The sequence below is a fragment of the Pithys albifrons genome, chromosome 6 (genome assembly GCF_047495875.1).
Source record: "Pithys albifrons albifrons isolate INPA30051 chromosome 6, PitAlb_v1, whole genome shotgun sequence".
NCBI lineage: Eukaryota > Metazoa > Chordata > Aves > Passeriformes > Thamnophilidae > Pithys > Pithys albifrons.
The window spans coordinates 33,606,183-33,845,788 of NC_092463.1; the positions used below are offsets into that span (position 1 = coordinate 33,606,183).

The following is a 239,606-nucleotide window of genomic DNA, read 5'->3' on the forward strand; positions in this document are numbered from 1 at the left end:
GAGTGGGGCACTAGGAGTGCATTGTCAGTGTAACCCATCTGATTTTATCTGGGCCTGCTGTACCAAATGTTCTGCAGTTTCAATTGCTATCATCTTGTCTCCCAAGGACCCCAAGAAGACTGAGAACTTCAAAAAACAAAGTTATTTCCCTTTTGGAGAGATCTCTTTACTGTAGTTGCAGAAAGAATGAGATACCTTAAAGCCAACCAGTCTGAGCAGATATATCTCTATATGGATATATGTAGGTCTAACCACAAGTTTAAAACAGAGAACTGCTGCTGATGTGGGGAAGACAGCCTTGGCAGGCCATGACAATGACTTTATCTGAGCCCTTGCCAAACTTCCATGCTAACCTATTGCATGCATCCATGTAGCTTTTGTTGTTGTTAGAATTAAAAAAGGCAAGCCACATGCTTTGTATTCACCCACAGCTTAAGTAAATCCATCCACTTTTTGTTTGCTGAGCATGAATACAGTAGGAACAAGCCAGAGTCATCATTGAGGTAAGTTAGGCCTTTAGTAGTTGTTTCTTTGGTCAGGTAAAGAAAAACTAAACAGAGCAGACAATCCATAGGTGAAGCCTGTGGGAAATTTGCTGTTCCCAACTACATGGACAGAGACTCATCCTTGGGACAAGTAAGTGTACCAACCAATGCATGCCACTTCTAGCGTTATTTGGTATTTGGCCAACTCTCTTTGCATAAGTAATCTTTGGATTTCAGGCTATTTCTTATCACAGCATGCTCTTCTCAGAGCCCATGCAAATGCAGTACCTTAAGTTTTTAAGTGGCCATCTGCATCAAACCTCTATTCAACAGGTGTAGCAGTTTAACCTGTAGATATTTATAAGCTATGAAGGTAAGAACTGAGATAGGCATAGCAAATCTGCCTTAATGACTACACTGCAATTTTCACTGACATCGGCATGATTTCTGCACTGAAGTCCATAGTATGATAATTGGCAGATTTTCAACATAAATTCATTTTGGAAAGGATTGCTGAGATTACAGAAGTGAGCATCTTAAAGTATTCACAAGTAGAGTTCTAGTTCTTTTTTTTCATCTTTTCCAAAACAGAAAAAACAGGTGCACAAAGTTGTATTGAATATTTAAGCAGTTACGACAAGAGAACTCATTAGAGAAAAGTGTTTGGCAAGCACAAGTCTTGAAGACAGAATCTTCCACAGGAAATCCATAAAATTAGACAAGTATCATCAAGAAACTTGGAATTTCAAACTTAAATCTCAGGAAGCTCAGACATCAATTGCCTTTAATTTTTCAACTGCTTTCAAAGTCAAGAACTGCTAGCCTAGGCAACACCCAAACGGGCTAAATTGAGTGCTGCTTTGATGCTGTGTCAGTCTCCTTAATGACTCTGCTCACAAAATGCATATGGAGAGTCCATTTTAGCGTTACTGTAAAATTAAAGCAGAACAACTCTGGCAATACCCTTCCCACCAAAACTATGCAGACCAAATACACAACACAAGCAATATGAAAACAATAGCACAGATCAGTATTTTCAAAAGTTCTAAATACAGAATACCTACCTATAAAGCAAAATTATTCATGCACTTTAGCACTCTAGAAGTTACTTTTTAAGCTTAACAGATAAGGTACTGCAGATTCAATTGTAAGCAGTGAACTATTTCACAGACTTAAATGACAGGGAGCCTTTTATTCTAAATACTGCATTTGGATTCCAGCCAATCCCTCAGTGAAACATATAATTGGATAAATGTAGGTTATGGCATTAGTAATATTCAAGTGCCTCTTTTCTATTAAAAAAGGCTGCAATTTTTCTGACCTTTAAATCTCTCTACAAATAAAGGAGCAATTATTTCCCAATAAATTCATCTGTTGAAAATTAATTTTTTTTTTAAAAAGTAATTTATTTTTTCTAGATTTCATAAACCCTCCTACCTTATCAGCTTCCTAAAGATCTGCCAAACCACCTTGTCTTCTGTGCCTACCTTTCAAGTCGTGAGATTCTCAAAGGTGAGGCTTTCTATTCATAAGTGGGGGAGGAAACACTCTTGGAAGTGTCAACTGTGGTAGATTTTGCATGTAAAACACAAGAGAGAGAGATTATTCAAAGCTGTGCTTAGAAAGCCTTTTAAGGAAGCAGAACAAAAAAGATGCATCCTCATTTCATTTGCTGAAATTTTATCTAGCAAATAAGGGTGTTTAATAAAATATAAAAAATCTTATCATGATTGAAATTACAGAAATTGAGCTGCAAACATCTGCCTCTCGCCCATCCCTCCCTGATCCAGAGGTTAAAATACACCCTTTCCAGCACATGAATTTACTGATGTATTTTTTTTGCATTTCTAGACCAGTCCTTGCTGCTTTGATATGTTTAAGCAGCCCTTTCCTCTCTGATCTGTGCAGCAGATAATTTTTGCACAGCCTGTTTTCACTCTGTGCTCAGCATGCCCACTGGCTCTGCAGGAGTTCTGCTCAGGAAGTGAGAGGGAAAGCATGCACAACAGATCCACAAAGTAGATACCAGCCAATGTCTGGCTTGGAAAAAGGCATTAGACTGAGAATTTTTGCGGGGCGTTTTCTTCTACCTTTTTTTTTTTAAGATGAAACTGAAAGTTTTTTATTCTTTGGTAGAACTACTTTAAACTTGAATTCTGTACATGGTAAGAATAATTTCACTCATTTTATTGTTGTCTAGATGAATTTTTTTTTTAAATCAGGATACTTAGTTTGTCACTCCTCTTTGAAATTAAGATCCCTTACCCACTCCAAGTCTGTATAACTGTAAAGCTGGACTGAACTTCTCATACCATTAAAGTATACTGAAATCAATACTGTAAATTTTTAAAATATCCTACTCAAATTTATTGTATGTTTTGTAAATGATGTCTTCAATTAATACATATAAATTTATATCATCATGGCTGGGCTTCATGAACACAGATTTGGGAAGGGCTGTCCCCACGTGGGTGTGCCCTTCGAGCCTGTGCAGTGGATGTTTTAGGTGAGGCACAGCGTGCGCAGAACTGGCCCCACCGTTTAAGTCCTAACGTCCATTTGCCACTGCCAAGAGAGCTTGGACAGTGACAGTTAAGTCCTCAGGACTAGAACCTACAGCCCCTGGTATTCCCAGGACGTCTCCCATCCAAGTACTAACTGGGGCTGACCCTGCTGACCTTCCGAGATCTGACGGATCAGATGTCAGGGTGGCATTTAACTATACATACATATCTATATCTATATACACACACATACACACATAGTTAATGAAAATGATCAAATCATCCTTATTTTCCATTTTCAGAGGAAAAACAACATAGCGTTTGTAATTTAAAAGGGCAAACCACACAGCACTGAAATATACCCACTTGAGTAAATCAGTATGGACAGAGGAGCACTGGCCACTACAAACAGCAGCACTGTGTGTATGTTACTGAGGGGTTTCAGTGAAAAAGACAGAATGGTTTGGTCATATATTGCTCAGCAATTAGACACATGCACACCAAAATCTCTTCATGGGTATGTTGATTTCACTGATGTTAAATTTTGTCCTGTAAAATCATAGTGTGAAATAAGACAAGGAGAACAAACAGCATAAACCTACATGCATATACAAAATTCCTTATTCCTCAAACATCTCACATCCCAAAAGTCAAAAGGATAACTTTAAAAATCAGTCTCCTGTGTTCTGCTGTGTTTTGGGATAGCAGGAGCTGGGAAAGACAGTAAAGAAGCTAGTAATTAGAATCTTTTGCCAAATGCAGTGTATGCTGAATGAAGGTATGTATTTTAGAAAACTAGTTTCCAAATCCTGAGTTAGGCTGCAAAACAAAATTCATTTAAATATCTTAATCATCACTGCAGCATCACTCCCTGAGGAGAGACTACCACATTCCAGTGCAGCTGGAATTCAAGTGGTGAGCCCCGACAGAGAGGTTATTGCAGGTCACAACACAGAGTCATTGGAAAAACAAAGAAAAACCCATGAATCCTCCTGGGCTCAACTTTGCTTTTACCCTGGTATTGGTGATGTTTCAGCAAATTATCTTGCCACTATATTTTATATAATATCTCTGTTATTGTGTACATCTTATCACTAACCATATTTTACTAAGTAATTTTATTTCCTACAGTTTTACTTAAAACTGAAAATAAAAAAGGGAGGGCTTAAATTGATACTTCACCTATAATATGAAGGAAGGAAGAAAATATTCCCAAAGAACATTTAATGTAATACAGTAGAAACCAGGCACAGATTAAGTATTAGGTCACTAATTTTTGACAGTCTCCAAGTTTGGGTACTGACCCAACACACCTTTGGAATACCAGGCCATGAACACTAAGGCCCTGGTTTGCAGTGACTACAACTGGAACAGGGTGCTCAGCATTTACCAAGACTAAAAGTTAAGTTACAGAGCTCCTGTTGGAATATACACTTCAAGTCAATAGTCATTTTAAACTTACCTGCTTATCCCTGAAATGCCAGACAAGAATAAAAATTTGCATTCATGGCTTCAGGGATGTTGGAATGCTTACTCAGCAACTGCGACCCTTCCTTGAGGGTTCTAGGAAAAACTTTTTTGTAACAGCAAGAGATATAAGATAACATTAAAAACGCAGGAAAATTAAGAATTATTTACTATACCTAATCTCTAAACAGAACATAGTTTTCCTCAAAAACTACTCAAGCACTTGGAACACTGTTTTTGACAAGGTCTCTGTAAAACACAACTTCCATGTGAAAATAACTGGACTGTGGAAAGATTACAGCCAGTGGACAGTAATGCATGAATATCATACAGGCACAGAAAATAGTCTTGAAAAAACTTGTCAGCATTGCTTTGATTATGTTTATGCTATCAAAATTGGGACACAAGCTTAACATTTTTAAGAAAGGTGAGAAATACATCTAGGTGAGATTTACAAAGCTCAAGGAAGTGCGGTTACAGCAATCCTGCGCAGAACATCCAGTATCCACAGGTTTGTTACTGCTGTTGCAGAATAAGTAAAAATATCAAACATTCAAAAATAAATAGCACTAGCTTGTTACAAATACAATGTTAATTAAAAGTGAGTAGGTTAGATTCTGATCTCCGTTACATCCACACCATTACTATTTCCCCAGCAGCATGCATCCACTCCTAATGGCAACTCTGTAAATGAGATTAAAATCTGGGCCACTATGTGCATTAATCTAAGCATGCAGATTAGATCAAGTAAACCCAATGTGATATAAGCTGTTGTAGAGTTAACATTCTATCTATATACATCTTTTCTTATTGAATGTTAAATGGCTTGCATAGAATAATTTGTCCTTTTAGGTCAAGTCATATGAGAAATTTGTCAATGGGAAAAGTCTATTCAATCTTTGCTAGAATATCTCTCCCCCCTTAAAAAAAAAGGAGCTTTTAAAAAAACCCATTTTTAATAATTTCTTATTCTGATACTGCAGTGCATGAAATTAAAAGCTAACCATCGGCTGAGTAAATAGGGAGAAATCAGGAAAAATAGTAGTTAGACTAGATAATCAAAACCTGTCATGAATCGTTACTATTATCTCAAACACAAACCACGTGCAATACCCTCCCCACAGGCAGCCATTACTGCAAGGTTTCACAACCCAGTAACTGCTAAGGCAAACTTCTCATCTCCTTCACTCTCACTCACACTAAGCCTTCACCAGGGACTGAGACTTCACATTTAGTTACATTTCTTGACTAGAGGATATATGACTGTTTGCTGTGTGATTACACTTTTCACAGGCAATACTCGGGCAGACCTGAGCAGACAGGTGCTGATGTCCTGAGATAACAGAGGACTTGTGCAAGTTGAACCTTCAACCAAACTAGTGGTCCAGCCAACAGACAGCCCCAGGGCAAAAAAATGAGTACATATCTAGGTCCTTCACTGAGTCAGGGCTCTGACTCAGATGGGCTGCAGGCTCCAGCAAACTGCAGTGGGATAAGAGAGGCCAGGTTTTAGCTAACTTTATGAAAAATCTAGATTGAGTGGGTGAAGAAAATTATTATATACATTTTCACATCTGCTTTAAAAAAGCCCCATCAGTAGATACTGAATTTTCCACAGACATGTATGTCATTAAGATACACAGCTAAACAGATGTATGTGCACACTTACTAGGTAGAACAACCCCAGGAAAAGCAATGGAATGCAAGAGTTTATTTTGAAATCAAGCTGCAATATATGATCACAACAATAATAATTATCTTTTAAGAATAAATCAACTCATGGAACCGTTTCAAATATTCATTCCCTTCAGGTGTCTTGAAATGGTACTGTATCAGAATAATATCACTGATGGAGCTTTAACCACTTTCAGAAAAACAGTCGTGCAGAGAAGCATATAGTCACTCTCTCCTCAAATTTCAGTGTTAGTATCATCTGAAAAGAGAAAAGAAACATCAGCTGAACTGCTGTAAGCACAACATTGTTTGCAATACGAAAAAGTAACAACAGTTTGTGATGCAACTTCTACTTAAAACTTAATATAGCCCCCCAAAACAGAGCTAGAATTACTAATTGGTTCATACAACTAAGAAGAGGCTTTTCATAACTGTATATGGGGGAAGTCTGTTCCATTTACCTCAGTAAACATCATCTATGTTTACATGCATATGAGCCGGATGTAGATTACTGCTTCTTTGAAGAAACAGGAATTACTAATCTCTTAAAGCACATGAGAGTATATCTAAACAAGTATATGCATATGCCTTATGTTCACAATTATGCTTTCCTTAAAATATATATAATTTAATGTATTACAGTAAATCTGTATCACAGACTACAGTACCATATGAACAAACCCAAAATTGTGCTAAGCTAGTTTTACATACAGTTTTGTTTGCTTACCCAGCATTATGGAGAATTTAAACCACGTGTAAACGATGGGCAGGAAAATCAAACTATTTACAGAAGATTACGCATATGTATTTAAATGTCCTTTAGAATTAAGACCATAACAAGCTCAACTATGTAAATATCTCTTAAAAATAAAAATAAGTCTTCACACTTCTCACACCGTCATCTGCAGTTGCATTTACTTTAAACTGGATTTCTCTGGGATCTCCATTCCTCAACACAATTAGTACATCTAATCATGTCTGAACTAACAACCAGATTATCTGTAGAATACATTAGGCAACTTTACTAATTTGATAAAAGTCACACCCTTTTGCTCATGGCCAGGAATAATTGCTTCAGACAGAACTGAATCACTTTTGTGGGAAGCAAATTAATTCCATGAAAAGGTATCAGGGTTTTCTGTTTTATGCTGTACACTTTCTTGTAAACACTGCATTAACAAAAACAATAATAGACTGCTCTCTATTTATATGCTAATTTTGGATGTATGTTTAATCATTACAGTATTATTAACAGAATACAATACATCTGAGTATAATTAATTTGCACTGAAACATGGATATCTGCAAAATATTTAGCAGTTTTAAACTTCAGAAGTGCATTTTATTTTTGCACTTACTTTTATTCTACCTAAAAGTTACCTGTTCATACCATCTTTAAAAATTAGACACTGACACAAAAATTCAAAGCCTGATGAAATTACAATATCAGTAATTATCTGTTTTTTCACTTTGGGTTTTTTTTTTCACTTTTTTATTTAAAAAAATGACAATAAATCAGGGACTTTGAAAACTCAGAATACTTACCTCCTCAATTAAAAAAAATTGGTAACCAAAATGATCATAAACCCAAGATGTTTATCAGCCATACAGATTTGAGTGCTACATGGTGCCCTAGTTACAGGGGCTGGGACCAGTTTATGACTGTGTGGGTATAACCAAAACCTCTGTATTCTACATCCTTGTGTCATTTCTGATGAACTGTTAATAATGGATCATTTCCAGCAGCTGCCCAGGGCACATCTGACACCACAGGCTACAAGCTGGGTGTTAAAGAACCCTGCAAGGCACAGGAATGGTTATGTCTTCACACCAGTGACTCAGCTGTGATGACTCAGCTGTGATAACTCAGCTCCAACTGAGTTATCAACACCTTCACACCCAGCCTGAGGTGTCATGTCTGCTAATGGGCCATAAGGGACTGGCACATAGGCATCTGCAACAACCTAGACCTCAAAGATCCCCAAAATGTCCTATGACTCACAGAATCATATCACCCATCGGGAAACTTCTCACCCTGGGGGAGGTACTGGGCATTCCCACTTGTGGGATCCAGCGCAGGACCAGAACCTCCACAGGACTGTAACTGCCTCTCTCAAAAAGACTGTGACCATCATTCTCACCAACAGGTTTTCCTTTCCTTTTACTTTACACTCAGGGGGACCACATGGCACTCAGCACAGGGCCTGTTCTGTTCATGTCCCAGGGTGCTGGGTTATATATCTGTTTTTGTGGGTTAAAACTATTTTTGCTCTGTATCCTTCTCTGTATTTATTGTCATCCTCTTAGTAAATTAAGACTCTGACTTGTAATCTCTCGAGTTGGGTTCATTTCTCCCACCAGTTTACCTTTAAACCAGCACACATGGTTGAACATTACTCAGTCACTACTGAAAACACATAACCAATATACTCTATTGTATTACTCTGCCACACACAATTTTGACTCAAATATAATTAAATTATTATGTGATAAATGTTAAAACATTCACCTTACAGACTTTTACCGTGAGATTTCTCATATAGAAATTTACTTAACAGTGAAAATCTCCTTCCTCTCTTATGCAATAAAATTACCTCTCAGTGACTATGTATACTGTTACCTGCTCACTTCACTACCTAGTGGTCACAGCGTGTGGTGTTTTACTTGATTTAATACATCTGCCTCAATACACACTCACATGAGAGGTGGTAGTTGGGGCCAAAAACTAACCTACCAGAAAAAAAAACCCACCAAACAAAAAAACCCCAAAGCACCAAAACCACCCAAACTCTTCTACAGTACTCTACTTTCTTCATGTTGTCAGCAGTTATGATCTAAATCTCATAAGGGGCAAATATGGAAGGTGAGTCTGAATATCAAGTTGTTTGGCAGTGTAAAAAAAAAAATAACATTCTCTTCATTGAAGAAAGGTTAAGTACAAACAATCAAAGAAATTGTAACACAGTGAAGTGTTTTTGGGATGTTCTTCTAAATCACCAAGGTATGTGGAAAAAAAGGTTTCTCTTTAAATCAGAATAGATTATCAGTATAACAAAGACCAATGTGACAAACAAAGCAAAATGTAGTGATTTCTAATAAAACTAAACTTGTAGCACTGTAATCACAAACTTCTCACTATCACAACTTCTGTCAAAGAAGTAAAATATTTACCTGCCTAAATCTGGCTTATTTGAACAATAGGCTTTCCAGGAAGACAAGTAATCTTAGGCTAAAAATCTAAATGTAGTATTAGATTACAATATCATTGTATAATTGCATGTAAGTAAAGGACATAAAAACCAGAGACATTTCCACAATTTTTATAACACCAGGTAGAGACTTCAATGTTTTTCCTGGTTAAAGTCTATTCTTTCTTTCTTTTACCAAATGTAAAGTAATTTATAGAAATGATGCAGTATTTAATAATTTTGGTATTTTCTATGTGTAAATTTGAACACCCTGAAAGCAGTTTAGTATTTTTAATACAGCTAGGTCGTGTTTGTTTCTATACTACTGAGGTTACTTTATTAAAAACTTGCACAAAACACTGGAATTTTTATGTAAATTATTGTACCAACTGCTGGGAGAATATTTGCTTTCCACAGAACAGTGAATATGACTTTCTACTACCAAAAAGATAATCCATATGTTTTGTCAACACCGTTTTCCAGTTGACAGAATTAATCAACATCAGTGATGTATTTCATAATACTCCTAGTCAATTATGTCACAGCAAGAATTTTAATAAACATTCTGCTACTTTGTCTGTATTACGTTTGGCATAGTTTTATAAAAGAACATCCTTGCCCCACCATAATAATCAGTGTGTATTGGTGCATACCTTTGGTGAGAACATGCTTAGGTTTTTTTCATTAAAATCAAAAGCCTATTCTAAAGGGTTGTTAAGAGTCTCACCTCCTTTGGTTTGCAGTGGTATGCTGAGAATGTCAGCCTCTGTGCATGGCTCATTGTTCACGCTGATGCAATATAATGGTTCACCCAAGAAAGAGGGTTTCTTCAATCTTTTTGTGTTGAGTGCTCTTGACATAAAGTAACCTTCAGTAATACTCTTATCTTCCATCTTCTGTAAACCTTCTAGGTCATCAGGTTCCTCTGTTTGGGCCAGTGAATCCTTTGATAAGTGACTACCAGCCAATGCTTTGCTGATGTAGTAGCCAGGGATTTCACTCTCTGCACATAAGCTTTTGTCTTCGAGTCCAGCCTTTTCCTGAGCCATTAACATCCCTACAATATGGTCTTCAGCTAACATTTTGGAAAGAGTAGTTGTGGAGTGAAGAGTGGAGTCTTGACTTGTGTAACAAGGGGGACTTAATCCAAAAGAAAGAGATTCCTGAGACTTTGGCATGGAAACGTTACTTATTGTTCTCTGAGGCTGCATACATCCTTCCAGAAGGGTCTTAAGCTGCTCTTCAGAGAGGCTCATTTGTTCTTCAGTCTGAAAAAAAAAAAGGAGAGAATTTCCTCTGTCAAAATATAGTTAATGAAAAGCAGTGTCATAAAACAGTTTGAGAGATTAAAAAGCACTGACAGAACCCTTAAACCAATATAATGTTTTTTAATTCGAATTTAATTTAAATATACATTTACATCATTACATCATTTATGCAACATTCTCACTAAGTTCTAGATAGATTCTGTGCTGAAAGTTAGGACAGAAATCTGATGTCTGGAAGGCACTGAGAGGCCTTTGACTTTGCATAGTCTTGAAAATGAGATCTGACTGCTTTTTAATTACCAGAGCATGTACTTTTCCATATATCTTGGTTTGCTGTGTATACATACAGACACACAGACACATGCGTGCGCAATGTAACATATTAGTTACTGAAAGAAAAATAGCATATTGCTAAAAGACTATTGGGACAATGCAGCTGGGATCAGAAATGATTTTGGACAGCACCAGCCCACAAAGACTGCCACATACTGACTGAAGTATTCCCAACTTCTCACTGTAGAAATGCCACATAGCCTCTCTCAACCACGTCAGGCGTGACCCATGGCATGAGACAGAAGAAATTCTTCTGTCTTCTGTAGGACAGTTTTAGTGTTTAAGCTGTCACTGTTTGCATAGCTCATAGATGTATCTTTTCAGTCAATTCCTTATTCAGAGAGTATCACAATCCTATCATTTTTTATCATACAGATTTCCTTTCCTAGACATTTCTTAAAATTTGATATTAAAGATAATGACTGATACTAACTAGTTATGGTGATGAATAGTAATGGATATTTTTCTTAAAGAGGTTTCCAATGAGAATTTACTTCCAGCTTTTACAATCCTTAATGTTCCTGAAAACAGAGAAGCAAAATACTGTCTGACAATTTAAAGATTATAATGGTAAGTACAAGACCTATTTTAGATACGCATAATATATTTCCCCATGAAATAGGAGATAAAGAAGATATAATAATATATATTAAAATGATGAAAACAATATGCAACAATTAATGGAAAAGGATGCTTTCTATAATCAAAGCCTCAGTTTCACCTAACCTCCAGACACAAAGGATCAGCTCTTAGGCTACAGTGATTTGTCAAGCAACAATTTTATTCATTGTTTAATGGCTATTACAGAGAATTTACTTTCCACTGTGCTCAGTTTTATACATTTATTCAACCTGCTAGTCTTCCTGCACAGATCCATTTCCTTCCCAAAGATACTCTAAGTTTCCTTCTTACACCACATACAACAGAAGACAACTGCATTAAAGAAACTGAGATGTTAAGGGCTTTTAAACAAGTAAAAAAAAAGAAAAAAGAAGGAAAAAAAGAGCATCAACAGACTATCACTATGGGTAGAGATCTTTAGTTAGAGGAACACAGAATCAGGTAATTATTCTGGTATTCAGATAATCTTGTTATCAATTAATGTATTTTTGATAATATAACTGAAATCAAACTACTCCCTTAAATGCTTATTTAGATAACATGAAAAACATTATGACTTCTTCAAACTTCTTTCAGGCTTTTACATTTTAATTCTAGTGCAGAAAGTGCTCACTGATGAAACATAATTCAGACAGGAAAAAACACCTAGCAGCAATACTATGATGAATCAAAAATGAAACATGATTCTTTTCAAATTTCCACTCTCAATTCAATCTACTAGCCTATGCTGAACTCTTTACACTTCATGAAAGAGTATTCTAACTTTCAGGGCAATGTTGGTTTACAAATAATCATTATCAGAATGGACTCACTATAAGAAAAAGATGCATTCACTCGGGCAGAGCACCACATAACAGACCACTACTGAAGCCCAGCTGCATCTACAGTATATCCACTGAGCAGATTATTATCCTACATAAACATAACTATATTTGTAACACAGAAGAGTCTCACATCTGGAAACCCACATGGATTCCCACATGTTTTTGAGTTTGTGGTTCTATACCAACATATTTCAAAAAGCTCTTGGCCAAGACAATTTCAAGCTAAATTTATGTAAATGACAGGGCAATTCACTAACTGCAGAAAGGAATTTTGCATCTGGAGTGAATAAATGACCGAGTACAAAATTAACATTGTAAGGAAGATTATATTGTCCTGCCTTTCTCTTGTCCATTTATTTTCCCCATCCCCATCCCATTTCTCTGCAATCTACTTTTCCTCATTCAAATTTATTTTTTTAATTTTTTTTCCTTTGAGGAAAATCACATGGCTTGTATTCATATATTACCTTCATTGTTACCAGAGGGTTAAGTGGAAAGATTTAGAGGCTAAGGTGGATGGGGAGGGAAACCAGTTTAACAGCTACAGAGTGAAAATGTTCAGGAACTTGTGGGCTAGTTTTCCTCCAGAGTGATCGGCCTGCAGGCAAAGCAGACAGTATAGAACATTACTCATTTCTTCCTTTGTTTCTTTTTCTGTCTTTGTTTCTCTCTCTCTTTCTCTTCCTCCCTGTGGATTTTTTGCAAGACATGCACGCTAAGATGCAAAGATAAGGAAAGTATTTAATAAACCTCTCCAAAAACTACATTTTAAAAAATAAAGGTGCACTGCTCATTATTTTCTTGTGACAAAGTCGAGATGACTACAGGCTTAAGGAAAAATACACAGTGGAGAAGAAGACAGCTCTTAAACAACTATCAGTCATCCACTCAGCAGCAAAGAATTTACATTGAAATGAAAGCAAAAAGGCTGCTGTTGAAATTAGAAAACCAAGTTTAGGAAAACATGTAACTCTGCAAGGAGAGACACCTCACAGCAAAAAAGACTGTGCATTTGCAACCAAATGAGCATTTTAACTTATGGAATTGCATCATACAGCAACTGTATTAGAAGTTTGGAAAATATATATTTGCACACACCAGAGGCAATCCTGTCACAATTAACTATAATAGTTCAGAGTCACAAGACTTGGAATCAGTAACACAGTCCTAGGGAGACAGTAGATTCTGTATCTCCCAAGCTTTCACTATCCTCATTGTAAATAATTTACAACTCCTATACAGAAAAAATACTTCAAGATATTTCTTTACAGATACAAGGACATAAAATTAACATCATTCAAAATGCAGAAACAGCCCACTAGACAGGGAAAATGAGGCATCAGGTCTGGTTCCCATTAAAACTGGAAAACCTTTTAATTGTTCTGGCTAATTTTTAATAGGACACTGAGTCCTATTCATTTCCTAGGCTTTTTTGCTGTTAATGATCTAAAAAACTAATTCCTAGCCAGGAGTTTAGGAGCCTGCTAATGACCTTTACTGTTTATGTGTGGTTAGCTTTTCACACACTTGTGGCCCTTCTCTGACTGAAGATTTCTTGTTCCTTGCTAAATTCCTCGGTGACAGCAGTCTATAGAGAAAACCTTACTGCATGTGGTAGGAATGCAAACTTGCAGTTCACTGCGGACAGCCCTGCTGTGACAACAAGTTTGCACGTTCAAATCTTGAGGCTTTTTTCTACATCTACACAGTAACAAAAACAGGCTAACACTGAAAGGCCATATCAGATTTTACTATGGGGAGAAAGGTAGTATGTCAGGATTATTTCTAATTATTGTAAATAATCATAAAATCACACACAGTGAATTAGTAAGTCAGGACTATTTATGGACTCATGTAGCTGGCATGTCTACAAACGTACATTTTGTTGCTTAGTCTGAAAGTATTACAATCAATAGTTCTCATGATACTTTATTTGCTCAGAATAATTTACTTTGATGGTTTAATTTGTTTACATTTTTACTGATGTGTGGGACTGCAACCATCAAGTCTAGATTAACTGCTTTCTTCCTGATAAAACTACTCCATTTTAAGAGTATACTGACCTATTGAGACAAAGTTCAGATTTTTGACAGATCAGCACAGGAGAGTTTTGAAAGCTTTAGTTATTTAATAACTTATTAACAGTTTCTCAAACAGCTCTATTCTGCTTTGAAAAGGCAATCCTTGTCTTCTGTCTCCGCATCACTCAACTCAACGTGCACATCAACTCCAAGGTCTCACCTTTTTGCATCTCAAAAAAGCATCATGCACTTGTCTATGAACCATACCAGTCAGTGCAACTGTGGAATATTACTGATATACAGTACATAAACCAGACATATCATGTCATTGTGAATGATTCTTACAATTTCCAGAAATGTTAAAAGCCCAAGGTTCTTCTGCACCAGAGAAGTCAGTTTGATGTCCATAACTTCTAAACTGATTTAAATTAATGGAATATGTCCTTATAAGCCCACTGTGGATTAACACCAGTAGGCAGCCAAGCTCCACACAGCTGCTTGCTTTCTCACTGCTCCCTCGCCCCAGTGGGACAGGGGAAGAGGAAAGGAAGAGTAAAACCAATAGAACTTGTGGATCAAGATAAAAATTGTTTAATAACTAAAGGAAAAGAGAAGGAGAGAAAGAAAACAGAACAAGCATGCAAAGCAAATCACTCACCATCTCCCATGGGTAGATCAATGCCCAGCCAGTTTCTGAGCAAAAGATCCTAAACTTTGTAAAACCCTCTCTTTTCCCTTTTTATTGTTGTGGACAATGCTGTAACAGCATGGAATATCTCCCTGGTTAGGTTGGGTCATCTGCCTCATATCCCAGACTACTGCACAACCCCATCCTGTTCACTGGGGCTGTGCAAACACTGCATAGTAACAGCTAAAACACAGATGTGTTATCAGCATTGTTTTGGTCAGAAATCCAAAACACAGCACCCTGTCACTTCTTACGAAAGACATTAACATCCCAGCTAAATCCAGGACCGTGACCCACATATCCACTTCCACAAAGAAATTAAGTGTCCAGCATGCCATTTCACTGCTTTCAGTGCTTGCTTGTTTGTCTTACAAACACTATGTTAGGAGAAAAAGCTCAACAAATGTAAAAAAATAATGCTAATCTTTCCTCTGCAGGGCAATTTCAGAAGGGTTAGTTCAGAATTTAATGAGAGAAAATAATAAATAGAGTAGACGAAGAACATGCTCGCAACTCAGTGAGCACGTTTCTGGAGAGGGCAGTAATGTGTATTGATCTGATGGTGTTAAAAATTAAGACTGGAAGTTGAATAATGGATTCAGAAATTAAGAGCTCCTTATGCTACAATCTCAATTCCCCATCTGGTGGTTGTGTGCTTATGTCTACTTTCAGTGGGTTTGGGGATTTCTGTACTGTTTTAGGAAAGACATAAATCTTCAAGAATGAACAGGATTCCTGAACTATAGGAGAAAATCTCCTCCTTTTGCTTGTCCTTCTACTGCTGTCTTTCCTTCTGCTAGTGGAATTTTCCCTACTCTTATTTTTACTAGTTTCTCTTTGTGTAAGGGCAGAACGAAAAGGTCTAATAGTCAATTTTCTGTAGCTGCTGCTGCTAAGAGCCAGAAAGCAGAAAAGATAGAAGTATCTTGGCATGAAAACAGAAGCACCAGACAAAAAAGAGGATGAGATTAGTGGGCATCTGGTAACATCACTGTCTGAAAAGAAAATTCAGCTTGTAACATTATGAATCATCAGAACCACAACATCAAAGTCATTATAAGCCTCATGGAATAATATAAAATCTCCATGAAAAAATTAATTTAAGAACAGTACAAAATTTCAGAAGAGAAAATGAACTTTATTAATAAATTGACAATAAAACCCCATAAAGTATATTTCCCCCTTTCCCTGACAAAGAGAAATCAAAAGGAGACATGAGTTTATACAATTTTGCTGTTATTTAGAGTAGCAAATTAGGTGAAAATTGTGAAGAAGAGACATGAAAATTGCATCAGTTAATTTTTTTGAAGATAGCCTACACATTATACAGGTAAAAATAATTAAATTAGTTTTGCCCGTATGAACGTGTCATAAACATGCATATTTTAGTCATTACAAAGAGGCATAACACTTGCTTTAATTTTATCTTTCTCAAAAACATCAAGTCAATCGTTTGTGGTTTGAATGTGCAAATAAAGGGAAAATGCTTCATCAGCTATGCCACAATGTAAACTTTAGAAAGAGAAAGCAACTGGTTGCCAGAGGTAACAGAAGTAAGGGGGGGGCGAGGGGGGGAAGAAGGAAACTAAAAGATGTTTACCAATCATGTTCTTTTCATTTGACACTATAGACACTAAGCCACATTGCTTGCAGCTTCAGAGTTTACATGCTGCTCTACTAGAATAAAATGAAGAGGGTTTGGTGTCTGTAAATATGAATTTGTTCTTGTAAGCTTATGGAATTAATTCTATAATTTGTAAAGATCAATGAGCTCTCTTTCCGAATTGCTACAAGTTGTACCTTTTACTCTTCATTTTCTGAAGCTTACTTTCCATTTTAACTTAATTTCATGGTAGCTTTTGATCTACAGGATGTGTAATATTTTCTAGGTTCCTACATATTGGCAATGAAGTTCTCAGTATAGACACCAAAATCTAAATTTGTACATACTCACCAACATTTTAAGAAGGTAACTTTAGGAAACAGAATTTGAAAATGTCACACAGGTTTAAAGTTTCTAACACTCCTATCAGACATGTACTTATTAATACAAAATTAACAGTCTTCAAGTAATTGAAAACTACTCTGCATAATTATTATTCTCAGTTGAATATATATGCATCAGAGGAATATTATGTCTTTGAAGCTCCATTTTCATTAATTGTACCAAATATGGTATTTGTAACCTTTAGACCTTAAAGAGTATTGGATTCAAATCTAAACAGCTAAAATATCAAATATAACATTAAAATCTGTATTTTCATTAGCATGATAACTTTTTCTATTATTTTAGGAGCTAATATAAGACTTATGCATCATATTCTGTCATATCTCTTGCACCAAGATACAAACCCTGGCTGTAATTGCAGAGCATATTTGACTTTTGTATACACTGCGTAAGAAACATTTCAATAGTTTTTAAACACTGTTGTCTGGCTACTCAATTTCACACCAGTTTCCACCATTAGCAGCAGGGCTCAAGTTTCAATTAAGCAAGAATCAACAAAGGAAGTTATTTTATTCAGTTTCTCTAGTAGAACAAAAGAACTACAATTCTAAGTAAACATATATTAAACTGTGTAATTAAATGTGCATAGAGGATATTTTCCTGGCTAGGGCAAAAAGGTACTGACTTGATGTAATGAGCATATTTAAATGAAAATTGACATATCCTAGCAGTCACTAAACAATGAGTCAAGTATCCTTTAGAAAAAATAATTTCAAAGTTTAGGAATTTTAAAAGCTGCATAAATCATTATATAAATCCTCCTTGATTTAAATACCAAACTATGAGAAAATTCTCTGATTTAAATATGCATCCACTCCAAGGCTGCCAACAGATGTTCTGCAAGAATTCAGCTCTTTTAACTTCAGTTAGTTCAAAATTCGTCTAATTAATCTAATCTACTACATCTGTAGATAGAGAAAACTTAGCATTTTACTGTATATGAGTCACTGTAAAAATTTTCTCTCATTTCTAAAATCTTTCTCAACAAATGGGTAACTCCCTGTTTTTAGACCACTTGATTTCATACAGTTTAAAGTATTTGTAGGTTAGAAAGCAAGCTGGTTTTAATTAACACACTGACAGCGTGCGAAAACATCAGACACAAATTCGTGAACTGGTATTTACAATCCATCGTTCAGAATAAGACTCATTTTCTACCCTCTACTGAAGCAACAACTTCTGCAATCTAAGCTATTTAGCATTCAAAACCAGTTTCCTAAACACCCAGTTTTGTGTTTTTAACTGTTTGTTATTAAGCATTTAACAGATTTCATTCCATAGAAATCTCTTCCTTGAATATTAAGTTGTGGCTTTAATTTTCAGCAAAGCCCGAAGACCAGACAAAAATGCCTTGATGTGGTTGCAGCTGTTTTCTGTTACAAAGTCCCGTTTTGGGTTTTTTTGCCGCTTCCCCCTCCAAGAAATAGGTACAGTGTAGCATAAGTGGATCACAGTATCACAAAGCAAATTTAGAACTCTGCAACAAAGTATCTTGAGATTTTAAGAATGCTGACAGGTCTGTCTGCTTCAGAACGAAAACATAAACAGCAATAAAACTAAAGGGCACAAAGATTTACTTTTTAATGTAAGCAACTTCACTGCACTTGTTAAAACACTAATAAAACTAACAATTTATCCAATAAGAAGGAAAACTTCTTAGACCTGTTGGAAAGAGTACAAGACAAGAAGGAAAACTTATTTAGACCTGTTGGAGTGAGTCCAGTGGAGGACCACAAAGACGATTAAAGGGATGGAGCACTTCTGAGGAACGGCCGAGAGAGCTGGGATTGCTCAGGCTGAAGAAGAGAAGGCTCTGGGGAGACCTTATACCACCTTCTAGTACCTCAAGGAGCTACAAGAGAGCTGGAGAGGGAATGTCCACAAGGGTTTGTAGGGATAGGCCAAGAGGTAATGGCTTCAAACTGAAAGAAGGCAGGTTTCGATTGGATATTAGGAAGAAATTCCTTACTGGGAAGATGGTGAATAACAGGCTGCCCAGAGAAGCTGTGGGTGCCCCATCCCTAAAAGAGTTCAAGGCCAGGTTGGATGTGGCTCTGAGCAAACTACTCTAGTGGAAGGTGTCCCTGGCATGGCAGGGAGGTAGGGCCAGGATGACCTTTTAAGTCCATCCCAAACCAAACCATTCTATCCTTCTGTAATTTCATCAAAAAGAGAAGTCACAAAAAATTATCTAGGTTATTTATGTAGTTAAGTGTACTTTAGTCTTACTAAATATGGGAAGGACCAGCCCAAGGAGCAGTAGGCCATAAAGACTCACCTAAAGCAACTTCAGACAGAAGTTTAAAAAATAAAAAAAAAATAGTTTATGTATTCTAGGAGTTCAGACTATATTTTCTGATACTCTTTTCAAATGTCTTTTAAAGTGACACTTAATTGGCCTTTTGTACCAATAGCAACAGGCAACTCTGAATATTGACCTTTTTCTATATAACATCTTTTTCTATATTAATGTCTATGCCAAACCTGACCTGTGATATAAATTTTTGAAGACAAACACTCTCTTCTGATAGTGGAAGTATGATATGAAGGAAGTTCTGCTATATGTAGAATAAGACAACAGAGAAATACATAGGATTCTCTGGTGAAGTGATATAGGTAGTGTAAAATCTCAATTATCCCATTTAAGGTAAAGCACAGTTTCTTTTATAAATGTGTCTTTTTTACAGAGTTTTTGACATCCTCTTTGTTTCATAATCACACCACCTAAATCAAGAGCCTCAGTCAAGTACTGATGTCAACTGTGGCTTCCCAAGGTCCTCACAGGTAGAAGAGACACCAGCACCTCGGCTTCAACCCAGTTAAAATCTAAAGACAGAACACTCAAACTTTTTCTTACAAATTCCTGTTTTAAAACTGAAGCCTTTCTGAAAACACAATTAAAAGGATACTCAGCCAAAAGAGAATAAATCAGAAGAAGCAGAGATCAATATTACAAAAGAAATTTGGCAAATCAGAGAGTATTAGAAAAAGCTATAAAATACACTACTTTTCAGAAATTTGTTGCAAAGAAATGTGCTGAAGTACAGAATTCCAAAGACATCTAGTTTTAAATAACATGACCTGTAATGTATCCCACTGGTACTGCTTTCATTACCTTGTTGTTGTAGTTCATCCCACAAGCTCAATGAAAAATCATGTGCAGTATTGCCATGCACTGGCAAATGCAAGCACTCAAAACACTGAGAGCCAGCACACTTCCAAAAATACCAGGTCTAGTATATCTGAAACTGTAATTTTTTCTTGTTTTGATCTTTCAATTGTTACAGTTTAAATAAAGGCTTGGGTTTGTATCTTATTTAAAGGGAGCAAAGACTCTTGTGGAATTATGGCACTGCTAAAATTTAGCGACTCAATAGTACCCAAAATTACACAACTTGAAGGAATAATAAGAAGTTGTCAATATTTGTAGTTGTGTGAATTGCAAATATGGAAACCTACCTCATAGTCTCAGGACTATTAAGACCCTTAAAAAAAGACGAGTTCCCAGTTACTGCTCATGAAATATTTCTGACCCTTTCAATTAATGGATAGATAATTACACTCATCTAAAATCTATGAAACTGTCATTGCCTTTAAGGGAAAAGTCTCTGTACATAAGTATAGATAAATGAGTAAGGGCATGGATAGTTGTGCCACATCTCTGTCTCTGCTTAGAAGAGACCAGATAAAGAAAAAGAAAAGCAAATTCTTTATTAGTTGTTTGGTGATGCCTGTTGCCACAAGACAAATGCAAAGTTTCTACAGGGAACTTCAGGTTGTAGCCATTTCTCAATGTGGGTATATATGTTAGAGAGTGATGAAAAATATTTTTAAAAAAGAAAGAGAATAATAAGAATCTTCTTAATTAAGAATGGAAGGGTATTTTGAAATGAAGTTAACTGCATCTGACTCGTATTTCCACTCAAAACAAAATCCCAAAAGCCTGTAGGAAGAATGTGATGTACAATATTGCCCCAGGTAAAAGTTTCAAGCCTGCCTGCACTCGCTCTTGATTTTTGATGGGGGGCAGGACACAGAACCTTTCAGTCTGTACAAGAACAGGAGTTAAGGTTTGAAACTTCCAAATATATATTATCAGAAAATTCACTTTTACCACTTAACAATAAAAAAGGTATGACTAAAATAATGCAAGTGCTAATCTGTTGTTATTTCTTGATGTTTAGCAGCTTTTTTTACAAGACATAAAAAGGGCAAAACTGTAGTATTATTCCTTTTCTTTTCTAACTACAAAGTGCACTGCTCAGAAAGACTAGTTGTTAAAGTAAACTTCAGTTTTGATTAAAACACTTACAGTTTTTCCTGAGGCTTATCTTGCAAATAGTAAATGTGTAACAGTACCAATGACTGTATTTCTGCTGGCATGGTAGATTTTGTATATTATTATAACCAAAATCCACGCATTTTATGTCTTTGCCAAACTAGAAATAGCATAAATATTATAAGAACAGGTAGGAGAGCAAACCTTCCTATTTTTCTTCTGAGGCAATGACAGAAAACCTCACAGATACTTTCTGCCACTAAGTTTATGTTAGATTTCAATTCTCTAGGCCTTGGAAATAAAAATGACTTTCAGTATCTCCAGTTATTCTTCTCATGTCCCAGTCAAAGACATCTAGAAAAGCACACGCATTCGAAGTGCTGCAGTTCCTTATTGCTATTATCCTGGTTCATAGAATCAGAAGCACTGGTATCTGTAGCCAGATAAAAAGCAAGAAAGCCTTTACTCACTTTAGAGAGACACTAAGTTGATTTGACTATGGAAGCTATAGACCAAGAGGTATATAACGCAGTGCTGTAAGACACTTTTCCTTCCCTCCACCTACGTATTTCCCCATAAATCCATGCCTGGTATATGAGAAGTGGCTACATGTTTGTAACTAGAAGCAACAATGGCTTTCAATGGGTCACAGCATCACACTGGGCAGGTTCCTGTACTTCTTCCTCATCACCAAAAACATGCAACAAGCCAAGTGACTTGGCCAGGATATCAGACAGCCCAAAGTGCATATACTAAGCATAAGCATACCACCTTTCCTGCACCAGCAATAAAAAATAATTACATGCATGAAGAAATCTAAAGGCTTTATAGTAAAAAGACTCATGGTTTAAAAATTAAAGTCTTGATGCTATAAGAATATTTTAGTGTTGATTTTTTCACCCATTTTCTGCAGAATGTGCTCATATGTAAGATGCAATTCAAAACAGTAAATGAGTAGACATTGTTTATAACAAAGTTTGCTTTTAGAAATATTAAAACAATTCTAGAAACAACAAACAAATTACCAAAATGTAAAATGATAAAGCTGCATGTAGCTCACAGAAAAGTTATTATTTTGCAGCTTGAAATGTATCCTTGCAATAGGAATAGCTGAAATGTATTTTTAAATGATCCTTGGGGCCAGTCCCATTCATACTCAGTGATGTACATCACAGCACAAGAAGGAAAAAAGTCTAATATTTCCCCTAGCAAAAGACATGAAAGCACCAAAAGGCTCATGTTTTTCAAAAGAAAGTTATGTAAATGTATCGTTCATTTGGGATACAGGTGACTCTGCAGAAGCTGAAGTCTGCCTTTTGCCTATGAAGCCAAAGTTCACATGTCACTCATAAGATCTGAAAGATTAATTTACAAAAAGTCTGTGTGATCACATTACAAGGTCAATGGCTTACACACAAAGCACTGTGCACCCCAGTTGCTTGGAACTTTCTTTGCTGCACATTGGAATGTTTTTGCCCAGCTGCTTTGGTCAAAAAGAACAACCAAAGTTCACAGCTGTGTTTCTGATGAATTAATTATGACATTGTTGGTTTTAGAGGACACTAGACTATTCTCAGTTATGTGGAATCACAGCTACTGAATCAGTAGGCAATGACAAAGTTAAGTGTTTCATGTGCTTCTTCCAAGCAGTTAGGAGAAAGCCACTTATTAGGCTAATTCAGAGAGAGTTCCTGTTGAAATACTTTGAGAAAAGAACAGATCATAATTTTTGAAACAAAAAGTAGAAGTTTAGAGTGGAAGATAAATATTTAAAAATCATAACTTCTTAAACCAATGTTAACCTATTGCTTAGGTTAACATACTTTTCCATTAAGCTTATTAGTATTTCAGAATTCTAAAGGACTTCAAGAATAGATGCACAAATTATTCAAATAATGTACCAAGGACAAGACTGAAACACAGTTTATCTATCAAACTAAGACAAGTATACGATATGCTTATAGAAAGATACACACCTCTGAAAACACACCATGTAGCAGCAGCTTCCAGCACTATTATACAGCATAAGATGCAATAAAAGGATACTAAAAGAGATGGAAGTTCCACGTATCTGATTTTTTTATGCTAATGACAATAATAAATACATATGAACATCTAACCTGTTTCAGAAATAAAAGTCTATGTAAGTACCAAGACGATACAGCTACAATCTGGAAGGATGACACTGTGCAGTAGTATAGCCTTCACCATGTGATTACATGTATACCAGCTTGGCTGGCACAGTTTGAGAGTTACATTTAATACCTAAAATGAATGAGTTTTAATTAAGAGAGATACATAATGGATCTGAGCCACACAGTGATATTCTATCCTTTCCAGAGACATCAGAAATCCATTCCTTCTGGAATTTTAAGAATGAATTGTTGTGGATCTCACTGGTCTGCCAGGTAGGAGACACAATCAGCTTGTTCTAGCCTTACAGAATCTGTTGACACATGTACCCCCTTACAGTACTAAGCACCACTTGATATGGGAATTATTTTAATACACTTGCTGCATTTGACACAGCCTATGTTTTACTTTATGTATTACTGAAAGAATATTCCTTACATGGGTGATTAATTTGTAGTTTTATGTGAGCCAGTTTAATATTGGCTAGTGGGAGCTATAGGCTGTCAGGCACTATATTAAAAAGCCATAAAACGGAATATGGAGAAAATAACAAAGCAAAGGACATGACAGAGGTATTTTTGTATTTTATCCTCAAGTCACTCTTAGGAAGGAGGATTAAGACACTTCAGTCTCCCTACTCAGAGTTAGATGTGCTAATCACCATGCCACAACATCTTGCATGTTTTTAGGTACACTGTTTTGGTGTGGCTTTCTCCACATCACAGAACCAAGTTTCTGTACTGCACTGCATCTGTTCTATAGCTAACAGGATGGATGGTTTTCTCTCAGAAGATCACACAGATGTAGTTTGAAACAGTGGGCTTACAAAGAATTAAATTTGGTTCCACCGTTGGTAAGCAAATATTTGAACCATCAAATAAATTGAGTAATTTGAAGAGCTCTTCCTGGTTTGAAACAAAAATGTTTTCAATGTGATAGCTTTACAAAGTTCCTCCAGGTTTTAGATCTTAAAAAGACAAAGACACCTGTGGAGCCCACATAAAATAAAATCCCTAAGCTCCAGAGATGGCAAGTCAAGTCCACAAGTCCACAGACGTTTTGGTTTTAAGTTTGTTGGAGTTTTTTTCCCTCTTATATGTCAGCCTTAGGCTGTTCCCAGCTCAGTAAACTGGCTGCTTTGAATATTATTCTAAACCCACATAATCCTCACCCTGAACTGCAGAGAAAGCCCAGGAATTAACATACATTCACTCAATACAGCTTTAACAGACTTGCCCAAAGTGGGAGGGCAGTTTGCTGAGCCACTGTACCCACCTTTCTTTCACGAAGTTACTAGGGTAGAAATTCACATCTTGTTTAAAAAAAAAACAAACAAAAAAAAAAAAAACACAAAACAGGAGCAACGACAAACCAAAACAACAACAAGAACAACAAAAAAGGCTCACTAATGAAAAGGACTCAGTGATTTAAGTCTGTCTCTCATATCTCTGTACATAGAGAGGGATAAGGGTGTGTAAGTACATATGCATTTACCCACTGGGCATCCTAATGAGTTAATTTCATCTTTTACTGGCTTATTTGCAAAACCATAAATATCAGGATAGGCACAGGAAAAGGCTGCAAAAGAAACCAGAACAAAATAATAAAGTATTAAGAATAAATATGAAGTGTATGTGTAGAATGCAAATTCCTATTCTGCAGTACTCAATTATATAATTTTTAAAACCCCAGTATTTCACTCTAGGACACACAAAAAAATCTGGATCACTGTATCTCTCAAAGCCACAAAACAGACCCATATGTTCATGAAACAAACCATATGGAAAAATAGCAATCTTTTAAAAATATTCAGGAATAATAAGAAGACTCATCAAAGAATTCTAATAATTTCTCTAATGAGAAACAAAATTTATTTTTCTCATGATACAGGAAAAAAGTTCATGCTGAAAACTTTAAAAGTTTACTCTGGGAAAAAAAAGTAAGTGGTGGATATTTGTTAATACAACAAATAATAACTAAAAAGATATATTCACTTATCCAAATGAGACCTCTTAATTTCTCATGAGCAGTACTTGGCTGAGCGTTTTATCAGGAGGGAATCTTCTGGCTTTTGGACAGCCCTGAGAGGCAAGTTCAGTATTACCCATGCAAAAACGGGAACACTGTAACAAAGCAGGCGAGTGAAAGCCTTGCCATGCTCCTAGTCCTTACATCTGCTTATAGCTACAGTATAAAGCTACAGTTGTCCGGAGCCAGAGAACTGTATAAAAGGTGCCATCAGATCCTGGGACAAGAACAGCTGGAGAGTCAAAGAACTAACAATGCAACTTATTCTTGTCCTAATACAAAAGTGAACCTGATCCTAAATTTATAAAACATCTTTGGCTATTCTGAAGCTGCTGCAATTTAAATTTCAATTGCTACTAAAAGTTCCATATACAGTTTCTATCATGGAGGAAATAAAGACCAAAGATCGTGTACTCATAAAAGGGTAAATTATGTTTACCATCCAATTTTACTCCTTTCTACATATTTTTTTCTGTGCAGCCACTTACTGTATCTCAGTTTAATCTATCTGAAAAAAAATTGTATTAAAAGGACAAAACGTTTTAGTCAAAAGCTTGGCTGGAGAACTCTGAGTTCTTTGAATGAAATAGGATGCAAGTAAGAATACTAATATGGGCAAGTTGTGCAATATTGCATATGCTATCAGTGAGAATTCAGAACTACAAATCATTTCACAAAGTGCTGTGTTTTCAGTCATATAAGTAATCACAAAACTGAGACTACAACAAAAAAAATCAGAATTTGAGAAAACTAAGCAGAAAATATCAATGAAGAGAAAACTGCATTCTATATTGCTTCTGAAAATAGAAATCAGACACAGTGAGCAGGTCAAGTGATTAAATTACACATTATTCAAACACTAAAGCAATGTATTTTATTGAGAGCTATGTAATAGTAAGATTACTAAAACCAATGGAAAGAGGAAAACATTGAGGAACAGAGCTAAAAATGATAGGTGACATACATCTCAAAACTGAAGGAACGTTTAATTCAACCTCCTCAATTATTACTGCCTTCATTAAATATTTTGTGTGATTTAGGGCCATATACTTATACTACCTTTTTCTCTTCATTTACCTCACACAAAGAAAAATAACATAAGCAAAAAGACTACAGTCTATTCAACAGCACACATCTTCTAATCTCTGCATATGCATTGACATAGACTGTAATCATGTCTGATTTGTTAGTGCAGTTCAGTGAATCCTTTATTCTGTTTAATCCCGACAGCCATATATCCTATGATTGCCAACTATCTACACAGCACCCATTGCATAGTATGTCTGGCACCATAAAATTAGAGAACTGTAATTAAAATTACAGTATTACTAAACATACTAAAACCACTCCTACAGATGAGTACCAAAGACAGCTTTCTGAAGGGGATTAGCTTGGACATTCTACAGTACTACCTGAACTGAACATTACATTTCAAACATATGAACAGTTCAGATGATAAAAAATAGCACAAGGTGCCTAGCTATACTGATGTGCTCTTTGCACCTGCATATTTCAGTGTTCTTCTCATATAACTACAAGGAGTTTGACTACAGCCACAGACAATAACCAGATGTGGGATTATCTGATGCATCAAGGAACTCAAAGCCTAAAGAAGGTGAAGGTCAAAAGGATTCAAAAAACTTCTTTTCCTTTTTAATTTTGGCTTGTTCAAAGGGTTGCTCAGAGACAAGGTGCTTCGAAACTATTACAGGGTGGCCCAGTGCAGTTTAACTCTCCTGCTTATGACCTCCCTTGGCATCTACATAGAAGAGAAACCCTTGTAAAGCTTATTTGTATTTCCCTACTTCAGAAGATTTTCCCCCTGTAAATCACAAGACCTTTAGGGTTCCTGTATATCCTCTGACACTTTTATTTATGGTATTTTCCAGAAAAAAGTTAAATGTATCTAGACAAAATTCCACTCTTCCAATTTTGACATGTACCTTATCCCAATTTTGCCAAAAGTGAGGGCTTACTACCATTAGACACTAGCATGACAATTTGAGGTAATTTGTAGTTATAACATGTGAACTATGGTATTTATATGCATGGTAACAAAAAACCTCGTATTTGTGCTTTTAACATATTTCTTCCTTTCTTAACTATGAAGAATACTGGGCTTGTCTGGTTTTATTCAGAGTGAAATGGTCAATAAACAGAGTATGCCCAATAAAATAAGAAAAAATACATAGAGAAATCATTTGGTTCAAAGAAGCTAATGTGAGTAGGCATCAAGTATTTTTTCAGATTTCTTTAAAGATATGAATGCATTTTATTAAATCTAGAACCACAGTATCGTAGCATAGTTGAGGTTGGAAGGGACTTCTGGAGACTGCCTAGCCCAAACACCCTGCATAAACCAGAGCCAACTGGAGTGCATTGTTTCGGCTGTGTCAAGTCAGGTTCTCAATCTCTTTGAGGATGGAGAGTTCACAAACTCTTAGTCACCTGTTCCAGTGTTAATCACTCCTAAAGGTTGGGGATTTAAAATTAGGTTTAAAATTAACATCTTATATTTCAGTTTGTACTCATCTCCTTTTTTTCCTGCAGGAAAAGATATGAAAATAATGCTTGTGAAGCATGACTTGTGAGCTAGTTTTCACCAATTGTATTCTGAATCTACTTAAACTTCAATAACCTTGAAATACTTACAAAGGAGTGTCTGAAAAACATTCACACAATGTCTGGAATTTAATACTCTTAACCAATCCAAGATTTTAAAGGTCTTTCTTAAAAAACTCAAACAATATGTGTCACCATCAACAAGCACAAGGAAGACTCTCTAGCTCATATTTCATCTTCTAACACCAATTTAATTGACTTTCCTGTAACAGTTTTGGTAAATCATCATAACAGTTTAACAACACATTGTTCACAAACATTTACATCCTCTTCTGGGCTTGCCAAAGATCACTATTTGCTTGACTATTCTAAAAAAAACCCAAGTCATCAGTCAATTGTTCCATTTCATAATATGGCTAGCAAAATACAGCTTCAAAAAAAACAGACAAACCTCTTAAATTCTGAGTACATGAAAGAATGGATAAAGTTCAACTGAGTTTTATACCGGAATTTGTTGTCAAGCAAAACATTTACCAAGAACTTTTTAGTACAAAACTGCTCTTTGTCAAATATATAAAATGAATGCCTGAGTCTAAAGCCATGCATAGACTGCCATCCAATAGAAGGACTGCTTTGTGAAACCATACATAAACTGTCTTGAAAGCTGTTAGAAGGAACACCATGGCAAGGGAGAACTCCATGGGGAATTTGGGCCAGCTGTCATGGAATCTGATGATCTTCACAGAGCACCTGCAGTCCGTGGTGAGCCCACTCTAATGATGGCTTCATTATCAGTACCAGCACCGCTGCCACCGGCACACTTCAGGACTCTCTAGAGTGAGAGATGGCAGAGAGTGACACAATACTCATACTCTTAATGTTGTATTAACCCTCCCAGAAACTGCATCCTTCTGCTCTATCTTCCCACCCTCTTGGGACAGGAGAGTCCTCTCTGCCAGTCTTGCTGATCACTACCCTCAACTATACTTCATTTTTCTTTTTATTCCAGATAATTTTAAGGACAGCTGATTTACCAAGCACTTACTGGACTTGTGCTAAATATCATGTATGTTCCCACAGCGTACAGACAAGCAACTTAAGAGCTGCAGCCTCCTCCAGTGCACAGTCTCTTTCTTCAACCACAACGCTGTAAGTTAGAAAAACTCAAGAGATTTTTTGTATGAGAGTCTAGACATACAACACCTGTGCAATAAAACTAAATTGATGCTTGCTATATCCCAGTCTGAAATCCAAGTGAATCACAGAGCTCAAAGGTTATTTCAAGCCTCTTAGTCTTGGCTGAAAACTCTTACTTTATTCATGAAATTATAAATTAATACTAACAATCAACTTCTTCACAGTAATTTTCCCTATTATTTTCTCCCCATATTCTTTTTCAAATATTAGTATAAAAATGAGAAGTTTGTCTCACTGAGTACTAATTATATGAGTTTTCTTTAACAATGAGAAATTTACTAGATGTTCTTAAGCAGACCAACTATTGGATTTAAAATTAGTAAGGAAATATTGTTCTACACCAGTGACACTTTTTCCTAAGTGATTAACTTTGTAACAATAAGGCATTAACATTATGAAAACTATTACGGGTGTCAGGTTAAGTTAATACTGCATAACCTAAGATGCAAAGCATTTTTAACTTCTACTGAGACTTCACAACTGCTCAAAGTATCAAATCCACACTTAATGCTTTCAAATGCAGCAGAATTAAAAACGGAACAAAAGATAAAATACATCAAAGAAAACATTTACTTGGCTAACATTATATACACTGCTAATATACCACAAAAATAAATTACACTACACAGCACATGTTGATTTACCTTATTTTACTGAATGAATGTTTATCTTAATTCTCTTCTTTACTACCTGAGGATGTTTTACATGCACTTCCCAGATGACTGTTACTGGACTGCCTTCCACTATATCAGTTTGTATTCAGCATTTTACAGGAACAGATGTCTTGACTATCTAGAGAAACTGTACCCTCTCCATAATGTCTTACTCAACATATCCACTCCAGGTCTTGCAATTACTAATTATTTTCAGGATTGCAGTTACTGTTACTGTCTGTGACTGCATCTAGCTCTAACTTCTATGAAATTCTGTGACATTTCCTCTTGCCTATATTGAAAAACAGACATTTTGAAAAGAAATATGAAAAATAAACTAGAAGACACTACAAGAGATCTCCTATTCCAAGCCCCCTAAAAATCTTTAACTATCCTCATGCCATTTCCAACATAACTTTTGCCTGATCTTTTTTCGCGCCTCTAGTGGATGGAGGTTACTTAAAAACACTTTTCTTAATATCTAAACTGGATTCTTTTCTTCTTCAAATCAAGCACAAATTCTCTTTTGTCTTTTCATTAAGAAAACAGTTTTCTTCATTCCACTTTGCAGAAGAGCATACTTGAAGACTGTTACCACATCCTCCCAAGAGTTCTATCATTCATCCTTACTCACCCCAGGTCTTCCCATATTGATATAGTTATTATCTAGGTCTGTGGTCTGTGATCTAAGCATCTAGACACTGTTTGATGCTCTCCTTTGCACTCTCACCAAAGAGTCCACAAGGCCACAGCACTTTTACTAAGGTTGGCATAACAGAATGTTGGATTCTAACTGAGACCTACCAAACCTGTGCAGAACAGAAATATATCTTTTTTTATACACCACAGTATGATGTGTCACATTTTTTGCAACATGACTCATGCAGTTCTGGATCTGCTATAAACTTGAGAAGCTTTCCACCTAAAGCTATCCTTTGTATTTGTGCTGTTATTGATAATCACAGCACCTTGATGAACTACATCTCAATTATTTTTGGATCATTTCTATACCACATTCATACGACATTGACACATCTGTCAACTTCATGCTATCAAAAATTAATAAATGTACTGCTCATTTCAATTTCCAAGTCCAAATGAAAATTCAGAATAAAACTGAGCCAAGGGCAAATCCCTTCAGAGCCACATTTCACTGACTTTTCCACAGAGAACAATTAATATTTCTAGCCTGCTTGTGTAAATAGATTTGAATCCAACTGCAATGTATCACTTCTATCTAAATGCCCTCTGCTACACCGTCATAGGAAGAAGTCCTTTGTTTTGGTACTACTTTCCTTGACAAATCTGTTTGTTGTTGCACCCTTGTTATTTTTTCCTTGTTTTTAAAAAACAAGCACAATTTTGACATTACCAGTCTCTCAGTAACCACTCTTGTGGCAATCTTTAATTTTGACCACTAATATTTCTGAGATTTCTTCCTGCAGTTATTTAAGTCTGATGAGCCCCATTAAACAGGTAATTTGAAAACATAAGAGTATATGCACAGACTCTACGTTAGTTTTGGGGTGTTATTAAGTTATGGAGAGAGATGCTTGTTCACTGATACTAGAAATTGTAAGCTTAGCACTTGCATACAACTTTTTTTAGCCAAGCGTGATGTAAAAACCCCAAAGTATTAAAAATTTTGTTCTTGGCATGACAAAAGAGACCTTAGTGAATGGTGGGGTTTGGTCCTCCTTTCAGTAGAAGGATTTCTTAAAATACAGTGTTGCTTTTTACAAGCCTATCTTTCTCATTTTAGCTCCCATGAGTCTTGGCCTTTTTGAAATTATGTCTCTAAACTGATTTTTTTTAATATTCACTCATATTGTCTTACTAATACATTATTTGCCCTTTTTATATGCTATCTTATTGTGTTTGAAATCCACAAATGAGTTCCAATTCTTCCTTTGCAACTGGATTACCTTCACTTCTGACCTTTCAATTTCCAAATGAGTTTGAAAGATGGGGGATGTCTGTTGTCTTTTAAAAAGCTTTCCTTTCAGTGCTTATTCCCCTGAGATCTTTAGTTCTATTAGTTCTCAAAGTCTGCTTCTTGACATCTACTGTTTCTATTTTGTTTTCTTTACCAAATGTTGTGAGTACCATCATTTCATTGTCACATCAATCAAGTTCCCTTTCACTTAGCCATTCCTAGCTGGTTTCTCACTATTGAAAATAACATCTATAGAAACTTTCCAGCAAGTTGCTTTCTTTTTCCTTCTGAAAAAAACCATTATTTTCCCTTCTTTTGCAGTAACTCTAGATTCCTCTAAATTTTCGATACATTATGCTTTTCTCCTCCGATTCCTTGGCCTGACTTGGAAAAGGCTATACCCCACTACAGTAATATTCCACTCATATGAGTTCTCAATAAATCACATCAATTGTGTCACCTACCTCAAACACATATGAAGACTTTCAATTATATGATGGCCATCTTGGCCACCTGGGCACACTGCTGGGTCATGTTCAGCAGCTGTCAACCAGCACTCCCACGTCCTTCTCTGCTGGACCACTTTCCAGCCACTCTGTCCCCAGCCTGTAGTGCTGCATGGAGTTGTGGCCAAAGTGAAGGACCAAGCACTTGGTCTTGTTGAACTTCACACTGCTGGTCTCAGCCCACTGATCCAGCCTGTCCCAGTCCCTCTGTAGAGTGTTCCCACCATCCAGCAGATCAACATTTCAACCCAGCTTCATGTCATCCACAAATCTGCTAATGATACACTCAATCCCCTCATCCAGATCATCAATAAAGATATTAAACAGGACAGGGCCCAACACTGGTCCATGGGGGACCCCACTACTGACCAGACACCAACTGGATGTAGTACATTCCCCACCCCTCTCTGGGCCTGACCACCCAGCCAGTTCTGAACCCAGCAGAGAGTGCCACTGTCCAAGCCATGACTGCCAGCTTTTCCAGCAGTATGTTATGGGAGATAGTGTCAAAGGCTTTGCTGAAGTCCAAGTAGACTATCTCCACAGCCTTCCCCTCATCCACCAGGCAGGTCACCTGGTCATAGAAGGAGATCAAGTTGGTGAGACAGGACCTGTCTTTTCTAAACTCATGCTGGCTGGGATTGATCCCATGGTTTTCCTGTATGTGCCATGTGATCACACTCAAGATTATCTGCTCCTTAACCTTGCTGGGCACCAATCTTGCATGCTATACAAGCAGAAATCAGATTCCACTCAGAATTTGTACGAGAGATCTGATTAACTCCTAGTTCATAACTCAAGTGACTTTTTAAATATGCAAGCCTTAGTGTCCTCCTGTCCTACAGACACATATGGAGTTTCTGTATTCAACCAGCCCCATTTGGGATAAGGCCTAAAACTGGGGGGGGTTTATTAACTGTGCTAGAGATCCCTCAGCATTTAAAGCAGACAAGTCTCAAGTTTGCCACCTAAAACCCCCAAATATTCTTTCTCTTTAAATTCTTCCCATAGTTTCCACTGGAAGAGATATTTGCCCTCATTTCCTGCAACAAAGCTGTAGCAGTGCTTTATTAAAACAACTGTGCTATAACCTTGCTAACATCTGTGAAGGGTTATATTTACTGGTTTGTTTGGGTTTTTTGTTCAATGTGGTAAGAGACAGTAAAAATGATCTAAAAGTGCCAGGCATTAACCCCAAGCAAGATAGAGGTTAGTAGGGTTTATAAGTATTAAAAATTGGAGTAAAGTGAGGGAAGCCATTCCTATCTAACGTGGCTCCCATTTTCTAGGTATGTTTTCACCATCATAATGGCCCAGGCTGACACTCACTGAGTGGCAAGTTTGATTTGAGTTTAAATAAGGTAAGAGTTGACCGTAACTGGAGAGCACCCAACACAGGTTTTAAATAACTGTACAATCTTTTATGTTTTCAAAAAGTACTTGCAGAGCCTTGCAGCATTCCTCAGCAACTACTTATTAAGAAATAAGTGGACAAGCATCCAAACATGAAGCTTTTTTTCTTTTGCAGAACACAAAACATCCACCACAATGGACTGACACCATGTAAATACATCTTTTCCCCTTCATTTAAGATGTAGAAATTTAGAATAACATTAGTTATTTCTGGGAGAAAGGGAATAATTTCATGTGAAGTATTCCCAATGTCCAGTGAACAAGCTGAAATGGAGCAACACATTTCACACATATGCAAGTTTGCCCGCAAAAAAGAATATTTGCCCAAAGTTGGAGAATCTGCAAAATGGACAGTAACATTAATGGTAGCAGAAAATGCTCTCATTGTTTATAAATATAAACACATGATAGATAAATAGGATAAATAATTTTAAACAATACAATACTACATAATCATATGCAGAAAATGTAACCATTTGCCAAAAGGCAAATCCAACACAATTTGGAAGTGGCTGTTCAGTGCCTCAGTTGGCATTTAATACTCAAGAATCATAAGCTACCACTTCTGATTTTAGTTTTGTCATATTAGAGGAACTTTCAATTTTACTTGATCTTCATCTAGCTAGCAGAGGTGGCCTCTGTTAGCCCTCAGTTCCTCTTCAGAATATCTAGAACTTCCTTTCTTCTTTGATCTTGCTGAAATGAAAATTATGACTCAGGGGTTTACCTAGTTATGCCTTGAAAATCTTCAAGAATTAAGATGGAACAACCTCTCTGGGCAACCTTTTTCACCTGACTGATCTCATTATGAGAGAGCTCATCCAGTCTAAATCACTTGTTTCACATTATGCCCATGATCTCTTGTCCCCACCACAAAGAGTCTGGATTCTCTGAAGTTTTAGGTTGCTATTAGTAGCCGCCTCTTCTCCAGGATAAACAAGACCACTTCCCACAGCCTCTCCTCACAGGGCAAGTGCTCCAGCTTCTGGATTTCTCTGTTGCAGTCTTTCCTGAACTGCAGCCTCCAGGACTGTGTATAAAATCTAGACAGTGTTGAGCTGAGGTGTTAATCATGTCCTTCACTATTCCTGCCTCTGCCCTGTGAATAGCATTCAGGATGCTGTTGCCCTTTGCTGCCAAGGCACACTGCTGGCTCCCATGCAGTTTGACCCCTCTGTCCACCAGGAACCCCAGGTGCTTTTCAGTGGAGCTGATTCCCAGTCCGTAGGTCCCCAGTCCCAAACCCAGAACTGTTGCTGGCAGTTCTTCCCCAGGTGAAGGACTTTACTTTTACCCTTGCCAAATTTCATAAACTTTCTGTTGGCCCATTCTTTCAGCTTGCTGAAGTTTCTCTGGATGGCAGCCCTGCTCTCAAGTGTATTGACTGGTGCTGCACCACCCTCTCTGCCCTCTCCTAGTTTGGTATCATCTTCAAGCCTGACAAGAACACTTTTTATACTCTTTATAATCACCTATAAAAATAATGCTCCCAATTTTCATCCTATTCTATGGAAAACATTATCCAAGCTATGAATCCCATGACTAAGTAAAATCTAGACTCTAAAGAAAAGTGTCCATATTCCCTCCCATTTTCAATTAGTAGCTAAAACTTGTTTAATTTTCTGAAGTGATGGGATTTTATGCACTAACCAAAGCTTTGCATTCAGCCTAAACCAACTCTGAATACTACAATAAAAGAACTGAAGTTACAGGCCTCCTCTTACTGGCCGCATTTCTGCCACTCATACTTACTATACAATGCAACATCATTAATTCATGTCACAGTAGAGGAATTTTACTCCCCTGCAGTCACATATTCCAGAGGTGAGCATTCAGGACAAATAGCAAATTCAGTACCAAATTACACATTCATGGCAATAAAGACTGGAGAGAACAAGAAAAACTACATTTATATTAATAATCATAGTGGTACTCCAAATACAAAACTGTATCTTTGTAGTTCACACTCTCAACACTTCCCCACAATATGAAGTTAGAAGCGACAATGGACCCAGCCTTTCTTATTGGAGGGAACTTGGGCAGAAATAACAATGTAAGGTGCATTGAGAGCAACAATGCAAGAAACAACAGGGGTTGAAGGATTAAAAAGTTTGAATTTAGGCAACAAAGAAACAGAAAAAGACACCAAAACAATAACTTCACTTTTTTTTTCTTAGTATTTCTTACAGCATTATTCAGTGATCCACTGTGCACTATTTAATTCTTATTTTAGTATGAATAAAAGGATCTCATCAGGGTAGGTATTATGATATAGAATTCAATGCACTGTTAACACACACTGTGTATTCATCTCTGCCACCTGGTTTTGTATCCAGTCTTATTGATAGTAACTAAAAGCTTCTTGAACTTAAGAGTTTTACAAACTGTTTCCCTACTAGAATGGAAAAAGAAGATGCTGAGAGTATGGAATTTCCCATTCAATCTCCTTGTCTTCATCAAGGGGAGAAAAAGTGGCCCGTTACCATATCACCTAAAATCACCTAGAGGAAAAAAGACAGCACAGAAGAACCCACACTGTACTGAAAAAACATCTCCCTTCCAGAAAAAGGCAACTCATGCTAAAAAAAAAACAACCAACAGCAAAAACCAAACTTTCAGAAAACACTAGGAATGCTGAATATTCCCATGAGAGTATCATCACTCCAAATGAATGCTTTGAGTCTCCTGTTATTGGAGTCCTCTATGTAGAATAAGAAATAATATGACAAATGGATAGAGATGTATTTGCATCCACTTGCATACAGGCTAGTATGACAATGCTTTTAGCACTATAAAGTTATATTTAGAAAACAGAGTCAGTAGTATAATTGCATTTATTATGGATTCCTTTACGGCACAGTGTTTCTTGAATGACTTAAATCACAAAATTCTCATAGACATTTCATACCTAGAACTAAAATGTTCAGTAAAAGTGTGTCCTCAGAACTAAAATGTTCAGTAAAAGTGTGTTCTCAGTCACAGAGAATGAGTTGGGGGAAATGTGGTGGGTTGTTTGGGGGCTTTTCCCCCCCATATGATAGCATTCTCCCTAAAGTCTTGTTCCGTATTTAAGGGAACCTACAAACTATTCCTCCTTCTGGACTTAAATCACATTAATGTATTGCACATGATTTAAAGACATAGTAGTACACTTATGGTTTAAAGGCAGAAATAAAGTTGCAAAATACACTTACTTCCCTGAAATAGTCTAAAAAGCTAAACTCCAAAATTTATGGAAGCAATCAAAGGAGGATAAATTAAACTACAAAAAGTAGGCAAACTGGTAAGCAGGCAAGTGCCCATATTGTGACCTGAGTACCAGGGTCTAAACACCTGTCAGTCTCAACAGAGTAATCATCAATTACACAAAGAAACAGATCAATGAACCAAGTATTTTAACCCTATGCAATGAGATTCATAAAAACTAATTACATGACTAAATTTCAATTACTTCAGCATGAGTTCTATGCTTTAATTTCTCCAAACAAATCTCCAGCTCCAGAAATCATATTTCTCCCTTTGCAACAGTGCATTCATCTCCTTGCTACTTCTTCAGACACGTGAAGTGTTGGACTTAAGATACATAATTGGCACAATTAAAGTACTGTTCTCCCACACTTCTAATGTTCGTAAAAATTATACATTAAAAGTATTTCTAGAAATATAAACAATAACAGAAGACAAAGGTTTTATGCACTCAAATGTTATAAGAAATTTGACACAATATGGCATTACAGTGTATCACGATCCTGTACCAGGGTACTTTGCACCCTGAGTTTACAAGAAATACTGTAACTTTGGAAGTTCTCCCAACATGAAAAAATGTGTTTACCTCTATTTCCTAGAGACCTGGGATTTTTTCAAGTGCTAGATGTCCTTAACAGATTAACACTGGGATTTCTACAACCATAAGGCTGTAGAAAAAGTGAGAATGAATATTCCAGTATTCATCCAAAATCTAAGCTACTTCTGATGATTTCGTTACAATTTTTACAAAAATACCTCTATGAACTGAGTATTTATGCAGTGCACTTCTGAAGAGTAGTCAACAACTTGTCAGTCTTTTTTTTGCCTCTATTTGCCATTAATACTTTTAAAAAAAACAAACAAGTGCTCAAATGCCTTTATGCAGGACTTCAAATTTAAAACTGGGTATCTGTTAACATAAAAATGATGTTCAATTAAATATTTTTAATGTTAGTAAAAAAAATGGTCATATCTCTTCACCTGTCAACATAAGTATTTTATTAAAGAAGAAAATTAAGAGTTAAATTCATCATAAAAATACCAATGATTTGCTAAAATCTTCAGATCTGAGGGATGCAATCACAGAGTTCATAATATTCAAAATCCACATGACTTTGAAAACATGAGTAAAGAAACAGTGTAGTTGCTATTTCCCCATAGCATATCTAATTCAAACTGAATTCTTTACATTTATTATTTCCAAAACCCTCATCTCATTACCATATTTTTCCTCAGAAACAAGGCTGAAAATTGAGAAATACCAACCAAATGCTATCAGTGGAAGAGATGTCAGGGATTTTGCTGAGTAAATACAAACTATCATCTCCTTAAAATAAAAGACATGTGCCTAGCTCACAAGAGAAAGTTATACATGTACAGCTTCTCTGTATTATAATTATTGATGGAAGTGAAGTAACACTTTGGTTCATTGCTGTTTTCATAAGTGCCTGATATTTAAGAATAATGCACTTAAATTTCTGAATAATATAAAAAGCTACATGTTTCAAGAAGTTTCTGAGCATCTCCAGTTTCTGCTGCCATCAGCATAAGCAAAATCCAGTAATGTGCTGCAATTTTAGTTACCCTATGTATCTCAACTTGGTAAAGTTGAAGTAGGAAGTACACACTAGGAAGTACACACTCATGTAGTGAATGCTTATTAACAGCAACAAATATATGAAATAAAGAATACAAATAGTATGAGCAACTGAAAGATTTAAATCTATTACTTTTATTTCTTCCTTTTAGAAATATATATCTTCAACAAAAGATTAAGCTACCTCTTTTGAAATTAATCCTGCAGCCAGATATACTCCTTATAGCTATGTAATTTAAGAAACAATATTAAATCTTAACAGTAAATCGCTTTCAATATTTTGCATGCCTTTGGGTATTCAATTTTACATCTGCAGTCAGGAAAAAAAGACAAGCATATTGCTATTACTCAGCAGGATACGGATTCCTTTTTGTAAGTGGAATTCCAGACATTCTGTCTGTTTCCCATAAAAGTAGAAAATAGTTAAGTCTTAAAGTAGATCAATAATAGTACATTTAAATAGCATAGGTAGAAATCACACCCAGCCGAACAATACACCCACAGCAGAAAAGTTTTATTCCTTTATAAAGAACTCATGCATATGAACCACTGCTTAAGCAATTACATGATTTGCATATTAGAAGGCTGATATTTCTTGACTAGTAAAAGAATGAAACAAATTTTTTAAAATCAGTTCTACAAAATGACTAAATACAACAGACAACTACCCAAAAAGAAATAAAGGAACATCTATCCTGTTTTCACTGCCTCTTTTCACAGCCAGCCATTTGAAGGGGGTATAGCTACCTTGCAGTGTCTTATCTGGTCATGCAAAACCCCTTTCAATTGATTAGAGTTATGCATCTACTTTATTATGTATACACAATGGGCACTCTCCTATTGTGAAAGCAAACTTCCACATTACTATGTTAAAAGCAGTAACTAAATAGGCAAGGAATAATTTGCATGAGAAAATGACTCTGCACACAGGCAATGTGCACTATGCACAGTTTAGTGATACAAGAGTGTTTTGAAAATTTAGCCCTGGTTTCTACTGTCTGACTTGGCAAGACGGCAACTAAGCAAGCATGCACATCTAAATACACAACTATATGTAAAAAGCTCATCTAAGGGTAATTTAAATATCACATAGAAGTCAAATTTCACAGATAGGACCATCATGATGTTTCTGTTCAGCTTTTAGTGTAACAGGAACAAGTCCATAATTTTTATTGTCATAAAGAAAATGTCAAAAAGTGTTCCACTTACTATATGCAACCAGAAAACTGCACTTTGTCCTGGAAGCATGAATTTTTGCTATGTTAAGAAATCTCTTCAATGGTCCAAACAGCTGAATTACCTTTTAAAAACATTGCCTAGTATAGGTGACAATAATGAGTTATGTTACTTTATGTTACTTTTCTTCAACTTTCATAATTTCCTCACTGTAAGTACAGAGAGGACAAAATTAATTATAATTTTTTTAATTCATATTACAAGCAGACTTTGCAGGATATGACTATATTTAAGTAGTGAAGACAGATTGACAAACTCCGAAAGCAGTTGAACAACCTTAAACACATGTACCTAATTACAACAGAGCCATTCATTTTATCCCTTCACAGTAAATAAAAGCATGTAATCAAAACATCTATGAAACTTAATCTGCACCACAGAAGCAGCTAAATACACAAATACTGACCATGTATTTTAAATAGAACTATTATGTTCATTCTGGAGAAGGAAAACAATTGAAAACAAAAGTGAGGAAACAGTTATATCTAGAAATGTTATTATATGTCTTTCATATATGATATGAAAGAGAACACCATCGTGCTTCTCTGAAGTAAGACCCTTTGACATCCAATACGAATTCTTAACACTTGATCTCCTTCACTGTTTAGTCTACTTGTCACACTAACAAAACCCCACTTGCAGCAAGTGATTAAAGACTGTTGTGCAGGTATATGTCAATAAAGCATAGTCATAATTAAAGGATGCCAAAAGCTAGAGATGAACTACTGACATTTCAGACACCCCGAGCCAAACTATCATCCTGCTTTTTTAAACAGTAATGTAAGAGTAGCACATTTGTTACCTGCATATACTGTTCCTCTTCCACAGAAAATAAGCATAAGACATTCCCCAATACATAATTTTTTATGTGAATGGCCCCGATAAATCTGTCAGAAAGCAAAAATAATTGTGGTAACTCTAACAAGAAAAATATTTCTAACATTGTCTATAGAGTAGTAGCTTCAACAGTTCTGTGACCAATATTCCCTTTTCCCAACAAACACAGTCACCTAAGTTTTAACTCTGAAAAAATGAAAACATACAAAACAGATACTGTACTGAGCTAAAGATACATAATTTGCTGTGTTCTGTATTGTACTGCTGTTGCAGTATAAGTATTATATTTTGAAGGGCTACTTCTTTTTTCTTTCTGATTTGCACAATTGACGTATTAGTGATGTTCAAACACAAAATATACCTTTTGACTGATCACAGTATTTTATTTTATTGATAGCTTTACTATTTAAGAAAAGTCATTCAGAATCAAAGAGGAACAAAGTTGGTGAAGGATCTGGAGCACAAATCCTGTGAGGAGCAGCTGAGGGAGCTGGGGTTGTTTAGCCTGGAGAAAAGGAGGCTCAGGGGGGACTTCATTGTTCTGTACAACTATCTGAAAAGAGGTTGCAGGCAGGTGGGAGTTGCTCTCTTCTTCCAAGTAACAAGCGATAGGACAGAGGAAATGGCTTCAGGCTGCACCAGGGGAGGTTTAGATTCGCTATTTCTGCACTGGAAGGGTGGTCAGGTATTGGAACATGCTACATAGGGAAGTGGCTGAGTCACCATTCCCAGAAATATTTAAGTCATGTAGCACTCAGATGTGGCACTCAGAGATGCTTTAATGGTGGACTCAACATTGCTGGCTTAGTGGTTGGACTCGATGACACAAAAGGCCTTTTCCAATCTAAATGATTTTACACAAACATTGTTTGTCAAAATCATAGTACACATGGAAGAATTTTTTTTTATGTATTTACATTTACTTCAGAGTTATATATTGAATACTTTCTAGGTTGATTGAAAATATTTGTGATGTTTTGAACAGCTTGTACACTAGCATCTCGCTAGAGAAGTAAAAGGTACAAGGCAGCTATTTCTATTATCACTAGTTTTCTATTCCAGAATTCATCAGTTAAGGCTACTGTCCTCAAACATAAAATTTCCACAAAGAGGAAGCAGATAAATGTTTTAAAGAAAATTAATTTGGTTTGGAATATTCTTTCTCAAATACGTATTCCTCTTTCTCTGTCACAACACAAAAACATAATAAAGAATAAAGCTCTTGATTCTCCAGTTTGAACATTTATGATAAACTTTGTTCCAAAGGCCATAAATATTACAGCTCATTAAACAACTGGCTAATTTACCTGTAAAGATTATTGTGCATGTATGTTTATATCTAAATAAAATTTTCAAAGTCCAGTAATTCTGAATGACTAATTTATGAAGTTGTAAGAAAGCATAAGAAGCAGCAGAGGGTTATTCTCCCTTCCCCCAAAGAGACAGTCAAGATGATACTATTTTAATATATATGCCACAGGTAATATATTCCATTTGATTCATTCAAGATTTAGACAGGAAATAAATGCTGAAGGAAATTACGACATAAATTACATTCCTTGAAACTAGAACGGGCCTGAGAATGAGAGATGTTCTTTTATCCAAGCAATAATACTCATCCTGTACTCAAGATATAGAATAAGAGTATACTGTTCAAAGGGAAAGGATGGCTCTCTGCTTTCTAGTTCTTCGGAAGATAAATCGGAAAAAATCAGTCTAGCAGACTTTTCAATGTTATTAAAGGCAGCAATGAGCATAGATGATTGCTAACTTTTAGCCTGGAACCTTAAACTGACTTAGACTTTAGCAGGCCCTCTAAACAAATATAAACTGGCAAACTACACAAACGAGTTTTTTTAATGTGTTTTATGCAACCTGACGCCCAAGCACAAACAGCTTTCACAGACAGCACATGAATGCACATGTAGGACAAAGGCTACATTCAACTAAACAAAACCCACTTTTCTTGCACTGTACACTTGTTTACATAGTATCAAGATTTTCTACAGTAACCAGTCTTATAATTATTTAAGCACTTATATGTATCTTATCTGAAAGAGATGCAGTGTTTTAATAGAATATGAATTAGCAGATTAGTGGAAAAGAATCTTAATTATCTATGGAAAAAATTAATATGTGGACTTAAAAATTATCTTAGGCAAGTAATCTCCCCCTGTGAACTTATGCAATGCCTCCCTAACTGTATCTACAGTTAAAACCTTCAGAGCAGAGCAATCTGCAAAAGACCCTTTGCTCTCTGTATATCAGCATTCTGTGAAGGATCTGGCAGTACACAGAACTTTGGGCAGAGTTCTCCTTTCTTAACAAAAAGAAACTCAAAAGGCTGAGAGAACACCAGCTTTCAAAATTATTATGTCAGCACTAAGAGAAATCAAGCTTATTCTTGTTTTAATTATTGTTTAATTATTTGCAGACTGCATTCTTTGGTGCCAATGTAATACTTAGTAGTCCACCAAGTTGAAATATGCATGTTAACTACCTTCGAGCATTTTACACTACATAGCTATGCAACAATGGCTCAAAGAACAGTCCAGTAGTTTCTGTTCAATCAAGTGTAATTTTAAGAATTTTTTCCTCATTTTTCTTATAATGACAAGTATCCACAATTGAATACTTTGCTTTAGAGCAGAAACTGACTGCAACTTTCAGCTGTGGCTGCTCTGTAAACCAAGCAAACTCATTGCAGAGCGCATTCATTTCACAAAATTGTATTAATGATTAATTAGACTGTACTTTAAATGTTGTCCTATAGAGAAGGTTTAGCTAGTTCTAGCCAGACAGACTGTTAAAAACACGAAATTAAAAATTTATCTTGCTATACCATAAAACCCTCAAGCATGTAATTTTTCAGTCTTGCATATTATAGTGTTGATTTGCTTGATTTGCTTTTACACTCTTTTAAGACTTCCACTAAAGGCATTGGAAGTTTTGTTGTATTAAAGAGCTGAAAGTCATTCCCATCTTTACTTCATATAGTTTCTTTCCTTTTGTCTACATCACATTTGAACACAGTTAGAACAGGAGCGCAGGCCTTTTTAAGGCAACAATTTTTCTTTTTTAGTGAAAAAAAATTACCTAGTAAGGCCTAATGATATATGGAAATTAATTAATACAACGTGACTGTTCTCTCTAGCTTTCATCATGCATGAGATTCTGGTATCCTGTATCAAAACTGCACATCAACAACATTTAATTAAACCTAACCTTACAGTTTACGTAGTTAGTGAATTTGCACATCACTTGGCAGTTTATAGTTACAAATACTTTATTACTAGGCAAACCACAGAAATGGTTTTAAACTGAGATTAAGAACAAATTGAATTAGGAAGTGCTTGCTGCAAGCTGTGTTCTAGAAACAAAATGAGGGAAAATTATAAATCAGGATTAAAAATGCACCTTAAAATCTGTTGTCCTCACAGTGAATTTTGTCTTTTGTTATTTGCCTGCTCAATGGACTTTATAAAAGTAAACAGTATCACTCCAGATTCAAAACTGAGTAAACATAAGAGGAATACCTGAGATACACCACTGCCCTGCTAATATGGTTATTCTACTCACACACTGTGAAACGCAAAGAAAAGCACTACAAATAATAATACAAAAAGAAAGCCTGCAAGACAGGAGAGAAGAAAAAGCAACAGCTAAAGCTGTCAAGAGCCCGTTCCAAATGCATAATCCAGTCTCTGGAGTTACTGTAATATGTTCTACCAATGTCTTAGATACCCACATCAAACAAGTATTTCACTTGTATTTAAAAGTATTTTTGGTAATGGAATGACAAATAAAGTTGTGAATTAATAACTTTAACAGTGAAGGATGCAAGTGGAATTCAATTTTTCCACAACCAATATTAAGTTTGACAATACTTAAACACAATTCTTCCCCATAAAATACTACTTGCTGTGTTTTTTGGTTGAATTTTGGTTTTGTTTTTTCGGGTTTTTTCCTCCTCCATGGGATTACAGTGAGGTCAACTGTGAAAGTACAAGTAAGATTTGGCCTAATCATTTTTTACCTGGCAAAAATCCAGATAGTAAGTCAAGTAGTAAAATATAATTAGTAGCTTGGAGTTGTTTTGTTGTATGTATTTGGTTGTGAAGCAAGCTCAACGGTTTATGCAACTTTAACTGTAACACATCTCCCCTGATTAACCAAGGTCTTCCCTTCCCGTATTCTCAGCATCAATTATTGAGTTTATCCACTGATACCTGTGTTCTCAGATGATTTCTGTCAAGCACAGAAGATATTTTCACAAGTGTCTTACCAAGCCAGACATTCCAAGCATGGCTGCTAAACTAAGCATTTACTGAAAGGTACAAGTATCAAAAGCAAGTATTAAATTCAGCATTAAATTTTACAATTACTCCGCCCAAGCAGACCTCTATGGCCAGTCATACTATTCTGTGAATTCTCTAAAGTTTCTGGGGGATTACAGCATATCTTAATAGATATAATCTCTCAGAAAATGCAAACAACAGAAGAGCCCTAATGAAGGTAATTATAGTAGTAAGAACTAATATCAACACATAGAGTAGATACACATACAGAAAGTAATTATTTAAATGCTTTATCAAATATTCTTTTCAGAAAGGGCTTAAGAAAATGAGAAAAAAATACGGTTCTTCAAAACAGAAAAAGTAATTTCATGTCCCGTATCATCCATCTGGTAGATTGGAAGAACCTCTTCTCCTTCTTCAACCATATCAAAATGTATTCAAAATGCTCATAGAAAAATTACCCTAGTATTAACAATTCAAATACTTTGTAATCCAAAATCAAGCTATTCAAATAAAAGCTTGTTTTTATGTAGCATCTTTGTTTCTAAAGGCCATTGAAGTGCTGCACGAAACTACCTGAACTGTTAGTTAGAAAATAAGTCAGTCAATTGTTGAGCAATCCTTACCGAATGACAGGGGAAAAGGGAAAAAGGATCCCAACCAAACAACAGAAAGAGATATACTTACACCAAGGAGGAGTTTAAGAAGGAATAATAAAATTAGCTGAGCTGGAATTGGTTCTGACATTAGTGTTTATTCCACAATACTTAAATGCAATTCTATGTTTAAAGATTAAAAGTCCTATTATTTCAGTTCTGTTTCCCTGTTTAAACTGCCAGTTTCATGCCAAGAACATTAAAAGAAATCCAACTGCTCTACCTGAAGAAAATCATCAAAACAGGGAAAACAATTTTTTACTCCAAAAGTACTTGAAAATTGAGAAGATAGGAACTCTAACTTTATTATCTTTTTAATATAATGATACTTTTAAGTAAATTTAATAACTTAAAATATCTTGTACTTTATCCCTCAGAGGTGAAACGTAAGCACAAGAATCAAATCCCTAATTTTCCTTTCCATCTTATTAAAAGATCAGAACTTATCTCTTATGCAGGAGTTCTGTGGATTCACATTTTAACTATAGAGAAAATAGTCAGTAAATGACAATTAACTGTAGCCTAACAGTGATGGCACGAGTTTCTGCTCTTGTTCTTTCCATGACACTGAATTTAAAAGAAGAATTTAAATCAAAAGATTGCAGTTACATCATCAGCTTTGTCACGTGCTCTCCGAAACCCTGGCCATGTTTTTTGTGTCCACTACACCATTCATAACATATCCAGGTCTCTAAAATGCTTTGACTTCTGTAACACAACACCAGAAAGAAAAAAAATAAATTATGTAATACACTATGTTTTTTTGAGGTTTTTATTTTCCAACACAATTTTTCTGATTTTAAAAAGCATCAGTCGCTCACATCATCTTTTTTTCTTGGCCTGCTCTTGACACATCCAGTTACTTAGCATATGGAGAAAAATTTCTGATTTACCACTATCATCTGAGAAATTTGCATTTGGACTCTTGATTTAACAATTTCCAAGGCTTCCAAAATTAGCAGAATTAATTGTATTAGGAAAAAACCCACACTAAAGAAAATACAAAAAAAACACTAATTTCAGCTCACTTTCCTAGACTTTCCATAGTAGCTTAATCCCACAAAATCCAAAGTAAAGCCTGTTAGATATAAAAGAAAAGTGCAAAGCTCCCCAATTAAGGACTAGTTACAACCCATTAAAGTAAGGACACATATAATTTGAAGCATTAGAATGTATGCTGAAATATAATTAGTGGCTATGAATCAAACCTGGATGGATTAAAGTAATTCCTGGAATGCTATTATGGAGGGTATCTTGTGAAGAAAGAATGATCCTTCTGTTTGCACAGCAAATAAACAGCTTCAATTTACTTTTAAAATTGACTCAAATTGAAATAAAGGCCCAAGATTTCAAAATGTGGCCTTCTAAATATAATCAGCCTGAACTATGCCTGTTTCACACTGTGGTACTTGCAACCTGGTTACAGGCAGCAGGGATAAGGCTGCACTCGGCTTATTTCACTGCTTAATTTATATGGTAATTACCACACCACCGCCAGAATGGAGAGCATCTGCCAAAACTGAAGCCCCCAGAATAATAAAACTGACATGTGCTGTGATATTGTTGAAGTGCTGACTAAGAAACTTCTTTTATCTCCTCTTGAAGCTATAAAATGGTATTCGTGTTATTACTAGCAGGGAATTTTAACAGCCTTGCACTGACAGCAATTATGTAACACATGCACAAAACAATAGAGTTTCACATCATTTAATAAATCCTTGAGCTCTCTTAGCTCCAGATCTCTCGCTGGCTGGATTTTATGGTCTGGTAGTTCTATCTGACCTTCAGAACACTGAAGTACACAAACCACAAAAGCACTAGAAAATTATTAGAAATAACTAGCTTTTCTCCCTGTTACATCTATTTAGTGAAGAGGGCATGATGTGTAATGATTGGGGTTAATTAGAAGATTTGTCTCCTCACTTTTCTGTGTAGCTAAATGCTGCTGTGAACCCCTGGTATCAAAACAAACAAGATACAGATATTACTTTTCTTACTAAGATCATACTCTTATTAAGCATTATTTAAAAAGCAATTCCTATAGCATGTAACAATAAAATAAATTTAATCTCATCTATCTCCTATAAATTTTTATGAAAATAAAAACACATCACTAGTATAAGGAATTTAAATTTGCACCTGATTACTAATAACATTATCAATTCAGTTTCCAATTCAGTTTCATATATTGCACCTGAAACTCCCAGCTTCACTACCAAAGCATCATACATCAACTAAACACACTGGATTATAAAGGTTTAAAAAGCAAATTGTCATGTAAGTACAGGTAATTAAAAAAGATAGAATACAAAGAAAAGTTTAAAAAACCAACATTTTTGTGTGAGAAATAACAGCAAAGGATTAGTTCACACAGCATAAATTCTCCCTCCACCAATAAAAAATTATTTCATAGGTGGATCCATTCAAAATGGAGAAACCCTGTTTTACCTTGAGAAACTAGACAGCCATTGAAAGTCACTTGCTAATGAGACAGAGACTGAAGCAGTCACACAATAATTTCAAACACTGATAATTCAGTTTTCATACTATTCACAACTGGAAAGGCATGTGTTTGCACAACTGGAAAGACTGTTGGCATGAATTCATTATATATCCCTTTGTTGGCATTTACCCTGGATTTTATTTCCCCAATTAATTATCTTAAATGAAAATTAGGTACATGATATTTCATACAAGTGACAATTCTAACCATAAACAATTCTAAATACTTTTCCAATTACACAGGTATACCTGTTGAATACACAATAAACCCAAAAATGTTCACCAGTGTGTTATATTTATATGCAATAACACTGAGAAAGTAATACATGTGGCTTCAACAAAAAAGGTCAAGTCCTGCAGGCTGCTCCTCACAAACCAGGAGCTTCCAAAACACCCTTAATAAGCTTCTATTACACTTAAGCCAATAGCAGAGGACAGGCACAAAATGTTTCCTGCAGAATGAAGACTCCCTGCTGAGAGACACCACTCTTCCTTGATACTTCTTTGAAGGAAGGCTTTGGTTTACAGAAAGAAAAGCAGTCAGGAAGAAAAAAGGTCTGCTACAACCCCATGGTCATGTTTATAGAAGCAATTATCCTGTTTTAATCTTTTTTTCCACTAACATCCCAGAAAGTGAAACTATTCAGAACCTTTAGAGTAAAATACTCTTCTTAGGAACAAATATTGTTTCTTGTTCAATACATACATACCCCCTCCACAGTGTAATGACATGACTTTGCATTAAGGTACTAGAGCAGATAAATACAATCGAAATTAAAATATACACCCTTTAAACAAAGACCATCAGCAGTCCAGGCAGGAAAGACTATATATGGACAAAGACTTGGATGGGGATGGGAAGTTCCCTGCATATCTGAAAATTAAGACAATCATGTAAAAAACAGCGAGGTGTTCCAAAAAAAAAGGGGAAGTAATAGAGAGCACACAAAGGGAGATTATTAGTATAGGTGTGTGTTTAATTTTAACTAGGTTTTGCATTTGGAAAAAATAACTAACTACACTATTACAAAGGTGGGGGGGTGGGGTGGGAAGGAGTCAGTGAAGATCCAGTGCAAGTCCTCTTGACTGAATAATTTCAGAATGCAGAACTTCTTTGGAAGGAATTCAAATAAACCTGGTCACTCCTAAGCATAACCAGCAGAACAGAAAAGTAAAAATGGATCATATTAAGAAGCAGAGGAAAACATTTTCTACAAAGTCCAGTCAGTATCTTTTGTCTTCCAATGTCAACTTATTAAAATGGGCTTCTTTTTTTGGTACTACACTAATAATTGAAACTAAAGGTAACATCATTTAGTAAACATATCTACATAAATAAGTAGTCCAGAACATATAAAGAATGGTCACTATCACGCAGTATTTTGTACCAATGTACATTTTTCAATATTTGTAAGCAGAATAGTGCAAAAAGGAAGAAATAATGAGGGGAATCACATGGAATATTCTGAGTTGGAAGGGACTCACAAGGATCATCAAGTCCAACTCTTACATGAACTGTCCATAGAGGGATCAAACCCACAACCTTGGTGTTATTAGCACCGTGCTTCAAGGGAGAATCAAACCCAGAACTACATTAGGCAACAGAAAAAAGAGCCAAAGAGAATGTCCTACAAACATGCTTTAAGAACTGGAGGTTTTGTCACAAAGTATGTGGCTGGGCCTCTTACCTACACTTGTCCTGCATAGTTACAAAAGTACATGCCCAGAAAAGTGATTTCTAGGTCTCAACCCACTTTCCCTTTTTATGAGGAGAGATCTTGATGCCAAGGATATAAGCAAGTCTGAATAAAAACTCTTTTCACCACAGCCCTGAAACAAAGCACTAGGAAAAAAAATGCATTGTGTTAGAAACCATTAATCTAGATCAACGATGAGACTGTCATCTGCAAAAAGGAAGTTCCTGGTCCTCACACAACAATCTGTTCATACATTTTGCATGAGAGAATCCAAATCTGTGTAAGGAACGCTCAGAATGTTATCTTCTTTCTTTCAGAGAAGCATTCCACCCACCACCAGGCTAGAGAAATACTGCCCTTCTCATTTATGCTGGTTTAGCCCTGAACACCTTGCTCCTGGATGGATATCTTAATTCACCACTGGAAAGATGATGCCCTTCCTCCTCTAAATATTAGAAAAATATTTACATTGGGGCTAGATCACTCTCCTGCCTGAAGTACAATGGAGATCAAACTACTGAGATGAAATTGCTGAGGCTGAAGAAAGTGGAGGTCTACTCCAAGACAGATGCTAACTTCCCAGGTTGTGTTTCTGACAGAAAATATGCATAATCTTGATCATCCACGGTAATGTGCTTTGTACCCATGGCTGCTTGGGTGTACTGTCATGCTCTGAGCATGTGTAGCAAACAGATGCCACAGACGAAGGAATACTCAGGCCAGGAATCAAAAAACAGACTCAGGCATGAGACAGGCCACGAGGTGCCCAACTCTGCCAAACTGGCAACCAGTACAAATAGCAGAACATTAGGTATCTACATAATTTTTTTCATCACTTTATACGCCCTTAGCTCTTCAGATTCCTAATGACAGGGAAAATTTAAGTGAAGATTTTCTGGAAAAGGGACATTCCAGCCTTCTAAATAATTTTTGATACTGGCCTGCCTGTACTGTACAGCATAACTAAAAAATATGCTGTATAACTAGACTGTTCAGATCAACGAGAAAAAATTTTCAAAGCTTTTCTCCAACCAACTTTGTTTGACTCTATAAACAGGATTATACTGTTTCTGAAAATAAAATTATTGCATCCATGCTAGAAATTGTTGTCACCTCAGGGAACTGTTTCTAAAAGCCAAAATTCCATCAGAAATAGTTCAAGCTTTCAACTAAGCTTTGTCATAAAACTCCAATTATCAGATTTATCACCGTATGCCGTCAGATTGCATGAAAATATTAACTGCAATATCCATCTTATCTATAAATCTAACAGAATTTTTATAGTCTTTGGAATCACACTGAAAATAATTTTTGTTTACTACTATTGCTTTTCACAGGTGAAAATACATAACAATTATATACAACTGAAATAAATGTCTACAGCAAAATTACAAATATTTATTCTGTAAGTCACATTCTGCTAGGACATTTAAGAGGGGTTTGGCCTAGGAGCCCCATGTGGCTGTCAAATAGTTTGATGTGGTTTCCAGGAGTATCTCCACACTGTGCATCTGGTATGTATTTGACATCTTCCACTTTCAGAGATGCTGTATGATTACACTTTCATCCTGGCCTAGTAAGTTGAAGTGTCTCAAGAAAAGATTAAAGCTCTACTACTACACAGTTTGTACATGCAGACATACAGACATACATGGGTATAAAATAAATTTTCTGCCAAAATTTTCTATGCTGACATTTACTGCAGACTCTAAATTACCCAACCATCAACCCTAAGATGGAGAGATACACTTATATGCTACTTACCAAAAAATTAAGACACTAATACCCATAAAGGATAAACTACACCTATGTACATGTTGTAGAAGGTTTCCTCTGCAGTAGCACTGTTGTTTTTCATTTTGAATGGGACATCCTAAGGCAAAGTAGAAACAGCCTTCCTCAACAACATTTGCAGAGAAACAGAGAAACAGAGGGGTTTTTTGTCTCAGAACATAAGGTGGGAGCAGGCCAACAATGCTTCTTTCCTACAGAGATAAAAGAACAGTGCTAACTGGCAGGAAGGAATGAGCAACTCCTGTGTTTGCCAGTAGAGATGCGTTACAGCAAGTAAACACCTTCTCCTTGCCTCAGAAGAACATATGCACCTTGATGGTGAAAATTTTATGCTGTCGACACCATTACTAACCAGAGAAATTGTTAAGCGTGCATATATATCTATTCAATATACATTTGAAATATTTTTATTTATAGAAATTTAATTTATGTATTTAAGCAAAAGCCCAAAACAGACATCTGTAGGTAGATTATTGGCAGGAAATAACCAGCTTCCAGTGTAACATATTGGAATTAAACACACCTATAGTCATCAAAGGTGAAGGTATCTTAATAGTTTGCTTTGATGTGCATTTAAACCTACTGTCTATCATGAAGAAACTCAACACATCATCAAACATGCCACTGGAGTATCACAAATGGCCGACTAGACAAAGCCACAATGGAAAAATAACTACATTTATTATTCTTTCTATATAAAATTCTTTTCTTTAATGCTCAGCAACACGCATTTGGCAGCTGAACGGTTTTTTTTTTCTTTTCTCGAAGCAGCAGTTAACAATGCAATTCACAAAACAAAGATAAGCTCAATGGTTTCCAGGAAACTAGAAGATGAAAGAATGCAGAGAGAGTCAGACATGATTTCCAATGAAGAACAAGTGAACTAAGGTCAAACTAAAATCTAAAAGAAATTCAGCAAGGGCCCAGAAACCAGATACATTTCAGTTGGATTGAAATTTCACAATGCATTTGAACAATGCATACAATACATTCTTTGGTATATTAATTCACTGGAGACATTTTTTTTCAAAATAAAGGAAGAACTAAGATTCCAAAGCCTTTAGTTTCATTAATCAAGCAGAATACTTAGCAGATTTTCTGGGTTTATATTGAATATAAAGTAGGTTAATGCTTTATCTTCCAGCTTTGTTTTGTGAGTTCACTCACAGACTTAGGTGAAACCATGAAGTCTTACAGCATGCACAAGGAAAGCTGTAGTGGAAGAATGCATAAATGTTACAATTTCAGAAGCCATCACCTACTAAATAGCCTCCTCCAGAAATATGATGAATGCAGTCCTCCCCCTTGAAGAGAAGATCAGAGTAAAACTATCATTATATGAATAAATTTGAATAATCCATTTTGCAGTAAAGAAACACAGCACTATCCCATACACACAAAAAATGCTAAAAACATTACCTTTACACCTACTGCAAGTTACTCCCTAGCACACAGAACCAAAATCTACTTCATTAAACTATCCACAGTTTCCACACAGGAAGCAAAACCAAAAACAAAACAGATTTTGTCTGAGGGATTTTTTCAAGTACATTTTAACGTAAGTTCTCTCTCAGACATTAAATTTGTAAAATACTGTGTTTTACAACTATCAAGCCCAGTATAACCATATATTCAGAAATAAAATCCCTAACTGATGACAAATCATTTTCTCTAGTCAGAGCAGAGAATTTATTTATCATTTTACACAGTGAATTACAGTGGTTTAGGAAAGAGCAAAGGAGAAATGGAAACGCAGTGTGAATTTTAAAAATGTGAACTTTAAATAGACAATTTTAAAGAACGCTAGAAGAATAACAATGTTAAAAGTTGCACACCTGGACTCTTGCCAATAGCAAACGCAGTCTCTCAGAACCTGTATTTTATAATGCAGGAATGACAACTTTTTTACCAGTCAAAATATCCCCTAGAACTATGCCTAGGCATTCCTTCTCTGACTTACAGTGAAGAGTGCCACCTATTGAATAAAAAGCTGTATTTCCAGAAATCATTACATTTTTCTGGAAACATGCCATCTACATACTCCCTTCCTCAACCCAAGCACTCAATTTAGCTTTTCACCATGCAGTTTCCTGGCAGAGAGCAGTTTTGCCAAAATACAACTTTCGTATAGAAACAAGATGCCCCATCAACACTGCATAAGTTATCAGATTTAAGCAAAAAAAATATTTAATTATGTACGTTGCATAAAAAAAAGAAGTCTTTTCTTTAGGCTGTTCTTTGTTCACACAAAAAAATGTGAATTTTTTTATATATTTTATTGTACTGTATTAGAAGGAAAAACCTCCTTTCTTTCAGACTTGAACACTTTATTTGCACTGACAACCAAAGTATTTCACAAAGGACACCCATCCACCATGATCTCAGTCCTGCTACAGAGCAGTAACTGGTCAGAATACACAATCCGTCCCCCTGAAGAAGCATCACCAGGTGCTGCACAGCACACAGCACTTGTCTGGCCATGAGTTACACACTAGTACAAGTGACATTTCACATTTATAAACATTGCAAATTAGCATTACAGTCTATCAATTTAGAGCTCTAAATACACACAGTCTAGTCAAGGAAAAATGTGTGGTATGTTGCAAGAGTCTGCATGTAATGTGATACCCAACAAAACCCAACCAAGACTTGGAACTGACCCATTTATATACAAAACATTTGAATGAGTCAGCAGCCCACTCCATTTCCCAGGCCTGCTGTAGACTACCATACAATTCCCAGACGCACTTCCTCAGATTGTGCTTGCCTCATGAACAAGGTCAGTAGTGATAAAAAGTGATATAAAGGTCAATGACTAGGAAAATATGACAATATGCAGACTTATCGCATAATCTGTTTACCCATTAACCTACTCAATGTACTGAAGTTCACAGAATTCCCCTATTTATCTGCCTCCCATCTTTTAACCATTCAATGTAATAGAGCAGTGTATTAAAATGAAGGCTACTATTGTTTTGACCTGTGAACAGATAAGAATTAAATATGCTGCCTTACTGTAGTCACACACACACACACACAAGTGAACAGCCTCTAAAACAATCACTGTTTCCTTGTCTGAAGTCTTTGTTCCCGTACTCCACAAGTAATCCAGTACTGCCACAACAAATCTCACTTAGGTAGAGTGGCCCAAGTTTTTGCAACTCTAACAGTGCCCTCAATACTTGAGATCATACCACTGCAGTTATGCTGCTACCTGAATCAAAGCTTTCGATCTGCACCGGAGATCCCTTTTTGAGGGCAATAAAAGATAACTGGAACAGCATTTATCCTAACTCTGATTATTGCAGAGTAAGCAACTGCTGAATAAAGACCCTCACAAGCCAAAGGTAGTGTAGATGGACTTTTGGTCTGACACAACCAGCTCATATATTTACATTTTTATGACTACATGAAAAACATTAAAATCAGGTACACACAAGAAACAAATTTCTACATTGCACAGCCATAAAAAATACTATTTTTTCTTCAATGTGGTGAAAATAAAGATAATTACAATAACTTAGTGTATACAGCATTCCCACTAGACCTAGTCCTTCAAAGAACACTTAAGTATATGAGTCATTAAAAATCCTTTTAGGATGTATTTATACATAACTGTTTTTGTTACGCACCTCTGGGGAGGAAGAGAGGAGAACAGTATCTTTCATTTGAAAGACACTATGTCAATGGTAAGCATGCACTACAATGGTAAAATGTATTTCCCAGATTAAGAAAAATCATTTGAAAGTTTGCTTGCATATTTCTTTGGGGATTCCTCCAGAAATTTACATAAAGTTGCAAAATTCTATTTTAAGACAGGTGGAATTATGAAATCCAGTTTTCAGACTGAGGTTAGGAAAATACAACAAAAATAGGCAACTTACAAGATTTCTCTCCAGGGATTCCAGCTGATGATCTATTTCTTTCAGACGATTCTGCTGCTCACGTTTTTCCTTATTATCTCGCAGAACCTTTTCACCTGGAACTGCTTCTAGGCCTCTGTTTGCATAAACCAGAGACTCCTGACCAAAGAAAGAATAGACAGAAGTTAAACACATGACTGTGTATCGCTTCATAGCCAGGTGAGTGTTCTTTTGATTGCTATTAGGAAAACATTGAAATGTGTCAATGTCAAATTTTGCAAATGCATAATTTTCATGATGCACATTTTCAAATACAATAGCTAAATATCAGGTTAGATATATTTCAATATAAGAATTCTTACCTTTGCATTTTAAGGGGAGTTTCTTAGTCTCCAGAGCTAATACTTTGATGCTTAATTTCTACTACAACAATAAAAATGCATTGAGACTAGAGAAGACTGAACAACTGGTTCAAAGCTTGCTCCTACTAACCATACTGGGATCAGAATTAAGCCAGAAGGTAAAGGGAGAACTGGGCTGAAATGACAATAGCTTTTGTTTACTAGATATCGTGGAAAAGGAGAAATAACCCTATCTCTGTAAGTTGTAGTTAGCTGTCCGACCATTACTAAAGATTCAGGTTACACATTCTCACATCCTTCGGTAATTTTGGATTGGATTCTGAAGTTAGTATCAGTTCCAAATACATTCAAAATTCAGTATTACATGTAATTCAGTTCATTAAGAATGACAAGTATTGGCAAAACTGCAAAATTATGTTGTAATTGGAAAAAAACAGAGTTTTTTCTTGCAAATCAAAGATTCTACAGAAGAATCCAAGAGATCCAAATAATGGCAGAGGGGAAAAAAAAAACCAAGCAAAAAACCTCCCACCTTGATACCCAATTCAACCCAAAGGACAACCAGCAGCTATGTAAGAGAAACATACTCTATTCACTCTTATTTTCAGAAGCAGCTCAAGGAATCTTAATAAACACACAAGGAAAATAATTCCAAATAGCCTGTCTAATTGGAAAGAAAAACAACCTTTGCAATTCAACATTCAACAGAAAATTTCTCAACTACAATAAATAAAAACCTGTGAATAACTGTAAACACTTTCATCTAAACATCAAGCAAATCTGAGTTCTGACATCTAAATCAAACTATTAGTTGCTTGAAAATAAACTTAACACAGTACAAATCTTATTTACAATCAACAATAGTTAGCAGTACTACAATGACAGTAAATTTTTCTATAATGGAAAATCATATTTTGTTTCATTCTGTATTCCTTTCATAATTATTCCTAATAATCTATTTGATATTGACCACTATGGAGCATTAAGCTGCTGCTTTCACAGAAGTAGTTCCAATAGTTTCATTTCTCTCATCCCTGAATAGCAACTGATCAGAATTCACATAATACAAGTAAAGGCTTTTCCCCACTTGGTAATTTTGTATTATTTTTCTCAAGATATTATGAAGTAAACGTAGACAGTATTAGATCAAGGAAAACATTTTATTGTCAATGTTTAAAATACTTCAAATACTTCAGTACTTCAATATTTTATGCTTCAGTTATATAGCACGTTTACACAGTGAAAGTCTATTTAGATTATCTCATTTTTAAGATTTATACATCTGTAGAAAATAAAACTGCTAAATATGTTTACACAAGGGAAAATATATGTACGTAGCAATAGCCAAAACTGTAACAAATATAAAGCAAAACAGCATTTGAAATGCCTAAAATTATTTGTTGCACTCCCTTTTCTCCAAAATTCTACAAATAAATAATAACAAAATCCTATCTAATGAAATATATTAGTGGCATACAATCTTCTTGAGACATAGCACTGGCTGATCAGCCTATTAACCTGCCTCTAAACATGCCCTTAAACAGATATACCTGTGAAAATCATCTGTTTTTTTGAAGTGCAGGCATAGGGCGTAGGCTATCATAGAGTTCATTAATCGAAAAATTAATGTGTCTTCTAAATTTTTTTATAATTTTGAGAATTTATGTAGTTTTAAATTGTTAACTACAGCCTACTTCTATAATTGGAAAAGGGAATATTTTTCTGATAAAAAATCCCAAACATATGAAAGAACTCAAGGTAACACACAACATTAATCACCTTCTCTTTAAAGACAACCAAGCATACAGAAATTATTTTTTCTTTAACAATTAATGCCATTTATTAAGATTCAGAGTCAGAGCACAGTTCCTATATCCTGATAAAGTATCCATCAGCGGCAGAAAGCAGCTCTCCCACCCAGTCAGTGGTGATTAAGGGTTTCCATTTTGAAAGTTACATCTAATGGAATCCTTGAATAAAATAATGTGCAGCTTTCAAATATGCAACTCTAAGCTAATTCTGTTTTAATTATTTCTAAAATTCTAAATTAAAATCCCAGAACTACAAGTTTGTAAGCCTTTTATATGCTGCAAAACAAAGTTAAAGGGCAACTGTTTTTCATGAATGAAAGGTAACTTAAGGAATTAACTACTTGTTTTAGGGTTAATATTACTCAAAAAAGAAAATACTATACTCTTCAATTAGCATACACCCAAACTCCAATTTCTATTCAAATACTTCTGAGCTATTACCTGAAAGGAAGCAACAACAACCACTTGAACAAACATTCCCAAACAGAGTGTTCATTATCACAGGCAGTTGCATTAACTTGAAGCTGATGTCTCGTAACATTGAACACAAGATCAGGCAAGCTCGGGTCCATGAACCTGAAGTTACTGGATAACAACTGCATTTGCGTAAGCGATTACCAGCTGGAGGGAGGTGCTCTTTCACACATTAAATTCCAGTTGGTAAATGATCAACATGAAAATGGGATTCCTCTAGAACTGAGCTACAGAAAACACCACCAGAGGTAAAACAAAACCTTGCGTTCAGAAAAAAGTCAGTACAAAAAATTACAATTAAGTGACCTTAGAAAAGGAGAAAAAACCAATTTGAGCCTTTTCATTAAATGTTTCTCATACACTGGTAACTGAACAGTTTGTCAATGTCCACTCTTAAACAGCCTCCAATATACCAGTTCTGGCCGTAGAATGTAAATATTACAGAAGTAAACAGACTTTGTGCAAAATAAGAATTATGGTTTTTTATTTTATGCTCCATTATAGTTGAGGCAACATTACTGAGGATAAGTTGGGGTCTTCAAAGTACAAAATACTGATCTCAAAACACACTCAAACAAAAATCTTCAGCATAAGCTCTGTTCTGTAACCTACCTGATAAATCTGGCTTGGAGGTTTTGAGCAAGAGCTGGAATTTGCAGAAAAATCTCCATCAGATAGTAGTACTTGCAGCTTAGTGTCTATCTCATTCAGGAGATGAAATTCCGTTGGTTCAGGTGTGTATCCTTCTCCTGGTGCCAGCCAGCCAGACACATTCTCCTGTTGAAAGGTACAGAAAATACTTAAACTTCATTCCCAAAGGAAAAAGACTTTAAAGGCAGTTACACATCAAGTGCATTTATTTTTCAAATTAACCATACTTAAGAGTAAAATGTACACTTTCATCCATCTCAGTACACAGCAGAAATCTCCCAAAAGCACACTCAAAAGCAGATATGTATGGAACAAGTAGAGGCATAGATTTTTCATTTTAAAATACAACCAAGCAGCAACTTAATCAGACTTAAAAATATATATACTTAATTTTACTTCTAGAAGGCACACACATCTACATGCATTATTGAAATCTAATAGCAAAAAAGGTGCTGTGTTAACCTAAACAGACTTTTACTACTATTGTATGTACTTATTTCTGCCAAAGTCCAAAGCCTGTGTCCTCAACAGCTTAGCCACTCAAAAGCCCTGAAAGAAAATTGCTTAAAACCAGATGCTTTGCCTTCATGCCAACAGGCCAAAGAGCAATCAGACAGCTCCCAGGTTCTCTCTCCATTCTTCTTGATCAAAGAACACCCAAGAGAAGCTCTTTGGATATTCAACCCCTTTTTCTTAACAATATACCTCACTTAGCCTCTTAGCCAAGTGAGTCAAACCTTTAAAACAGTTTCATGCCATGCCATGCCACACCATGCCAACCACAGATCCCTTCCATGGATGCAAACTCTTCCCTTGTTGTGGTTTGAGCAATACGGCAAACTCGGCTCCCTTTTGAAGGAATAACTTGCATACAGACCTTGCTTGTTCAGTGCTGCACAGTAACTATCTCTCTCAGATGTCACTTACATGAAAATCAATTTAGAACTGTTGTGCTCCTTTGCAAGATATTGCACAGAATAGAGATGAAGAGGAAAGTGTCTGGCAGATTTAACTCCCACCAGTCCTAACACGGCAAACAGAAAGAACATGCTATAAAGCTCACATTTTCAGTGCTAATATTGAAGTGGAAAAGCACAGCCCTCAGAAACTGCAGTAAGAATTTCCTCAACATCATCCTAAATCACTTCTGTTATGCCAAGCATCAGAGCACTCCTTGCTTGCATGCTTATTCTGCAGACACAATATTTACAGATTAAGTCCAAGTAACAGTACAGAGAGCTGACCATACAGTGAATTGAGACAGCAAGGTATACTTTGCTTGTAAAACAGACAAATGAAAGTCCACAGGCATGAGATGTTCTTAACTACACCAAACACATCTTCTCAAACATCCCCAATAAACTTACATCTGAAAGTCTAGTGGCAAATGCAGCAAAGCATCTATTCTGCTACATACCCAAGCACACCTGCACAGCAGCACTTTAGAAGTCCAAACATAATACACTACTCTTTATTGTCCTCTGAAGAAAGTGACTCCTGCGCAAGTCAAAGAAGGAAATGCAATAAGCAGTTATGTCTAATAGGAGAGCCATTTTCCATCTGGTAAAGGAGTCAAAATGAGAGAAAACCTGACAAAAACTAGGCTTGGAATGGAACTGCAGAGGTTGATGCTATGACAGAAACCTCCTGGAGTCAAAACTCAGAAGGAGGGTATGAGATGTAATGTCACACTTGCAATATATCACCAAAGAAGGAAATAAGGCATCCACAGGAAATCAAAGGAACCGCTCTGAGGTCAGTAGGTCCATTCTTACAGAGCCCCAGTCTCTATCATTTACCAGACAGAACCTCAGAAAAGCAGGGATGTGAGGAAGGACATGAGTGTATTGCTGGTTTCCTTTCTTTTTTCCTACTCAGAATAGGGCCAGCACCTTGCCTTAATACTCTAACATTTGTCTTGCAAGGAATTCATGTCCACTATTCCTTTACAGCTTCCAGATTAGTTCTTTGGCTATTCAAGAAGTTGCATCCATACAAGAGGAGGCAATACCAGCTTCCAATTACAATACCACTGCTATGAGGTCGTTTGTGGTTCATCCTCATTACCCTAAAGCACACTAGTTCCAAAAAGGAAAAAAGTCCAAACACCTGCCATAAATTATCTTCATAATAATTTGTTTATAAAAAGAAGAGATAGAAGAAAAAGAGTCAAGAGAGAGGCATCCTTTTTGTGAAACAAAATCAGTTCTTACATTTTCTCATACAAGTATGATGAGACACAACTAGTAAGCCCGACCAGACCTGACCTGACTCCAAAAGAACCACTCACAAATGTCTTAGATGCTTCCCAGCTTTGTGGAAGTATCTGTTCAGGCGGGATATGATAACATAAATATCCAACATGATTCTACATTTGTGTCATGGTAACCACCCCCTAATCAGAGAACGAAGATCACAGTGCAAAAACTCAGAACTTACTCTACAGGGGTCCATTAAGGTGCAACTGGGCTCATTAGCTACAGCTCAGTGTCTATATTCCATGCTCCAAATATCCAAATTACTCTAGTAGTCACTTTACTCCTGGGTGAAATGGACTCACACATTCTCTTTTGTATTTTTAAGATGGCTTTGCTTGGAAAATAAGCTTCTGTCCTGTCAATGTTTCCTGTGTGTTAACTTGGAACAATACTTTCGTAACAGCACAGTCAATACTTACTGTGGAACAACTGAAACAAATTATAACCCTGCAGCTTCAGCTTTGACAATCAGATTAACATGAATATGTACTTCTAAAATATTTTAAAAACTCATAAAACACTTTTTCAAAAAGTGAGAAGTGTAGTTTGGATACTTGACAACTTTAGAAGCACAAATCAAGTGAACTTATCTAATCCCCATTACACTATACACAGGAATTCACACAGCATAGCCAGCACTGCCTTGACTGATAGTCTCCAAAGCATTACTGTAGCCAATGTAATTGCACTAGCTTTTTAGAAATCAGAACAAAATAAGATGAAAAAGGCCATCGGTTGGACAATTACCTGGGCCAACTTGAAGCTGTCTAGATTACTTATTAGCTGATAATTTCCTCATGATCTTTGTTATAAAGCAGTCACAGGGAATGCTTCACCCATAATAAAATTCAAATGTGGGAGAGGAAGAATCCAAAATCAGACTACACAGGTTTAAGTAAGTCTTTTATTCCACTTTGATAATAGAGTTAGGAGCTTTTTAAGGAGATGATCTAACACAGACTAGAGTAACCCACAAATTACCATTCTTGTTCATGATATCAAAACATACAGCAGCATACATGTTCTGTGAGGTGATCTACTTAATATTGGATATTAATAGTAAAATCTCTATAAATCCATGCCAACATGGTAGTGGCATGTGCCAAATACAAAATGTGCATAAATGACTCTTTAATTCTCTGAAGGACACAAGACTAAAGAAAAAGTAAACCTAGTAACTACACATTTTGAGAGAATACTTTTGCAATCAGTAAAATAAATTAAAAAGAAAAGGCCACTACTGCCTAGGTCAGAAAGCTTTGTTTACTAACAGAAAGCTGTTTAAAACATCTTCAGATCTTCAAATGCTGATGTTTATCAAACAGAGAACCATCTCCTCAAACTGAAGTATGTTGTTGATCAAGAAAGAAGAACAGAAGAGACAGCATCATTAATAAAACATTGACCTTTCCAACAAGATGAGAAAAACAAAAAACAAATCCCCCCAATACTCTCCCTCCAGTTTCTTCCTATTCAAAGTCAGGATGAAGTCCTGTTTCAGCTGAACATTTTGTCACCCTTGCATGGGCTTGCAATGCAAGCCAAGCCTGTTGCAAGCAGATCCAACAGAATAGCTTCAATCTTTTCATAAATGCACAGATACAAGATTAAATAATGGTCCAGTGAGCTTTAATTTTGTTCCTCTAATATGCAAAAAAGTAAAAGTACACTAAAAATCAACTCTCCTAAGCAGCAGATCAAAATTAGACCAAAAAACCTTCCATTGCAATTTTTAAGGATAACTATGTCAGCTAAGTCAAACATCTCTGTGCAACATCATTAACGGATGAGTATTTTACATAAACAAAAAATTCAATCTGCAAGCTCAGTGTTCATGTCTGAAAAAATTATATTTAGCATCCTAGGTAAAGTGAGGGAACAAATGTCAGGTAAACAGGAAGACTGCTGAAATTTAAAGAACTTGAAGTTTTTCATCCGATGAACAGAAGTGCTGAGTGTGGCTGATAGTTTTAAACCTCTGCACATGAACAATCAACAATCAGCAAAGGATATGCTACCTGTGCTTCTACTTTATGTTACTAATTGTGAAAGAAAAGTCACTGTTAAAATGCTGCACGTTTATATAATCTTAGTCATTCGTCCACCAGATTTTCCTGTTATGGACTCCCTAACTTATATTTGTCCCACAAAGCTCTGAAAATGCCAAAACATGCTGTGTATTTACTAGTTTCTCTAGAGCAAAAAGAAATTTTCAACTACAGACCAAATTACTTTCAACCTAGAAATCACACTCAAGTTGGGTAAATTACCTCTCTGTTTAATGTCACAAACCATGGGTAGTTCTCTGTTTCCATAACCAGTGTGGATTGAGATGAAGAAAACAAACTCAGAGTCTTCACAACTTTATTAGAAAATACATAAAAATAAAATATTGGAATAGACAATTAAAAATAACACCATTGCATCTGCTTTTGCTTCTCTCCATCTAAGCTGTTATTTAGCCTACTGAAAAATAATTTACTCCAGGTCATCTTTAGCTGTATAAATTAAGAAGAAAGTGCACCTTGGATATATTTTGTTCACTCTATGCAGAGTTCACAACTTTTTTAGTAGATACTGTTATTCCACATGTACTTACAAATGTAGTGAAGTTCATAACATTACTATAGACTTAACACAATGTAATTTTAAATGTAAAGCAAACTAAAAAAGCCACCTAATTTCTTTACACAAAGCATTTTTCCAATATTTCTTTTTACTTATTAAAATGCAATTTTCTTGAAGACTTATATAAAGTTATATTTTTGAGGATGTTCATTCTATGAAAACACATTTCTTTAGCATATATGATACCATATATAGTTGAAAAGTACTGCAAGTTCCTAGTATGATTTGTCAAATGAAATTTTATCTTTTCATCCTAGCAGACCAGTGAATGCTCCTGTAAAACAACAGAGCCTCCAAGAACACCTTCACTTTGATATTCCCCTCAGAGCATTAAGAAATAAAGGCCATCTCCAAGATCAAAAGATTATTTGATGTCTTCACATTACTGGAAATCATTTTGTTGCACAGACTCTCCTAAAAGAAGTGAATGGTGGGAAATCAAATACTCCTTTTTTTTACTCTTTGTGAGAAAAGGTATTTTTACTTATTTCAGATTCTGTTATTCACTGCAGTATGCAGACTGTACACTCTTTAACAACTTTACATTAAAGTATAAATGTCTAATACTTAAGCAGACTTTGTCTACTCTGTGTACTTTTAAGACAGATGGAGTCAGAAGCCGCAAAAAGATGTCATGTTATCTTTCTAAATGTACATGTAAGCTTCATCAAAGTGTATTTCCCCAATTGCTGCATTTCATGTCCTCAAAAAATTCTTGTTGGGAGTTTTTTAAAGTAATTGTTGGCCTTTCTATCTTAGACTACAGCACTAGCAATTCAGATTGATACTCTGCAAGGTCACGGTTTATACAGAGAAAAATAGGTCATCCACTTCAAGAACAGTCCTAAGGCTCCTTCCACCTGTGCCAAAGTTTTCTTTTAAGGTCTTCTGTTAGCAAAATTAACCAAGAAACCAATGAGAATTCATTTCTGGAGACAAATTCAATACAATGCCTCCAGCTTTTCTCTCCTATCTCAGTAGGGTAGGACGGTAGGATCAATTTTAGATTGACTGCAAAAACAAGCCAAATACAACAGTACAGTACAGATTAAAGTTGTCATACCTCAAGACCTTGCAATTCAATTCCATCTTCTGTATCTTTCAATAGTTCAATTAGTCTTTTCCTTTCTCCCTCAAGCATAACAAACTGGTTTCCTGAATCCTTTGCTAGCTGAAATATTTACAAAAAGAAAAAATAAACATACTTTAGAACTCCATTAGCTCAAAACCCACCAAAACAAAGTTTTTTAGCTCTGTGAAATTAACATCCAAATCTGGCTTATATAATACAAATTATCTGTGACAGAAAAGTATAGGATTCTACATATAATAAATTTATAATCTTATAATAGTCTCTGACATAGTGGGGAGTCAAATATTATTCATTGGATGAGTAATCATTATGGGTACAACATCTTCACAAGAAAAAAAAGTATGAAAACCAAGGGATGTATTTTCTGACAAAAAGGGGTCCCATGCAGGCTATACATATGCACCCTGTATACCTATCCCTTACCAATGCATAAGGACATCTTACTTTAACTTAACAGCTAATAAAAGTCTTAGGAAATATTTGCCCTTAAAACAAGCTATGTCCAGGCACAAACAGAACAATTCAGTTTACGGTACTCTTTAGCAAATATATAAAAGAATTATCCTCACCAATTTGAGCATCCTAGATGAGAACTACCTTGTACAGTACTCTGACATAAGTAACAATTTTAACAGCAATTTTTTTTAATTTATGCTTAATTAGCTTTTAATGTTTCTGATTTAAAAAAAACCTGCCTCCAGAAGTACTTACAGACTAATTTTTAGTTAACATTAAACAAAATGTTAATGATTTTATGCTTTAATGCTCACCTCAATGTTCTTCTTAATGAAATCCTGGTTGCTTTTATTTTTGCTATATGTTTTCTCTGCTGTTTTTTCTAATTCCGTTTCTAATTCACTTGGATAATCTGAAGCTAGAGGAAGAAAAGTTTCTAAGTTATAATCATTCCTATTGTGAGCTGCAATAACAGCAATTCCATTTAAATCTTTAGCAAAGTTTATAAAGAAAACCTTTTGTATGGTGTTTTCATTATTTACATAAACAATATGGTTATATTTAAAACATAACTACTGTCAAAATCTATTTTCATTTTTAACTTTTTATTATATGAGATCATTCAATGTGACAAAGGCTAAAATACTTTTGGATTTCTGACCTCAAAAATGTTAAACATGGCGGCTTTCAAAGCCACGGCATTCCTTCAAAGCCTATCAGCGCTGCAGTTTTCTCATCAGTAAAAAACCAGACAATAATTTTTTCGAAAACCACAGAACTATTTGGAGATGCATCAAGTACATTTTTCTAAATAAACCAGCTGAAAAACAGATGATATAGTTGATATTATTATAACATAGCTTATAAAATAAATTTTGCTAAAAAATAAAACCCATCATAGAGCTGTAAATCTATTAAACAGACACATGATATTCTAATAACAACGGGTTTCTATCCATCACAAACAAAGGGGCATGCATTCTGAGACTTTTTCCAGAGACTTTTACCAAGTTTAAAATAGCAATTCCTTTATGAACAGCAAATACTTATCACATTAAATAAGAAGTCTAAGCAAATACAACCAACTTCTAAATCTCAAGAACTATCAAAAGTAGACATTGTACTTTCTGGTTTTCTGTGAAGTAGTGATTTGTAAAATGGGTGGGCTCTTTGCCTATAAAAAACCAAATCTGACATGTTAGATAATGGAAGACAGGCTATGGCAGTTTACATGGTAGTACCTTTTTTTCCGAGTGAATAGATTGATAGCAAACTCTCAAGGACATGAAATAAATTCCATGCATCCTTTTACACACAAACCTTAAAGCACTGAGGAGTTGAATCTGACCAAGAAAACCCATCACAGTTCAAATGCACAACTGTTTACTGAAAGCATCCCAAACTTAAACATTACCAGGCAGTATCTTGAATCTGTCAAGGAACTGGGCCATATAAGAATTTACCAATCAATACAAACATGAGAAGTTGCATCCTGAAATAAGCAGAACACATTAAACACCAACATAAAATGCAATATATACATTACTTTTAAACTGTATCTTTCTCTTACTGTAGAATAGCGTTTTTGAGAAGGAGCTACATACAGAACATCTCAGAACATTCAAGAAAAGAAGGGACAGACATGGATCACTGAGACAAAGGAAACACTGAAGATTGCCACGGGTAAGTAAAAGAGAGATTGCAGCTCAACACATTTTTCATGTGAGTTTGGGTAGAATTGGTATAAATCTCAATGAGACTGCTGAAGTAATAATATAAAACTGATGTATATGTTCTTCTTCACAAGTTACGCTCCTCTTGTTCAAGGTCTGCTTTGGGACAGCTGTGACACAGAAATCCAAAAGCAACAAAAACAGTAAGCCTTAACTCTTCAGACACCACATCACGAGCTCCCAGCAGAACCAGTAAAAGTCAATTAAGCAATGTATTGCCCACAAGCTGCAAGCAATGTCTACTCATCCCAAAGAAGGAGCATGTAGAACAGCTCAAATAGACCAAGCAATAGCAAGTCCCAACCATGCTTGTACTGGAAGCTTCAGAAGTCAGTGCTGTCCTGAACATTGATAATGAAACCTACGTTGCCATTCAAGGGCACTCCAACACAACTCTGAAATTCTGAAGGTAGAAGATGAGAGTCAAGCTTCATCTTAAGGGAGGAATGAAGACACATGATAGGAAGACAGAAAAATGAAAAGCACAGCATTGGTCCAGCCCACAAAGCTGAGGTTGTATATTAGTGGACTAAGTGATAAAAAGATAAGGGAGCTGAGGTCCATGTTCAAAAATTAAAACATGCAATCATATTCTAGAAACTGCAGAGATTCTGCTGCCACTGACGGTTCAGCCTTGAGGAACGCACGTTTAAGTCCTTGTCATCTTAGTCAGTCACCAGGAAGATACACTCCTATTTTCATAGCCTGGTAGATGACAAAGAAATAAACAATTGCAGCTGATAGCAATGACTGAAGCTATTTTTCATATGTCACAACACATGTGAAAAGTTACTAAACCACACAAATCTGAATTTCAAATAGGGAAAGGACAGAGGCATAAAAGCACAATTCCATTTATTTTGAAATGTTGGTCACGCTACACTACTACCAGCATCTTAAATATCTATACAGTGCACATTAACAAGTGATCTCTAAAACAATCAGTAGGTGTTTGAGTTTTGCCGGAAAGTACTTAATCCGTAAAAGTAATGCAGACTTCACAATAACCAGCATAACAACATAAAATAAGTAGTCTGAAGATTTGTGTTTGTCACAAATCCATACAATTTCTGCTGAAAATAAAAAAAATTACAGAATAGTTGCAACTATATACAGCACCACTCATCATTTTTAGATAGTTTCTTGAATATAAGCTTCCTAATTAAAGTTACAATACCCTAGAGTAATAGCAAAGAAATTTTTAAAAGAATTTCCCTGAAGAACCAATGATACATTTTAGAATATGTTATACACCTCTTCATTTTGAAATGAAAGGCAAATGGTTTTATAAACCCAAAAGTAAAAATTTTCATAGCATGTTGAGTAAAATGTTTTAGATAAGTCACAAAACTATTCTCTTTCATTATCTGCAAAAAAATGTAAGAACTGTTGCCATTTCAGTAAGCAGCCTTGCTTTTTCCCATGTCATAGGCCTATCCACAAAGGGCGAGTCTTCATTACCCACCCATTATACATGTTGTTAAGTCATATTTAAAAATACAAATGATACAATTAATAAAGCTTACCCTTGCTTTTTTGAGTTTTATGGCAATCATAATCTTCTGGATTAATTTGTGTGTGAAATACTGAAGTACCTACTCCATTTTTTTTAGCATACAAGGGATCTGCAAGGAATTTTTCAGCAAAATTTACTTGAAGTGTAGTTAAGATCTACCTTCATGTGTACTATACTGTAAGATCTCACACATGAAAGTGAAAGAAATTCACTTTGATAAATTACAAAAACACCATACTTCTCAAGAAATAAACAAGGGGGAAAGTGTAAGATATGATTTATGAATAAGTATGCTGTTTCATACGGATAAGTTTTTAACTACTGCCTATAGAGGACAATTAATCACATTCTCAAAGATACAGCCCAAGGCCCAAAAATTCAAATGCCTCTGCAGACACCATGTGGTGAGTCATCTAGATATTTGAATGAAAATAAAGTGCCCAGGTTTTCACAGCTGGTGTCTGCCTGTGCATGAAATATTAGATTTCCAAGTGGCTTAGGTCAAGGGTATAGTCTAGAAAAACAGTGTTCAAGCATCCCATTTGTTTCTGCCACACAAAGAAAACACATCAGTCATAGTATTGACATGTGTCCACTAGAAATGTAAATTGTGGTAGTAACTTGCAGCCTATACACTTAGCACTTGCAGAAAAGAACCCGTATTTCAAAGAACCACATGAATTACATGTTTTTCACAATGAAAAAAACAGACAATATCCAGAATTATGAAGTATAACGGACTCAAAAGTATAATTTTGATACACAGAGCACAGGGTAATGAATGTAGGGCCATTTAATGAACTCCTGATTTACATTTCTGCTGTGAGTGAGCCAGAGGGTTTTGCTGTGCCTGTCAGGCTGAGACACTTAAGTTATCAACAACTGTATACCTGGAACTTGTGCTTGATTTCACAGCCCCATTAAAAGCTATCATTAAGTAGCTCCCCTATATAATCTATTTAATAAAGTGCTATCAAATTCAAGTTCTGAGAAGCAAAATATATGAAGTGTATTCCTTTTTGGTATCAACCAGCGCAGCTATCAGGGCATTCATTTAAATAAACAAATACATCAATAACTAAACAAGACCTGAAAAGTAAGCCACTAGCACGTTACAGAAAAATTAAGATAAAGATCAAGTTGGAGGAAAAATATAAATCTAAACTATGCAGAGTTTTGTCAGTAAAGTACACCAGAACCGTATGATGCAGGAATCACTTTTGAAAAAAGGTTTGTTAGCAGTCACATAGTCTTTCTTGTCTACCGTTTTCTTAATATATCCTGACATCTGCTGGAGACTTTTTAAATATCACCTGTATCAAATTCTGTTTTCTTCCCTTAACTCGCACAGAAATAAGAGTAGGTTACTTTGTCATAGTAAGTTTTGTTGAAATGCTTTAACTACACATTGCTACCATTATTGCGCATGTATGTCCAACATTCAAGCTGAGATTTTTGCTCAGTAACAACCATTCAGACCCCAAATCTTTGTTCTCTCCCCAACAAGAAGGAAGACAGGATGCACCACAATTCTGTTTCCTTTCAACCATGAAACCCCTTCAACAAAGGTATACAGATGGACAGGATGCAAAATGTGCACATCACTGACACAACTCTGAGAATTTCAGCACACAGATTATTCAAACAGCAATTTTACATGGTATATTCGTAACAAATTCAGTTTGGTTTTGTGCTCCCTCCCCCTCACAAGAAACCATGTGTGTTTGCCAACAACTTCAAAAATGCAATCTTTACTTATCCTGGAGTCCTACACTTCTGGAATATCCAGTTCTTTGAAAAAATGCAGTTTCTATAAACAAAAGTAATGGTAAAGCACAATTTCTATATTTGTGCTAATTATTGCAAAAATTATTTCAGTTGATTTTTTAAATATTCCATTTATGCACTTTTTCATGCAAGTATTATTCTATTGCCAATGTTTGAAAGTTTTATTTTTATCATATCCAACAAAAATATGAATACTGATCAGGATAATTATATCAGGATATTTACTTCTCTTTACTTACCAGCCGTATCCTGCCATGGTGAGAACAAAGCTAAAAAAAGGTTTGTGTTTTCTCTCTCCTCATGGCTTCCTGTGGTTCTGATAGACTATTCAACAGGAATAAAGCATAAATATATAGATACATGCACGTATTTAAAGTAAATTCTTTCAAATGAAACATATTGTCTGCTTATCAAGTCTAATGAACGTCAGACCCTACTAAAAATTCCTTGTTTAGTGGCAACATCTACTTATTTTCTTCTTCAGGTTATCTGAACATTTCCTGAAGTTATGATAAAAGCATGGTAGGACTTTAAAACCTCTGTTACATATTGTCTCTTATTTGCAGATACATTTCACAAGACAAAGTAGTTCTGTCATGTATATGTGGCCCCAAATCCAATGAAATTATGAGATGCAGTCAAACCAGTCATATCTTTTTAGCAACTCACATTTGTATTCATGCAAAATATACACCACTGCCTCAGAGGAAATACTAACATGTTTCAAAATTTAAAGTGCCATTTAACTGCTAGAGGCCAGCGTAAGAATAGTGTGAAGGAATTTGTGCTGTAACACAAATTAGGCCTTCTTAGGTCTTTTTCAGGCAGCATCTCTAATTTCTTCAACAATAGGGTACTCAATAGACAGGCCGAAGAATGGTCACACTAGAGGAGAACAAACACTTTTCAGCCTGGGTTCACAGACACTGCCTCTTGTCATGCTTTATCATGCCTGCAAGTAGTGAACTGAAGCATAATACTATACTGTGCTAGTAGACCACACCTAGATAGCTGTCTATTTGGCAATCAGACTCAACAATTTTTAAGGACTTCTTTCAAAGCCTGCCTGGCCAATATGTATTAAAATCTATCCAATGTTCCTTTTGAAGACCCAATTCTTCACTGTTTTCAGCCACCTGTGAGTTACTTTTTAAAATAATGCTTCTGTGAAATGTAATTCTGTAAGACAGTAGTCTAAGATTCACCAGTCACAAAATAAGCAGAACACTTCTAACCTGAAGTTCTTCCCAAAGCACTGTCCTCATTTCTTTGCCTTGTTTTTTAATTGCTTTCTCCTTAAGATGTTGCTTTTCAAGTATTGTGTCAAGTTTATTCATTTTCTTTAGAGCTGTTTGAATCTGAGGATCTACATTTCTGTCTTCAGAACACTGCAAGTTTTCTGTAGAACATATTTAAAACTTATGTTAGCTTGAAGCTCATCAACTCAAAAAAAAACCCCAAACAAACACTAAAAAGTATAACAAGCAATCATAGACAAGAGTACAACTACTGTCAAGCATATATCTATATCATGTTAACTTCTAAACCTGCAGGAAAAAATACAGAAGCCTTTGCAACACAATGCTGAATCAATCTCTGGGCTGTAGCTGTTGGATATGGAGGTGTGGGAGAGGAGGAGACACCCATTTGGGGCAAGTGATTCGATTCAAAGCTGTAATGGAAGAGTAACAACATCTCCACAGTACCAGCAAAAATCACAAAGTAAGCTTAAAGTCTTCAGCCTGACTAGTAGAATATATGTTGAAATGAGTCATTCTGGGGTTAAGAGAGACTCTCTAATATCTCTACCTTTAAATGTTACAGAAGTTTCAGTCTTGAATTATATCTCAGCCAAGCCAGACTCTGATTTTGGTTCTAAAAAGTGTTGCTATGAAAAATAGAAATTATGAAACATTATGAAAACTACCATTACCTAATTAATGAAGATCTCTGCACTCTTTTTTTTTCCTAAATATGCAGATTAAAATTTGTGATCACTTTCAGGTTCCAGTCTGTCGTCTTTCTGGCCAAAAGCAGTTTCCATATCACAAGTAGAGGAAACACTTGTAGCACTGTCCCTATCCCACAGACTTGCAAATTTTAGAGTGCTGCAATACTCTCTTTCATTTTCTAATCATTTGAGATCAAATGCTTTACATAGCCCTTGAGCCAAGTATTTATTGTGATGCATTTGGTCTACTTCATGCCACAAAAAGGGTGAGTGATACAAGGGGAAAGCTATAAAAATCTAAGTGAGCTCTAGGGAAAATCCACGGACAGATGGTAAAAAAAGAGCACTTATTTCACTTATTTCAACTGACCTAAATCCATCAGATGGGTTTAAACTTAAAACCACGGAGTGAAATTTTGAGGTTAACTTCTATTCAATTTCTGTTCTGAAGAAGTGAGTACCATGTTTGGTGACCTGCATAGTTGCACTGGAGAGAATCACCCCCGGATTCTGCCTCACTAGACTGACCGAATGTATGTAAAACTAAATTCTATCATAACATTGAAGAAAGTGAATATCCATTAATAAAACAATCAAATAATTTATCCAACATCTCTTGATAACACAATTCATGTATGTATTCAATTTGTAGTATTTTTTACTAACTACATAATATACACACCAATACATTACACTCCCAAACTCTCATAGAAGCTTTAGTAAGAAAAGGCAAATGAAAAAGTTTTATTGCACTGTTCACTTTATACACCTGAAAAGCAATACCTGAGTTTGCATTACTTGGTTTTCCTTGGGAAACTTCACAGAATTTCAAAGTCTGTGTTTCACTGCTATCATCTCCAGAATCTGAATTAGAGCTACATCCTGAAAAACACAGGGAGAAGCCTTCCACAATAATCCAGATCCATTTCTGTCAGTTAGGGATCCTCACTGAACCTCTGCAGTGGCTTAGTTTAAAAAAATTTATGTACTGGTACACCAGGAGTCATATTAAACCCAGGAGCAGAAATCAAGAGATTTCTTTTGGCCGAAATTCTATCATGAAATCTTAACTAAATCTGAGGAAGGTATCCAAATTTCTGCTTCAAATACTGGCTTTGCACCCCTAATTTTCAATAGTCAGAAGCTCCAGAAAGTTAATTCATTACCATTTATAGAATGACAGAAGAACACCATCTAAAGCACTCCTGCATGTGCTTTAATTATATCTCGCATGCATACACTTAAAGTATTTTATTAATATTAGCATTGTTCAGTCATTAAATACTGTACCTTGTAACCATAAATTCCAATTTTTTGGATAGGTGGAACACTGTTAGAATACAGTTTCTAAAAAATTATCATGATCTCTGTGAAACATTTGATAAAAACACCTTAATGAAAACACTTTCTAACGTGGTTCCGTGGAACACATTGTATTGGGTTCGCATGGACAGCGTTTGGTAGTGGGGGGGCTACAGGGGTGACTTCTGTGAGAAGCTGCCAGAAGCTTCCTCCATGTCCAGCAGAGCCAATGTCAGGCAGCTCCAAGATGGACCCACCGCAGGCCAAGGCCAAGCCAGACAGGAATGACAGTAACACCTCTGTGATAACATATTTAAGAAGGAAAAAAAGTTATGGCACAGATGTAATTGTGGCCAGAGAACAGTAGAGTGAGAATATGTGAGAGGAACAGCTCTGCAGACACCAAGGTCAGTGGAGAAGTTAAGGTTCCCCTGCAGCCCATGGAGCACCATGGGGATGCAGAGATCCACCCACAGCCCTTGGGGGAGACCCACACTGGACCAGGTGGAGGCCCAAAGGAGGCTGTGAGCCTGTGGGAGGCCCATGGTGGAGCAGGGGCCTGTCAGAGACCTGTGGATTCATGGAGAAAGGACCCCACACTGGAGCAGGCTTTTCTAGTAGGACTTGGGGCCCAGTGAGAGACCCAGCTGGAGCAGCCTTTGCCTGAAGGACTCCACTAAGTGGAAGTGACCCACTTTGCAGCAGTTTGTGGAGAATCATTGCCTGTGGGATGGACTCACGCTGGGGAAGTTCATGAACGACTGTTTCCCATGCGAGGGATCCCATCCTGGAGTGGGGAAAGACACTTATCCCTGAGCAGCAGCAGAAACAACTTGCGATGAACTGACTAACCCCCATTCCCTGACTCCCTGTGCTGTTGGTGAGGAGGAGGTACAGCTTGGAAAGGAGGGAAGGGTGGAAGCAGGTGTTTTTAAGATTTATTTTATTGCTCATCATCTTGCTCTGATTTTGTTAGTAATAAATGCAATTAATATCCCCATTTAGGGTCTGTTTTACCTATGACAGTATCTGGTGAGTGATCGATCTCTGTCCTTATCTCAACCCACGAACCCTTTGTTATATTTTCTCTCCCCTGTCCAGTTGCAGAGGGAGCAACAGAGCAGCTTTGATGGGTGCACTGCACAGACACAGATGGTTTCTCCTGATCTTTTAGGCCACCACCAAGGTGCAGATCACAGCTTACAAGACAAGACATATGTGTACTTGCAGTAATAACACATTTCTTTCACAGGTGGATTCCAAATGGTGAAGAGAAGTGAAGGTATGGACTTTCATCTTATTTTCTAGAATTTTAACTATTTGCAACCTCTTTCCCCTTCACCAGTAGAATTTTACTCAAACTATGCAAACTTGGTATTTGGTCTAGTCACAACACAAGAAAGTGTTAGTCATTTCCACACCTGACAACTCGCTGGGATTCTGAATACACTCCTGAAGAGAGAAAGTCCTGCTCTTTTCTGTGGTTTGATGATCTGATGTTACTTCCTGAACATCAGATTCCTCTCTTTTGTTTTCTATTGGACAGCAATCTTCCAGACTACCTCTCTGATAACCATCAGCCACACTGACATGTGTATCAACCTATGAAACACAAATTATTACTACGATGAAGACAGGATTATTTCGGAAGAAGATTTTGGGTAATCACAATACTCACATGCTATCACAAAGGTCGACAACAATTTAGTACAATACTTAAGCATACTTCTTAAATAAAATAACTATTTTTAGGTCTGATACAGAGCTCAGTTTCTTAGTTATCGCATTGATTCTCAAGTTCATCATTTCACAGTTGCCAGCTGTGGGACTGCCAGGCTAGGAAATTATTACAAAGGTAATAATCTCTGCTGCAGCAGAGATGCTGCGTGTTGCAAAGCACCCATCAGTGGCTGCAAATGGGTGAGGCCGTGGTACACACATGGACAACCAGTTAAGGTACTGCTGTACGACAGCCTCATCTATTTCTGGACACTGTGAGTGCTCTGCAACATGTAGCACCCCAATCTCTTGTTCATACTACGGAGAAAGGTTGAAACACTTATGCTTAATTCATCAGTCTCAAGTTATTTCAATTTTCATTCAGCAGCCTGTAAATTTAGATCAGAACTTGGATTCAAAGTTATCAGCTGTTAACCTAAATATTCAACTGTGAACCTATAAAAACATATTTTAATACTTCTTTGAAGCATCTAAGTATGAACCCATTCTACAGACAAGTGAGCAGAGGTACAACACAACTGGACTAAGCTAAGTAAATCAATCTAACTCTCTAATTCCCATCCCAGTTCCTACATCCCAACAAATTTATCACATATGCCATCCCCAAAATTAGGTTAATCCCCAATACTAATTTTCTCAGAGGATGGACGAACACCTAATTCCAACAAACTTTGCTGAATCCCTGGAGCTGATATTTCTTGGAAGACTATGAATTGCTTTCTAAACTTGATTCAAACATATCCTGAAAAAACTTTGTAGTCAAAAACTCTACTTGTAAGGATTGCTCAAATGCTTTCTTTTAATAAGCAAAGTAAGTTTTATTCCAACTTAAATTTAAAAGCACAAATAGGATGAAAGTGAAATTATTCAGATAATGCTCATGCATCAACAGCGTATACCTGTTATTTACATACTACTGACAGAATTTCAAATATTTTTCCTTAAAACATAATTTATTCATTAATCCGATTAAATATAAAGAGGAAGACAACCAAGTTTTCCATGCTGCAGTGCTGAATTACTCTTTTTATGGAAAATATAAAAGTTACAGAGATTCATAAAAGTGAAATTAAAAAGTATTCCATTGCTGTATAAGGAGCAGACGACATTCATGACTGTTCACATAAGCCCTTGGCATACCTGCAGAACCCAGAACTGCATAGGAAGCTAAAAAAGCAGAATATTACTTCTTTAGCATTCTATTATAAAGAACTAGGCATAGAGTTTCTAACCTGCTGAAGATGAGAAGAATTACCTTTTGCAAATGTGGCTCTGATGTTAATAACTCCATAGATGTATTTAAAGATCTACAATTAGGGTTTGAGCTAGATATAGTCCTTGAAATGTCATCCACGCTCCCACTTGTAACATCCATCGTTACCTAAAATTGGGAACAAAAACCTTGCAAACCATCAGTTTCATAAGACCATACAAGCCCTGTCATACTTTAGAGGCAAATCAAACAAGTTTCAAATCCCTTCTAGCAATGCCATGTAGAGAGATCTTCCCAGTTGAGACCAGCTTGCCAGTCAACTATGTACTTTTTAATATAGATACAAATGTGTATTTATATGATCAAGCCAAAGTATTCACATGTGCTTACTATCAAAGAAATTTTAAACGGTGTAAATCTTAAAAGTAACCCCACAACAGAGAAATTATCATGGCACATTTTTTCTTGCTTTTAAAAACCATTGGACTGGCAAAGCTGGCACCCACAAAAGAATTAGGCCATTTCAGAGACATCTTGAACACAATCAAAACAGGCAAATGAAATTTACGTTAAACGGGGGAAGTTCCCAAGTCCAAATTCCAAGTTCCCCATCTCAGCTCAACGGAGTTTAAACCAGAGAAATGCATGTTTCTCTGCAAAAGCTGGGTAAATTCCCAGGAATTAAACACCTTGAGTATGTGAGACGTGCTGGCAATTCTCCAAAAGCCGAAGTGAACACAACTGTCAAATTCAGCACAAGAGCCAGAGGAAACAGACTCATGTACACAGCTCCGTACCATGACACGGTATAAAAAGTGGGCAGAGAAGAGAAAGAGTAGTTTGTATCCACTCACTTCACCTCGTGCAGCCCGACTTCATCCCCCGCAGAGGCCTCTTTACAGCAATCACCACGTGCCTCCAGGCCCGTCGAAGCTGCCGCGCCGGTTCCCAGCACGGCCAGCCGGGAGCGCACCGGTGCCCTGAGGAGTTCCGCCCTACACGAGGCCCCTGCCAGCGGCGGAACCCACAGCACCTGAGGATTTGGGGCGGAGGGAATGCGGAGGGAGGGAGTGAGGAGCCCTGTCCCGTCCCGCCCCGTCCCCCCCCGTCCCGTCCCCCCACGGAAGCGCCGCCGCCGCCGTTGCCGTGACGACCGGCCGGGCGGAGTCTCGCGAGAGCGGCAGGCCCGCGCGCCGGGGGTGGTGTCAGCCATGGCGCCGGGGACGGTGCTGCTCCGTCCCGGGCCGTGCCCGGGGGTGAAACTGTGACCAGGGGTGTAGCCGTGCCCGGGGATACAGCCGTGCCCGGGGGTGCAGCTGTGACCAGGGATACAGCCGTGCCCGGGCATACAGCCGTGCCCGGGGATGCAGACGCTTCCAGAGATACAGCCGTGCCCGGGAGTGTAGCCGTGCGCAGGGATGCAGCCCTTGCCCGGGGATATAGCCGTGCCCGTCCCCAGGAGTGTAGGCGTGCGCAGGGATACACCCGTGCCCGTGCCCAGGGATACAGCCGTGCCCGAGCTCCGCCCTCTCCGCCGCGATGGAGAGCAGTTACAGTACTGACCCTTCTAAGCAGCATATCTGTGCTGTGAATTATTGTTTTATCTTTTGAAAGTCTTGTTTGCCGGGGCTCCTGCATTAATTGTGTCGTGTTGACTTGGCAACAAGGATAGATTAGTCACTTTTAAATAAACTCGTTAAAATTCTTACTCTATAGTCATTTTTTACTTGGAACATTCAATGTAACTAAGCAATCTAATTAATAAGGGGAGCGTAAATGCCTTCCTAATCCCATCCCTTTTCATATCTTTTCTGCATTCTCAGCTCGGTATCTAAGAAGGGCAGCTGAGGTTCCCACCACCTATCTGGACCCCTTGAAAACTGCTCCTTACTCCCAAGCCAAGAAGCTCCTGAACTATTAAGAAGTCAAGTGCACTGAAACCAAAGAGAAAATGGAGAAAAACTTATTTTACACACTAATTTATACACTTTTCTTTAAATATATTTTTATTAAAACATTTGCTTTTAATGTCTTGTAGAAATCCACCACTTTGGAATCATCAGAAGCTGGTGACCCTTTCCAAATATGTCAAAAGAAGGAAAGGTACATCTCCACATTCTGCTTCAGCAGAATTTTTTCTCACTTTTAAGATTAACTGATTGGATTTAGTAAGTTATTGTGAACTTCTATACCTCGTCCTGTTAAAAGTATGCTTTAAAGAAAACTACTTTCACAAACAGACAGTAACTACAGACAAAGGTTCAGCATGCAGCAAGGTGCTAAAGTACAGGAAAACTACAAGGAGTAAACAGACCTTATGAGTCTGTGCTTTTAAGAAGCTACCCACAGAGACAACAGTGAGTGCAGATGAAAAAAATTACTTGTGAGAGAACAAGGATTAAAATGTCAGGGTTACAATAGTTTTAGGTCACCAAACAGACAGATATAATTTAAAGTTCACATTCAGTATAAACGAGACAATATGCCTGTGATTATGCAGGGGGGCAAGCTGCAGCACAATGCCTGAATTCTCACAGAAAGGCTGGTGTGCTGATACCAGGGATGGCATGACTGTGACTCACCCGGGAATCAGGCACCAGATCTGAACATCTCATGTTCATACACTGGGTGGTCTACTCTGTGAGATGAGTGGAGCAGGATGGTTGGCATCTATATCTGTGAAGGTAGAAGAAGAACCTCCCTACCTCTGTCAGTTGTGAGAAACTACATTAATAAACTTTTGCCTTTTGAGGTGTGTTACCACCTTCTTCACTCAGCAGTTCAGTTGTCACTGAGACACTCGGTGTCTATTTGTGAGTCTCTCTATCTGTAAGACCGACTCAGAAACTGTCACGCTTAGAGAAAGCCTATTAGCATTCCACACACACTTCTTTGATTTGCTAGCTTTCCCATAAGAAAACAGCAGAGTGCACCAGCAGGTAAGTTTAAGGTTTACCCCTGTATTACTTACACAATGCACACATTACACTGTTGGGACATTTGTATATGGCCTTTATTACAGGATCAAAGTGTTCTATTTATGCCCTTGGCACATACGTACTTGTTTATTGGAGTCAGGATTTGTCCTGCATTGTCTCCAATCCAGTTTTACTTAAAACTATGAGAATATATGTGGGATCTTTATAAAAAAGGTCTTTCTCAGGTTTCACACATGTGTTGATTTGAGTATCCTTGGCTTTGTAGAAGTTCTAGGCCAAAATATGGTGGTTTAGGTTTTAAAAAACTTCATGGTTTGGCAGATGCTTGGTAACTAATAAGTGCAAAAAACTTCAGTAAGCTTTAACACTGATTGAATAAATGGGCTCAACAGAAACAAATGCACTTAATAGTCCATCTTACTTTGTTAATGAAATGTGCAGAATCTCGCTGTGTCTGTTTGCAGGAGAGCAGGACTTACCCGTGCTGTATGTCTTGTGCTCTCTACGGCATCTCCTATTAAGTTACTTTGATGCCTAGTCCATTTTAATACAACATGAGGTTTCCCAGAAAAGTGACTGCCGTATTAGTCCATAATTCAGTCAGAGTTCCCAAAGCCATATGTAGTTTTTGAAAGCTAATCAGACAGGTATCATCGTAAGGATATCAGAGATAAAACTCAGAATTTCCATCTTTTGATATATTATTTTCATTAAATATTTCATATTAAGGAACACTTGTGTGTACATTTCCCTTTTGTTTGTTCATTTAAATTATATTTGGTACAAGAAAAAAATCAGCCAGTAACAAAATTTCAACATAATAAAGATCCATGGGATCACATTTATAATAGAAAGTGACCTTCCTCTGTCACTTCAAGCTGCTGCTCTTACTAAGAATCCACCTTGGGAAAAATGCTGACTTTATTGTTTCTGCTGACTTTTCTTTCTGCTTTACATTTGGACTGTTTTGTCTGGATTAGCTCTTCAGGGGTATTCCCCAGAGGAGGCAGGAGTCGCTTCTTACTGTTTCGGTTTTCTGAGAGCCACTGTGGAGGCAGCTCAAAGGGTCCAAAACCAAACTGCATGGAATACTTGTCATTTCCTATATCAGCTTCTGTGGGCATAGCTGGGGCCACCTGAGCTGCAGAGTCTGCAGCTGTCTGTGGTACAAATCTGTGAACCAAAGTCTGTCCTATCTCTAAACTGGTGGTAGGAATTTCTTTCTGTTGCAAGTCACCAGAGCCAATGGATTTGGTCTCATTCTCTTCATCTTCCATGGGCTTGAAGATCTGTTGTTGCCCAATATGAAACATCTCCAGAAGTTGGCTTCCCGAATGGACATTGGGCTCCAGATTATCATCTGCAACACCACCTGAGCTGACAATGTTTCTCCTGCTAAACCTCCGGTGCAGCTGAACTATTGTCCCCACTAAGCACTTCCGTACTGATTTGTTAACAGTTAAAAATAACAAAGGGTTGGCCAGCAAAGAGACCTTGGGCAACCAAATGGCAGTGAGGAGTAAGAAGACTGAAGTATCTGAAATATTGAGTATGGTGCGGTAAATCACCAAAGTCACATAGGGGATGCTGCAGAAAATAAATATCATGACCATAGAAAGCAGCATGACATGAAGCTCAGCTTCTCGCTGGGAGGCATATGGGATAGAAACTGTATTCTGAGGGGTCCTTAATGCAGCTATGATGACTTTTTTCTTCTGGCTGGCACTCAGTGCTCTGCGAATAAGAATCATAAAGAGAAATACCACAGCCACTGGTGCAATCACAGTGGTGATGTTATAGATGATGACATATATCAGGTGGCCAAGGGAGTAACTCCAAGATTCTGAACAGGTGGACATGGCATAAATATCAGACACATTGGTGACAACAAATACTGGAATGCTGGCCACTATTGCATGGGCCCAGATATAGATAACCAGGTCTCGGGATTTTGCATCAGATATTTTTCTTTCCAGAGGGTATAAAACAGAGTAGTATCTGTCAAAACAAAAATAGAATTATAATTGATACAATGCAAAGGGGGAAGTTTATAATGAGCATTATAGATAGATAGATAGATAGATAGATAGATAGATAGATAGATAGATAGATAGATAGATAATGCCCCAAATTCCTAGCAGGATTGTCAACTAACTACCTGCTTATGGAATCAAAAAAAAAACACCAGAAAACCAAGGGTCTGCCTTTGCAGACCTGTCTATAGAGAAAAAGGAATACTGAAACTTCAGGATCACATTATTGGTAGTGAACTATGCTTTCAATAATTGGGACTATATCACTTTGCCTGATGCATGTGAACATTATTTTGAAGATTTCATCATTTAGTTACTTGTAAACTAGAACAGTATGTTGCACACAACTCAGAATTTCAAATAACATGATGGAGGCATAGACACATCACATTCAATAGCCAGACTCATAGTTAATTTTAAAAGCTGCTTTATGATAAGATCTTTTCTCTGAATATTTGGAAAAACTTGTTGGTGACAAATTATATGTATCCATCTATTGGAAGTACAATGGTGTTGGTTTTGCACAAGCTGTGGCTGGCACAGTCCTGAGCAAGAACTGCTGAACACTGAACATTCTGTTTGCATTTAAAAAAAGGAAAAGTGCATCTCTGACATGCACTTCAAATTTTAGACTGATTCATTGTTTGCTTACTACTGTACTACTGCTCTGGACTTTTAATCTCACAGAGTTTTCAAGACAGACCTAGCTCTTCACACTTATCATTATGAGTGGTAGGAGTTTGTGCTTTTTGTGAGGAAGATCACAAGGTTTTTTGCAAAAGGGCAAATGATATGCTGTTTCAGTGGCAACACTGGTGCACATTGCAGACAGTGATACTGCATTTGTCAAGATATTAACATGAAATAAGAAATGTATTACTTTATTAGGTATACAGCTTGATTTTGTAGAGCTAATATATTCTGCGGTGACATATAAAAGACTGAAAATAATTTTATCTAACACAAGTAAGTCCACTGTTTTAGTGTCCTGTATTAAACCAGTATCTACCATTCCTTAAAAATATCTAACATGCAGTCACTGTCAAGGTGGTAGAGCTGTGCATTTAGGTGGGATCAGTGACTGATAATAATTTGCAAAATGAATGGAATCAAAAAACTTAGCCAGTCCAAAGGGCCGCTTTTGTTTTAGACTGATCTACATTTACAAAAGCTCTCTGAACTAATTCTGGTTGTATTAATTTTTCTTTGTTTTTTTAAAACAAATCTACATTTGAAATTTGACATTGATGGACAATATATCTCAGGCACTGTTAAGTCTTTCTAACAGGCAACAGCTTTCAACTGCCACAGTTTAAAATGTGCATTTTATCTATAGTCTGAAGTTCTCTGCTTTTAAGTTCCATTACTAACATTATTAACAGGAAGAAAGTATAAAAACTTCTCTGAACATAAATCTGTACTCTGAAAGTCCTTTATAAATGTCCTGAGACATCAGAGTAAACTGAAAACTAAAGATTTTCACTGTTAAAAAAATACTTATCCCAAAACATTCTAGAAAGAAACCATACACTGTGAACAACGCACCAGAACAAATGCAAGACAATATAAGATGGAGAAAACAATTTCAAAGGGAGAAAGAAAGAAAAATCCAGGATCATGGCAAATTTGCTCCCTTACCTGTCAAGAGCAATGGCTGGAAAACTAAGTATGGTCACTGAGCAGAAGACTTTGTGCAGAAACTTGGCAATTCTGCAGAAGAGCATTGTGTAGATCCACCAGCAGCAGTGTGGACTGGCACTAAGAGCAATGTCAAAAGGCACACAGACTAGACTGGCACAGATCCCCGAACAGGCCAAATTCCTAATGAATCGTTTTGTTACAGATTTAAGTAGAGATGTTCTGCAAGTTGACCACAGCACCATGGTGTTACCTGTGAGCAGAGACAGGAAGCATAAACAAAGGAAAACAAACAGACAAACAAACAACTATCCCCAAGTCCCAACAACAATAATCTTAACAGATTTGAATGTTCCCTGGTACTGCAAATAAAAATACTGTTTTTGAGTTTGCCAGGTGTCACTGCTTTGAATCATCACATTGCTCAAACTAGGAAGTCTGTAATGGCTAGTGGCTTTATAAATCAGAAGACTGAAAACAATTATTCCCCAGCTATCTCCTCCCAGCTTCTGGTAATGAATGAATTAGGGAATTTTAGAGCCAAATGCCTATGCAAAATATCCAAACTGTATTTTTAGATGCTCATGTTCATTCCAGCATTAAATGATCCATCTTGAGTATTCAAATACAGAAATTGGCTAAAGTGCTCATATTTTAATAATTAGTGCATAGTCCTTTTTTAAAGATAAAAAAACAGTGTAAGTAAATACAAAAATAATTAAAATATAAGTATGTAGTTTTAAATTGTTTGTCTCTAAGTGGATCATAGCAGCTTGTTTTTCTTTCCTCTGACCACTTCACTGGCACAGATAGGCCTGTGGGAAGCCATATCCAGAAGAAATTTGCCTTTCTCCTCACCCCAAGAGTTTCTATATGTACATAATAACATGTAACTAAACAGATGGGACAGGTAGAACAGAAAAAAAAAAGACTTGATACACATAACTTCACAGATATGTTTTGGATATTCAAGCCCTACACATTTGTTTCAAATAGCTGAATGGATGGCAGTGAAGCACAACTACAGAAAAAAACCCCAGCATTAGCTATGACAGTATTTTTCTCTTATCATTGCTTCTTATTCCATCCAGATCTCATAAAGAAATATTAGGTGACAGAAACAAATTCTCCATCACAAATTTACCTATAATTCTACCTCACATAGCAAGAACACAAGAGTAAATGAAGTGATCTGTTCGTACTGTATGCACCTCTGGGCCCTTTCTAACACATATCAAGATACCAGAAAATTCACAGGATTTTCTCTCTTCTTTAAAAACCTATCTTTAGAAAGATCATAGTATCATAGAATGGTTTGGGTTGGAAGTGACCAACCCCCCTTTTGTAAATTCCAACCCCCCTGACATGAGCCAGGACACCTTCCACTAGACCAGGCTGCTCCAAGCCCCATTCAACCTTGCCTCGAACACTTCCAGGGATAGACATCACAAGGTCTGTGGGCAATCTGGTCCAGTGCCTCACCACCCTCACAATAAAGAATTTCTTCCTAATGTTTAATCTAAACCTACTCTCTTTCAGTTTAAAGCCATTCTCCCTTGGCCTATCACTAAACGCCCCTGCAAAAGGTCCCTCTCCAGCTCTCTTGTAGCCACCTTCAGGTACTGGAAGGGTGCAGTGACGTCTCTGTGGAGCCTTTTCTTCTCCAAGCTGAACAATCTCAACTTTCTCAGCTTTTCTAGCTCAGGTGCTCCAGGCCTCTGATCTATGGAGGCAAGAGGACCATCACTAGCACAGCTGACTGAGGCACACATATTCTACATCACATAACCTGGTCCCACCTTTCCAACCCTGACTCCACAGATGCTGCTTTTCTCCTTTATTTATCCCAGAGATGTACTGTGCAGTATAGTCGAAGTGCAGGTACCAGCGTATCAGAGTACCATCTACCAGTGTACTGCTTGACAAGATAACTCCATTTATTTTGAACCAGCTGGACAGCTTGCAAAGTAGAATTTAGCTTCCCACCTCCCAGAAAAGTTTAATTGTTCTTAATGGAGACCATACCAACAACCATATGTTGTTGATACTATATATTGTTCATACTTACCAGAAGCACTATTAAGTGTAATTGATTTATGTGGCAGATTTGTAAGCATTTTAGTAGAGGTTACCTACAAATAGACACAATGAGACAAAGCAGCATCATAAGCTGCTGCTTGAGATACAAAAAAGCAGCTGCAGACCCCCATATTTCTTTCTGTTGACACTATCATTCTTTGCCTTGATTTCTCCTCTAAGAGTTTTCCCATGGCTGCCACATAAAATGTCATCATGTTGTTGTTCACATTGCAAATGTGTATAACCAGTAGCAAGCACCAAGAACTAGCAGAAAGTCTAGTTCAGCTCCTTGTTAAAAGAGTACTCTTTCAATAGAAGCATGCTAAAATCTACCTCACAGATCTGCCATTTTGGTCTGTAGTACTTGAATGTCATTTGGGATTTAATATTCTATATATTGTATATATCATGTATCTTATGCAAATTCCTTTTGTATAGTGACAAAACACTTAGTTAAATCTTTACTACCTGATATATTTTAAAGAAAGGACTCATCACCTGGGTTTGGCAGGTGCTTTGGGCTTGTCATTGAATTTACAGACAGTATTCAATCAGTTGTATCTAAAGCTTTCTAAGTTGCTAGGAGATACTCAGTCAATCAAACCACTTACTTTCAAAAATATCTCTAAATCTCCAGCTATTACAGAAGCTGGAGATATTGTAATAATTGTAATATATATTATTACAATGCCCAGGAGAAGGGAGAAACTGGGCTTTTTGTTGTGGGTTTATCTTTCATCTAGTTTCAATTGCACTGATTTTATAACCTTACTTCCCAAGCAAGTTTCACCTTCATTAGAATGAATATAAATGAAGAATAGAAAAATAAAAGAAATTAGAGGCATTTTCATTTATATTTCAGAAGCTTCCAGAGAACTACTGAGCTATTCTTCAGGGTCCTGCAAAAGTTTCATTCAAGCCTCCATATTCTCAGCTGTTGAATTACTTCTACAAATTATGTCATATTGTCACTTATAAACCAGAGAGTCATAAGGAAATGAAATTAGCTCTGGTTCTGACTGATCCTATATGGAAACTGAAAGAATGAAGCATAAAAAAAAAGTTATTGGTTCTAAGATGAGGAAGAACCCTTTAGACAGATAAAAGAAAGCCAGAGCCTGAAAGGGAAAAATAGAATAAGCAGACAGAAATGCCTACTTGGGACACTGGAAAATTAGTGATTATTCCTCAGGGAAACATTCTTTTTTTCCACTTGCAACTATGATTAACTAATATATGAATAAGCTACTCTGAGGAACCAGATCAACTTCAGTACAGACTGGTAGATCTTCCTGCTGATGCCTTCAGATCAAGTATTTCCCTTCATGCATCCCAAAGCCACCCACTCAGAAGAAAAATTACACCAGAAACTTTGCATGACATTAAATATAAGAAGTTTCAGAACAAAATTGCAAACGTTGCCCATTTCTTTGTTCCTCAGTTTTCCCCAGCAACTCCTTTCCATGGAAGAGGATAAGTGTTCCAGGCAACAATGCAATTCAACAAGCATTACGCTAATTGTGCTCTGAATGTTTTCACAATGTCTGGAGGATCTCTTTCACTCTGTATGTGTTAGTCATTTACTGATGAAGCCATGAAAGACAGTGCTCTTATTCTCCTTAGGTTACAACTGTTGGTAGGTTGTTACACATCATCACAGTGGGCAAAGCTGTCATTTTCTACCAGGGTTTAGTTTCTGAAGTGTTTCTACTGAATAACTGCTCTAGAGCTACACAGCCATAGATTCAAATTTCCAAACAGGATTGTGCTGGAACAATATGGATAGCTGGGAGGCATCCAAAGAAAGCTGGAATGAACAGCTGGAAAATGCAGCATCTTGCCATTTCCTGTAAGTCAATATTGTCAGGGACACGAGTGTCATTTATAAACAATTACATATGACAAAGCATATCCCATACTGGTTGCACAGAGTTCTACCACTAACACAGAACATGAAGTGTTTTTCATTTAAAAAGGGAAAAATCTTGTGTTGTTCTAATTTTCTGTAACTGGACACCATGGCAGCTCCTTGAGCATGTGGGAAGGGAGGTCAGGATGGAGCCTGATGGAGGCAGGGAGGAGACAGTGGGGAAGGAGGATGAGGAGAGACCCTGCTTCTGCTCTACACCCTTCTGTGATGGCAGGGCAGACTGGGCCGTGCCCCAAGAAGCTTTGCAGCCCCTTCTGCCTTGATTCCCCTTTCCAGGCTGCCAAGAAGCTGGAGGAAAGCCATCCATGCCAGCCCACCTGCTCTGGCCCAGGGTTACCCAGATTGAGCTTGCAAGGGCATCATTTATGGTCAGTTGGTTTGTCTCCTGTGCTCTTTGTAAAGCCTGGAATTGGCTCAGTGCTCCTCACACCAGGGCTGTGGGCTTGAGCCCCACTCACTGAAGAGCTGCACTCCATGATCCCTGTGGGTCCCTCCCAGCTTGGAATATTCTGGGAAATGAGAGGAGTGGGGGAAGAACAAAAGGAGCAGCAGGGAAGGTGCCCGGGGCAGGGAAAGCCCCACCTCCAAAGTACACGAGCCAGGGAGGCACAGAGGGGTTGTGGGGACAAAAGGGTGTCGATAAGAGGCTTGGAGCAAACAACCTTGGCATCCTCCAGCCAATCTCTGCATCAGCAAGTCATTCAGCTGGGATTTGTCTCCCTTCCCTTCCTCTGTACATAGGGCTAAAGCAAGCAGAGAATTGAGGCTCTCATTAGAGGCTGAGCTCCCAGAAATCAAGGAAAACCTCACAGAAGCACAAGTGATGTGCCCCAGACTCAATTTGCCTGGAAAAAAAAGAACCCTGGTAGTGTTATACACAACCTTATTTAAAAAGGGAAGTCTTCTCAGAGAATGAGCTATGTCTACATAAAACCATTACTACAGCTGACATAAGTTCACAACCTTCTCAGTCCACAGACTGACCAGGACATAAACATCCAGCTTAGAACAGAGTAACTCCAGTCACAAGGGACCCAGTAAGGATCACTGACTGACTCCCTGCCCCTTGCAGAACTGCCCCCAACTAAATGATATGACTAAGAGCATCATCCAGACACTCCCTGAACTCTTTGAGGTTTTGTGCTCTGGCCACTTCCCTGGGGAGCCTGTTCCAGTAACCAATCACCCTCTCAATGAGGAACCTTTTCCAAATGTCCCATCCAAACTTCCTCTGATGCAGCTTCATTCCATTTCCTTGTGTCCTACTGCCAGTCACCAGAGAGAGATGAGCACCTCCCCTTCCAACTGCCTCCATGGAGGAAGGTGTAGACTGCAATGAGGTCACCTCTCAGCCCTCTCTCCTCCAACCTAAACAAACCAAGTGACCTCAGCTGCTCCCCATGAAGAGCTTGTCTGTGCCTTTGACAATTTCTCCAAGTAAAAAAGAGAAATGTGAAATACTAAAGGTAACCACTGCATGAGAAACAGCTTTTTTCAGATTAGAAACAAACACATTTAAAATCTACCCAAGTCAGGCGGAGTTTATTTTATCCCACTGTTATCATAACTATCAACATTCAATAAAATCTCCATGTACTACATACCAATTCTACCGTATTCAGATGGAAAAGATGGTTGTTTCCAGTCATCACCTACTTTGTTTTTAAATTGAGAAGTATCATACATAAGCAGCCACACAGTACATTAATTACACAGAAGTACACTGAGAAAGGAAAAATAACAATTCACCACAGCATGCTGTCCAGAAGTCCTTTCTGACCATGAAATATAATCAGAGTGCATTAGTCTGATTCAAAGCAGCAAAAAATATTTTCGCTCCTCTTTCAAGTTGTACCCTCCTTGAATTTCACTGCCAGACACAAAGTGTTGATAAACAGCTCAGATGGTTCTGAAGTACGAGCTCTTAGCAATACTTCAAGTAACGTGAAAGATTCTTAAAAATACCTTTAAAAAACAGAAGGAAGATCCCCATGGAAACCAGGGACAGTTAACTAAAAGCAATGCATTTGCCATGCAGTCATCCCCCCAAAAACAACCCAAACAAAACAAAATTGCATGTTGCTCTTTGTCAATTAATTAATGGAATTCAGTCCATTAGCTGGATATGACATCCATCTTACACTTTTGTTAACATTAATCAGTGTGTAATTGAACCAAAACTAAGTCCACTCTCTAGCAAAATACTTCTCACAGCTTGCCTTCCTCTGCTTGCTCCCCTCCAGAGCAGGGTTCTAGGGATCCAGCTATCCTTCCCAGCAGAGTCTCTGTGTATCCCACCCATGCTCTCTGCATTGTTACAGGGAAGGAGCTGGCAGCCCTCTATGAAAAAACAAAGCAGGAAGGCACAGAAAGAGTTAGAAACTGGGCTTTAGCCATTAAAATTGTTCATCAAAAACAACTTACTGAAAAAAGTTACAAGTTCTGTCAATACGATTAATGGGACAACTTCTCTTGTTGAATCACCAGGATAGGTACATTCCCAACTCTCCAACTCTCTTTTTTATTATTTTTCAATGTATTTTGAGGAAGGTGTTTTTTTCAGAACTTACTCTGCTAAAAGACAAACCTCTCTCCAAAAAAGCAGTTCATTGGAAACATTTTTGGTAGCTATCAAATGCCCTTCTTATATTTAAATGTATGTTTACTTACTGATCTCCAGAGAAAACAGGGATGTATCAGGATACTTGTGGTCTTACATAGCTTGAAGAAATACATAAACTTATCACAGAATCACAGACTGGTTGTGGCTGGAAGGGACCTCTGAAGATCATGTGGACCAAATCCTGCTCAAGCATGGATAAATTCCTGTAATTCTTTATAATTCTTGCATATTTTAGTTCAAAAAAATCACTATTTCTGTATCAGGAATAGTGTGGACAGCAGGACGAGGGAAGCGATCCTGTACTCAGCACTGGTGAGGCCACACCTTGAGTGCTGTGTTCAGTTCTGGGCCCCTCAGTTCAGGAAAGATATTGAGGTGCTGGAGCGAGTCCAGAGAAGAGCAACAAGGCTGGTGAAGGGACTTGAGCACAAGTCCTATGAGGAAAGGCCAAGAGAGCTGGAGTTGTTCAGCCAGGAGAAGAGGAGGCTCAGGGGTGACCTCATCACTCTCTACAACTACCTGAAAGGAAGTTGTAGCCAAGTGGGGGTTGGCCTCTTCTCCCAGGGAACCAGCAGTAAAACAAGAGGGCATGGGCTTAAGCTCTGCCAGGGAGGTTTAGGCTGGATATCAGGAAGAAATTCTTTACAGAGAGAGTAATAAGGCACTGGAATGGCCTGCCCAGAGAGGTGGTGGATTCACCATCCCTGGAGGTTTTTACGATGAGACTGGATGTGGCACTGAGTGCCATGATCTGGTAATCACAGTGGTGTTGGATCAAGGGTTGGACTTGATGATCTCGGAGGTCTCTTCCAACCCAGCTGATTCTATGATTCGATGAAAGTATTCCACTGATAATCTTCCAGTTCTTCATACCCATTGCCACTTTTCCCCACCTCACCTTTTGTATTTGCTGTCTGATTAACTGGAAGGAATTTCTGGATATGAACACTCATTTTCTCCCTTTTGATAAACTACAGTCCTTCAAGATGATTTCAGCCAATCAAGAAAAATAACCAAACTCACTTATTTTGCTTAAGAACACTTGACTTTTCTAAATTTCTGGCCTCTATGTTAAAAACCCATCTCCTCAAGGACCCTGAAACTCTTCAAGCTCTTTGGAAGAAAAAAGTTTAAAGAATATAGCATCTCCAAATTCAGGACCATGGATTGTTCCCATGTCAGAAAAATATGATAAATGTATAGCATCATCTTTCATACATAAGCTAGGAAATTGAAAGCCTGAACACAGAATGTCCAGATTTACTGCTCTAACCATAACAGGAATATAAATATTTTCAAAGTCATTAACTTCTTGAATCACAGTGCCTAAGGGACCAGCTTGTTTTATTTAGTGCAGAAATATTACAAAATTCTTTAAACCCAAGGATTTTACATGATGTCCATCAGAGTCCCCCCACATCATTAACATACGTGAAATCATTAGCAGAAGTACTGGATCCTAAATCTCCTTTTCCAACCAAGTATCACATCTAGAGAACCACCTGGCCACCTTACACAAGGCTTCATGCCAGTCGCCCTCAGAAAGCAAATCTGATGTTGTTACTGAAACACTACAAGGCCTGGGATGCAAGTGAAGCTGGTAATATTTCTGAACAGACAATCTGTCCTTCATCATTCTTGGTACAAGAGGAATTGCTTTTTGTCCCTTTGTTTTATAAAGCGCTCAAAAAAGGGCTATTTTAAACCTTTATTTCATGAAACAATTGTGTCAAGCAACATAGCGATTTACTTGAGCTCCCTCACCGCTGTGCTGAATCTAATTCTAAATAGCATACTTAACACAGGAAAAAAGTAAGGTTTTTCAGATTTGTTTTTAAATAACATTGCTATCTGCCAGTGCCTCTGTTTGTAGAGAGCCTGCAATCACTTCTGTTGGTAAGCTTGCCATGTAGGTCCACACATGTCTCTTCAAATGCTCCTTTTTTGCCTGACTTCACCCATATGCACCTGCAATTCCTAAGTAGGCATGTTGGTGCCATTTTAAGGAGATAAGTCACAAAGATGTGACTTTTCACATCATAGGTGTGACTCAACTTTGCTTCGTTTACAAAGCCAGCCATAGTCCCTAACTAGGTGCTTTTAGGAGAAACCTGCAGGACCCCTGTCCTCTCTGCATGACATGTCAAGGGCATATCCAAGTGGAGACTTGACAGTCTTGCACTTGTAAAGCTGTGAAAAGAACTGTCCATTAGAGCAACTCCAGCATTTGGCCTGGACTCTAAGCTGCTCCAGCATCCACAGCAGGCAGCAGCAACTTTCCACCTTTCAGTCTCAACCTGATAACCTCCAGTGTTTTTCAGTCTTACTCCCTCCTGCCTTTACCCTTAATATCCCTACAAAATGCTGCCAGACCAGAATGCAATGCAGATGTTGGTCCAACAACATCATGCTTACACAAAATTGCTTTTTCTGCATCTAACACTTTTCCAGATGTTTCACTCAAGATATGAAGAGAAAAATTACAAAAGAAATTAGTTGCTGTGTCATACTGTAGTATACTGGATATGTGCGATCTATGCAATGTAACTGGACAATTTTAATTTTACTAAATTACTGGGTAGCTGGTTTTCCATGGATTGCTTTTTTAGGAAAAAAACAGAAATATACACAATTTAAAATGAATCATGCTTAACAGAGAACAAAATTTTAAATGCCTGTGGTAATTACTAGGAGTTAGAAGGCAGACTTTATCTTTTCTTTAGAAATTGAGGCTATCCTGCACTCTTGATTAAAAAAAATAATTCCTACGCATTAGCATCAATGTTCATCCTCCATTGCAGCTGAAATTAGAGAGTTTGTAGCTGAAAGACACCACACTAACAGCTATTGAATATAGAGCAGAAATTATTTCCTGACTACTCCACAATCTTACAACTTGTTTTGCTTTATACAACTAAAAAAGATCTGATATTATTCCCGCATCAGTTTGCCTGTGCTTCCCTTTCTCCAAGTGCCAGTTTATTAGAAACAAAATTTTATTTTTTTATATAGTTCCGCCATGCAGCCATCCACCAGGTCACCAGCTGGGCATATTTTCTCCTGATTCTTCAAACTTAGATGTCCTAGGCAGAAATTACATATGCCTAACATATCCTGTGCAATGGGATTAATTTATGTTATATTTAGAAACAGGCATTTTTCCCTCCCTCCACAGCTGACTGTAATGAATGGTTCTCTCTACTCTTCCCAACCCTGTGAATGGGCTTAAATAGTACTTGCTAGGAATAAGAAAATAGAACTGGGGACTGTGACACACATCTGAAACATCATGAGTTATGAACTGAAAAAAATCAATATGACCCTAAATCAAATACTATTAAAAAAATGAAAAATTATTGGTTACCAAAGTGTGGCATTTCACTGAATAAATATGAATTTACAGAGATAAATCAGATATATTCCAACTTGCCAAAGAGAAGATATGTGGTCCTATGGGATACCTCAGGACAAGCAAGGTGCTTCATTGTTAAGATGACAGTGGAATTTCTGGCCCAAATATAGAGGCCTGCAGTAAAATTTGAGATTCTGTTGATTAAGCATTTCACTTACAAAAACTATTTTTGATTGAGACTCTTCACAGATTTCCTCTCTCTTATTTTTCTACAGTCATCTGTTACAGAACTCCACTACAGGACTCCTATAGTGCCCACCCTCCAGTCTTCTTTCTTTTTCTCTTTTAATAACTGAATTCACTTTTCTTTGCTCAAAATCCTCCCAGCAAGAAACAATGCAAGACAGCACTGTTAAACCCATAATAACATTGGCCTTAGTGAAATGGGCCACAACCCTTCAATCTTCAAATGCCTTCACAGAAAACATTAAAAAAATAATATTAGTGCTTAACACTTTACTTCAATTAAAAAAAGCCAGAAATTCAGATCATTAGGACTGATGGCTCAAAATCCAGAGCAACACACAGCACCCACGATTAACTGCAGTAAATGGAACCAAATTCAGATACAAAAACTGGAGAAATGCTGAAATTTTTGTTGACCTTAAGACTTTTTTTATTTTTTTTTTTTAATTCTAGGTCTAGACACACCCTAGCAACAAAATAGTTCTGAGGGGAAGATAAGCTGTAAAACTGTATAACATTCAACCCAAATACACCCCTGATGTGTGGAAAGAATCTTTAACTTTTCTTTTAACCTTCTAATAATCCAGATGACTGCCATACTGGCAAAGAAAGATAACAGTCATTTTTACTTTTTCTCCTTTACTTCCTTAGTGTTAGAAATACAATTAGACATCTATATTTGAATGTCATAAATTGCTGGGCACAGCAGAAGATAATCTACCCTGAAACCTGCCATAACACTGCCAAAACTTTGCCATGTGTTTCATTGCACTAATGCAGACTTATGACCTAACATGGGCTGATGACACAAACTTCCTCATCAATCATCCATATGCAGTATGTAATTTTAAACTTGTGTTGTGCTGATTGATGCAGCTAACCAGAATCTTTTTGCTGATATATGGAATTTTTAGGTCTCAGCATATTAAAATCAAACTGACTACAATATGATTTTCAGTATGAAAAAATGAAAAATAACTGGAACAATATAATGTAAAATTAAGATTCTACTTTTATTTTCTGAAACTAAAAAAATTGTTTCATTGCCTTGCTACATATATATAACCTGATAAGGTCTACCATGTATTAGCCGTATGTATGTAAAAACTGCATGAACCTAAGACACATGTAGCACACAGATAACCCTGTAAAGGACAGCAACTGCCATCAGAAACAAGGGAGAAGTGCCATATATGCATATCCCACCTCTTCCACCAAAGAGAACTGCATACAGTGACCTGTTTGATTGGGGCAAGTCAGCAAGTGGGTACATCAAATCACTTACAGCTCGCTGTGTTTTCCTGTACACGTACAGAAATACACGCTCATTTGCAGTGCTTTCCAGGGTTCTTGCATCCGTTCTCTGCAGACATCTCTAAAACATTTCTTGTTGTGACACAGCCAGTCACTTCACAAATAACCAAGATGTTAGCTGCTGTATCACTGCCCTCTGCTTATTAAACATTCAACCCACCCATTGCTACAAACCAAGGCATGTATTACTTATATTTTGTCTTTTGTATTTTTACATTTCTCACCCACTTCTTCTTCCCTTTTGTTTTCCTGCAAAAATTGCCATGTCACACTGGTTGGGATGACACATCTGTGTAATTGCTCCTCTCTTGTACTGAATTATCCACTGTCAGCAGGTGAAAATGTTTCGTATCTCTCCACACCACAAGGAAACAAACAGAAAGTAAAAACAGGGCAGCAATTTCTCTTGACTTCCGCAGAGGAAGTAGCAACAAAAACGTATGACAAAATCTGTAGTGAATTCACCTCTACCGTGAAGGAACTAAAAGGTGTCCATTTACAGATTAAGTCCCCTTCAGCTTTGCGATTCCATTGCCTGGACACAAAATCTTCAATTTTAAGTAAAAACTATATAACCACCACAATCTTTGAAATTAAGAGACTTTAATCAGAAAATTTATAGAAAGGGATAACAGTTTTTTACTACAAATATATATATATAACCAAAAAAAAAGGCAGAACAGAACAAACAGGAACACCGTAACCAAAAAAAAACCCTTTCAAACAGATGAAGTCCTGTCTCTGCCCCCTCGGTGCAGTTATATGTACAGCCAGCAGGAGGCGATGCCGCGCCTCGGGAGGCAGAGATGTGAAAATCCTTCACGGACTCCGGCGAGGCAGGGGGGTCGACCAGGGAGAGATGCGGCTTCCGAAAAACTCATGTAGGAATAATGGTGGCCACAGGGGACGAGCTGAAACCTTCCCCGTGGCCAGTGGAAAGAACCTCTCCTCACCCTTTGTCAAAAAGCACTGGGGGAGTGGGGTGTTAGCAACTCCTCTGCAGGTGGCATTGGCACTGGAGGAGTCTGTAGCAAATCCAGGTAGCGGCGACTGCTCTCTCTCCAAAGGGTGCACGGAGCTGCGGAGCTGAGCCAAGAGAGCTCCCTCCAAGTGCTCCCACCAACCCAGCAAATGGTGGCTGGCACCCAGGGTAGCTGGAGGAGAGAAGTGTGGCAAAAAAAAAAAAAAAAAAAAAAAAAAAAAAAACCGAAAAATCTCTCTCCCCCTGCCCCACCTCCCGCAGTCCTCCCCAGCCATTAAGGTGGAATACAAAGCTAACGGCCACCCATTTGTTAGGTGGTTCTAGGAGCAGGTAGTGAGGGCTGGCCTTCAGCTCCCAAACATCTGTGTTGGTAAGGGAGAGAAAAAAATTCCATGAAAGATTTTTAAACGGTAACATAAACATTTTTATGACACTTAAAATTATTACGCTGTGTTTGTTGGCTACAAGAGGTATTGGTGGGTAATTTTTTTATCTGAATGTATCCTTTTTCTGCCAGGTGTTATGCTTGTAAACAATTGAATTTACTTACTAATTTTACATTTTTTACCCTATTTGAATAGTTCATGATGGTTTGGGGGTTTTAAATACATTTTTAATGCCTAATACTAAAGCTAGATTGGATTAGTCATGTATATTTCATGAAACTGCTCTTCACGTGAAGTCTTTACAACTTTTCAGAGGATGAAGCAGAAAAAACCGACTCTCAAGTTACCATTTCAGTTCAACAAACACCAGCAAGAACCACAGCTCTGCCAAGTAATGAGAGGCAAAGATGGTATGGGAGGCAATCTTTTACTCAACCAGCTGCAAAACTTGGGGGGAGAGAGAAAGAGAATCTTGCAGGCTGAAGACAGACCTCTCTTGGACATGAAAGTTGTTCAGTAGTCTTTGATCTGCATTGTTATTTACAAGACCTCTTTTTTCTCTGATTTCATACAAACCTAGTAGGATATTTCTTTACTGAAATGCAAGTAAACAAAATGTAAAATAAAGCAGACTTTATGACAAGTGTGAATACTAAGTAATCTTCAAAGCTAAGTTTCATAACTCTAATGATGCTGTCATTGAGACAAATACTGCATTAACACTGCAGTGTGTATACAGCTCAGCTGCTCATGGGCATGGAATGACTACTTAGTTTTTTTCATGGACACTTTCCAGTATATTTACCTAAAAACCTTTATTCATGTGCCTTTAAACTTAATTTCATCTATATGGATGATCATTACACACAGTATCACACAGCCTGCAATCAGAGCAGATGGAGGTAACACTCCAGTGTAGCTGCAATTTTTTTGCTTGTTACCAGGGGCAGGATCATCTGGAATTCTCTATTTTGCTTTCTCTGGACAAAACTAATTTATACTTCTGTGATCTTTAGCAAAAAATACAGTTAAACACAGGGGAACATAAAACAATCAAACATATTACAGAAATCTCTCATTTTCTTCAATCTGCACCTTTCAAAATAAAATCCTGTGGTTTTTACTAGGCCAAGAAAGGTTTAGTTCTAGTCATGTTAAGTAAATGAAGGATAAGACATTGAAAATTATCTTGATTTAAGGTAACTTCTTTTTACCCTAACGAAGTTGAAGATTCACAGATTTACAGTTTTAATCATGTTTTCTACATAACAAAAATTCATTTATCATGAGAAAAATATATAAAGGCAGAAAAATGTTTTAGCAACACTAGAAAGGCAGACCAACATTTCGTTTTTTAGATTTAAGGCACACCAAACTTCATTAATCTGCTGGAATTAGAAAACCTTACAAAATGAGCCCACTCAGTGCTTCAACACCCCGCAAAGATTTGGTTTAACAAGAAGCAACCATGAGAAGTCTGAATGCAAAGGAAGATAAACACTTCAGCCTACTTCCACTCTATCTTGCGTCCACACAGATGGGGCAAAGAAGTCTTATTGCTCCAAGCATGACACTGAGCTTCCTGACACCTACTTATTTGTGCAAATAAAACCAAAACAAACTCCCATACTTTATGTGTTACAGTTCTGAGGTCCAATTTGGACCCATAAAGGAACACTCAGATCTGCCAACTGTTCCTGAACTCAGATGTTACCAAAACATACAGGCTGCTGTCCTCTTTAGCAGCAGTGAACAATTAAAAGATTACCCAGTTACAAAGTCATATTTAGAATTTTTGAGCACTTTTTCTATTCTTTTTTGAAAACATTTTACTTTGTTAACTGATTTCCCCATAAATCTCCTATGAAGATCTTCACGAAAAGTAACCAGGGCCTTCAGCATGAACTAGTTCAACACATGCAAGAGTGTATGACCTGGTATAACATCTCATAAAATAAGGAGGACAGCAGCTTTATTTACATAAGACAGATAATCACAGTAATACCAGAGAGTAAATCAGTAAAATGTTTCTTTTTCCAGCCGAAGATGATACAGGAAGAGCCCTCTCTCCTGCTGAAATATCACCACTGCATCGGGGCTCTGAGTAACAACCCCATTGGCTTTTCTCCTGCATGTACTTCTATGCAGAAGTCCCTTCCATTTCAATGCCCTTTATCTCTGCACCTCACTGTAAACGCTGCTCTTTGTGTCCCTTGTTACTTGGTGTAACACTTTGCTTCTTAGGTAACAGAGGACGGAGATCTCTCTCAGCCCACACCAGGACAAGCAGCAGGAAAGCAAGCCAAGCAGCCAGCACTGGTTTCCTTGGGCACAGGCGATTCAGTGCCCACAGCACCCTTCCAGCCATGCCAGCCCTGGGCTCCAGTGGTGCAGCTTATGCACCCAAAATTGTCACTTTCTCTTACCAGCTACCAGAGTGTGAAAGATGCTGCAGAGACCAGAGTATACTTTTCTCACTTACTGCACCAGAATGACAACAGCAGAGAGAGGGAAGTGTATTACAGATCTGGCTGCAGTGCCTGATGTGTTTTTAGCAAGCTATCATATCTATCACTTATCCTAACTTTTTAAGTGGGAACATCAGTTGAGCAAGAAGGGCAGAAAGAGGCCCTCCTCAATCTGCAAATTTCACACAGCCATAGTGGTCCCAACTGGCCTCACCTGGGAGCCCCAGGCCCTGCCCGAGGCTGTGGCAGCTGTGCTCAAGCTCTGAACTGGGCACACTCTCCCATCACGTGTGCTTTTCTCCTGTCTTTGGGCAGGATCTCAGACATGTGTCACTTTATTTTCCAGTCAAAGAGATTAAACCTTGTGTGCTGCCATTTTCCTCCACCTCAAAAGAGAGGGAACATCAAAAATATGGCAAACATATCACAGAAGATCTATTCTTAACCAGTACAAAGTTTGGGATTTTTCATGTTGACCAGAGAAGCTCCCTCTCTATTCCAGCTAGGGTAGTTATGACTGGTTTTCCTAACATGGAAGTAAGTTAAAATAAATCAAAAGCTGTCATTAATACTTAAGGTCAAGCCAAGGTTCCCCACTGCTTCACTGAACTACATGGCACTTTCTGGTAAGTGTTTCTTGAGTAAGCATTGCTACAGTACAGTTCTATAATTTAATAGTCCCTGATGACTACTAACACACTACTAGTATCTGCAACTCCTACCACATGCTGCTGTTGCAGTAGTTAACCTTTCAAAAAGATAAATATTAAAAAAAAATTAAAATATCCATTTGCATTTAGTAGGTTTAGCAATAAAACAGTCAAAAGGCTACAGGAAAAAGGAGACATAAGAAAACTCTTTGTTCTGCCTGCTCTCTCCTCCACAGACCCAAGTAATTTTGTGCAACTCACCTCCATATCAACCACCAGATTTCAGTCTTCACTTCTTTACAGGCTTTGCAACGGAGTTAAAAAACCACTGAATTGGGGTTTTTTATTACATGCTCCTGTGATGGTCTCAGTTTATAATCAATCTTTTGTGAACCCCTAAGCAGCAGCAAATTGTTCAAAAGACTCCCCAAGTCATGGCAGAATTATTCCACACAGTGGTAGTATCCGATTAATCAGAATAACTGAAAACACTCAACAGCCAGTAGGGATTTTCTAATTAAGACTCTTCCAGTATAGTGCATAATTTTTCAAATCAAAATTTATTTTAAAACTAATGCAGCTGAAGAATGATAGAAAGCGGGGTGGGAGGTGACTGTGGGTGTGTGGTTTTATTTTTCTAAAATCAAAAGTATACAAAAATTTAATTTCTAGAGCTTCCAAAGATACAGCCTGGTCACTGCCTACAATGAGAGACTAGAAACAGGAGTACTAAGATCACAGAGTTCCGCAAGTAGCCATGTTACCTCTGGAAGTCATTTATGGCTCAATTTTGCAAAAGCAGAGAATGATTTTTCATTCTCTCACTCACAGGTGACATCCTAAGCCTGATATTCAGGAGATGGTGAACATCCATCTGTATGGCTTCTCAGGACAGACAGGCAAAACTCATTCATAATTTCTGACAATTTCAGCTGTATGAACATACATGCACATCACAACCATTGGTCCTTCTATTACTATCTTTACGTATTCTAGCTTCTTTAACTGTTTCCTTTGCTCTTTGGACTTTAGAAATCTAAACTACAAGCTTTTCAGACAACTTCAGGCAAAATGAAGTGACATACACCGTGATGTTGAAGGCTTCCAAATGCTGGGGAAGAACAATTTCAAATATTGACCCTTAATGTGTAATACAAGCCAATCTCAAGTTTAAAACTTAACTAAAATTATGAAGTCAGAGAAGAAGAAAAAAACAGTGAATTGGTTCAAGACATAGCTATGTAAATCACTCTAGAAATTAGAAGAATTATAGACATGAAGTAACTTTTTTTGGTAAAAAGCGAAGTTACATAGTCTTGACTAGTCTGAGCCTGGCCACTGTGTAGAATGAGAGGCCAGAATTTTGTGTCTTAGCACTCTCCGTTCATTGGCCAAAGGATGTTGACACTGGCTTAAAAGGACAAAAAATTATTTATGGGCTCCACATTTCAAAGTTAATTTAGTTATTAAAAAAACAAAGGATAAAAAAATGAGAGAGCAAAGAAATAGGAAAAGCTCTGACCCATGGTGACAGGAAGTAGACACAATGGGGTCTCAAGGTAAATGTTCTCCTCTTGGCGTCCTTAGCAATGCAGTGGGTTATGATGGTGAAGATGACAAGACTGATGCTTTTCCCTAGTACAAATAGTATTTTACACCAGGAGCCACGCAAACATCCCGTTTCCCACACACACTTAGGACAGCCCTGCCTAGAGCAAAACTCTTTGGGTGTAAGAGCTGCTGCACATCACTCACTGCTAAGCTTTGCATACATATATGATTGGGAGATGCTTATCAGACATTTAAATAGCTATTGCCTACTTTGATAGTCATTAAGTCTTTTTCTTTCCCCAGTGTTAAACTAAAGGTTACAATACAAGAGGCAGGAGAAAGAAGGGGAGAGGGTTACCATTGCTGGCAATAACTTGCGTGTATGAAATTAAAGATGTTAAACAATTTTAATGATAAATGTATCAGAGCTCAAGAGCAAGGCCTGCAGTATCAGGGTAAAATAAGTGGTTAAAGTATCTGACACTTAATAAGGCCAGGCACCAGAAAGCAATATGCTTATCCCCAGGGTGTGGTAGTTCAGTTCAAGTGTCCCCTCCGCACATACGGGTTGGTACTTCATTACCCAGTGCAAAACACCATTTGAATATCAATTTCATTTTACTCTCAGTAAAGGTGCTGACACTGAATAAGAGTGATCATTTAAAGCAGTATTGTATAAATTAATGCAAGTTTGTGTGTAAATACAGGTTACAAATTATAACATCTTGTATGTTGCCTGAGTAAGATGAGACACCAAATAAAAGCTTTGCTCTTAAATATGAGAGGTAATGTATTAGGTCTCAACTACTACTTAGCAAAGCAAAAATGCGTGCAAAGATGGGTACTGGCTTTTTGGGTTTTTTTTAAACAGGAAGGTTGTCCTTTAGAGATAATTTGCTGTCACTGTCAGAAAACTCATCTTTAAAAGATGAGTAGACAAACAGATTTCATTTGTTGCACAGTAAAAGTAGGTGATTCTTTAGCATGCTTGGATAAGTCAGTGGTAAAACCAAACACATCAAGTCTATGTCTAAAATAATTCTATTCCTTAAAAGCAAACAATTAAGCAAAAATACTTTCTCTGAAAAGCTGCTGCTGATCATGCTGTACTTTATGCTAGCAAAAGAGACTATGTGGAACTGCAATAGCATTTTTGCCACTTAAGGCTCCAATAGACTGGGGAGAGCCATTTACTTGCAGTATTATATACACAGAATCACTTTGCATTCAGGCTGTTCTTACTGCTTGGGTTTACACATTCTTTCTACCCTGCAGAAATACAAGACAGCCATCACACCTCAAGCTGCCACATTGGACCCAGAGATAATCTACTTCCACATCAGAGCTGGATATACAGCACAGAAGCCTACAAAGTCTTTTTCAACAATTTAAAAAAGGAGTGGTCTCATCCTTCCAGGCTAGCGTTATTGAGCAGATATCACAATACAATATATGAAGATGGCCATGACTGAAGACTGAAGCAAACTCAAAGCCTGCTTGTCTCTCAGTCCACAAGGAAGCCTTGCAGGCAGTGTGCAAGCAGTCTAATTCACCCGGGACAGACCTGGACCAGGTCTCCCTCCACTCTTCCAAACAAAAATCAAAGAAATCCTTTTTCAGATACCAGATTCCCGAGATTGAAAAACTACTTATTCTCTGAAAGTCCGAAGAGAAACTGTTAAGAACACTTCATAATGATGCTAAAATACTTTTAACTGTAACATTATTAATATACTCCTATGTAAATAGTAGCATTTTTGTTAGCTCTCAACATTACTTCCTTAAGTAAAGACTACTTAGTACCAGCATATACAGAAGCTCTAGGGCCCTATTTACCCTTTCTAGACGTTTTCATGTTATGTCCTTGTTTTAGACCCTAACAGATAGAAATGTCTTTGCCCATGTAATCTGCTTTTTCAGATGGCAAAGTAATCACTTCTTCACTAGATTAGCCCCAGCAAAGATAAGGTATTTTGAGACAGCTTCTTGTTTGGATCTGTCCACATTATGCTCTAAGAAGTTACTGGAGAAACAGAATCCAAACAGTAGTTCAGTGTTTTTCAGCTCCTTTGGAACCTGAAGTGCAATTTTACTTTCTTAAAGGCTTAAAATAATCAAAATAGGTCTCCAGAGGCTGGTACCACCACATCATGTAGTATAAGCCTTTGCCGCTGCATAGGTGTTTTACTATCTCCTTTAACCAGATTCTTTTAATGACTGTGTCTTAAAAACCAGATAAAACAAAATGATGTCTTTGCTGTCCTATTACAGAGGCTTGTTATAGTCAGAAAAGTTTTAGTGTGGTGGCAATTTATTCTTTTTTTCAAATTAAATGCAGAACAGAATACTGAACTTAGGCAAATCTAGCATAAACACTAGACAACTGTAGTGGATGAAAATAGGGATAATAGATAACAATTTTTATAAGTGAAGCAAAAGAACATTCTGTAATACACTATTGAGTTCTGCAGCTTTTACTCTAAGTATTATAGTAATTCTGCTGACCTGTACATGATGTTCCTTGCAGTGTCCCCATTTTCTATTAATGCATCAACGTTTGGATGGAATGGGCAAAATAAGAACTGTATCTTTTAAAACACAGGCTCAAAAAAGATGTCGACATGTTAGAGAACAGTGTTATGTGGCAACATCCCATTATCACGTCCTGATGATTAGTAGTCATATACACAGTGTTACTGTACACATACATGTAGTTTCTCAGACTTAACTTAAACAACATGAAGAGACAATGTATACAAAAAACACAGATGGATGCTACATTCAGCCATCACAATGTATCTCTGCATTCCAAACAAAATAAGATGAATGCTTATCTCTCTGTGGTGGGAGTACAGGTAACAAACAGAGGGCAATAGAACAGAGCAGGTGGCACAGCTGTTATGCCCAGGAAAGAAAAGAACAGGGGGAAGGCAAGCAAAATTAGTGGGTTTGGGATTGGTCTGCCTCCTTTGGTGGCCATGTACTTTGGGTAAGTAGGAGTTTGCTGAGGCTGCTCTGAGTGTTTGCCAAGCAACTGCTGTCAAGGATGTGGGACAATGTCATGCAAAGAGGTCTGGAAATCCTGTTGTGGGGGGCTGAGTGTACCCATGGTGGAAGCAACAACAGAACAAAAGGCAGAAGCTAAATAACCAGAGGAGCATGGTGAACAGGGGCAGCCAAGATGGAAGAGTGCACTGGGAGCCTGCACTGGCAAAGGTACAAACCAACCTGGTTTTCCACACACACTCATTCACATATGCACACACTCACTCCTCAGCTTCTCTCATATAGGCTACATCTTAATTCACTGCTAAGCATCTCACAGAGACATCATCATACAGTACAGTAGGAGGACAGCAATCTTAATCACTGAAGCAAAAGACAAGCTAAACTAATAAAAGTTTTTAAAAACTAACATGTTAAGCTCAATATGCCAGTCAATTTCCAGGAACAAACATTGCCAGAGCACAGTATGTCTGATTACCTGTTATGGGGGTAGGGATGGTTGAGTTTAGATCTTGGGGGGCTTTTTTTGGAGGAGGGGGAGGAGGAGTGTGTACAATACAAGTAGTTCCTGGCTCTCATCTTCTTCAGGTAGGAATGGCTAAACTGGAAAAGCTAAGAGAAATAAAGAAGTCCCAGATGATGTCTACAGGGACGCTGCTATACAGCCTCACCTCCACTGCTGAAGATCTTGTGCTGGGGACATGAGTCTTGGGGAAGGACAGGCAGTGTCCATCTGGGCAAGAGTATCCTCTTGCATACTGGATGCACTTGCAGTAGAAAGAACTCCAAGGACAGGAGGCAGCAATGGCAGCATATTTCTTTACTAGGCAAAGAGTTGGCTGGTTTTGAGACACTGGAGAGGAAGGTCTACAGGGTAACATGCCTGTCAGGTGCAAAGACAGCAGACCTCTTGGAATCTCCCAATAGCTCAGAAGGGAAAACACAATCAGTGGTCAGGATGTATCAGTGCTGGCAACACAGGGAAGTGTTGAAGGAACATTCTAGAGGCTCAGCTCAGGTTATCAACCAGGATAGTAAAGCCCAGCACCTTCCTAACCACTGTCATTAAGAGAGTTATTAAGAGCTCTATATGCTAGGGGCAGGCAGAGATCTGGAGTCTCAATGCATGAATGAGATGGGGATGCTGAGAAGTGGGGTTTAGATACGTAAGAAACAGGACAGGGACCATTTTGGGTAAGACAGACCTGTAAAAGAAGGACAGGCTTGCTATATCTTAAACAAACTGAAGTCACACTTAAAATTGCGGGGCAACCCTTAAACAAAGAGCTGGGGAAAGCCAAAAGGCAGACAAGCATCTGATGCAGACTGACACAGTTCAAAATGGTTGTAGCTAATGCTTCTCTGAAAAGACAAATCAACAGCATAATACAACAAATGGAAAAGGCAAATCAGACTACCCTCTTTGTTCTAGATAGGCCTAAAAATTATAGATACTAAATTGAAACAGCAACAAAAACCACCCTACCTCAGTATTTTTCTCTTCTTCCAATTAATTCGGACAATAGTGGAAGAAAATGTATTTTAGTCCCTTGCATGAGTGACGTTTTTGCTTGTTCTGCAGTATTAAAGAAATTATCCAGTTGTGCCCTAAGAAATAGAGGCACAACAAAAGTAAGGCCTCTTGAAGTTTGAAAATATGCCAAGTGACACAAGGTTTGTGGAGAAAGATAGAAGAGGTCACATGAGGAAAAAGATAACTTCGTATTTTATCAGTCTTCTGGAAGAAATTCATGAGTGGTTGTATGGAACTGCTTTGACACACAAGAAAGTTAGTCAAAGGTGGTACTAAAAAGCAGACTAAAAATAGTCTCTGTCTCCCAAACAGTTACAGGCTTTTTTCCCCGCGCCAAGGGAACTGGCAAAACAGAAAGCATTGTATTTGCCAAGAAGTAAGCCAGCCTATTCATGATGGAGAAGAATGTCCATTACAGTGCTGAATATCGTAACTAATAAAGCATTTTAAAAGGCCACACTCCACAGCAACCTCTCAGCAATCACCAACAACAGCAGAAGACCACGAGCAGATAGTAAGACAATTAGAGCTCTCTCTGCCATCACCATTTCAGCTTCACTATTGCTTTTGTTACTACCATAATTGTCATTTGCATTGCCTGGCTAATCTAATGCTGTACCATAAGAGGTTATGCAATTTCTTATTCAACCAGCCTTCCAGTCCAGGATATTCTCCTTTTTCCAAGGTTTCTGTGGAAGCTGGCTGACTACAAGGCCAGTTCTTGTCCCTGCTTCCAGCTGCTAAATCTAATTGAAAGATGCTAAAAATGAAAAAGGCTTACATGTAACAGTACTGTTCAGAAAGCAAGAGACTGTACATCCTACAGGGATAGCATTTAATCAGAAGTGAAAGGAAGGTAGATACAACATACTCATGGCTTCACTAGTATTTCTGCATTTTGAAAACTTTCTAGCTGTATCTAGCTCACTCTCAAAACATTTTGAGAACTCTTTCCTCATTAGATATTAAGACAGCAAGTAAAGGAAACATAATATGGAGAAATCCCAAGTCTTTGGACATTCAGTTCAGCTGTTGCCCAGTGACCACCTATACTGGACGCTCAAGATTATTTAGAGTAATTTACAAATTTTGTGATGGGCCAGGTGGGTGCAGGGTTCAAAAAAAGTACAACAGGAATACAAAACATTATCCAGATAATTTAGGAATTTTTCCTTAAATATATACATTATGTATACAAAATCCACTTTTCCTGTGCAAACCATTTCACATGGATATTCCCACTAGTACACAGAGAATCTCCTGAATGATCCCAGAGCCTCATCTTACCCCATGGGCCAGGGGTGGCCCCCATCCAGGTGTCTGTGGGGGAGGCTCTCCAGGTCTCCTTTCAGACTAGGGAGTTTTAGCCCAGGGGTAAGGCAGTCATTGGTGGATGCAAGGAACAAGCATTTGGGGATTGTACAAAACCTGTTTTAAGATGTTTATGGTATGGAGTAAAAGGAGAGTTCATGGTGGTTTGGGCAGGAACAAGTGTGGGAGACTAGAGGGAAAATTATATAAAAGCCATATATAAACTGGCATTTAGCCCATACACTTATCTGGCCGTGCCCCACTTCTGATCACCACAGTCTATCCCATCTTCTCATTAAACTTGATTTCCAACTCTTCTCGTGGGTGAAGGGATCCATGGATCTGTGAACATACAGAAATCCAAGTGCAGTAACTGAATGAAGACCATGGCACATCAGGTCTGATGCATCAGGATGGCAATGACTGAAAAGACCAGAGAATAAGAATTTTTGTGGAAGCATATGTCAGTGTGTGACCATGACTGAACATCAAGCCAGACTAGCCAGCAAGTAGAAGATGCTTAGAAGGCAAGTATTGGTGTGGCTATAAGTCTGAGCCCGGTAACCAGCAGGGGACAAGAGGGCTTTAAAAGTCAGCTTGCAGAGCACCTAGAGCTCCAATCCAGCTACTGAAGAAAGCCATCTACATCTGTGTGTGTGTGAGGCAACTGGGAGACCAGAGGACCCCAGGACAGCTACTGGGGAGACTGGGTGTCTAAGACCAGCTACTACAGAGAGATTAATTTTGGCTTATATATCTGTATACTTATATATTTTATACTAATGGGCTTTCATCCTTAGGAGCCAGAGGAAAAGGAGGAGGACAAGGCCACTGATGCACCTTGTGTCTGCATGAATGCTGCAATTTCCTTCTGTGTCAGACTGTGTGGCTTCTCAGGGATATATACACAGACGTACTGTGTGCATGTGTGCCTCTTGGGAGTGTGTGCCCAGTCTTGCTATGGCTGGTTCTGAGAACACAGAGCAGCAGCAAGTTCATCTCTATCAGCCTACAGGATTCAGCAACACTTGAATACTTAGGAGCATCTTTTTTGGAGATGAGTAGAAGAAAAGCATACAATTTCCTAGATCTTGAAAAATGTTTCTAATAAGTGGGAAACTTACTTCTTCCAAGATCACACAAATAAAAAATTAATTCTTGAAAATAAACAATGCTTGTGGTGCCTGCCCAATAGCAAGCCAATAAATGAGACCTCTAACAGAACTAGCACCATTTAAAATTCTTGTGAAGTATGTGGGTTCCTTCATGCCTGAAATACAAATTGACTGTCCTTAAAATCCAATACAAAATATTGATGTATCTAGATCTTTACTAAAGTTGAAAATAATCAAGTGATACATACACCAGCAGGCATTTCAGCAACTGTAATTCACAATGAAAAGAAAACCATGGCATCCAGTCAGTTAAAGAGCTCTGGTTTGCAGCTCTCATTAAAATGGTCACACGGTGGCTACATACAGTAAAATGACTGGTATGAATCAGTTTCACCCTAAGCGGTAGCAGTCTATAACTTCCTCAGAAGGAGAAGTGGAGGGGTACATGCTGATCTCTTCTCTGTGGTGACCAGACAGGACCCGAGAAAACGGTATGAAACTGTGTCACAAGAGATTTAGGTTGGATATCAAGAAAAGGTTCTTCACCCAGAGCACTGGTTGGGCACTGGAACAGACTCCCCAGAGAGGTGGTCATAGCACCAAGCCTGACAGAGTTCAAGAAACATTTGGACAATCCTCTCAGGCACATGGTGGGATTCTTGGGGCTGCCTTGTGAATGCCCAAGTTGGACTCCTATGATCCTTGTGAGTCCCTTCCAACTCCACATATTCTGTGATTCTATGATACATGAGGATCAATTAACATCCTTGACATACACATCCTTTAGAGACATTCGGTAACCCCCCAGCACATGATTGAGGAACTCTTCAACACACAATATCCCCACAGTATCAGGCACATGCATTTCAGGTACAAATCACTGCCTCTCACACATTTCCAGGTTAGATAAATGGGTGTTTTCCCAATGCCTCTTTTGTAAAAGGCAGCAATAGTGCTATCTGAGGAGCCCCTCAGCCAAAGCCAGACAAGGCGTCTCTGCCAAAGCTCGGGGAGGAGAGGTCTCCATGGCAACAGGGGCCCCAGCACTCTCACAACACCTCTTCTTCACCCTCTCCTCAAACTCAATTTTTCTTCCAAAGAGAATTGCTTAGTAGTTCACCTGAATACACACAAAAAGCAAAAGCATAATATCTATTCCAGACAGACTTTACCAAGGTTCATCCTGGACTGGGCTTACTGCTGCAGGGTCCATGGTTCCTGAGGCTTAGAACTGCCCATACAAAACTGCAGGGGAAAACTATCACTGGAATGTTATGATCGTGTAACACATTATTACTGTCAATCATTATTACACACAAACACAACTCATATCATCCTTTGCCTGATGCTTCCTTTTACACTATTTTCAGTCACTTTTTCCTTTGCCAAACTTTAACTAATCCAGCTAAATTAATCTGTGCAAAATGCCTGGTTTAGAAGATTGCATCTAGAACAATTCCAAATTTTATAAGTGTGACACCAGTAGAAACAAAGCACCATCATTCCCACTCCAGCTTTTTTTTACCCTCAGATCATTCTACTCTTTTGTGTTCAAGGCTATAAATTTTGCTGGAGCTCTTGCAGATGTGCCCCTCTCATTCTTTAAATGTTCTTCTAGTTTAGCCTTGAATCATGTATCTGCAATATTTTTTTACTGCAAGATTCCCTGCTCCATTCTTTATAGAAGATGCCTGTGGCAAACTTCATTGGTAACTATTAAAAGACAGAGACACTTATTCCTTATGTTAGTAACCATTACCTTTGCAGGCACATTACCTAGACTGCCAATTAGTTTAGGTTTGTATCTCAGAAGGGACCTATCCCTTTATAAATTAATTGCTGTAACAATTCCATTTTGCATCTGTCTGCACAGATAACAAGACAGGAAGAAAAGAATCAGTATCAGGGGCAGGGAGAGACTGGGAAACCCTCACAAAAAGGACCAGGCCTGTCCTGCAGGACACTGGGAAGGAGGCAGGGGCTCACTTTGCACTGCCCAAATCTGGTATCTCTTTCAAAGGGCATCATTTTCTTTCAAAGGACGCCTCCCTTTGATATACACAGCATGGCTAGAAACCAGAAGGTAACCAGTCTAACCTACAGCTTCCCAAAAAGTGCTATAACCACTGAAATAGAGTTCAAATTTTATCAGAGCATCCTCAGCCTTTCCAGTGAAATTTTTCTGTACAAGACAGATTTGGGAAGACAAAAGAGCAGGTAACAAGGAGCCTAATTCCCCAAACCTCAAATAAGGCACTGATCTAAAAGGTCTGGTAATGTTTCCCAGATTTGGAATTATTTGTGATACAGTTAGTAAAAAATGCACAGAAAGCAAGATGCATATTTAATCTGTGGAGTAGACACTAGCTGCGATGGCATCTCTCATTATAATTTCCATCAATTTTTGTGTGGTTTTTTTCTTTTTGTTTGTTTTTCCTAAATATCAGAAAGGAATTCTTTTTTATAGAAAAAATTATGTTTTATCTGCATGGCTAACATGAAAATTGTGAACAGACTCAATCTCAGGAGCAAATGCAGACTCTCAGACCTTGGAAATACGAAAAGAATAGAAACTACGAACCATGATAAGGGGTAATTTAGGTGAGCTATACAGAAGAAATTCTTTCCTGTGAGACACTGGGACGGGTTTTCAAAAGAAGCTGTGGATGGCCCATCCCTGGAAGTGTTCAAGACCAGGTTGGATGGCGCCCTGAGAAACCTGATCTAATGGAAGGCCCATGGTAGGCAGGTTGGAACTGGATGATCTTCAAGGTCCTTTCCAATGCAAACCATTTTTTGACTCTATGCTATGGTTCTACAGTGGGATATAATCTCATCTAAACCTACTATGACATGAACAGTCACACCTGTTGGTAAAAGCACAACTCATAAACTTCTCCATTTAACTGCAGTTAATGGTATGTGAATCTCTGCAAGTGAGTGAGCTGTGGTAAATCTCGTGTTGAGTGAGAGAGCACATATCCTTGTCTCCCTCAAAACTGTTATTCCTGGTCTTCCTTGCCCTTCTCCTGAGAATAACAGCAGGTGCTCTTTTCCATTGCATTTCACCCATTAATTTTATCTCCCTTTCAAGCTAAGCTCACTGTGCATGCTGGCTACAAGTGGTCTCTTTAGACCCTCTTCTTCATTTTCAAGGTGCCCTCCCACAGCTTGCACTCCACTGAAAGCAGTTGCAGCCACCTCGTGACCTCTCCCCACCAAAACTCAGAATTAATACACCCAATCTTGCTACTGTCAAAGGTTTGGTTGCTGTGCCAAAGTAATCATCTCTGCAGACTGATTCCTTCTAATGGCAAGAGGAAAATGTACTTTGTAGATCAATACTGCTGTACTCCAATATTCACTACAAAACTAATTTCAAGAATCTTCTTTAATAAAAAGGAAGCTACTAAAAATTTATTCACTTTGAAAAGGAGCCCTATGTCATCCCAAGCATAAAACCTATTGATCTCAGTCAGGCAAACCACAGCCTTCTCTTCACTGCACTAGCAGGCAAAAAAAAGTGATCTCCCCTCACAGCCTCTTGAACCTCCTGATTTCTACACTTGTTCTATGAGAACAAGCCCTATCCAGACATGGGAAAGGTACAGACAACCTAGCACAGTGGAAGTCTTGGTTACAACCCTCAGTGGCCCTGTGTTTCTCTAAGACATGCTGACCATTGTGATCACAACAAACCATACAAAAGCTCAAACCTAACTACTCTCCAGCAAGAGAAACCAATTTTCCTTGGACATGGGTACACTATAAATTTTCCTTCTCTACCATTCCAGTAGTACTCATCAGTCCTCTTCCAAGTAAATCCCTACACACTCAGCAAAACTGATGAAATCTTTTTTCTTACGTAAAGAAGAAAAAAATTCCAAGCAGAACTTTACTCCTGCTTAAAGAGGAGCAGATTTAGAAACTGCAGGAAAAACTGCTTTTTTTAGGAATTTGCATCACTGATGGCACTCTGTTATTATAGCAATAGGTGGCAGAACAACACTGTCAAGACTCAGAAGAGAAACTGAAACAAGAACCCAGAGACAAACAGGATAACATGTCAAAAAAAAAGTCTGGAGGATGAAGAATATGGTATTCATCTTCAAAACTTTAGTCATTTGACAAGGCAATAGTCCTAAATCTAAATTTTATTTTATCTTTCCTTTTATCAACTTCATCCCTTTGATAACAGCCAGTTGAATTTGCCAGATAAGGACCTTAGCCAGTATTACTAAGACTGAAAATCATCATTCAGTTCAATGAGTAATCCTGACTTCATCACCCTAGCCACATTCATTTGGTAGCAGGTGGAGGGAAGTGACCTGAAATGCAGGTTAGATAAAACAAAACAGTTGCTACGGTTCTCACAAGGCAGTAAAAAACTATCTGATCTGAGTCAGGCAGAATACCCAGGGAACTGCAGCATGGAGAGATCCAAGCAGGATTAGTGGAAGCGAAGCAATCAATCTCAAAGCAAATCTCTACCATTCTTGTTCTTTCATTGATAACTTTTACATCCTTTCAAAACAAGTTAGGACATGAAAAGCTTGAATCTCTTGACACCTTTTACCACACAGGACTAAGTGAACCAAAGGGAATCAGTACTGACAGCATGTGTTGTTTCTCATGGCACATTGCTCCCATCTGTATCATTGCAGTGACCAGTAAAATCAGCAGTTCTTCCCACTGGTGCCTTTCTCTTTCCCTCCTGTTTAAGGTAAGCAATGTTGCTACATTACACATAGAAATTAATCACTTCAGCTTTAATTTTGCTAAGTCAATCATTAGGGTTGGTTGAGAGATTCAAAAAAACAGTCATTCCTATGAGACAATTGTCAGAAGCAGCATAATTATTTTGGCTTCTGTTCTCCTACAGCAACTTTTCTTAGAAGCAACAAATTTAATCATACAGTATCTGCAGCTTAAGCACAATTCTGAGAGCAACTCACCTGACCCCACACCAGAAACCCATCTCTACATATGTACTTTGCATATCAGAGTTCCTGAGGCACCCACTATCTTGATTTCAGGGAGTTCCTGGTACACATGTGGATCAGAAAAGGAAAGTGGTAACAAGAGTCCTGGTCCTTTTCATAGTTCTTCTGTTGATGTTCAACACACTTATTTTCTTTTCCGTAACATGTTCCACATTCCTTGATCCAAGCACAGTTTAAGCAGTGGAATAACAAAACCAGTGGCATGTGTTTTCACTGTTTTTTTCTAGTCCTGCCTGGAGCTGTTAGCTGGCAGGGTAGGAAAGGCCAATCCTATGAGAACTGCCATTACTAGCCATGGAGCTGGGCAGAAAGACAGCATTAACAAAGCCTTCTAGGCTTTTACACACTTGGTACCCTACCTTTTGCATTCGCTAAGTTCATCAACACTCGCAAAGCATTTAAAGCCCATCAGATGAATTCCACAGTTCATGCACTCAGATACAGTATCATAGAAAGAAGTGGCTTGCAACTCTTAAATATGCCACAAATCTTTCTTTCATGGAGGCAAACTGAGCTGCTGACCAGGGTAACCAAATCAATCAAATTTCTCCTTCCAATGCCTCCTGTCTGGTGCAGAAGCCCTACGGTAGTTACAGTCAAAGGAGTGCATAACTGGTAGTGCTATTTGGTTTCAAAGTACAGAGATGCAGATTTACCCATTTTACTCCTTGGTCCTTGAATATTAACATAGACACTCTGCTAAGCGAAAACTTCCACACAAACCAGTGGAAGACCAACAGTAGGAAGTTTGAGCAAACAGTCTCAAAGTCACAGGAATACAGGAATAGCTACTTAAAACTGTAGCATTTAAGCATACTATACCTTCATTAACTCAGTAGTTCCTACCCAAGTTACCAAAAGAACTCTTATCTCTAACTGCGCTAAATATTTTGTGATTTTATGACTAATAATTATGTTTTGCCCATTCCAGACACAGAATGATCTGATTCTTTAAAAAATCAGAATTCTTTAACACTGGAAACTTTCTAAAAATTAGGGGAAAAAATTAAGAAAAAATTCTCACAATTAGCAAGCCTCATCTTAATACTTTTGGTTGGTTCGACCAGTTAGATCCCCTGACCTACATGTTAAGGTCATATCCAGGTTCAAGGTTTGGCAAGCTTGTGACAAACAAAAATTCCAGAATCTAGTATCATTGTTATTACTATCGGAAAGAGATAAATAAATTGAGGATGTATTTCAATGTATTTAAAAGTAACCATAAAGAAGAACAATTTGACTCTTCCTTGCCCTCAGTAAATATGACGAAACATTCACCATAGCACTGTTTTTTCACAACACAGTAAAAACACAGAGATTTCACCTGCTGTTACAAGTCTCCCAACACGTCTCAAATAGGGGTCTTAAATGGGAGAAAAAAAGATCATAATGCACATCTCCCTCACAACTGATATCACGTTCTTCCACACAGCACAAACCTAAATGAAATCCACAACACCGACTGTGATTCTTCCCTCTTTTAGTACCTGGACCTCTCTATGATGTAGACTGCTGCTTATGTCAGAGCTCAGTAATCATTATCAAGACTGAGTTGTACACCTTCCTTCCCTTTCAAGCTGGAAATAGAAATAACTTCTTCCTTTAAAAGGGTAGTGCTATTTATCCAACAGCTAAGTGGCTTGGGCATGCACTGATGTTGTAAAATGCACAAGCCGTACATCCACCCAAACCAGAAAGGATCCACACCCAGACATCCTACCTCTGAGGGCCATGAACCCCATCTCATGCTTTAGGAGGAGAGGCAGTTAATTCCCCTTGAAGGGTTGCCTCTCTGTAAAGAGGATCCTGAGACTCACCAGATCAAAGAACTGCTATTCTGCAGCTCAAGTGAGAAGCTCGCCTGACAGAGAAAAGTGCAGGATGCCACTCACACACTAAGGACCATGGCAGAAAACAAATGATAATTAACAGTGTTTGTGCAACCATGAGAGTGAGGTAAATATCATATTGTTATCCTCTGCTGATGCAGAGATGCTGTGCAGCACATGCATATGCAAAACTTCTGGCTTGTATGGAAGTTGAGCATGCAGGCACCAAAGCCCTAAGACTTTCTGGAGATCAGGGTCTCAGCTTTTTGGTGGCTTTGTTTTCATTCAGTAAAGAGAGAATAGCACTACAGTCACAGGCATGATATGGGAAGACATTTTAAAGACTTCCAAGTTTTCGATGTCACAGTAGTGTGTATAGCAAATGTTCTTAAATTAGCATTTCAGGGCAGCAGACAGATTGGCAAAGGGGGCAGTTTCAGAAAAATAGTTGGAATTGGTTTCTATCACTGTAAATTCACAAGGCCTGCTGCTAACATTTGTCATTGGACTAGCGCATTTTCATAATTTTTAAAAACTCACATTATTTCCTTTCCTGTTTAGGTCTTTCACAGGCCTGGAGAAGTTACTAATCTGGAAGCTTCATCAGTTTCCCAACCATGTAATCTGCAGATAAACATGTCCAAATCTTTTCATAGTCCATCTTTTGAAAATAAATTGCAGGAGTGGAGTACCAAACCATAACTTACATTAGTCTTGCAAAATTTGTAGCTATGGTATTTTTTGGTTGGTTGGTTTTTCAAAACTCTTAGCTGCTGAAGGAGTGATTATATGTGAACGTCTGTTTTCTTCAAATAAAATTGGAGAATCTATCCTCATGGAACTAAATCTGGACTAATGTCCTAAAATTACTCTCTTTAAGGCTCAAAATCAAAAAAATAAAGAACTAAAATTCTGACTTTCCTCATCTAATCTTGTTATTTTAGGACAATATTTGCTGGCTATCGTTTTCTGCCAGGTACTATGCAACATATGGAAAAAGAGATTTGTTTCCCCACACTACCTATGTGCTAAAGAGAAAAAAGGCAGGAATCATGACGACAGAGGAATAATTGATGCCAAAAGACTCAGCAATTTACAGTAATAACTAGTAAGGATATCAGTAACTGAGGCTCTACACTGTTCCAAGACTATGTTTACCATCATCTTAGAAATTAAGTGATGCTAAATATTATCAAAAAGAAACAGATATTAGAATTTATTACCCTAACCACAGAAATGGATTTTATTATTACTCATGATCAGAAAAAACAAAACCAAATCTTTGATAAGAGCCAGTGATCATCAGGAAACTCCAGCTGAACTTACCTAGGAGAGCTGAACACTTTGTTGGTCAAGTCCTATGTGAAAAACCTTATTATTTCCAGTAACCAGATTTGAATAACTGATAGTGACATTTTACTGAAACCTAGCTTACCAAACTCCCAAACAGTGCTAACTTAATTCACCATAAGGCTTGTCTTCTTATTTTTTCTTTCCTAAGAAATGCACACATATTCCCAACAGAATAACCTACTATAAGCACCTAGAAAGCAAATGTACACACACTTTTAAAGTTTTATGACAATCGTTTACTACCACATATCTAAAGTCTGTGAGTTGTACTGTAAGGATAACAAGTAGACAAGATTACATATGGTTGTATATATTTACAGCATAAAGTACTTAGAAAGGATTAATTTAAAACCTGCAGGACACAAATACCAAATTACCGCAGTGGGAAACTGAAAGTTAGTAAAACTTGTTTAAAACACTCCACACCCTTTTTTATGTTAAAGAGAACAGATCCCACTGGAGCTGAAAATAAGGTTCTAATCAACCCATTTAAATTTTGCCCATTTAAATTCTGGTAGAAAAGTTTACTAAGTAATACATACATATAATGTATAAGTTGCCATCTGTGATAAATAGCGTTTTATAGCTATAGCCTTAACACATCAAAACTCACAGGGCACTTGAAATCATATACCTGAGGACCTGAAATGCAAAAAGAAGAGTCACTAAGGCAGCAAATCACACTAGTTATCATTTGTTCTGCAGTCCCCGACCGTAAGGATAAAAAAACACGCCAACACGTCAACAAAGCGCTCCAGCAGCTCTGGCTCACCCAGCAAAGAGCCCACGAAGATGAGGACCTGCACGGTGGTGGTGAAGTGCCGGTAGCTCCGCTCCTCGCCGCGCTCCTCGCTCTCCGCGGCCCCGGCCCCGCTGCCGTTCCCGCCCTGCCACACCATCGGCCCGGCCGAGGCGTTTCGCATCTCCAGAGCTCTGGTGACAGCCTGGTAGGGGGCATGGTCGCTTTCATTCCTCAACATCCAGCTTTTGTCGTACCCCATGGCGAAGGTCCTGCCTTCCTTGCTGCCACCTAATAACCACAGGTTGTTGAGCTCTTGCCTTTAGTGACTAAATGGAGCCCACGGGCAAAAGGCGCTTCTGAGGATAACAGTCCCGACTCTCGGAGGCATTTTCATCACATTCCGGCATCCCGTGAAGCAGGGCTGTTCACGCTGCCACCTTGTAAATCATGATAGCCCGTGAAGAAAAGCAGAAAACAAACAATGCTTCTCCTTGCGATGAGCTGTCCCATCTTTCTTGCTTCACACCGCCACAGGTTTCCTCAGCATGTTTTACCGCAATAGCCTGGAGTGAGGGAATCGCAGTCCCCAGAATCGCAGCGCGCTCCGCGGCTCATGTTCCCAGCGCCGCCGAGGGTCGCGGCACCACACGGGCTCACTGCGCCGCTGTAGGGACGTGGAGGGACCACAGGCTCTGCCTCCCGCTCCACTCTCAGCGCTGGCGCTGACTTTTCTCAGAGCCTTGAGGGAGGAAGACGTGGCTTTCCCCACGGCACATCTACTGCCGCTCTCTCCGCTTCTGCCCGCTCCTCCCGCGCTGAGCCACGGCTGCCTCCCGACTCCCTGCCGGCAAGGACCCTGACACGGCGTTCGGGGAGCTCAGTGACAGCCCGGTGGCTTCCCCTGCGCTCCAGCTCTCGGGGAAAATTAATTTGCTTTTGAATCCTTAGGCGGGGGGCGCTCGAGCCTCCCGTGAACCGAGACGGCTCCGTACGATCCCTGTGCGCCCCGCACCGAGCGCGGCCGGCGGCGACACCCGGCTCGTTCGGACGCCGACATCCCGGGCGCCGAGCGCTGCGCTCCTGCGGCCCCGCCACCCGTGGGGCTGGTGCGCCGAGCCCCGCCGCGATCCTGCGGGAGGCGGTGGCCGCGGGGCGGGAGTGGCCGGGGCAGGAGCGGGGCAGGCGGCGGGGCAGGAGCTGCCCAGGGTGGGCGAGCTGCGGACGCGCCGCCGTCACGTGTGCGCCGCCATTTCTCTCGGCCGCTGAGCACGGGGGTGGCGGGCAGCGCTTGTACATCGGTGCTTTAAAACAGGTCCGTCATTCTGAGGACAGAGTTTCAAAGGATGGTGCCGGATTCTAGATACCCGTCTTATTTGTTAAAATAGATGGTTTTTTTAATATCTAATTTGCCGGAAAAGCTCCTCAGTAGATGTAGTAAGGGACTTTTGTGCAAAAGCTGTGCCTTGAATTTGAAGACTTTAGGAGGATGGCTAGTTTAAAATCAAGCCAAAAATGGTCTTTCAGCCACTGGCCACCCTGTGCAGAAGTGCCCCAGGAAGAGTAGCTGCCCACCAGCACGGTCCCCTCAGGGACCCACACCCACCATGTGTATTTCAGTGGTGCACGTCCTGTCACCTGCGATGTGACCGTGGGAGACACAGGATGGAGCTGGATGCTGTGCTGCGCGTTCAAAGATGTTTGCTGACTACAGGGATAGGGGACTGCCACCGCCCCATCCCACCACAACTCTTGGAGGCTGTTGGCCAAACCTATCCTTGCACCTCCCTGTATTTGGCCCCTGCCCTTTGCAGCCTCCACTCATTTCTCTGGGAGCATGCGTCTCCCAGCTCGTTGCTCCAGCCTTTTTTTAGTAATTGATGTCTCTTACCCACTCCCAGTGTGGCCTCAGGCTCACTTACCCTCCTACCCTTTCCTCTCACCCCTACTCCTAACTCCTTCACTTTGTCCAGCCGTCCCACTTTTTCTGTGCTCTCCCCAGGCAATAATCTGCAGCTTCCACCATGATTTCCCCTTTTCTTTCCTGAGACATCCAAATAGGCTTTTTCCTCCTTTTGTTCCCTGAACATTCTTGTGTCCAATCTCTATAACCAGAGTCTGACCTCCATCCCTTCACCTCCCAGCTGCCTGCAAGGCGCTTTTCCTCACACAAAGCCATCCCATTCTTCAGCTCAATCCTTGGCATGGGATGATGACCAAGGAGCCAGGCGAGGGCTAATGCTTACTATTTACAGCCTACACTGTGTACCATCTATGTTGTCTTTGCATAGTTCTGCAGTTGATACCAAGAAAGGATGACTTGGCTAGAGAAAAAGGTCCTGTGGAAATAGGATGGTCCTGGTTTGACTGAGATGGAACAGAATGGAAGTTGTATGACCAGAAGGATACCATGGCCAAAAAAGAAATGTTTGCCTGGATTAATGGCCATTTAAATATTAAAATGCACATACCTGTACATGCTAATAAGTTCAATGAAATACATGCTACTACGTAAATTACTGTATTACTCAACTCTCCCCTTAGATCATGCTATACATAGTTTAGCGGGAACGGGATCAGACCAGGCTGTATATAAGGAGGGCAGATATTTCACCTGTTAGGAGAAACACAGTTCACAGGTTGTTCCGCTCTCCCTCCTTCCAAGTGGGGATGCTGTCTTGGTAAGCACTAATATTATTGCCCAGGTTAACACAATGTTATTATTAGAGATCTATCACAGCTCTGCATTTATCAATGGTAATTCCTACTCTGTATTTCTGTTGCTTCAATGAACTGCACTATTTGTGAATCTGTGCTTATGGAAGTTCCTACTGAACACAACCAGACATACAATGACAAATTGGTTGTAATCAGAATGAGCCCAGCTGCACTCAGCCCCTCTGATCTCTGGGCACCACTTGAGGGTTTATTTTCTGCCAAATTTCTTACTCTTAACACTCAGGACTCCTTCCCTCTGTCCTGCACTTCACCTAGGAAGACTGACCTCCTCTCACATGCCCATGGGAAGTGAAAGAACATTCCCACATTTCACTTAATTAAATTTTAATAGTTATAATTAAAATTTTTAATGTTGTGACACAGGAGAGTTTTACTTTTTATCTTAAATTTTGAAAGGGAAACTTCTGTCCAGATGCAGTCTGGCACATCTTTGGGGCAGGTGGATGTCCATCGTATTCCAGTAAATCTGTGCGGAGCATGTGAATACCTCTCCCTAGTTATGTCATTCAGTTTATGCAGGTTTTCACAAGGTTAGCTAGCAAAGCCACAGCACTGAAAAAGGTTGTCTCTTCCTTATCATCCAGCAAATTTTCACACTTTTGCTGGGGTACAAGACTTTTTAGAATAAATTCTCAGAATGTTTTTATGATTATGTTATGTGGCTTTCTTCTTGGAAACAATGAATCATTTCAGGAGAAATTAAGAGGATAAAAAGTAGCCTGAGGTAGACATCTGGTCTAGAATATTTCATCCCAAACAGCTAAATTTTTGCCAAGTCACAGAGAACAGGAAGAGTCTTTAACAATGCAGAGTGTTACCTGACTCACCCATTGTTATACAGGGGAACTTTCTCAGGTTCTGGGCAGTGTGCCCCACACCACGTGCTTAGGAAACTTAAACTCATAATTTCTTTTAAAGAAAATTTTACTTATGGTTCTTAATTACTTACTGCATCACATCTTGTAACCGGCCATTCTTGCTCTGCCCTTGTGTGAGAGGGAAGAGAAATCTGTGGCCTAGAAACTTTTTATATCTAGAGTCCTTAACACACGGAAACTATTTATACAAATTGATAGATAAGCATACCCAACTGTACCAGAGGAAACCCCAGTGGTCAGTTACAGTGCCCCAGGTCACGTCTGACTGCGCAAAAGATCTCTCTTGCTGCTAGATAAACACTACACAGCTTTGGCCATGCATTTCCGACCAAAAAGCAGGTGAGACAGAAAGACTTTGCCACTAAAGACACATTCCTGGAATGGTAAGGAACTGAGAACAGCATCACAGCAGTGATACAATGTAACGCTTGGTTTTGGTAGATACTCATGACCTTTTTAAGTGCAATTGAAAGATAACAAAAGTGTACAGGGAACAAGCTTTCGATTTCAGATGGACAAATTGAGAGCTATAGAAACTGTTCATTCGTATTAAGTCCCTCCTTAACTGGTCTATTGCAACAGGTCAGAGGATAAAGTGGAAGTCAGCAAAACTACATTGATATATTTGGGTGCAAGCTGCAGATTATGGTAACAATTTTTCTTTGCCTGGAGTTTACTCACCAAGTAGATAGGCTTATATGCATGAATTTACTTACGGGTTCTTTATTAAGATCCCAAAACTTTAAAGGCTACGTGTTGTGACAGTCCTTCTGTTCAGTAGTTACTACACAAAGTGACTGAAGAAAAACACATTTTCTTCTCTGGTTACCACAGCTGCCTCTTTGGCAGGTCCCACCAAGGAGGCCCAGGGGCTGAGCGGTGTTCACCAGGTCTGGCCTCACTTTGTGTTTGCAGTTCAGCCAAAGACTACAGCTGCTCACCCTCTGCCCGCTGTTCACTAAAGCAAGCGTCGGTGGAAGCATTTTCATAGTTTTCACAGGAACTTGTATCCTGCCCCAGCTCTGTGTAAAATCCATTCTGAATTTCGTGGTTACCTTTCCCTTTTGTGAATCTTTCTCAAAGTCTGTTTTAAAAATGTGCAGAGTAACTAATCGTATTTGCTGCATATCTCTGTACTGTAGATATAACCGGAGGCATATCTTGGGGGAGTTCAGGCTGGCCCTTAGGGAAAGGTTCTCCTGGAGGGTGGCTGGTCACCGGAACAAGCTCCCCAGGGGAACAGTCACAGCACCAAACCTCCCAGAGTTTGGACAGTGGAAGTCTGTGAGGAGCAGGAAGTTGGACTCAGTGATTCTTATGGGAACTCTTCCAAGCCGAGATGTTCTGGTGGACCAGCCCCCGGTCCCCGGGCGGCCCCGGCCCGCCGGCTCCTCCTCCCGGCGCGGCGGCGGAGGCGGTGCCGGGGGCAGCGCGGTGGTGCCGCCCGCCATGGCCCCGCCCGCGCCCGCCGGGCCGCTGACATGGCCCGCGCCAGCGGCGCGCAGCAGATGCCCGCGGAGGGTGCCGGGGAGCCGCCGGAAAGCTACCAGCTACGGCAGGAGAACGAGCTCCAGGTGCTGGAGTCCATTTACGGTCAGGACTTCCAGGATCTGCGGCAGAGCCAGGCCTGGAAGGTACCGAGCGGGGCCCGCCGGGCGCGGTTGCGGGTGCCGCGGCGGGCGAAGCGGGCCCGGCCCGGGACAGTGTGCGGAGCGGCTCTGCGGACGGCGATGGGCCATCGGGGGTGCCGCCGCCCCGGGGGTGCCCCTGCCCCGGGGGTGCCCCTGCCCCGGGGGTGCCGCCGCCCCGGGGGTGCCGCCGCCCCGGGGGTGCCGGGCCACCGCTGCGCTGGGCGCGTCTCGCGTGCCCCAGCCCAGCACCTGATCCTCGCTGCGATTATCCTCCAGACAGAAGCGCTCGCCCTACATGCAATGCTGTGTTTATAAATTGCATTTTAATTAATTGTCAGGCTTTATAAAAAAATTGCGTCTTAGTTCTTTGCTTAACCGACTAATTGCATACCTGCTTAATTAATTCACCTCACCGCTATATATGATGACCTTTACATAGTTATTATACACTGTGGTTTTCTCAAAGTGTGGCTGTTTCCATGGTAACTTAATACTTTGACTTTTATTTTTATAGATTTGGGGGGTTTTAGTTAGTTCTGGTACTTGCTACTCTCTTGCATTTATCTTTCGTGTCTGCAACATCTAACTGGTATTTTTTTCCCAGCTGCACCTGTGGCACTTTTCCTGTACCTGGAGATATCGGAGTTCACCTCTACTATCGTTTCTTTTTACATTCTTTTGTCTTTAATTTCTACGAAATATATCATAGCCTCCACTGTCTTTTTTTTTTTTCTGCCATAGACCAAAACTTAAAGTTTTTGCAGCAACTTTATAACTTTTTTCTTTTTTTCATGGAGTTTAGTAAGAACACTCTTAGTAATTTGTTGGGTTTTCAGAAGTGTTACAAACTTAAGTCGCTATTAAAAGTCATACCTGACGTCCTCTTGATTTGTCCTGTTCTCTTCCTGGCTAGAAAAGCAAAGGGAAAATAGAGGGGATAGTTACCATCTGTTTCCTTATTTGTTTTTCCATGTGATCTTGCTTCCCTACCAGTGTTTCATGTTACTGAGGCCTGGGGTTTTCTGGTGTTTGCTTGCTTTTTGGTGTCTTTTTTGGTTGGTTGGTGTTTTTATAAAGTTCTAGTTGAAAAGAAAAGGTTTACAATGTTTATATGGGCATATTTTACTTTACTCTGATTTTGAGTAGGTGATTTGGACAGATTGGGGAGAGTGGAAGGTGATACCTGTTAGAAATCTAGTTTATGTCAAACCCTGGAATATAACTAGAAAAAAATTCTGTCCATTTGTTTGTCCACATAAAGTATATATCAGTGTGATGTTGTGATCTCTTGTTATATCAGAAGATAATGACTAGTGTTCATGATCTAAAATAGAAACAATAATGGTTTTTAATAATACTTTAATATGTCACCTGTGTTATGCTTATTTTTATTTTTTTTTTCCTCCTACTTTTCTAGGGTGAGCAGAATACTAGAGTTTTATTATAGAACCACATTTATGCTCAGTCTCAATAATCTTTCTAATAACTGTAACTATGTTTATCTGAAGAAGTTGCAAAAATATGCTGGATAAACGGTGATAATCAGTGGACCAGTTCATTGTTGTTGAGCAATGTCACTATATTAATTTATTTTTTTCATGATTTGGATTGTCTAGCCTACTATAATATAGGTTGAGAGTTGTATGCTTTCATTAATATAAAACCAAACAACGTTTTCAATCTAAAGTTTTGTTTTGTGTTTTAGGTACAACAGCCTCCTGAAATTAATTTAGTTCTGCGTCCTCGGGGATTGTCTGGTGCTAATGAAGTATATGCCAAAGTTGACCTGTGGGTCAAGTGTCCACATAATTACCCTGATACGTGAGTGAACATTAAAATACAACCTTTTCTCTCTGTTTTCCATAGTAAAGTGTAAGTTGAAAAATCATGTAGTTTTATTCATTACTCTTACTCTGGCTCACTGCATCTGAGTATTTATTAAACCTGTGGTATTTTACAGTATGCAGCTCTAAACTTTCACACCTGAATGGGATTTGATCTTTCATGCAGTGGAGGATAATAGTGTCAGTGCAAGACTGCAGCCCAGTTTGTAGCTTGCATTTTAGTGCCTTTTTTGAACTCCAAATCACGACTCTTTCAGCTGACACAAACTGAATCTCCTTTTCCAAAGCCCTTGGCTGTCTTAGTTGTGTCTGCTGTTCTGTTTTCTGCTGGATTAGTCTTTTGGAAGAGTTCTCCATAGGGACTGTAGAAGAAGTTGCAGGTGACAGCCTCCCCCCGCATTTTGGGTTGACCAGTGATTTCTGGGTTAAGTGTTGCTCTGTGCCCCATTTTGTTCAGTCTTTACGCCATTGATGTGTCCAAAGCAGAACTCTCTTCAGTCCATCCTTTTGTGCTATGGCATGCGTAGTGTACAAGGGAAGCACTACTCCTTGCTAAGTGATAGCTCAGTTGTACTCCATAACAAGGACGTAACAGCCATTACAATTTTTTTTTTTTAGTTTAAGATAGCATACCCACAGAAATTTTGTGTGTTCACTTTATTATAAATGTTTTTTAAGTTTACCTGATAATTTATTGCATATGTTTCATGATGTTTGTGCAATCTGTATAGCACTGAGAAATAAACTTTAAACATCTAAATGTTACGCTAGCAATATTTCAAAAGGCTTATTAAGTTAAACTACTGGTTAAGAGCTGAATTATAAGACTCTGCAAAGTTTCTTTGGTAGTGCTACTGTTAGTTGTAACTGACAGGTAGTCTGCAGCCAGAAAATTTGATGGTAAGGAATATGAAACAGTATTTCTGACTTTATATCATATATGTAATATCTATATTCTGTTGATTTGAGCATTGACTAATTGCCAAGTGACTACGAACTCCATTCCTTTTCCCTCACACAGTGTTTTTATTAATATTCTGTTGCTTTTTTGACTGTTTTTCTAATGAGGACTTTGTTGCTATCCCTCAGAGTTCCTGAAATACAATTGAAAAATTCAAAAGGCTTGTCAAATGAAAAAATAAATGAACTAAAATCCAGACTAGCTGAACTCGCAAAACAGTGCCGTGGAGAGGTAAACTTTTCCCTTCCTTGAGAATTACACTCTGGACCAAATAGTTCTGAAAATGTGTGGTTTAATATAGCAGAATACATCCATGTTGGAAGTATAAGTTGCATTGCTCTTAAGGAAAGAGGGACTGTCTTTCTTATGAATGTTTCTAATTAAAGTTCAGAATAATGATGCTCTTAAAATCCGGTGCACGTGTAAACAGTGCAGGCTTTATCCCTGTTTAAAGGTTCATGTTATTAGGTTTAGAGGTTCTGAGTTATTTCAGAGTACAAAAAGCAATACTAACTCTAAAACTAAGAGCTTTCTGCACTTTTCAGATTAATTTGAATATTGTAAGAGGCCATATCTGTTAAGCAAACATCAATTATCTAGGGAGATTTTCAGTGTGATCTTGTTCATCTAGTGCTGAGCTGAAGGGCAAGAGACCTTGTTCTAACACAAGCTCAACACTTGCTTTCTGTGTCTATGGCACAGTTGCTCATGCCACTATGCCTTTTTTTTTTCTACTGTGTTTAGGAATAGTGATACTTGAGTTTCTCCTGAACTGGATAAAAAGAGAAGCTTAGACCTAGTATCTATGTTAAGGAATTTTTTTAAGTCCTCAGGTATATTTAATATTTACAATACCTTTCTGTCATTGAGGACTGACATGATTCAAAGAGTTACTAGCAAACTAACATTCATGGTAAAAGCAGGAAAGCAGGGTTTATGGTATATTTCTTGTCACTGTTTGGAAATGTTGCTGTTTGGGAATTTGTTGAATAGCTCCATTTGACTTTTTTAAAAGTGAGAAATACATGGCAGTCAATTTTATTATATGCTGAAATTGGATACATTTGCTTTCAGTTTCCTAAGTCTGTCAACTTTATAGGTTTGGCAAGGGCTGCCTGTCATTCAGTTGTGCCACACCAAGCCTTTTTTCCATTTGAATACTATACTTATATTTTGATTGCCAATTTTTCTGCAGATACTTGGAAAACTATCTTAGCCCCATACTGTTTTGTTCATTCTCTTAAATAACCAAGAATTTCCTCAGATTTTTCAGTATCTTTGGAAATTGCTGCTGTGTTGCTTTTTTGAGGGGATGTCATTTAGCTATGTGATGTACTTGTTCTCTGATCATTGTGTGTCATTATATTCCTTTCCTTTCAGGTGATGATATTTGAACTTGCTGACCATGTACAGTCATTTCTCAGTGAGTACAATAAACCACCTTCTAAGTCTTTTCATGAAGAAATGCTAAAAAATCATCAAAAAGAACAAGAAAGATTGGCTCAGGAGGAATTGCGTAGGGCACAAGAAGTTAAGAGAAGAGAGGAGCAGGAGGTAAGAGAAATCAAAGTATGAATAATGCTGTCTTCTTAAAATAACATAATCATGATTTCAAAATCATTCTGCATAGTGGTGAATTTCAGTGAATTATTAACTTGTCACACCTGTCGGTATGAGTTGATCAATACATACTATATGAACTATCTGTTGCTGTAATTGTAATACTTTAATGATGTATTTCTAACCCTGAGAACTATCTATGCCTGAAACAACCTAAATGTTAATTACTGATCCTTAAAAATCACTTATCAAGAGAGGACTTTGTATAAAGTATAATGTGTACAAAGTATGTTCCATCCTAAACTAGGAAGTGTTAGCCAGGCAGACAGGTAAGCATACCTACCTTCTTCACCCAGGGCAACTGGAATGTTCACTATGGCAGACTTCTCTAGAGAGCAACAAATTTAACCTAAAGAGACTTTTGAACCCCTACATCCTTCATTAGAAATGAGATGTCGCAGAGGTTGATAGTGTGCAGTCTCCACACTGTGGGGAATATGGATAGAATAGCTGGGTTGGCAGAAGAAGTAATTTGCCTACAATTCTGTTCTCTTGTATCATATAACTCATGCTGTTAACTTCCTTAGCAAAGCTATTTTGAGTTCTATTTTTTTACTCTTGTGACATCCACAAGTCCTCTTTAATACTTTTTTAAAATCAGCATCCTAGCACTTTTTTAAAAACCAGGGTAAGATTTTAGCAGTTGTATTGCATGTACTGTTGCATCTCTAACAACTTCAAAATTCATTTCAGCAACGTGAAATTCTTAATGAGATTCAGAGAAGGGAGGAAGAGAAAAGAGAAGAAAGAAAAAAGAAAGAGATTGCCAAACAGGTATTCTTTCTAAGCAGATGTTAAAAAAAACTACGCAGTTAAGTTCTTCCAGCACTGTAACATACGCTTTTAAAAATTTGAGAGACTTGCATGACTAAATTTTCTTGAATATCTTTTCTCATTCAGTGCTTCTAATAGATCTAGGTTAAAATATGTTCTTGATTATATGGCATTTGTTTTTAGAATATGTTAGCATCTTAAGTGTACCAAGATATTTTCAGCCATAGAAAGAAGTTGGTATGTTATGTTTCCAGTCTCTTTACACTCTTGCCTGTGGACAGTGCTGAAAAGTACTTTCTGAAGTCTCAGCCCTTTTTCCTCAGCCTCATGTATACATTTATTATGAAAACATACTACTTCTGTGATCTGGGTGACTTCATAGAATAATAATTAAATGCTTGCATATTTTGAGGATAGGAGTGGTTTCTGTACTTATATGGTGTCTTTCCTTATTTATAGGAACGTTTGGATATAGCTACTCTGACAAATCAAGAAAATTCTCACAGGAGAGACTCTGCAGGATATAGAGTTGCTTCACGCTTAAATGGGAGCTGTTTGGAACATGGGGTGAATAATAAACACCGACCAAATTCAACTGGACGTTCAAAGTATGTCAGTTTGCATGTGGCTATTTTTTTTCAAACTTAGGATTTCAAAGGGATATTTGAAGGCATGGGAATGGTGTGCCCCCTTTTTTCAGCTGTTCATATTGGTCTCTTCCTACCCCTCCACCCACCTTCATTTTGGCATGGTTTAACTAATTCATCTGCTGTGGATAACTTGGGAACTTTCCAATTTTTAAGGTTTGTATTCAACTCCTGGCTCTAAATACTGGGACATGGTGCAGCATGGTGTTGCTGTTAAAATACTGGATTTCTAATCAGACATATTTTTGCACTAACTCAGTATCTTTGAAATTAATAGATATTATTATTGGATGAAAAAGTCTCTGCAAGTTAATTCTCTTGCAGAATTGATATAATTTGGGAATAGGGCATGCAAAATGCTGTCTTTTTGAGTTGGAGAAAAATGTTCTGTTCCCATTGCAGACGAGAACGACAGCTTTCTGTTAGTAATAACGAAGAGTCCTGTGGAAATCACGAAGTTTTGAACTTCAGCACAAGTGGTGCTGGACAACTTACTGTCCATAAAGGAAAATGTCTAGGTAAGCAAAATTGAAATTGTAGCTTGAAATTCTTTGGTATGGGCTGCATGTTTTGTTTTTGTTGCATGGTTTCTGTTAATGAAACTTCCCTGTCTGACCATCCAGGAGCAACTCTGGCAGCCGCTCTCACACCACCTCTGCTGGGACCGAAGTCCCTTCGCAGCTACAGCCCCCACACTCACACAGTCAGAGCAGGTTTCCTTACCAGCTCCCCCCCAGGCTTCCCACAGCACAGTCTCAGATGTCCAGATTCGAAGAATAATTCAATCATGGTGCAATAACTAAATAACAAAATAACAGCTTGAGCTGGTGCCTCTAAAGGCAAATAAAGAAACCCCTGGACTTTTATACCTTCGCAGTCTAAGCATGGAAAGGTCTGGGGGTCTCTGTTCCTGCTGTCTCTGAGTGTTTGGTCCATGGCTGAGCCACAGATCCTGTTCCCCCTTGTCATGGATAGGGTCAGCAGGTCACAGTCTCTTGCCTTGGCTCTTGCCTCTCAGAGCTCAACCTGCAGCTCCACTGCAGCTGCACACCCAGGTACCTGCACTGAATGTATTCTTTAAGTTTGTTTTGTTTATCTTAAGCACTGTTAACAGGTACAAGCAGGAAGGATAGGGAGAGTACTGTTGCGGCTTTTGAAATGTCACAGTAAGAGTGTGAGGAAAAGTTACTTTGTGGTAAATGTTTCATATTCCTCTAGACTATGTTAAATAAAAATTTGCTCCTCCAGGTGCAGTTACGTAATGGAATAGGCTTAAAAAATCAAACCACCTCTGCAAGATTTTATATGCTCTACATAACTATTTGCCTTTAAATTTAAATAGCTAGTCTGTCAGATATGTGTGGCTGCCAATCAAGAAATCACATCACGTGTTAGCTTTCAGTAGCATGTGAAACTGCTGATAAGCACAGGGTTGGAAGTGCGTACTTACTCTCCTTCCACCACTGCTGATGCAATGGCATAAAAGCAGCAGGTTTAGTGAAAACAGACAGACTTTCAGAGCTGAAAGGTTTCTGTGAAGTGTCCACATGAATGGGCCATCCAATGTTTTCACTGTTTGTTTTCAACATAGCGCTTTCTCAGTGGAGGGATGAACAACCTGAAAGTCTCTGGAGCAAGGAGAATTTTATTATTTTGCAATTTGAAGATGAAAATGATGTTACTGTGTGTAGAGTTTCGGATTTGGTAAGCAGGAAGGTTGTTCATGTATTAAAACTTGCATTGCATTGCTTTAAAATGTGCAGCAGTTTTTTGTCCATGTGCTATTGCTTTCATCTGGCTACTGCTGCATAGCATTCAGTCTACCATACAGATAAGGGTTTTGTTTAGCTGTAAGTAGGTTTATGTTTCTGAACTTTAGAAACATGCTTACTGGTGTTTATTTAGAAACAAAAGAAGCCATGTTCCTCTTCTCTCCCTTTACATATAGGCAAAGATGAACAGCTTGGTAAATCAGTCTACAATGCCTTGGAAATTTGCAGTGGAGACTTCGTTTTAATATATGAGTGGGTTCTGCACTGGCAAAAAAAGATGGGAAGATTTCTTACAACACAAGAAATAGAAAAGATTGAGAAGTCTAAGAAACAGGTAATGCTTATATTTTGCTTTAGCTTAATAAAGATTAGGTGGGGCTCAGTGCTTTTCTTGAGGCCTCCAGTCTATGTTAAACTTGAGAGGGGGTGGTAATGACCTTTCAAGTGCTAATGTTTTGGGTATCTGCATGGGAGAAGATGAATGTTTTGGGGTATTCAGGACTTCCTTTACAATAATATAAATGCAAGCGGGTGTGTTAGCAAGTATACATAAATAAAAAAATCAACTACTAATTCTGAAGAGAGAGGGAATCAAGCTTACCTGTCAGAAATCAAAGCTGTTCTTTCCCCTTGTATACAATACTTTCTTTTTGGAAAAGTGTGAGGATGTCATATATTTCCTATGTATTTTGTGTATGTTATATATATTTTAGTAGTGATGGGTTCACATGATATGACACAATGCATATTATGTTGTGTTTCTCTACCAGCTTCAGGGTGCAGAAACAGAGTTCAGCTCACTGACGAAGCTAAGTCACCCAAACATAGTACATTATAAATGTATGAACCTTAAAGAACGTGATGATTCAATTGTGGTGGATATTTTAGTGGAACACATGAGTGGTTGCAGCCTTTCTGCATACTTACACAAAGAGACTCCGGTTCCAATTGAGCAGCTGCGCCATTATGTGACCCAGATCTTGTCAGCTCTCGACTACTTGCACAGTAATTCAGTAGTGCACAAAGTTCTTTGTGCTTCCAGTGTCCTGGTAGATGCTGAAGGCAACATCAAGGTGACAGACTACAGCATTTCCAAGCGTTTAGCTGATATCTGCAAAGCAGATGTTTTTGAGCAAACCAAAGTTCGTTTTAGTGAGGATGGTCTTCCCAACAAACCTGGAAAAAAAGGAGACGTATGGCGTCTGGGCTTGCTCCTGCTTTCACTCAGCCAGGGCCAAGAAGCCAAGGAATTTCCAGTTGCTGTTCCTACCAGTTTGCCTCCTGACTTCCAAGACTTTCTGGGAAAGTATGTTTGTTGCATTCGTGAATCTTTTTTTTTTTTTAAAGATTTGAACTGTATTTTTAAAGAACAGCTAAGTCCTCCTGTGTCACTAGTTGTAGTTTTTAGAGAACAGGTGATTGTTCTCTTATGGCTCAAACTGCTAATCTGGTTTTTGGGAGAGCATGTCTGGTGCTCTTTCTTTGCTCTGCCACCAGCTATATGTCACTGTGGATAAGTCACTTTGTCTTTTCTTCTTATTCGCACCTGACAAAGGTGATAATTTCTTAAATATAACGTGAACCCTTTGAACATTTGCAACTGATATGAAGTAGTTCTCTCCTTGCTTTGCTAACAGGTGTGTTTGCTTGGAAGATAAAGAAAGATGGACTCCCCAGCAGTTGTTACAACATAGTTTTATAAACATTCCACGATTAAAAGTACCTGTAGCTGAAGAAAATCTAGATGGTAAGGAACTTGGTTCTTCCCATATTCTGCTAAGTAAGTGGCTACATGCCTGCAGTAACAGAAAAATTGAGCTGTGCTACAGCTTCACAAGATGGGACAAGTGTGTTACATTAACCAGCTAAAAGCTAGTGTGCTCTTTACCTTTCTATCTATGACTAGCTGTGGTGGACCCACTACTGTTGTTTCTTCAGTAGAAGCAGCTGATGCTTTAATGTAATATACAAATTCATTCACCTCCTGCATGGTGTAAACGTAGACCTAACTTTGTCCTTGGTGGATTGTGTTTAATGAGACTTCTTTGCTCACCATGTTCTTGTTAAAATCACTTCTTTGTCTAGCATAATGGTAGTAATTAAAAGCTGTATTAAAGCTGCCTGTACCAGAACTTAACTCTACACAGCAGAGCACTTCTGTATTTTAGGTTTTCGTTGCACTTGAAGTTATTTAGGTTTTATTTTCTTCTTGGTACTTATTTGACAGTCTCTCATGCCTTAACCCCATATTGCCATGGGTGGTAACTGTGTCTTCATTACAGATTCAGCAGGTGCAGATTGCATCGAGACAGTTGTACCCAGCAGTGAGATATCCAGTGCTTCATTCTTCACAGAAACACAAAGACAATTTTCACGGTACTACAATGAGTTTGAAGAGCTAAAATTGCTTGGCAAAGGGGCTTTTGGAGCAGTCATCAAGGTATGGTATAAAAATTGTTTCCTCTATGGAATCGTTTTTGGGGATGTGTTTTCTCTGAAGCAAAACAACATATTCCGTGTTTGGATGGTTTTATTTATTATCTGCTAGTGTGCTGTGTCTATGTTGTGGTTTTTTTCTGGAATTAAATAGGCTGAAAAATTTTGCAAAAGGTTTCTGGGTGTCTGTACAGAAGTCAGTCAGCATAGGGAAGCTTGCATTTGAGTTGTCATTTTCTGTGTGGAAGGAAGATTTCCTGTTTCACAAAATTATTCTACTTCTGGCTCTAGTTGGTAAGGCACTTGTAAGCATTTGACTTTAGATTAATTTGAATTTTGTAGGTGAGAAATAAGCTTGATGGTTGCTATTATGCTGTGAAACGCATTCGGGTAAACCCTACCAGCAAGCAATTTCGAAGGATTAAGGGAGAAGTAACATTACTTTCCCGCTTGAACCATGAGAATATTGTGAGGTATTACAACGCTTGGATAGAGAAACATGAAAGTCCTGTTCCTGCTGTGTCATCATCTGAAACAACTGAACAGAGAAGAATGCCCCCCAAAGTTGGTCTCTTCGCCCTTACCACAGAGGAGACAAATGATGTGGAAACTAATGCTCCTCCTCCGGTTTTGACAAGTTCAGTTGAGTGGAGTACTTCATGTGAAAGATCCTCCAGCAACAAATTCAGTGGAGCTGATCAGGAGTCCAGTGATGACGATGATGATGGTGATGGTGTGTTCTCACATTCATTTTTGTAAGTAGGCTTCAGTATTGGCACTATAGGGAACAGAGCAGAGAACTGTAGGGAACAGTGAGCAGAGTTAGTTTTTCCAAGTTTATTTCTTTTACCATTCTTGTTTCTTTTGTCAGAAGTAGTTCACTGCATTTTCATTCTGTCTCCTTGTTCAAAACCAGTCTATTTGCCAACAATTAGATAGCCATGGAAGAGGAAAATTTGTAGTTAAAAATTGTCAGTCTGTGAGGAAAGTTTTGGTTTAGGCTTATTGATGTTTTTTGTTATTTGTGCCAGAATGCATGACTGTTTATCTTATGTTGGACTGTCTTTACTAATGTATTCCATACCTTCCTCTGTGTATGGCATGGGTGATTTTTTTCTTTCTTTTTTTTTTTTTTGGAAGCAAATAAATAAACCTATCTCAGTTTTGCTTACTGAATATAGAAATTAAATTTTACTGATGCAAATATGTACTTTCCCTTTTAGAGACTGGGCTGTCAAAAGAAGTGTTGCTTTGTGAGCAGGATAATTTTCTGGATATTGTTTTCTTTTCCTTTTTTGTCTAAGGCATACGGGTCTTCAGCAGAGGCTTAGGTTTTCTTTTTCCCCCAAGTAATTTCCAGATTTATCAGTAAGTATTTCTTGGTATGCAGAACTTTTGGGTTTTTTTCTTTCTCCTTTTAAACAGGCCAGCTACAGATTCTGAAAGTGAAATAATTTTTGATAATGAGGATGAAAACAGTAAAGGTCATTCTCCGGTAAGTGTAAAGATAGAGCTAGTGAAAAAAAAAAGGTCACAAAGTAGTCTTTGACAAACAAACACGTCAGTTGGGAAGTTTTGCTTTGCTTCTGGTGCACATACAGCACCATAACAAGATGATGTTCTGTTAGAGTAAATGTGCTATTCTGAGCTGCATTTCATAGAAATCAGTCTGATGCAGCTAATCTGTGTTCTGTTTCCTGTAGTGTTCATTGAACTAAGTGTTAGGTCTTTTAGTCACAAGCTAGGTTTGTTATAAGTTTGACACTTCATTGTGTACATGACTTACCAGTTAACCATATGGATTATATGGCCTTACATCATCTGAACAGTGGAATTCTCTTCTGCTTTTAGATGCTATAAACCAATATATCAGTTCATGCTCTCCACTTTTTGAAAGCAGGCACAATACGTATTGCTAGCAGTCAGAAAGAGAGGGGAAGTCAGTATAATGTCTAAGGTTTTAGTTGATTTTAGGATTTTTTGTCACAGCACTTACTTTGAACAGTCAGTTCACTGTATCATTAGAAAGCTAATGCACAGTTTTCTACAGCATTTAGAATATGTCTTTGCCAATCTTGATGATATGCTCTTACTGAAGCTTCATCTCCCTTCCTCTTTCTGTTATACATTGGCATGAAAATGTTTTCAGTATAGAATTTAATAATATGGCAGTGCATTCTTTTGCCATTACACACACACACACACGTGTGTGTATATACCATATGAAAACTTAGTTGAGGGTGAGGGTTCCATTATTTAGCAAGCAAGCTTTGTATCTTTTAGTTTCAAATTTTATCTTTTTTTTCTGTTTTCAACATGACACAGATTGAAATTTAGGTTTAATCCAAATCTTCAGGAGTGCCTTTTCTGCAGTGTCTAATGATGGCAAAACGTTACTCATATTCAATTTGAAAATGAGAGTTGAGTCATACCTGGTTTTTCTAGTTTATTTAGAAGCAATGACTTTACAAAAATGTCATTATGTTATTTTGCTGCGTTTTAAACCTAGCCATAGAAGTGAGTTCTCATCCATGTGTTCCCACCATTAAAAGATAGTAGTGTGTATAATAAAATATGCCTGCACAGCTTCCTGTTGCTAACTGTTCTGTTGGCTTTTATTGTGATAAAGAATGAAGAAGGCAATGAAAAGAGTAGCCGTGGAGGAGAAGACAGGACACCAATTGTTCAGACAGTGCATTACCTGTACATTCAGGTAAAAATGTGATTTTGTGTTCCAATAAAACAATACTGTATTTTTTCAACCTGCAGAGATTAGTTGCTGGTTTTCATGAGAAAAGTAATGACCTTTGAAAATGCAAATGAGTGAGTTCAATGTTAGTTTTGCAACAGACTTGTTTTTAAAGGCTCGGCTGGTGGAAGGCCCTGTGCAGTGTACATGGCTTGTTATGCCTTGCAAGGCTCTATAATTGTGCCTGGAGAGAGCAAAGTTTTGTAGTGTCATAGCATGTAATGAGTTAACTGTTGTTGCTTGTGTACAGGTAAAAGCTGGCAATTCCTGACCTAGCCACAGAACAACCCAACCAGCCAACCACTGAGATCATCACTTCCAAAGCACTATTTTGCCTTGTACTTGTTATTTGTTTAGAACATCCATCCCAATCCCCTAACACTGTAGCTGGTGTTCTTCAGTTTGGTTATGTGTTAATTCCCAATGTGGAGTTGAAATCTATTGTGTTAAATTCCAGAGGGGAAGTTACCTTTCACAGATGTGAAAACTTCCTCATTCTTTTCAATGGCACAGTATTGTCTATACACTTTATTTTAATACAAAACGGTAATCTGTAAAGCCATTGTATGGTTCTAATAGCCATAAATATGAATCCACACAAGTTTGCAGCTTCAGGCTTTACTGCTGACGTCTCCTTTGTGTTAAGTGTTAGTCTGTTTCTGGGAGAAATCGATTATCATAGCTAACGGTTCTGTGGTGATGTGCAATTTTTTATAATACACTTAAATCCTAGAGCTTGTCTGGAAGGACGATACAGTTATATGGAATTAGATTTTAATACGCTTGTTTGCATGTGTTGTGTATATTCATAATATAAACAGTTAAGATGCCAAGTAAAATGAAGCCAGATTCTTTTGAGTTTGGCTTAAACACACATTATGGTTTCAACTTGTTAACATTTACGTTAGCGAAAATGCTACTTTGCAAGTTTGTATTATTGTCCCAGAAAATGGAGTAGGACCCAGAAGTGAATGCATGTTTTATAGCTAAAAGACAGCCCTCAGGAAAATTTCAAACAGCTCAATGTTTGGAGGATACTATTTGCTCCTCAAGCATGGCATTAATATGCATACTGATACAAGTTTTGATAGTCTCTTTTCTTGACAAAAGTGTTCTTTTTCCCTCTGTCCCTTATCTATGCACAACTGAAGATGGAGTATTGTGAAAAGAGCACATTAAGGGACACCATTGACCAAGGGTTATATGAAGACACGAGTCGGCTTTGGAGGCTTTTCCGAGAAATTTTGGATGGGTTAGCTTACATCCATGAAAAGGTTAGTGAATATGACAGTTATGACCTGTCCATAGTATCTGTGCTATGCCTCTTTCTGTATGGGTTTCTTCATTTAAAATTTGGGACGTTTATTAGCAAATTTTTTCTTTTTACCCTTTCCATTATTAATCTATTCTTGGGGTTTCTATTTTTTATCTTAAATTTGAATTATGTAATAAACTATTTCAGATTTTATCTATTTATCATAAAAATTTGACCATCTTTTAAAAGCAATTTGTTAGATATGTGATAGCACTGAAAATTGTTTCTAGCTTCTGGGCTATAGACTATAGTCTGCCTTCAAGATTAATCTTCAGTGACTTAATGCAGCGGACTTCCCAAAGTAATAAAAGTATGTAATATGATTTTCCAGTCTATTATAAAGAGTTTTATTTTCTACTATGTTTCTTGTTTAATATTCTGTGGGTCTTTTTTTGTTGTCCTGCTGTAACAGGGAATGATCCACAGAGACTTGAAACCTGTGAACATCTTTTTAGATTCAGATGATCATGTGAAAATTGGTGATTTTGGTTTAGCTACAGATCATCCAGCAAATGCAGTAAGTACAGCTTGAAGTGCATGAAAAAAACCCTTGAATATGGTGATGCAATTACATGAAAGATGAAAATGAAACACAAAATCCGATGAGCAAGATGTTTTTATATTGTGAATACCATGAACTTTCTAAATTTCTAAGGTTCTAGAATTAAACCGTGCACTGTCAAGCAAAGCAGAAAGAAAAGCCAAGAGAAGCGTTTCATGTGCTCTTCACACTATGTCTGTTCTGTTTATTTCAGGTGATCTCTAAACAAGAAGAAAATCCCTCAGATGGTTCTGCTATGTCTGACCCATCAGGTTAGTTTACATTGCAGCTTTTTCTAAATTATTCTAAGCAAACATTTATATTCTGCAGTCTTGTATACTGTTAGAACTTCCATTTGTGCTTTGAAAATAAAACTTTTTTTTTTTATTGAGGGCCAGGGCCAGGACATACCAACCACCAGTTTTTGGGTAGATATGTTACATATATTCTGGCAGTTTTGCCTGTTATCTAAAAATTAATTTGCTTACCCTGCTAGACTTCTGCCACAGATCAGTGCTTTTCTCTGATGAGAAATATAGACGTTCTGCATATCCATTTCATCTCACTTCTGTTCTCTTTCCTATGTAGGACAATTTCAAAACTTAAATGTCTCTTGTTTGGTTAGGGATTTTTTTGACCCCGCCTGTTAAGGGACTGAGTTTTGTGTTTTGGGAAAACTTCAGTACATGGTATGTCTTAAGATGAGTGTAATGGAAGTGAAATTTAGTTGTACCATTTGTGTCCTGGCCTGCTATGAATCTGTAAGGCAGTGGATAGGTTTAGCTACTGTAGACATTGATAGATTGACATGTGAAGGTAAGAACTGTCTGTTTTGCAAACTGTTCTCAGTGGGGTCTCTCACAATAAGGACTGCACTCCAACCTAGAAGAAAGAGAAGATGAATGAGTTTATTTTTCATGTTGTGTTTCTCTCTCACTTTTTAAACCAGTACTGTAATCTTTTGCCTTGCAGGTAATTTGACTGGGATGGTTGGCACGGCGCTGTATGTGAGCCCAGAGGTTCAAGGAAGCACTAAATCCACATACAATCAGGTATGATTATGATTAGAGTAGACTTAATAAAAAAGGTAGCATGGAATTCAAGGTGTACCAGGTGTGACTTGGATCATTCCTCCTCACCAAAGGTGAATTCAATGTGTAGCAGAGTGTGGTGGGACTGCTGTGATAATCAGGGGATTGAAGTATTCTTTTGAGGAAACCAAGGGTAGAAGGATGGGGCAAGCCAATTTTTCTACCTGTGCTGTGATCATGACTAGATGCAAGAAACTTCAAGTTGAAATCATGTAGTCATGGAGGACCTTTATAAATTACTAGGATAGAAAGTTGACAGTCTTTAGTTAAGGTAAAGTGTCTTTATCAAAAGTGTATATTGATTTTCTGGATTCCTAGACTGATTTTGGAAGTTGGGGGTGTGGAGTTTTTTTTATTTCACTCCAGCATATTGACCGTGTCACACAGCCTGGGGTCATTGGCAAACTTGGTGAGGGGTGCCCTTGGTCCCCCCACTGTTCTGGTCACTGACAAAGATGTTAAACAGCACCATTCCCAATACCAGCCCCTGAGGAACATCCACTCATCACTGGTCTCCACTTGGGCATTGAGCTGTTGACCGAATTCTTTGAGTGCAAACATCATTTATGTGATGACAGAAGGCATTAAAGCCTACCAAATCTTAATGGATTGTGTCTTTTAACAAAAAAAATAGATAAAAGTACTAAAAAACAAAAAAAAAAAAAAACACATGAAAAGACCCACTCTTCTCTCCAGCTATAGTATGCTGTGACATTTAACCTGAACAGTCTTTTTCCTTTCCTCTGTTTTCTTCTTCAGAGAATTTATAGGTGTTACAGGGAAGTTTTCTTTTTTTTTCTTCCATAGAAAGTGGACCTGTTCAGTCTGGGTATAATATTCTTTGAAATGTCTTACCATCCTATGAATACTGCATCAGAAAGGATCTTTGTTCTTGGTCAGCTAAGGCTGGTAAGTACACAGATATGAAACATATTAATTCCATGCATCAAGTAGTTTGTTGAGAGAAGTAAAAGGATGCAAAATATAGCAAAATATTTTCCTTAGGGAGTGATTAAAAACAAAGTTTGTAAAACATACAATGAAAAGTGAAGAATAAAATTCAGGCTGGCACTGACATTCCTTTAATGCACTGTGGATTCTAATGGTATTGCTGTATTGTGAAACTAATTTTTGTACTGCAGAATATTAGAGGTGTAAATGTCAGATAAAGGCATCACAGCTTTAGTATACTTAGGTTAAGCCTGATGGGTCTTTCTCAGAAATCAGATAGTATTTATAGTTGGGAAATGCTTGTGAATATTGGTTGTATGTTCATAGTACAAAACAACACTTAAGCATTCTTCTTCCTTTTAGATCTTCAAACTGAATTTTTCATGTGTGTTCTTTTTTTGGTGTTTGTTTTGTGGGAGGGTTTGTCTGTTTTTCCATGAGCAGTGAAAATGCTTAGTTTCTTTGTATAATTATGTAGGACTCAAAAATAAGACTAATCTGAGCAAGCTAGACTGCCTGTTATCATTCAAATGTGGATTTTGTTTTTGTTAGCCCACTATTGTATTTCCTAAGGACTTTGATGAAGTCAAGCATGCAAAGCAGGTAATTTTGAAGATATTTTAACTATTAGGTATTCTCTGTCAGGAAACATGAATTATAATTTTTCCCCTTAATTTCCCACTGAATTCCCCACTGAGTATGTTCTGCCAAGTTCTTACATGACATTGCAACAAAGTAAGAAAACAAAATCTCAAAAGAATGTTTTAAGTTGACATGGAAATATATTTACCCATGAAATGCCCTGAACACAGTCATAAAGAAATTTAGTGTTCACTGGCACACTTTTTAAGCTCTGAGGGAGAAATGACAGCCAAATAGTTTAACTTTAAACCTTTTGGAAGAAATCTGTGTCACAGAACAGACAGAGGTGTGCAAGCTCAGTTGGCTGCTCTGCATTTGAAAGAGCTGCCAGGAGCTGTTCTGGATGCCTCCATGGCAGAGTATTGAAATGATAAGGAGCAGTGTAATCTTTTCTGGACCATCTAAGTATCTTTTCCCCTGTGCTAGTCAAATCTTCTGTTGTCCATTAGTATTAACTGTTATGCTTGTAAAATTGCAATGTGCATGTTACCAGTACCATAAAAACGTTTCCATCTTGTACATTTTACTGAAATATGCCAGGAAGATTCCCCCTTCTTCAGTATTTGTTTCAAATCTTTGTTTTCATGCATACAATTCTGCTTTTTCTTAAGTTTGTTGATATAGATGCCAGAGCTAGCATACCACAAAACAAGAAAGGATAAAGACACTGCATACTTTCTCATCCCAGGAGGCACATTTCTAATAATTTTTGTGGTTTAGTGAATTTTTTCACATGGTAATAAAAGATACTTAGAATTTAATAAGCAAATAATGCCCACCCCAAAGATTCAGATTCTGATTTTTTTGTCCCCTTTAGAGTCTCATAATTTTTTTATTAAAGTGACGTGACTAAGAGATTTGTTGTAAAGACTTCTAATTTACAAAATTCTTCTAATCTATATAATTTTGATATAATTTGTAGAGATTGGTTATTACGTGGCTCCTGAACCATGATCCTACAGCACGACCAACAGCTGTGGAGCTGTTAAAAAGTGAACATCTCCCTCCACCACAAATGGAAGAGTCTGAACTGCATGAAGTACTCCACCATACTTTAGCAAACGTGGATGGCAAGGCCTACCGGACTATGATGAGTCAGATATTTTCACAGCGTATATCTCCAGCAATAGACTATACCTATGACAGTGATATCCTGAAGGTTTGTAGGTGTTCAAGGGATGCATGGGTTTGGCTTTTTTCCCCGTTTAGAATTTTTTAAAAATGTTTATATGGATAAACTCTAACACGTTTGAAAGAATTGCATTATTTCTTAAGATTAACGTTCACACTGGTTTCCATTTAAAACTAGGGTCTATACTATGTGGGTTTGAACAGGCACCTCCCCTTTGAACCTTACGTTCATTCTTTAATGAAGAAACCAGCAGTGTTGGATTGTAGCAGCTAAAGCTTTAAGCTTATGACCAGATGATTAGTTTCTTTACTTTGAAATTCTGTTAAACTAATGGTACTTCTGTCTGATTTCCAACAGAGCGTTGCCTCTGTTTTCTTCCCTTTCTAATCAAAGTGACTTGGTTTATCAACTCTTACATCTTCCCAAATCTAAAGAAATACAAGGTAACACAGAATAACAATGCTTTACATAGCTGCAGTTATTTTTTTATTATGTAAGAATTGCAATTTATTATAGTGGGACAAGGTAGCAGAATGTTTATTGCTTGTATTACATGGAATGATTGCCTACATAGTGTTCATCACATGTGAATTATATATATACTTTTTATTTGTGATGGTTCCAGGGTAGTTTTTCTATTTGGGCAGCCAAGATACAGCAGCATGTATGTGACATTGTCAGCCGGATATTTAAAAGACACGGTGGGTGTGTTTACAAAAGTAATTTATTTCCTTTTTTGTGACTGATAGGATTTAAGAGACTGGAATGGTTTTACTGCTATAAGAGGAGTCAGAAAGTATGTTCAATAGCTGCACATCATTTGAAGTTTTTATAGTATTTTTGCTGTCATTTTGTTGTTCCAGTAATAGCTACCTGTATCAAATCTGAATGATTTACATTTTCTACAGAAAAACCAGTGAAAATCTTAATTATATTTTTGAATGTATGTGGTTGTTCTGATAAGTCTGTATGAACTTTTAGAGGTAGGGAGTGTTACACAAAATCTGGATCTGAATATAAGGGTAGCTCTATAGTGAAAGGCCAAATATCCATGTAGCACAATAACCTCTCTGAACAATGCCAGAATGGGAAAGACATAAGAAAGAGTGTGGAAACAACAAGTACACAGTGGTACTCCCAAGATACTACTCTTAGCAATGGCTTGCTGTTCAGGAACTTCCTGAGCCAAAGCTGATGCCACGTTGTTAAGTACTCTTTGTTTTTCTTTCCAGAAATCTATCATTAGTCATTAATGACAGTATTTACTTCAAATTAGTTTTTGAGAGGAAAAAAATTTATACAGACACTTGAAATATTATGAACTGTGTTCATGGTACTATTTCATATAAATATAGGGAATTTTAAAATAGAAACTAGGAGATTTCTTAATATATCATAAGGTGATTAAACATGATAACAGTTTGGCAATACGAAAGAATGAAAGACTGAGAAATACAATCAAAAATTACTCCCTCCCCTGCCTGCCATTTCTTTTTATTTGAGGCTTTTTTTTTCCTGATTTAAAAGTTTATATTGAAATCTAATTGAAAACGCAAGTTAAGCTTCTATAATACTTGATTGAGAATCACTAGAGAATTTAAAACAGGAAACTTTTTCAGTGATTACTGATAGTAACGTTTCAGTGAAGATCAGATGCATACAGATAGATGGTTGCAAAATATAGCCAGAAAAAAAAGTATTTGAGGTTTTAAAATGATACATAAACACTTCTAGTATGTTTTTAAGGCAACATGTCTCAATAAGATTTGTCATGTATGGAAGTGCCTCTAGACCAAAGCAGTATCACTGGTAACTGCAGAGATTCTCATCTGTTTCGTGTGCCTGCTTTTGTGAAAGGGGGTATTTAAGGAGGGATGGCAAAGTGGGGATTCTGCTGGGCTGTGGAATTGGCAGTCTCCTCTCTTACTCTGTGGGCTGCCTGCTGAGCCCAAGAAGCATGCAAGATAGAACATGAAAGTTTGTTTTATGCCTTTATTTAAATGTGGAAGAGGACTCTTACTGTAATTTTAAAACGCATGGATTGACATTATGATGCCCTGCAAGGTTGTTTAGGCACTTGTTAAAAGATGTTACTTCTGAAATTAGAGAGTAGTATTTTCTGATTTTTGTGCAGGTGCCATCAAGCTGCATACTCCACTGCTAATGCCCAGAAATAAAAAACTTTATGAACATAATGAAGCTTCATATTTCATGGATCACAGTGGGATGCTGGTAATGCTTCCTTATGACCTCAGGGTAAGTAGTATCATCTCTGCAGGCAAAGCTGGGTTTTACGTGTGCTGTGGTGTTTGCAGATTCCTTTGATTCACTAGTTACAAATTTGATTTAGGCTTATACTTATTCTGACTGCGTCTTTCTGTGTATGTTCCTGTACTCCTGTTTTTCACTCCTAGTCTTGACAGCCAGAGCCCTGACCACATATCAAAGAAATAGACTTTTCTTAAACATAGGTGAAAATAATGTTTTTATTTAAAACTTCCAGCAAGGGTGATTAGATTAATATTACTTGGCTGTGGCAAGTATTTAAGGCATTACGTTACATGTCAGAGTACGAGTGTAATTGCATGGTAGTAATTAACCTCCAGTTACAAAAGCCATCATACTGACTGTTTTGTTTCAAAAATTGTCATGGATTTTGTTTTTCAGATTCCTTTTGCAAGATTTGTAGCTAGAAATAACATATCAAACTTGAAAAGGTAAGAGATGCAGAGGTGATGTTCCGTACAGATACAATGATTTGACAGTGACTCCTGAACAGGATTCATTCTTCAATGTTTTCTTTAGATACTGTATAGAGCGAGTTTTCAGACCTCGGAAGTTAGACCGCTGTCATCCCAAAGAACTCCTAGAATGTGCATTTGACATCGTTACATCTACTGGAAATAGCTTTTTGCCTATAGCAGAAACAATTTATGCCATTTCAGAAATCATCCAAGAGTTTTCAGTGCTCCAGGTATATTGTCTAATCAGTCCCTTTGCTCTCTTTTCAATCCCAAAATTTTCATCTAAGTAGATATTTAGTCTAATGTGTATTAAAAGGATATTTCTTTAATCTTAACAAGTACAGAACTATTTTCACATTTTATCACTAGTCAGTTATAGAACACTGTCATTTAATCAAAAATATGTTTTGTTGGTAAACTTAGAATGAAGCATGGGTTTATGAGCAAAAGAACTATTAATTGAGTCCTTTACAGTGCCATTGAAATAATTTTCTTCTTTTCAGTCAGGAAAGTGATTATTTTAGAATGGGACAAGACTTGCAATCCTTTAGTTATAGATGGAAGAGAAGGTAGTGAAAGAAGAGGTTTGAAGGTAGTTTTGAACTAACTAAATGTTTAGAAAACCTCTTTGATTTTTGTGGGTTTGTTTGGTTTTTTAAGCAAAATGGAATGCAAGTAGAATTTGCTTTTTTCATTTCTTTTTTCTTTATACTTTATTAGGAAAGAAACTACAGTATTTACTTGAATCACACTGCCTTACTGAAAGCTATACTTTTGCACTGTGGCATACCAGAAGACAAACTCAGTCAAGTCTACATCATTCTGTATGATGCTGTGGTAAGGCATTAGTTATTTGTCTAATCTCTATAATTGTCACTGTAGAGTATCCTATTTTGTGGGGCTGTCTAAAAGCCCATTGCCAGCATAACCAGGGATATCCTGTTGATACCGAAAAAGGCTGGCTATTTTTGGGCTATAAACATAGTTTAATTACTTTTCTTTTACTTCTGGGTTGGAGTGGTTTATGATGAATTTGTATATCTATGAGGTAATTATTCACCTGTATAATCAAGAACTGGCAGGCTAGTTAATAAAAACTTTAAAATGTATCTTAATAACAAATTGATCTTTCTACTTTATAAGCAGAGAATATAGATGAAATTCATGTGAATAATTATGTAATGCATAAAACCCAACAAAACACCATTTGAATCTGTTGTAGACTGAAAAGCTAACTAAAAGAGAAGTGGAAGCCAAATTCTGTAATCTTTCTCTCACATCAAATAGTGTAAGTAATTTTAATTCATTGTTAATTTCCCTATAATTTGCCATAGATCAGTAATATTTTATTGTCTTTGTAATTTAATCAACCAGAGTAAGAAAAATAACCTGTTACATGTGCTGTTCATGTGGTCTGACTTTGTTCTCTGTTCTCTCTGGAAGTCAGTATTGCAGCTGTTCAGGGTACTTCTTTAAACATATTTTTCAGACTGTGGAAACTAGTGTGGGTAAATGAAATTCTGCACAGTGGTATTTAGTAAAACAACCTGGAACAAACTTTCTAAAAAAAATCTGCAAATATTGATGAATGTGTTCAAAGAGCTGAAATTAACTTCTGGACACTCTGAGACTTGTCTGTCAATTCCTTTCATCAATTCATTAGGTAAAAACAGACTTCTAGGCAAAACAAACAAAAAAGGTAGATATTTTACTCCCACAAATATAAAGTCAAATATTTCTTTATTTTTTTAAGACGTGACCTATTATGACTGCTGTTTGTTGCTACATATGTTTATAATTTTGGTTTTTGATTTTAGCTTTCTCGACTCTACAGATTCATTGAGCAAAAGGGAGAAGCAAGTAATGTATTTCCATTTTTAAACACAATGATAAAACAAAAGCCAGGTGTCACTCAGCTCTTGAAGCATGGCATGAAGGATTTAGAGGAAGTCATTGGTCTCTTAAAGCAACTGGGAATAAAACTTCAGGTTTGTAAAATATTCTGCTAATAAATTAATGGATTAACAGGCTTCTGGGCCTTGTAATTTGCCAGGAAACAAAGTAATGGTATTTTAGAATAGAAAAGCATGTCAAAGTGTCTTTTGATGTCCAGTAATAATACTGGCATTGATTTTTCTTCATTATTTTCCTTTCGTTTTAAGGATGCATTTTAAAAATAAGACCTCTTGCAGTCAGAAGTCTCTACCTTAACTACTATCTAATGACAGACAGACTTCTTTTTCCCCCAACCAATACTGAAGGCATTAATTAGAGCATAAAGGAGGGGGTTTATTAACTTTTGAAACAAACTGTAAATATTTTAAAAATACAGAAATCTGATAACTACTGAAGGCTTCCACCTTCCTTGAGGCTGGCTGTTTGGATTTTGTGCTGTAGGTTTCTTCGGATGCTTTAAGATTAAGCATAATTTCCTTATTTTTCACAGTATTTTAAATTTTTGGAGATAAGTAGTGTTTCCACATGTAAACAATGTTTTCAATCCCTTCTGCTAACAGGAAATTAATTATATATGTGCACATATTCATTTGTATTTTACAGATTTCTATAAATCTGGGACTAGTTTACAAAATACAGCAGCACAACGGTATTATCTTTCAGTTTATAGCATACATCAAAAGAAGACAAAGAACTGTGCCTGAAATTCTTGCTGCAGGGGGCAGATACGATCATCTGGTATGTGCTCATCTCTTTTAATGAATTTAAATTTTTTTTTTAACCCATGAAAAAATTGAAAGCCTATTTGTCATTTTGCCAAGATAATGAATTTGTCTTCCATTTTGTTTTTGTCTTCTTCTGAGATTCCACAATTTAGAGGGCCACAGATGGTAGGACCAGTTCCTTCAGCTGTTGGAGTCAGCATAGCTATAGATAAAATAACTGCTGCTGTTTCCAGTGTGGAGGATTCTGTAAGTCTCTTTGCTGGGAAGTGGGGGATTTGTTTGTTTATTGCTGACAGTTCAATAACGTATTTGTAGCTACAGAAGGGCAAAAAATAAGATGTTCATATCTGTTCTAAAATAATACCATACTGAAATAGAAGGAAGACATCAAGATGATCTGCTACCTTTAGTGTTTCTCTACATAGAATTATTTAGTAAAATGAGAGTTAGGGGAAGAAAGGATCTTTAGGCTTACAACTTTTTATTTGCAATTCAAATGGGACATTTTTCTCAGCCTGTGTATTCTTTCAGATGGAAGAGTGTAACTGTAGATATTTAGTGTTACTTTTCTCCTACTACTTCTCCCTTTTATAAAAGTATGGAAAGTGGAGATGGAAGGAAATTTTAAGCTTGTGGACTATTTTGTACAATGTCACACAACTCCACTTGGTTGTGGAATGTGTAGTTTATTAATTTTTCTTTATAATAATTAACATTGCTAAGCAGAGTGGGAGAGGGAGAACAGAATAGGCTGGAATACTTTGCAAGCTGAGAAGCTGAGGCTGTGGAGATGCTTTGTGCCAAAGATGAAGCTTTAGTGACTTTCAAACATGCTTAGGTAGATTGTAGTTCTAAAAAGAGGTGGATCTAACCCTTCCCTTTTTTTTTTTTTTTTAGCTTGGGGCATTTTGACAAAAATTCATATATTTATCCTTCTTTGTTACTTTTCCTTATGAAAGGGAAAAGGGGATCGATCTTGTGACTAATACTGTCTCCTTGTTTTTACTTTCCCTTCAGGTTTCTGTCAGTTCATGTGACCTGCTGGTTGTAAGCGTTGGTCAGATGTCAATGGGTAGAGCTATCAATATTATTCAGAAACTCTGGACTGCAGGAATTCCAGCTGAAATAATGTATGACTGGTCCCAGGTAGAATTTCTATCTCCATGTGTTAACTAACTGTATTTTGTTCTCTAAAATTAGTGCAAGCTGAGACTATACTTTTCCAGGCTTTTTTCTGGTTTTATGGAATTACAGGCTCATAATACTGAGCACGTAAGGTGCTAGTCGGATACAATAATGTTAAGAAAGTCTCACTGGCCTTGGAACATTCTTCCAGAGTATTTAAAAGTGCAATGAAGGATCCCTCAATTAATAAATTTAATAAAAGGCACATCAAAACAGAATGGTATCATCAACTTTTAAATATCCAGATTGCTGAAGACTATCGGATACAGAGGGATACATCATTCTACTGTTAAAAAAACAGTTTAGCAAACTGAGCTACTAAGGGTTACCATGTAGTTCTTGGGGAAATGTATGGCAGGAGGAAGAGAGAGTGGCAAGCTGAGTTGTGCCCTTCTATCGTCAGTTGAAACCAAACAGTGCTTTAGCTACTACTACCTCACTGGAGTAGTGAGCCACATGGCAAGGCTGAAGTTCCTTTAATAGTGGTGGAAGTTACCTGAGGACTATGAGTCTGGTTCACCTGTAAGTATCCTAGTTGGTGACTAGCAAAAGAAACACTGTGCTGTTGCCCATTCTGAGTCATGCTACAGAGTGGGCAGTTTCGATTTCACTCACTTAATGGTGTAACTTTTTTCTGATCTTTTACCATAACATTTCCAAAGGTTTCAACCCCTCAGAAGTGTTAAAAATTCAAATCATATGCTTTTCACATGATTACCTGATGGAAAAAAAATCACATGATTTTTTTTCCATAAGGAATGACAATTTGGGTAGTTCTTGCCTCTGTCTAATGCTGTCCTGCAACCCAGTGCTGAGTAAGTCAGCATAACAAGCCCTTGAGTAAGCTCAGCACTGAAGGATGTGAGTTAGCCTTGGGTTTACAGGAAACCCATCTGACTTCAGCTTTCATGACAGACTGTGAGCATGCAGGACTGAGCTATTACTGAAAGCTCCAGAGAGCAGGATGCGAACAGTTTGAGTGTTGTTACATTCCATAATTTTACAATTACGTAGACCCTGCACTTCTGTATACAGCTAGCCCTTCCACGTGGGAACTAGGACTGCAGGGCCTAGGCTTTCTCTCTGTCTAAGTGTAGATTTAACTTTCAATTTTAAAGGAGCATTAGGTGGATAAATACACGCATAAAGAAGTTTCATCTCCTGGAGTCGTTAATAAAGATTTTCTCTGTCAGAGGCTCAAATAGGCAATGGAACCATTGCATATCAAGTTATTTGAAAGACAGGAGACTTTGGTTGCTTAAATGGTCATTTTATAATCTGTCAAATTTTTGTCCCATTCACCTTCCCCTGTTCAAATTTTAGTCCCAAGAAGAACTGCAGGAATACTGCAGATGCTCTGGGATTACATATGTGGCTCTTGTGTCAGATAAAGAAGGAAGTCACGTGAAGGTAAGTGTAGGGCCAGAGCATGCTTGATGGTGTTTCTTATGATCTTTTGTTCTACATTATTATGATCAATATTATTAATATAATAATAATTATACTTAAGTAGGTCAAAGTGAGGTAAATACAGTCTCAGTTATTACACAGTAGAATGTTCTTCTGAAGAAACTTGCATTTCATTCCTGCATAACATGGTTATTCACAGATCTCCTTTCCTCTAGGAAAGTCCAAAGATTAATGCAAACATTGCTGGACTTTGTCACTGGTGGTTTTATATGGAAAAAAGTTTCTCTTGTCTCTAATTTCTTTGGATCTACAAAATGAATTAGTTCATGCAGTGATCTTTCCAGCTGGCAGTTTTTCATGTTGCAAAATAAATACAACTAAAATGTAAATCTAAAAATGTAGTTCAAACAGGCAGAGTCAGAAGCACATTCTTCACCTCTGTAAGCTCAGATTAAGATGCAAAGAGTGGACTGTGTCATAACATGAATTTCCATCTTCTGTACTCTGCAGCCCGTGGTTCTGGTACCTTTTCTTGAAGTTATTCTCGATCATTAGAGAAAAGGTCACTATTTTTTTAATAAAGATCCATTCCTTGAAAAAGATAGTAACCATTTACCATCATCTGGCACAGACATTTTACCAAGCCAATGTGCCTTACTAAAATATTTTTCACTTGTTACTCACTCTCTTGGTTATTGTAACAAAGATGACAACTAACTGCCATAATTGTATAAATAAGCACATCGTGATTATGAGAATGTGATGTATCAAAGTCTTCCACAAGACTATTACTATTACATTCTTTTAAATATGGCTTTACTGAAGCAAAACCAAGAAAGAGCATGCTAATGAGGTGAATGGTGTTGTACTTGATTCATCTTTTGCCAGTAAAGATGGTGCAGATTCCTAAGTTTTGAATGTTCTATTCCAACTCTTGCAAAGTGAAAGGTAGCCTTATTCTAACATAATTCTTCATTAAAAATATGCTATTAATAATATTGTATTTACACCTATAGACCATTCTGTTAAAAATTTAATAATCGCATATTAAATACAGGTAGCCAAGCTAGTTTAAGCTTTGGGAATGCAGAAGAAATTTCTTGGTTGGAAAAAAAAATCTAATCAAAGATTTAATGGGCAGTGATTGATTAGTAATGATGATACCTTTCTACCTTTGACTGTTTCATCTTTTATGGATGAATAATCCAATTTGGTTTTGATTAAACTTATTAAGTTTTTTCATATGCCATTTTAAGAATCAACAGTCTTAAGAACCATTGAACTACATTGTAGGTGAAATCCTTTGAGAAAGACAGACAGACAGAGAAAAGGATTTTAGAATCTGACTTAGTAGATCACCTGGTCCAGAAGCTGAAAATGAAAACTGGTGATGAGAGATGTAGTAGGTAAGTAGCATAGCATGGGAAATGCTGAACTCAAGCAGTAGTTTGTACAGGTGGTTGATGTGTCCTGGTACCTATGTCTCATTCCTGCCTCAGCCAGTCTTGGCATTTAACTTTGCAACCAACCTGATTCTCAGGTGTTCTGTGATGGATCTGTTAGAAGCTATGAAAGAAGATAATTCTATATAAAAGTTAACCTTATTTTAAATCCTGAAAAAAGAATAGAAAAACCTCTGTTTGGTACTACTGAACAGAGAAATGCAATAACTATGATTGTAGTAACACTGGTAGATTTCTCTTTTAATGATTTCTGAATGTGAAAAGTAAAGGCATCCAAACTTATTATTGAAAGCTTCTTTGAATATGCATGTTCTTAAGTATAAATGCTACTTCAATACTTCAGTATTCTGTCACAGAAACCTGTAAGTAGATTAAATTAATAATTCAGAAAGAATACTATCATATTTTTGTATTAAGATCTAAATCACTATTGCATGGTAGGGAGCACATTTTTTGTATCCATAAGAAGCATTGCTTTTACACATGATTTTTTTTAATGTAATTGTGTATAATTTCCTGTCATTTTGAGAACAGAATTGAATCTCTAGATATGTGCTGGGAAGTATCCGTAAACTTCTTCATATGTATATATTATAATCTGAAACCATTGTCTTAATACAGTATTTCTTTATTATTGTAATTTTTTTCCTTAACTGTCTTTGTTTATTTTTAGAGAAACCTCAGATAATCTTTCACTACCAAATCAAAAGGGATCTTTTGCTAATATTTCAGGTATTTAATATCTAGTTACAGAACATACAAACTGTTTTTCTCTCTGCTCAAAAACTGTTTTATAAGAAAATATTGCTGGAAAATTAATGTAAAAAATATCACCAAGAGTAAGAAAATGTTTTATAGCAGAGGCTCTGGTTAGAGACACTGCCTTTTAGTCTCAAATGTTGTTCTAAGTGATCTAAAACTGAATTTTTCTCCAAACTAACAAAATAAGTGCTTAGACCAATGGACAGAATATTCCCCATACAAGCATTCATTGATGCAGGGAGGGGAAAGCCAAAACCCACACATCTTTCCTAGCTGAGGAGAAATTAAATGTCATCCTAATAAAAAGTATCTTAACTTGTGATTGTTACAGTCCATGTACATTGACTTACTAAAAAATGTACAACTAACATTTTTTTTCAAATTAAAATGCCTTTACGTTTCTAGCTATGGATTTGCACTCCTTAGTCTTAATAATACAAGTTTATATATAAGAAATAATATTAAGTACTTATTGTCTAGATGAAGTTTGGCATTTTTGGTAGTTATTAAGCACTTATATAGTGGGTAGTGATGGTTGTTTTTACACACACACACACTTGTATAACAGTGAGGGAGAGAGGTGACCATGTTTAACTTGGGGTTTGTTGTATGTGATTACTCAAAGTGGCAACTTGAATTTCAAAATACAGTATTTCAAATCTTAATTATTGTTCTTGGGGGGAACTGGGGCTTATTGTTTGCTTGCTTTGTCATTGATTCTGCAATGGGACTGGACATTAAATAGTTGTCTCATTCTTGTAACAGCTTTTCTTTTCTTGATATTAGGTATGCTGCCTTTGTAAAATTCTGTAAGCCACTTGGAACCTTTTATTAGTTTCAGGGAACACTGATGTAAAATACGAAATTTCTTAGTCTTAACAACCAGTCCTTCAAAGTCATAAATGAGCATTTAAGATTTTACATGCACTTATCGCACTATCCTGTCAGACTTCTGTTCAGCAGTCTTTCAAACTCTGTACTACACAGATTTTAGCTTATTAATATTTGTGAATTTTCTGTTTCTTACTACTTCTTGTATAAGGAAAGATTATAAACTTTAGTTATGTTTGCATTTCAGGAGTATTTGAATCACATGGAACTCTAGTAGTGCCCAATGTTAGTGTTATAGCTCCTGAAAAATTATCTGCCAGTGCCAGACGTCGTCAAGAAATTCAGGTATGGACACATCAAATAAATACTAAGACGTGATCCTTAAAAGTTAAGGCATGATGGAATTCATACTTCCACTATTACCTAACTCACACAAATTCATCATGTTTGTTCTTTATTCATAAAATAGTCTAGGAACAACACAAAAGTTGAAGGCAAAGATCACCTTTTTCTAACATTTTGGGTGTCACGGATTATCTGTGACATTGTGGCTCATCCATTACTGAGCATACATATTAGAAATCTGGTTTTACTAGGAACCGTGGTTCTGGAACTTTTTTTTTCCCCTTTTATTTTCCTTTGCTTCCCCCCGCTCCCCTGGCCCTGAATACTGAAGTATGTTAAAGGTCATCATGGTTTAACCCTAGCCAGCAAAATCAAGCCCCATGCAGCCACTCACTCACTCCCCTACCAGCAGGATCAGGGAGAGAATTGGAAGGATAAAAGCTAGAAAACTCAAGGATTGAGATAAAGACAGTTTAATAGGGAAAGCAAAAGCTGCACACACAAGCAAAGCAAAACTAGGAATTAATTTGCTACTTCCCATGGGCAGGCAGGTATTGTGCCATCCCCAGGAGAGCAGGGCCCCATCACATGCAATGGCTGCTTGAGAAGGCAAACACCATCACTTGCAATGTCCCCCCCTGTTCTTCCCCCCACTTTATATACTGAGCATGATGTCATATGGTCTGGGTCAGTTTGGGTCACCTGTCCAGGCTGTGCCTTCTCCCAGCCTCCCATGCACCCCTCGCCTCCTCACCAGCATGGCAGTACGAAAAGCAGAAAAGGCCTTGGCACTGCTCAAGAATAACCAAAACATCTCCATATTATCAACCCTGTGTTCAGCACAAACTCGAAACACAGCCCTGTACCAGCCACTGTGAAGCAAGTTAACTCTACCCCAGCCAAAACCAGCACAAAGGTGCAAGTTCAGCATACTTCTAATTTGTGGTACGTTTGTAACAGATACTATGTATTTTATTTCATTATGCTGTCTTAAACTAAAGGCCTAAAAAATATTGCAGATTTAAAAAAAACACAAACCCCCAAACCAACCAAAAAAGCAAAAACCACAACACTACCTAAAACATGAAAATATAGTAATGTAGAAAAGATTAAATGACACTAGAAACAAATGTCAGAGTTTTCTCATTTAGAATTATTAGCCTCAAGATATTTAGAGTATATAATTAAACAGAACCGCAATCTTCACTTTTCAGTCCAACTTGGATGTGCAATAAAAAAATCTCCCCATAAATAGTTCTCGAAACCCAAATAAAGAAGTGAATGTTACTCTCTGAGCTTTGAGCTAAACAGACAGACTCACTGTTTTAGGTTTGAATATGTAAAAGCAACTTGGCAATGTACAAAAACAACATAATGCAAGGCTGCGACTACATTTGTAAAGTGCTACCTTTGCAAGATCACTAGCTTGCTCTGGAAAAAAGTGTTACAAGGCATGACCCATATTTTGGTTTGGCTTTCAAAATCAGTCCTCCTCCTTCAGCTAGAGATGATTCACTATATCCAGTCACAGGTTCTCATGTTCCTCTGAGGAGTCCCATTCTGCTTTAGGACAGTGCCAGTATTGTTAAGTGTTTACCATTGCTGCAAGAGTGGCTCAGCCTCAGTCTCCTTCCTCTCTGCGCATCAAGGATTATTGTGAAATTGTTACTGAAAATGATCTTAAACTTGACATTTAGTTTAAATATTTTATAATTCTACATCGTATGTTAGAAGCAGCCTCTTCTGTTATAGATATAGAAAATCAGCGTTTCCTACCCATGTCATACAAGCAGTGCACTGCGTGGGCTGGAAGGGCACACCCACGTGGGGACAGCCCTTCCCAAATCTTCGTTCGTGAAGCCGAGCCACACACACACGCACACACAAGCAGTGTATTTTACTTTTGCCCATCTTTTGCTCCCAGGTGCAAACAAGACTTCAGACATTCATTTCCAGCCTGCAACAGAAAACAAGTGAGATTGACATTTTAGCTGTAAGTATTTGGCAGATGCCTAAATTAATTCCAAATTTTTAATTGAAATGTATGATGTAGTTTGTATCTGGAACAAACTACTGCCTTACTTTAGAGATACAAAAGGAACTAAACTTCTGGTTAAATGAAACCCATGGCCTGTTTCTCTAATACTTGAAAAGTATCTTAAATTGCATGTATGGGACAGTTGCATAGAACGAAATTTAACAAGTAGTTAGTTGTAAGCTCTTAAAATGTAATTATACTAACTACTGTGGTAGATTTAATAACTTGCTCCTGCTAGATTTGCACTTCCATTTAAATCAACATAGCTCTTGTTTGTATATAACTTTTAGATTTCTCTGCCAGTGTCACAAAGGCCTTTAAAATGGTATATGATTTTCAGGGAACATACTGCCTACTTGCAAGTACCTGTCTTGAACTTTCTATAATGGAGTCTGTCATGAACACTGTATTTAAAATTATTAAGACAGTGTTAAATAGCCAGTTCTCTCAGCACGGGTGCTTCTTGGGAAAACAAAAAGTCTAGCTCCCTTCAGTATAGCTGATCTCTGGCTGGCAAACTGATTGAACAGCGAAATGTTAAGTATTGATTTCTTGGTATTTTTACAGGTAGATCTGCCAAAAGCAACTGTGATACACTTTTTATCATTAGAGGTAAGCAATTAAGTATTGTTGTTAAAACTCTAATTTAACAATAAATGATAAATTCTATTCCTAATGAAGTGGAATGTAAAATTCACTCATTGCAATTTTTCAAGGAGTTCGAATTAGGTTTTAAAACTTGAAAGGATTTTTTATCCCAGGAGCTTGACTGAGGCTAGAAAAACCTTATTGTCAAATATCCAAGTTACACAAGACAGCATTAGGAAGTCCTAATCCAAAGCTCTGGGGTTTTTTCCCCAAGAATAGTTCACTGAAGTTAAGTCTTAACTGCTCTTTTTCAGAAACCAGTAAGCATTAACAGCCATTTCAAAAAGGTGTTTCTTGAAGCTGTTAATGAAGGAAGATGCAAAATAGAGGCAATTGTTTCAAGTGCAGTAGTACTTTAGTAGTTTCAAGTCACTCAGCACTGTGTTTAAAGTTGGAAGCTCATACTAGAGAGATAGATGCCTCCCCACCTCCTAAAGAAAAACCAAGCTCAAGAATGGCATCCTGCTTGGAAGTGCATTTAGTACTTCCGTGCCTTTCATTTGCTGCCCTGAAGAAGTGCTTGTCTCATAGTCAAAACCCAGTGAAACATTTCAAGACGTTCCAAATACTTAATTCATCCAGTCTGCCCAAATCATGGATAGTTTATCACCTTTCAGTTTAAAAAAGAAAAAAAGCATACTATCAGCTCACATCATTCACTTTTGATCACTCTTACATCAGTTATTATATTCTATCCAGCACTGCAAAATTGATAGAGCCTTTTTCATTGTTTATGCCATTTTAGCTCTAAAATATGTTAAGAAAATGATCCCTAAATTCTTAACCAAGTTGCACATGCTGTAGGTATTCATATTCTTTGAAAGTGATTTAACTAAGGAGCACTGCCATTAGACAATATTTGGAAGACTGCATCCTGTCAGAAGTATTTCCTTGTCAATTTTTTTCTTAGCTTGATGGAGATAGACAAGCCTTCGATGCTACTGTGAGACAGCTGATGTCACGATGGCCTAAACAGAGATGTTCATACTTACAAGCAATTTGTGATGAAATTTACAGTATCAAAATGGAAAAGAGGTAAATTTGCTAAGCTCTTACAGGTACATAAACTGACTTAATTATTTCTGCACTCAGTATTTCTCTTTGCCTCAGGTAGAGGGAAAAGAGCAGCTGCTCCTAATTTATCCTTCTCTTTTCCCTCTACCTGAGGCAAAGAGAAATACTCAGTATAGTTCTTTGACAGCTATGGGAAGAGTTCATTTGCTATCTAACCCTCACTTTACTGGTAAAATGTAAATTTTTGGCCAAACTTAAGACTTACTGATGTTTTTACTTAATCTTATTGCGATGATTTGTCATAAGAATTGTAGCTTTTGAAGCCACAGTTTCAACATTTTAAAATTTTGGTTGTTTTCCTTCCCTCTGCAGGGTTCCTGCACTTATCCTGTACAGTTACCGAGACGAATACAAGGTTTTGTTTTAGTACTTAAAGCATCTTTTATGGGATGCTTTTACAAATGGACAACAGTGTTTTGTCAAACAGAATTTCAAGAAGCTGTAATAATGCAAGACAGGCAACTAGTGCCTTTTTCTGCCTCCAGATTGAATTTCACATATATTTTCCTGGTTCCAGCCAGGACAGGAATAATTTTTGCAGTAGCCAGGAGGGGCCATGGCCAGGACCCAGAGGTTATTCTACAAGAAGGAAGGGGATCTCTTCCAAAGAGAAGGGGTCCCTTCCAGGTTGGCATCCCGTGGCAGAGGAAGTGGTCAGATATTGTTTCCATGGAAATTGTGTGCCTCTTTCTGGTATTCTGTCCTTAGTATCATTGCTGTTCCCATTTTCATACCTCATTGCTGTTTCCAGTAAATTGTTCTTATTTGAAACTGTGATCTTTACCTTTTGTGCCATCAATTCTCTCCAGCCGGCCACAGGGGAGGGGACAGCGAGCAACACATGGTTTCAGTGGAAGCACTGAATTGGAGAGTACCACTCCTAAAGCACAGCAGCCTAGTGAGAGAATACTTCTCCTAAACCACAAATATGAAACTATGTCAAATGTTCTATAAGCAATTAAGGACCGAGTCTCACTATAGGCACAGCTATGTATTACCATATAATTTTTGTCCCTTACGCTACAAAAATCAGCTGTACAGGTGTAAAACTACTTTTTTAAAAATAGTTTCAGACTACCTTTTATGCAACAGTAGTACTGCAATGAGAAACTTCAGTTCAAGAACTAGAGGATGAATTTCCTTCAACTCTATCAAACTGTTTTAAACTTTTTTGAAGAATTTTTATGTAATACAAGTTTTAGCTATTGAGCCTGACTGAAATATATATTACAAGCTTTTTGTGTGTGGTTTTTGGTGTTTTTTGTTTAAATTTACATATAAAATATGGTAGACTTCAAGCTGACAGTTGTTACAAACCTGGCTGCCTATGCTTGTCCTGTGGGTACTTTCACTTTTAAATCGAGCAGCAGCTTCTGTGAGATGGAAGACTAGACAGAAGCAAACACCTGTTTCAGACCTGCAGGACCTAAACCTAAGACTTTAAAGAGAAAGAGTAATCTGCATGTGGCCGAGGCATAACCAAAGTTTTGAACTAGCTTTCCTTACCTGAGTTGTCAAATTAAGTTTGAAGTTAAAGTCATAGTAATGATGGGAACATTACAATTATCTTCTTGAAGCTACACTATAATGCAACCCCATCAGAAAAATGAAGTCAAGAATCTGAAGATGATTTACAGTAGCCATAGTTAACTGTGCATTGTATTTCACATCAAAGTGAAATACTGGAATGAATATGCAGAAATGGTAGGGATTTCTGCAAATATACTGGTGTTTACTGTCCCTCCTCATCTGGTAGCTTCTTGTTTAAACAGCTCACACCTCTTTCTTTCTCTAACTGAAATCACTCCCATTGGCACTGCAGGCTTAATGCATTAAGAAATACCTACTTACTACTTCTACTCTTTTCTTGTAGTAAAGAGGACTGCAAAGTTAAAATATGTAGAAAGGTAACTTTAAAGACAAATCCAAGAACTTCTGAGAACTGTGAAAATTGTAACAGCAATTTGTAAGCAGCATGAGCAGAGTAAATCCTAAAGGCACAGATATCTGTGCCATTCTTAGTAATTCACCAAGACAAGCAATTACAATCAAATTAATTTTTCATCATGTTTAATAGGAACAATTAAGTATTTTTACATCTGCTTATATGAAGGAAGGAGAATTCAGATCCCCAAATATACTGAAGGATGAATTTAAAAAAAAAAAGAAAGTTTAGGTGACATGAGCACTTCTTAGCCATGTCTGAAGGGAACATGATGCCAAGTCCTACCGTCACCCTGCCCAGGGTCAGCACAGCTGGATCCACATGGAGTGAAGGCACAGCTGCCTGGCTGTACAAGAGCTGGAGCACTGTGCTGGCTGCCGTAAGGATATCCACACTGCCCCATGTAGACATGTCCCTCAGATTAAGACACAAACACAAAAGCAGCTGTTCCTGATAATATGTTGGCACCTGCCTTCCCTGTTGCTACTGAGGCTCATCAATAAAACTGGGACGTGTCACTGGGAGGCCTGCTCCAGTCTTACTTGGTTCTGGTACTGTGCATTTCTCTCCACCCTGTGTTACCCCCCCCCAAACAGGTTTTACACTGCAGTGAAAACAGCAGCAGTAGAAGTACAAAACTTCTGAGTCTAAAACTATTTTAGTATAACACTGTACATACTCCTGCCATACAACAATCCAAAGAAAGCACCTCTGGTCTTAGTTTAAACAAAATTACTGATTACATCTCAGTATCCTGCTGGAAGGAAAGCCAAAGACAAGTGGTTACTCAAAAAGAAATGGACTTTGCTTTGAGCAAGGGTCAAGTCTATTACGGTGATGGTAGGACACTGTTCTGTCACTGTGTTGCTTTACTCTTCTTGGTTTTGCTTTTCTTATCTTTCTTCTTCAAGCCATCCATGTTAGCTCTCAGCAGATTTGAATATGCCTGAAACAACAATTTGAACTATTTAAAAAAACCTCAAATACCTAAGTGACAACATGTGAGAGGTAACATTTTACATAATACTAATGGATAGTTATCTGCATTTTCTCAGAGAATCGTGCTCTTACACCCTGCATCAGAAAAATAATGTTTCTAAACCAATGCACAAATTCAGATAAAACGGGATTTTTTTTAAACAAATGCAGATGGATGGGTAGTCTAAGATTAAACTACATAGCAGTTCAGCATGGAATCAATCTATTCACAGCTGTCCACTGCTTCCAACTGACCACTCCCAGTACCTAAACAAAAGGAAGATAAAAGGCATACAAAACTTACCATCTGGAATTTATTTACTTCCTTTGAGCTCACCTACAAAAATAATACTGGAGGTTAACCAAGAAAACTGATTTCTATCACAAACCAAGTATCAGTACATGTTTACCCACCAGTTAGGATCTAGTCTTTTTGGCTGGAATTGGATCACCAGTAGTCAATAGCCTGTACTGATACATTGTGACTTCACTCATTCAGAAAACCGAAAATGCTACTTGTAACAAAATTCTCTGGAGGCCGTTCTTCCCTAATCCATGTGTTTTCAAATGGCAAGAATGTAAAGAAACATTCAAAGGAAAATTAGATTCACTGGTAGGGGTATAAAAAATGCTTGAGCCCAGATTTGGTCAACTATTTCTCAAAGTAACATTTTTGCTTGCATCACATTACAGAGGAGAGCTAAACTAAGAGTCAGCGCTGAAGCCATTCCCAATTCAACACACATCAGGTTTTCAATTTTTACTTAACATTTTCTGAAATACCATTAAAATATGGAGCATTAAATCAAAGACCCATATGGCCACTAATCTTTCTAACCAAGCTATCACTTACCACTGTACTAATTTTCTTCTTTCCATCAGTTGCTCTTAGAAGACACTTATTGTCTGCTGGTTCAAAACTTTCTACATGGCCTTTGCGTGGGACTGGTTTTGTTCGACCATCATCTGTATTGAAAGAGAACGTTTATTCAGATGCCTTCCCATATGTTAAAAACTGCTCCTGAGGAGATCTGGAAAACACCTTGGAATTTAAGGCCATCTGAACTGCTGCTGCTGTCAAACTGTTCACAGACCCCCTACTCTGTAACCCCAGAAGGATCTGTTCCAGAAGCTACATCTGCCAGAAAAAATAAAGTGAACTGTCGCCCCGACATGCCGCATGAGGCACCTGCTGCAGCAGCAGGATGCTTTAAATGCATGTCACAGGGCACCTCAGGTACTGCCAGCTAGCCAGGAACCAGAACATGAACAGACAAAGGCAACACGGGAATTCTCTTACTGAAATCTAGTGGTTTTCAATTATTGAGAATTAGAAAGTCCCAATACTTCGTGCAGTCTGAAATACAGTCTTACTCAAAGTTTATTAGTACTAGTACTAACTATTAGTACTACTAACGCAGTACCATTAGCACTCCAGCTGACTGGTTTGCCCCTATGACCGCTCTTGTTCTCAGATACCCTGGATTATAACTGTTTCTTTCAAAATACCTACTGACAACAGTCAGATCTAGGGGCACACCTCTTCAGTACCAGACTTGAAACTTACATTTCTTCAGCGTTATGAACACACTCCCGGAAGTTCTGCACTTTTGGAAGAGCCTGGTAAGCTCCGTCAGGAACTGCAAGAGAAGGAGACCGGGACGTGGGTGGGGGCCACACACAGGCCCGAGCTGCTCTCCCCGCGCAGCCCCCGCCCTTGCCCGGGCTCTCAGTCCCGCGGCAGCCGGCGCCGAGGGAATGCGAACTCCGAGCTCTGTCCAAGCTGAAGCTGCAGGACACGAGGCCCCAGCCGGGGCGGCCCGGCCCGGCCCGCGGCCCTGACTCCGGATACAGGGGCTGAGCTTCCCGCCCCCGCCCGAGACACCGGGGACAGCAACGCGACGCTCGCCTCGCCTCGCCCCGCCCCGCTCCGCTCCGCTTCGCTCCCCTCCCCTCCGCCGCCGCCGGGGCCGCCGCGGGGCTTGGCGGTCCCGGTCCCGGTCCCCCTCCGGCCTGCCCGGCCCGACCTGCTCGCTCTCCAGCAGCACCATCCTGCCCGGCCGGAAGCAGCGCAAACGCAAGCGCAGCACGGGGGCGACACGTCAGCCGAGACGGGGGTTGGCCCCGCCCTGCCGCGCGCGACCCCCCAGCACGTGCCGCGGGCCCGGCCCCGGCCCGGCCTGGCACCGGCAGCGCGGGGAGCGAACCCGGCCCAGCCCGGGCCTGGCACCGGCAGCGCGGGGAGCGAACCCGGCCCAGCCCGGGCCTGGCACCGGCAGCGCGGGGAGCGAACCTGCGCCCGGCAGGACCAGGGCGTGCCGCACACCTGAAGCTCCTCCGGGGCGGATTCTGGAAAAGAGTTTTCTGTCAGGCTCGGGTTAGTCGGTGCGGAGCACACAGAAGTAGCATGGGATCTACTGCCTTTTCATGTTTCTCACTAGTAAAGCAGATTTATCGTTCCTCCTAGCAAAAGTGACACATGATGCATTACGTGCACATAAAAAGGGAAAGCTGCTCTCAGGGTGATAGGTGCTTGCACCCCTGAGGAATTCATGCTGCTCATTTATGAGCTCTGGTCTGTGTTCTACGCAGAACTGAGATACCTTATTCTGTTACCATTCTCGTGGTGGGAGTGTTGTTTCATGTATAAAGCAACACTTGATAATCAGAGAGCCTAGTCATTCCAAAAGCGTTTTTTAGAGTTCACAATTCTCTCTTTTCTGCAGGTTAAGAGGAAGGCAGTAGAGGGTGCTGTGATTGCACACACACAAGTGAAACTGCCTAAAGAACAAGGACACAAATACCCAAGAAGCAGGTCATCACAACACGGCCATCGTTTATCAAAATTCATCAGGTTACTAAAGTAACTCTGTTACGTTAGAGTCAAAGGAAGTGTAGAGATTCAATGAGACCTTTCCCTTACTGTGGATGGTATTGTCCTCCTGATGTTTTTGCACTTGTATTATTTGTAATTGAGGAAAGACTTGAGCAAAGTAAGTTCCAAAAACTGAGGAATGCATGTTATTTATGTTTTCTGAACACGGGCCTTCTAAGGGCACACTCTCAGTGCTGTGGTTGGAAGTACTGATAGGTCAAAGCACAGCAGAATTATAGAAAGTGATGGGCCCTGCCCCTACCAGTTTATAGTCAGTGGCCAGGACAAGTGAAGATGGGGGGATGCTTGGAGTCATTACTGGCCTGTACTTTCTCTAACCCTGGCTAGTTGTAGGAGCAGTCATAACAAACTCCTGACTACAAGAGGTGGTTTCCTCAGAAATCAGAGTAGGGTTGTGTTTCCAAGAGAGCTCTGAACATGGACAGTGTAAGAGTGTTGCAGATTTTTATAGGCAACTTGTGAAACAAAAGCAAAAATGGAAAAACTAGAACAATTGCAACATACTCCCCCTTGGAAACTACCATGGTCACAGACACTGGAAGGCAGAAGTACATTTCCACTTATTGATGCCAGAAGAGAAGATGGGTTGTCTCATAGCTGAAACACAGGGACTACAACTCTTACCTGTATTCTGACTCTTGACTTCACCAGAGGAGTCTTGCGTTGCCCTGAAGTGGTCTCCTAACTTCCCTTTGACACAATTCTTCTTTCCTAAAGGTGGAGAAATAGATGAGGTTATTATATAAACCTTTTACACAACAAAAAGCATCAGTGCCTGTGGGATGAGCACCACAGAGGGTTTTTTTCCCCTTTTGCACAAAAATCTCACCCCTCTCTTAGGTGCTACTTCTGTTGCTGAGGTGTGTCTTTGGGACGTCATGGCCATAGTCATGCCCACCTTGATGTAGATGAGGTGTCAGTAGCAGCGAAGCTACTGCATCAGAGACTCTGGGAGGATACAGGGCATCCACCTCTCCAGGCAAATTCCTTGCAGGAACCTGTGATACTAGAGCTCTGGTTCTGCTGTATGCTGGAAGAGGAGCCAAAGGGGAAACCGCTATGAACAACTCCAGAGTGTTGCATAGTTTACATTTTTCAAATCTGTTTTTTTATCAGCAATCTTTTTGAAAATATATTTGTCTCACTGCTAACAAAAGAAGTGGCTCCACTGAACTGATGAAGTTCTTTTCACAAGAAAGAAGGGGGATCTTTTTTTTTGCATGCATGCGTGTGTTAGCTTATCTTCCTGATCTTGAAGTTGTTTTTCAAGCCAGAATGTCACAATTTATTTGGGGGAGAAGCCTTAATCACAACTTGCAAACAAGGTGAAAATGGAACATTTTTAATGATTCCTTTCCAAAAAATAAATGGAACAGGGGAATGCTGACATTGCTTTACTTTTGCCAGAGGCTGCCAACACTCCGAGGGAATAAACTATTCAGCTGGCGAAAAAGTGCTGATCAAACACTTGAAGGAGCTAAAGGGATACTCCCAACCATGATATACTCGCTTTTCACTCTATCTGCTGCCCCAGTGTAATGGCTCTCCTGTCACCCCGTGCCCTCAGGGAAAAAAAAAGGGAAGGGGAAAGGGAAAAAAAAAAAGGTTGGATTAAAACAGTAGCAAGAGGAATTGGTGGATCCAGAGAGTTGGCAGGGGTATTAGTATTTTGTAACTTGATCTGTCATGTGACCAGGGCAAGGCAATAAAAATAAGTCTCCTACCAGCCCTCCTGTTTGCTCAACTTTATTATATGGTGTCAGAACTAGTTTCTTTTTTCTTTTTTTTGTTTTGGCAGAAATTTAGCAAATGAAACCACCTGAATCATTAAATCCTGAAGGAAATCTGGCAGAGAACTGGAGGAGGTTGTTGCTGCACTTCTAAGTTTTCCTGGAAGCAAGCATATCCTGAAGAAAAAAGAAGGTGAAACCTCCTCTCCTAAATGTGGTGGGAGGGGCAGGAAGCATAAAAATAAAACTATTAGAAGTCAATTAAATTCTTGATCAACCTTAGTGGAAGTTGGCAAATATCTATTTGAATTAGCTAGCAAAGATTACTTATTATTGGGTACCACACGCACACATTCAGCTGCCTCACACCACCGTGAGGAGAAACGTACTAACATACTGTAAATTACAGTTTGCTCACCACAGTGCTCAAGATGAGTTAATAACATATAATGGCCCACAATTCACAAGTGGATCATTCTGGTAATTCTCTTTGATCTGTAAGTTCAAGTGTACCATGTCAAAGTGTAGCTATGCGCAGGAAAAAGTCAGTGTTGGAGCAAAACCCCAGTAACAGGCTCCCTCCTTTGTACAAGTCTATCATTAGCACTGTAAAAGCAGAGATGCACACCTCACTGCCTTACTGGCCTCACCAAGTCTGAGATTAATGGGCAAAGGAAAAGCCTTCCAGAGCCAACATTTAACAGCAGCTGGTTGGGCGGAAAGACTATTAACCCTGGAATAGCTATCAAAACATCCCTAAGCTCTATGCCAGAGAAGTAAAAAAGAAAAGTTTTAATAAGAGGAATTAACAATTACTCTTTTTTCTAGCATTAGGTGGATTTCCAACAAAGTGGTTACTGGATTACATTTGTAGAGGTGAATGTCAGTCCTGGGACTGGGTCTTAACTTCCTTTATAGGTGGCCCTTGGGAAGAGAAATAAAGGACATGCAAGGGGATGACAATAAGAAGAGGGAATACGGATACAGAAGCACAGAGCAGTTGTTTGTCTGATCAGCTGGTCTCCATGGAAAAGAGATATTCTGAATAGCTTATAAATCCCAACAGAGAACTAAACAATGCATTTTAGAAAGATCTTTCTGAGGACCACAATATGCCACCAGAAAGCTGCTGAACTCCGTGTGAAAGGCCAGCTTCCAAAGAGCTCTCTTCAAGAAACAGGAGGTGTTCTATCATGTCTTAGGAATCAGTTCACGTACCCTGAGTGTTTTCTCCAACATTTCTGTTCATTTCAGTGAATCCGTCCTGTTTTATTTGATGTCATGTCATATTTACACAAAATGAGTTTCAAGGACAGGCTAAGTGTACCCTTGAGTTCAACAGGCCCTGACATTCATTGTGTAATAACAATGTTAACAGTGATTTATATTTTGTGAGGGAGACCAGGAAATATGTATGGGTAAATATCTTAAAACTCTAATGCACCACATTACTACTGTAGTGCAAACTGAAGTCTATCTGAGTGAGACAAAAAGATTGTTTATTGGAAAAGGGCTTCATGGTTTTGAAGTACTATCCAGATTTTAGAAAGCTTCTCTGTCAAGGAAGACAAGGGATGTATATTTACCATACATGTGCTCAAAATGGTTTTGTAACAAGCCTCTATCTCACAAAAAATGGGGAGAAATAGGCCAAAAGAAAAGCAGCCCAGACGCAGACCTGGTCTTCTGTGCAAGTGATGGCATCATCTGTGGTCTCTAGGGAAACCCTGCAATGGCATGGATGTACTGAATCCATGAATAATAATGTCGTGCACAACACACTTCTGGGAACAGTGACATTAAAGAGCCAAGTTGCTAAACACACAGTGTGAGAAGGGGTCTAAGAGACAAGAAGCAACATGTCACCATATGTATTTAAGTTTTGAAGGCCAGCAAAACACGGTCTCACAGACCTCCAAAACCAATGCAAAATACTTCAGGAAAACAGATAAAAAAGAGAGGGATGCAATTTGAACATCCATACTATGTTTTGAAGGTACATTGGTTCCAGTAACTTTCAGCTGTGGGTAGAGCAGAGTGGAGTATGAGAACAGCTTGTTCTGAAAGAGTGCACCTGAGAGGTGACACAGCTGAGCTGTCCTGTCCCTGCTGCCACCCTCCTCTAGCAGCCTCTCTGGTTCTCGGTCAGCAGCTGCCTGCTGTGACTGCTGCTGGGAAGTGACACTGCACTGCTCACACAGACATGAACTAAAGACTGCATGCCCGAGAGCACAGCACCGTGGTTTTGTGATATGAGCTCTCAGTGTGGTTTCAGTGGGTCTTTGTAAGTCATTGGTGAACTCCAGCGGTGCAGGATCAGGCCTGTACAATATGATGAACCTTCTGGGTGCTCTAGAAATTATATTTACCAAGCCTCACATCTCATCTCTCCCCAGGAAGAGGGTATATAGTCATCACTTCATTTTGTATGGCAGATTTCTAAGTAGACACAGAATGTCTGGTTAAGAGCTGTGCAAGGCATCAGGGAGGTAATTAAGTTGGAGCTCAAGAGTAATGAGGTGACAGCGATTGTGTTGAGCATCATTTCTTTCACGTCAATGTGCCCTACTTTCAGAAAGACAAAAATGCACTTGTGAAAAATTTCCACCAGACATTCCCAGTAAGGCTACAGGATTTTTTTTTAAACTGTATAAGTATTTAAGAGACAGAATGAAGACTATCATACCAGATTAAAAAACCAAAACCAAAACATGTCAGTGGGAATTCTAGGTCAGCAGAATGTCACCAGGGAGGACAACATTGTCCTTGATATTAGAGATCAGCGGGGGATGTGTAATTAGAGAAGGAGTCAGAAGGTCTCTGCTATCCTCCATTTGCAGCCCCATCAGAAGGACAGAAACCCAAGCAGCACATACTCTCTTGATACCGGGGAGTCGGGGAGTGTTGCTGCCTCAGGAAGAAAAGGGTCACCTACCACCTAGCCAGCACTGTTTCCTGCCTCTGTTGAGGATGCCCAGCAAAGCAAGAGCTGGCTGGACTTCTGAGATTTAAGGATCACAACACAAGCTGCAGTGCCCGTGAAACAATAACTTCTTCACAGCTTGGGTAAGGATGACTGATACAAGAACTGTACCTCACAACAAAGATACAGTCAAGTTAGTTACCAGATGAGTAAGGTGACAGAGGTTGGCTCAGACATTATTGCTCTCACTTCTCGAAGCCCTAATTTTGGAAAAACAGAGGCAGCTTTGACTGTTACCACCACATATTTCCAGTATGACTCCCTTCTCGTAAGAGCTGCCAAGTGTACCTGCTTATTCAAGCTTTACTGGTACTTCTTGCTCTTCCCTAACACTCCTCCAAATGTCCAGACACTTTCTAGGAACACGGTGGTGTGGGGAGGCCACTTTGCGCAGCCAGCAGCTGCCGTGGGTTCGCTGGGTCAGCGGCTGCAGGAAGTGGTTTCCTGTTTTGCTGGTGCTCAATGCCACTTAACAATAGGGGGAAAAGAAAAAACTGCAGGATCTAAGCACTGCAAAACTGTTTTGTACATGAGCTGTCTGCCTCCTCCCCAGTCTGCTGCAGACGCCCCCACCTCACACCCCCACCCCGGCTGGTGCATGGCGGCCGAAGAGAGGAACAGGGTCACTCGCAGCTGAGGTAATGAGTGCTCGAAGGTACCTCTGCCTTACAAACAGCGTGGACCCCATATTAGTGAGTCTGAAACAGCAGGCTAGATATTGCTAGTTTGTATCCTTCCTCCTGCCTCCAGTGGCAGAGAAATTGAGAATGATGTGCAGCACTTCCTGGAGCATCAGTGTCAGCAAGAGTCAATTATGCCTTCTTAAAACACCTAAAAACATCTTGTCCATCATGTTAGATGGTTTTCAACACCATCCTGAAATAACAGATTCCAGCAGTGGTCAGTTCATTAGGGCAGGAATAGCATTGCGCATGATTTCTCACTCTGCCTTTCTGAAACACATACTTCTCCTCTAACACTTTGCTCAGTCCCAAATCCTTAATCCTGTTTTATCAGCTCACAGAGTGCTCTTACTCTTCTTGCCTTCTACTGCCTACATACTTAGGCAGCATCCCTTGCTACCATGACAGAGTTTGGTTCTTGTGATGCCAGTACATGTCCAAATCCTATCTCACTTACTGGCTTTGTTTTTCAAAAGCCTCTTCTGAGATTAAGGGCTGCAGGGAGTTGCTATGTAAAGCAGATGAAACTAAGCATTGTAACTGCAACTGGAGCCTCTCAAAAACAGGAAACTCAGGTTCCCAAACTGTAATCTGAAATTGTTGCTATCCCTGTCCCTTTATTTCTGCCTCCCCCTCTGTTTCTGAATATGTTGTTTTCAAAGACACACAGAGCAGCAGACAGGAGCCCCAGGCAGATTGGAAGTCACAGGCTCTTTGTTAGTGCTCAGGCTATAGAAATCCCATGTGAGTCACCCCTGCTTGCAGTAGCAGGTAACCCAGACATTGCCAATCAAGCTCACAGAGCCTTAAATGCAATCCTGCCAAAGAAATTATCAGAAGCAATGTAGTTATTACAAATGCAGTCCCTTTGTTATTGCCTGTAGCCTTAAAAGTGTGTGACAACTGAATCCTACAGCTTTCAAAGTTTCAGGAGTAGTGTTGCTTGAAGATACACATGCAAATATTGCACTAAGTTTACAGAATAGTGTGCCAGAAACCCCATTGAAGGATTTATTTTGTTAAAGTTTTTGTTAGTTTATTTTTAAAGGGAAACCTTGACTAAGAACCCCACCTGCTGGTTTTGGTTTGAGGTTTTTTCAGTAGAGTTGTGATTGTGTTATAGTGCTAGTAAAAAGCAGTAAAATTAAAATGCCAAGCACACAATGAAGTTTTACATAGAGCTCCGTCAGTAAGACAGAGTAATGTAGGGTATCGTGTTTTATCCTTATAATCACCCAATGTTGTTTTATCATCATCTGAACACAGCAGAAGAGCTAAAACCCTATTGAACTCCTTTAGAGAAAGAGTGCTCTAGGTCTTTATGAAGAACATCACAAAATGAATATGTTCAAGACAAAAAAAGCCCCACAACTCCTATCATGAATCTGGCTTTGTCTATGCTAAAGGTTTACCAAACATTATTTTGCAATCAAGGTATGATGTTCTCTCACTTTCTTCTTTCCTTTATTTGTTTACCCAGACAAGACTGAAGAGTATCCTTAATGCAAGTTTCTCAGAAGGCATCAGTCATCTGTCACATGTGTTTATATATCCATGCCTACTGTGTGCAGTCTGGGAAAATCCCATAGTGCTCTTCAGGAAGAATAAAGAGCACAGGGATGAGCAGTAGCATGACATCAGCTACCCATGGAGCAGCAGTGACTTGAATGTTGTGTTGCACTCAGTGCTGTTAGGACATGTTAATTGCAAAGCTAGAGGAATATAAGCAACATAGGAAATAACATCATTATTCAGCAAGACATCAAATGCTATCTCAGGTGCCTGTTACTCTAGCTCTACTACTTTAGCTGTTAATGGTGTATTAGTCATCTGACCACACCAAACATCAATCTTTCACTGCTCATTACACACTCAAATACAAGCTACAGCATAGGCTTGCTCCATCCAGCAATTACAATATATAGCTGTGCTATAAAATCTATTTTGTCTAGAGGTCAGAGTCAGAAACAAATTAATTAATTGCACTTTTTCCATTTCTAGGCTAAGATTTTGGTGCTACTTTTCATTAAAAGACTACTTTTTCTATAACTAACCTGGTTTGCCATAATAAGCAGCTTGTCAGCAAGAAACTCGTCATACAGAGGCAAGCAACAGGCATTTTATCATTACAAGGCACCTGATTATCAGTATTATAAAGTTATCTTTTGGCAGAGAAGTCTTGGCAGCAAACAGCCTCTTCAATCTGAGCTTAGCAGTTCTGCACCAGGCCAGTGCCAAAGTGAGAGCTCAGCCTCTTGGTCCATGCTGTGACTGAGTGCTGCATCCCTCTCCACAAGTCAAGTGCCTTTCTATTCAGCTTGGCAACAAGGACAGCACTTCTACTTCATGCCTTTCAGAGGCATACAAATTGAAATGCTGGATTTAAATTGGATTACGTGATTTGTCAGATGGCAAATGTTGGGGTGGTCTTTGAACTGTTTGAATACAAGAGTCTGGAGAAAGCTAGTGTTTTGGTGGCTCTTTATGAAACATTTTCCCTGCCTTGTGGAAGACAGAACTTCAGAACTAATCCCCAGATTCTCACTGCTTGGTGATCAATAGTGTGACATTCCTAGGGACCAGGAATGCAGTGTGGCAGGAGAATACACCTTGGGACAGGTCTTGTGCTCATGGGTGCTCTGATTCAACACTGTGGGTTCAGAGAAGCACCAAAGAGACAACCCTGCCCTGGCTGAGGAAGATGCTTGTTCTCCCAAGAATGACTTTACCTTTTTTCCCACATGCACTTTTTGGGGGGTTGTTTCAGTTCCTCTCTCCCTTCAGTTTTTTCCCTTGTTCCCCTCTCTCTCATCTCTGTCCTCCCCATCAGTCACTTCTCTGTCACTACTTGCTATTCTTCACTACTCCCTGTCAAGTACCTGGCTGTCACCCAGGATGGTTTTCAATAAGCTGGGCCATGACCTCACTGACATAGGGACTTCCTGCCAATGCCTCTGGTGCAAGACATGGCACTAACATCAGAGCTGGAGCAGCCATGGCGTGATCAAGCTTGGAAGGTGAAACTTTTTGCTACTCAAGATAGGACAGTTCTTACATCATGGCGCTGTGAGAAGAAACAGGTGTTGCAAAAGGGAGAGCTATTGTGCTGCTTATGGTGCACTGTGGTGTTTTGGTGCAGGAGTCCAGGTTGCTGAAGCAGTTAGGCACACCTGTATAAAACAATAGTTCACTACCCAAAGCACTCACAGTTTAAGTGCCTTTCATAAACTAAGCATCAAAATCTCTAGTGAAAGCTGCCATGCATTCAAAGAGCAAGTTGGGGAAGTCCCGCCCTTTGCAGAATGAAAGTCCCATCTCTGGGTGAGGAAGAACACAGGTATCACTTTCTCTCCTTTTCTCCACTGTTTTGCTTCTGGTCCTAAGCTACAAAACAAACCCAGGATTTCAGAGAACATTCAATCTGCAGCTTGTTCTCAGCTGATCCTGTTGCAAGGAGCAAGTTCCTGGCTGATTCACAAGCAGTAAAAATAAACATAGTCTGGGGAAGGCAGGGAGGAGGGAGGGAAACTGGTGGTTACAGAGGAAAAAGTAGGAGCTACAGCAGCTGGTGTTTTCTTTGCTGGTTCTTTTCAGAGGATTTAGGCAGGTTGGAGATGTAAGTGATTAATGGAGAATGATAACACCTCACCCCCCTCCTCCTCCTGGAAGGAACATGAGTCCTTATGCATATCACTGGTCTCTCAGCTTTAACCTTTCCAAGATTTACACACTCCATTCACTCCGATTCAGTGCTGTGGAGCTGACAGCACATCTGAGTGCATTAAGTGTACACTCTGCAGTTTTTATAAATGCTTTGGATTTGTTCTCAGTGTTTGGAAACAATGCACTCAAAGCCCAGAGACTTCCCTCATATAGCTGACCAGACTGAAGACAATGAACTGCCACACAGACTCAAGACTGTCAAGGCTCTTCCCTATGTGGAGTAAAGGACACAGCTATGAATTGCTGGACCCCAGTAAAATGTGCCTCCACAATGATTCCCAAAACATATTTGGGAAAAATGTACAAGCAGCAGAAGTCCTTTTCTGTTCCTCTCCATAGGTATATGAACTACTCTGCCAAGTGTATCTAGGGATCCCACCCTCGGCTCTGCTCAGGGCTGAGCATATCACAGCACACTTCTGTTGTGCTTCTTGGTTAAGGAGTCTGCTTTCCTCTTGCCTTTCTTGCACTGGAGAAAAGCATTTGGCAGATGGATGGACAAAGGTGCAGGCAAGTTTCTGCTATGGATGAAAAGGAGTTGCAGCAGAGGTTTTGCGTTATAACTTAAAGGATGAGATTCCCACCAGGAACAGCATAAGATAAAAGTTAAGGAGCTCTTATTATTTGTCTTAAGCAGGGCTGATGGAGGCATAAAATTAATAATAGTGTGCTAATGAAATTTACTGAAGATGAGATGACACATCAACAGAGAAAATAATTAGAATACTAGGAAAAAATCTGATGACTTCAGAAATTCACAGCACAAAAAGTCATACACCTAGGCAGCAGGGACACAGTACTTGTAAGAAACAGTGGTGAATAAAGATCAACATTTTTCATCCATTATAGGATAACTGAGCCACCAGTGTAACACGGAAGAGGTAAACACAATCAGAGGATGTATTAGACAAGATATTTTAGCTATTAGAAAAGTATTACTGCCATTGTGTAAGTATCAAAACATCATCTAGAACAACATATACAGCCCTTGACAACCATATTTACAAAAAAAAAAAAAAAATAGACCAGAACAACAGATAATCAGGGAAATGAAGACTGTCTTAGAAGAGTGTAAAAAACTTATTTAAAAGCAACAAAACAAGAATGGATGAGAAGGGACAGGAACCTTTAAATATGTCAGAGGAGAAAGCAAAAGGGAGAGAAAACTAATGATTTAAACTAAATCATGACCTTCACACAAGAACAAGATGGTATAGAATAATGACCGGGGAAAAAGCTTTTAAGAAAAATTTCCCTTATATTTAACAAGGGAGAAATAGAGCAAGCTTAGGATGGAGCTTGACAAATTATTAACATTTTATGATGTGGAAGGCCCAGTCAGACCCTTTCCATCTGAAGTCCTGGCATGGACTTTGAAGATGTATATGCATTAAGAATGGCATGGGTGTTTACTCACAGGGTGATATAATATTTCATGATCAGGACAAGACACTGTGGTGTACTGGAGGTAAGAACTGGAACCTGTCATATCTTGGTCCCTGGTTGAAACTCAGACCAGACTAAGTGTGGCTGAAGGAGAATCACCTGACTGTTGGAAAATGAGTTGCTGTGCAACTTCTAATCGTCCATTTTCTATGTCACCACTGCCTAAACTGGTGATAGTGGAAAGTTTTGCAGATAATATTTTTAGTCATTGATGCCTTAGGATTTTATATATTTGTAAATTTTTATATAGCTGTATAGCTTCTCACATTTGAGGTAGCAACTAATAGTTTCTACCTTTGTGCCACATTCCTGAATTTCTGTCTCAAGGGTGAGATAGCAGCTGGAGCATCATGCTTGGGGCACATGTACCAGGACTAGAGTAACAAGACATATTGTAGTCAAAATAAGATAGAAGACCCAGGACCCTTGGAGGCAGTCCAACAGGGCAGTTCTGGGGGTGGCACCAGGGTGGTACCAGGGATAAGGGGTTTTTGGATTGGATGTAACTATTAGTTATAGTAATTAAGTAGTGCTATAAATTGCTAAGATGCCTATATGGAGCGCATGCATCTATATGCTTAGTAAACTTGAAAGCTTTCAGTAAAAGAACTACTCTTTACTTTACCCAGACTAATATTGTCTCTAAAGTTTTTCTTCAATATGAGGCAACACAATGCCCAAGACTGCCTGCACAGGGAGAGCAAACAAGCCAGCAACTATGTGCAGTGTAGTGGAGGGGGTGGGAGGAAGTCATGCCAGCTGTTACCTGCCCTAAGTTCAGGGAAGGATCCAGGTCTCTGTGACTGCCTGCCAAGCAATTGTTCATTTGACTTCCCCACTGAAAGCACAGACCAAGACCAAACTGAATGGGAGTGCCCTCTTACTGTCCCATATCTGGTGGTGTCTACCACGCTCTGCCAGTGGGGGCACACACTTCCCACTCCCTGATTTATGGGAGCAAGACTTATGTGCTGGCAAGGCAGCCACGTGCCCCTCTCCTGTATCTCTCCAGAGCACACCCACCACCACATGCTCTTCTTGTGGTGCAGGCTGGGGTGGGAGGAGAGGAGGCCTGGTAAAGGCTGAGCTAGTCACAAACATACTGGACTTTCCTTCAATTTTAAGACCAAGACTGGCTTTTACCAAGACAAGTGCTGGCACATCCTGCAGCAAAAGGAAAGGGGGAGTGCAAAGGAGGTGAAGGAGCAGGGTGGAGAAGGAGACCAAAAGAGACAACTGATTATCTTTTTTTCTACTATACTGGTCCTGTGAGATAGGGGAAATTTATTATGCACGTACATATTCCAGGTTTTTCAAGGGCTGCCTTTAGCTGTATATCATATTTCTAGGGGTCAAATGTTTATACATTTTGTCTACAAGAGTAAAAATATGTATTTTTATTAGGGAGTGACTGATCACAGGAGTGAGCCAGAGTGCAGTACATTAAAGAAAAGGCAAGTTGCTTCACTTCTGCTGTGCAGTTACCTAACTGGTGTAGGCTTTGTGCCCCATCTTGATCAGAACAGATTTATCAAGGTGATTAACACCTTGACTGCATTGCATTTGTCCTTCCTAACAAAACCAAACCATCTTGAGCAACACCTGAGGGTACTTGTTTATTAAGCTTATACTGGTTTTGAGAATTCTTACATCTTTTGATATGTAAATGCTTTCCTGGACTCAATCAGCCCACATCACTTGTTTAACCCACAGGACACTGCAGTTGGAAGCAGCACACTGCACACCCACACAACAAGCGTGTAAGAGATGCTGTAGCCATGTTGATGAACTTTGTGCAGATGGGCTCTCTATAGGTCTTGAACACAACCAAACTGACTGGCTATCTATAAATGGTTGTCTATAAAAAGCAATATAGCTGTTCTAAATAAGTTTTCTAATTATGTTTAACAGAAAGAAGTTGCTGGAACAGCACAACCCTGGATGTACATACCGAGTTGCAGACAAGATATTGGAAAGCAGAGCCACGGAAAGGGACCTAGGGATGCTGGTCAAAGGCAAGTTCAATATGAGTCAGCAGTGCCCTGGCAGCAGGGAGGGCGAACTGTGTCCTGGGGGGCATCAGGCACAGCATCACCAGCTGGTCGAGGGAGGGGATTGTCCCACTCTGCTCTGACACCCCACCTCGAGTACTGTGCGCAGTTTTGGGCACCACATTATAAGGAAGATATATAAAGCTATCAGAGAGCATCCAAAGGAGTTCTACTAAGAGAGTGAAGAGTCTAGAGGGGAAGACATACAAGGAGTGACCGAGGTTATTTGGCTTGTTCATCCAGGATGAGACTGAGGGGACACCTCATACCAATCTACAGCTTCCTTACAAGGGGAAGCAGAGAAGCAGGCACTGATCTCTTCTCTCTGGTAAGCAGTGACTGGACCCAAAGAAATGACATGAAGCTGAGTCAGGGGAGGTTTAGGTTGGATATTAGGAAAAGATTCTTTACCCAGAGGGTTGTTGGGCACTGGAACAGGCTTCCCAAAAAGTGGTCACAGCACCAATCCTGACTGAGTTCAAGAAGCATTTGGACAACTGTTCCTTCTCAGGAATCATTCCACCATTCTTACACAGGGTGAAGGAAAGTTCACTAGTCAAAAGACAGACATTGCTTATGACACACTGTTACTGAGCAAGGTTTAGGGAACAAGATAGGATTTCTAAGGTGTTATGGGTTTAGCCAGGTAGGCCAAAAAATTTAGGCTTTAAAGTTCAGACTAGGCCTGGAATTGTCAGCTGACTTGAGTTTGGCTGAGCTAGCTAACAGCTGACTTCTTCTAGCCAATAATATTGTATTCCATACCATACTACATCATCTCAAAAGGTGTAAAATCCAGTGTGTGGGAGTGGCTTAGTTCAGTTCCACCATGGCCAGGCTACAAGCCAGATGTGGTGCAACGTCTGTCTTGGAGTAGGCCTTGCTCCTGCTGTTGCTGCTGCTTGCATTTTATTTGAGTTCAGGGAAGTAGAAATATTTTGTTGTTATACCTTCTCTTTCTTGCAGGGTGTCTTTTAGAGTACTTATAGCTCTAGAGTGATACACTTTGTGTTTATTGGGGAGTGGGAAGTTATTTCGTGTAAGTGTGTGTTATATTGTAGTTTTCTCTTAATTTTCTCTTTTCTGTATAAATACATGTAGTTAGTTTCAGCATAAACCTGGTTTAGAGGTTTTTTTCCCTCTTCTTTTTCCCTTGCCTAGTTGGGAGGGGGAGGAACCCTTTTTCTCTGTACTTGGGCGGCTGGCATTTTGCCAGCTCAACCCAAGACATAAGGCCTTAAGCAATCCGATCGAGTGCAAGGTGTCCCTGCCCCCAGCAGGGGCCTTGGGTCTAGATGATCTTTAAGATCCCTTTCAACTCTTAACATTCTGTAATCCCATGATTCTTCTGCTAAAGCCAGAAGTCCTGTGAACAGCCTACAGGTAAAATGAATACATATTTCTAACAGAATAAACTAACTGTTTCTCACTGCATCAAGCATGCAGCAGTCCCAACAAGTCTTGTAGCATTGCCCATGCCAGATCAGCTCTGTCTCCCCCCGATTCCTGAGTTGCCTAGTGCTAGGTGCTTGTTTTCCATGCTTAGACAGTTCAGGCTTTCCCCACTCAGAACTGCAATACCTGTGATCTTTTTGTAGCTGCCCCTAAAGTAGACTCACAGGGTCTGTCCCAGCTTAGCCTCAAGTACCTTTCTGGGTAACCTGCTGCATACTACACAAACATGGGCACTTGCCAAATTACCAGTTCAGCAAGGAGCAGGCTGAGATGTGGGCTGTTGGATATGGAGGGTCAGCAATAGCTGACAGCTTGCTTGGCACAGCACAAGGCATTAGGAAAGACAAAGCCCAACCTCAGCATGAAACCATACCCAGCTTCCCATGTGTGTTTGTGTAAGGCAGACAGCTCTTGAGGACAGTGTCATGCTTTTATGGGTGTTTAAACAGTGCCTAGCACAACAGAGTCCTAATCCAAACTGGAGCTCTTAAGTATCACAGTAATGCAAATTAAATAACACTAATAATACACTTTCCCTCTGTGCTTAGCAGGTCAGACATGAGGGAAGGCCCCTTGTTGTCCATGTTGGGAAGGGTCTGGGCTTCACATCTAGCTGAGATGCATCTCTGGGCTAACCTCCGTTAGTGAGTTACTGCCCGTGAGCCAAGCTGCCCTGCTGGACCTCCAGTCGCCTCCTCCTGAGACATGAAATGTGTTAGTCTGTACCCAAGAGGAAAGTTAATGTAATTTATCTTGTGTTTGCCCCAGCTAAAAGCACATGTTTGTGCAGATATTTGCTGAATGTGTACTTTTTAAAATAGTCAGTGCCAGTTGATGTCACAAAATTTAATGAAAATTCTAGAACTTGTAGCAAAATATTTCTGACCCCAAAAGAAAACACGTTTCAGTCACTTCCATCTATTCTGTAATCCAACATTATTAGTTGGCCCATTTCCCACAGGCAGACTGCTGTAGAGCAGGTAATTCTACAGACACAAAGCTTGTCACAGACTTCACCTCCTGCCATGAAACTGCATTGTAATGAATGATAGCTAAGGATCTGCTCATAAATGAGCATTTCATCTCTTCTAGTTACAGAAGGCAAGGCAGAACCATTAAAATAATTAAACATACACATCTACATCATTAATCAATAACAAAACTTTACTAAAAAATTGACAAACCATATTTGACCATTCACTGAACTTGGCCGACAGTAGAAAACCACCTTCACAAATAATATCATTGTCAGAAAAACATAATTAGACACATTATCCCAAGTAACATAGAAACTAATACATATAGAACAAAGGTGCAGCGTTCCATCAATTGCATCCAACAGATGTCTTCAGTTAGCTGCTTATATACAGGAGACACCATTTGAGAAGAGGCTCCAAATAGGTTTAAGAAGGAAAGAGATTGTAATTTTGCTTATCAGTAACAGCTTTTTTGAAGGCAAATGTTGAGAAAGATGAGCAATATTGGGATAAGATTAAAAGTATGTCTTTTTGTAGGACATTTGTTGATTAGTTCTGTGGGTAAATGCACTGGATTAATGGCCTCTTTCATATTGTAACAGTATCCTCAGAGGGATTTGCTTCCTCGGCTGCTCAGTCCCCTCCCCCAACACTGTGACATGAGAAATGCAGTGTTTTTAATGACTGAAGCAGGAGGGATCTTGTTATTGTGGCTGCATCACCCCTTCAGGACACAGTTCAGTAGAAGTTTGTCATGTGGCTGAGCAGAAACGATGAATGTAGGTTTCATGAAGTTCATTCCCCAAATACAAAGGAATAGGGGAAAAACCCCCCACCACATTCATGGCTACAGGCTGTGAGAGTACACAGTTCACAGCTGGAGCTCTGCATTGATCACTGTCAAGCTGCTGGGCTGCAATGCACCTGCGAGCTCTGCCCTACTCCCTCAGCGGCAAGCCTTTACCTGCACTCCCACCTGCGTTCACAACATCTCCCCCCTTGCCCATCTCCAGCTTTCTCACCCCTCTTCTTTCCTAGCTGGGGTCATTGGGTGCTTCAGTGCCCCTTTGATACCTGGCTTACATCTGGGGAGAACTAGATTGCACATCTGCTTAAAGGCACATGGATATTCACCAGTTAATACCCACACACACTTGTTTCTTTACAACCCTGCTGCCCCTGCCTGTCTTACCTTGGGTATTGCTTCATTTCCTGTTTGCCTCCAGCAGCCATCTCCTTTCCTTTAACTCTGGGCCATTATGCAGGCTAATATCAAACAGGTGGAAGACGTAAACATTGAAAAAACAAAACTGAACAACCCAACATGTCCTTCCTCTCCTCAATGGGCATGATGATATGGTCAGGAAATGGGTAACAGCTGCAGGTGCTAAAAAATTAACTGCATGTATAGGAATGCCTGGAGTTTGTGTGTTGAAAATACACAGGCACATAACTTTTACTGTGAATAGGTTATTCTAAATGGGTAAGTGAGCCCTTTGGAACCATAGAATGGTTTGGGTTGGAAGGGACCTTAAAGATCTTCTAGTTCCAACCCTCCCTGCCATAAGCAGGGACACCTTCCACTAGACCAGGTTGCTTAGGGTCCATCTGCATCCAACCTGGCCTTGAACAGTTCCAGGGATGGGGCATCCACAGTTTCTCTGAGCAATCTGTTCAGTGCCTCACCACCCTCACAGTAAAGAATTTCTTCCTTATATTTAGTCTAAACCTACCCTCTTTCAGCTTAAAGCCAATCCCCCTTGTCCTATCACTAAATTCCCTTGCAAAACGTTCCCCTCCAGCTCTGTTGTAGCCTCCTTTAGGTACTGGAAAGCTGCATTAAGGTCTCCCCAGAGCCTTCTCTTCTCCAGGCTGAACAATCCCAACTCTCTCAGCCTTTCCTCCTAGGAGAGGTGTTCCAGCCCTCTGATCAACTTCTTGTTCTTCCTCTGGACTTGCTCTAACAGGTTTAATGCCCTTCATGTGCTGAGGATTCCAGAGCTGATGGAATATTCCAGGTGGGAGGAATGAGAGTCTGGGGCAGCTAGGCTGGCTGCCAGCAATGGCATGGTGCAGCCCTCCAGCACACAACACCACAGGGTTGAAACCTGAATTGGGAAGTGCCACACTCTCACTGCTGTGGCTGCCACCTTATCCTGACCTCTCCCCAGTGTGTTTAACTCTGCAGGATTTGGGAGCTTGGCTGCAGGAAGCAGGTGGCAGGACTGGGAAAAAGCATATGCCCCTTCCTACTGTCACATGTCCACAGGCAAGTTTGCATGTACCTACGTCTGCACATAGTGGTCCAATCTGACCATCTGAGGCTCATGAATGCATCACATGCTGGGTTTTATAGGTTAGGCACTTGGTTTAACATCTTCCTACATGTACTGGGTCATTCAGTTTGTTGGCATCTTATGTGACATAAATTTAAGGTGCTCTTTTCTCTAGGAGGAAGGCAAGCAAGGCAGGACAATATCAGGCATTGCTCCCTTGGCTTTACTTGTCCACTCAAGTCTTGGAAACCATATCCCTGAGCCTATTTCACCAGCTTTCTTTTGGAAATCAGTATCATTGTTAGCTGTCAGTAACTCACTCCATTTATTGCTCTCAGCTGCTCAGGAGGACACAGCAGACCCTAAGTTGGGTAAGGTTACTGCGTGATAACAGCAATTCTTAAGTCAAATAGTATAATGAGGCTCTCCCCAGACAGTGACAAGCTTTGGATTTCCCATAGAAATGTGTGATTGTGCCTGTGTCTTTGCCTGCTGCGCTGCGGACTCTCCCTCTTCTCCACAGGTCCGGTTCCCCAGCCCCAGCCCCAGTGGTGGTGGAGCTGAGTGGCTGTGGGCACTTGATGCTGATTAAATTCTGCTGACTGAGGAAGATGTCAAATTCTACCCAAAGCAGAGAGCCGCCAAGGAAAAGCTGCTTTTCTTTGCTTTTGACAGCTGGAGCCATGAATTTAAGCAGAGGTCTCACCTTCAGGCAAGTCAACAGCTGGGCAGGGAGCAGTCTTTCTTAAAGAGAGAGTGCACCATATTTTGCTGGAGTACATTGTTGGCAGGAGGTGGACAAGTTGAAGTGCAAGAAAACATTTATGTAAAAACCCAGGTGCAGCTGGGTTTTTTGTTGTTGTGTTTTTTTCTTTTACTAGAGAATGACCAAGTAACAAACAAGAAAGAGGAAATGAAAACACAGTCTTAATTCCCACCCTTGGTGTTTCTCATCTTCCATTTCCCCTGCAGTACATATGAGGAGAAGATGCAGCCCTTGTCTGTACACAAAGTTCTCAAACACAAAGTCCTTTTGCTAAGAAGACCATGCACTGCGTCACATCTATTTTTATATTTGTATGCCAGCCATGCTTCAGGAATCAGTGGCTCTGTTGACTAGTAGTGGAGTCTGTAAGACTCTTCCCTGTTTCTAAACCTGTCTGTGCACAATATTTATCCAAAGCTCTTACTGCTGAGGAACTGCTCCTTGCCTTTGTGATGTGACACCTGCAAGCTCAGTTCAGGGACAGGGGATGGAAGTTCCCATAACAAAATACCACTACCATAACTAAGTGGCCATCCCCATAGTTATTATTGGCAATATCACCAAAAGACTGAGGGTGGAGTGGTACTAAAATATAATTAGGTTTCACTCCCACGCTGTATTTTCTGAGTCCAAAACAGAACTTTGTCATTGCAGGGTCAGGCTTTGTGATACCAAATTTTCAGCCCCATGGAGCAGAAACCAGGACCCTGAGGAGGTTCAGAAGTAGGTGGCAGAGACAGACACATCTCAAATCTGCGTGCAGAGGGAAATACATTGCGCACAGTCGCAAGGCCAGTGCCACATCACATAATTCATGTGTGAGGTACCTTAGCAGGTGCGATTGGCCAGGAGTGTGAAAGGCAGTGGAGCCTTGCTATTGCCCTTTCCTACCTCCCATAAGTCACAGCTGCTTAGAGTACTCTGGCCACTAGACAAGAAATTCAGGGATGCTCCCCAACTCTTGAGGGAAAGACAACTTTAGGAAAGAACTGGAGATCAGTTGAACCAAAAGGAAAGCCCTTCAGAAGTGAATTGTGTCCATTTCTACAGAAACTTGGAAATATGAAATGAGAGCAGGACAGCTCTCCCCTTGGTTAGGATGGAGTAAGTCCTAATGGACTTAACCATGTTTAAGAGTCTCAGCTACTTTGTGGCATCCAATGAATATCCTGGGTAGACTGTCACAACTGCCAAACCCTTGTGTGAAAACACAGGTTCATCATCATACTCAATATTGCTTTGAGGGGAAATAAAAACCTCCAACAAAAACCAGTAAGCATCATCAGCCAGCCCAACAGGGAAAAGTATGGAAGGGTAGAAAGAAAAAATGTTTCGTGTCTGGATCTCCACCAGCTTTTGATGTGGAGTAAAAGTCACACTTCTCTGACCTGTCAACATCAAAGTGCTAGTAAGCATTTTAAGAGTGCTTAAATAGGATTATTTTTCATGTTAAGAGTTGAAGCACCTATTGAAAGTAGGTATTTGCACAGTTAAGCAGTAACTGAGGTTATCAGCATTAAAATTTAGAGCTTAGGAACCAAAACTCTATCCAGATCCCAACCTTAATACAGGCAGGCCCTCTTTGGATTTAGCCTGATCTGTGCCAGCATTTTTTCCTAAAATTTTTCATTTTCATTTTAGCTCCATAAGCAGTAGGAAAAGTTGAAGGGGATTGCGAATGTGTTATCTTACTTATTAAACAGACAAGGAGGCAAACAAAAAAAACCCCAAACACGTTTTCTTAACTATTTCATTATCATGGCATAGAGGGAAGATAAAATTGCACTTCTGCCATAATAGCAACTAGCTACCAGCCTAAACCTTTTTCTGAAACTCCGCCAAGTCTCCACTTTCAAACACTTTTAAAGTGTAAAGGCATTTGGAAATCCTGAAGAAGTTTTATTTCAAGTAGAATAAAAAGACAGAGACTACTTCTTGCTTGAAAGTGAGAAAGCATGGAAATCTCATGCCAGACCTCTTTCTCACTAGGTTTTCTGACTAATTTTATATCCTGCTACTGTTCAGGTGGGGCTCCAAGAGTAGAAACTTGGATGGCTAAATATTTTTCTGAATCTCATTTTTAAGTGCTTATATCATCCAGCATCATCATCTCAAGTAAAAAAGATCCTGGGTCCAGTTGAAACCATCAAGACATGAAATGAAAAAACAGTTTGTTGTAAGCATTGCAGCTAGAACTGCCAGCTTTGTGATTTTAGAAGAGAAACTTAACTATCAGCACATCATGACATTTTTGGTGTGATGCATGACGATATGTGGGTGGATTACAATGCCACATGTTGTTATTTCAATATATTACCATCATCAGGGTTTACTGAAGCATTGCCGTGTTTCAGCAGAACATCATTATCTCCTCCAGCAGTTTCAGCTTAGCCAATCCTACTTGTTTCATATATATTTAGTGAATAAAAAAATCTACTTTGCCTAGATTTGCATCTTAATATTCTAGCAAGCCCAATAACTGGAAGCAACTTCATAGAAAATTATTTTTAAATGTAGATGCATACATTCATACTGGAGGCCTCATTCCCACTTCAGTCTTTTCAGAGAAGGGAAACATGCCTTGTTACTTTTGCAAATAATCATGCAGTTTCCATTTCAGGCAATAATTATAATTCAGAATATATTGGAAGAATAAAACCAAACAATTTTCTTCCAAAAAGATATAACTATTGTAAAAAAAAGTATCAAATACAATTTTTTCTTTCAATTCCCAGGTATCTTGTGGGCACAAAGAATGATTTTGTTGCAACTTTTGTCAAGGGGAAATGCAAATAATACGATTAGCTTGCTACACAAAATGTATCTGATCTTGAAATCCTAGAATAAATATCAACTATGCCTTCTAGAAATAAAGCTTTAAACTAATGCTAATGGAAGTTGTAGGATGAAAGCTTTCTCTGCTGCACTGAAGATGCAGTGCACAATGCACAAACCTTAGTTGAATTTGAAAGAGACTCCAGAATATTCAGTTTGTAGTCATTTAAGCTAGGATCTGTTAAGCACAGTTATGTATTCATCTGGATAGCTGAGATTACTTTAGCCATGTGAAGGACCTCTGTGTCCTTATTACCAGGAAATAGTTAATATTCTTCCCCTCTGGGGCCCACATGCACCTGCACAACTGTGGTGTGTGGTTTCTCCTTGCAGCTGCATCTGTGTGCCTGCGCAGAGGTTTTAAAGTGTAAGTGGAGAGCTGGTGGGGCTGCCCTTCAGTGGCACTGCAGCCTCAAGGGCTGCTGCAGACACAGTGAAACCACGCGCTGAGGAAAGAAATGTGTTCAGCAAAGTGTGTTTCTCAGCTGTTAAGATTATACCTTTGGAAAATTCAACATATATTATAAATATACCAATTAATGATGTATCCTCACAGTGCCATTCTGGAGTTGCTGTCTATCATTATCTTGATTTTTCCAGAGGAAGTAAAAATGAGACTGTGAGACTAACTAATCTTCCTAAGGTCACTGAGAGCAAGCCTGTGGCAGATCCAGATACACGATGCAGATCTTTCCCAGCCCTGTAGTTTGGCTCTTCAGCCTCTCTGCTGCTCCCTTAATTTGTTATCTGAATTCCTTGAGCAAAAGGAGGACTATTTTTGTCCTAATTGCTAAAACCCATCATTCACTATATCTGCCTCCTCTCAGGAATGAGAAGATTATGGGGGTCAGTAGTCAGAAGAGAGAGTTATCAGCTAGCCCTGGGCTCCAGGAGCAGTGATTAGGATCCTGTTATTAACCACAGATGCATGCTCTGGAGCAGAAGTGCTCAATTTTCCTCTGCATTCGAGATCTGTGTGGTGTGAGGGTGATATATGGGAGGGAAGAGATTGTGTTCACTGATTCTACAAGGTGATGTGATTTAGAGGAGCTAGATGGTTGTTTCACTCTATTCCCATCATGTGATCCCCTTAAGGCTCATATACCACTGAAGAATCGCCGGAGCCAAAGGACTGCTTGCCCTTTGCACTCCTTTTTGGCACTGCTCCTTCCCCCAGCATGCTCCCCATAGTGTGGTGGGAGAGGGACAATTGGCACATGAGCCAAATCTGCTGCCCTTGGACTGATGGAGATTTTTTCCCCCAGGCAACATTTTTAAGACAAGGATTTCAGTGTCAACCTTGCTTTTAAGAGAGTGTGTGCTGTTATCTTTAGGTTTACAACTTTCTGAAAGAAAAAAGGATTTATAGGAAGAAATATGATAGTGCACCTTATCATGCAAGACAGGCAGGCAAACGTAGCTACACGAAGAATTACTGCGTGCGGGTGTTGGTGCATGGTTGCGCAGGGAGTCTTACTTCATGTTCACAAACAAAGCTGCTCATTTTGAGCAAAAAGACTACCAGGGTGAGAGATCATGTAAGTGGAAAGAGATGCTGTCTGTGTTTTTGTGTGTACCTTTAAGTGTAAAAGTTCTCCCTGTCTAACAGTAGCTGTATTTAGGTTAAAAACACAAAATGTCTCAGCATAAATCACTGAAGTTTTTCTTTGTTTTGGAGACTTCATTTCCCCGCTTTCCCCCTGATTCTTGGCTGTGTTTTATTCAACCTGAAATAAAACCTCTTGAATTTTTTTGTGAGTGGGAAAAACCTATCCCTGTGTTGCACAGCAAGTGACCCTCACTTTATCTGGTTTAGAAGAACAAAAGTCATAGGAAAGATTCTGGGAAATGTCTGATTACTGCCATAGCCCTAAGCCTTGATAAGAACTCCATCAAGCTGATACACCCACACATACATATGTAACAGGTGGCCACTGCTCACAAACAACCTGCTCCCAAAAGAGAATGAGGCATTTTTCTCACAATATTTAGATACTATTAAGATTTTGAGACTCCTGCTCAGTCCTCACACACACTGTCAAACCCCTGCCTGAATGGCCAGGCCTCATTGCAGCAAGTCTAACTTGGAGGAAAGAAAAGTGGGGACAAGGCTTCATTGTCACTGACCCTTTATCACACCAGCATACAAGCATTCAAGTACCTCTTAAGGAACTGAAGGACCCACCTCTGAATTTCTCTTCTGGTATCTGGCAACTCTGAGGAGAGCAACTTCGTCATTAGGCTCATAGATGACTTTGGGCAAGTCACTTGTCTCTGGAAGCTTTTCCACCTGTTACTCGTTCATAGGGACTCAACATTCTTGCAAGTCTCCTGCAAATAAATACCCTCTTCAAGAGGCAAGAGAATCAGATGATTTCTCTCCCCTTTCATTCCATGTCTGCCCCATTTTAGGCAGAAGGCAGGAGCTTCAGCAGGAAAGCAAATGCTAGTGAAACTTTTGCCTTCAACTCTGGAGCACCTGGATCCAACTTCTGCTACTAGCCAGGCCAAATAATTAAAAATAAGAGAAAGATGGCACTACTAATGACTCAGACCATGCTGGGAGACTCTATCTAGCATGGACACCTAGTCAAGGAGAACCTCACAGCTGTGAGCAGTAAGGGAACAACAATCTCTTCCTCTGTTCTGGAGCTAAGGCACTTAAATACTTTTGTAACACTTCAAGCTAAAGGCTGCTTGTTGGCTGGCTTGGCAGCTCCTCAGCGCTTTGCTGGACTCTGGGGCTCCTTGTCGAGCAAGGAGAAGCAGATCTCTCATTGTCCAGTAGAGAAGGCCTCAACGCCTGGAGGCTGTGCCTCAACCAGGGCCGCCACTGGGCTTTGCTTGGCATCGGGTGCTGCAGCAGAGCAGCCTTCACCTTTTGCATCTGCAGGCTGGTGATAGGCTTGCTCCCCAGCACTTCAGTGGGTGTCATTTTTTATCTGTGCCCCATGCATTTCAAAACAGATACTAAATGTAAAGAAGCCATCTGCTTCTAGCCATACTGAAGAAATTCATGCTACTACCATTAACACCAAATAAGGCAATAAAAGACATTGCTTAGTTTGCACAACCTTTTATTCTCCTTCCTAGAACTATTTTTAGTTAAACAATTTTCTGCCAAAAAAGTTTTGTCTGTGTCCAGAACTGCCCTGGTCATCGGCGCTGTTACCAGGGATTCGAGCTTTATGGCCCTCATAACTCTGGAGGGTGAAAGGTCGAGCTGTGGAGCCTTTGTGTCAGCTCCACATTTCTCTTTAAACACATGTGAGAGACAAAGCTCCCCTGAGACCCCCATGGAAACTGCCTCCGGGGGAGGGGAGAGGGTGAGAGAGCAGTGGCCTGGCAGATAAAAGCAACATCAAAAGGAGCAGGGAGCAGCTGTCCATCTGGAGAAGCAAACTTTTTTTCTTCCTTCTTCTTTTTAGGAGAAAGAGATTGTCTCAAAGGATAGTCTCAAAAACTTTTGCATGGAAGGAGGAAAAAAAAAACAACAACCAACCCACTGGTGAGGGGGAGGGCAGAAAAGCCCCCGCAGCAAACAGAAGGAGGTGCTGCTTGGCAAAAGTCCCAGGCTGGATCATTTAAATCACTTTTAGTGCCTCCAAATGCCCATTGCTGCCTCTGTTTATAGAGTCACAGCGAGAGACCTGAAGAGAATATATTTCCCAAAGAAACATCTGAGCTCAGGAATGAATCAAAATTCACTTCATATGCTGCAAACCCTCTTCCCTTTCTGACCAAGCTTTTGTTCTGTTGCTGGTCTTGGTGTCAGCCTCCATCCCTGAAAGAAAAAAACCCACAGCTTGGTGACTAGATAGCTGAGCTAGTTTATGACAGGGACGGTTTCACTACACAGGCTTTGCAGCATGTGTAATTGCCAATATAAACAGTCTGGTATCAGTATTTGTATATATCAACACAGCAGTGTAGGTGTAATCCTTCAATTTTCCAAACTGACAAATTGCACATCTTTACCATTGGATTTACAGACACTAAAAAGCTCTTCTTCTAGGCTGTAACTATTAAAATAGTTTCTCAAACACAACATGTACCCACCCCAATATTAAAAGAAAACTGCAATCAAACTCAACAAATTCAGCCGAAAGTCACAGCCAACATCATAAAGAGAACTGACAGGGCTACCTCTCACTTCTGCCCTCGTACAAGGGCTTCCTCTCATGTCCATGTGCACCTGAAGACACTTAAGATGCTGACAATATATTTCACATTTCAATATGGTTTGAAAAGATAGTTTTAAAACCAGAGAGTGAGTGATATGAAATCAAGAAAGTCTAACTCTTGGGTTTTGCCAGTTCAGCTCTCTCACTATTGTGAAGCTGAAGGTTTGAAATTATTTGAGGACCCAAGAGGATGCCAGGCTGCAGCTGTTGGAGACTCTTTTAAACTCTGCATCAGTGAACTGAAGATGTTGAAAGTGGCCTGTAACACGTTTATCTATCCTGTGTGACTCCTCACATGAAAATACCTGGAAGATTCCCACATGTCCAGCAACGTACTTGTACCAAAGGGAGAAGGGATGAAGGATTGATGCAATGGTCCTGTGCCCTTACAAGGTGAACAGCACCCCAAGGTGCTGCCTGCCTGCAAAGTCCAGTGCAGCATCACTGCCCTAACACAGGACCAAGATCTTTCTTCTGCTCTACAGTGTGTGTACAAGCCATGGCCATGGTTAACTGGACCAGACCAGTAGTCAGTCAGCCCTGCCATGGCAGTGCCTGACACTGTGTGTAGTGCTTCACATGTGTGCCTTAAAACAACTCAATTCATGCAATAACGCATCTATGAAAGGCTTCTGCATCCATGGAGAGGTGATGGGGGAGCATGACCCCATTCCCAATGCACCCTGGGACACTGATCAGCTTCTCTTCACATTTTCACAGCCTTCCACAGTGGCAGCCTAGGTTGCTCGCAAAAACCTGTGGTGGCATCCAAAGGGCAGGCAAACATGCCTGAATGTATCCAGCATACTCTGTGCACCATATTGCAGGCAGTGCTACAGATCTTGTCAGCCTGGAGGACAAGGGCAGGAGCTGTGGGGACATCTCCTGGGAACTAGGCTGAGATGTCATAACAATATGTGCAGGGACAGGGCAATTCTCCCACCTCCATACAGACATGGATTATTTTAGCCAACTTGCAACAGGCACCTGCGGCATGCTGGTGCAGCTTGCAAAGACAGATACCTCCATCTGCAGTACTATCCACGGCTCCTGCAGCACCCTCCTGTCCTCAACTCAGGCATCCCCCATGCCAAGGGCAGAGCCAAGCATTCCTCACAGATCTGACTCCCACCTTATGCCTTCTCACTGCTGGGATAATAAATACCTCACGCCTGAGCACAGCACACGTCCAGGCTGCTCTCCCGCTCTCCAACAGCACGTCCAGGGGCGGCAGATTGGCAGGTTGCTGGAGGAGGAGAACCTCACAGGCTGGCAGGCAGCCAGGCCACCATGGCCTCCTGCCACAGACCCTCATCTCGCAGGGCCAGCCTGCCAAACACATCCCCTCATCGCGTGACAGGCCACTGGGTTGTTTCACAGGCTAGAAAAGATTTGAGAGGTCTGCCTCATCACTGAGAGGCCCATGTAGAGTCCTCTTCACTGTCCTCAACCAGCCTGAGCCTTAAAGGGGCTGATGGGTGAGCCTCCTCTTGATTCTGGTTCAGAAATGGCACCCAGGGTGCTGCAGATGACTTTCATCTCCCCTTCTTTCTGATGGGGATACTCTCTGTATTTACTCGTTTGTATTTTGTGATCCGCTGCCAGCATCACCAGGAATGAGACCTTCCCTTCCTGTTCTCCATCACTGCATAAAGGGATGCAGCCCAGGGGACCTCAGGGCCCACACTGACCCACTCATGGGGACAGCAGTGCAAGTGAACTCCTGTCAAATTCGGTTGCAGAAAGCCAGTGGCACTTCATACCTGAGGTATGTCCATAATCACTGGTGGTCTTTTATCCGAAAGCAGGGTTGTGTGAGTTCCCACATATCAAACTCCTTCCAGCCCCACTGTCCTGGCATGGCTGCAGTCCCAGTTTCCACAGTGGGAATAAGCACAGAGCCTCTCTTTCCAAGCAGCTCCAGTGCCTAGTCCCACTTGTAGATCCACAAACCCAAAAGCTGGCTCTGATGATGTTGGTGAAGAAGAGACTGCTGTTTTTTCCTCAAGAGTGGACTATCTGCCATGTGCCACAGATTCAAATTGTGGGGAAGAACAGGGCTACCCGTACATCTGTGTTTTCAGATATGTTCCCTTTTTCTACAGATGAATATATCGAGTTGGATTTTTTTTATATTTTCCCTTTTTTTAAGCTTTATAGATTTCTCATGTTTTTCTGAATATTTGGTTGGCCCATCAGGTCAAAAGCTCCTTGCTGTACTGCAGCACATCTCCAAGTCTCAGACTAGTGCCCAGGAGTCACCCCAATAAGTCCAACACACAGATCTACTGCATGTGTACTGACTGAAATATCTAAGTATCAGTGTAAAATGCAAACAGTAACCGTGCAGGGCACACACATGCTGTGCATCTGTCTGCAAAATCTTGAACAGAAATATGGGAGCCCTAGAGCAGAATTTGTTACAAATGTGTTATTCAAGCCTACTTGGTCTATTCTTAGTGTCTTCCCATCCATAGTAACGGGTCACATTAACAGAATGGTACTTGCGTGATCTCTTTGATTCCTCATGATTATCTCCCATCTGTGTCTAAAGCAGAAGTCTCTGATGTTGCTCACTGCTATATGGTGGCCACTTCTGCTTATGTAGTGCACACTGTACAAAGGCTACTCATCTAATTTCCCCATGACCTCACGGCACAGGATTTGCACCCCACAGCTCCAATGGCTTAGATGGAATTATTCCAGACATGGCTAAATATAATTTGTATCGGAATCTGGCCTTTATTTTAACTGCATTTACCCTTGACTATGTTTCAAGTATGTTTCATCTTCCACAGATCTTTAAATTGCTCTTGCACTTCCACACTGTTACAATAAGTGCAGCCCAGGAACCGCTCTGATCAGGCAGGGAGAACGTGGCAGTGCAAGACAAGGTGTTCCTGATGGCTAGACCAAAGCTAAGGCACGTGCATCTACTGGACAGTCATCTGAGCCTGAATCTTGCTCTTTTTGCAGCAAGCTTTATCTGAGCATGTAAAAAATTGTTTGCATAAACAACATCTGAAAAAAATCCTTCCAATTTTAAAAGTCCAGAATGTTAATTTATTAAAGCAAGCCCCAGCAGGCCATGCAGAGGCTCTGAAGAAAAGGCCCCAAGGAGCATAGTGGACTGAGGGCAAATCCTGAGAGTTTGTCAGAATAAGATTCTAGTGTGAGTTGCTTTCTTGCTCTTTCTTCACCAACCACCCCACATGCTCTGTAGGATTGAAAGGCCCCAAGAAAGATTTCGTGGCCCACCTCTGTGCAATGAAAGCACTAGTGCTAACGCAGCACCCTTGTCAGGCACAAGAAACTTTCCCCAGGGCCTCAAGATGGCCCTTTCCTGACTCTGTTTTGCTTCATCAGAACTGTGCCTGTACTGAAGGGGTTACTGTCTAGTACAATACAACAGTGGGGCTGACTTGGCTGGAACAGACATTAACTTCCACAGTAAATCTGGCAGGAGCTGGTAATTACAGAAAAAGCAGCCAGAGGTCATGGCCAGCCAATGCTCTGGAGTAACAGAGCAGAAAATCAAAACAGAGGGGGAAGGGAAATCATATTCATCATAGTCTTCGGGCTGAGGTCGGTCTTCTTCGAACTATCAGGAGCCTGTCGTCAATTGTTATGTTTAGAAGGAGCCTCTGGAAGATGAGGTAATAATAATGTTAAACATTAACTTGTTAGTGCTCCCGCTGCACTGCAAATTTACCTCCACCCCAGCACAGCTGGGAAGGGGGAATGAACGGTCCCTGGAAACAGCCAGGAATACGGGTCGCTAATTGCACTCCTGCATTTGTCCCATTTCTGGCAGGTTTCTGGTGCTCACACATGACCCAAAGGTTCCTGCTTTGTGAGTGAGTTGTGCACTCTCCCCCAGTCCCGCATTGTTTCCAATCCTCCGGCACACGCTGCTCCCTGTGCTGCCACTCCGGAGTGCGGGCAGCGGGGCAGGGGAGGTCTGCCTGCCTGCAGCGCTGCCTTCGAGTGGGCAGTGGCAGCACCCCTGGGACTCCTTGACAGGTTGGCAAAGACTCACGTATGGAGCAGGAGCAAACATCAAATGCTTTCATGGCATCCTGATAAAGCCTGGGAGGCAAGAAGACTGGTGATTTTTCTGCTTTCCTATAGCTCCCCACAGCTCTGCACTCCAACACCTCTCCATACAGCCTGAGCTGAAATAGTGGCTGCACTGTAGGTGTGCCTCTAAGCAGGCTAGCACCTCCTGAGAGACCATCCATGAGGGCGTGAGGTCACAGAGGATGTGAAGTGTTCTAAAATGCAGGGTAACTCACAGGTAAAATAGTTACTTTTACATTGGAGAAGCCAGCAGCACTTGGTGCTCCTTTGGACTTTGGCTTGGGCTCTCACTTGGACAGAAACCATCATGCCATCCTGATGGGAAACTCCGTCCTTTGACAGAGTTGCCTGGATTAAAGAGAACAACATCCCATTGCACAAACAAACAGAGGAAAATGGGGCTTTATCCTTGGCCATGATGCAGTTTGGCACGTACCCTCTGACGGCTGCCTGGCCTCACCCAGCCCTTCTGTAAATGGAGGGTATTAAACCTGCCTTAAAGATGTGCTGAGGCTTAAATAATCCACAATTACAGAGAACTGCTGACATGTACAGAAGATGAGAGCCATTAAAATGGAGAATTCAACTATCAGTGGGAATATAAAAGAGCTTGAGGTCTAATGCACAGAAAACATGGATTAACTGATGCAGGTTGAGTTGGCCTCTGGAAAAAGTAATTGGCACGAGTGGTCCTGCGTGCTGTGTACACAGTGGGCTTGCTTGTGTGGCAACCCTGCTCCACTTCGAGGGAGAAGCCCCTCACCCGCTGCTGCAGAGGGGGGCCAGAACAAGAGCCCCTTTTCTGCCAGGCTGGCTTCCCGGCTCAGGCTGAGTGATCCTGGGGAACACTGGAGCAATGGTTTGTTTACTCATTAAATAACGAACGAGGTGGCCCCTGTCTGGCTCTGTGCATGCTGGCCGATGCTCAGTGGAGCAGAGATGGTGGCCGCTGGCAGAGGCAGTGGGCTACTGCCTGGCTCAGAGAGACAGGGCAGGAGCTGTGCGTGACAGTCCAAGCCTGTCTGCTGTTCAGAGCAGAAATCCATCTGCTGGCACCACCCCACTGGTTGTATCCCCACAGTTTACTCTCAAAGTAGCACTGATGTTGCAGTAATGCTATAGACAGTGTGCAGGGTGGTAAAACGCACACCTGTAAGGATATGTAACACAATAAAGTGTAAATTATGGCTTTAAAAAAAGTTTGAAAATAAAATGGCAAATTATGCAGTCTTGTACTCACCCTGCTACATCTCATCTTTGCACTCATGAAAACCTATTAAAAATGAAAAAGGAAGAGATACTGGGCTCAGAGTGGTTCTTACCTGCTGGTAGCCACTCACTGCTGTGCAGCACACACCACCATGCAGGTCACCCTGTCCCAGCACTCACATTCACTGTAGCCACCTTGTGTTTCTGTTCAAATAAGAACTAGGAATGATGAACACCTTTTTTTCCAGGAGATTTCTAGGCCAATTTTTGCAAGCCCAATGAGTTAATGTAAGTTTCAGGTGTTCACACAAACTCTGGAGTACTTCTCTGAACTGCAGCCTGCCTCTGTTTAGGTGCCATGCTGTTCACAAACAGAGGGAGCCCACACAGCTGCAGCCCAGGACCCACCAGTGCTCTGCCACCCAGGCTTGGAGGAGGCCATCGGGCAGCAGTGTGGGCAGACACAGTCTGGGAGGTCTGAGGGAAGGCAGGACTGTCCCTGCCCATGCAGCTCTCCGATGTCCAGGCACAGTTCCTCCCACATAGCACTGGAGAGGCATCATTTGTTAGAATTAAATATCTCCAGAGTAAAAGGTACACGTTTGGACCTCTCTGAAGAGGGCCAAGCCAAGTGTCACTCGAACTTTTTTGAACCATAAAATGTAAGGACACAGAAAAATAATAGTTCATGAATCTTCAGAAGACGTGGGAACAGTTCTGACTCTAAATACAAGTGCAATTTTCTGTAACCTCAGTGTCATGATTCAGCATTTCTAAAGTAAATAATTTACAATAACAAAGGCAAGAACCTAAAAAGTTTGTGTGGGATCAAGGTAAAAATGAATTTTGCAACGTGAGAGAGATGAAAGGTAGATAATCGTGAACACAGAACATCTTGAGCCTACCACTAAGGAAAAGCTGAATCCTCCACCACAAAACCTAGTCTGAGTCATTGTTTAATGAACCGAGCATTGCTCACAAAAACTCAGCTCTGAGCTCTTTTTTTTTTCAGATAATAAAAACAATGCTGATATTTTTATATTGAGTTAATGGTCTTGAAGAAGAGCCACAAAATTGTACTTTGCTGTACAAACTCCTACTGAAGAAGAGAAGTAAAAAGATTCTGGATGCACTGTTTACTTAACCCCCCTCCCTGCCCTGAACTTCTTCTTTCCTCCCACACGAGCACCTAAACCCACTTGTGTGCTTGTTGGGAATTACAAGGTCTGTTCTCAGGGCTGCGAAGTTTTACAGTATGATTCAAAGAAAAGTAGAAACTATCCTGCTCTCTCCTCGTGTTTGCCAGTTCTACTAACACTGAGGAGGAGAATGCCAACATAGCTTAAATCTCAGCAGACCTTTACAGAGCTGGCTCAGTGTTCCTGTCCACATTTTACAGCTGGAGAAACACATTCAAAGGCAGGACCTTGACAGTACCAGTGTGCTTTTACAAAACAGATTCAGTTGCCTCAGAGTTAGCAAGATGAGCCCTGGCATAGGCAGGCCTTCTTTTCTGGCAGCAGAGTCCCAAAGGCAGCTAAAAGTCCCCCTGCCTACAGCCATCTCCCAGCAGTGCTAATGCTTCTGCTCCAGTATTAGCAAGAAGGGATTTCTATGGAAATTATGCCTGAGTGGAATAAAGATTAAATGATTTGCCCGGGACCAGTGTACAGGTTAGTGTCAGAACCAAGAAAGGTAGCTCAATCTCTGGCTCATGCAGTTAAGGATGTGTGCAGACAATTGGGCTGGGAGCTTGTCATCACCTCTTACGAGGAAAGTGAAAGGGGGAGGCCTCTTGGAGAGCATTAGTGCTTTTATTGCAGAGAGATATTACAAAAGATTGCACAGTGGAACATGTTCCAGAATCAGGAGGGAACTCAACCCTAAATCTTTTGATTCCTTTTACAGCTGGAAACATGTCACAGCAGGATCCACTGCAGGTCCTAGTGCTGGGAAACAATGGACATAATGTTACGAGGTTTTTCTCATATGAAACACACACTTTTTTTTTCTAACATGAAATGTTTTTCACACCAGGCCACTCCCTAACACTAGAAGGCCCGTGACGGGCTGAGGGATGCGTGGATGTGGCATGTGACACAAAGGTGGAATTCAACAGTCAATAGAAGAGATGTTGATCTAAATTATACTTCATTTTACTGCTGTGTGACCCTTTTTCTTACCCTTTGACTGGACTTGTATGCTTCCAACACAGATTCCCATACTTGAACTGCAATATTTCAGATACTGCAACTGTAAAACTCCAGGAACTGCCTGAGAGCTTGACTCCCTCACCTTGAACCTCCTTGGATGTGGTCAGGGCGTAGCCAGCCACTGATGTGTGAAAGCCAGCATTTGCTTGCTCACTCATTTGCTTTCAACCCCCACCCCCCATAGGCATTGAAATGTTGCTTTTGGCAAGAACTGGGGCACAGGGGAGGGACAATTACCACGAGCACTCATTGTTTGCAGAATGTTTTTCTTAATGCCTTAGAAAAAAAAAGAAAAGGGTCAGGTTGAAAGGTCAGCCGACCTTTTTGTTTTCTTTGGAATGAGAGATTCAAACCCTTCAGAAAATGTTTTATTAGCTCTTCTGAATTTCACTTTCCGCAGAGGTTTTCTCTCCAGGCGATGTTTAGAGGCACCAGCAAGGAGTGCCCACGCTCATCAAGCTGAAGGTGATTTAAGGAGAAGGACAAGATCTGCACTTTGGGTAATGGAAAGTAATTCTTTACTTCAAATTTTGTTATGAAAGAAAGAAAACCCACTTGCTTGCTGAAGAAGGAGGAGCTTGGGGAGTCAGTAAAGGGCTGTGGAGTCAGTTTTACCTTAGCCATGGTCAGCATTCACTGGAAGATTCCTCCGTTTGATTCAACCATCAGGTACTCACTCACACCAGGAGCATTTTCGGTCTGCTGCATGTTCATAGGACAAGTCCGTACAAGCGCATTTCAGCCTCTGGAGCAGGGTGGCTGGCAAGGGCATGGTCGTGTCCTGGGAAGGTGCCACGACAGCAGGCTGGCACTGAGCGGAGCAGTCCTCCAGCTATGCCTGCATGACCCCTTTTCTCCCTGTGGAAAAACACAGAAAATGAGATTCCTCTCCTTTGTGAAGGCTTTCAAACCTGATGACAAAAGGCAGTATTCAGAGCTGGAGACTATTATTGTTCTTCTCTAGGGGCATTCAGTCCAGAACAGGTTGGGGATTCAGCAGTAAATGGGGATAAGAAAATGCCATTTACTATAGCACATATGTGAAATAAAAGAATTCATTATCTTCATTTTGGTAACCTTTCTCACCATTTTATATTTGGCAAAGTGTGTTTTTGACGTGATCCAGGTAGTTTCATCCATGCTACTGGCACTAAGAAGGCCTGACTTCTCCTCTTTCATTTTCGGAGTTGCAGTCCTTGAGATGTAAAAGACATGGCTTCCTGAAATTAGGATCAACAAAATGGTTTTGGGGTCCTCAGGGGTGGAGTTCATGTATGAATGAGAAGAGAGGGGTTTAGCATACAACCTCTCTTTATCAGCAGACACTGAAAAAACTCAAGTTTTGCATTCATGTTTCTCAAAATGCTTCACAGCAGGAGCAGGTATCACTTCCCTCTCCACCTATACTCTAGCACACAAGTGCCAAGCCCACCTGACATGTTACTAACAGGTTTATAGCTGATTGTGAGGATATGAGTTGCAAACACAGACATGTCTGTGCATGGCAATGAGCAGACCCATATCAGAAATCCAAGAAGCAGGTCTAAATAAACCAGTATAACACCATGTCCAGAAAGTAGTTCAGGTCTTGGAAGCAGGGCAGCTGTGGCAGCAGGGTATCCACACTGGAGGCAGCCCAGCTGGTAAACCTGCTATCCGAGGTTGCTGCAGCGCACATCCAGCATGGCTGATGGGCTTCCAAGCTCCAAGGCCACGCTTCTGGTTTGGGAGAGAGCTCAGAGACTGAAACACCGCAGTTCATGAAGCAACACAGACACCATTTCTTTGGATGTGGGAACTAGGAGGGTAACATACCATTTGTCTCTGGTGCTGTCCTATTTATACCTCCTTCATCAATGTGTCTAGCTTGGGAAGAGGCTGGCTTAGCAGTGGCTCCCCATGGGTTTCAGCAGACCCCCAATGCAAGCCATTAGGAGGACTTCTCATCCTCAACAGACCTCCTGTCCCTGGATTCAACCCACAGCTCAGAAGACAAGCTCAGATAAAGCTTCTCTTTACAGAAGCAATTCTTGCTTCCTCACCCCAAAGACCACTGCCCTGCTGTGCCCCGGCTGTCCCCTGTGCAGTATCCCTAAGACCTCTTTCATCCATGCATACCAGAGTCTCTGGGCACTGCAGAGGACAGAGATGGTACAGGCTCATCCTCTGTGGTTTCACCAAAAAGACATTTTCATCAACTCCCTGTGTTTGGGACAGCAATTTGATCCTGTAGAGTAAATCTATGGATTACAGATTGGAGCAGCATTGAGTTTTTGAGATAGACAACATACATGAATCTGAGCTACAAAAACAGAGCCCTGACCCTCTCCTCAGGCAGGGTAACCAACGCCCTGGCAGCTCGGCGAGCGGGCGGACTCTGTTACCTAATCTCCAGCTGTGGGCTCCGCGCCGTGCCAAGTCTCCTTTGGCTCTGTCTAGTAATAATCGTTTCTGGAGTCCCGCCAGGGCCTCCTGCCAGTTCCAGTCACACTCTACTAATGCGAGAGGCAGAGTTTATTAATTCATCGCCAAGGCCCATTGTCTGGGACACTGCCTGGCTGTTTATTTACTCCAATATGGTCTGTATTTACTCAGACAGAGCAAGCGAAGGGACTTTGTTTAACTTTGTAAGACCTTCTGCTGGAGGAGACATGTGACCTTATGCAGAACTTCAGATAAATGTGCAGGGCTCGGAAAGGACCTGTTGTTTTTTTTTCAAATGTGGCCTCAAATAACACCAGTAGCTGGTATTGACAAACTGTAGCAAAGTGTAATAAAGGAAAGGAAAACATAATAGAGTTCTCATTTGAAATACATTTGTGAGTGTTTTGAAGATAAAAGCAGAAAAATAGGCACATACCCTAGGACTGAGGCCACGAGATAGGGATTTGAAGCAAAGGGAAAGGGCTTTACTTACAGAAAGGGACAAGTCAAGACATGTTAACCTGAGGCCACCCTCCCTGTTCCACCAGCCTCCAGTGCCATGCAGCTGCAACTGGAGGTGGGAACAGACTTCTGCTCAGGGCATGGAATTGCACCTGATGGCACCATAGTACCAAAGGGCACACAGGAAGACCAGTTTAAAGCCTTCTAAAGCTTTGACCCTCAGGAGAGTACTTTTTCCAGGTAATCCTGCTGTACTGGCATAACCTTTGGTGTGGATTTCTGTTGGAATAAATCTGTTTTCTGCTAATTCAGTTGAAGCTGAAGGTTAAATATGATGTTTTCTTCAGCAATAAAACTGGTTTAAGGAACTCCTGCCTTCTTGTCTTTGCTCTCACTTTCACTGTATCTTTGCAAGAATCTGTGTTTGGGAATGCATTAAAAAAAGAAAAAAATTCTCCCTGTAGCACACAATATTTGCAGTACCAGATAAAGCCCCATCATATACATGTATACTGGGTCAGCTCAGTCCAGAGGAAAGCTACTGTATTCCTTTAAATCTACTGGTTTACTCAAGGTAGTGGGGATTGTGCATGCATGTATGTGTGTATACAAACACACACTACTTACGTGCATGTGTGTATTTATAGAGAGATCCCTCTGGGAGTGGGGATAGGGAAAGATACAGCAATCTGAACAGTGCATGCTCTTGTCTGGCTTGTTTTAAGTCAGATCCTCATTGCTATTGTAGCATGGTTTTGTATTTAATTTCCTGTGTTTGTAACTCAAGCCAACTTCTAGTGTTGCTTGTGTGTTTGTTTGGGTTTCTCTGAGGGCCTTTCTTTTGTTGGAAAGTGTGAGGATTTTAACATAGCTGTTAACACCACACTAAAGAGCCTGATCTTGTTTTCACTGGGGCCACAGCTAAAACACTGTGCCACTGATTCTTACCTTCATGCAAACCAACTAAATATGCCCAGTTGTCAAGCCAGCGTGGCAAAGCGCACAGTCTGTGTGCTTTTCTCTTTGGCCTTGCCAGTGAGGCAGCTCTGGGCACAAACACAGGCACTACTTCTTCCCCTCTGCCTCAAGACACTCCCCAGCCCGCTGCACACTTCGTGCAGGGACAATGGACCTCAGAGCGTTGATGGCACCAGCCGTGGGAAGCCACGTTTGCTGGGTGTGTGTGGTGGTGGTTTCTGTGGCTGCCAGCTGAGCGCTGTGACGGCTCCTGTTTGGGTGATGTGCCGGCTTGATCCCTTCGCCTGCCATCCCATGCGCGGCTGAGCCAGGCTGGGGCACGGCCACCCCTGCAGACTCCTGCCTGCCAGCAGGGCTGTTTGCACAGCGCGCTGTCCTATCCAGGGCTGCTGCCTGTCCCCCTCCACAGGCCACAGTTGCCTCTCCAAATACACACAGTGGCTCAAACCATTTGTTTGTTTACTGGAGAAGTTTTGCAATGATGTGTGAAGAGAGGGATATAACCATCAGGGTACCATGTGGGGGTAGTGCCAAAACAGGCGGGGCAGCGATGCATGGGTTTGGTCTCTGTGCAGAATAGCACACACTGCCTGCCTTTCATGGGTTTTCCTTTCCAGCGGAATCGGCAGCCTCCATGGTAGGAGGAAGGTTCAGCAGAATTATAAGACCCTCTGGTCTTCTGACCTGTGTTATGTGGATTATGTTATTATTCTTTGAGCTGCATTCTCCCAGAATGCCTAGAAGTGAGAGGATCTGTTCTTGGGAGGTGGGCACCTGGACTGGGCAGAGCCCAGCATTTCTCTGCCATATCACACCATCACCATAGAATCATAGAATCGATTGGGTTGAAAAAGACCTCTGAGATCATCAGGTCCAACCCTTGGTCCAGCTCCAGTCCATTTACTAGATCCTGGCACTCAATGCCACGTCCGATCTGCGTTTAAAAATCTTCAGGGATGGTGAATCCACCACCTCTCTGGGCAGCCCATTCCAATGCCTGATTACTCTCTCTGTAAAGAATTTTTTCCTGATATCCAACTTAAATTTCCCCTGACAGAGCTTAAGCCTGTGCCCCTTTGTCCTATTGCTGAGTGCCTGGGAGAAGAGACCAACCCCCACCTGGCTATAACTTCCCTTCAGGTAGTTATAGACAGTGATGAGTTCACCTCTGAGCCTCCTCTTCTCCAGGCTAAACAACCCCAGCTACCTCAGCCTCTCCCCATAAGACTTATGCTCCAGTCCCTTCACCAGCCTTGTTGCTCTTCTCTGGACCCGCTCCAGCACCTCAATATCCTTTCTGAACTGAGGGGCCCATCACTCCTCCTGAGGGCCCTACTAACCCCTGCTGGTTCAGTCCTAAGAAGAGTGGCCTAGTGCTATCACTGAAGGGTTCCCATACATAATATGTTCTATACCAGCCCACTTCAGTACAGATCAGTGTATTTTGTGTGCTTTCGGGCCTGGGGCCTGTATTCCCCAGTGGTTTATCTGGAGTAGCATGCGAATCCTAGAGGATGTGTAATCTTATGTTGACCATTGGGCCTCATTTGTGTATTTTATTAGTTAATTTTTAAACACTGACCCAGAGCTCTGTATCCATTTTAAAATAATCCAAATTATAAATAAACAGACTGCCTAGCATGGGCTTGGAACAATAAATCAGGAGAAAAACAATTAAACACAACAGAAAAAAAATTGGTCTTGAGAGAAAACAGACACTGAAAGAAGAAAAGACACACCAACATATATTCTAGAGGGAGAAGGAGAAATAATACAAGACTGTAAGATCAAAAAAAAAGAAAGGTAAAGAAACTTCACTTGCTTAAAAAAAAAAGGATTGCATTCAGGCAATTAATAACACAGCATTAGCACAAGCATCTCTGTTAGGCTTAATTACAATAGATTCATCTTAATGACAAATCAATCCTCTAAGCAGCTCTTAATATTCACCTTCACTGCTTGTACCTGTTAACTGAGCCCCAGAGTAACAAGGAGAGCCTGTACATGTATGACATTAAAGATCACGCACAGCTGAGCTTTCCCCACTCCAAGGAGCTGGTGAAGGCAGCCCTGCTGTGGGGGCAGAAGGCAACCTGGGGGCAAGGGGACCCCAATAGCCATGATAAGGAGCAGGGGGCCCACCACCTGCAAGTAGCCCAAACTATTTGCTGCAGACAGGGGAAGGAAAAAGCAAGGGTGGCTTTTCCCATGGCCAGCTGGTCTTTATTACCTCTGAGTCTGGTGACACAGGCAACAGTATTTGGTTCTCACTTCAGGAAACATGTTTGTCAGTGCAGTAGGTGAGAGACATTTGTTGCCACTGTGGCCCCTTCACTCATAAACCTGAAATGCCATACCTATACACAAAATGTAAATTCTGGTATCATCTCTTTGGCAGCAGCCTACACTTCTTTTTCCAGAAAATGCAAGAAATCTTCTACAGTAATCTTTCCTGAGGAAAACTGCTTCTCTGTTGCCAACAGAAAGAGTCTGATTTATGTTCTTCTTATCATATGTCTAATTTAATGTTGAAAGTCAATGTTCTTGTATAGGGCAATCTAGCTTCATTTACTCACTCTTGAACGCAGTGATGTGGCAGTGAATCTGCTGATTAATTACATACTGCATCTGAAAAATAAAGGCAGTGCTTAGATGGCCCAGCACACCACTGGACCAGCAGTGGACTGGTTAAAATGGACTACCACCACAGCACTGAAGGGAGTGAAGTCACTTCTGTCCCTCCTGAGACACAGACACTGCAGATCTGCAGACACAATGCCCAACTCCAGGCATTTTGTTAAACCAGTTGGGTGAGAAAGCACAGGCCATCCCCTGTGTGCCCCCCAGGACTGGCATTCACAAAGCATCCATCAAGCTCCATATAAAAGAGCACAGAGGACTCACTTCTCATAAGCGGGGCATGCTTGGCATCATACACTGCCACGGCGGTATGACCAGAAGGGGGCCTGGTGGCTGTACGGGTCCATAATCCACTAAATTTATGAATCCTGTGATGTAAATGGCTACAGCACTGTTTATTCCTTCATTTTTCCATCTCCCTCTCTCCAAGGCAGAAAGGATGATACATCCAGTTGCAATAAGCTCCAAGGACCAGTCCAAATCTAGTAGCTCCAGCATACCCTGCCCTAAAGCTCCAGGTTTGTGTCACAGGATGGTTTAAATCTTCATGGAGCACACACAGGGTACAGCACATAACATGCAGACCTTCCCCAGGACCCTAAAACAGTGATCCTTCCCCTTGACAGCACAATATGTAGACCTCAGTGAGAGTAGTGAACATCACCAGCGTTTCCCCACTTTGACTCCTCTGCACTGCAGAAGCAGCTCTGAGCTGGGCTCAGGTAGGACGAGTTGGTCCAGGGCTGTTTTCCAGAAGTTTGTAGCTTGTCCTCTGACTCACAGAGCCTCTCTGTATGCTGTTCCCACAGTTACATGAGCATGTTCCTCTTCCTGACTGGCTTTTCTAACCTTCCTGCATGGGCCAGTGGGTTTACCTGACCCAGGCTCATCTCTGTACCCTCCACCAGCAGCATCTTTAAGCCCTCCCTCTGTAATCAGGAGTTTCTCTGTCTTCCTGAAGGAGTAACTTGCTTCTTCTAGCTATGGCTAAGCAAGCTGACATCCCAGGGTGTTTCCAGCTGTGAGAATGCTGTTCCAAGGAACACACACTACTGTGCATTAGATCACACCTAACAGGGATGTGAAAAGGTCCAGGCAAGCAAACAGAGGGATTTGTCTGTATCCTGGGCACTCCATGAGACAGTACTTCCCCACTCTCCCCACCTCCATTTCAAGCAGGGGAATTCTCAGTGGGATGAAGATGGGTACCTCCTGGTCCCCACCCTCTTCACACAAGATGGAGGTGGTGTTCCAGGCTGGGGAAGCAGTACCCCATCAGTGGGTTATGGATCACTAGGAGCTAGATAACTTGCTCTGCATGATCGAAACTAAACCAAAGTGCCAAAGCTTCAATTTAAGTATTCCATCAAAAATCTTTAAATTAGATAGGACTAACAATGAGTTAAATATAATTTGTAGAACACTTTTTGATCCTTCCTGCATTTCAGTGAGCTTTCCTAAATATTTAACCAACAGGCCTGACAGGAGCAAACATCCAAAGATTTGCTCATGTGATTACTGCAGCTGTGAGGCTACCAGGCTGAAGGGCAAATGAAAGGAACAAACTGTGTGTGCAGTGCATTCAGGGTTACTTCCTTCTGGGAAGCAGTGAGCTGCTTGTCCCTGCACAGTGCAGCATCTTGGAGCATATTCTCCCAAAGTATGAAGGGCAGTGATTTGCATCAAGGAATGCTCTCCATCATATCCACAGGGATATTTATGTCTGACTAAATAAACACCACTACACAGTGCATTTAGCACTTTAAATAATTACAAAGGGAGGCTGGAAGCAAATGTTCTCAGGGACCTGGTAGGATGCCTACATTGCAATGTAAAGGCATGACCAAAGACTTTGTAGCTGTGCAAGAGTGAGCTTTAATCACCTAGTTTAGGTATTGATAATGTAGCACAGGTTACCTGCTCAAATATTTAGTTTTCTTGGGCCAGTTTTCCATCCAAGGCTGAGTTTCCCATCACTATGGGTAGACTGCAAGTTGAAGGAAGACCCTGCCTAAACAAGCTGGTATACTGTGGGAACAAGTACAAAGCAATCCAAAAGTCACACCATGCCACCGAACTCTTCCCCTTTTCTCCTGAGTATGCTCCACAGAAAACTTTGGTGAAGTTTCATGAAAGGCAGCCACAGACAGGCTGTCCTTTCCATCCTTGGCCTTGTGGAACATTTCATGTCCGTTCCTCTGCTGTGATGCATGTGATGCCTTCCATGGATGCTCATGTCTGGCCAGCACAGTGTTTGCAGGTGTGTGTGCAGGTGTGTGTGCAGGCTGAGGGGCTGTGGACCCAGGAGCAGCTGCCAAAGCAGCTCTCACACAAGGGCCAGGGTGTTTCAGGTGGCAAAGGCAGAGGGTGCAGCTCTGCAGTGGGACAGCTGGGGAGGAAAAAACTGTGGCTTCAGCATTCGCAGAGCAAACCAGAGTAATAAATAACTACTATGAAGGGTTGAACTGGGGACTTCATGTACCTGTAATATGGTAATGTTTTGAAACGAGCGGCCTCTGGAAGCACTGAGTATACAGGTCAGAAGGTTCAGTGACTTCACATATTGGAGAGACTAAAAATTAGAAATTGCAGAATGAGGAGCCAGATTCCGTTCCTTGCTGACATCCAACTGAAGGCCAACATGGCAGCACAAGCTCCATACTCACAGGGATTCAAAATCATGCCTTTCCCTGTGGCCTCTGAGCACCTGCTATCTCTTTATCTTCTTAGAGGAAAGGATCAAGGCTTATTCTTCTGTATTTCCAGTTACTTTTGCTGAGGATCCAGCTGCCTTAGTTTTCCAGCACGGGGAGCAGTTATTTGCTGGGTCAGCTTTAGATCCCTGGCTTCTCTATGAATCTCTCACTGGGCTACTTCTATTCTCAAAGAGCCTTCTAAATAACATATACAGTTTCAAGCCAGAAGGGAATTATGCTGTCCAGGCAGCTGTGGTTTATTTGTGTCAAGGTGGGGGCACTAATGTGTATTTGGCCATTCAGAATCACAATTCTTTCAACATCTTCTAAATCTCAGCTTCATCATTCCTACAGAAAGAGTGTCTGGTAACTATTTCAACACCTTAACTATTAAGTTGCTGGAATTGCTTTCTTCTTTCCCTGCTTTTGTGTATGCATTTTTTAATCCCAGCAGGTTAAAAAAAAAGTGTGCACATAATTTCCTGCTCCAGCATCAATATGACAAAACTTACCATTTGTGTGTTAAATGATGTTTAAAAGTTGGGTGCAAAATGATATCTTTGAAAAGTTTATGTTTTCTATGCTGCTATCATTTCTCCCACTAATATTTCCTTCTGTTCTCTAAATTTTCTTTCCTTAAAGCTTTCATTCTGTGGCCCTGCCAAGCTGTCTATATTTTCTTAAATTCTCATTTCCTCTGGCACACATTTCTTGCTTATAGTTACAGTAACTAAAAAAAAGGACATAAAAAAGATTTTGCACTGAGCTCAATTTCCAATATGTAATCTTCTTTCTTAATATTGCTTCACCACCCTCTTTATTCTCATGTTTCTGCTTGCTGCAAACTTACCTGTTAAGTTTGGAAACTATTAATTCACTTCATTTTCAGAGCTGTACAAAAAGAACTAAGGAAGAAGAATCCTGGCCTGCTGCCTTTTTAAAATTTGTGTTTGCTGTGCAGAGGCTGAATTTGTATTTTGTTCTTCCTGGTTTCTTGAGTGTTGCATCTCTTCATTCTTATGCCTCACGCTGTTTTTCACAGCACTGGCATTTTTCTGTTACTCCGTCTCTCACTTCCTTCCCCCCTCTCTACTATAAGTTGTGGAGTAGCTGTGTGTCTTAACAACACTTAGAACTCATTCCTGAAATGGATGCTAAGCTTTCTGGGGAAATCACCACTTTGCACAGTGTTGAATTAGGGATTTGGTGCACCAGGTTAGATAGAAAGATGTTTTATGATTCAGGATTTCTCTGGGTTACATGAGCATTCCCTGATTATGCAGGAAGTGGCAGAAAAAGTTTTATGAAAAAAGCAACGAAAGTACTACTTCTTTCCTATGGACCCCAGCACCACAAATAAGGTGAATGGCCAAAGATTTAATTTATAATAGTACCAGGAGCAGCAATTTCCCCAAAAACACTTTCTAAAGTATTCTGAATTTTCACAATACTATGGAGAAATAAGTATTTTTCAGTCATTACTAACAGAGATAAAGTGAGTCATCAAGATGTTATTGCCCAGACTTTCAAAACAACAAGTTCATACTTTGTGCATTAAGTTCTCCATGTGCTTACCATAATTGCAGACTTAATCACAGTAAGGACACACACACATACAGGGGTAGTGTAGTCAGGGTCACTCCTATTTCCCTGAAAACACTGCACCTGTGCCAGTGGTGAAGTGGGGAAGGACTTTGGCATCCAGCTCCCTCAAACTTCACAGAAGATCTGCCTTCACTAATCTACAGCCAGGACTAGTAGAAGACTTTGCTTGTATCAGTCTTTCAACATGCGGGAAAAAGTAGTGGCAAGTTGATGTTATTTTATTATGAAGACTAAGAGGAGGAAAATAACAAAACCAGCTGCACCAAACCAAGACCATGACAGCGCAGAGAGCAGAGGACAGCCTTTAAGGGGAACAGGGAGACGAACAATAGGAAAAATAGAGGATCATAATTTTTATCCTTCATCTAAACTTGGAAGTCTTCCCCTCTTTTTTTATACATCCAAAAAGTCTGGCATCCACCACATACTTCCTTCAGACAACTGATGCTGTTTAGCAGGTGACAAGAGGGTCTGGCATGACCCAGTGAAAATGAGACTGTGTTGCCCATTGGAAACCAAAGTATGCCAGGAAGAACCCTGTGCTCCTGGTACCTTGTAGACATGCATCATGGCTTGTTCTAGCAACTGAAACGTAAGAGCTGCTGGCTTTGAGCTGTTGCATTTTCATTCCTAGTGGGAGGAATGGCGTTCATGAAGTCTACTCTGGGACTGTTTACTTTCGTCAGAAATAGCAGCTTCTGTTAGGAAAGTCTCTCCCCACCAGCTATCTCAAGTATTTCCAGTAAGCTTTTCTGATCAAGAAATATTAGGAAACAAGTCCAAAAGCCAGAGTGAATTCAAACTCTTCTACCTAAAGCAAAGAATATTCATTTTTATCTCTATTTCAATATCCTTTGCCCTGGTGATGAAGAAGCTGATTCTGTTTTCAATTTTACATACACCTATCATCTTGCTGACTTGAATTGTTGCAGAGAGAAGGAGATGATAAGCTCCCAGTCCGGAATTACTTAATAATAGCATCTCCTTTCAGAGACAAAGCAGGAAATCCCTTTAGGATTGGGTAGAAAAAGGTGGTAAAGCATAAAGAGAAAGCGAATATACGCAGCAAAGCCCTGCAAGGTGAATCCTCCTTGGCTGCAAGCCTATAGCACAAAGCTGTGCTCTGATGAAATCTATTACTCTATGAGTGTGCCTTTAGATGTTTCTGAGTCAAACATCCTTAAGCCATTTTCTTCTAACTGTGATTTTTCTGTATAGACTCACTACACTGTAAAGAAAGTCCAACATGTCAATATGTAAGAGACTTGGGAGAGCACTTGCAAGCAGATCTCAGGAGACACCACTGGGAGCTGAGGTGTGTTCTCCTGGGCAGAACATGCTTTGCTGGCTCTTACAGCATGACCTGTAGTGACTGGAGAGCTCTTTTTTTGAGAAGATCAGATTTCTGGTGTATTCAGAGGTCTTGATGGGGAGTGAAAGCTTTTGATAACTCTATAGGAACTTGGCGTCCGTGTATTTTTCTCTCTCTCTGGATAAAGTCTTGGCAGCTGCTCCAAGTCTATTTTAAACAAAGCCAGTGATTTCTGGAGAGATGGAAAACACATGAAGGGCACAATGAAAAAACAAACAGAAAATCCAACTGCAGGACAGAGGGAAACAAAAGTGAAAAAGAACACTCCTTCCTCATCCTCCTCCTTCTCCAGCAGGCAGGGCTAAGCCCCCTTCACTGCACACCACCATATCAGGTCTTCTCACTACTCTGCCATCACAGGTCCGGCTCAAAACTCAAGAGCTTTTATCAGCTGAGGTCCCCTCCTCTGGATGGTGACCCATGCTGCATGTCCATTGTCCCTAGCACCCAGGTAGTGCTGGGTTACAAGAGGCAGAAGTTGTGGCAGAAAAAGGGAGCATGAGACACAAACAGTAATGCAAAGGCCTGATCCATTGCAAAAGCTCTGGTAACCAAAACAAAAATAAGTTATCTACAAAGAATGTAATTATGGTCAAAGCCATACCTCTGACCTAGGGCCAAGAAAGAGCTGTTTATAACAGTATGTAGAGAAAGAAGCTGTAATTTATGTATGCTGAAACATTATAATTTTTGATCTAGAAGCCTCCTTTCCTGTTGAAAACCTTGGTAACTAAGCCTTGGTCACTTGGATTGTATGGGCTATCCCTGCAAATCCTTTTACAAAGCTCAATTTAAAACGTGTATGCATGTGCATAGTGCAACTAGTCTTGGCCCAGTGACCTGCCCTGGGCTGCATTGCTCCTGCCCCTGGCCAGAAAGGCTGCTCAGGGCTGTACACTGGGGAACCCCAACAGGCCAATAACACAGACAGGCAACTAATATGGCCTCACATCTGTCTTTAGGTCCTGACTACACAATCCATATGATCAACTGCCTCCATGGCCTCCTGTGTGCACTTAGGTTTGCTGCTACATGCTGGGTAGTCTCTGTTCACACTGTAACCTCTGTGGGACAGGGAAGCTATCTCTGCTTTGTTTTGGAAGGCACCCAACTTGCTCTCAAGCATTCAACAAGCAGTCAAGAAATTGTTCAGATGGAGAAGCAGAAACATGACTTGCCTGGGCTTGACAGCATTTCTTTATCAGTTCAAGTCAAATTAGGCTGGCAAGGACCAAAAGAAGTGACTATCTAGAGACTGTTTGGTAGCTCCCCAAAGGCTATTGCTGTATTGTTATGTTGGTGCAATTCTTTTGGGAGATGTCCACAAAAAAAAAAGTTCTCACATCTGCTACTGGTTGGCATCCTTAGAAGCCACCCCAAAAGATGGATGAATAAGGACTGAATAAGCATTGAAACTTTGGACAGAGGTTTAGATGAAGGATAAGATATAGTAGGTTTGGCAACACTATGACCTACCACAAATATAAAAATTATGAGTCACTCAAAAAGCCCAAACAAAACCTACACTAAAAACAAAATTAGAAAATGCATTTAAAAATGCTTTTTCTTCTTTGTTCTGTCTTTCCATTTTCAATTCAACCTGCCCACTCCTAGGGTCCTTGTCAGTTTACCACTATTGACAACACTCCAAAATGTCTTGCAAGTGAGACTGCTTTGTTTAAAATTGAACATCAGAAATCTTGCTGCTATTCTTGGCTCTTGGAGCAGATTGTGGTCTGGTGGTTACAGGCATCATGGCCAGCTGAAATACACCCATGTTTGGGTCATCTGCAAGACTTGAACCATGGATGTCTAGTTGCACAAGCATGAATTTCCAACCTAAGGGCTAATGAATCAGATGCTAACACAGAAGGAGAAACAAGGTAAAATTTCTTCATTAAGTTCTCCTGCAGAAGGGTGACAACATGGATTGTAGAAGGTCATAATTTGGGATTTCCTGTTAAAAGGCTGTGTAGCAAGTAGCTGAGATGCAGTTCTGTGAAACAGAGAGCTGAGTCTTGCTCCAAGCTTTGCTCAAAGAGTTCTCATGTCTCCCTAGCTGTTAAGTGGACTGCTAACCCTCCAAAACCTTACTATAGGGCTGAACATACTGAAAGACATCTAAGTGTTGGAACTGAAGCTGGGGCTCTGTTTTTAGTAAATTTTTCCCTGCTGAATGGTCAGGAGGTAAAAATTGTATAATCAGCATGGAAATCACTCCAGTGAGGGGCAAAACCACAGTCTTTATGACAGCTGACAGCACTAGCATAGCACAAGGAGCTTTGTGCTTGGGCTGTCTGCACTGCCTTTACCTGAAGATAAACAGAAGTCTCTGAACTTTCCAATGAGATTCCCACTCAGTGGGAATTTTAAGTGAAGCTTTAAAAAAAAATGTATTGAAAAGGTAGGACATCCTTCCTTATATGTTTTAATGGCACAGATTCTAAAATGAAGAAGTGATGACCCATTTTTAAACCCACTTAGGGCATACTTTTATTCTAGATAGAGCACACATTCTTCTACCTCCTCTGGTAAACGTACAAAAAAGCGTTGAACCTTTCAGTACAGCCAATTAATCACTAGTTGGCAAGATGAAGAAGTGCTCTGGACAAGCACCAACTCAAAAAAAAAAAAGAAAAAAGGAGACATTAGAAACCATATCTTATCACAGACAAAGAAGTGCAATGCATAGAAGTAATGTCCCATTATAGAACTGTGTCTATTCTGAGATTAGCAAAATTCACTGCCCTGTTTTGAACAGTAATGAGCAAGTAGAAACATAAAGACAAAGGAAAGTTAATATCCTAACTTGGAACTCTGCAAGACCCAACTTTTAGGTGCCTAGTTGCTCCATCAGCTCCACCACTCTGAACCAGGTGCCTAAGCTGCCCCTCAGGCAATGAAAAAAGCAGTGGATGTCTAAGAGCAGGGTACATAAGGGCTGCTGTCCTCAACGGGGGGGGGGGGGGGGGGGGGGGGACGACAGCAGGGAGAGATACCAAGGCACAAAGAAAATGAGAAGAGTGTCAATAAAACACTCCTCTCCAAACTTTGATTATCTCACAAGGAGGTCTCTCAACCTGGTTCAAAGACTGAACCCTCAAAATCAACTGGTCATAAACAGGGACACAGATTTTACATTCATGCCATGCTTTTTCTAGCCCTAAGATAGTTGTATTCACAATCTTTCCCTGCTCTCTGGCCTCTGAAATATGTAAGTGTTACAGATATGATTTTAGAGCAACCCATCCTGACCAGTCACACATACAGGGCACTACTCTGGGAAGAGAGAGCACCAGGTTCAGTCCCATCTGGCAGCAGATGGTAACTCTGGGTGAGTGTTCACATGAGTTACTGGCTGACAGCAGAGAAAGGATCACCCTTCCCTGCACCTTTAGTGGTGTGCTCTGAAACAGACTTCCTTAACAGGTATCTCAAATGAGCAAGGCAGAAAAGCACCAACTTTGTAGATCATACCGTACTTTGGCATGAGGTTGGTCCTGAGACATTCAGTGCCTCCAGCAGGATTTTAGGTTGTTGGGGAATGTGAAAACACCTTCCAGCATTAGGCAGCAGCTGGATGAGACTATGCAGATGGACTTCAGTTTGAAAACGGATAGGTAAGCATCTATGCCCCTTGCCAGATCTAATTTTGTGCCTTATGTTACAACAGAACTTAATAACCAGGAGTAACCATCCCTTTGCCCACCTTCCTCCTTTCTGTATTCACTCTGGTCAAGTGCCAAATTGGTTCCCTGACTCCAAAGCACCTTTAACTAAAGATCACAACAGAGTTGGATATTATAAATTACAAGTCATATCTACTATGTCAAGGAGAGTCCTACTGTGCATGTGGGCTGTGGTAACCCCCCTCCAGCAAGGAATTCACCCTGGCCAACTTCATGGGCAGCTGGTACAAAGCTGCATACTCTGTTTTGGTTCTCCTTTTCCAAAGGACAAGAGAACTACTGCAGTGGGAGTGAGGAAGGGTTTGGTTCTGTTTCTTTGGATGAGGCCACCTGAAGGAAAAGTGGCCTAGTTCAGATGCAGGCATAAAGACCACATAATGTGACATAAGAATAACATCAGCAAACATTTCTTTTTCTGCTAAATCACTGATTGATTAAATATTTGTTCATGTTTGGGCACAACTCAAAGTACTGTTTGGATTCCCCTTTTATCAGCTCCCAAGAACCATGACTCACAATCACACAGGGAAGGAAGTGAAGAGGAAATGCTTTACTAAATCCAGCTTTGCAGGAAGGAATGTCATGTCTTGTTGTTACTAGTGTAACCCCAGGCAGGGATCTTGCCATGCAGGGACACAGCCAGGCTGCCAAAAGGGCAGTACTTGGGTGGTGGAGCCAGGTTTCTGTTCCCAGGTGAGCTGCTCCCAAGACAGATATACCAGACCATCCTATTGGAGCCTCAGCCCTGAGTCCCACAGGCTGCCAGCCTCACTGGGGGAGCCAGTGCTAGCAAGCTGGGGGTTGGGCACCTCAGAAGGCCTGAAAAATACCTTGGGTTATACATCTTGTCCATTTCTTTAGCCTCACTGAAATTTTTGGTGGTCCCAGGCAGAAAGGGAATGAGGGCAGCAGTGAAAGTCCTGGGTGGAAACACTAAGCCTTACTGTGTCGCACCATGCTGCTCTAAGGATGCAGGCTTGTGCTGAGGGGGAAGGCAGAGCTTTGCACAAAAGCTGGCTGCGAGTACATTGAAGTCAGCAGGAGCTTTTGCCAAGGAGTTCAGTGAGCTCTGGGGTGCATTAGTTATAAAAATGACTTTGGTAAGGTTTGCTTGCAAAGTGACACAAGGATGTACAACTAGGGTATTGGAATATAATTAAGAGAGAAAGAAGTTAGGATGGATATTGGGGAAAACCTTTTGTCAGTAAGATTTATTAGTAGGTACAGCAGTCTTTCAAGGGGAATAGTAGAAAGTCATTCACTTGGGATATTTAAAATTAGACTAATGAAAGTGCCAGCAAATATTCCAGGGGGAGCATGCTTGCACTGACAGGCAAAATGAGCTCTGTGACCCTGTCCTGTCAAAGGAGTGCTGTGTGCAAGTGCTGAGGAGACTCGGTAAGCTGGCTGCCAGCTGTGGAGCCCTGGACTTCCCTGTGTAAGGGGAGTGGTGTTGGTAGCACTGGGAAGCTGCTGCCTCCATACTGGAAATGATGGGCAGGGTCACAGGGAAGCTGGAAGACATTGAAATATTTTTTATAATGACAGCATCTCAACACCTTCTTGCCAAATGATGACAGCAAGTTCACTGAAGACAAAGCTGGAAGGAATGGTCAATAGCCCAAAGTGCTGTGCACTTCTTCAGAATGACCTCAACAGGTTGGAGAGATGGGCAGAGAAGAATTCAACAAAGACAAATGCAGAGTCCTGCACCTGGGAAATAATAGCCCCATGGCCAGTACAGGTGGGGACTGACCTGCTGGAAAGCAGCTCTGCAAAGAAAGGCCTGAGGGTCCTGGTAGACAACAAGCTGTCCATGAGCCAGTAGTGTGTTCTGGTGGCCAAGAGGGCCAATGGCATCCTGGGGTGAATTAGGAAGAGCATGGCCAGCAGGTGGAGGGAGGTGATCTTGCCTCTCTGTTCAGCCCTGGAGTGCTGTGTCCAGTTCTGGGCTTCTCAGTACAGGAGAGACATGGAGCCCCTGGAGTGGGTCCAGTGGAGAGCAACAAGAGAGCATCTCTGTTATGAGGAACACAGATGCTGGGCATGTTCAGCCTCAAGAAGAGACGACTTGAAAGGGACATCATCAATGTCCATAAGTATCTGAAGGGAGGGGTGACAAGAGGATGCATCCAGGCTCTTCTTGGTGGTGCCAAGCAATAGGGTAAGAGGCAATGGGGAGAAACTGATGCATATGAAACTGCTCCACCTGAACATGAGGAAGAACTTCTTTCCTGTGTGGTTGACTGACCACTGGGACAGATTGTCCAGACAGGTTGTAGAGTCTCCCTCACTGGAGGCATTCAAGAACCACCTGGATGCAATCCTGTGTAAGGTGCTCTAAGATGACCCTGCTTGAACAGGGAACTTGGATCAGATGACCCACTGTGGTCCCTTCCAACATTCCCCATTCTGTGATTCTGTGACAAGGAAGGCAGAGTGCAGCAGGTGACCATGGGTAGGGTGGGGGGTTCAGAGCAGCCGCCCTCCCCAAGGATGGCTCTGTCTCCAGCAGTACCCACTGAGACCCAGCCAGGAGAGCAGCAGCCCCTTAAGGAGAACTGCACCTTGCTCCCAGTATGTGCTTCAGCCATTTGTGCTTGCAGAGAAGTAAACCTGGCTACATCCTGACAGCCTGTTTCAGCCACCAGCAAAAAAAGCTGTCCCACATAGAATTACCAGTGTTCCTGCCCCTTTCCCTCATCTTCTCAAACCCATCACTGCTCATCTTTTTTTCTGTGGGCTGATGGTCTCCTTAGGAAGAGCCATCCTCTCAAACAGTCCCTGATTAGCAGCCATGGCAGTAAGTCTGGTAGCAAAGGCATCCAAAAATGGGAATTTCTCAGTGCTGTGGGTGACACTGCTGTTCTACACTCACTTCTGGCATCACAGAGAGTTGTGGTTCAGACACAGCCCTGAAACATTAACATAAGCCCCACTCCTCTACCTGTGCCTTTGCTGTCTCAGATTGGTTGGTGTGTTCCAATACTACAGTGGACTGCTACAACAAATCATATACAATAATTTTAAAAAGTGGTGATGTAAAATGATTGAAACAAGCCATTTCTTTACAGATTCTGTTAACTTTTCCCTGCTCTTCATTTCTGTTGAAATTTTCGCAAAAACTTGCAGTGTTGTAAGAAGTCAAGACTCATTGTCCTCTTACTAAGAGCTAACTGTGTCCATGAAAACAAAGTTTCATGACTATTGCAGTCGTGATTTGAGCAGCCGACGTAAACAGGGTCATCTCCAGCCATAGTGGGTGGATGTTTGGTTTATAGCACTGAGGTTAAGAGTGAAAGCGTGTGACTAAGAGCAGAAAACAGAGGAGTCTTTGTATACATCAAGAGCCCTCAGGCAAAACACAGAGAAGGAGAATGCTGACACAGACTTTAATGGAGAAAGAAAAGAGTCCATTATGAATGTTACAGAGAACATAATTCATTTAAGAAAAATCAAGATTTAAAGGACTTATAGAGAGCAATATGAATACTGATGTCAGTGTGTCATGCCTGATGTTTTGTTGTCAAACTTTGTACGTGTGTGAGGGTACAAGGCATCATGTCAGGTGGAAGACAACTCGCTACCAGAAACTATTGTCTGTTCTCTGTTAGATTCCTGTTGAAAACAAATTTCTCTCAGTTAAAGCCTTTCAACAAGAACCAGCAATATGAACAATGAAACAACTGCAGCTCTTGGGTTTTAATACCAACCTTCCAAACCTATCAAAAATTGCTTTCAGGATGCCTTTTCCTTCCCTGTCCCCATCTCTCCATAAATGGAAATGGGGGGTGGGGGTGCAAGCAAAAGAAGGAAATGGGGCTGTATCTTACCTGAGTTACTTAGGTATGAGAGCACAAAGAGAAAGCTGTTTAGTAGAGCTGCTTCCAAGCTTGCATATACATTGCAGAGACTGAGGACCAGCACATTTACTGCATCATAAAACAATATTTCCCAATCCATACACCATAGTGGCTTCTAAACTTCAGCAGCCAGAGTCACGAAAATACAGCGCTTTGTGCAGTAGCTTGCGCAACCAAAGAACTTTCTCGTCCTCAGAGTGCTTTATTATTTTTAACAAGACAGACTGAGCACTTCTTGATAAACATTTATTCCTTGAAGCAGTAATCCTACTTAAACTTTTTACCTTGTCCCTACAGTATACAGCTAGGAAGTTAATAACAAAACTCATTTTCCCTTAAAGTGCTAGTCATGCTATGATTGCCATGAAAGGGGCCATGGCTGAAAATACATGGAAAGTGCCCTGTTAGTATGCAGGCTTAGTATTTTAAGAAGAAAGCTTTTCTGAAGCACATTCTCTAAGATATCCAGTTTCTCCCAAACTACACACACACACACACATACCCCCCCCCCAAAAAAAAAGGATAAAAATGTTCGAGCCTGTAGTGTTTGGTCCTGATGCCTAACCCCAAAGATGTTTCCATTTTCCTAAGTCTACTTTGTCACAGGCAAGTGGCAGACAGCAGGTCATGACAGAATCAAACCAAAGAGCCAAGGTTAATCTGGGAGATCTCAGAGGAAGAGAGGCTGTCCATATATCTGTGTACTTGCCTTTGCTTTGAGCAAGGTGCAATGCATCCCACTGTTTGGGCAAATGCTCCTGGGGTAGCATTACAGACCATTCACTTTTAAAAGCCATTCTTCTCTTTGGTACAAGAATTATTAAAGCTTTTAAGATATTTTAATTAATGGTGAGAATTTAACCACATGAAAATGCGTAAATTCAGAGCCAACCCTGCCATCTAAGTCGATCTCATGTCTGTCCCCTTGTATCAGGGTGTTACAACAGCCTCTTTCATGGTCACATGAGGCTGGCCAGGGGACACACTTCTCACTAGATCTAATACAATGAAAAGAAAAACTGTCTTTTTCCCCCTGTGGTCTTAGATGCACATGTGGCTTTTCATACCACACACATCATGTGTTCTTGGAATGAAAGGCCCTTTTGTAACATGGACACACCAGCCAAGGCAACTTAACATCGGGTAGGATTGTTAACTCAGTTCCTTAAAGCCTCCCATAAACACTGCAGCAGCATTGCACTGGAGAAGGAATGTGGTTGAAGGAATTTGACCAGACATATTATAAATAATTCACGATACACACATCACCATTGCTGTTCCACCCAGATTAACTACTGTTACCTAATGGAGGTAGTTTTTCCTAGAGGAACAGATGAAAACTTAAGGACAGGCCTGATGATTATCAAAACACTTGTCTTGCTGTGCTTGGGATGGCTGAGACATTCTCATGTCTGTGTTTGAAGGAGTCATTACCACCCTACAAGCTCTCTCAAAGCCGTGAACACCTTCCTGTGCTGCCTTTACACTAGAAGACCAGTGAGAACCCTATTTCCCTAGTAGGGTTACCAAGCAATGAGTCTTTATTGTCAAGGCCTCAGTGCCTTTGAATGTATCTGTGTAGGCAGTAGGTAAGAAGTCATCAGTCCAGGGTTACATTTTGCAAAGTTGGAGGATGCACCTCATGTATGTCTTAAGAAGACCTTCCTGATTTGAAGCAGCAAGTTAATTGTGCAGCTCCAAGGAGCAGCAGTTCTCTGTTCAACCATGGGAATTATCTTCTTGAAAGACTATTTTATAAATCAAATTATGCCCAATCTGGAGTGGAAATCTTGTCTTTGTTGCAGGGTCTGTTATTAGGGTGCACATAAAATGATCTACCAGATGTTTTCAAAGTTGAACTACCCAAATTGTATCACTGACTTGGGTAACTGCAGAATGGGCCAGTTGTGTAAATGCCCTCCATCCTTTAAAAAATAAAAGAAAGAACACAGATAAAGAATTTAACAATTTTATTAAAAATTGTACCAGTTATTAGAAAAAAAATCCAAGTATTAAAGTATTAAAAAGCACCAAAGAAGAAAGCACAAAGCAAATATACTGCACAGATACAAAAACAAAAGGAGCTCTGCCCAGCCACCATTGGTACAGGCAGAAGTCCTGGAGGCACACAACCAGAATAAACAAAATGCTACATTCTCACTGGGTCTCAGTCCATGGCAAAGAAGGTGTGTGCACTTCAGGACTAATCCAGACAGAAATCTCACAGGAGAGCATCAGGTTTACTTCTGCAGCAGGACAGTATCATATTCTGGTGAGTATCAGAAATCATGGGGAAACCCTTAATTGAGGGGAAGTTTATTAAAAGTACATTGCAAATTCTAGGTCACCTTACCCTTTTGGTTTTCCAGATGAAGGACTCACAAGTCTTTTTTTTTTAAAAAAAGTATTCCATCAAAGTGGAAAAGTCACGCAGGAAGGGGCAGTGGAGAAGGGGAAGAAAATGAGAATTCATATTTCACAGTATTCTCATCAGTGAATTTCACCTTGAAACACGTGAGACTGTACTACATACCATTGAAGAGAACAGAAGAGACGTGATTAATTAAACCAAAAAACCCTCCAACATCTACATAACCAAACTCAAATTTAGTGGCAGGGTTTTCAAATGCACACAGTGGAAACAGACATACAAATCCCGTGGGTTGTTTTGAAATTTCCCTTTTAAAAGTCTAACTTCTGACATGTACTTAAGGAGATACTGCCAATGTTGTCTTTCCATCACACCAGTCTCTCCCCCTTTTGTCATCAAATACTCCTTTCAGAATAGTCTGATCAAAAACTGAGTTGAGGAATCTGTGATGATGCTCTCCTGGAGCCATGTCCACAAACTGGAGAGACTCCTTTAGATTTAAGAATATACATGCACGATTTCTGTAATAGATTTTAAAAACAGTTTAAGAATCTACCCTTCCCACCCTCCATTCCCCAAAGGCAGCAAAGAATCTGAAGACAGAACTGAAACATGGCTTTAAAAAACAGCCCACAGACATTCGGTTTCGCTTCCCAGAAACCAACTTCCAGCATGGGATTCACAGGAAGAGACCCTCCTTTCTGTGGCTAAGGGGGAAGGTGAGGCACATGGAAGAAAGAAGGGGTAGGGGATGTCAGACTGCATTCAGTTCAAGAACACACACACGCACACACACACACACACACACACACACACATGCACACACATACACAATTACATTCCAGTGCATTTGATGTGTTTGGTCTTTTCTGCTTTTCCTGGTGGAGAAGAACTGAGCTGTGTAACACCTGTGTGAACACATGCAAACCAAAGAAACAGAGACCACTGAAGTCTTTAGGAACTGTAAAAGATTGTCTTAGGACCTTTTATCAATTCCTTGAGGTATTTCTTCTTGCTAAAACAATCAAAGGCAACAGGTAGGCATTTTTGCAAATGATCACAAATGCCAGTTTGAAAAACAGACTCTTTTGAAAGACATTATTAAAACCTTTGTAGTCAAATTATGCTAATACTCGATAGTGCTTGGTTCATGTGCAGAGCTCCCATGAATATGAACAGACAATCCATGGTTCTTTTACTTACGATCCTGCAGTAAATACTGCTGCTAAAACAAGGCAAGACCTCCACAAATCTGCATTCTTGTTTGATTCTAGCACATATGTCAAGTGCTTTCCTTATTTTCCCTTTAAATAGCACACCATTCAGCATGTCACAGTCTCACCATTCCCACAACTTCAGCAGAGATATGGGACAGGACCAGCAGTGGAAGGGTAGAATTGTAGAGTTGACGAGGTCACCTTGCAGTAACTGCCTCAAGTAATTTTGCTTTTTCTTAAAAAAAAAAAAGCAACCTTTCTCCCTAGTCTACTAATGGTCAGAATCTGCCATTTCCCAAAAGAGTGCTAAGTGCCACACCAAATGAAGTTCCACCTTGGGTATAGCTCCAGTGACTGCCATGGAGCAACTCCAGGACTGCAGTAACCTCACAAATTGCCTATATCCAGGCTTGAGGGGACAAAGTAAACAGCCAGTAGAAAGAAAGATGTCTTTGCAATCACCCTTTCTACATCAAGAAAGACTGGGTTCCTTGCCTCTATTTCCTTGTTAATACACAGTTCCAAAACAAAGGCTGATAAGGAAGTTTCTTCCAGGACTCCAAAAACAAGAGTTTAGCCAACAAACATTTAATAATAACCAGCTATTTAAACTGGGATATGTGATCAATTATGCAGGAATTCAATGCTACCAAGGATTATCAGCACCTTGAGAGAAGGCTGCAGCCCTACACAGATCCAACTGCAACTCTTTCCATGCAATTTCATCCTCTCCCCTGCCTTTGTTGAATTCTATTTGCAGCAGTTTGCAGGTATCCCTGGGCACTCACTGGCTCAGCTTTCAGGAACTGCAGGAAACAAAAGTAAAGCTAACTATTCACTACTAGCACCAGGCTTGCTGGATCCTGGGATGGGCAGGTTACAAGATATTCAAAGGGGTGGGCAGTTGGAAAGGGACAGGAAGAACTCTGTCCCTCAAGGAAAAAAAGCTGAGGTCTGAAGTAATTTGGGAGATCTGGGGAAGGGAAGCAAGGTATTTCAAGGCTGGTGGTACCATCAGCAGCAGTTCAAGCTTTTCTTAAGAACTGCTCATTAAAAACAGGAATTTGTTCTAGGAGAAGGATCCAAATCTTTCTAAATTGTTAGACTGTAGTTTTACAGCACAAAGATAAAGAGTGTCCCATTCTTTTCATTGAAACAAACTAATTCCTACAAACCTGAGCATAATCCTTCACCAACAGGATTTAAACCATGTCCTTTAGAACTGTTTCCCCAAATAATCAGCATATGTCCATGGTCACACTGCAATAGCTACTCTGCAGGCACAATCTCCTCAGTGGGTGCTCAAGAAGCCTTACTAACATGGAATGGATGACACATATATGGGTGCTGTGCAACTGTGTGTTTGTTGATAAATGTGTGAAATCTTCCCACTATTTCCTCAAGTAGGTGAGATTTTAAGTATGAAGTAGTTGCTTTTCCCTATCTGAATACCAGCCTGCCCCTCCAAATCTACATGAAGCAACTTTTGGGTTGACAGAGCATATTTCTTTTCTCCAAGATATGCAGATATGAAATATAATTAAAATATATTATCAGTGGTTGTAAATCTCTGGCACGAGTAACCGACACGCATATTGCAGGAAGTCGGCCTTTGTCTAGCATTAGCTCTATGTCTCCAATGAAGTATTGTTGTTCAAGTAGATTTTAACTTGAGACCCTGGCATGACCAATTTTGATAAGTCTGTTGTTGCAATGGGAAATATGGACTGGCAAAGATGTATCTTTCCCTGAGCCGAATGACTCTATGGAGGCAGGCAGCTTGACTGAGGAACCATTTCATGTACTTCTTTCTCCATGTTATGAAGATTCTTGCCCTAGATAAACTGGTTGGGTCACAACACCAGAAAGCACCAGTACCGGCCCTATCTTTCCAGCTTCCTCATCCAGAGGTCAGGCCTTATTGGCCTGTTTAGCTGTCAAGTCAAGGCAGAGGGGAAGGGGAAAGCTCACAACAGTTTTTAAGTGTCAGAAGCAGTAGCATTGACTGTTGCTGATAAAGGGGTCCTGGCAACCAGTGGGAAAATGCAAGCATCACATCCTAGAGCACGCCATGCAGGGAGGCAGCACTGCTGCATTGCTTCCTGAGCCTCTGCACTCCTGCCTCTTAAAGAGCTTCTGATTTAAGAGTCTTCTGAACATTCGCATCCTCAGCGGTCCCCAGTTCCGTCTGTGCTTGGACTACCCACCCTTCAGGCTTTCCCCACCATTTAAAATCCTCTTTCTCCAATGACCAGCATTTACATCAGGCAGACTGTGCAAAGCAAGGTATGGAAAGCCTTGTCTCTGTCAGTGTGGGCAGAGAGTGGCTTCCACACTGCTGCAGCATAGTCAGCAACAGCTATCACTTACATCACTCTGGGAACTCTGTAGTGCACATGCTTAAAGAAATAACACAAAACAAAAAACAATCCCCCCTCCTAAAAAATCCTCCCACCCTCCCTTTCCATAAAACCCACCCCACAAAATATTACTTGAGATTCATTTATATGAATTATTAACCATCATGGACAAACATATTACTCTAGCTCTAGCTAGAAAAATAACATAAAAAGAGAAAAAAAGCTTTTCTCACATAAACTCTCCTTATGTTGAAAGAGAGTGACCGTGAGTATATGAAAGTGAAAAAGGCTTGGGGACCTCTTTCAGGGAGCTAAAGTACATTTTGCCACAATAGAGCAGGATGCAAATCAAGAGAATGGGGCTGGGAGAAAGGAAGAAGGTCCAAATTTAACTCTGTTCAGCAAACTGTTACCAGACACTACAGTGCAATGAGAAGATTACACAATTACCAGAGAAAGCGTCAATTAGAGAAGAATATGCAGAGAGGGGTGGAGAAGGAAAGCATATGTGCAAGTACACTACTCTTCTGTTAGGGAACATACATGAAAACCTGTATATTCCCTAACACTCTTCTGTACAGTAATGCTTATTTTTCAGAGTGGACCAAGAGCAGAATTCCTCAACACTTGCAGTTGACATTTGTAACACAACTGAAGAGCAATTCTCTGGACAGCTCTTCCTCACACTACCTGTACTATTTGAGACCTACAAGAAGGTGCAGTGGCAATATGGAAATGGTCTGGAAAAAATAAAATCTGTATTGCTTTTCTGTTTGCATTTTACCCTTTTCTGTTTGCATTTTACCTCACTGGGTTTGTGAACTAAATATATGTAAGGCTACAGAGAAGTAGCCATCATTATTCAAGGCTACTTCCTTTTGTCAGGGTAATTTCCCTGTGCTGATCCAATAGTGTCAGCCGTATGGACAAACTTTCGAGTGCATACAAACTGGGAACTGTTAGAAGCTCTCCCTTGAAGTAATATTACTGCTGCTTGTCAAAATATGCTTACAGCAGCCTCCAAACACTGCATACTAGAGTAATAGACAGAGTGCTTGTACAGTGTACATGTCAGACTAGATGCTAATTAATTTCCCTGTCAAATTCTGAAGCAAAACCATTGGATGCCTGGGATCTAAGCCTTCCTGACCAACATTACAGTAAGAGAAAAGAAAGACAAAAGACAATAAACGCCCATCATAAAACTCATGAAAACATATACATTAGCATTGTTGAAGAATGCCACTTGTGTCATATTCCCTGGTTTTTTGCTTCACGGTGGCTCATGGGCACTGAGAACACTGAACTGGAAGCAAACAGTGGCAGAAATTAATATCACTAGCAACACCAGGAAGGTTTAATTTTAAGACTGTTCTACTGCAATTATTTCTTTCTATTGATGGCAATAACAACAACTTCATGCTAGAGAGCTGCAACTAGAGCCCAATGGAATGACTGAAGAGGTCATATTTCTTTGTGATTTTCTCTCACAGAGGGTGCAATGAAATAAACAGTAACCAATGAAGAAAACAAGTAACCTGATGGATCTAAGCTACTTGAATGCTTTTCATTCCTAAAAACATGGAGGAATTGAGCATATTTGCTCTGGAAGATACCCAAAGTACATTTAGTCACCAATCCCAGGCATCATTTTAACTAGCAGCCAAAATGACACTCCTGCACTCTACCATCACCTAACACACAGGGCAGAGGAAGCAGTTAGTCTAATATCTGCACCCTTGCACAGAGGTCCCCAGTGCGGGGAGCCAGCAGCAAGCTTTACCAAACACACCCACATTCTGGCTTTCCTTCAACAGTGTTGGACAAGAGCTCCCTGCCTCGCAAGACAGGCAGCAGCAAAGAAGAGTCCGTAAAAACACCCAGACTTGAAGACGAGTATCAGAAAGTCAGAGTCCTCACATCCGGCCGGCGGTGTGCAACGTCTCGCCCCCGAACCAGTGTTTGTTCTGTGCTCCCTGCAGACTGGATGTGGCCTGGAACAGGCGGGTGAAGCTCACCTCTGTCCAGTGTGGTTCCTGTTCGCCTCCGCATTTAAGGCCAAGTTGTGTAGGAAGAGAAAAAGCTGCCACCACACTTGATTTCTGTTCTGCTGATGCTGTAGAGAAGAACAGTTGGAGCAAGGTTATCTATATTTTTAAAATTGCAACATACCACTTCTCTTTTCCAATAACAACTCAGTTACACTTTTCAAGAGCAGACACTTTAATCCCATCAGCATAACAAGGGGCTGCAGCAAGGGATGAGGGGAGAGAGGGAAATAATAAGTTCTCCAGAAATAATTGTAGCTCTAACATTACAAAAAGAAAAGAGCAGACCCTTTATGCATTGTGCACAAGAGGATTAAACTTTTTTTTTGCTTGTAGGATTTTGCAGAGTTTAGCCAAGTGCTGTTTTTAATCAGATTGGCTTCTGAGCCTTTCAAAAGCCCCAGCTGCATGAACAAACAACCTTTTTTTTTTTTAAAAAAAAAGCCCCCCTTCACCCCTAAAGTAAAAAAAAAAGAAAAAATATAACTGGTGATCCATCTGTAAGTGATTTGACACCGTGAAGGTCAAAGGGTTAATCTTCAATTTAAACCACACTGCTGAGACAGCAAAACTCTGATTTCATCTAGTACAAGAAAACACATTCGTGCACACACACACTCCCCCACCCTACCCCCACCACATTTTCCTTCCCAGCATCTCCAAGATAATACTGCCCTTTTTATAGCCACTTTTGACAGTAAGCCATAAATAATCAGCCTTGGAGCCCTTTCCTACTGACTGGAGCCAATTAAACCTTAAGCAAGAACATACTTGAAAACACACAAAAAACCAAAACCAAGAGGTTATTTCAGGTCCCATTGTCAAGGAAGAAACATGGGAGTTGAGTTTCAGGGGGACACCAGACTATATAATGCAGCTTTGGGACAGGGACACTGCTCCTCCTTTTGTTATATGTAATCACTCCTGCAAAAGTGGCCTCGATTATACCCCTCCCTTCTTGCACTTTAATGGCACCTCATACAAACAGGTGGGTTTCTCTTTACACTGCCCAGCCTGGGATACTATTTCACCTCAATAACTGACCCTCTGTTAGAAGTCAGTCTTCATTTTCTCATCCAGAATTCCATATTTGCTAAGCAGACATGATAATTTCTGGAAAACAAAACAAACGAGCCCAAATCTCTGCCCTCTCTCCCCCCTCCCCAATCCCCAGCAGATGAGGAAACAGAAGACTGGCTTCGAACAATTTTGTCTCAGCACACAGGAGTTCATAAAAAAGCACTGAAGCACATTATATGAACAAGATCTTTCAACTCAGATTAGCCCAACAGGGCAGAACAACACGGTTGCAAGGCATTTTTTACATAATCACAAGTAAGAGAGCATTGCAATTGGAGTTGGTGTATTGGAGATGTATCAATAGACAGCTCTTCAAAGTCCTCCCAGGTAGTTATTAAACTGTGTTCGTATTTCAGCATGAGCAGATCTGTGCCATTTAAATCACAAGCACACACAAAATAGGTTTCAAAAAGCCTGTATTCATCTTGCACCTTAGCAGTGGGTCATTACTCTTACCCTCAAGACTTAACAGTAGACTTAGAAGAAATGGATTTAGAAGAGTTCACACATCCCGTCACACATTTCAACACTGTGTTTGGAGCATAACCGACAGACAGTGGTTCCAGAGCCTGCTATCATTTTTTTCAAAGTAACCAGCCCTGGGTTCCATCCATCCTGATTGCCCAGGCATTTCTATGTTTACATGTAAAAACAATCATTGATGAACTGCCTTCTAGGGCTGGGTTAAAAAAAACCAATTTGATCTCAAAAAGCAAGATATTTTTTGTTTTGTTACTTGCATCTCAGTTTGACCAGGCTTGTCCTTACTCATCAAACTTCAGAGATTCTTCTTGCCCTCCTCCATACAGCCCACCTCTCCATACAGTCACACTCCCAAACCTGCACATGGAACCACAATGTCTCCATGACATCTGGATACTCTATTTTTTCGAGCTATTACAGCTAAAGCAGACTGTTCCTTGGGGTAGGACGACAATGAAGTTGCATGCAAACACAAAGTCATCTGCAGTTTCCACAAGTAGGGAACTACACTAGCAGAGCACAGTGGACAAACATACTGCAGATATTCTGAAGACAATCTGCTTTGTCAGATTATTTTATTCTATTGGCAGCCAAGAGGGTAAACAGGTGTCTTATAGAGACTTAGTAAGGGAAATGCAAAAGGATGTTTAAAAATTGGTACAGAAATCTCAAGCTTGAAATATATCTCGGCTTCACTGGCAGACCCTCTTTAATGGAAACTCCTATGTTATTTTATAAAGTGGGTTAATTTGGGGGCAGACAAGAGGAGTGCGGATCTGGCACGTACGATTTCAACTATTCTACTCTGCTGAGAGGACAAACACATGTAAGAACTCTCATATTAATGTCCCACTTCATGTAGGAGGCTGCTGTGTACTTCTCACACCATAACAGGCTTCTAAATATTCCATCTCCTCAGGTTTTATACATCACCTCAGGAGAAAAAGATCACTTGCTCTTTGCAGTGATAGGTAAAGGAGGCCATGTTCAGGAAAAAACAGTGGAAGGACTGAGCTCATACTCCTCCCTTTTTTTGAAGGGGCGGCTCCTTTTTGAAGAAAGTATTGAGTTTTCTTTTTATTTGGTAAATCAGAGGTTTAGATCTGTACTTTTAGACACGTTACAGACCTGAAGGATAATCAATGGGATGTGGTATGAAAAATACTGAGAAAAACTCTAATGTTTTTTAGTTTATGTTCTTTTGTGTTTATTTCACTGTCTCTTGAAGCCACTTTTTGGTACAGCATTTTTGTCTTTTTCCAGTTAAAAGTATTTCCCGTATTTGCTTAAGACACTCAAGGAGATTTCCATGCAAGTGCAGAATAGGAAATATTTTACCCTTGTTTTCCCCTGCTTATAAGAAGCATAACATCTCAAATAACATTTTGAAGGATATTGACACCATTAATTTTCTTTTGAAGTGAACAAATAAAGCACTATATTGAAGGTAGCTTTCCAGGTTTTATTCCTAGACCTAGGAGTTGCTGGGTCCCTTTTCAGCCAGCATTTCCTTCCACAGTGGTGTGGTCCCACACACACTTTCACTGCCCTGCATGCTGAAGCAGCCCACTCATACTGTCCTCTCCTCATAGCAGTGCAGGAAAATGAACTAGAGCAGGACAGTAATCAAGGCCAGACCTAATCTGATAAAGAAGTTGTCTTTACTGTTGAACAGGTCATCCTAATCTACCTGATCCATGGCATCATGGAGTCAAGCTGTGCTTGTGCCAGGACAAAAGAAAGGTGACCTGCGACAAGGAGCAAGCTGGGAGTACTTGCTTCAGCAGCAAGCCTGTCTAATGGGGTTTAGTTATGGCTTCACTTCCAGGCTGATCTCTTTCAGTGATAATAATTCAATGTGGTACAAGAGCTACAGAATAGAAATGGCAGATATTCTTTGCAGCAGAGTAAACCATTTATGGAAATAACTAACCAAAAATTGTCCATTTCACAAGTTTCTGTATCTTTTCCCCAGAATGCCTTTGCCAAGACCAAAAATCTCAAATTTAGCTCTCAGAAGAGCAGAAATTTAGGTATAATTTAGCTGTCAGAAGAGCAGAAAACCCAGAATAGTGATTCCATGAATTTGATATCTATATTTTTTCATATGTGATACATTTTGAGACATTTTTCAAAGACTCATAACTACTGCAACACTGGTGTATAATTTCCCTAAGCTTCACTATGCCCATTTGTCCCTTATCAGAATAATTCAGTCCTCAGAGTCATTACTGCACAAAAGTATCAGGGATGGAGAGTTTGCCACCTCCATGTGGCAGCAACAATATGACCCTTTTGAAGCTCCCTTCCCAAGAAGGAAAGAAGCCCCTTTTGCCCTCTATAGTAACTGTAACTAAAGACTAGACTTGTGAATACAGTAAGTCAACACAAAGTTGGAAACACATAAAACCATTTCCTATTGCAGCTGCTGCTTTTTAAAGGGGATATCCTTAAGAGACTGTCTGTCTGAAGCATTAACATGAATGCTTCAATGAGTCACAAGGAAAGGTCACTTTACAGGAAAAGTGTCCTCTGCAGCAACAGTACATGAGTGAAGCCTATTTAATGAACTACACTGAACCAAAAGCCAGAATACTGGTAAACAAGCACAAAAAAAGCATGCAAAGCTTTTACTGGAAGCAAATGAAAGAGGGATGTGATTGACCTGACATTTATTGCCTCCCCCTAATTAATTCCTAATACATGTTTCACACTGCAAACTTACAGATATTTATCTGGCAAATAGCACCCCAGACGTCAAAACTTTTTTACTCCTATCAAGCACTTGCACGGGGTGATCAAGGGAAGGTCAGGACAGCTCAAAGAAAATGCTGTCCCTCTGACACACCTCCTTGCATCCTTGAGCATAAATGTTTAACAGATGAGTAGGAATCACTTTTCCATGGGATACATACATGCTATTAATACCCCTGCTTAAAAAAGTAAAGAATATGTTCATCATAAACACATGTTGTATGTGGGTTTGGTACATCACATATACAGCAGGGTACTTGTCTACCCTCTTGATCTCATGGGCAGCTTCTGACTTTGCTTCATAGCTTTCAGATGGTTAATGGTCATATTCTGATCCCATCTTAACTAGAAGGCTTAATATGAACATAAATGATTCTATTAGAGCAAAAATAGAAAAACAGCGTATGTGTACATAAAAACATCATTCTTCCTTTAATGACTAATACAAGTATTAGTAACAAGTTGTTGAGATTTTATTTATTCACGGAATACAAAAATACTCGCACACCAGGAGCAGTTGCTGACTCATCTCTGAAGGCTGTTTTGGTTGCCAGGTGGCCAGAGGCATATTGTGCTACCACAAAGTATGCTTTAGGTTAGAAAGACTAGAAAGTCACAGTCCCCAAGGCAACAGAGGTTGCAGAAGGTGTCCCCCACTGGAGAGAGAAATGCAGGCCAATGGAAGTCAAATACAAATCATTCCTAGTGACCAAAGAATAATGCATGTGTAAAAGCAGCAGGGAAAAAAAGGAGACAGTAACAGAGGGAAAAAATTAAAGAGGAGCTTAGTGGCATGATTTCTCATGGTGACACAGAGAAGAGGTTGAGAGATCTTCCTGGGGATCTGCATCTTTCTGGTTTGCAATGACTCTTACATGGGACTAAATTCGTGGTAGAAGGAGGCATCAAGTATTGCTTCCTTTCTCATGAGCTTCCATTAGGCTTTGCATCAAGATAAGCAACACGTGTGTTTATAGAGAGAGGATACAGACGACTGGGCGCAGCAGAAAGGGTGTTGGGTGCAGGAGACCCCCAGGCCCCACTTAGGAGCTGCCCAGCCCGAGCACGAGGGGCAGCACGGGCTCTGCGGGGGCGCTGGGCCTGAGCACCAAATGGGGATGGCTGTAGCCCCAGACCTGCTGCTGGCACAGCTGCGCAGGTGAGCCCTGTCTCAACTTTCTTGCAGATCAACAACAAACACGCAGGCACTCGCGCCTTCCTCTGCAGAGCGGCAGGAAGGGGAAGCAGACAGCCCAGCCGCCATGGCAACAGCCAGCTGACGGCAACCTGGGAAGGGCAACCACCGGCCACCGCGTTCCCAGGCCCCGGCCTTCCCCTCTGCCCCCCCGGCGGGCACGCTGGCTTATTTTCCACAAATACCGTAAATAAGGGTGCTGCACTTCCACAGAGCCGCACGTGATACCACTTTCTACCTGTGGTATGGGGCTCGGGGGCATTCGCGCTCATGTTTGGGGGGTGTGTGAGAGTGCTGGAAGAGGGACCCAGAAGAGGGCACCTCACGCCCCACAGCCACAATCGGCACCAGCGAGGGCGGGCAGGCGGGCGGCTCTGCTGATCCACCTGCATGTGACGGGGCAGGGCTGTGCCAAAGCTCCCGCGTCCAGCCCCGCGTCCAGCCCGGCCCTGCGCAGGCCACGGGACCTGCGCCCGGCATCCGCCTCTTCACCAGCAGAAGGGAGATGCGCCCAAAACTGCTCAGTGCTGCGGAGACACCCCCTAGTGATTAAAGTCTGCCTCGAGGTTTGGCAAAAATAACACTTTAAAAGTTTTCGCAGGAAAAATATCCTGGCGGGGGGAAGGAGGGGGCTTGGGGCCGCCCGGCTGCGCGGGGAGGCGGCGGAGGGAGGGCAGGTGCGGGGCCGGAGCCGCGGGCGGCGTAGCTCTCGTCAGCAGCGGCGATGACTCAGAGGCTAAATTTAGCGAGCGATATAAACACAGCCGCCGAGCGCAAACACGGCCCGGCCCGGCCCTCGCACGCACCGCCCGGCGCTCCCGCCCGCGGCCCCGGTGCGGGGCAGCCACGGCAGCGCCTCCGCAGGGCCGCCCGCACCAGGGAGCGCCGAACGAGCGAACGGGAGGGGCCGCAACGCTTTCACTTTGGGATCTCTATTTTTTCTGCTGCGGGCCGGTCCTCGGAAGGATTCCTTTTCAATTGGTGAGGGTAGCTACCGAGGAGAAACAAAACAAAACAAAACCCCAACTGAAGACTATAAAAGGCTGGCGGGATATTCCTCCTCAATGACTTGAAACAAAGGAGAACTCTTCACATGGGCACTTGGCTTTCCTGCCTTTCCATCATAACATTTAATTGAGTAAAATACAAACGCAGACTCCTCGCCATAAATAATCAGTCCAAATATCTCATCATCCGTCTCAGAGTTGGCACTATCTTAATAAGATCAACCAACCTAAGTGGAGAACTGGAGGTAGAACAACTGGGTTCCTATCAGTAATCCTTGCATGATCTCAGTCAAGTTATAACCTGCATTTTCTAGTCTCCTACAATAAAAACGAAGTGGGATATTATCACATTTCTTCGTAATTGAACAATAATTTCTGAGCTGTCACATTGCTACAAGTGGAAAGCATGTTACCACTGTCACAGCCAGCATGGTGCTGCGAGAGCCCAGGGAATGCAGTAGAGCCTGTGGAGACTACAGGGGTTGTACAGCAAAATCAGCAGCACTAAACACCAACATCACTGCACTGATGTTATAAATTCTGCAAAACAATTCACCTGTGTGTTCCCAGAGAACTGTTCTATGCTCCTCTTTGTTGTGGGAAATCTTGGTCTTTTGAGGTTGTGGCCCCACTTCCTTAAGACTGCAGTTCCGTGTCCGGCAGGGTGAAGAATTCATGGTGTGGCACTGCACAGAGCTTGCAGGGCTCTCTGCCACCCAGCTCCGTTATCCTCTGCCCACTTCCTCTACCAGAGCTAGGCAGGAAGTTTTGCTTTTTAACACTATCCCCTATTTTACGCAGGAACAAACCCCCATAATATATTTAAATCTTTTGTTAGCTGAAAGCATAAAGAAGAAGGCTCGATTAGGCTGATCCAAACGTTTCATGGTTTTTCTTTAACTGATAAACAGTGGTTGAATGTATGTGACTTGCATCAAGAGTTTGCATAGCCCAGCCTCCAACAGCAGCCTTACATGGCTGCCTGAGGAAAAGCTGAGGGCAAGCATATGCAATAGCACCCCCTAATACTCTTTCAGCATCTAACTAGTTCATGCTTAGGGCTTCCCGAGTCAGATCTGGTTTCTGTTTATTTAATGTCTGCTTCAATGGCAATAAACTTGTCTCAATTCCCCTTGAACCCAGATAAAGCACTGGGATGTGCAATATGCCTTGACAAGGAGCTCCACAGAGCTACCTGTTTTATGAAAAAAAAACCCCTCATTTACTTTGAACTGGCTCCTACTAGCTTGATTTGATTTTGCCTAGTTCTTGTACTGGGAGAAGTTGGTCTATTCATCTCCTTCATGCCATTTATGATTTCTGTTTAATACTGCTTTCATCTTGCTTTGTGACTCTTTAAGATTAGCAGTCCTAGCCCATTTATTGATTTTTCATATGAAAAATCAATCATCCTTCTTGCCTTTCTTCTGAACCTTTTCCAGTTCTGCTGCATCATTTTTGGAAGAAGAAAACCAGAATGGCATGTACACATTCAAGATATGGCAGAAACATGGATTTATACAGTGGCATAACTATATTCTTTTCTCAGTTTCTTAACATACCAAAGAATACTATTTCAGATCAGATGTGAAAGGGTCCAGCAAGTTTCTGTTAGCCTAAATGTCAAGTAATCAGCTCCACAGGCAGCAGCATTTCAGAACAGGTGCTAAGCAAGGGGCAACAGGTTGTTGTGTCATTTGTATGCCTAGGGGAAGGTGCAGTTCCAAGCCCATCTCTTCCTTCATTGTTACTAGTCAAAATGAAGAAAAACAAATCTCTCTCCACTTCTGCAGATCAAGTTTCTGACTCCACTGACCATAAGAATTCCTTTCCCGTATGACATCCTCCTTTCCTGAAGCCCAGAATTCCAGTTCCATAGGCCTGCAAGAACTTTGTTTTACATTTCAGTCTTCCCAACCCTGTACTCACCCTACCCCCTGCCCTCTAAACCAGGCTCACTCACTTCAGGAGTTCATTCCCTCACCATGCTCCTGCATCCTCAGCTGGAGATTCAAGTCCTGCACTGATGGGCAACTTGCAGGCAGCAGAGGTGGAGAGGTGACCCACTGCAGAGCACTGCAGCAGCAGGGACCAGCAAGCACTAGGCAGTTGGGAAGACCCTGAAACGCAGACTTGCTAGGGAAACAAAGGAACGAAAACACTTACTCAAGTCTCAGAGACTGCAGGTACAAGTAAAGTATGGAGCTGCCAGTGCTCCAGGCTCAGCTACAGGACAGTCTGAGCCTTGGCATTACATTATTGGGAAGCTTTTCTGAAGATTTACCCTAAAACATAAAGTCATCATAAAGAACAGTTTCCTGCAAAAAAATTCCAGTGTAAAAAAGCAACTGTTAAAAACATTCCTGAGTACCCCTTAATAAAAAAATGAAGAAAAGCCCAATGGAGTTTGGGATTAATAATGCACATGTAGCACTGCGTGCCCACACTCTCATGCCAATAAGTTTCTGCAAAGAGACACAGGCTCCCTGTTGAATAAGCAGAAGTGTCTCAGAGGAGACCTTGATAACTCTCATGAGAGACAGAGGGGGAAAAAATATGCAAAATGTAAAAAGTTTCACTTTCAAAGGAAAACAGCATTTCCTCCTGGATGTTTTCAATGTCATTAGCTTGAGGCAAACAGGTACATGCCTAGTTGTCTGCCCACAGCCAGTGTGCATGCAGGCATTTGTGTTCCACAGGCTGCTCAAGCCTATTGCAGTGATGATGAGAGTTTGCTGAACTAACTGGGGAATTTAGAGAAACAAAGTTTTCTATAGCTAGATCCACAGAGGCTTTTTGAGCATGGTCAGCATATCTAAATCAACTGCAGGATTCCTGATGTGTTGGAAAGGGGCTTTGTTGTTGTTTGTAATGCACTTATTTACTCAAGAAAGCTCAGCTCTGATTCAGCATCTGGTTCTCATTGAGGCTCAGCTTTTTTTAAACCAAGCTTTCCAGATGGGTTGACTGAAGCACAAGGAGGTCAAGAGATTTGTCTGAGGTCATACAGCAAGTCAGTGGCTCTGCTTGGACCTGAGCCCAGAACTGTTCAAGGCTACCAGTCCTTGGCTCTTAAAGAGACAATTTTATCCCCTGTGAAGTGATCTTATCTCCATGAAGAAGAGATGCAATAAAAGCAGTCCCCTCAAAGCTGCAGCCTGCTTAAAAAGAGTTATTTTATTTGGAAAAAAGCTGTAGCATTCCAGCATCTCAATGGAGCAAGTCAGACTGAAGGGGTGTGTGATACTGATATACAGTGTCATCTGCCCCACCCCTGTGTATAACCCCCTGCTCCTCTGGGGCAGCTTTACACTGCTGTTGTCCCTGGTTGTCTACTCACATCCCACCTAGCAGCACATCATGTCATGAAATACACTGTTGGTTCAGCACAGATTGAATCCCCTCCTCAAGCCAAAGAAACTCACATGCACTCAGGGTCTGAAGCAGAGCCCAAGCACTTGTTGCCACAGCCTAGACATGTGGGATGCAGGCGGCACATCCCAGCCAACCAAACAGATACCCTAAGCTCAGCTCTGTTCTCTATAACCAGAATGAAGTCTTTAGCAGTTCACAGATCCCATGGCAAAGGCATACTTGCTCCAAACCAAGTAGGAGGTGGAAGGTAGTGGGTTCTCCTGCAGAAAACACAGCTTGGCTCTTGCCTTGTTTTTCAAGGGCAGGGTGAAAAAAGTACAACAGAGGGAACTTTGCCAGAAGCAACACAGCCTGAATCAGGTAAGAGGTAGTAAAGAACTCAAGAAAACATAGATGAGTCTCACATATCATTCTACAGAGCCCTTGCAAACTGGATCAACCTGTAACAGGCTCTGCTACTTAGGAACACAGAGTGTTGCTAAGTCCCTCTTAAAATAAATGCAGAATCTTAAGGAGGTAAAAACTGCAGAGTTCTAGAGAATGTTGTGTTATTGGTCTAGCACTGTTCTATGGATGAAAAAGCCAGGTTTAAAACTACTTTTTTCTGTTTAACATATTAATAGGAAACGAAACCCTGAAAATGGTGTACATGCCAAAAGCAAGCATAGGTGCAGCCAACTTTTCTTATTCTTACAAGATGCATACCCAAAAATCTTTTGTATAGCCAAGAACCACAGAATAAATACCATTTAGCTCCAGAAGCCCAGGGAAGAGATAACAGTGACTCTCCAGGGTTCCCAGTGTGGGATGGGGTTAGACCATGCATGCAGCTGAGTCCAAATGACAACTCAGTGACGTCAGCCTCAGCAGCTAGTGCCTGCTCAGTTTCTCTCTCAGCCAGGGATGTACATTAACCAGCAAGCTTTGTGTCAACACAGCCTTGCTGCTGCAGCAGCAGAATGGGGGCCATACTTGAACTGGAGAGTCTCACAGAACTCAAGAGCCACAATAGGGTTGAACTAACTGGATGCACTGTTCCAATGCGAAAAGCCTTTCTTAAATCCCACTAAAAGGGCACACACGTCTTCTTTTCCCAGGTGCTCTGATAGATGTTTTGTAGGCTCCGAAAAGAGGCACAGCTTGCTGTAAACCAGACTTGCTCTCTCCCAGAAGTTCACAACACCACACTGGTGTGACTAACTTTGTGGTATTTTAAATCTGATTCAAGACACCACTCTGGAAAGTTGGTTTTGACCAAATGTTTGAGACAAGCTGGAACTGGGCATCCAAATCAGGGATTAGTTTCACAGCAAGATAAACGATAGCCCAGTTTTCCATGTCTCAGAGGCTGCCCCTTCCAAACCACATCGCATTGCAAACCAGCTCTCATGTCTCCAGGGGTGGACTGCTTGCTTCTTCAGCAATGGACTAGTAGGAAGTCATTGCACATAGGACAGAGGGGTTTCTGCACAGGGGATCTGTGCCAAAAGCCAAAGGAAATCCTCCATGCAGAGCTGGGAGGGAAAGAATTGGGCATGACAACAAAACACTCCACGGGGAACAGTGCCTTGGACACCAATATGTGGGTCAGTACTCAGTTTTCTTGACAAACAAGAAAGAATCCCTTAACAGATCCAAATGCCAAGGCCTATCCCAGGGTCAGGCAGTGGATAACCACTGGCTGAACTACTCTGTCCTTGGGTAAAGTTTTCGGGTTGGGATTTTGTGTGTGCGTGTGTGTGTTTTGTTTGTTTGCTTGCCTTTTTTTTTTTTTTGGAGGGGGGGGTATGTTTTGTTTTCAAATTTAAATGGCTGAAGGCCCTCGCTCCAGTCCCTTTTACAACTTGTTGCTCTTCCAGTTCAAACAAAGAGCCAGCCCCTCCTCTGCCGAGCCCCGGGGGCCGGGTCGGGCCGCCAGCGCAGCCGGACGCCTTTGTTTACTACGGCTCCCACACGCCGGGCTGGCCGCCGGCCCTGGCAGCGGGGCTGGGCGGGCACCGGGAGCAGCTCAGCCCTGGCAGCGGGGCTGGGCGGGCACCGGGAGCAGCAGAGAGCCCTGGCAGCGGGGCTGGGCGGGCATCGGGAGGACCGGGAGCAGTTCAGCCCTGGCAGCGGGGCTGGGCGGGCATCGGGAGGACCGGGAGCAGTTCAGCCCTGGCAGCGGGGCTGGGCGGGCATCGGGAGCACCGGGAGCAGTTCAACCCTGGCAGCGGGGCTGGGCGGGCACCGGGAGCAGTTCAGCCCTGGCAGCGGGGCTGGGCGGGCACCGGGAGCAGTTCAGCCCTGGCAGCGGGGCTGGGCGGGCACCGGGAGCACCGGGCCAGCAAAGAGCCCGGGCCGCCTCGGGGAAGGGCTGGTTTCGGTGGGCGCTGCTGGACGGGTTTCCAAGGCACAGGCATCAGATAGGGACACTCCCCCGAGCTGAAAGGGGTCAAGTTACAACCAGTTTCACTAGTTCAGCGCAGGACTCCCCCGGCGAGATGGTTAAACCCTCCATTGCCTGCGAAAGCCTGGCGAGGGAGTGAGGTCTGCAACTATCAAGGCGAAAAGGCGCCACCGGGGAAAACCCCATTCAACCACAAACAACACATGGTAAAAATCTCGTGGTAGCTCGTTATTCCTGCAGTTTGCTAAATGACATGCATAGCCCCATCTACATTTCTACAGACTAATCTTCTGCTTACAGTTTCTTTAAGCGTCCTGCTATTAGGAGTCCCAAAATTCCCTCATCTCAGATGACACAGAGAGGACCAAAGCTTTGCCCAGCCGCAAGCCACATTCTCTGGCCAGGACAGAGATCCTCACTTATGTTTGGGAAGGGCTGCAACAGATGCCACAGTTAAGAGAGCAGCAAGTCACTTGGAGCAAGATAAAACTTTCTGTCCCTCTCTTAAGTCATACACAAGCAGAAACATGCTCTCGCTATTCAGCTTGTGTAGAAGTGGCAAACTGCTGGCCACTGTCAAACCTCTGAAACCTGTGACCAACTCTGCATGGGCTGAGATTTCATCTCTACTCAACAGGGGAAAGAGGGGAAGGAAGAAAGAATCAGGGATTTTGGTGGTGATAGTTATTTTTTTTCTTTGAATAGCAGGTGGGGTTTTGTGTGGTTTGAGTTTTTTGTTTGTTTTCTTTGGGGGGGGGTGTTTTGTTTTGTTTAAGAAAAAAAACCCTCAAGTATCTGCAGTGTGGTTTTCAGACCTGATGGCATCTTACAGCTGTCTTTTGTTGTGAGGAAGTTAGTCACAAGTCTGAGACACTAGCTAGGCCTGTCTGACACAGGAGCTGCTAGCAAGTCTAGCATGATCTAAATATACTTTACAACATTACAACTACCCTTAGACAACAAGAAGTGTCAGAACAGACTCCAGGCTTGTTGTTATCTCCAAGATGAGGAGCTGACATAAGCCACAGATGGGCACTTGTTCCACAGAAGAGAAGATGATGGTGGTGAGGAGAGTGGAGAAGAAGAGTAAAAGCTGTAGTAAAAAGCAAGGGGAAGATTTCTGGGAAAAGCTTCATAAGGCCTGTTGCTGATGAACCTGAAGAGCTGGAATAGCAGCAGCTAACACAGAAAGCTACCTTCCCCAAAAGAAAATGAAATCCCACACATTCTCTTCCCTCCACCTGCCAATCTTTAGGAAGAGCCAGCAATTTAGCGTAAGCAAAACCCATCAGGATACTCCTGCCACTTTACTGCTGTTGGTAGTCTGCTGCCTTAAACTACAGCGCACGTAGCTGATGCCTGGAGCCAGTCTTCTAGAGAACCACTCTTGGACAGGTAACCCCTCACCTTCCCCTTCAGAGAGACCCTACCCTCTGTATGTGGAGCCGGTGGAACTGGTCGGCAATGCACTGCAACTTCCGTGCAATCTGCACCTCAGCACGTGCTTCCTGCTGACCTTCCTGAGGTTCCTCCTGGAGGTGTGGATCCAACCCAAAGCCAGATGGAGGGACATGTAAACGGTAACCAGCATTCCCTACAAAACAGAGATCAGAAGAGTCATTCTTCCAGTGTGAAGTTTACCTTTTCTACTTAGTATACTTCACGTCGGAAAGAGCTGAACATAATCCTAAATTTTTTACTCATATTAGTCCAGTTCCTGAAGCCCAAACAATGACTGTGTACTGTAACCATGCAGTAAAACATTTGCTCAGCTTTTAAGTAGACTTATATTGATTAAGCAGAGCATTGTGCTGCTTCCCAGAGTCAAATGAGTAGCAGGATCTCACAACTGGTTCTTTTTGTTTGTTTATGGTTTAGCCAAGTCCTGTGATTTGGGTTTTTAATGACAACTTTGCAGTTTTAGATATTTGCCTCAAGTTTTCTCCCCTTAAGAGGTTGCAATATCTTTTCTGTCAGTTTTCTCAGTTTTCTGGCATTTAGTGGGACTAATTTGAATTAAAGCTGAATCAGATACACAAAGCTGAGTGGTGTCCCATCAGTTGCTAGTGAAATCCTGGGTGGACATGCTACTTATTCAGCAGCTTTAACTCCAGTAAAGAGGCTAAAAGCTGTAACTTTTTGCATTTCCCTGTCTCCATGGAAAACTTACAGGAGTCTTCCTATGCAGATGAGACCACTAGTAGTTAAAAAATATAGGCAAAAATTGTAGGATACGAGGTACAGTGAGCACTTAAACATCTAGCAGTAAAGTAAAATAAAATGTGATAGAATAAAGCCAAAAAGAGAAAGAGTGGGAATATCAAAGATAGTAGAAGCAATGAGCAAGTGCCTGGTTTCTGCAGTGGAGAAGCAAGGGTAAGAAAATACAAGTTGTCTTTCTTGAGGGAGTTGGACCAAAGCAAAGTAATTTCAGTCCTTTAGTAAAATGGCCTAATGGAAGAAACCTTGCTTGATTCGGGAAGTGCTACAGGGACAGTTTCCTTGCTGCAAAGCTAGTGACACTGGAGTGCTCTTACCATAGAAGAGTCTCCGTGGCTCTTCAGTGACTCCACAAGGCAACATAACATCCTGACTGGAAGAGGACGGGCTGAGTGTTTGAGTTGCCTTGTCCTGCTGCTCAGGATGCCTGATACCGGGACCACAGCAGTGTGTGAGGGGGAATAGTTGAAACCTCCCCAGAAGGCAGCTGTAGGACTGGTTCTGTGTGAAAAAGCCAGTTGCAGTCATCTCACCAGGCTGACCTGCAAGTCCAAAGTCATCAGAGTGAAACACGTCATCGTCCAGCCCATCCAGGCTAGAATAGTCCTCTTCCAGGTAGCTGGGGCGATCCATTGCTCCTGCAATAAAGGGATATTTGAGTAAACAGTTAAGACACAACTAAAATGCTATCCAGAGGAGAATGCCTTCTGCTCCAACAATAACAATTTTTTACCACACCTCCCTCCCTCCCAGTGCTGCCCATCTGCATCGGCAGGAAAGGTGAGACTTCGTGGTGGGTCAGAAAGTCCTCGAGTGCTGGGCCAGAGAGAGACAAAGTTCACACATGTAAAAGTCCACCCACGCTCCAATTCCACAACTGCTCACAAGCAGGTAGTCAACCCCCAACCTCTCAGCACATAGAAACTGGAAAGACGTTGTTAAAAAAGCATCGTCAATCCTTCCAGTAGCCCTGTGGCCAGTCAGTTTCTTTGGGGACTACTTTGCTTTGGCCTGCTGTATTTGGACTTTATGGCATACCCCATTCATTTTTTCCCATGTATTGGTTATTGATGAAGAAAAGCTCTTGTCATCACAAGGCTACAAGGCCGGAATTTTAGGAAACCCCAGTGGTTGCAAAACTGAAGAGCTGACAAAGGCACTTCTGTGAAGCTCTCCAATACTTCTCCCTGTAAGAGCCAGATTTCCTTTCAACTTCTCATTTCTTGCCTCAGCTCAACTTAAGACATGTCCCAAACTTGGCAGTGCAGTCACTTCATTACCCCCCTTACCCTCAAGCCTACTTGCACTGTCAATGCAGTGGTTCACCCTGCTACTAAAGAAAACCATTGCTGGTGTCAGTCTTTAAAGCAGGACTTCTGTAGTTGACACAGTAGACACTCCGGAGCTCTGCTGCAGCACAAAGCTGGACAAAGATGGTGGAGGGAGAAAACCCCCATAAACCCTAAATGGCTATTTAAGAGCTCTTTGCAAACATAAAGCAATTAGAAGCAGAATTACCAAAAATGCCACAAGTCCCTTTACTGTTACCTGTGCATCTAACCCAATTGGAAGACAGACTCCTAAGAGATCCATCTCCAGGATTTCCACCCAGTTCCAAACAAGACAGTGAAATTCAACTCTTCATGTCTCTTCCTTTGCTCTGGTTTGCGAAGCATTTAACAGAATGGAAGACTAGCAAGAGGAATTTCAGGCCTGAAGGAGACATTAATAATAATTTTATAAGGATGTGTTCAGTGCTGCCCTTCGTGCTCCCATCTCCCCCCAGGTGAGCAGCACTCAGGACATCAATACTCTAGAGAAAACAAAGGGACTGAGCAGTGCAAGAACTATTTGGGCTCTAACTTAGGGACACTATGGTTATTTAACTTGTGGCATCTCAGCAGTTCACTCAGCTGAGCCACAACTCCCAAAGAAGTGTCTTCAGAGCAGAACAAATACTAGCCTCATAGCTGGCCCAGCTCTGCTGGATGACAGCAGTGGCACAGAACTCGTAACATTCTCATCTATGGCTTAAAGCACCAAACCGAAAGGAGTTACGGGCCCCAAAAAGGCAGGCATGGATGATCTCCTTGCCAGCTCCACTGCTGGATCACAGTCACCTGACAGGCAGAGTGAGAACGTATTTTGTCTTTGCAGCAATGTTTGCCAGATCTCAACTGTCAGCCTCAGTGGGACACAGGTACTCCTCAGTGAAGGTGCAGCAAAGGCACTGAACAAGCACTAAACAAAAGAGGGTTTAGAGAGCAAGATGTTTAACTCGACCTCCTGCAATACCGTCCGACCGTTTTGCAGAGCTCTTCGGAAATACCGGAGAGAATGCCGAGGCAGCGTGAAGGTTAACTCATCCTACGACTCACTGAAACTCCTTCCACAATCTCCAAATGCAGCTCATGCTAGCGCCACAGGCACCGCACAGCTCGGGTTCCGGGGCTCTTCCCGCGTCCGACCCTCGGCGTTTCCTTCCACGAGCCAGCGGCCAACCCCCGCGGGCCGGGGCAGCCGGACGCCCGCGCTGACAGGCGGCGGGCCGGGAGCGGAGGGAGGGCTCAGCGCACACGTGCGTGCCAGCGTCCCAAAACAAAGCTGGCCGGCCTCGCTCCGACACCGCCGGCCGCCTTTAACTCCTCCCCGCCCGGGCTCCAGCCTCGCAGACGTGCCCCCGGCCAAGAGGTTTAAACGCGGCTCCTTCGGGCAGCGCCGTGGGGCGAGACTGCCGAGCCCGGCGGGACGACCCGAGAGATGCAGCGCTGGCTGCGGAATCAGCCACCGTCTGCATCAGCAAATCGCCGTCTTCTAGGTGCCCGCCGAGTTCACTCCCAGCCCGCCCGCCCCCTCCTTCTTCCCGCTCCTCTGCAGGCGCGGGACTCCGGGCAGGACCGGCCGTGCCGGGGTCTGCCCCGAGGCGAACCCCCTCTTCCCTGTCACGATCGCGCCCGGCTGTGGCGATGCACTGACCGGAGCGCTGGCCCAGAGCGGCCGGCCCCCAGTGGCGAAGGGGCTTCCCGGGCACTCACCGAGAGTCGGAACGGGCGTCCCGCGGGGACGGGCCGGGCCGTCCCGGGACCCGCCGCCGCCTCCTCCACGCCAAACTGCGGCCGGCGCCGCGGGCGCGCCGCGAACAGCTGACGGCGGCCCCGCCCCGCGCGCCGGCCCCGCCCCCGCAGGCAGCCAATGGACAGGCAGGGGCGGGGCCAGCGGCGAGCGGGAGGGGCGGGAGCGGGGCGGGAGCGGGGCGGGAGCCGCTCCAGGTGGGAGCGCGGAGGGAAGGGGTGCTGTCAGCCCTCAGCGGGATGCGCTGGCGGGATCCCCGCAGCCTCCATCGGACTGGTCCCAAAGCTCAGCAGCCGTCCTCAGCCAGGGACTGAGCCACCGACACGCCGGGCTAGTTTTAAACCTGATGGGAGTGCGACTCTAGCTAGTTATCTTGCAACAAAACCCAGGGTTCTTGGCCTTAA

At 40.2% G+C, this 239,606-nt stretch overlaps 5 protein-coding genes and 1 non-coding gene across 14 annotated transcripts; 2 read left to right on the forward strand and 4 right to left on the reverse strand.

Annotated features, from left to right (window-relative positions):
- Positions 1-6,147: 6,147 nt before the first annotated feature.
- Positions 6,148-77,573, reverse strand: FSIP1 (fibrous sheath interacting protein 1). Of its 5 annotated transcripts, none has more exons than XM_071558076.1 (12): positions 77,345-77,572; positions 76,533-76,658; positions 74,959-75,139; positions 73,019-73,117; positions 71,520-71,683; positions 70,524-70,608; positions 65,562-65,665; positions 64,762-64,869; positions 58,774-58,938; positions 55,536-55,673; positions 10,046-10,586; positions 6,148-6,389 (listed from the first exon to the last, which is right to left on the reverse strand). In XM_071558076.1, exons 2-12 carry the CDS (start codon positions 76,650-76,652, stop codon positions 6,367-6,369), a joined length of 1,728 nt encoding a protein of 575 aa, XP_071414177.1. In that variant the 5' UTR covers positions 76,653-76,658; positions 77,345-77,572; the 3' UTR covers positions 6,148-6,366. The 5 variants fall into 5 exon arrangements, with proteins under 5 accessions (XP_071414177.1, XP_071414178.1, XP_071414175.1 ...); XM_071558077.1 differs by lacking the exon at positions 6,148-6,389 and having other exon boundaries at positions 10,017-10,586; positions 77,350-77,470; positions 77,524-77,538; XM_071558074.1 differs by lacking the exon at positions 6,148-6,389 and having other exon boundaries at positions 10,017-10,586; positions 77,345-77,470; positions 77,524-77,538.
- A 944-nt stretch (positions 77,574-78,517) lies between these two features.
- On the reverse strand, positions 78,518-117,536 carry GPR176 (G protein-coupled receptor 176). 3 transcript variants are annotated; one of them, XM_071558078.1, is made up of 3 exons: positions 116,605-117,536; positions 83,101-83,353; positions 78,518-81,427 (listed from the first exon to the last, which is right to left on the reverse strand). In XM_071558078.1, the coding sequence occupies exons 1-3, from the start codon at positions 116,831-116,833 to the stop codon at positions 80,320-80,322; spliced, it is 1,590 nt and encodes a 529-aa protein (XP_071414179.1). In that variant the 5' UTR covers positions 116,834-117,536; the 3' UTR covers positions 78,518-80,319. The 3 variants fall into 3 exon arrangements, with proteins under 3 accessions (XP_071414179.1, XP_071414181.1, XP_071414180.1); XM_071558080.1 differs by lacking the exon at positions 116,605-117,536 and adding an exon at positions 106,775-106,834; XM_071558079.1 differs by lacking the exon at positions 116,605-117,536 and adding an exon at positions 94,869-94,997.
- A 4,089-nt stretch (positions 117,537-121,625) lies between these two features.
- EIF2AK4 (eukaryotic translation initiation factor 2 alpha kinase 4) lies at positions 121,626-156,712 on the forward strand. The gene is made up of 39 exons (XM_071558081.1): positions 121,626-121,822; positions 123,525-123,640; positions 124,753-124,855; positions 126,005-126,178; positions 126,938-127,018; positions 127,478-127,626; positions 128,068-128,183; positions 129,614-129,771; positions 130,208-130,743; positions 131,075-131,184; positions 131,720-131,877; positions 132,216-132,628; positions 133,299-133,368; positions 134,503-134,586; positions 135,774-135,896; positions 136,350-136,454; positions 136,693-136,750; positions 137,451-137,530; positions 138,377-138,478; positions 139,073-139,123; positions 140,085-140,321; positions 140,920-140,995; positions 142,429-142,550; positions 142,962-143,011; positions 143,100-143,268; positions 143,759-143,875; positions 144,261-144,326; positions 144,856-145,026; positions 145,598-145,732; positions 145,858-145,965; positions 146,737-146,865; positions 148,228-148,314; positions 149,608-149,720; positions 150,451-150,509; positions 151,618-151,715; positions 153,640-153,708; positions 154,321-154,365; positions 155,312-155,436; positions 155,788-156,712. The coding sequence occupies exons 1-39, from the start codon at positions 121,670-121,672 to the stop codon at positions 155,840-155,842; spliced, it is 4,971 nt and encodes a 1,656-aa protein (XP_071414182.1). The 5' UTR covers positions 121,626-121,669; the 3' UTR covers positions 155,843-156,712.
- An 816-nt stretch (positions 156,713-157,528) lies between these two features.
- On the reverse strand, positions 157,529-160,536 carry SRP14 (signal recognition particle 14). Its single transcript, XM_071558086.1, has 5 exons — positions 160,426-160,536; positions 159,966-160,038; positions 159,252-159,364; positions 158,703-158,735; positions 157,529-158,366 (listed from the first exon to the last, which is right to left on the reverse strand). Exons 1-5 carry the CDS (start codon positions 160,447-160,449, stop codon positions 158,277-158,279), a joined length of 333 nt encoding a protein of 110 aa, XP_071414187.1. The 5' UTR covers positions 160,450-160,536; the 3' UTR covers positions 157,529-158,276.
- Positions 160,537-161,791: 1,255 nt separating this feature from the next.
- BMF (Bcl2 modifying factor) lies at positions 161,792-239,260 on the reverse strand. 3 transcript variants are annotated; one of them, XM_071558082.1, is made up of 6 exons: positions 239,166-239,260; positions 236,448-236,768; positions 235,341-235,504; positions 221,601-221,698; positions 194,521-194,763; positions 161,792-162,005 (listed from the first exon to the last, which is right to left on the reverse strand). In XM_071558082.1, the coding sequence occupies exons 2-5, from the start codon at positions 236,761-236,763 to the stop codon at positions 194,616-194,618; spliced, it is 726 nt and encodes a 241-aa protein (XP_071414183.1). In that variant the 5' UTR covers positions 236,764-236,768; positions 239,166-239,260; the 3' UTR covers positions 161,792-162,005; positions 194,521-194,615. The 3 variants fall into 3 exon arrangements, with proteins under 3 accessions (XP_071414183.1, XP_071414186.1, XP_071414184.1); XM_071558085.1 differs by lacking the exons at positions 161,792-162,005; positions 194,521-194,763 and having other exon boundaries at positions 215,590-221,698; positions 236,673-236,768; XM_071558083.1 differs by lacking the exons at positions 161,792-162,005; positions 194,521-194,763 and having other exon boundaries at positions 215,590-221,698.
- Positions 180,440-180,554, forward strand: LOC139673780 (U6atac minor spliceosomal RNA). Its single transcript, XR_011698205.1, has one exon. It is a non-coding gene; the product is annotated as a U6atac minor spliceosomal RNA (small nuclear RNA).
- Positions 239,261-239,606: the final 346 nt, after the last annotated feature.

What these genes read in the sequence shown, in the direction of transcription:
- FSIP1 (XM_071558075.1), bottom strand. Translation starts at nt 76,652, where the DNA reads ATGGATGTTACAAGTGGGAGCGTGGATGACATTTCAAGGACTATATCT. An exon ending in GAATCCCAGCGAGTTGTCAG is followed by an intron (nt 73,118 to 74,958) that starts GTGTGGAAATGA and finishes TGTGTTTTTCAG; the next exon opens with GATGTAGCTCTAATTCAGAT. An exon ending in ACCATGGCAGGATACGGCTG is followed by an intron (nt 65,666 to 70,523) that starts GTAAGTAAAGAG and finishes TTCTTCCTCTAG; the next exon opens with CTTCAGATTATCCAAGTGAA.
- GPR176 (XM_071558078.1), bottom strand. Translation starts at nt 116,833, where the DNA reads ATGGGGTACGACAAAAGCTGGATGTTGAGGAATGAAAGCGACCATGCC. An exon ending in CTTCGTGGGCTCTTTGCTGG is followed by an intron (nt 83,354 to 116,604) that starts GTGAGCCAGAGC and finishes CTCTGCTCACAG; the next exon opens with GTAACACCATGGTGCTGTGG. An exon ending in CCAGCCATTGCTCTTGACAG is followed by an intron (nt 81,428 to 83,100) that starts GTAAGGGAGCAA and finishes TTGTTTTGACAG; the next exon opens with ATACTACTCTGTTTTATACC.
- EIF2AK4 (XM_071558081.1), top strand. Translation starts at nt 121,670, where the DNA reads ATGGCCCGCGCCAGCGGCGCGCAGCAGATGCCCGCGGAGGGTGCCGGG. An exon ending in TTCCAAGACTTTCTGGGAAA is followed by an intron (nt 130,744 to 131,074) that starts GTATGTTTGTTG and finishes CTTTGCTAACAG; the next exon opens with GTGTGTTTGCTTGGAAGATA. An exon ending in GTGTTCTCACATTCATTTTT is followed by an intron (nt 132,629 to 133,298) that starts GTAAGTAGGCTT and finishes CCTTTTAAACAG; the next exon opens with GCCAGCTACAGATTCTGAAA.
- SRP14 (XM_071558086.1), bottom strand. Translation starts at nt 160,449, where the DNA reads ATGGTGCTGCTGGAGAGCGAGCAG. An exon ending in AGAAGAAAATTAGTACAGTG is followed by an intron (nt 158,736 to 159,251) that starts GTAAGTGATAGC and finishes TTATTTTTGTAG; the next exon opens with GTGAGCTCAAAGGAAGTAAA. An exon ending in AAGTAAATAAATTCCAGATG is followed by an intron (nt 158,367 to 158,702) that starts GTAAGTTTTGTA and finishes TTGTTGTTTCAG; the next exon opens with GCATATTCAAATCTGCTGAG.
- BMF (XM_071558082.1), bottom strand. Translation starts at nt 236,763, where the DNA reads ATGGATCGCCCCAGCTACCTGGAAGAGGACTATTCTAGCCTGGATGGG. An exon ending in ACCGGCTCCACATACAGAGG is followed by an intron (nt 221,699 to 235,340) that starts GTAGGGTCTCTC and finishes TCTTCTCTACAG; the next exon opens with CATCAGCAGAACAGAAATCA. An exon ending in AGGAACCACACTGGACAGAG is followed by an intron (nt 194,764 to 221,600) that starts GTGAGCTTCACC and finishes GTTTTTCCACAG; the next exon opens with GGAGAAAAGGGGTCATGCAG.